This window comes from Lepidochelys kempii, chromosome 8, assembly GCF_965140265.1.
Source record: "Lepidochelys kempii isolate rLepKem1 chromosome 8, rLepKem1.hap2, whole genome shotgun sequence".
Classification (NCBI taxonomy): Eukaryota; Metazoa; Chordata; order Testudines; family Cheloniidae; genus Lepidochelys; species Lepidochelys kempii.
Genome location: NC_133263.1, coordinates 69,497,511 through 69,785,868, shown reverse-complemented (window position 1 = coordinate 69,785,868; position 288,358 = coordinate 69,497,511). Strand labels below are relative to the sequence as shown.

General features: G+C 40.1%; 1 long non-coding RNA gene across 2 annotated transcripts; it reads right to left on the bottom strand.

Moving 5' to 3' along the window:
- Nucleotides 1-153,616: 153,616 nt before the first annotated feature.
- Nucleotides 153,617-262,892, bottom strand: LOC140916023 (uncharacterized). Of its 2 annotated transcripts, none has more exons than XR_012160367.1 (4): nucleotides 262,570-262,892; nucleotides 223,309-223,423; nucleotides 206,564-206,706; nucleotides 153,617-154,186 (listed from the first exon to the last, which is right to left on the bottom strand). It is a non-coding gene; the product is annotated as an uncharacterized lncRNA (long non-coding RNA). The 2 variants fall into 2 exon arrangements; XR_012160366.1 differs by lacking the exon at nucleotides 153,617-154,186 and adding an exon at nucleotides 203,082-205,107.
- Nucleotides 262,893-288,358: the final 25,466 nt, after the last annotated feature.

Genomic DNA, 288,358 nt, shown 5'->3' with positions numbered 1-288,358 from the left:
TCCTAAGGGCACTCCTACAATTGGGGACAGCTTATATTGCTCTTCCTGGGCCAAGGCTACCATTGTACCTGCCTTTTAAGGGGCTAAGAAGAACTTATCTCCCATCACAGATTGGCAGGAGTGGGATATTTGCCGGTCATTATTGAAAGAATCTCATCAGGACACTGGCACCATCAACATGCAGTTGCAGCAATGAATCTAGTAGACTCCACATTCAGATCACTTTGACTGATGACGGCTAGGCCAACACCCTGAATGAACAGAATGGCTTTAGACTTTGCAATTTCCCTTGCAGATCAGCCTCCATTCTACTGACTTCTATCCAGATCCCAATTTTCACGAGAGATTGGGTGAGGCTAGCAAGGGCAATCTCTGCCAGGAAGTAAAGACAGGAAGATGAGAGTTCTCTATTAATGATACCGCCACCTCACAGTATCACCCAGTAGTTTCAGAGATATTGAAGAAAGGCTAACCAGACTGATCCCAGTGGGACTCCCCTGCAGACAGACCTTCTGGAGGAGGAGCAGACACTCATCACTACCCCATGGGATTGATCAGAAAGCAACCGGAAGAACTGGTTGAAGATGATTCCATCCACTCTGTTTTAGGCAGGCTAATTGTTATGTTAGCATCACTTCATGAGCAACAGCGCTGATGACTGAGGTATGTCGGCAAAGTCTTTGTCCACTACCCTGAAGAGATAGCAGGGTGCAATGATTAGTACTGTTTTTTGTGCCATGGCCTGACTGGATGGGGACCTTGCTCTGCATGAAGTAAAAGAAGCCGAGGATGAACAGGGATCTTAATAGAGCTGGTAGAAAAATGGGATGAATCTCTCTCTCTTTCTCCCTCTCACTGGCAGACACACACACTCATTATGATTGTGTTGGTGTATTTTAAACCTTTTAAAAAAAAAACATACCACCACCACCACCACCACACATCTCTAATTCCTAGAGAACTACACCACCAGGCAGAAAGCAGCCTGTTCTTTGGCATGATGTGCTATGGGTTCAGGAACAACTTTGGGCAAATTTTCAGATGCACAACTTCCTTTTCAGATGCACAACTCACCTTGCTCACCCATATATGCCTTGAGCCACACCTGGGGTTACTTTGAGGATTAATTAGTTTATAAATGTAGACTGGTTTAGGATGTGTAAAGTGCTATAAATAATATCTTATCACAAGTATTTTTGTTATATCTGTGGCAGTCATTCCAGCAGACAGATGAGGATAATTTCTCTGGATGAATTAGCTACAAATTCCAATGTCAGGTGAGGATTTTATTTCTTTTTTTGGTGTATTTTTCTTTCATTTTGAGCCTGGGATATGTGTTTTGAGGTTAAGTACCCTTCAAGGGCATTCTGCAACGAGTGAGCTGCTGACAGATTAGGTGCACTGCAGTCATAAATTGAGGAAGGGAGGAGTTGCCAGCTAGGAAGAGTATTTATAAACTATATGTGATTATAATATTAATATGTGACATTTACATAGTACTTTCCATCCTAAAGGATCCCAATGGGTTTTACTGACCTCATGTACAGGAATCACTTCCCCACACTACCATGGTAGGAACATGGCAGTCTTTTTGAATTACCATTCCCCTCTGCCATCCCATATATCCTGTGTGGTATTCAGCTGAAACCACACAGGATATATGGGTACCAGTAGGTTGAATGCAACTCCCTGAGTTGGAAATTTGTAGGAAGTGAAGTCACCCCAACTCTTGTGGGAGTCATGTGATCCTTAGTAATGGTTAATAAGTCATAAATCAAGTGACTTGTCCAATGTCACAGAAAAAGGCGGTTGCAGAGTTGGGGTTAGAACTGGGATTACCTAGGGCTGCATTGTGTAACCACTGGACCATACTGCCTCACTTTAACAACAGAAAGGACACTGGTTTTATAGCTTATTCTAAAAGAAAACACTTCCTACAGCAGAGCATTCCTAATGCTATGATGGAGCATTACTGCCTGTACTTGATTCTGATAATTTTATTATAGTGGACATATGGTGGAAATATTACTCTTTCAGATATATGGTACCTAAGGAAGAAAAGACATTTTAAAAATGTAATTTGTCTTGGCCCTTAACCAAACTTGTAGTAATGATCATTTCAAGTAGCAAACCCCTTATTTATGTAGATTTATAAAGCGGTAGGTAGACAGGGCCAAATTCTCCCCTCATTTATCTTCTTCCTCCAGTGAAGTCAGTGATGTAACACACACACAATGAGGGCACAATTTAGCCCACAGAGGCTATCATAGTGAAAAAAGCATTACTTGGCATTTAGCCAAACAGGAATAAATGAAAACCTGTGTGGTTTCTCCCTTCAAGGAGGGGAAATGCAAATCCAAATGCCCCCAAATACATTTGCTTTTCAGGAAAAGAAAGCACTTACGCTTATAATTAATGTTAAACATATGAATAGTCCCAATTAATTGAATGGAACAACCAACACGCTTAAAATTAAGCACATGCTTTTCTAGGTCAGGGCCTTACTGCCTAGTAGCATTATTTCATCGATTCTAAGCCAGAAGGGACCATTGTGATCATCTAGTCTGACCTTCTGTATAGCACAGTACATAGAACTTCCCCAAAATAATTCTTAGAACTTCTCTTATAGAAAAACATCCAATCTTTATTTAAATTTGTCAAGGATAGAGACTTCACCATGGCCCTTGGTAAATTGTTCCAATGGTTAGTTACTCCCGCCATTAAAAATATGCACTTTATTTCCTGTCTGAGTTTGTCTAGCTTCAACTTCCAGCCATTGGATGATGTTATAACGTTCTCAGTTAGACTGAGGAGCCCATTATTAAATATTTATTCTCAATATAGGGACTTATAGACTAATCAAATCACCCTTTAACTTTCTCTTTGTTAAATTAAATTTGGATTGAGTTCCTGAAGTCTATAAGCCATGTTTTCTAATCCTTTAATCATTCTTGTGGATCTTCTCTGAACCCACTTCAATTTATCAATATCCTTCTTGGATTGTGGACAACAAAACTGGACACAGTATTCTAACAGCAGTCACATGAGTGCCAAATACAGAGGTAAAATAACTTTACTCCTACTTGAGTCACCTGTTTCTGCACCCCAGGATCACATTAGCTCTTTTGGCCACAGCATCACACTGGGAGCTCATGTTCAGTTCATTATCCACCATGACCCTGAAATCTTTTTCAAAGTCACTCCTTCCCAGAATGCAGCTCCTATCCTATAAGTAAGGCCTTTGTTCTTTGGCCCTAGTTATGTATTAAAATACATATTTTTTTGCTTATGCCCAATTTACCAAGTGATCCAGATTGCTCTGAATCAGTAAACCACCCCCTGCATTATTTACCACTCCCCTAATTTTTGAGTCATCTGCAAGCTTTATCAGTGCTGATTGTTTTCTTTCAGCTCATTGGTGAAGATTTTAAATAGCATTGGGACCCCACTGGAAACAGACCCTGCTCAATGATGATTCCCCATTTAGTTACATTTTGAGACCTATCAGTTAGCCACTTTTTATTCAATTTAATGTGTGGCATGTTAATTTTACATCTTTCTAGTTTTTAATCAAAATGTGTGGTAACAACTCAAGTGCCTTACAGAGAAGTCCAAGTGTATATTACAACAACACTATTATATTTGTCAACCAACTTGTAATCGCATCAAAAATATATATATTGTTAGTTTGACAGGATCTATTTTCCATAAATCCGTGTTGATTTACATAATTACATTACATTACAAATATAAGAAATTGTTCACATACTTAACAATATTCTTCTCCACACTCTTTCAGGATACCATGCTTTTCAGTACTGATGAATTCAGCACATTGAATTTTACATAATAGCAACATGACATGTCATAACAAATTGCTGTGGACAAATATTCCCTCAAATATTTGGGAAAAAAGAAGTCAGACTTGATTCACTCTTGCTTCTGTGCTTCACCTGGCACAGGAGAATTGTGGGGAAGGGCAACATTAAAAGGCTGATTATGACTCCCTGGTTGAATTGGATCATCTTCAGCCCCTGCATAGGTTAGACTGGTCTAGGAGCTGTTTGAACATGCAAGTAGCATATAGTCCCTTACAGACCATATACCAGTTGAGGATCAGTGGAAACAAAGCAGAGCTTGGCTCTACCCCAGCATGCATCCTGTTCCAGCTGTGGCAGGAACCAATTCTACTGGCTTTATGCCTACTGAGAGCTCCCCCTGCAGAGTGCTACTCTCAGCTGGTCAGTTACAGCCAGAATCCAGTCCCTTGCATCATTTATGATTGAGAAATTTTAATTTTGTTTCATATGTGAAGGATTAGATTTAAAACAAAAACAAAATTTTATATGCATTATATATTTGTACATTATCTAACCTGGATGTGTTAAATGACAAAGATATATCAACAGTTTGAACACGTTTCTAAACCATGCCAGTTGATTAGATTGACTCAAGAATGTTCCAAGCCAAATCTGTTTTTAGCATCTACATCACGCTGGAGGAAAAAATAATTGAATAGGAATTGTACTATATGCCCTCTTCTTACTTATGCATTTTTATTTATCAATAAAATGTTAAATTTTCCCAACTAAATTAACAAGAAGAGATACCAGTTACGATAGGACAATAGAATAAAAAAAGAGGTGAGCTGTGAATGCAAAATAAAAATAAGACTTCCAAACATGGCATGAAAATAGATATCATAATGCCATTAGCAATTTAACCTCAGAAGAGCTGAGTTCAGATCTATAGTAAAATTCCTGTGGAAGTCTCAATTTTGTCAACATTGTCTGATATGATTGGTGTTCTCTTCCTGGTGTTCTTTGTCTTCAAATTTCCAGAATTACAACAGCAGTTGACATGCAGGTGAAGATTACTGTGCATTAGCAGATGCACATGCATTGTGTGTTTCTGTATGTCCTGTGCTTAAGATAGTTGTAGCCATTGTGTATTGTATACCCTTAGCTCATATTCATAAGTGTGCATTTCTAGAATTCTGTACCACAATATCACATTCATGTAACACAGAATATATTGTATGGGACAAATTTTGCAAACTATGTTGAGTTTTTAAATGAGTCAAAACATCCATTAATTTCATTAATTTCGTTCTTCCGAAGTAAGGATTGATAAAACTGACCTTATGTACATTGCATGTATACCATGACTGTTGGAAAGGATTGGAAAGGCAGTGGGAGCTGGGAGCCTACTACCCTTAGGGCATTTGAAAATCCCAGCATTTTTTTAAACAGTTTTGCCTTTGAAAGTCTCTAATATAATATATCCTGCACGAAGTACAAAGTATATTGCATACATACCACAGAATGTTAATTACTTGCAAAGACACACATAAAGATTTTTAAATGGCAGCAACTGTAATAATGAATAATATATTTATAAGGGCTAAGGGAAATAAGAGAGGGGGAAAATAAATAATGCAATTTATTCAGATTTACTTTAAAAATCCATTTGATATACATTATTTCATGCTAGAATATTTATAAATAAAGTTTGATGAAAATAGTTTGAAATGAAATAGAATGAAAATCCGCTTCAAGATATAAGTAATTTTTCATTAGTACTGAAAACCTGTGTAGAAAATAGAAGCATATTAATAACAGAACAGAATAATCTTAAGCATGCATGTTTGGTTTAACTAGGAAAGAAAAGAAAGAGAGGCTGAACTTTACACACTGTAAATTGAGCTCCACAGATATTGGTTTGTCTTAGGCCAGCTAACAGCAGTTTCCAGCAGCTATTCCACTAGCCGGGGAGGAGCTGGCAAGGCTGTATCCTAGCCAAACCCCCTAAAGGGTGGCCATATCCCCCTATACCAGGTGCTGAAATGTAGTGGTGCACCATAAGGTGTTCTCAGTCTGGGAAATCCCGCATTGACTGGATGACTGGGTTTATCATTGCTTTGGGCAAACAGACTGGTGCAAAGTGGCTACATCAAGGCCATGAAACTGGCTCACAGCATCCTAAACAGGATATTCAACTTGACTATTGCCCAGATAAATTTGTTAGTCTCTAAGGTGCCACAAGTACTCCTCATTTTTTTTGATGACTGAAATTTTATTCCAACGTGGATAATTTATTGCAATTCAAGTAATTAGAAAGAAAAGCAAAAATTAAACGTTGATTCTTATTTGGAGGTTTAGTTTAATATTTTTATATCTTTATCGCAAATTGTATTTTGTTTATACACATCAGACTTGAGAAATTATCTTTTTATTCATGAAGGGCCATAGGAGCAGCAAATGCCAGACCTGGAAGATCAGTCCAATGCTGTGAATTTTCTAAACATTGTTCTCTGCAAAATGGAATAGGATCAATTGAAGATAAAATATCGAGAATGGTTAATTCAACCAAAGTATTAAATACATCAAATGGAAACTTACATAGGTAATAGGAGTAAACAATACTCATGATATAGAAAAAGGAACCAATTTTGAACTGAGAAAGTAGGGAAGGGAGGAAAAATGAGGAGGAAGTATAGAGGAGGAAGAGAAATTTAATTTAAGAAAACATTCAAATGCTGAGTGGGCTGAGCCAGACAACTGAACTATAGAGCTGAATTTACTATCTGTAATTGGGAGCCAGAGACTTTAAACTTTAACATGTTTCTGCTGAACTATGGAGTTGCTAGAACCCATGGCCAGAGAAACTGTCAGAGGTGTCATGGGGTATTGAAACAGTACCCCTTATACAAGTATCTGTCTATCTTAGATTTTATACTCTGTCTGTTGGTACTTGGGCTATAGTTAAGAGTCTATCATTACTTCTGTATTAAAGCCTAGGATTCAAAAGGTGAAAGAAAAATTTAGCGTGTGATATTTTTACAAGATACTCTCTGCTGTAAGCCCTCATGCAGCAAAAGCACTGACTTCAATGGAACTACTCATGTGCTTAATGTTTGGCATGTGCTAATGTGATTGGCTGGAACAGTACCTAATTTATTCAAAGATTAAAAAAAATATGCACACTAAATAGCAATAACCTAGTCATGGGATCCTAAGTGATCCCAGCCATCTTGATGTCCCCACTCTGTCTTCCTGGGTAGTATCTATGGTACCTGACGCTATCTTGTGTGATTCATATGACTCTTAGGATTATTAGTCCCAGAGTTATAGTCAAACTAGCCCTCCTAAAGTATATTACAACATTAGGCTTTCATCTCTAGAAATGAGTTGTCAGTGCTTACTGTAGGTCATAAGAAATGACTTTAACAATTTCATTTCAGTCCCCATTTGCACATGGCAGAAAACCCATGAATGATCACACAGTTTTTCAGTATTGACTGTTTCCATCCAATAAAGGTACAGGAGTAGAGTCCAAATCTGGCATCCATTCTACTAGACAATAGGAATTTTAACTTTGACTTCTGGGAGTTCTGGATAGGTCCCTAGCAATCAGGAAAGAGGTTCACTAATTGAGTTTTGTGTAGGACAGCTTGGAGAACACCTGTCCACTTTACGCCCAGCAAGGATCAATGCCATTGCGACCTAATCCTGTTTCCCTTTAAGTCAACAGAAGCTTTGCCATTGTCTTCACTGAGTGCTGGATCAGGCTTTTAGTCTTTCATTTTTGTGAGCAGCAACAATTACTGAACTATTTAGAAAGAAAAAATAGGGAATTCTTTAGCTTTAAAATAATTTTATATATATATGAATATATATATATATATATATATATATATATATATATATATATATTCTCTTTCCAATGAGACTGTGACTAAGCCTATTACAAATGTGGGGAACATCACTAAAACATTATTTTTTTTGGAATAAGTCATAAGTGGAAATGAGGATCACAAAAAGACATGTTTTTTATCATAATGATGATTTATGCTAATATGTAGATTGTTTATGCTACAGACAGAATATTACTGTACTGATTTCATAAAAGCTAAGCCCAATATTAAAAAAAAGCAATAAAAATATCAATGATGGAGCTTCGTTGGGTGGGATGAACTGAGGAGAGCTCATGTAAATGAGCTTCCTGCTTGTTCAGGAGTGATGTTTCCAATTTTAAGTCATACTAGAGCCATGTAGGGTGTCCATATGCAGCTCAATAAGGGGGAAGAAGGACTAAGTTTCCTTGTCTTTTGTGTACAAACAGACAAGTTTTGGTGGGAAGACATGAACTTTTTCCACTGTGTTGTCTGGGAAGGAGTGACGGGGAAGAGGTCCCTTTGTCCAACTGTTGCCAGGATCTCCATTCTTCTCTGATTGTAATTTGTGATGGGACATATTTGGTCTGGTGGAAGACATTTTGTATTTGTCAGCTGGAAGAGGTCAATTCTGGTTTCTGCAGACCCTTTCCTGACTGACCAACTAGAGCTCCATCTAGGGATGTTGGCACTTTCAAACATCCCCATCATGGATATGTCTACCCCACAATCAAAGATGCAATTTGCAACTCAGGTAGGCATATGTGAGCTAGCTTAATCTATTAGCATAGCTAAAAATAGCAGCAAAGGTGTGGCAGCATGGGCTAGCAGTACAGACCTTGCGGGAGGGGTGGGCTTGTTTAGCCTGAGTCACTGCGTTTTCACTGCTATTTTTAGTGTGCTAACCAGATTAAAACTAGTGCAGGTATGTCTACTCAAGCTGCAACCTTCAGATGCAGCTTAGGGATAGGGCATGATTCACAAGAGCCTTATTGTCATGTATTGCGGTCAGGATATCCAGATACATTATCATGATGGTTTCTTCTGGCCTTAAAGTATATGTGTTAGCCAAGGAGGAGTATATGTATCACATTCTGGGGTGCAATCCAAACTGGTGAGAGGTTGTCATCGCCTGCCCTGTAACCTTGTGTGCCTCACAGTGCTTTGTTGTTGTAGCTCACAACCAGTTTACCAGTATGAGTATCTGTTTGTGCGACAGCTCTGACCCCAGCAGCTCTGACCCCAGCAGGACCCACTTGGGCTTCCATCAGCCTTTTTTACTACTTGCAGCATGACCCCAACCATAGGTGCTGGAACCAGGAGTGCTGCGGGTGCTTCTGCACCCCCTGGCTTGAAGTGGTTTCCATTATATACAGGGCTTAAAGTTTGGTTCAATGGCTCTCAGCACTCCTGTTGTAAAATTGTTCCACCACCCTGACCCCAACAAACACCCAGTCCTGAATTTTCCCAAAACCATGTTCTCTTCCATCTTCAGCCCTCTCTTAGACAGTCCAGAGAAATTATATGGTTTGCTTGTTCCTTTAAAGACACAAAGCGCATCACAGCTAATTAACTTAACTGAGATGAATACACCCTTCCCTATAAACATCATACTGAGTTGGTTTACTGTCAAATAAAACAAATTTATTAAAAATAGGACATAGGTTAAGTGATGCTAAGTAAAAGGAATAATGTTAGGAAGGGTTACAAGCAAATAAAAGTGAAAACACACATATAAAACTTAATAACAGGCTTTGTTCAAGTTGTTTTCTCTCACCAGTCATTCTTCTTCCAAGCTATGGCTGACTTTCTCTCACTCAGGACTTTCCACAAAAGCACAAGGGAGTTGGTTTCCCTTGTTTTCCTAGGTGAACAATCTTTGCCTAAGCTGGTTTCTCATCTATACTTAGTTCTCGGGACTTCAACCCTCCCCTTGGCTGAAGGAGCCATCTTTTTCAGCTTGCAGGGACTCTGTTTTTTTGTGTCTATGTAGTAATGGATGCCAAAGATGGCTTCTGTCCTTGCTTCAAAAGTTCAATGAACTTGTTTCAAGAGTCAGGATGACCTCCAGCTGTTCTTTCCTTCCTGTGGGCTTCCCCATTCTGCTGTATGAGTTCTATGTAAATGAGGTTTCCATTGTTTGATTCCACCGTGGAATCAATTAATTTACATGGATGACAGGTAGAAACTGTGACAATCTTTCCTGTCTGGGCAAACAGTATAAGCTAATATCAATAAGTATCCATAATTCCTTACAAAGTATTAACACATATATTTCACAATATGAATTACTAGTATGTCATTAACTTTCAGAAAAGACCTCCTTCTATACACTTTTATAATACTGTAATATTTTATACAATCAGTTGATTCCGTTGCTTTTCACATGAGGTTCAGACCACCTGTCTTTATAGACCAGTAAAACTTTGAAATGGATTCTTCTGAAAAGTAAAACCCAGGCCAAGCTTCTTTCTCTTGCTGAAGGTGTAAACATGGTGCTGTCTCCTCCTGTTAGCGTGAGGTTTGCCTCTTACCCCTTGTTAACTTGGTGGGTCTGTTTACTGCATACATGTAAATTAAAGTAAACACGCATTCCTTTGTTTAGGATAGATTTGTTTAACAATTCCCCCTGACTTACCTGGTTTGAACACATTTTAGTTATCATTGTAGCATATGTCCATAACTCTTAATATCCATCAGGTATATACATGAGACAAAATTATTAACGATCACTGAGTTATTAGTTTTCAAATGCTACCTCACAAGGCATATTTTGCACAAAGATTATTACAATAGTTTGTAGGATGTGAATACAGGGATGCTTGGTGCCACAATATGACTTATCCCTGGGAAGGGCTGGGTTTGGGAGGACACATAAAATCACAGTTCTCTTTCATGGTTTCATCTAAAAGGGAAGGATCCCTCAAGAATGGGCTGTGCAGCCCCTGAGACACTTAGGGTTTCTATGGTCTACATAGCCATGGAAACACAGCCAGGCTGAAAAACAGCTTTAGTGAGAGCAGGTTGGCTGTTCCAGCTGGTGTAACAAACAAAGAAAAAATAAAGAGAGCAGTTACATATGGTAAATTTCACTACCTGAGAGTGAGAAACCCATGAGTAACTCAGGTAGCTGGGGTTCCTGCATTCATTAGGTAAAGAGCATTATATTCACTGTTATGACATGTAGGGCCTGAACCAAAGCCCACTAAGTCACTGAGAGTCTTTATTCTGACTTCAGTGGGTTTTGGACTAGGTCTTTACTGTGATGGACACTATAGAAAATCCAAACATAGATACATAAACAGGTAACAATAGATTGGACAGTTGTAGGCTCTCTTACTGGGAAGAAAATCATAAATAGGACCTGTAAGAAGTAATAACTGAGAACAGTTTCACTTTTAGAGAGCTTATAGGGGAAATGACAGTTTCTGGGTCAAAATGAATGCACCGAGAAGGGTGTGCTATAATTTAAGAAAAGGGCTATTAACAAAGCAGCAACTTCTTTGGGGAAAAAACTCAAGCCCTACTTTGTTGCATTTTATTAAATATGAATAAAAAATTAAACGCTGAAATTAGCTGTTACCAAGTCTTTAAAAAGCATCCACTGGTAAATGCCTTTGGTGTAATTTTTTGCTAGTTATGATTCTTTGATATGCACTTCCCAATACTTTACAGGTGAATGGGGAGAAGGGAAATAAACTACGCTTGATTGAGTTCTTTCAGTAGTTGTACATACTAGAGCCATAGTTTAAACAAAATATTTTTCAGAATTTTTAATCCCAAAACATAGTATCTGCAAAAAAGCCATTGACCTGCTGCTCACAAACAGGGAAGAATTAGTAGGGGAAGTAAAAGTGGATGGGAACCTGGGGGGCAGTGACCGTGAGATGGTTGAGTTCAGGATTGTGACACAAGGAGAGCAGCAGAATACGGACCCTGGACTTCAGAAAAGCAGACTTTGACTCCCTCAGGGAACTGATGGGCAGGATCCCCTGGGAGAATAACATGAAGGGGAAAGGAGTCCAGGAGAGCTGGCTGTATTTTAAATAATCCTTATTGAGGTTGCAGGAACAAAGCATCACAATGTGTACAAAGAACAGTAAATATGGCAGGCGACCAGCTTGGCTTAACAGTGAAATCCTTGCTGATCTTAAACACAAAAAAGATGCTTACAAGAAGTGGAAGATTGCACAAATGACCAGGGAGGAGAATAAAAATATTGCTCAGGCATGCAGGAGTGAAATCAGGAAGGCCAAATCATACTTGGAGTTGCAGCTAGCAAGGGATGTTAAGAGTAACAAGGGTTTCTTCAGGTATGTTAACAACAAGAAAAAAGTAAAGAAAAGTGTGGGCCCCTTATTGAATGAGGGAGGCAACCTAGTGAGAGGTTTCAGAGTAACAGCCATGTTAGTCTGTATTCGCAAAAAGAAAAGGAGAACTTGTTGCACCTTAGAGACTAACCAATTTATTTGAGCATAAGCTTTCGTGAGCTACAGCTCACTTCATCGGATGCATACTGTGGAAAATACTGGGAAAATACAGAAGATGTTTTTATACACACAAACCATGAAAAAATGGGTGTTTATCACTACAAAAGGTTTTCTCTCCCCCCACCCTACTCTCCTGCTGGTAATAGCTTATCTAAAGTGATCACTCTCCTTACAATGTGTATGATAATCAAGGTGGGCCATTTCCAGCACAAATGAGGATGTGGAAAAAGGTAATGTACTCAATGCTTTTTTTGCCTCTGTCTTCACAAACAAGGACAGCTCCCAGACTACTGCACTGGGCAGCACAGTATGGGGAGGAGGTGACCAGCCCTCTGTGGAGAAAGAAGTGGTTCAGGACTACTTTTTTAGAAAAGCTGGATGAGCACAAGTCCATGGGGCTGGATGCACTGCATCAGAGGGTGTTAAAGGAGCTGGCAGATGTGATTGCAGAGCCATTGGCCATTATCTTTGAAAACTCATAGTGATTGGGGGAGGTCCTGGATGACTGGGAAAAGGCTAATGTAGTGCCCATCTTTAAAAAAGGGAAGGAGGATCCAGGGAGCTATAGGCCAGTCAGCCTCACCTCGGTCCCTGGAAAAATCATGGAGCAGGTCCCCAAGCAATCAATTCTGAAGCACTTAGAGGAGAGGAAAGGGATCAGAACCAGTCAGCATGGATTCACCAAGGGCAGGTCATGTCTGTCTAACCTAATTGCCTTCTATGATGAGATAACTGGTTCTGTGGATGAGGGGAAGCAGTGGACGTGTTATTCCTTGACTTTAGCAAAGCTTTTGATATGGTTTCCCACAGTATTCTTGCCAGCAAATTAAAGAAGTATGGGCTGGATGAATATGCTGTAAGGTGGATAGAAAGCTGGCTAGATCATTGGCCTCAATGGGTAGTGATCAATGGCTCCATGTCTAGTTGGCAGCTGGTATAAAGCGGAGTATCCCAAGGGTCGGTCCTGGGGCTGGTTTTGTTCAATATCTTCATAAATGATCTGGAGGATGGCGTGGATTGCACCCTCAGCAAGTTTGCAGATGACCCTGAACCGGGAGGAGAGGTAGATACGCTGGAGGGTAGGGATAGGATACAAATAAGACAAATGAGAGGATTGGGCCAAAAGAAATCTGAGGTTCAACAAGGACAAGTGCAGAGTCTTGCACTTAGGACTGAAGAATCCCATGCACTGCTACAGACTAGGGACCGAGTGGCTCAGCAGCAGTTCTGCAGAAAAGGACCTAGGGGTTACAGTGGATGAGAAGCTGGATATGAGTCAACAGTGTGCCCTTGTTGCCAAGAAGGCCAATGGCATTTTGGGATGTATAACTAGGGGCATTTCCAGCAGAGTGAAGTACATGATCGTTCCCCTCTATTCGACATTGGTGAGGCCTCATCTGGAGTACTGTGTCCAGTTTTGGGCCCTACACTACAAGAAGGATGTGGAAAAATTGGAAAGAGTCCAGCAGAGGGCAACAAAAATTATTAGGGGACTGGAGCACATGACTTATGAGGAGAGGCTGAGGGAACTGGGATTATTTAGTCTGCAGAAGAGAAGAATGAGGGGGGATTTGATAGCTGCTTTCAACTACCTGAAAGGGGGTTCCAAAGAGGATAGATTTAGACTGTTCTCAGTGGCACTTGATGACAGAACAAGGAGTGGTGATCTCAAGTTGCAGTGCGGGAAGTTTAGTTTGGATGTTAGGAAAAACTTTTTCACTAGGAAGGTGGTGAAGCACTGGAATGGGTTACCTAGGGAGGTGGTGGAATCTCCTTCCTTGGAGGTTTTTAAGGTCAGGCTTGACAAAGCCCTGGCTGGGATGATTTAGTTGGGGATTGGTTCTGCTTTGAGCAGGGGGTTGGACTAGATGACCTCCTGAGGTCCCTTCCAACCCTGATATTCTATGATTCTATGACTCCAGTTGGAACAGGCACTTCTTCTTTTCCCCCTACATATTCTTTGACATAATGAATGATGATGCCTCCAAAAGTCAAAAAGCAGCTCTTTGAACAGCTGCTAGATACGTGGCTTTATTGCTTATGCACACTGTAAAGTCTTCATGGAGACGATCTATTACAGCCCTGACACTTTTTTCTTTTTTAAACAGTCACCTTTAAAACTATGGATACATGTATAATTAATCTAAAATCATTCTAAAAGCATGTTTTAAACCAACACACTTTATTCATGATTATTAGTTTGGATTACGGTAATACCTAACACACCCAGCACCTTCTGCACATATATTAAATACAGGACATTTAGGGTTAGGAATAAAACTAATCACTATTTAATTAAGGTATGATTCTTTATCAGGTGGGCTAAGAATAACAGGTGATCTTCCATCCTATAGAATATTCAGAGGTGATTTGTTTTAGTGAGATCTCATTGCTGACTAAGTTCCACAGAGTTCATTAATTTAGTTAATAAATTAAGTCAGTGGTAGCTCTGATAATGGGGTTTGAATCAGAACAATCCTTCGCTAGGTGTCAGTAAGTCTTTGTTTCTTGGGTTTCTGAATTTGCCCATTTGGTGGAATTGGTGTTGTGTTTTCCAGTTCTCACCTCGTAAAAGATGTCACAGTGTTATAACTTAATTAAAGTCATAGCACTTCCTTTCGCTTGCTTCAACAACTCTGGTATGAGAAATTTCCACTTCAAGATTGCTCTGAAGTATTATCAAATTGGAAACAGACATCCTGTATTTTCCTGTTAAGTCTGAAAAATACTCTACAACTTTCAGAGTAGCAGCAGTGTTAGTCTGTATCCACAAAAGAAAAGGAGTACTTGTGGCACCTTAGAGACTAAAATTTTTTTTTGAGTATAAGCTTTCATGAGCTATAGCTCACTTCATCGCTTCATTGGATGCATGCACAAGTACTCCTTTACAACTTATGATCTTCCCTCTCACAGCAGAAACTCATCCCAGTCAAACAGTTGATTTACATCAAAGAATAGTGATAATGATGAATAGTTCTTTTTTGGTTAAGAACCTCCTACCATGGGGCATATCCAACAATTAAAATACAGTAATATAGAGAAAAGGGTTGAGAGGCTGAGAGATCTGATTGAACTGCAATGGGGTTGCACTGAATCTCATACAATTTAATGACAAAGATTCAAAAAACCAATAAAAACCCAAATCTAAGTAGTTTCTCAGGTGCCATGGTCCTATTTATTTATGAGAATAGTGAAACTGACATATTATACTTTGTGTGTTAGATTCCAATATAGCTGCACCAAAGGAGTCTCTCTACAACGGTTGTAGGCTGCAAATGTCACAGCAACAGAGGTACTTTGCTTGTACTGGTGCAAAACCCCGATGTAAAGCCCTTCTGGAAAACAGTTTACGGCTACAGCCATGTCATACTTAGTGGTTTGGTTTGACTCCACTGGGGTTCATGCAAATTTCAGGGACACTTCCTTAGCTGGTGTAAAACTGCATAGGTCTATGGAAGTCAATGGAGCTATGCCAGTTTACACTACTTCAGGATTTGGCACTAAATCGTTAAGGGTAAAAATTTTAAAAGCACTTCACACTAAACACCCACTACCTTTCAGTGAAACTTAGGCTTATAGATGTCTAAGTCAATTAAAAAATAGGATATAGACTCCTAAATCTGAAATTTGGGTGCTTTTGAAAATGTTAACCTTGCTGTCCAATTATGTTGGACAAGCATTGCAAACTGTGTCTTCTGTGAGTCATTATAGCTGCTGTTTTCTTTACACGGACAAGTAATATTGTCTTGAATGTAATTCACAGGTACAATATCCACGAGTGTTCTCTACATGAAGATGAAAAAATGCCATGTGTTCAAATAGATTGGGCTTCTTTTTTCTGCACTTTATGTGGCTTAGTCACAAGTACTCATAACTTTTTATTCAATACTACTGTGTCCATTCAAAGTTTTTCTTTTTGATTTTTAGTAACTCTAGTCAGGCTAGGGAAATTACATGAGCTTTCTTTCTTTTCTTTTTAGCAACTCCCCATGGGTATTGAGTACAGTTCTTGTAGTCTTCTGAGAGATTATTGTTCCTCTTGATTCTTTCTTTGTCAGAGTGATTTTATGTTGTCTGTTTTCCCTGCTATGTATTTACCTATATGTTATATAGATGTCTTAGTGCTGATTCCATTAAAGGGTGTGTATATTCTAATTAGGGCTGTTGATTAATCACAGTTAACTTATGCCATTAACTCAAAAATTATTCGTGATTAATCGCCATTTTAATTGCACAGTTAAACAATAGAATGCCAATTGAAATTTATTAAATATTTTGGATGTTTTTCTACATTTTCAAATATATTGATTTCAATTACAACACAGAATACAAACTGTACAGTGCTCACTTTATATTATTATTTTGATTACAAATATTTGCACTGTAAAAATGACAAAAGAAATAGTATTTTTGAATTCACCTAAAGAAGTACTATAGTGCAATCTCTTTATCATGATAGTTAAACTTACAAATGTTGAATTATGCACAAAAAAAAACTGCATTCAAAAATAAAACAGCGTAAAACGTTGGAGCCTACAAGTCCACTCAGTCCTACTTCTTGTTCATACAATTGCTCAGATGAACAGTATTTTGTTTGTTACATTTTCAGGAGATAATGTAGCCCAGTTCTTGTTTATAATGTCTTCTGAAAGTGAGAACAGGTGTTTGCATGGCACTGTTGTAACCAGTGTCACAAGATATTTACATGGATATGCTTTCATGCTGATGATAGGTTCTGCTCGATAACAATCCAAAGCAGTGCGGCCTGTCGCATGTTCATTTTCATCATCTGAGTCAGATGCCACCAGCAGAAGGTTGATTTTCTTTTTTGGTGGTTCAGGTTCTGTAGTTTCCCCATCAGAGTGTTGCTCTTTCAAGAGATCTGAAAGCATTCTCCACATCTCATCCCTCTCAGATTTTGGAAGGCACTTCAGATTCTTAAACCTTGGGTCAAGTGCTGTTGCAATCTTTAGAAATTTCACATTGGTACCTTCTTTGAGTTTTGTCAAATCTGCCATGAAAGTGTTCTTAAAATGAACAACATGTGCTGGGTCACCATCCGAGATTGCTAACACATGAAATATATTGTAGAATGCTGGTAAAACAGAGCAGGGGACATACAATTCTCCCCCCAAGGAGTTCAGTCACATTTAATTAACATGTTTTTTTTTAATGAGCATCATCAGCATGGAAGCATGTCCTCTGGAATGATGGCCAAAGCATGAATGTCGGACATTCATGAATGGGCATACGAATGTTTAGCATGTATGGCATGTAAATACCTTGCAATGCCAGCTACAAAAGTGCAATGCAAATGCCTGTTCTCACTTTCTGGTGACATTGTAAATAAGAAGAGGGCAGCATTATCTCCCGTAAATGTAAACAAAGTTGTTTGTCTTAGCGACTGGCTGAACAAGAAGTAGGACTGAGTGGACTTGTAGGCTCTGAAGTTTTACACTGTTTTGTTTTTGTGTGCAATTATGTAACAAAAAAAATCTACATTTGTAAGTTGCACTTTCACGGTAAATATATAGCACTACAGTACTTGTATGAGGTGAATTGAAAAATACCGGTTTTGTTTTCTGCAGTGCAAATATTTGTAATCAAAAATAAATATAAAGTGAGCACTGTACACTTTGTATTCTGTGTTGTAATTGAAATCAAGATATTTGAAAATGTAGAAAACATTCAAAATATGTAAATAAATGGTATTCTATTATTTAACAGCATGATTAATCGTGATTCATTTTTTTTAATTGCTTGACAGTCCTAATTCTAATTAGATAATGTATACAGAGGAAATAGTATTGTACGGCCTTCAAAGAGAAATTTGACATCATTGCGGGTCTAATGCGGGGCATCCCGAACTTTTCCTTATGGCATAAGATTTGGTCCTCTTCTAATCCTGAAGTGTATAGTTTGTCTTTAATGTTACATCTTTTAATGACGTAGTAACACTTATTTTCCCTTTCCGCCTCTTCTGCAGAATTGCACTCCATATACCTATTAGTAAACTAATATTTATTAGGGATGGATAAACTGCTTCAGAAGATAGTCTCAAACTCCAGCTCCCAAACTGAACCAAAACTTTCTGAAGATTTACACACGTATCCTACTACCACAGCCCAAGGTTCATTATGCCAATCAAAGCTCCCTTTTTTCCTGATAAAACCAGTGGTGATTGTAGCACATCTGGCAGTCTTAGCTGACCTAGCTACTTGGGGAAGCTCAAGTGAGATTATGAGCTTCCCCAGAAATGCTTGTTGTGCACTGCACCTGGGAAAGTCCTGGATGACACAAGATTTGATGAGAGCTGCTGATCAAAGACCAGCAAGTACTGCAGCTTTATATTTTCCAATCCATTTAATCAAATATCAGCAATGATAGCAGAGTGGAAGACATGCCTTTGTTGGCTAAATTACAAGGGGTGGTAAAGAAAATTAAAAAAAAAAAGTACTGGAAGAAAAAGAGAATGGGAACATTGGGTTTGGGCCAGTAGGTTAGTACTGGAATGAGAGATGTAGTGTAGTAGGGTCAGGGACTATACTGAGGGCAACTGTGAGGAATACTAACACTACATCTGCACTACGAGTTAGGGATGTGATTCTCCTGCTAGTGTACATGCAAACAGCATAGTATAAATAGCAGCATAGCTGGAGTAGCTGCAGTTAAGACGCACATGAAACCAATGAATATATATTCATCCATGCCTTCACTGCTGTTATCCATGCTACCTTCCAGTGAGAGCTAGTATACGTATATGTACATGATCAGAAGAACACTACCCCTAGCTGGTCATGTAGACATAGCCTAAGAGTGAGAAGAACCTGGCGGGTTGGAAACAGTTACAGATGGGGAACAGGAGAGGGGAAAACATCTCCGTACGACTGGGTAAGTTTCCAATGAGCATTTGAACATTTAGGAGCTCACACCCAGTAGTTTGATAAAGTATCTAATCTATCTGCCTTCCTGAGATAGGGCACTCTCCTGGGAAGTATACTTAGCACTCTACAGAGTTGGTAACTATTTTGAAAGAAGGAGTATTTTTTGGATTTATTAATGGAAAAGAAAAAACCTAGGACATATATAAAAGGGCTAGCCTTGTATTACAGTACATACAACATTTTAGCTTTTTAGGTTGTGCAGATCCTTTATTACTTTCCTGGAGTTTCAAGAGAAATGATCTTTTGTATGTATTTGGCAAGAATGCCAGAACATTGTTCTGTTCAAGAGAAAAATACTTTTTAAAATGTGGGCTATTTCAGGTGTTTTCTCGCAGAAAAGTCTATATTTCATGAAAGAGCGAGACACAAGTTATCAAACTTATTGTGTGTGGTCCTATAGTAAAAAGAATGCTTTTTCATAATAACAAGAATATATCTGTTAAATTGCAACATATCCATTCAGATGTTACTGGGTTGTATCTTCCAAAGCTGATACTTGTACTGCAAAATCAAAGTAATATTTAAGTATACAGTACAGATAAGCAATATTAACATTGCCCCCAAACCTAACATCCTTACTTTGGCCTTGACTCAGAACGGTACTTAAGCATGTTTGATTTCATTGGGACTGCCCACATGCTTGAAGTTAGACACATGCCTGAATCTGGGTCTTAGTTTCACTTAGGCTTCAAGGAGGACAACTTCATTGCTTATGGAGTCTCATTGACTTATTTAGTCCTTATTCAGGTTTTATTTATTCTCTACTTACTCCTCTGTGAGGGCCAGAAAAGGATCTATGCATGAAGTCCTACTTAAGCCCTTTTAAAGATCTTAAATGGAACTTATGTGCCCCACAGGCCTTGTACTAGCCTCCTGCACAGAGATTAATTTCATCTTTTGTCCTTACTCAGGCTTCACTAGTTTGCTTGACTTAATGAGGAACTAAAGAAAACAATAAAAACTCCACAAAATGGCCAAACTTTTAGTTCTCTCTGTCTTTCCCTCCCTCCGCCCCCCCCCCCCAAGTCAGTTTGACAGCCATGAAGACCGAAGTTCTGAATTCATCCTTCTAACACATACAGCAAAAGTAGCAGAGGTGCAAGCTTTCCAGCACCACTGCCCCAATATGCCTCAGTGGCTTTCTGCATGAGCACCTCTAAGCATGAGAGCGCTTTTCAGACTACATACTCATTCCTATCCTTTGGTTTTCTGCTGTGATTACCAACACTTAGACAACAACCACCAACCATGATGATGACTTTTTGTGATTTGGACTTTTGGGTACTGTAAATTGGATTTAGACAACCCAGCTCATTTCAGAAAAAGGTCATCAAACAGTAGCTAGATAGCAATGATGACTTTCAGCCACTGCCAGCCTGCTAGATGAGAAGCAGTGATTTAGCCAATAGTGATTCCATATCCTGTTACCAATCCCAAGCTAACCAATGCCCCACAACAATTCTCCACATTTAAACTCTAATTTGTTTTCTCTTACATATTATATTATGTTATGTCTCAATATTTCTTCTCATTTCCTCTGAAATGTTATCACCCAGCCACTGGCATGCACTGAACTGAACAAAAAAGATAGACCAGGTGGATAAGACCTTTATGCCCAATTCATATATAAAATGATGGGAATGAGCATCCACAACCCTTCACCAAAAAGTACAATTTCACAAAATAAAACAATTTGGCACTAGTTCCCTCCTCCCCCTTCTCCTCCCCCCCCCCATTGTTTTTGAACATTTCAGATGCCACAGATTACCCAGGACAATGAAATACTTATTTTTATACATATTCTAGCCTATTTGGTGTCCATCTTAAAACAACCTATCTCCTGGCATTGATTTAAAATCACTTTAGTCTTTTTCCATATTGTGTGTAAAACTCCCAAAATACGTGTCTTCAGGCCTGTCAGTAAAAAGGCACAGAAGATTAATTAGCACAATATGAAGTGTGAAGGCACTCCTACCCATCCAGTCTGTGACTTTTACACTGATGCAATGTGAAAAGAGAGAGTGTTTCCATATTCTACTCGTAAATATCAACCATTTCTTGCAAGCTTCTTTACCAGTGCACCATAAATATCAGTTAGTGGGTAACAACAAAAGTCCAAGCATGCTTTCACATTATAAAGGAATGGTTTTGTCCTGAAAATGATCAATCATAGATAATTACAGTATAATTATTTCCCTATGTCATGTATATAGAAAACTGAACAACTTAGCCTAATAAGAGTCCTGTGGAAAATATTCACTGCCATCTCTGTAAATGCTGCATTTAAGAACTGAATTAAAGTGTCAAATTATCATCTTACTAAGAAAGTTCATTATTGTGAGAGTGCTCTGAATATATATTATTTATGTCTAATTACCATTCTGCTAAAACCATGTTTTCTTTGTTATTTTTCAGATGTTACAAACCCATGATTTATATTTCACTTAAGGTTTCATGAAAATATGGCACAGAATCTTAGTTAAGGATTTCCTTATTTACTACTTCTGGAAGTGACTGAATAAGTTTGATAGCACTAATAATTTGAAATGGATGCCTTGAGTCCAATTCTTTCCCAAAAACACTTATGAAACTCCCAGAGCAGACAGTGGGAGTGGTATGTGCATATTAGAGGCAGAACAGGGCCCTTTAGGAACCACAAATAAGTTTAAGGACATGCTATTCCTATTTTTGTCCTCATATGGAAAGCAGGTGTTTCTCTATGCACTGACTAAAAACCTTTATGCAGGCCAAGCCCCTATGAAAGCAAGATGAGTAAGTGACTGGGTTTCTGCTGCTGCTGCTTTAACAAAAGGCATGCTCAGACAAGCTTTCAAGAAGCAGATTCTCTCTGCCTGATTATTTGTTCTAGAGAAATAAAATCTATAAGGAATTGTCCTAATGGGAGAGCTGTATATTGACACAAACTACCACTGGTTGAATTTCCATCCCTACATCATCCCTGGTAGGAATGATTTAGAATTTTCATTTGAGTGAAAACAGGTCATGCTTCTTTCTCTCTTTGGAGGCTACATTTCCTTTATTTATTTGTTAACTAGTGCTGGGATAACCTAACCATAAAGGCGAGCGTTCTGAATCTTTTAGATGAAACCATAAGTACAAAGGGGCTCTTGCATCTTTGAGCATTCACAAAGCTGTAATAATCCCCACTACCTCTATAAGAATGTAATAATCCCCTCTACAATAGGGCCACCTATTCTGACTTTTATTTATTTAGTGCATAGCTCAGATCTGAGAATCCTATTTGCAAAAAAGTACTTCAACATGGTTCTTTTATTAAAACCTGTGCACAGGAGGCATTCTGCCATGTATACTTTCATGTGACTTTCAAGTTGCTTGACAGATAATGGCTTGTTTATGTTACAGATAGGATATATGGCCAGACACCAGGCCAGGTTCTGCTTTGCCTTACACCAATATAAATCAGGAGTCACATCATAAACTTCAACCAAGTATGCTGAACTCTTTACGATACATTATGCTACATACCTAGTCTTTCCTTCTTTCTTTCCATTTATGCTAACATCCAGATCAATGTCTACATATGGAAGAAAATAAAGAACATTTGATCTAGCCTAACCGCTAATGGTTGTGTTTTATACATTCAGGAGACTTGAATATGTCTGTATATCACAGTACATGATCTGGTTAGTCAGCCCAAAAATGCTGTTGTAAAGGCATATCCAAGAGGAGAGCCTGGTACCATCCTGGGAATCACGATGATGGTTCACTTCTGACTCTAAATGGTTATAAAAATGGTAGCTGGATTGTGGGGCTTGAAGGCTTAGAAGGTGAAATGTCAGAAAATGGTGTGATCTTCAGGACTTCAACAGAAAAAACAGAGTTGTGGAAAAAATGTAGCAGACTTTGCTTTTTGTGACTTCGCAGAGTTTATTTCTCATTTTAATTACTGTAATCTGGCATAATAAGGTAAGATTTTTTCAAAGCACCATTCAATAACTTCATGGGCATCAGAAAAAGGATTAATTTTTATTTATGTAATTAATTTATATGTGTTCCTTCCTAAGATGCAGTGAATTGATATAACACAGTATGTATTAATGGAAAATTATGCATAAAACTCATAATTATCATGTTCAGGTAGCAAACAGAATAATGTAATTATCTGAACTGCTCACAATCAATATAAATTCAATAATAGCTTTAGAAAAAATATTAGGTCACAAAAGGAAACTGAGAAGTTGTTTATCAGCTTGGATTTTGAAATCACACTGAACTTCTAATGGTGAGGGTTAGATAAAAGATGAGAATACACTCTGACAGGTTGGGAGACAGACATGGACAGAGTGAGCATTCAATCAACAAACAGAAGCTGGCACTAATAGAGAACTGCTGCCGAGAGGGATCAGACCAGACTAAAAGGACAGATATTTTATCATCTTTGTGTCATTATTTGCCTTAGCTTCTTTCCAACTTCTGCAAAGCAGAAGAATGACAAGAAAGAGGGTACACTGAGCTGTGGTGCATGAATTAGAGATGGCAGATGAGCAGTATATTGTGGGCTACCGTCTAGACTGAGTAGTAAGCAAGGAAAGTCATTCCATTTTTTTTTCTACAGAAAATGTTCTGTGCCCTTTTCATAGTAGCCACAGGGTACTTCAAAAGACTCACACAGATGAGTCAACGTTCAATGGCCAGGTGCCTTAGTCAGTTCCTGAGAGCAAAGCTTCAACCAATTCAGTATGCCAACATTTTTATGGCTGACTTAGAGCAACGCTTCCTCAGCTCTCGTCCCCTAATGCCCCTACTCTACTTGCGCTACATTGATGACATCTTCATCATCTGGACCCATGGAAAAGAAGCCCTTGAGGAATTCCACCATGATTTCAACAATTTCCATCCCACCATCAACCTCAGCCTGGACCAGTCCACACAAGAGTTCCACTTCCTGGACACTACGGTGCTAATAAGCGATGGTCACATAAACACCACCCTATACCGGAAACCTACTGACCAGTGTGCCTACCTACATGCCTCCAGCTTTCATTCAGACCACACCACATGATCCATTGTCTACAGCCAAGCTCTACGATACAACCACATTTGCTCCAAACCCTCAGACAGAGACAAACACCTATAAGATCTCTATCAAGCGTTCTTACAACTACAATACCCACCTGCTGAAGAGAAAAAACAGATTGACAGAGCCAGAAGAGTACCCAGAAGTTACCAACTACAGGACAGGCCCAACAAAGAAAATAACAGAACGCCACTAGCCATCCCCTTCAGCCCCCAACTAAAACCTCTCCAATGCATCATCAAGGATCTACAACCTATCCTGAAGGACGACCCATCACTCTCACAGATCTTGGGAGACAGGCCAGTCCTTGCTTACAGACAGCCCCCTAACCTGAAGCAAATACACACCAGCAACCACTAACCACACAACAAAACCACTAACGCAGGAACTATCCTTGCAACAAAGCCCGTTGCCAACTGGGCCCACATATCTATTCAGGGGACACCATCATCGGGTCTAATCACATCAGCCACACTATCAGAGGCTCGTTCACCTGCACATATACCCATGTGATATATGCCATCATGTGCCAGCAATCCCCCTCTGCCATGTACATTGGCCAAACTGGACAGTTTCTATGTAAAAGAATACATGGACACAAATCAGACGTCAAGAATTATAACATTCAAAAACCAGTTGAAGAACACTTCAATCACTTTGGTCACTCGATTACAGATGTAAAAGTGGGAACTCTTCAACAAAAAAACTTCAGCAGTCTCTCGTTGGACTCTGGTTTTGAATTGGAATTAATTTGCAAACTGGATACAATTAACTTAGGCTTGAATAAAGACTGGGAGTGGATGGGTCATTACACAAAGTAAAACTATTTCCCCATATTTATCCCCCCATGCACCCCCCACTGTTCCTCAGATGTTCTTGTCAACTGCTGGAAATGGCCCATCTTGATTATCACTACAAAAGGTTTTTCCCTACCCCGCTCTCCTGCTGATAATAGCTCACCTTACCTGATCACTCTCGTTACAGTGTGTATGGTAACTCCCACTGTTTCATGTTCTCTATGTATATAAATCTCCCCACTGTATTTTCCACTGAATGCATCCGATGAAGTGAGCTGTAGCTCACGAAAGCTTATGCTCAAATAAATTTGTTAGTCTCTAAGATGCCACAAGTCCTCCTTTTCTGACAGCAGAAAGACAATGTCATCATTTATAGAGCTCAATAATTCTGTCCATGATTAGTTGCACTCATTTTTGCACTGTGGCTACCCTACATAAATAAATAGTATTTAGGAAAAGGAAGCAGTTTCATGTTAATATGAAGGTGAACTGGGATATAATTACCCATCTTCTAGTAAGGCATCCTGGTTTCACATTTTAAATCTAGACAAAACTCATGTCCCCTTCTTGGTAAGCACACACATTACTGTAAATTAAGAAATAGGCTTGAACTCTTTTTTTCTGAATACCTTTTGGTTAACATTATAGCAAATAGTGGCTATGCTGTAAAGTTTTAATAAACTATCTGTTTCTAATCTTCATGTTTAATCATGAAAGAGAATGAGGCTCATAAAATTGATCACTGATTAAAAGGGCATTTGAGAGCTTCACAATATTAAGCCTCAAATGTTTACACAGCACAAAAGGTACCTTATTGACATTCCTAGGGACAATCTAACAGATGTTTTTAGTTTCATACATGATAAATAACATGGCTGGCAAAGGAAGTGCTAGGAAAAACAAAATCCAATCAAACAAACAAAACCATGCAAAACTACGTGCTAAAGGATGTTGTCACTCATTACTATTTTTGTTTTAATGGGAACCTTTAAAGATTTAGTTCATGCATATTTCATCTGTTTTATATCAAAATACAGTACTACATCCTGAGATACATCTGTCTCTGAGAATAAACACAGTGCATTGTGAAGCTTTGCTGCAGGACAGCCACCATTGTTCTATGACAGTGGCTCTTAACCAGAGATACATGTACCTCTGGGGGCATATGGAGGTCTTTCAGGGGTGCATCAACTCATCTAGATATTTGCCTAATTTTACAACAGGCTGCATAAAAAGCACGAACGAAGGCAGTACAAACGAAAATGTCATATAGACAATGACTTGTTTATATTGCTCTATAATATACTATACACTGAAATGTAAGTACATTTATATTCCAATTGATTTATTTGATAATTATATTGTAAAAATGAGAACATAAACAATTTTTAAGTAATAGTGTGCCATGACATTTTTGTATTTTTATGTCTGATTTTGTAAGCAAGTAGGTTTTAAGTGAGGTGAAACTTGGGGTATGCAAGACAAATCAGACTCCTGAAAGGGATTCAGTACTCTGGAAATGTTGAGAGCCACTGTTCTATGACATAGAGCTCTGCAGTGCCTTTTTTTTTTTTGTACAGGGTATGAAAGTTCATGATGTGTGCAATAAGATGCATGTGAGATTTGGAGAATACATGTTGATTTAGCATCACATGAGTTTCAGATGAAGCAGCCTTTGTCAAAGCAGAAAGTAAGCTTGGCTTCCCAGTATAGAAAATCTTATATTGTTACAATGGTTCTACACATCTTTGTATAAAATATATTTGCTCTAAGAAAACATGTAGGTTCTTGGATGGAATGTCTAGAATAATGAAAATGGAAGGAGCAGTCAAGCAAGATTTTGAATACTTCTATGTTAAAAATATGACAATACCCATTAGAATTTTGAGCACCTGTACTGCACATTGCTGAAGATAAAATAACATTTTATCATTAAAAGTGCAGTTCAACATAACCGGTTCTAATATAGTAACATACAGGGATTTTTACAACATGAACATGAGAGAATGACGACTTCAAAATCCATTTCAAGGAAGCCCTTTTGATATGTGGTTAAATATAGCTCAAGCTGCTTCTCATTTGAGAGCAAGAAAGAAAGATGGTAGGTCAGCCTTCTCATGTGAAAGGAGAAACGGAAAAGGGAAAGCTTAGCAGGGGGATGAAAGACAATCAGCTGCCAAAATAGAACATTTGAAAGATATTTTAACTATTATAAAGGCAGAGTGATACTTTAAAATGAATTTCCACATGTTAAAGAGCTGTATGGCTAGCTGTAGAGGCTGAAGTCTTCAACATATCCTTAGACCCAGCTATGCATTATGAGCCTCCAAACATCACCTCATCCTATTTTGAAAGTATCATTCATCCTACTTGCCCAGTCAGTCCTTGGCACCTCTGCTGAGAGAGCCAACAAGGTGGCCAATAAGAGCAAATTACAGTTAAGGTGGTTTTGTTATATTTTTTATGTGATGTACATACCAGTAGACTGTCAATTCACTTCACTTAAGACCGTTATTACCAAGTTTGGTCAGATTTGAACTCAGGTAGTGAGAAAAAACTTCATATTAGGAATGGGAGAATTTGTTTTGCCACGTTCAAACATCTCTGGGTTGACTAAAATTTGGATGTTATTGAGGTCATATCATCAGAATCTGTGAAAAAAGGAAGCAAGAAGACACAGAAAGAATCCAAATTAAAATAGGGTGAAAATGGAGTTGAGAACTAGCACAATACAAAAAACAACTATAGAGAGACTGAGCCCAAGGAGCAGAAAAGGGAACAAATAAATTGTGTAATGTAGGAAATAAAGGGCCAGAGTTTCAGTTGGTGTAACTCTATTGACCTCAGTGGAGCCACTTGGATTTACAACAGCAGAGTATACGACTAAATAATCTGTTATGTACAGGAAACACTCTTGTGACAGCCTGATTTTGCAAGGATATTTCAAATCCCTACCACATGGCACAGGTTAAGATTTATGCGGAAAAAATTGTTAAAACTACTGAAGCATCCTTGAAAGTAAAAGGGCATTAACTAACTATATTGATTGTCATGGTAAAACAATAAATAGTCAACTTGAATCAGCTTTGCAAACACGCTTGCACTTCTTAAGATTTGCCCACCTAACTCTATAACTCACTAGTAAGCTGATGAGTAGAGCTGGCTGAAATTTTCTGACGTTTGATTTCTTAATTAAAATTTTCTTTCCAATTTCACATTTTGACGGAAAAAAAGACGTTTAAAAATCACAAAAGGTTCATCCCGTTTTTTGACCTGCTCTACTCAGGAGCTATTAACCCCCTCTACAGATTCAAAAAGTTTATAAGATAGTTTATGAAAGTCTTTTCAGTGCCCAATCCTGTATTTCTTGCACACCGCAAGAGTCCTGTAGAAGATAACTGAAGTTCTGGGGTATGTAAGAAATGCAGGATCAGATCCTAAATAAATATGTTTATCAGGTGGAAGGCAGAAAATGTTTCTTTACTACCAGTAATACCAGGATAGACATATCTGAACTGACTGAAGATTCAGAAGCCTGTTCACTCTTCTCCTCCTACCCCCCAGTTTATAATAGATTCATATATTTTAATGACATAAGATACCATTGTGATCTTCAAGTCTGGTTTTTTACATAATTTCCTCCAGTAATTCCTGCATCAAGGCCATTACTTCTGGTTGACCTGGTTATATATACCTAGAGCACATAAAATGATACAAAGCTAAACTGTATCCTGTCTCCTGAATGTCTGGCATAGAAGACTGAGACGCATCATGATTCTACAGAAGGAACTTTAAGAATAAATCACAAAGTGCCCTGATACAGACGGAGGCAATTCTGACTGACAAATTAAAACCCTGCTTCTATTGTTCAGTCTCCAATAGGTTACTTACTACCAATTAGAAAGGTAAATCCAGGCAATCAAACTTGAAACACAATCCGTTGAAGAGATCAGTTGAAATCTGGGAAGGGTTTATTAGGGAAAATTATCCGTAATCAATGTGATAAGGCCAGACAGAATATGCTGTATAATATTATACACTTGAATCAGGTATTGTCCACTATCGACCTGATCAAATGTTAAAGGGAAAGCTCTTAGCTACTTCTTTTAGCAGGCCCTATTATTCAATACATATATAGTTCATAGCTAGTATGCAAACATATCTGTTGTTATCCAGTACAAGTACTCTTTTAAATCACCTCTTTGCAAAGAGAATAATTAGGCTTGTTAGATAGGTCTGGCAGAATACATTCAATACAATATTAACTTTTAAATTTTTAATTGGACATTTTTAGTTGATATCGTACTCATTCTCTTAGGTCATCTAATTAGGGACTACTTGAAGTTCCCCTTCTGTACAATATTTAAATGACTGTGTGATCACTGTGTCAGCCCTTTAGCCAGAGGTTTTTGAATATAATTCTGAAGGCCGCCTAATCAAGGACAATTTTTAGGTCAAACTTTTGCAATTTTTATGCTTGCAAACTACTACTACCTATACTTCATGTGCTCTTTCAACTCATTGTTCTGTCTTCATTTTTACTTTATTTTTCTTCTGTGTTGTATAATACTTTGTGATGTTTGCTAGTACAAGTTGATAATAAGAACATAAGAATGGCCATAATGGGTCAGACCTGTGGTCCATATAGCCCAGTATTCTGTCTTCCAACAGTGGCTGCTGCCAGATGCTTTAGAGGGAATAAACAGAACACAGCAATTATTGCATGATGCATCTGGCAGTCAGAGGCTTAGGGACACTCAGAGCATGGGGTTGCACCCCTGACCATCTTGGCTAATAGCCATTGATGGACCTATCCTCCAGGAACTTCTCTAATTCTTTTTATAACCGAGTTATATTTTTGGCCTTCACAACATCGCTGGCAACGAGTTCCACAGGTTGAGTCTGTGTTGTGCGAGGAAGTACTTCCTTTTGTTTATTTTACACTTCCTGCCTATTAATTTCACTGGTAACCCATGGTTCTTGTGTTCATGAAGGCATAAACACACTTTTTCTTCACACTCTTCCTGATTTTATAGACCTCTATCCTATCCTCCCTTAGCTGTCTCTTCTAAGCTGAACAGTCCCAGTCTTTTTAATTTCTCCTCATGTGGAAACTGTTCCATACCCCTAATATTTGTGTTGCCTTTCTCTGCACCTTTTCCAATTCTAACATATCTTTTTTGAGACGGAGCAACAAGAACTGCATGCAGTATTCAAGTTCTGGGCATACCATGGATTGATACAGTGGCATTTATGATAAATAATATTTGTTTTATTATTTATCCCTATCCTAATGATTCCTAACATTCCGTTAGCTTTTTTGATTGCCACTGCACATTTGAGCAGATGTTTTCAAAGAACTATCCACAATTACTCCAAAATCTTTCTTGAGTGGTAAAAGCTAATTTAGACCTGATCATTTTGTATGTATAGTTAGGATTATGTTTTCCAACTGCATTACTTTGCATTTGTTAACATTGAATGTCATCTGCCATTTTATTGCCCAGTCATCCAGGATGGCAATAGGTTAACTCCAATCCACCATGGTGACTACTAAAGTTCTTCCCTTGACTTCCTCCAACCCTTCCCTAGCTCTCTGACTTCACCTTTTACTTTTCTTCAACTTGTTCCCTTGGATTCTTGAATACCAGAGAGCTTCCCTTTATGCCCCCTGCCTGGTCACTCAGTAATGATGTTAGATCCTTTCTGCACTCTGGACCAGATTTTCAGAAGTGTTCAACACCCAGTCAATGAGAGCAGCTGGCTGCTGAGCACTTTTGAAAACCTAGACGCAATCAAAACAGAACTCTTTTGAACATAAGAACGGCCACACTGGGTCATACCAAAGCTCCATCTAGCTCAGTATCCTGTCTTCTGATAGTGGCCAATGCCAGGTGCTTCAGAGAAATGAACAGAACAGGTAATCATCAAGTGATCCATCCCCTGTTGCCCATTCCCAGCTTCTGGCAAACGGAGGCTAGGGACAAAATCTGGAATCAGTTGTGGGTGCTGATAACTTTTGAAAATCTGACTTACGGCCAAAATTTTTATGCCTACACTCCTATCATCACCACTTTAAACATGGGAACTGAGGCAAAGACAGACTAAGTGACTTGTCCAAGGTCACAGAGAGAGCCTCTGACAGAGAAGGAAATTGAACCTGGATCTCGTAAGTCCCAGTCTATGGTAGTATCCACTAAACCACCCTTCTTCTTTAGTCAACAACTACTCAACCTAAATCTTCTCTCTTATAGGTTTACCATATTACTTCTATTTATACCCACTTTGCCAATCTTCTCATTCTTTCTTTAATGTAAAACAATAAAATCCTACTACCTGAACGATCTACTTTTCCTATGCTGTCGTTATCTTGAAAATTTGATCTATTGAGCCTTTTTTCATACTTGCCCTGCTACATCTAAACAGGCTGTTGGCACGATATATTTTCACCTGTGCTTAGAGCTTAAGAGCAGCCATACTGGGTCAGACCAAAGGCCCATCCAGCCCAGTATCCCGTCTTCTGACAGTGGCCAATGCCAGGTGCCCCAGAGGGAATGAGCAGAACAGGTAATCATCAAGTGATCCATCTCCTGTCGCCCATTCCCAGCTTCTGCCAAACAGGCTTAGTTCTCATTCTGTGTTTACTTGCCCAGGCTATTGTTGGCTGGGAAGCTGTCAAGATGCACCTTAGACCCCTTTTTGTACCTCTTGAATACACCCCTCAGGTGACTGGCCTGGCTGCCCTCCTCCCAAAGCCAGTGTTTTAAGGTATAAAATCCTTTTTGAACCTAGGCTGTCAGCCTTAGGGAAAATAAACCATGACAGCCTGGATGGAGTGTCAGAGATAGCTACTTCCCAATCGATGGCCCTCATTGTTATCTTAACTTTTTTGACACTGTGTACCTGGGCTGTCTTTGCCATGGTTTTTTTTCCTGTTGGTTTCTCCCTTAACAGCTTCCTTTGATTTAATTCCTGGCATTCAGGCAGGATAACATTGAACAGATAACCTGAGGGGCATATCATATTTATAAAAAATACTATACAGAAGCAAAAAGAAAAGGAGTACTTGTGGCACCTTAGAGACTAACCAATTTATTTGAGCATAAGCTTTCGTGAGCTACAGCTCACTTCATCGGATGCATACTGTGGAAAGTTTAGAAGATCTTATTATATACACACAAAGCATGAAACAATACCTCCTCCCACCCCACTCTCCTGCTGGTAATAGCTTATCTAAAGTGATCACTCTCCTTACAATGTGTATGATAATCAAGTTGGGCCATTTCCAGCACAAATCCAGGTTTTCGCACCCCCCCCCCCCACACACAAACTCACTCTCCTGCTGGTAATAGCTTATCTAAAGTGACCACTCTCCTTACAATGTGTATGATAATCAAGATGGGCCATTTCCAAGGAGAGTGGGGTGGGAGGAGGTATTTTTTCATGCTTTGTGTTTATATAATAAGATCTTCTAAACTTTCCACAGTATGCATCCGATGAAGTGAGCTGTAGCTCACAAAAGCTTATGCTCAAATAAATTGGTTAGTCTCTAAGGTGCCACAAGTACTCCTTTTCTTTTTGCGAATACAGACTGACACGGCAGTTACTCTGAAACCTGTCATTATACAGAAGCAATTTGTGATACTCTTTTATAGAAGATACTTTACAAAGCTGAGATATGATCCCTTTGTTTATGCATGAAATGTGTTTAATAAAAATAATGCTTCTGTAATTGTACTGTTAGTGTTTCTACATTAAACATATCTTTGTGGCACACTGTTATTAAACTAAGAGCATACCTGACAATATTCTAATAGTGTCCCCTAATACTCAGAGTGTTTTCTATAAGGTAGTAGCATTTAAGATACAAATGAAAATTTTCAAATGAGTTTTTCAGTATATTTGGGCAATGAAAAGGAGCAGTACTTAGTTCTGATTCACTGCAAGAGTTCCATTTTACACAGCTCAGTTGTATAATGTAAATGTAAGAAACAAATGAAGGCAAAACTGTGATTTTATAATTATAGAGGCAAACAAGTTTAGTACTATAACCTGCAATGCTCTTATGTACTGTGGAACATAAATTTTCAGTATTCAATATTAATTTCATTAGGAGTACAAGTACTAGCAAGCCAGGTGGCTTACTACATGTACTGGTCTGAATAAAATTCCCTATTTCCACTCATGTTGCTATTGGGAACTCACATAACATTTATTCCACATCTCTCTTTCTTAACTGATCCCAAATCCAGTGTTCAGGCAATAGATAGATGTAGATTCAATATATTAAACTGTGTACCCTTCTGTGTTAGGATATTGGCTTGGATAAAAAAATAAATCCTCTGTTTTTTTTCAGTAAACCAGCCATAGTGCAGATTATGTAGATGACAGGTTTCTGCATCCTTCAGTGCTTCCATGTTGCTCTAAGGGAGTCACCTTGATAATTAAGGTTTCATACTCAAACCTCTCAAATATAAGCTCTTAATGGTGTGTTTTAGTGTTTATATAAATTTTACGTATAGCTCGATCATCCTTGCTCAGTGGGGAGTGTTTGCCTGAGTAAGGACTGTAAATTAAGCCCTTCACCGTATTTCTATTCCAGATTTTTTTCCAGCAACACTTGATTTTCATTTTCTTGCTGTTTTGAGTTTTACTTCAAAATGAAGTGGGGCTGGCCAGTGCTGCTGTGCAGCAATCAGAGTTGCAGGTAGCATTTGCTGTCACTGGGGAAAGGTATCTGCAGAACTATTTGACTTCTGCATATCCGGGTTGGGTGTTTATTTCACAGTGTATTATGTGCATGAGGTTAGTAGGCTGCAGCATGGTGTAACATACACCAAGGTTTTTGGTAAAGCCTTTCCCAGCTCTTAAACAAATGTGCACACACAGAGACAGGCATACACATCAAATGACCCTTCTCTGTGTCAGAAGACTGGAGAGAGGAAAACATATTTCATAACCAGACTTTCGGAATCTTTAGTTCTGGCTAGCAGTTAGGGCCTACTCCAAAGCCTATCTAAGTTGTTTGGAGTATCTCTATTGATTTCAATGAGCATTGGTTTGGGTCCTTAGATAGCGGAGTAATAGGGCTATATAAACATCCATCGCATATAAGTACTAAATATTATTACTTCTATGTATGTAATATATATGCTGTATATGTTTTCTACAGTTAATTTCTGTAAGTTGACTAAACATATAGAGTTGATTCACCTCTTCTGTAAAATGTTAGAGACTCAGTACTGATCGACCCCAGTTTAATAATCACATTAGCAGAAAATGCCGAAAAGTATCTTACAGTTGAAGAAAGGCTGGCCCATTGGTTTTACCAGTAATGCTGTATAAACAGCCATTGACTATAATAGCATATTATTTCCTGTGATTGATCTCGTTATAAAGTGGCTAAATGTTCTATGATTAGGAAACAGCGGAAGTGCTCTGACTGCACAGAGATGTGCAATGAGTATCGACAGTGCTAAATGATTACAAAACTCCATGACTTATACACAGCGATTCTAATCTGATCATAAACTATGGCAAAAATTCATATGTCTAGATTAGGAGACAGTTGCTTTTCTGAATGACCAACATGTGAGAGCAGAAATCCCAGGTGGTGCTTAATGTACAGTAATGGAAAATAAGCCAGAAAAACAGTGTGTAAGCTTCTAACATGTCATATGACTGGTTCTTGTAACAGTAAATTGCCATACCTCTGTGTCCCTAAGGTAGGAGGGCATCATCTATGCCAGCATATGGACTCTGACAGTGTGGTACCTTTTAGAGAAGGGATTGTAGCGCTCTTTCCATGTACCTTTTTGTTATGTTGGCTCTGCTGGGTCAATGGACTCTGCCTCATTGCTCAGCGTTGTCTTACACATCTGCCAAGATGGATAGCCAGCTAATGTTAACAGACACATCCATTATTATAGCTGGGGGTTAGAGAAGGTGTGGAATATTTAAGAAAAAGGGAAATAAGCAGGTAAAATCTTTACCTTTTATTCTCGTAGAGATGCTACTTTGCAGGAAGCTGAGGTATTAAGTGTCATAAAAAATAGGTTACAGAGATTAAAGGTTGCAACAATGACTTGTGAGAGCCCTGTCTATATTTTTCACTTTGAGACTCCCCCAGTTCATAGCACTGGGGAGGAAGACTAGTATCCCAATGAGACTGTGTCCCTTCTTTTGTCAAGCACTGTCCTATGTATGAAAAGTAATCTCTTTTTGTACTTTTTCTACAGGCACTTTTTGTACTTTTTCCCAGCAGTGTTTTCTGCAGATGTATGGTTTCCAAACTATGTTTGAATTCTTTCTTCCTCTCCCCTTTTTTGGGGAATCTGCCAATGTGGGAATCCTGTTGTTTCTACCTACAGTGGCCTTAAATCAGATTTCATACTAATATGCAATGCGTTTAATCAGCTGTACTGATCTATTAGAGTTCTATTCAGTGGCGTAAGGAGGCCAGTATTTGGGGGAACAATCCCTGTTGTTGACCGTCCCTTACACTTTTTTGTGCATGCTAATTATACCCATTTTTCCAGAATACTATAATGTTATATTCTTGTGGAATTTTGTCATTATGATCATCGCTTTCTGCATTTGCTGTTTTGCCATTGTTTATCATGATCTCCTCAACCAACTTCATCAGCACAAATATATACTGTGGGACGTCTAGGAAGGAGAGATTTAAAAAAAATACTTAGAATGAAAAAAGAAGATAATGTGTCCTTAGGTTAGAAAAGTTTCAGTTTGCTTTAATCTTTCTAAAAGGAAATTGTTCCTCTAGGGTCTGATTTTCAAAAGGCCCAGTTGACCCATTTAAGGGACCAATCTGCATAATTCTGCATTTTGTTTCCACAATTCAACTGAGGACATAATTTGCACCTGCAGTTCAAATGTGACTACAAATCAGACGAATTGCTTCTGTACCTAGATGACTAGGGGGGCACTTCATTCACAGGTTCCAAAGCAAGAAGGAGCCATAGTGATCATCTAGTTTGATATTCCATCTTGATTTAAAAATTGTCAGTGATGGAGACTCCACCATGACCTTAAGTAAGTTGTTCCAATGATTCATTACGTTCACTGTTAAAAATGTATGCTTTATTTCCAATTTGAATTTGTCTACCTTCAATCCAGGCATTGGACTGTTATACCTTTCTCTGCTAGATTGAGGAGCCCCTTATTAAATATTTGTTCCGCATATAGGGATTTATAGACTGTAATCAAGTCACTCTTTAAACTTCTCTTTGTTAAAACAAATAGATAGACTCAAGGAGTTCAGTCACTATAAGGCACATTTTGTAATCCTTTAATTGTTCTCTTGGCTTGTCTCTGAACCTTCTCTAATTTGTCAATATCCTTCTTGAATTGTGGGCACCAGAACAAAGTATTTAAGCAGGGGTTGCACTAGTGCTAAATACAGAAGAAAAATAATATCTCTCTCTGGTGGTTACAAACTACCAGGCCTGCTTCCTGACTTCTTCTCTCTCCAGCTCCTTTGTGTTCTGTGCTTTTCTTCCTTGAATGTGGAGCACTGATATTTCTTGAACCTGGCTGTTTTAAGAACGCCTCAGCTTCTCTAAGTCTCATGAAGGTGGTGGTTCAATTTGTACCCTCAACTGATTCTTGCAAACACACAGATGATGGAAGGTGTGTTTTTTTTTTAATTTGGTGCAAATTGCTCTCTCAAATAGTGAAGCTGAGTCTGTTGGAAAGATAATCTATCTTTTGAAAACCTATCCCTTAAGTTCTATGGCAAATCTGACCCTAGCCCTGCCCTATAGATGGTGCTTGATATCAGTGCCAGTTATACTAGGTAGTTAAGAGCTGTAGAAGGTTACAGTAATGATCAGGGAAGTAAGTTGATATATATTAACTTTTATTTGTTTTTCTGTATGTACATCATTTATATTTTTAAGAAGACAGAATTGATGGTTTCTTCTCAGACTGAACCTGAGGGGCACCAAGTCAGTATGTCTGCTTGCAGAAATACAAACAATATGTTGGTCATAGAATTTCAGCTTCTGGAAACTGTCTGCCAGGCTGACAAAAGTGAAACCCTTAAATCCTACCACTCAGGGAAAGGCAATGCTGGATCAAGGGTCACCCTCTCTCTGCTATGAGGGAAATAGTCAATTCATCATACTACATTTTAAATTAACATTTTTAAAAGTGGGAAAGAAGTGAAGACAGAGGGAGAGAAAAGATAAAGAGAATAGGGAGGGAGAGGGATAGACAGAAAATAAGAGAGACCAAAAGAACTAGAGAGGAAGTGGGGACAAGAGAGAAAAGGATTGCAGTTCCTTTTCTTCTTCTCTTCTCTTTTACCTCATTCTTTTCCTTTTCTGTCTCTTTATTCCTTGGTAGCAGCAGCCTCACCAGTTAAACTGGATCTGAAGCAGGAGCTTGGAAGGGAAATCAGCTCTGGCACCTTCACCTGATGAAACAGTGGAAAGATTCACTTTTTGCGCCAAACAAATTGAAACTTTTAAATTTCAGGTGGGTTGATTTGAAAGGTTTCTGATGGCAGAAAGGAAGAATGATGCTTCTGTCTTTGCATTGGCTGGATTCTTATCAGCTAACAGAATACAACACATCAGAGTGTCATTCAAGATATTTCTACAAGTCTCTAGTATTATTCTCAAGAACCACAGACTTATTTCCAGTCAGGAAGCTGGGATGCCAATGTACTTTACATGTACAAGTAATGCAGATGGGATCACTTCAGACATGTTTACATACAAATCCTCAATCTACATACACATATATAGTTTTATGTGTGACTATGTATTTTTTTCTGATTGGGTCTGAACTAGTTTCCAATGAAGTCAATGGGAACAAGACCATGACAAAGAGCCAACTCTGTCTTTCATTATTTATATGCAACTTCATCTATGTATGCCTCTACATGCCCACTTCCAGTGAGAATATTCCTGCATATGAGATTAGAATGCACTTTCCACTAGCATTTGTGTTAATTAGCACTGTCTGATCAAATGTTCATGGAAAGCAAAAATATTAGGGATATCAGCACAGCCAAAGTGAATTCATTTTCAGAAGTCATCTTTAACATTTTACAGGTTTCAGTCCTTTTTCTATCAGACTGAGGAGGCACTAAAATGAAAAAGTTTCAATATTTCTTCTGAGCATCTACCTTCCTACTTCTGCCCTGCCTACTAACTGACCATCTAATGTCCCCGTCTTCCTTATCTGATCACTTATTGTCAGCTTCCTTGAACTGAGCACTTCTGCTTCTGAAATATTAAAAGAAGGGGTATTGTCCCAAATGCTCTCTTACTCTTTTTATACAGGAACATAGCCTATATTCTAATACCGTTTGTAGTTTCATTATGTGACAGAGCAGACAGAACTAAATATAATATGGTGAATATACTTAAAATATTTTTCAGAGTACTTGGGTGTAAATGCTTGAAGAGGCCCCAGGCAGTATGGATGCTTTAAGAGTTTCTAGCCTTGATGTTCAGGTTCATCAGCCAGTGTGTTGTGTTGTGTTTTAATGAGTAAACATATAGATATATACAGTGGAAACTGACAAACGTATAACTAACTCTAATAAATGACTCCCTAATAACAACAACAAAAAAGGAATCTAGTGTAGCATATAAAAGCAAAGAAGGTGACAATAGCTCTAGTTCATCATTAAGAGGAAATTATCCATACAGAAATCTGGTAGAGTGCCAGAGCCTCAGACTTCATATCCAGCTACACAGAAAGAAGAACTGGAGAAGCAATTAATGATAGGGTTCTTTTCCAAATACAACGGTTTCTTAATGGAGGTTACAACCTTAATGATGTCTAACTTCAATTATTCAAGAGCACCAACAATTCCAAGCAGAAAATTGAACATAACGGTAGCACTTGCAAAACCTTTCTATTCTTACAGCAATGGGGAAAAATGCATTATAATTCACCACATAATAAAAAGACCTCTCTAACCAATAACTGAAAAGAAAACATCAAGCACTAAACTGTATATCCAAATGAAACATCAAGAAAATATGCTGAGATTAAGAACTATGAAAACTAAGGTAAATAGGGCTTTGATCCAGCAAAATCAATGGGGCCATTTGTGCCTAAATACTTTGTGGGAATGGGACTTGAGTGAACATGAAACACAATGTTTTAGAGGAGAAATATAGTCAACATGAGTGAAGTGGAAGGAGAGGGAGCCAAATAAAGGCTAGAAAAGAGAGGAATATATGTTTGGTGTGTGGGTCGGTGATGAACTGTAGACACATCTCTTGAAAATGACAGGAGCTAAAGGTAGAAAAGGCAGTCCGGGGTAGAGAGAAATATATTCAATTTAAGATACAATGGTGAACAATGTATGATCAACTGTGCTGGAGGACACTTATGCACATGCCCTCTGTTTGACTTTTCATGCTTACAGCCGAGCAAACTATTTGCAGAAAACAATTTATTTTAATTTTGTTAAATTCACAGAATAAATTCACTGTTCAATTCACTGAATACATTATTTGACAGTTCCCTCCTCCCCTGTCCTTTAATATTTAGCTAGGTTATAAACTTGTTGAATAATTAATATGGTAATCAAATAATACATATTACAAGTTGTATGAAATTCATGTAAAAATGACTTGAGGAATACATTTTCTATCACTTCAATCAGTTCTTCTACTTCTGTGACAGATGTGACAGATTTTTTTCTTATCTACCTCTCTGGAAAAGCTCAATAGTTTTTCAAAATGAAATATTGACAAAACCAAACTTCTTTTCTCTTTATACAAATACATTAGACAGTCGAAGACACAATACCAGCTATTTTGCAATGATTATGGCACTACAGTATATACTAGTTCAACATCCTCCTTGAAATGTAGACATGAAAACCAGAACTGGTCACCCTATACCAGTTGCAGTTGCACCAGGGCCAAACACAATCATAATATAACCTTCCCACTCCTACTCAGTATTCCCTGTTTATACATTTAAGGATCACATTAGCCTTTTTCAGCTTAAAGAAAGTTTACATGTTTTTAAATTGTCTGGACACTTTTTACAGTATCCTTATAACAGAAAGGTAACAAAAAGCAGTTTTGTTGGAATGGAATACTCTGATTGACTACTCAAACAGAGAAATCTGAGTTCTTTTGGAAAATTCTATAGGGGTCACACTAGGAGTTTAATTCCTGTCTTTATAAGAGAGTTTTTTCCCAGTATTCCTTGGGTATATTCAGTCTAAGTGCCCTCTCCATCTCCACTTCTTTCTTGTAGAACTACTTCCTGATAAAGTATTAATGTAATACATCATCAGAAGGCCATCATCGATGTTTTGATGAAGTATTATATCATTACTCATTAAAGAACTATTGTTCTGATGATATATTTGTCATATGCTCTTGAATTGATGGATAGCACAGAGATTCCATTTGTAACATGGCTATTTTAGAGGAAAAGACGAAAGAAAAGCATGGGGTCCGAGGAAAGCCATAAGAGAAGATGTGACACAAGGACGGACAGATGGCTCAGACTGATGAGGAAATTAGAAAAAGAAGAAATAGGAGGACTTGGAATCTTGTAAGAAAGGAAAAAGGAGATGGTAAGATTAAAAAAAATCATGCACAAAAGTGAGTTATAAAAAGAGAAAATTCACTGTTGAGAATGGAGAAAGAGCAAAAATCAGTATTAACAGCAGAGGAGCAAAATGAAAGTTAAAGAAACTAAGTGTAGACAGCTTTAACCCTTGGATATAATGTAAAGCAACACTTTTGGGAGTCTGAAATACTACTGTTTCATTCTCCATTTTCTGTTGCTAATAACAGGTGGTTGTAGCAACCAGGCAAGGGACTAACAAACTTTAACAGGACTTTATTTTTAAAGTGGAAACCTCTTTACCAAGCTGCTGTTGAACCCTCAGTAGCTCACTCCACCTCCTCAACTTCCCCCCCTCCTTCCTGTTTCCTGTCCTTTCAGACTCCCAACAGCCAGTGCTCCCAGTTCTAATAATTACAAGGAGCATCTAAATACCACATTCCCTCCTCTTTTAAGAAACTCTCCCAATTAAAATGAAACATTGTTGTTCTAACCACATGAACAAATGCGAAACAAGACACTACATTGTTGGCAGAAATATTACACTGAAAACACTGTAGATACTACATAACATAGTCTCTAGTCCAGACAGGTGGTCGTCTGGGTCTGACAGGCTGTCTCTCAAGTCCCGGTTCCAGTGCAATGTCTTGTTGTGTTGATACGACGGTGAAGTCGTCCAATGCAGACTGGCTGTTGGCATAATCTCCTCTTGGTGCATAGGCAGGTGCAAGATAAGAAGCATTCCATATGCGCCCATCAGAAAATCGATAGGTCCCTTCTTTTCTATGATTTTAAGAGGAGCTGTGAATTTATGGTCCCCTTTGTGTAAAGTTCCAGGTTTTTGTATTCTAACGGAGGAACCACACTCTAAGTTTGGTTCCTTAGCACCCCGCCGCTTGTCTGTAAATGCCTTATACTTTGCTTGGTTCTGTTCAACTGTTTTTCTCACATCATCCTCGGTTGGGGCATCAGGTCATGACTTTAACAATTCAGCAATGTTCAGTTCAGTATTCATCTGTTTCCCATGCAGTAACCCTGCGGGTGATCTTTGCATTGTGGCATGTCATGTAGCCCAGTATGCTTCCAAGACATCAGAAGGTTATCCACAATAGCCCTTCCAGTTTAGCTGTTTGCAAACTCTCTTTCAAACTTCTGTTAAACCGTTCGATTTCCCCTTTCGCTTGAGGGTAATATAGGGATGACTTTCTGTGTAAAATGTTCCGCTCTAGAAAAGAAAAGTTTCAAACTCCAGGGAAGTAAATTGACTACCATTATCTGAAACCAGTTCTTTGGGGTTACCTTCCCTGCTAAAAACTGAAGAGAGGAACTTAATTACTGTAGCAGAAGAGATTTGCGAAGTAAACACTACCTCAGGCCATTTACTGAAATAGTCTATTAAAGTGATAGGATAATGGTGGTCATTTGGAGCAGTATCAAAGGGTCCTACAATGTCAATCGCCACTTTTTCCCATGCAGATTCAGGAAGAGGAACAGGCTGTAATGGAGGGGTACATGTCACGGCTGTCTTATCATGCATTTGGCAAGTGACACAGGATTTTATGAGTGCTTCAGTTTGAGAGTCCATCCCTGGCCACCAATACAGATCCCGTAGTCGTTGTTTGGTTCAGACAATTCCTTGATGAGAATCGTGTGCCAGGTGTATGAGTTTTGACTGTAATTCTTCTGGCACAAGTAGCCGGTGTGTAACTTGTAGCACACAGCCATCAAACAAAGAAAGTTCATCCCGAACTCTAAAATAAGGCAGCAAAACTGGGTCAAGGTTTTTAGGGTTACTGGGCCATCTCTTTGTCAGAAATTCCTGTAGTTTTTGTTGAATTAGACACACTGAACAAGCAACTTGAAATTGTTCTTTTGTAACTGCAGTGAGAGTGCTTGTAATAAGCGCAACTACTACATCCTCATCCTCCAGTGGACCATCTGGTGAAAGCAAAGGCAAGCGAGAAAGGCAATCAGCTACCACATTTTGGTTTCAGGCTTATATTCCAGTTCATAATTGAAAGAGAGTAGTCTTGCAGACCATCTAGCAATACGATATCCTGCTCTTCCCAGTCCTTTTGTGGTCAGCAATGTCATCAAAGGGCTGTGGTCTGTGTGCAACTTGAACATGCAGCCCCACAGGTAAGTTCTCCATTTTTCAGTAGCCTAGTCACAAGCAAGTGCTTCTTTTTTGATTGTAGAATATTTCCTCTCAGCATTACTTAGTGTCCTTGAAGAAAATGCAACAGTCCTCTCTGTGTTGTCCTCATGAAGTTGTGTGAGGACAGCCCCAAGTCCATAATCAGAAGCATCTGTAGTTACAATTGTGGCAATGCAGGAGTGAATAGTCCAAGTACTGGACTATGTACAATCAAGTCTTTCACCATTTCGAAACTAGCTTGTGCATCCGTTGTCCACACTAAGGTTGAACTTCTCTGTAGTAATTCTCATAATGGTTCAATGACTGAAGCATAATTGGGAATGAATTTTGCATACCAGGAGGTAAGACCAAAGAAGGAACATAAGGTTTTCAAATCTGTTGGAGGAGGAGCATTTGAAATTGCCAGGATATGATCTGGATCCGGTTTTAGTCCAGCCTGTGAAATTGTATGCCCCAGAAAGGACAGTTCAGTTTGTCTAAATTTGCATTTGGACTTACTGAGCTTGAGGCCTGCTTTGCTGATGCAGGGTAGTACAGACTGCAGGTTATTGTCATGTTCCTCAGAAGTATTTCCAAACATGATAATATCATCCAGATAGCACTGAACTCCATGTTGATTCTTCAGAATCAATGACATCATTTTTTGGAAGGCACTTGGGGCAGATGCAAGACCATACGGAACATGTTTAAAACGAAATAGTCCCTCATTTAATAAATGCTGTGAGGTCTCTGCTATCTTCATGCAAAATAACCTGGTAGTATGCGATCTGCAAATCAAGAGTAGAAAACATCTTTTCTCCACAGAGTTCTGCAAATACTACTTCTATGTGAGGAAGAGGATGGCTGTCAATCACAATAGCTTTATTTGGCTTCCTTAAATCCACACAAAGGCGAATGCCTCCACCCTTCTTCTGCATTACTACTATAGGTGAAACCCATTCCGAGGAGTCAGTCTCCTCAATAATGTCCTTTTGAACAAGTTTTCTAAGTTCCTCTAAAACTGCTTCCCTGACTGAAAATGGTAAGCGCCATAAATTCTGTCCCACAGGCATCACATTATTCTGCATTTTAACTTTATGCAGAAACCCATAAGCACAGCCGAGTTTCTCCTCAACCTGGTGCTGGGTTCCAGCTGAAACAGCTGCAAGAGTGCTTTGCTGAGGAAGATTAATTCGTCCATTAACTACCCTGAGATTTAAAGCAGCCAATAAATCTCTGCCAAGGATAGGAGTGCCTTTGTGGACATTGTAGAACTCTGCAGTTACACAGCAATCACCAAAAGCAACTATTGCTGGCAGGCAGCCATGCACTGGAATATGGTTTTTCAATAGCACAGCAAGTGAAGCTTGGATTCAGTAAGAGGTACCTCTTTAAAGTAATGCAAATAGATGGAATCAGGTAGTATAGATACTGCTGAGCCAGTGTCCAACATTATCTGAACAGAGTGTGATTTGCCTGAGGGTATGGCGGAAACATTTACCGTGCACTTTATTTGTTCTGGAATATGTGCAGTAGTGATTTTGTCCATGCTCAGCACAGTAACATTTGGTATTGTAACTGCATGCCACCTGTTGACTGAACTGGCTGCTGCAACATACTTTAGCAAAATGCCCAATCTTTTTGCAATGATTGCATTGAGCTACTTTTGCCGGACATCCTGTGTAGCTTGCAAGGTGGCGTGGGGATCATCCACAGTGAAAGCATGCTTTTACTGTATTTTGAATTTGCTGATTCGGTGGTTTTACATTAGTTTTCCTCTTGTAATCATTTGTCTTCAGTGATAGTGAACTTTTCTGCAAAGGAGTCACAGCCTGGACAGTGCCTCCTGTATCCATGCTCATTATTTTGGCTTCAGCTGTAACTGACTCAATCTGAGTAGCAATGGTTATTGCTTTTTCTAGTGTAAGTTGTGGTTCTAGAAGTAAGTGTTCTCTTACACGAAGCATGGTTGTTTTCTCAATGAGCTGGTCTCTAATCATCTCATCGCCATATTCCCAAAGTCACAAGTTATAATCAGACTCTTCAGGGAAGCAATATACTGCGTTATAGTCTCCCATTTTCTGCTCACGCTGGTGAAATCTGTAGCAATTAGCTACTACATTCACTTTTGGCACAAAAAAGTTCTTTAATGCGGTGAGTGCAGTCTCATATTTATCATCTGCAAGGGGAAATACATGCTGCCCTTCTGCTCCAAGGTAGTGGATTAGCAGAGCACGCTTTCTTACTTCATAAATCTCTGTAGCAGTTATTGCAAGCAGATAAGTCTCAAACATATGGATCCAGGCAGTAAAAGCAATTGGAGGCTCATCTGGGCTTTGTAGAAAGGGTGCAGGTGGGTTCAGAGGCAGAAGATCCATCCTCGTCACCAAAATGTTGTAGCAACCAGGCAAGGTACTAACAAACCATTAACAGGACTTTATTTTTTAAGTGGAAACCTCTTTACCAAGCTGCTGTTGAACCCTCAGTAGCTCTCTCTCCGCCTCCTTAACTTCCCCCCCACATCCTTCCTGTTTCCTGTCCTTTCAGACTCCCAACAGCCAGTGCTCCCAGTTCTAATAATTACAAGCAGCCTCTAAACACCACACAGGTCGAGCAACAGCCTATTGTTTTGTATGCATGTTTTGTATTCATGTTTTGGGGCACAACACAACAGAATCAGAGTCTGATGTTCACAGGCCATCTGTAAATCATCTCACAAGGAGAGGACACTAACCACATAGTTACAGAAAAGACAGCTTATTTTAGCATACATAGTCACAGCTTGAGTTTCAAATAAACATGTGCATAAACAACAGTGAAATGGATCTAAGTAAGACACAGGAAAAAATCTTGAAATTCCCCGCTGGGCACGCTCTCAAGGCCTGATGCCCTTTGAGGTCAATGGGAATTTTTCTGTTGTCTTCAAAGATCATTGGATCATGCCATCTGTTTCAAATCTGGCTACATGTGATTAGAAAAGTGTTCTGAAAAGCTCTCACAAGAGAGGCTGGGTCCTTAAAGGTATCATATCCACACAAGCATGCACAATGACTGCACTACAACTAAGGTGGGGAAGAATTTGTCTGGGGCTTACCAGGTGAGGACAGCTCTGCTTTATGGTGGGGCGGAGGAAAGGGGGAGGAAGTTGCACTCAGCAGTGGTGCGGTCAGCGGGACTAAACCAAGTAGTGCATTATTTGGATGATTTTTTGTTCACAGGGCAAGCCAGGTCAGATGAGTGTGTTCACCTGTTGGACACATTTCAGGCCCTGGCAAAAAGTTTGGGGGTACCCCTAGGGGAGGGGAAAAAAACAAAAGGTCCTTCCACTACATTGACCTACCTGGGCATTGAGCTGGACACCAGGGAGGGTGTATCTCGGTTCCCTCAGGATAAGCTCCAGGAGCTATTGGGGTTGCTTCAGAGAGCAGTGGGTGCTAAAAAGCTCATGCTACAGGAACTGCAATCTATTCTGGGATACCTGAACTTTGCTTGCAGGGTTGTTGCCCCGGGGCAGGCGTTTTGTGCCTGGTTGGCAGTGGCAATGGCCAGCATAGCCAGGCCACACCATTACCTACAAGTCACTAGAGAGATGAAGGAAGATTTGAGGTTGTGGGAAAGTTTTCTGAGTCAATTTAATGGGGTATCATTGCAGAGGGAGGAATGGTTATTACAAGGGGGGTTAAAAATCCACTCAGATGCGGCAGGGGGCACAGGTTTTGGGGTGTTTTATCAAGGCAAATGGTGTGCACAAAAAAGGCCTGCCACCTGGACACAAAACGGGGTTGTGCGTGACATGACCTTCTTGGAATTTTTCCCCATTTTAGTTGTGGTGGTGATTTGGGGATCGGAGCTGGCTAATAAAAGGGTGTTCTTCTGGTGTGAGAACATGGCAGTGGTACAGGTTATCAATTGCCAAACTTCCAGATCGCACAGGGCTATGAAATTGGTAAGGGTGTTTGTTCTACAATGTTTAACCTTCAACATCTGTTTTTCTTCCAAGCATGTGCGGGGCATGGATAATGGCATAGCAGACGCCTTGTCTTGTTTCCAGTTTGACAGACTTTGTGAGCTTGCACCAGGGGCTAGCAGTGAACCCGAGCAGATGCCACTGGCTCTCTGGAACCTCTGAATATGATGTCAATGGAAGGGAGATTTTTGGCTCCAGCTTGCAAGTTGTTTATTTTGTTTTCTTTTGTGGAGTCTTGCCAATTCAAGGATCCAGAAAGTGGGTCGCCTATACGGCCCTCCACGGAGGACGGTTGTTGCAGTACTGGGTCAAGGATAATGCAGCTGCTGGTGCCCCTTGACAATCGCACATGGGACAATGGGTTCTTTCTCTCAGTAAGGCTGCTAGGCAAGAGGCCATTTGGAGATGTCTGGGAACCCGGCTGGGTTGCGGGGAGAGGTAGCCAAGCAGATTGCTGGTGCCTCTTTGTGACAGATGTTCAGTGCAGGTACTCCATAGGGAAGGCAGCCAGTGACCAGATAAATGCCTGGTAAAGGACTTAAAAGGAGGTAGTGGATAAAGGAACAGAACGGGGGAGTGGGTTGGGAACTCCTCTAATTGGTACGGCAGGGAGCCAACTCCTTCTCCTTCTCCCACTCTCATAGCCATCCTTAATCCTATTACAAGGGTGGGGATGGTAAAGTCCAAACCCTGAGTTGGCTGGGGGACCTGGATGGAAAGAAAGGGGAGCTGGTGAAAGCCACAGAAAATTGATTTGAATAAGCATGGATTTGCCTGCACTGTACTCTTTGTCTGCCGGGTAGTCCCAGCCATCTATATAATAAAATTGCGGCCTGATTAAAATCCATAACAAGTGTATCCTGTCCTTCTTGTGGTGTACCCAGACAATCACTACAAAAGCAGTTGTGTCAGAAACCACTGCCACCTTATGAAGAACTTTTAGGGAGGATGGGCCTGATCACAGACTGCAACCTTTACAAGATTAGTAATCTTCTGTTTAAGAAGATATGCTTCTATTCCTCAGTCTGTCTTTGTCAGATGGGTACCTATCTTTAGAGTAATTCAGTTGTCATGGGATCCAGTTGCTGGAATCCTAGAAACAGGAACAAATCACTATGATTTGTGTGAGATGATTTTTAGATCACACATCCAGCCAGATCCCACAAGCTGGTATCCACAGGTTACATAACTTTTGAAGGCCAGTTGGTGTCAAACTGGTCCTCCAGAATCACTACAGAATACCTCTAACTACAGTCACTTTCATTGTTTTCTGTAACATACTTATGGTATGTTACTGGTCATCCAAATCACACAATATTGTTTTTTTCTGGATGTCTGACACTGGAAGAATAATTAATAATGAATGTCATAGCAAAATATGAATGACAAATAACTCTCAACCAGTACACATTTCAAATAAGTAAGTCATACTAAAAAGATATATGAACAAATGTTTTACACCAATACTTGGTGACTATATAAATACTTGTAAACAGTGAATAATGTGTCTCCAAATAACAACTAACCTAACTTGCTGATTTTGTTTGCAAAAATACTTATGCATTAGTATTAGTCTGTATTTTTCAGCCAGCTCTAATGGTAACCAGTCATTTGTACAAGGACGTAGGCCTGTGACAACATTTCTGAGGTCAGAAGTTTTCCTTAGCCTCTCTTATTGATGGGAAACTCCACTGCTGGATCTTTTTTTGCCAGCTTTTCCAACCACACAACTTTAAAATTCAGTAATAGGTTCCTGTGCAGTTTTGCAGTAGGGAAAGATGTGTTTTCAGTCAGGTGACCATGTCTCCTCCTTGATTCCTGGACCTCTTCTCCCCATTCCCAGAACAGAAAACACTGACAAAGATTATGAAGGTCATGCCAGAGAATCTCCACTGCTTCTTCCTCATTGGCTGTCCATATCATGGTTTCTCTCAGTCCTGCAATTCCTGGTAGATTAACTTCATCATGCTGAAGATGCTAGCGGCCTCAAGTTATCTTCAGATAACTCTACTCCGAAATCAGGGCTCCTCTGGAGACTGACTGTTGGCTGTCAAGGAATCTATGAAAAAGGCAGCTCTGTCTTTTGAAGTTGAAGACTGCTGAAGTCCATTTCAGGTATTTCACAGAGAAGGGATTTTGAACCTAGGCTCCCAAATCATAGATGACTACCCTAACCACTAGGGAAAACGGTTAGTGGCACTATTACCACCACCTCCTGCCATTTTGTGAATGGCCAGAGGTATTTGTGTCAAATTCACCGATCGATTCAGGTCTATCTAGATTTCATTTCCCATGAAAAAACACTTTTGTCAAAAAATTTTAACCAAGCTCTAGTCCCAAGTCTCTTAATTTTATTGTAAACCCGATGTAACTTCATTGATTTCAATGGCATTATCAATACAGGTATTTTGCATTGGCTTTCTGGTACTGGAGAGCAGAATTCGGCTCATACTGTGGCAGGGTATTGTCACTCTGTCTGGTATGGCTTCCAGCTGAGAGTGCTAATCTCAGGTCAGATATTCAGAAGAAAGGGCAGACACCCCAAACTGGTGGTATCTTCTATAATTAGATTTCACCAAGCCAGTAACAAATGTGTGCTCCTGGATTACTATATTAATCTTACCATGGAGCCCCAAACAGTACCCTTAGGCTCTCCAGCCCCTCTGAAGCACCCAGACAAACTAGACTTTGTGATGAAAGGTTATTAAAACCAAAAATCACCTCACATTGGGTTATTCCTAACCTCAAGCCATCAGTCACTTACCCCAGGTCAATGGATTCTCTGGATCACACACAAAACAACTCTGATAGCTAATTAATTTACTAGAGAAATTGGCTAAGAAAAAGAAATGAGAGTTTCTTGAGAGGTTAAAGCTGGTAAAATACATTAACAGATGAGTCAGTTTGTAAATTCAAAATTGTAACAGAGATATAGTGATCTATTAGATTTCATAAGTGTCTTAGGGTTACCCAAAATAACTTTGGGGAACTCTATCCACTTATTCAGTATTCCACCCTGTCAGAATCCATCTGTCCAGAGATACAGGATCACTTCTTAGATCCTTTCTTATAGGTATCTTCCCCGGAAAGCAATCTGGCAAATGTCTCCATCACACCTGTTGACTAAATGCAGCCTGGGTCTGTGGATTACCCGAACATAATGCTTCTTTGTTTACAGTTCCAAGGCTCCAATCCATTTGATGGGTAATTCAATTACAGATACATACATAATGCATTTAATTACAAAAATCCAAACAACCTTTCATTAGATTTAATGAAGTTTAAACATCAAGTAAATACACTTTTGATCTAAGGTTAAGTAAGTACAGGGATATATGCAATGTAATCCATAGCATTGAACAGGTTACAGATAAATGAAGACAATATCATTCACATTTCCTTTGAAGTGAATGAACACTCAAATGAATTAGTACACTTAATAATCCTTTGAGATTCACCATGAGTTAATTGACCTATTGCTCGGACCTGAGCTGGTCTGTCAGCATGACGAATATATTTGTCTTTTGCTAGTTGACAGAACTTCCTTTCGTGCATAAGGAGATTTTTGGTTTGTTTACATTTAACCCAACTGCACTTGCTGTCGTAATTATGCTTTCAATGGTACAATTTTGTAAATAGAAAGTACAATGTGATAATATCTTTTTTTTTTTTTTTACATCACAAGTGACAGAAGTCTGTGGCCCACAGTCGTTTTAGGCTGACATTTTCAATTGTTATAGCAGTATTGATGAAAGAAGATTAAGGAGCTCTCAGATGCCAAACCCCATTATTTCAAGTTTACGTAGAGCTGCCAAGCCCTAATAATTCCAAAGGGATTTAGCCATTATAGGGTAAAAAGGCTAGGTCCTCACAGCAATCTGAAAACTATTGTAGCCTGTCAAAATGTAAATGGTCCTATATTAATGAAAATCTAATGGTATAACTTTCACTCAGTGTTTTTTAATTAACACTCTTCTAATGACACAATGGTCAACAAATGGCAGAACACACTTAAATAAATCTTTCAGAGATCTAATGATTTGCCCTAACATCCTAGAACTGTGACTTGTCATTGCCTAGCATGGGAGCATTTATTAGACTTTGCAATAAGCTATAGTAAAAGGCTTTATTTTATTTTTTTTGTCTGACTTCTCCATAATCAATTTGCAGGCCAGTTTTTTTAAATCAGTTTGAAGGGAGATAATTCTTAGAGCCTCACTGCTTTATATCTATGACACTTCCATGAAAACCTACAAGTATAGCCAGTACACTGTTGACCTTTTCAAGAATTTGTTCTTAATCCTTTATTCTCTTTTATTTTTGAGACACTGAACATCCATCCAGCTGTCTGTCTATCATCATTTCTGCAACACATCAGCGTAATAACTAGAAGGTAACTAAAAGGTTAAGTATTTCTCTGTCTTGTATGCAAAGAAGCCAGCTCAATACCCCTCCTAGATTCAGCCACGGAGGTTAGTTCATGAGAGAGTTTTTTCCTCTTTTGCTTTACTCAGCCTTCATTATTGGAGAAGCCTTTTTCAAAAAAGATGTGAATTGGAGCATGTTTTTAAAATGGTCATGTCTGGACTCATCTACATCTCTGGTGGCAAGGCATTCTTGAGCCAAGTGTCCTGTACTAAAACTGCTTTGCCTACAACTCCTTAAGATTTCACCCTACTGGCTATTAAATTCAGTGTTGAGCACAGTTGTTTCAGAGCTTAGAGGATGGAGAGGGTCTATAAGCCTATGAGCTTTAAACAAGAACTGGAAATGTATCCAGTCAAATAGGGAGCCATTGGAACACTGTTGAGATGCACTTTCATTAGCATTTATTGCTTAAGAGATGGACTGCTTTTTACTGTACTAATTGAATCTGCACATGGCCTTCTCATTCATCTCCTGGTACAGTGTATTGCAACTATCTAACTTGGAGCTGACAGACCTGTGGACCACTATATTTTAGTGAGGGGAATGATTGCAGCATGTTGGCTGTATGAAAATGGGAGAAGATGTTTTGCCGCTCTGGCAACAAGCTTGTTCAAAAGTACCTATTAGTCCAATAAGTCCTTTAGAATGCTCACACCTTTAGTGATGGGTAGATGCCTTAGAAATGGAGCAATCAATGTCTTAGAGAGCTCCTGAAAGTGCTTTCTAGACCTCACAACAACTGACGTCTATCTCAATGTCTCACAGTTATGCTATAGTAAAGCCTGTTGTTTATCACTGAATTGGTGACAGACGTTTATACTCCTCATAGGCCTATTCTGATCCTTTTGTGAACAGGGACCCAATAGTGAAAAGTTGTATCTTTTGATTTTATAACTTTTATGTTGTATTACAAAGCACATAGATGAGAAATTCACAAGTTGAACTCTGCCTATAATTGAAAAACAAAGAACAATCAACTATACCACTTATATTCCCCAGCCTATCATCATTGGATTTTGGAGAATAACCAAGGTAGAAGATCATTTTCAACTGAAAGATAGATTTGTTTATTGTTTTGGAGCCCGTGCAGCGGAGAGATCAACCCTGCATATACTATGAATATACCCCTAAAAAGTGCTTTCTGGGCTGCAAGATCTGAAAAAGACATGCCTAACAGACCAGTAGTAGGGTTTTGGGTTCCATTCTCTAAGCCTAATTCAGCACTATGTTACATCAGTTTTATGGCAGTGTAACTCCATTGAAATCAATGGAATTTCAGAGGTGTAATAAACTGGAGTTACACAGCATGCAGTCTGGTCAGATGGTCTGATTTCTCACTCAGTTTCTGGGGTCAGATGTTCTAGGAATGATGTGAAGTCAGTATGAAGAGTGAATACTCCCATCACTTAGCACTGCTCTCGTCTAGGATAAGAAGGAATGGATCTGATGAAATCTGAGAAGTATGTGATTCAATCATCTTCAGCCAGAAGAGTCAGAGCTTTAATAAGAATGCAGAGGACACTCCCTGAGGGATGGAACAGATAGGATGACGTGGAAGGATGCTTAGGTAAGTGTGTTTTTTCAACCATACAGGGGATTTGTGTCTGCTTGTATTGCAATCAGACCCCTGTTACATGTGTTTTTCAACTTTTCTTATTTTTATCTTCAGCTAGTTAGTGAGGGAAGCTAGGGCTTTGGTTTACTCCCCCTTGGCAGTTCAGAGGCTCTGCTTGGCTTCTGAGTTTTCTGTGAATGATTGTCTGTTGCTTTCTCTGTTTTCTACTCAAACTTGTAGCTAGCTAGTTTGCCTGGGTCCCTGTAATTTGTTGCTATGACTGTTGGATGATATTCCTTGCTTTGTGTGTTCTAATGAGCTCAATAGTTCAATCTGAGCTTCTGCATCTGGTAAAGATAATAAGCATGACATCTCTGTTAGTCACAGCCGTGCCTGCACTGAAGGGCGCAATGGGTTTGTAGTTTAAAATAGTTTTCTCTTGTATAGCCTGTGTGCTTCAAACACATAATAATTACTGAACAAAATGTTCTTAGACATTTGCTTGAATAGTGTTGATCAATAGCACTGTTTATGAAGGGGAATGCTATCTTTGAGGCCTAAAGAACCTATGCAAATAAATAGACAATTACTTTGCTTCACTACCAAAAACCAGTGGTGATGTTTTTGTTTTTATCTTTATTTAATCAATAGGGAATTTTTGATTAGACAGCTACTGCATGTGCCAGCTATCTCCAGGACAGGAAAAGAGAAGAACCAGTTACTTTTTGTCCTGTAATGATTTCAAGATTATTGAAAGACTGTCTGCACCATCAGATATTGTAGGGGCAAGGTTGCGGAAGATTGGCGAGGAGCTAGGTGGTGGACTGAGTATGTGACTGGATGTAAGCAGAGGATGCAGGCAGTTTCAATTAACTTTGTCCGACAGACCCTGCCAAAAGATATTGTAGCATAGCTCAGCATATTTTTGCCTGTAACTGAGTCAGTTTATGTAATAAGCATAAATTATATATATATATATAAGAATGTAACCAGCTGTTGACCCCATGTAACCCTGAGATAAGCGCTGAGAATATAGTGCCGCAGAGGACTCCCCCCCACAGTGGAGTCCTGCCTGGTCAGCTGTCCTGAATGGCCAGAGTCCCCTGCAGCCCCTCCGCGTGTCCTAGAGGCTCCCAGCTCAGATTGGAGCATAAGTTCTTCCTTCCTTCAATAAAGCATAGTTTACTATTCTCAGGCCTGAGTGTCTTCCTTTCGCTGGTATCTCTCCCCACAGCCCTTGCGGGCACAGACATCAATAGCTGAGATGAGTGCAATTTCCAGGAAAACCCATATGTTCAATCAGAACAAACTGTGAGTTCCTGGGTGAATATAAGGATAGAATCTAAGCAAATCATTCACTATAAAACGGTTTATAAGTAAGTAGGAGGGTTGGGAAGGCAACCAAACATATTTAGGAAAGTGAAGGGGCATGTTCTGTTACTCCAGAGAAGGGGATAACCCTACCTTTGTTAGAAAATGGTTAACTCTCTTTTTGTAGAAATTCACTGAAACAAATATAGCCCCAAATCCTACAAGTTGTTCTGCATAGATGGGCCCCTCCCCATGTGGAGCCCCACTTATTTCCATCCACATGGCAAAATTTGCAAGATTGGGCCATACATACCTCTAAAGGTGAGTGGGGGGGTTGATATTTTGACCAGTCACAGCTCAGCTCTCCTTGTTCTTATATGGCACTAGAACAGCTTGATATTTTATGCACAATTTTTTTCCAGTGGAAAAATGGCCATTTTAGGACAATAGAATGTTTTGCAGAAAGTTTGTTGGCATCTTTTTTTTTAAACGTTTATTTGTCATTTTAATAAATATATTTTAATAAAAAATGTTACTGAAATTGTTATCAAGTATCAGGGGATAGCAGTGTTAGTCTGTATCCACAAAAAAAACCCAAGAAGTCTGATGGCGCCGTAAAGACTGACAGATTTATTTGGGCATAAGCTTTTGTGGGTAAAAAACTACTTCTTCAGATATATCATTGTTGTTGAACATTTTCATTTTCCTGAATTTTGGTTTTCAGTGAATGAAAATGTTAGATAACACTCAATATTTTTATTGAAAAATTAATAAAAATGGTCTAGAAAATTTTGCATTTAGTACCATGTGACATGGAAATAGTTTGAAAAAAAAACTCTTAAAATTGTGTTTTCTGATTTTCAACCAACTCTACAATAGGACTTCTAACTGAGGATCTCAAAGCAAAGGAAAGTTAGTACCATTTTTCTCTTTTTATGGATGGGGAAACTGAGGCACAGAGCAGTGAAGTGACTGGCCCAAGGACACACAGCAGGTTAGTGGCTGAGTCAGGAATTAGGATCTAGGTCTTACCTGTCAGTTCTGTGCCCTATCCACTGGACGATCTTGTATCCCCCCTTCTGAACAGGATGGGTTAACACTAAATGTTGCCCAGATAAGAGAACATTTAATCTGCCACCCTAGACAGACTTTTTTCCCCTCAAGAAAGATTCTACCTCTAAACTTCTGTCCCCATGATCTCTGATTTTCTACCCACCCCTGAATCTTTTATCTTCCTCCCAAGTGAGGCAACTTAGTGTACCCAAGATGACGGTAGTTGGCAATAATCAAGTGTCTGATACATTAATGCTTTCTGCTTTGGATTTGACTCTGTTGCATCCTGAGCCACCTTCTCAGAGCATCTAGATCATAATGATACAAAGTAGTCCTTTAATCCAGCTCTGTTTTCCAACAGTCTGTGTGTTGCCTTGTTTTCTATGTAAATCTCCACAGGTTGTACTTCTGCAGAACAATTCATCAAGGAATGATGATACTGCAGTACAGGAAATATTGATTGGTTTAAATCATTATCTGATTTATAGGAAGATAACTACACTCCAAGAAGGCTGATAAAGAAAATGTATACCACAGTATACAATAGCTAGTCAGAATAAACACAGGAAAAGTATGTGGGGATTATTAAAGTATCCACACTCCCAGCAGATTTGCCGTGATCAAGTGTGCTTTATAGAGGTGATTTATTTTTCATTATAGTCACTTCTGTAAGACTCTTGAAGAATGGTCACAAATTGTGAAAAACTATGTGAATAATAGGGCTGTCAAGCAATTAAAAAATTAATCATGTGAGTAATCAAGCTGTTAAACAACAATAGAATACCATTTATTTTAAATATTTTTTGAAGTTTACTACATTTTCAAATATATTAATTTCAGTTACAACACAGAATACAAAGTGTACAGTGCTCACTTTATATTTATTTTTGATTACAAATATTTGCAGTAAAAAACCCAAATAATAGTATTTTTCAATTCACCTCATACAAGTACTGTAGTGCAATCTCTTTATCATGAAAGTTTAAATTACAAATATAGAATTATATACAAAGAAAACTGTTTTGTTTTTGAATGCAGTGTAAAACTTTAGAGCCTACAAGTCCACTCAGTCCTACTTCTTGGTCAGCCAATCACTCAGACAAACAAGGTTGGTTATAATTTGCAGGAGATAATGCTGCCTGCTTCTTGTTTACAAAGTCACCTGAAAGTGAGAACAGGAATTCGCATGGCACTGTTGTAGCTGATGTTGCAAGATATTTACGTGTCAGGTGCGCTAAAGATTCATATGTCCCTTCATACTTCAACCACCTTTCCAGCAGACATGCTTCCATGCTGATGATGGTTCTGCTTGATAATGATCCAAAGCAGTGTGGACTGACGCATGTTCATTTTCATCATCTGAGTCAGATGCCACTGTCAGAAGGTTGATTTTCTTTTTTGGTGGTTTGGGTTCTGTAGTTTCCGCATCAGAGCGTTGCTCTTTTAAGATTTCTAAAAGCATGCTCCATACCTCATCCCTCTCAGATTCTTAAACCTTGGGTCGAGTGTTGTAACTATTTTTAGAAGTCTCACATCGATACCTTATATGCATTTTGTCAAAGTGAAAGTGTTCTTAAAACAAACATGTGCTGGGTCATCATCCAAGACTGTTATAACATGAAATATATGCAGAATGTGGGTAAAACAGAGCAGGAGATATACAATTCTCCCCACAAGGAGTACAGTCACAAATTTAATTGACACATTATTTTTTTAATGAGCATCATCAGCATGGAAGAATGTCCTCTAGAATGGTGGCTGAAACATAAAGGGGCATACGACTGTTTAGCATATGTGGCATGTAAATACCTTGAAACGCTGGCTACAAAAGTGCCATGTGAATGCCTATTCTCACTTTCAGGTGGCATTGTAAATAAGAAGAACTCAGCAGTATCTCCCATCAATGTAAACAAACTTGTTTCTCTTAGCAATTGGCAGAACAAGAAGTAGGACTGAGTAGACTTGTAGGCTCTAAAGTTTTACACTGTTTTGTTTTTGAGTGCAGTTTTGTAACCAAAAAAAATCTGCATCTGTACTTGTATGAGGTGAATTGAAAATACTATTTCATTTATCATTGTACAGTTCATGTATTTGTAATAAAAATAATGTAAAGTGAGCACTGTACACTTTGCATTCTGTGTTGTAATTGAAATCAATATTGAAAATGTAGAAAAACATTCAAAAATATTTTAATAAATTTCATTTGGTATTCAATTGTTGTAAGTGCGATTAATCACGATTAATTTTTTGAGTTAATTGTGTGAGTTAACTGCTATTAATTGACAGCCCTAGTGAATAATAACAGTAATAAAATAATAATATCAAAAGTCAAATAGATAACTTTAAGATACTTAGTCCATACTGCTGTCATTTTGTGGGAAGACTTGGGGAGAATCTATTTTAATATTTATTTTGGTGTAAGTGCCTGGGCCATTTATGCATACATTGGTTTATTACTGTTGAGGTGAGACACGTGACCACTAATAGCCCTATTGTATATAGAAAGCTAAAGCAATCAAATCTTTATCATATTGACAGTGGGAGGTGTCATTGATGGTACAATAGTTTTTCTTTGGAACTAGACAATCCCGTCCACTAACCTAAAAAAGTCAATTAGTGTAAAAATTGATCTTTAAGGTCTGAAGCAATACCTTCATTGTCCAGAGTCTTCCTGAATTAGGAGGCAATCTTGCCAGTGCTTAGTGCATGGTGAGTTATTGAGAACTCTCAAATCCAAATGGCTTTAATGGGAGTGAAGGGCATTCTGCACCTTACAGTATCAAGTCCTTAAAAACTGAGGTCCTCGCTTTCAGTCACAGGGATGAGAATTCCTGTGCACTGTTACCTCCTGTGTCTGTTACCTCCACAGAAACTCACATTTGTGCACACAGTGAGGCATTTGTATGTGCACTGGGTAATTGCTTGTCCAGTCCATTTGCGTACAACCTGACACAATCTGTTACACATACAAACACTTGTGAATCCCTCCATCCTCTTCTGCTTGAAGAGTTTATTGATATGCTGGTTTTGTCAATGTTGTTGGGACGGGGAGAAAGTTGTAAATAAAAGACAGCACATTCCATGCTGCGACTATATTAATATAATGCATGGATTCAATCCTCCACCCACTAAAACCAAATGGAGTTTTGCAATGGGGCAGGATTAAGCCCTGTATCTTGCTTTGGATTTGAAGTCTAAGCAGCATCAAGCTTCTGTGAAGCCAGAATAAATGATATAGCTGCACACCTTGTTGTGCTATTTCACTTAACATTTGTATTGACTAAAAATGCTAAACAATTATCACAACTAAAATAGGTCATGCTTCACATTTTCCTTTAGCCTAATGTCCTAGAAGCCTGTGAGAAGCCTCTAAAAGCCAAGAGCCAGAAGCAGTTTTTAGAAATCAGTCCCCTTTATCCTAAGCTGTGTGCACTCATCAGACTGGCAGCTTGAAATTGGCATGACTCCAGAGAAGTAGGTCTTTTCAGGAAGGATGGCATTACAGCAACATGACAATCCCCCCCCCCCCCTTCTCACCCTCTTGCCCCCCAGATATTAGAGTGGTTGAGGATGTTGTGGGAAAACCCGTGCATTTTTGTGTCTCTATAGACCTTACCACAGTGCTTCTGGTCTATTAGGAAGTATTTGCACTTTGACACCTGTACATATTAATGAAAAGTAAACTCTCATGGCATTTATTTATAATACAAATAATAATCCAAACTAAAACCATAGCACTTCTAAAATATATGCTAAGCATTACCACTCAATCCCATTGCTTTTGCCACTTCCCCTTCCTTCTCCTGTGTTTGTGTGTTGTCTGTTTACCCTCTGAATCCATAGAGAATGTATATTCATTAGGAAAATAATCTTATCTTTATATCTTTCTCTAAGGTGTGTAATACATTATTGTTGTAATGCTAATACCAAGTAGCTCACTGCCGTGTGAAATCTCCTCATTTCAAAAGGTAAATATCTCAGTTTCCCTGCCCTCCACCTCCCACTGCCCAGCAAAACATCATGTTATGGGGTTAAACTGTTAGGACCTTTTGATCCCAGAGAATTTATTTGTTTGTTTATTATTTCATTTACCAAATTATGGTACCAACCAAATTAACCCTAGTCCAATCCTGATTCAATTGAAGTCAATAGCAAAACTCCCCTTAATTGTAATGGAAGCAGGATCTGGCCCTACAAAACCTTGGCGGAGAAAGAGATGTTCATAATGAAAATGCTATCCAGCCCAGAACTCAGCAGGGCTACTAAAGCAGATGGACAGGTGCCCTTTTTAGCTCATGTGTATAGATCTAAAAATATAAAATAAATTAATGGCTGGAAGATTAGGTCCCTATTTTGTGAGACAGATGCCAAAAGTAAGTAAGTAGCCTCATTGAATCAAGTGAGTGATCTCAGGACCAGCAACTGTGGTGTGCCTGACTCCTGGTCTCAGGAAGAACTGAAATACTGTTTTCTCTTTTTAGCAGTCCCTATGGACATGTGCAAAGTCTGACTGAATTTTGTACTAATCTGGCCCAGTCACTGAGAACCTTTCAGAGTAAAAGCTTCTAAACTATTAAGCAAATGTTTTTTTTTAAGTGTAAGCTAATATAAACGTAGTTTGTGTTTATGGCTAAACGCCAAAGAGTAACTGCTTTAACATTTGTGTGTGACATTTTTACAAAAAAGAAATTTATCTTTAGGAAGAGTGGTATTTTATCGCTGAATAAATTCACTTACAGTGGCAGAATATAAGAATGTATTATGCAGAAGTTTATACCTACATTTTGTCTCAGCTGCACAATAATATTGGAGAGTTAATGCAGCAGGACAGAGAAATATTTATATGCCCATCATACAAGAAAGTAAATTGAGATTCTAATCTCAACAGCAGCATCCATACAAAAAAAAAAGTGAAAATGTCTCTATTATTCTATCATATTTTGTTTTGATGATTCAGCCTCCTTCAGATCCTAATGAGGCCTGATCCTGCATGGTGCTGTGCATCTCCTCTAAATTGCTGAGTTCCCCACTGATTTCTCCATGTATTCCAAAGGCCCTGTGTGCTCAGTGTTTTCACTTTATTAAAATCAACAGGAGTTGAAGCTGATCAGCACCTTGCAAGGGGCGTGTAGGGCTTGATCTGTTTCGAGTGAAGTTAATGGGAGATTCTGTATTTCAATAGTACTTGGCTTGTGTCCTTGGCATTTTACAGAATCAGGCTGTAGCATTGCTGTTGAATGTGAATGCTTTCATGTGAGTTAAGAGTGGATCAGGCCCAAACTTGATTGCTGTTTGAAATGACCTCGAGACTATCACAGATCTCTTTTTGCTTCACAATACTAGTAAGAAAACATGAAAGAAAGAAAGAAATATATTAAACGCATAGCACTAAATTAAAATGATATTTAGTTTGAGATGCAGACTGACAGAAATCTGGCAGTTCAGTTACTAATGTCATTCTGTGTGCTAGAGAAGATGATTTAGGCAGCTATTTTTAAAGCTGCCTAAGTGAACACCTAAGTCAACCAACCTGCACCTTGCACCCAAAATTTAACATTTAAAAATACCTGGCGATTATCTCTTTTAAAAACCAGGTATGCTGGCAAAGGGACAGTAAGGAATTTCAAAAGGAGTTTTGAATAGTCCATTTAGCCCCTTCCCCCCTGTGATATCTGGTGTCGTATAAGGAAACGGGAGCCTAGGAAATGGGTATCCATTGCATAATACTAAATTGGTTCCCTAGCTGGTGTAGCTAAAATGCTGGAAAATTATCTATCTATTCTCAGAGGATTTTACTGGACTGGCTGCCTCAGAAAGTTACCTCTTCTGTGAATTCATTTTGGATGTTGCTCCTAATTTAATTGCAGAGCTGGTAAACAAAAAATAATTATTTTCACCCAAAAAGTTAACAAGAGATTTGCCCCATTTTTTGTTATTTTTTCCCCCAGACTTTTCCAACTGGCTCTATTAATTGTCTAATATACGAGTTCCTGTTCTGTTCTAGTTTATCAAAGTACTTATGACACATGCATCACTGTTGTATCTGAGTTGCACATTAGATCTGTTTGTTCCTCTAGAATCCTTGAATCTCTGCTATCTGTCTATGTAACTAGTGATATCAGCTGGAGATGTGTGTGGCTTTCAGAGCTTGCAAATTGTACACATTTGCCTTTTCCAAAGCTGAAGTTTAGAAGAAAGGGTTAAGGTTGGCACTGTTATGATCTACTGCATAGAGAAAGAAAAACCTGCAGTGGGAAGAGTGGGATTTCCAAGCAGACTGTATTGATTTATTCCTCCTGAATAATGATGTGGTCAATTATGGAACAGAAGCTAATGATAAAAGTTCTCCATGTTTCTGCCTTCATTTGTGCTAGAAGACACAGGAAATATCTAATCAATATATTTTTTATTCTCCCATAAATCCAAACGGTTGCTCAAAGTTAAATTTACAGGACATTTACATGGAGACATTTGTCTTGCTAAAAGTAAGGAAAAGGCTCCAGAAATATAAAAAAGACTAATTCACTTTCAATATGGAAAGTGTTTTATTTTTCAGATGAATACATTACATTAAAAATATTAGCAATATGTCAAAATAAGAAGATAGTGTAATACTAAATGCTTTTTTTCTTGATTGCTGTTTCAAAGTGAAGCTTAGTGATGTCAAAAGTGTTCCCATAGAAACCTTATAATGGAATAGAAAACAGCAATTCAGCTTTGTAATGATCTTTACCTTCTTCCGATAAAAATCTGCTGCATATTCCAATCAAAATGCTGGCATGGAGTTATAATGTAATATCAGGGCTGAATTTACAGAAGTTCCGAGGCAAACATGTCAGGATAGTTAGAACAGCACTGCACGGATGTTATGATTTAATACCCTTTGCCAGTGGGAATTCCTGGAGCTCAAAGTAATAATGTCTTCTGCATTAATGTGCAGTGAAGTGAATGTAGCATTAATCTTCATAGAAAGTTCAATTCTCCAGAGACTGAAGAAATACAATATAAGCCACATTAATTAATAGACGGAAAGAACTAGGTAACATTAGATCACTTTAATATATTTTTAATCTGATTAAAGGCAGTCTTAATATTTTGTATCTTTGCAATTTGTCAGAATCAAGTTTTCAAGATGAAAGATAGTAAATGTCATGATATTGTGAGCATGTGTATATATATGGACCATGCATCTTACTTGATTTTGCCACTTCTAAGGCCCAATTCATAAAGAAGCATTTTAGAAACGACTATAACATCACCATTCATGCTATTGTACCTAAGGATCTATCCACATTTGTATTATAAATGCCCTACTTTCTGGAGACTACCAGTCAGCTATAAATATGTGCCCTTGGCTGAATCTTAAGTTGCAGTGTTGCCACCTTGGAGCAAATTATTTTACAGTGCTACAGAAGTCTGTTTGTCTGGGTAAGAGGGTCTTTTCATGTTGGGGTTTACTCAGAAATAGAGTTTACAGAAATAAATATATTTGACCAGGATGTTTTGTTGTTTCCTTTGCAGTTATTGAAGCCTTTCTCAATGGATAGTCAGTCCAATGTCTCCTTCTTAAGAGAAATCATGATCCTCTCACTTTGACGTCATAATCGGTTCCTAGTGAAATGACTGTGATCTAATTTTATCCTATGGCTTCACTTCGTGGTCAGATAGGGATTTGGCTGTGACTGAGCAAGCATCTTTGAGCTTCATCCAGCAAGAGTGCAACACTGAACAAGCAGCAGAGATGCTGAACATGGCTTTTGGTTATAACAATCCAATAATGGGATCAAGGGAATTGGGTGTTGGTAGTTGATGGACTGGTATGAGTCCTGTGACCAGCATAGATCATGCAGTTTGGGCAATGGGCAGTGAGAGCAATTTTTCATGGGAAGTGTCAGAAGAAGCATGGCTGGACCTTATGACAGCCTCTGCTCTCACTTTCTGTTAAGTTCAGCTGTTCTGGACACTTGGGCAAGCAGTACTCCAGGGTGGCAAAAGGAATATGATGACAAAGGCTGTTGTAAACATCATGTGTATTCACTAGATTGCATTTAAACCACTGTGTCCATACTATGCCCTGGATCTGCCCTGCAGTATGTCTACTGTCCTCCTGCTCATTTCAGTGAAGACGTAAGAGTTGATTTGCATTACTGAGCACTATGTGCACTTCCCTCCCTCCCTCCCCCCCCCCCACCCCACACTCCATGGAAGGCTCTCTGACAACCCAGCACCACCACTTTACCTTCCCACACATCCTTCATCTCCTCTGAGGTGCCTGCAGAATCAGACTCTTTGTTCATAGTTGTTAGAGACATGAGAGGAAGAGCTGGTTAGATCAGGTGGACTGTGAGTCGGCAGTTCTGTTGTGAATTTGTGGTTCTTTGTACAATGAAACTCCTATTGACATCAGTGGGAGTAGGATTAGACCTATCACCACTTTGTGCTTAAGTGTACACATCCAAAAGTGAATATAGGAATAGTTAACAAACAGTAGCCTCGTGAGGCTTAGTTAATGGATGTTTGTAAAGTGCTTTGAGATGCTATGAAAATATGCCAGGATATGCAAAGTATATTGCAGTTACCCTTGTTAGGGCCCCAGTCCTGCAAACCCACTCTCATATGAGCAGGCCTGACTCCTGAATATAGTCCCATTTAAGTCAATAGAACTATTTTGCTGAATAAGGGTTTGCTGGACAAAGCCCTTATTTCTATGATTGCAGTGAACATTTATGAAATCCCTTTACCTTTGCCTTTCAGATGCTATTGAGGTTTTTAGTCACATATATTTGAAAGTTTTCTCCAGTTTGAAAACTGTCATTTCAATTATACAGGTGTGAAAGAACAGAATAAAAACTGGTGAACTTCTTTTAATATATTAATCTCACCACCAATGTTCTTCTTCAGTTACAATCACTTAATATGTAATCATGCTCTGATGGTACATTTTCTCTGTATATTTTTAGAGATCTTTTTACTTTTTTTGCAATATGTGTCATAACTCGTGCTGAAGAATCATTTTCATATATCCATGTTAAAGATGCCAGAGTCACTGTGTAAAGATTGAAGAAATTTACACAGCAAAAACTTCCTCAAGCTACCACTTAAAAGCTGAGAGCAACCCATAAAAAAGACTGTGATTTCCAAACATGCCTAAATTAGCATCGAAGTCAAACAACCTACACCCATTTTGGTGTGTGCTGTCCTGCAGATGAATGTTAAAAGGACCCGGTGTCTGTTTCTTTTGGGAACTAGGTGTCCTGGCAAAAGGGAGATGCCCAGGCCTTATCCCAATAGCAGATCCTCATGGGTCCATTCATAACATTATCCTGCTGTAGTTATGTATTTGCAAGGAGAGTTAGTGCCTTTACTTTTGTAGATTTGTTTCAGATACTTATTTTACTGTTAAAAGAAAAGGAGGACTTATGGCACCTTAGAGACTAACACATTTATTTGAGCATAAGCTTTCGTGAGCTACAGCTTAGTTTCTAAGGTGCCACAAGTCATCCTTTTCTTTTTGTGGATACAGACTAACACGGCTGCTACTCTGAAACCTTATTTTACTGTTGTATGTGTTATTGGCTATGCAGATGCCATGATATACTTGTCTACATAAAAACATGCCCGTATTACTGTTACCTCATCCTCCCAAGTCACACCGGTTCATCCACCTTTTGCATTCTGTCATCAACCAAGAATGCTTAAGCTCTTTGGAGCAGAGGCTGTTTTTTTTCTATATGTTTGTACAATGCACCCCTATCCATATAGTGATTAGAGCCCCTTTCATCCCTGCTAGGGCTCAGCACAACAGTGTTTTCATAGCTAATTAGCACTTTTAAATAATATGAGTACTACTACTAAATATGCCTGATACTAGCAAATGATGTTGTCATTTAAACGGAAAAATAATGTAAAATCCAGTTTCCAGTGGCTCCCTGAAGTGTCTTGTGTTGCAATTCTTGCACAATGAAAATGCCCATCAACTTAAATAGGTGGTTTGGGATTGCACGAATTACATGACTGGGCCCTTATTTTCTTTCATCTTAAATGATACTTTACTCTTCTGAAAAGAGCCTGGAAAAAGGGCCATTCCAAGTTCCAATGTATACGAAGTACAGGTGCTCAATAATTAAAATGAAACAAACAACTCCTTTTTTTAAATGAAAGAGATTAACTACTGTTGCCTCAGGCAGCCATAATTTATATTTAGCAGTTTGAATGCTTTATTGACTTCATTATTCAATGAAAAAAATCCATATTTGTTATAGCAGCCACTGTATCAATAGGTACTCTAGGTATTTCTAAGACACAGAGAATCAATGCAGGATTTCATGTGAATTTCTGAATACTTTTCAATATGTATTACTAAAAACTCCTAATGGGGCCATATCTACTGTATATGCATAATATGCATCTTCACAATCGATCTCTGTACTGGAGTTTTGAACTCCAAGGCTGTATTGCAAGGTTACTGGGAAAGAGTAGAGTATGTTCAGAATTTTCAAGAGCTTTAAATTCATTCATAACTTTTCAATCCTACTTTTTAAATAATGAGGTTCAGGGAAAGAAGAGTTGAGATGGTGCAGGAGGTTAATGTTCAGCCTGTTCTGTTCTATTGACTAAACATACCATTAGAGGTCACCGGTTATAGTAAAGATGGCGGTGGTCAAATAGGATTGCCAGCCTTCCAGGATTGTCCTGGAGTCTGCAAGGATTAAAGATTAATCCTTAAATAAAGATTGTCATGTGATGAAACCTCCCGGAATACATCCAGTCAAAATCGCCAACCCTACGGTCCATGTAGACCAAATTCGTCCCAAGTGTAACTCCATTCCTTTAAAGAGTTACACTGGGGATTAATTTAGCCCTGTGTGTAACCAACAGACAATTTTTCTGATTTAGAATAACTGAGAATCTTTGCTGAACAGAGGCTGGAAATGAAGCTTTTATTCAGCAAGCCATCCCTATTCAGGAAAGTGGATAAACGGTGCTTAACTTTAGGCACATGCTTAAATCCCATTCTTTCAGTGGGACTTAAACAGATTAACTTTAGGCATGTGCTTAAGTGCTTTGCTTAACAGTAATAGGCTTAATAATTTGGTTACATGCCTTCCAGAATTGGGGCCTGTAGGAGCAGGGATATTTCTGGTTACTGCTGACGTACAGTGGCAGATCTGTGTGGAGAACTGTGCAGTGTTTGCTTGCACTTTACGCTTGATTCTTGCTAATGCTAATCTTTGTTCAGTTGCATGAGTATTCCCTTCACTTACAAAAAATGTAGGCAAAATGGATAAGCCATTTCGAAATTAAAATAGTTTATATGAAATATAAATCAACAGTGTAGATATTTCCATTTGAATGTATTTCAGTATTTTCTGTCCAATATTTGCTTATAGTTAAGTTAAAAATTCTGCTTGAGAACTTATTAGAGTTTGGTATGACTGTATATTTTGACATATGATACTGACCATTTGTGTTTTAGTGGTTATAAAACTTTCTTTTTGAATCTCAATGTCTACTGCCATTAAACAATTTTCTGACTCCCATCATTGCCTAGCCCCTGATATTTTTCTACAACTGTGAAAATTCAAACAGAAAAAAGGGGAGAAAAAAGCTTAAAAATTAACATTGACATTATCTTTAAAAAAACCCTAACCCTATTAACATTATCCAGTTGCTAAAGAATTTTAGTCAAACTAGACACTTCATAAATTATAGTGCACTGTATCTGTAAAAATATTTTTTGAAATTCCCCTCAGAATCAGAATCCCCCACCATCACCAAATACCATTCTTCAACCCCAAGGTGGTCAGGCCAGAATTTGTACCCATTCAAAGGCCTATCTGTGAAGTAGAGGACACTCATTAGGATTATTTGATTTCCTTCTATTATCAAGCTGTTCATGGAATGGAATGGAGGGAAATTAACTAGGATGTTCCTGTCCTAGCCTCTTAGAGGTTCTACAGTCTAAACTTTTTTCTTTCAAGGGTAGAATTCATTATACCAGAAAGAATGTAGAATAAAACACTGACTAGAATTTTAGTCCATGTCCCTCCCTAGGTAAACTATATCACCACACATCAATGATAAAAGACAGAACAAGGAAGAGAAAATATAAAAATATGGCAGAAATTAAAAAAGACATATAAAATACAATAAGGAAGCTGAAAACAAAGAAAGGAAAGAAATAGAGAGGGTGATAAGGAGACCGAAACAGACAAAGATGCACCCCACAATTTTTTGCGTTCGCTATTGTGGTGCTTCCTGTGATTCACTGCTGCCCCCAGGGCAAAAGATTCTGGTCCATGTTTGTGTGTGAGGTGATACTACCAAATTCCTCTTCACCTATTGTGGAAATGCACCGAGAGCCAACCACAGAGAGACTGGCCCCACAAAGACAGAAGTGTTCAGGGGTTTCCAAACGTGGTTTTCCATCTAACCACCACCTATAGAATTGTTTTCTTAATGAGGACATGCTTCCAGAGTGACACAGAAGAACCCTGCTGATACACAAGTGGTACTGGAATACTCTCATGGCATCTTATTTTAATCACTTTTGTTTTCAAATGATCATTGTATTTCATGCTCTATTGTTTTAATGATCTTTGCGCTCCGCATTTTCCAGCTAAGTATCAAATTCCACTCTCAGAAAGTGAACAATGACTACATATTAAGTTAACGTGCAGTTTAGAATAATATGGAGTTTAACAATCTTGTTGTGTGGGAAAAACAGTAAATATTTAGATTTGAAACACTCCTGTAAAAGCCATTGTGTACAATAAAAAAACGAGGAGTACTTGTGGCACCTTAGAGACTAACAAATGTATTTGGGCATAAGCTTTCATGGGCTAAAACCCACTTCATCGGATGCATGCAGTGGAAAATACAGTAGCAAGATATATATACACAGAGAACATGAAAAAATGGGTGTTGCCATACCAACTGTAATGAGACTACTCAATTAAGGTGGGCTATTATGAGCAGGAGAAAAAAACAACTTTTGCAGTGATAATCAGGATGGCCCATTTCAAACAGTTGACAAGAAAGTGTGAGTAACAGCAGGGGGAAAATTAGCATGGGGAAGTAGTTTTTACTTTGTGTAATGACCCATCCACTCCCAGTCTTTATTCAAGCCTAATTTAATGGTGTCCAGTTTGCAAATTAATTCCAATTCTGCAGTTTCTCATTGGAGTCTGTTTTTGAAGGTTTTTTTTGTTGGAGAATTGTGACTTTTAGGTCTGAAATTGAGTGACCAGGGAGGTTGAAGTGTTCTCTGACTGGTTTTTGAATGTTATAATCCTTGACATCTGATTTGTGTCCATTTATTCTTTTGCGTAGAGATTGTCCGGTTTGGCCAATGTACATGGCAGAGGGGCATTGCTGGCACATGATGGCATAATCACATTGGTAGATGTTCAGGTGAATGAGCCTCTTATGGTGTGGCTGATGTGATTAGGTCCTATGATGGTGTCCCTTGAATAGATATGTGGACAGAGTTGGCAATGGGCTTTGTTGCAAGGATAGGTTCCTGGGTTAGTGGTTCTGTTGTGTGGTGTATGGTTGCTGGTGAGTATTTGCTTCAGGTTGGGGGGCTGTCTGTAAGCGAGGACTGGCCTGTCTCCCAAGATCTGTGAGAGTGAGGGATCGTTCTTCAGGATAGGTTGTAGATCCTTGATGATGTGCTGGAGAAGTTTTAGTTCTTTGTCAACATGAATTAATGAAGTAACATTTCAAACTAAGATCTTTGATAATTAGTGCTGAAAATGGGAAATTCTACAAACGGAATTAAAAGCCAGTACTAAGTGGCTTCCTGGTAACTAGTATGGTGAGCTAATGCCAGCAGCTTTTGATACCTTCCAAATGTTTTTGGACCCCATTCAATCAGACTTCAGACCTTGATATGCCTTGGAAACAGGCATAGGTTTATAGTAGATATCCTCAGGGCACTGGACAGAGATCAGATGCCAATGACAGCACTATTAAATCCATCAGCAGCCTTCAACAATATTGATCATGAGGTGTTGCTGACTCATCTGCAGGATCTGGCAACCTAGACAGAGGTACTTTGGATTGGTTGTCTTATTTCTCTCTGAAAAAATCTGACGTGCAGAACAATATAATTACTCTTCTTCTTCCCCAAGAGCTTTCAATTGTGGAAGCCTACAGTCTTCAGCCTTGTTACTACATTTATTGAACAGCGATATAAAATTACTGGGAACGTTTGTCAGTTAGAATGGGCTAAATGTTATCATGTGTATCTCCTTTTAATCAAGCTCTGGAGGTATTTTCCCCTGCTCTCCTTGGCTTAGATGCTCACAGGTATTCAGATGCCTAACTCCCATAAATACCTTTGAGGATCTGGGTGCTAATACTGGGCTGAAATAGGGACCTGCATGAAAGCTAGTTGGTTTAGGCTCAGTCTAAGGCTGCGAGTGGACTTTCAGCAGAGGGTGCCTGATTACTGATTGTCAACTTGAGGCTTGATCCTGCACCGCTAAAGTCATGGAAGCATTGCCATTGACATCAATGGGTGCCAAATAAGATAGATGGCATGGGTATGGATGGTATGGAGTTTGATTTTTGTGGACTCAGCTCTGCTCCTACACACTGAAAGAGTAGCAGCAGCTGGAAATGTATTCCTTAGCTGACCAAGGGATGATTTTCCTCTGAGATGGTACTAACCCTGGAGATCACTCAGTATTTTCATATCATGATCATTTTTTAGTAGGGCAAAATGATAAAACATAATACATGTAGGCTCCATAATCTGTCCTGTTTACCAAGATGACCACCAAAGCAATCACATTTAAGATAGCAAGATGGATTGTTTAGCTCCTATTTCAGAACAGAACTCAGTGCAGCAATTTATGTATGTATGAGGCATGCTAAAGTGATAGGTGCATTAGACATTTATGTGGCTAATTATATTCAGAACCAACTCTCCCTTATGAACTGTCATGCCACTTGTGTTTACCAAAAATATTTTGAATTGTTGTCCTCAGTCTGATGAGCCCTAGACTTGAGAGTTCACTCTTACCAGAGCTTGAACTTAGCCACATTCAGGGGTACATTTCCAAAAGTACCTGAAACAGGACCTTTAGCCTTTTGCGAACAGTGATGTGATCATTCACATGCAGGTGCATACTGTTTTCAAGTGCAAACACCTGTTCACACACATGAAAAATTCTAAAGCCTGCATATCCCCTTAAGGGCTTGATTCCATTGATATTTTCCATTGATTTCATAGGGAGCAAGATCAGGCCTAAAATGACCAACACCAGTGTTAGAATTCGCACTGGGTTCATGCCAGGTTTAGACTATTAAAAGTATTTGTGCTGAGTTTGCTACTTCACAGTGTGAGTGCTTGCAGGTGAGTGCAGAAAACTATACCAATGTACACACAAAGGACAGGGTCTGAAAATATGTGCCTTAGAGTGTGGTGCAAGATGCATTTTTGGTTTAGGCTTTATAGTAACTGTTGGAATCTTCTTTAAAGGGAAATCAGCTACTCTGGTGATGGCCACTTTATAAATGAATATATTAATAAAGTTATAAGTGTACTCCAAAAAGTTATAGTTATTGTGTTAATAATTAGAAGTCTTACATAAAATGAAAGTAGTTTAACACTAGAACAAAAATAAGGGAGGTCTTTCTGAGTGAGTTTGTTTTCTCCAAATCCTTAATGAGTGAACAATTGGTCAGATCAGTGAAGTTCAAGTCACAACCGGCAATACAGCCCTTTGTGATGTCAAAGAAAATGCATAAGAAGCCTTTGCAGAGATTTAAAAATCCCAAAAGTAATATTCAGGCAAGTGGTTATTTTATAGACGACATCCAGGTTTTCAGACATAGTGCTTCCAGGCAGAAGGATTAAATGTCATCTTGCTCCCTTTTTCTCTCTTTCCCTTATTGGTTACAATTATAGTTGCAAGGGGAAACCTGGAAAAAGGAATTATTATTTTTTGCAATTTTATGAGTAAATACTCATAGTAAAGTGATCAAAAATAGGTTTGCTTATATCTTGTTATATGAATACAAAAGAGGACTGGCCAAAAATTAATGCTAGATCATCTATGCTGCTACAAAACACAGCTTTAAAATAAAGGGAACAGAGTGGGGGAAAAAAGAACAGTAGCTCTGAAAGGTGTAGTGTATAAATGTGACAAGCTGCTGGGGAATGCAGAGCTGTGAGACACTATGCTACCCATCTCAGTCACAGCAAGTGGGAGCTTTGCTGCAGCTAAGCTGTGTGACCGCTCCCTGAAACACCAGCTTGTCTGCCATGTCAGCAAACTCCCCAGGTCTCTCCCAGCCCAAACCTTGCCTACCAGCTGACAATCAGTGAACTGCAGCCCCTGAGTTCCTCAGAGATGTCTCTCTGCAACGCATATCCTCTTTCCTTGTACTTTCAGAGAAGATATTAAGTTTGCTGCTCCTTTAAAGAGACAGAAACAGCAGCTTGTTATCAATTCAATCAAAGCACTGGGTTGGTTTTAGATAATAAGTAAAACAAGTTTATTTAACCAAAAAGAGAGGTTTGAAGTGAGTTCAGGTATAAGGGATAAAGATAGACAAGGTTACAAACAAAGAAAAATAAAAATACACTTTCTAATGGCTAAGACCTAACTTAAGCTACAGTCTTTGTACAAAGAACGAAGAGTACTTGTGGCACCTTAGAGACTAACAAATCTATTTGAGCATAAGCTTTCGTGGGCTAAAGCCCACTTCATCAGATGCATGCAGTGGAAAATACAGTAGGAAGATAGATAGATAGATAGATAGATACAGAGAACATGAAAAAATGGGTGTTGCCATACCAACTCTAACGAAACTCATTGATTAAGGTGGGGTAGTGAGTTATTGGTTTTCCAATCTGAAATAGTGGGTTTTTTACCCATGAAATCTTACGCCCAAATAAATCTGATTGTCTTTAAGGTGCCACCAGACTCCTTGTTCTTTTAGATACAGATTATAACAATAGTGAGTTGGGGATACACTGAGCTAGTCAGGCTGAAACTCACAGCTAGATACAAGGCATAGGAATCCTTTTAGGGTCACAATAAGTATGTATGATCCTAATCCAAAGCTTAATGAAGTTGTGTCTTTCCATTGACTACCACATGCTTGAATCAGGTTCTATGCTCAGACTATCACCAGAACTGATACTATTTCAGTTTAATCACCTAAATTTCAAAACACCACTTTAACCTTAATTTAGGCAAACCCCTCCAGTTTAAACTTATAAACAAAGTGATTTTTTTTCAATAGCAATATAGTGAAACTGTTTCTTGTAACACTAAAATATTAGAGTAGCCATGTGTGACAGCGTCACCCACCCCTTTAGGGACTAGTGCCTAGTGGTCAGCTCATCTGCATCATGTGGCATGGCCCCTTTAAGCATTTGGGGTGGTCTGATGTACAAAAGCCAAGGAAATATGGGGAGAGAAGAAATGGCCCCAGGAATAAGTAGTGCTTGGAAGAAATCCCATTATTGTATCTTTAAGATTCCAGAATCAGAGGCCAAGCAGAGTGGTGGGGCAGGGCTTCTCTCTCCCAATCAGTTGAGATGAGCTTTAGAAAGGGAACCAGCATGTATGCTCCTTGCTTCCTTATCACAAGACAGCCACCAGCAGGAGAAGTCTGGCTTTTAAACTCTCCAACCTGAAGAACTAAAAAAAGAGGCCCTGCTGAAAGTGAAGCTGGCTAAAGCCCTGTAGCTGACCTGAATCACAGTCCCAGTTCCACAAAGGAGAGCTGGGCACAGGAGGGATTCATGATCTGAGTAACAAGGTTACTGCCTGACCCTGGGCTCGTGAAGCAGGGCTAGAGAAGCTCCTATCTGAAGGAGGGATACACTGCCAGCTGACTCCCAGCTCCAGCGGAAGGAGAGGGAGAACTTCTGCTTGAAAGAGTAGGTTATTAGTGGCCCAAACCCTAACCTGATCTCTAGAAAGACAGCTGTGGGAAACTCCTGCCTTATGGAGGGAAACTATAAGAACAGTTTGGAAGAGAGCTCAGTGTGTGCCAGAGAAGCTGAGGAGCAACTAAGAGCCAGGGCTTGCAGTAACTTACTGTGAGAAGTTTCCCACAAAACCTAGACCTCAGGGGAGTGGATAATAGAGCTGCACAAGAAGAACAGTCCACAGGGTGAACATGGTAGGCAGCAAGCCAAGGAAACACTAAAGGACTGGGGAAGAGATTAGCACCAACCAGTTATGCGGGTCCCTGGTCTGGAATCTAGAGAGTGGGTGGGCCTTGATTCCCCTACCAAACACAACAAGAGAACTTTAAGTCCTTGAGCAAATGAACAACACTTAAAGGGAATCTGGACTCTAAGGACCCTCAGCTCGGGTGACTGACTTTCTCAGCCATTGAACTCTTTAATACCCAAAAAGGGGAAAGGCCTATCAATAACTCAGCTGGCCATCTGAGAACAGGACAAAAAACTAATAAGCAAATTAGAGAGTGAGGGGCTAATCAGATGAGGGAAAATGAGGCAGGCTTGCTGTGATGTGTGGTTTTGCTGTAGGAGAGCACCCAAGACAGAAGCTGACCAGTTAACGCCATTCTAATATGATCTAATCATAATAACAATGATTATAGGTAAGGTTGCAAAACAACTTCCATTTTAATCCCATTTTCACATAATTATAACTTTCTGGAGACATTTCCTTTGGGACTTGAATTTTGCAGAGATAATGTATGCAAGAACATTTTTAAAGAAAATTTGAGCAAAATCACACATTTTATACTAAGGAATACAACAAAACATGTTGTTTGGAACAGAGGTACTCCTCAGTGAGGACTAGCACCTTTATTTAGAAAAGAAAATGGTATGTTTTTGACAAAGATAGAAGAATGTTTAAAATTATGATTTTTTGAGGATACCTAAACACTGATATTGGAGCATAACTTCAAACAACCAAGTTTGACATTTTTAACCAATTTAAACATCATATCTAATGTCTTGGATACATCAGTTTTTCAAAAAAGGAAGTAATATCAAGTCAGAGCAACACTCCAGTAGTAAGTGTCAAGAGACTTTTAGAAAACAACTATGAGCCCAGCTACAAGAAGCACTGACCATTATCCGTATGAGGACAACTTCATGATAGCAAAGGCAGTCCAGATAAGATAGGAATGGTCTCTCTTCTCCACACCCCACGCCCTCCCCCCACACACAGGAAAACACTTGTGATGAAATCCTTTGAGCGGCAGCATTACACTAAACTCATGTAAAAGAGATAATGATAGTTTGTATTCTGTACACTGTTTCTAGCTGTTCACAGTGATTTGCAATGTTGAAGGATGATACAACTCTTGTAGGACAATCTTCTTAAAAATATATTGAAAGCAGCTCAGATTCGTCTAATCCAATAGTATTTAAAACCAAACTTTTGTTTTTTTAAATGTATCTTTATGACTCTGGAATAAAAAAAAACCCCTCTGTCAGAAATGTGTCCAGAGAAGTAGAATTAACTATACCAGGAGTAGGTAACTTCCCCCACTGTCCCTTATCCCTGCTTCAGTTTGAACATTGAGCATTTACTATAGTAGGATATATGGTGAACCTCTGTACTCTTTGCCACCTTCCACTGTATCTTAAAAATGATTTTAAAAGAAAGTAACAAAAGTATGTGTCATAAATATAAAGGGAAGGGTAAACCCCTGTAAAATCCCTCCTGGCCAGAGGAAAAATCCTCTCACCTGTAAAGGGTTAAGAAGCTAAAGGTAACCTCGCTGGCACCTGACCAAAATGACCAATGAGGAGACAAGATACTTTCAAAAGCTGGGAGGAGGGAGAGAAACAAAGGGTCTGTGTCTGTTGGTATGCTGCTTTTGCTGGGGATAGACCAGGAATGGAGTCTTAGAACTTTAGTAAGTAATCTAGCTAGGTATGTGTTAGATTATGATTTCTTTAAATGGCTGAGAAAAGAATTGTGCTGAATAGAATGACTATTCCTGTCTGTGTGTCTTTTTTGTAGCTTAAGGTTTGCCTAGAGGGATTCTCTATGTTTTGAATCTAATTACCCTGTAAGGTATCTACCATCCTGATTTTACAGAGGTGGTTCCTTTATTTCTATTTACTTCTACTTCTATTAAAAGTCTTCTTGTAAGAAAACTGAATGCTTTTTCATTGTTCTCAGATCCAAGGGTTTGGGTCTGTGGTCACCTATGCAAATTGGTGAGGATTTTTTACCAAACCTTTCCCAGGAAGTGGGGTGCAAGGGTTGGGAGGATTTTGGGGGGAAAGACGTGTCCAAACTACATTTCCCAGTAAACCCAGTTAGAGTTTGGTGGTGGCAGTGGATATTCCAAGGACAAAGGATAAAATTAATTTGTACCTTGGGGAAGTTTTAACCTAAGCTGGTAAAAGTAAGCTTAGGAGGTTTTCATGCAGGTCCCCACATCTGTACCCTAGAGGAGGAACCTTGACAGTATGAAATATCAAAGACAAGCCACTGAAGTTACACAAGATCCAGCAGGATTCGGAATGAGCAATCACATGCATTAAGTACAGAAGAGAGAGTACTTGTGGCACCTTAGTACTCCTGTTCTTTTTGCGGATACAGACTAACATGGCTACTACTCTGAAAGACGAGAGAGTGTAGGCCTATTTGCATGACATCTTTAACATGCTAAGAAAGTGAAGAACAAGTTGGGGAAGGTAAATGCCTAGTTGCCTAGCAATAATATGATGGAAGTAACCATTGTGGATTAGTAAGCCAAGGCCTCTCTGTCTGACTAACCTCTTCAACTGTTTTGGTGGAAGTTAATGTGATGCATAACCACAGTGCATATGAAATAAGTTCTTCTGACTTCCTGGAAGCCTTTGATGAAGTTCCACATGACAGGATGATGAATAAGCTAAAAGCTACAGGGATTCTAGGCATTCACATTGGAATGAATAAAACTATCTAAAAATAGATAATGGATAGTACTTTTAAATAGCTTTATGTCCAGTTTCTGGGTAAGTGTTAAAAGTAGTTCCAGAGGGATTGTCACCTTGAACTCTGTTGCTTTTAAGTAATGGAAATCATTCAATAGACTTCATTTCACCAAACTGCTTGTGCTCTTAAATGTTAGCGATAACATGAAGTACCATGCACTAGCAGTATTCATTTACTATGACTTTTATTGACAAAAGAAGTAGACAATAAATAGTGTCAGTATAAAAGCTGGGATGAGCTTAATACATCTATGTTCAGTATGATGCTCTACTTATCCCGCTCCTCCTCAATAGAAGCACCACTAATGATTCCTAAATGGAAAATGATCAATAGCCCCTAATGTCAGCAGAAGAGGATAAGCTTGGTTTTCATTTCATTTCCCTTTTTCACAAATCATAACTACCTCCTCAGTGTATGGGAGGGAGAGATGGAGGAAAAAACTGAAAAAGCATCAATGGCCTAAAGAGGGAAGTTCTTCCTTACTCAGCAGCTCCATCTATTCACAGACATGCTGCATCCTCTGAAGGGAAAGGGTGACCTGATTTGGGTTTGAAAAAACATTCAGTGGCAGAAGACCTACCCTTCCTGCATCTGCTTGGTGCAATGCTACACCTGCCTGCTCTAGAGGATGAACAAGAGAAGAAACAAGCTGCCCTCTACAGTGGATCAGATGTAGAAAAGGTAGCAATGAAGGTGTAAATTAAACCTCTCTGTGTCAGCTAAGCTCTGTGTTTTGGTGTTGGGTAGTAGTATGGGGGAGGAATTCACCGAGTGAGGGACAGGTGGTGTTACTGCTGCATCTATCCTTTGGGTTTAGACTGTGAGACATAAGGGAGCTAGTTAGCTTTAGTTGATGCTGGAGCTTCATAAGATCTCTGCCAGTTGGAACTGTTGAGTGCAGGCTCTGAACAATGCACATCTTGGCTATGCCCTTTCCAGCCAGTACCACCAGCCTTCTGATCTGTGCTGGCCCTTGTGTGCCACTCAATGTAACTGAGGTCATAGCTGCTTTGCACCTTTGCCCCCTAGTTAATTATCCACCACTGGGTTCATGTCAGTGTAAGCAAATTTATGTCTGGATTGTATCTAGCCTTCTGAGTATACTTTTAGTAGTCTTTGGGTTATTGACTGTTACTGAAATGAATACACAACTTTTTGAATCTATTTGGCAGGAGCTGCAAGTCGCAAGAACAAGCAAGAAAAGAAAGAGGTGAAGCATATAATAAGGATCATGCAGAATAACTTGTTAATCACTAACTATCACAGATTCATCTGAAACAGAAATGGAAGACAAAATGCTTCAAAAGTTGTGTGCTTGGAGGTTCCATTGAGCTTTAATCCAAAAAAACACTTTAGCTCAAAACCTGCTCTCTTTTTTTATTCATTTCAGCACTCTCTTGAGTAAGGTGAGCAGGATTTGGTTCTCAATTTATTGTGGCATGCGTGACATCCTAGTCTATTTAACTTGATATTAGGTCAAAATGTTTTTAAATATATGAAACACAATGCCCTTAAAAATAAGGGTAGTTAGTGACATATTTAATTAAAAAAAGTGGAGTAAATATGTTTGTAGAAATATATTCTCTCTCTATATTTTTTTTAAAATATATGGAAAATATATGGAAAAATGTTTTTGGGATTAAATATGACAGGACATTGTTTCAAAATGGGACAAACTTGTCCTGGATCCAGTTTCAAGTTTGCTGAGCTATCAGGCAATGTTCTGTGAACTCACGGAAGTCTTGGAGTGGGGACAGACTTGGGTAAAATGCATACACGTTGAAAAGCACTACTCGCACTGATAGCTGTCTGAAAATAAGTAACAGTAATAAAATTAGGATCAGGGCCTCAGAAAACTAAAAGTGGACGAACACTCTCAAATCTCTGATGATATGTGGAGAAACAGGGCTTTAGTTCACTTCCCTTTTGTAAATCTAATCTCCTCAAAGAAAATTTGATTTGAGAGTTTCAAGAAGAGTTGTCAAATACCCCTTTGAGTCATATTTCAGGGATAGGGTAGGACTTGGTTAGGACTTCCTGGATTAGAGACTCCAAGATACTTTTATTTCAAGACAAATGAAACAAAACTTGCAACAAGATCCTTGAGATCCAGTTTCATATGTCTGAATTCCTTTGGACAAGTTTGTCTTTGATACATAGTGGGTGGCAATGACAATAGATGTAAATGGTATATTTCCCAGTGTCAAGGAACTAACTCTTCAAATGACCTTTCTTGTTATTTATACTGGATATGTTCACAATGGTGTAGATGTAAGACAAGGAGGGTTCATCAAGTCAATTTGAATAATGTAACCGTCCTTTCATCAGTAGCAAGTCATACTTCCAAGAAATATAATTATTTTTGCTTCCTGAGGCTTTTACCATACCTGTTCTCATTTCAAGTAAGGGTATAGTTTCCTCATCCCCACCATGAGGAATACCTTGTGACATGGGAGGTTGGGAAGAACAGCTTTTTGTTGTCATTCTTGGTTTAGTCAGTGATTTATTCATAGACATAAACCCACAGGAATCACCCTCTACCGTTAAACTGGTTCTAACTGTTCAATCATTTTTTTAGGAATGTATTTTCCCCCTTTTCTCAATTTTTTGGGGGGGTGGGGGTCTGATCTTGGGGTCTTTGAAGTCAGTGGGAGTTTTGTCATTGACTCTTATGGAAAAAAGTTCCAAACCATGTTTTTTGATTAGGACTGCTTTAGAGCCAAAACAAAAATTCATTACAATTAACTTATTAATGTACCCCAATTTTTCATGCATAGAATATCAGACAACAGAGTTCCTTGAGGTTATGTCTTATTTGAAATGATACTTTTTTTTTGCAAATTATTTGGTGTATGGATTGATCACAAACTATCATCTGTGAGTACTAATTTGTTTAAAAAAACGGTTTTGCTTATTCATGATAGGTCAAAACAAAACAAAAAAATCCTGATGGTATTGTTTCTGTTCCCTGCTGTTCCGTCTGTTCCATGCTGACTGCATCAGAATGCTACCATGTTCCTGTGCCCAGGTGGATTTAAAATTCAATTTTCACGAGTAAAGACAACCATAACTTTGAAACATGTTCTCTGTAGACTTTCACACCAGTAAAACTTGATTGCATTAATGTTCACAGAAATGAGCAAAAAGCCATACTGAAGAGTGGATGAAATGAATCCAAAGGGATGTTCAAACGAAAACATTCCACACCATTTATGCAGCTATAGTCTGCAACTTCAAGACTTTTTGTTTTTGCTTTTCCTCTTTTAGGAATCTAACAAGTAAACACTGCATTTGGGACTCTAAGGACTTGTCTACATTATGCATTAGTGTGTACTATAGGGGTGCATACTAGGGGGGTCACACTAATTGGCCTGTGTGGACCCTGCAGGCACACACTAGAAGTTCATTAGTGCATGCTAATCAATACCTGCACTGGCCAACTGCTAAAATGTGACATCTTGAACCTTGCATCCTGACCTACCCCTTGAGTCCCTGAGCTACTGAGGGGAAAGCGTGGAAGACATGCCATCTGTGTATACATGCATAACCATTACTCCTTTTTTCCCCAATATGACAAGATGGGTCAACTTATTAGACTGGGTCCAGCAAAGCAAGAGTTCTATATATTTCAGACGCTATTCAATAAAAGCTGGTTCCTCCCTGGTTTCTGCTACAATATGTTAACTGCAGTTCCTCTCTGGTAGTGAGTCAGGCTAAAGTCAAGGTGCAAGAGAGCCAACTAACCACAAGTAAAACTCCAGTGGGGGCCCATTGCTGGCTGGTATCAACTTTAAAAGTTGATTAGTCCAGTCTGGGAGGGTCTGATTGAGCATTTCTCCAGTGAGGCTCCTGTGGAACTCTAATAAGGATTTAAAAGCGGCCTTCCACTAGAGTGAATTCCCTCTCTGATAGAGATACTTGCACAGACACATAAAATATAAAATCTACCCTATTTTGTCTGTGGGGATGAATCTTTTGCACTATATGAGCACTAAAAAGTCTCTATTTTTTAACTTATATCTGTCTTTGATACGCTGGATTGCGAGCATGCTTATCACTCAGTGAAAACCTTGGAACACTTGGTTTTTAGCACCTCTTATCCATTTGAGTTCCGCCCATTGTTATGTCTTTCATGTGGACTACATGTATTTCCACATAGTGGCTTACAGAGGAAGAGAGAGAAAAAAAGAGACAAAAATGTTCTTGATCTGAGGATTTGTAACATTTATAGGAAGTTCTTAAAATATATATATGTAGATTTTTTTTCCCGTTTGGCTCTGTGGTTATATACAAAACAAAGAGCAATAAATAGAAATTCTGTAATTACATTGCTCATAAAAATAAAATTTGGATGTGACATTTAATGGTTTCTCTTCTTCCACTGCTTATGAAACATACAGAGAGTGAGAAAATATATGTAACAACATAACCAAGCTGTTAAGAAAGCTTGATTAGTCTACAACACATTTCACTGTGATAGCAGAAAGATCTCTTGGATGGATCTTTTTCACTGGTCTGACCCATCAATTCTTCTCTGACAGTATGGACAACAGTTATGGTGGGGCACCAGGAGCTCATAATCCTCTGAATGAAACATCTGAAAGCATGTTGGACACATGGTAATGGAAGCATCTGGTAGCAAGGACCAGAAGTACTGCCATTGTAATGGCTTTGGCCAGCATTTAATCAGGAAAACCCTCCGGCTCATTGACCAGAGAACTGCACAATTCACTATCACAGGAACAAATGCTGAGCCTCCTTACTCAAAGTTCAGTTTTGCTGTAAAGGGATAATTTTTTCCAAACAAAGAGAGCCAGGCTACGAAAAGCTTATAAGTAAAAACAGGAAGACACTCAGAGATGCAGTAGCTTACTAAATAGGCCTTTCACCTGTGGAATCCTCAATTCAAATCCTAGGGTATGTTCAAATACATTGATACTAATGGCCTAATCCTTCCTTGTGCACATCATAGAAAACGCACAGAATCTGACAAATGATTATCAGTCTCCGGCCCAAGAATTCCAGGACTGGAAAAGCAGTGGTGTTGGATTGCAGAGAAATGGGAAGGCTCTAGTAAGTAAAATCAGTTCATTCCTTTACAGAGCCACACAGCTAAGTTTTTTGATTTCATTATTTCTTGTAGACACATAAACATGAATTCACCACTTATCACTTAATTATATGTATTCTTCAGATTCTTTCATAGAAAGGGGGAAGTGAAAGAAATGCATCTTTAATGTACATATATATTTTAAAACTATACATATTTCTTGCCACAACATTTAACAGAATACTTTATGCTATAAAATACATGAGTGCTATATTTTATCAATAAGTTTGATTTTTTTCCCTGTAGGCAGTAACTTATTGTAACGCATTTTAGTAGTACTATAATATTTACAAATGCATTTTCAGTAGCTTTGGTAAATAGTAAAAAATAGTTTAATTCAAGAAATGTAGTTCAATAAATCTTGTTCTCTAAAAGAGACACTGAAATGGTAAAATTTCCTTTAAGATTTACTTAGTTAAAAATAATAATTGTGGTAATATGCTTAGTACTTTGATGGCTGCTGAAAGGGATACCTCCCCCTTAGCAGTCTTAGGAAGATACGCTGCTAAACCAGAAGGATGTACCTGAGATTGTTCTTTTAACACCCAGCAAAGGTTCATAGTCAGTTTGGAGAGGCATATCCTGCTGGAGCTAATTAGGTGCAGCTGAGCCTAGTTTGGCTCAGTAAGTTAAAAAGGGACTCCTGAGGGTATGTCTACACTATGAAATTAGGTCGAATTTATAGAAGTCAATTTTTTAGAAAGCGATTTTATACAGTCGATTGTGTGTGTCCCCACACTAATGCACTAAGCACATTAAGTTGCTGGAGTGCATCCACAGTACAGAGGCTAGCGTTGACTTTCGGAGCGTTGCATTGTGGGTAGCTATCCTGCAGCCTCTGCCGCCCATTGGAATTCTGGGTTAAGCTCCCAATGCCTCATGGGGCAAAAACGGGGGTGGTTTTGGGTATGTGTCATCAGTCGTCCCTCCCTCCGTGAAAGCAATGGCAGACAATCATTTTGCACCTTTTTTCCATATGGGCACCATACTGCTTTCAGCAGATGGTGCATTAGGACTGCTAACCTTCGTTGTCATCCACTGCTTCCACTGGCACTCTGCTCTTTTGCTCTCCTGATGGTCTCGCAGGGCCACTTCCGCTGCAGCTCTGCTCAGCTGCTCTTGTCTCGCCATACCACGGCAAGCGTGCAGCCCACTCAGCTGTTGTGTCCTGGCAGCAGACAGTGCAGTAGGTCTACAAAACTGGTCATCCAACCACCGCTTCCCCTGCAACTCTGCTCTCCTGCAGACGCCATACCATGGCAAGCATGGACCCCCCTCAGATCACCATGGCAGTTATGAGCATTGTAAACACCTCGCACATTATCATGCAGTATATGGAGAACCAGAACCTGCAAAAGCAGGGCAGGAGGCGATGGCAGTGCGGTGATGAGAGTGATGAGGACATGGACACAGACTTCTCTCAAAGCACGGGCCCTGGCAATTTGGCCATCCTGGTGGCAGTGGGGCAGGCTCATGCCATGGAACGCCGATTCTGGGCCCGTGAAACAAGCACAGACTGGTGGGACCGCATAATGTTGCAGGTCTGGGATGATTCCCAGTGGCTGCAAAACTTTCACATGCGTAAGGGCACTTTCATGGAACTTTGTGACTTGCTTTCCCCTGCCCTGAAGTGCAAGAGTACCAAGATGAGAGCAGCCCTCACAGTTCATAAGTGAGTGGAGATAGCCCTCTGGAAGCTTGCAACGCCAGACAGCTATCGGTCAGTTGGGAATCAATTTGGAGTGGGCAAATCTACTGTGGTGGCTGCTGTGATCCAAGTAGCCAATGCAATCACTGAGCTGCTGCTATCAAGGGTAGTGACTCTGGGAAATGTGCAGGTCATAGTGGATGGCTTTGTTGCAATGGGATTCCCTAACTGTGGTGGGGCGATAGACTGAACTCATATCCCTGTCTTGGGACCGGACCACCAGGGCAGCCAGTACATAAACTGAAAGGGGCACTTTTCAATGGTGCTGGACGCACTGCTGGATCACAAGGGATGTTTCACAAACATCAACGTGGGATGGCCGGGAAAAGTTCATGATGCTCGCATCTTCACAAACTCTGGTCTATTTGAACAGCTGCAGCAAGGGACTTACTTTCCAGACCAGAAAGTAACATTGGGGATGTTGAAATGCCTATTTGTATCCTTGGGGATCCAGCCTACTCCTTAATGTCTCATGAAGCCATACACAGGCACCCTGGACAGTAGGCAGAAGCTGTTCAACTACAGGCTGAGCAAGTGCAGAATGGTGGTAGAATGTGCATTTGGACGTTTAAAAGCGCGCTGGCGCAGTTTCCTGACTCGGTTAGACCTCAGCGAAACCAATATTCCCATTGTTATTGCTACTTGCTGTGCACTCCACAATATCTGTGAGAGTAAGGGGGAGACGTTTATGGCGGGGTGGGAGGTTAAGGCAAATCGCCTGGCCGCTGGTTACGCGCAGCCAGACACCAGGTCAGTTAGAGGAGCACAGCAGGGTGCGCTGCGCATCAGAGAAGCTTTGAAAACCAGTTTCATGGCTGACCAGGCTACGGTGTGGCAGTTCTGTTTGTTTCTCCTTGATGAAAACCTGCCCCCTTGGTTCACTCTACTTTCCTGTAAGCCACCCGCCCTCCCCTTCCCCGTTCAATCACTGCTTGCAGAGGCAATGAAGTCATTGTTGCTTTAAATTCATGCATTCTTTATTAATTCATCACACAAATAGGGGGATAACTGCCAAGGTAGCCCGGAAGGGGTGGGGGAGGATGGAAGGACAAGGCCACACTGCACTCCAAAACTTATTGAATGCCAGCCTTCTGTTGCTTGGGCAGTCCTCTGGGGTGGAGTGGTTGGGTGCCTGGAGCCCCCACGCCTGCATTCTTGGGTGTCTGGGTGAGGAGGCTATGGAACTTGGGGAGGAGGGCAGTTGGTTACACAGGGGATGCAGTGGCAGTCTGTGCCTTTTCTGCACCTCAACCATACGCCAGAGCATATCAGAGTTTGATCCTCCAGTGGCCTCAGAATTGCATCCTGCCTCCTCTCATCATGTTGTTACCATCTTTCCTCTTGATCCCACCACCTGTCCTCTAACGCATCCCTCCTGTCCTCGCATTCATTTTGTGCTTTCCTGGATTCTGCTATTGTCTGCCTCCATGTGTTCTGCTGGGCTCTTTCAATTTGGGTGGACTGCATGAGCTCAGAGACCATTTCATCCCAAGTGCATTTTTTTCACCTTCGTATCTGCGCTAGCCTCTGGGACAGAGATGCTAGTGCCAGCGTTGAAACATTTGCAGCTGCAGGAGGAAAAAAGGGAGAGTAAAATCGAAAAAGACACATTGGTCATTTAAAAGGAGGGGCTGATGTTTTCGGGTTAACGTGCAACACAAACCCAACGAAACCCCCCTCCCCCACCCAATTCTCTGGGATGATCACTTCACCCTTCCCCCCACCGTGTGGCTAACTGTGGGGAGGATTTCTTTTCAGCCACATGCAAACAGACCAGTAGGAACAGCCATCTCTGAATGTCCCCTTAATTAAATTCCCCTATTTCAACCAGGTGACCATGAATGGTATCACTCTCCTGAGGATAACACAGAGAGATAAAGAACGGATGTTGCTTGAATGCCAGCAAACACCGGGACCACACGCTGCCATGCTTTCTTATGCAATGTTTCCAGACTACGTGCTGCTGGCCTGGCGTGGTAAAGTGCCCTACCATGGAGGGCGCAATGAGGCTGCCCTCCCCAGAAACCTTTTGCAAAGGCTTTGGGAGTATCTCCAGGACAGCTTCATTGAGATGTCCCTGGAGGATTTCCGCTCCATCCCCAGACATGTTAACAGACTTTTCCAGTAGCTGTACTGGCCATGAATGCATCCCAAGTCTTCACGGCAAATTAATTAATCATTAAACACGCTTGTTTTTAAACTGTGTATTATATTCACAAAGATACACTCACCAGAGGTGCCTTCTCTGCCTTCAAGGTCCGGGAGCCCGGGTTGGGAGGGTACTGTTTCCAGGGTGATGCACAGATCCTGGCTGTCGGGGAGAACGGTTTCTTCGCTTGTCTGGTGTGCGCTACCTTCAATTTTCCCCTCCTCCTCATCTTCCTCATCCACAAAATCCTCATCCCTGTTGCATGAGACTCCCTTGCAAGAGTCCACCTACAGGTGTGGAGTAGTTGTAGGGCACCCTTTGAATTGCATGCAGCTCAGCATAGAAGCGGCATGTCTGGGGCTCTGACCCCAAGCGGGCATTTGCCTCTTGAGTATTTTGGTAGGCTTGCCTGAGCTCCTTAAGTTTCACACGGCACTGCTGCAGGTCCCTGTGTAGCCTCTGTCTTTCATGCCCTTGGGGATTTTTTCAAATATTTTGGCATTTCATCTTTTGGAACAGAGTTCTGATAGCACGGATTCATCTCCCCATACTGTAATCAGATCCAGTACCTCCCATTTGGTCCATGCTGGAGCTCTTTTGCGATTCTGGGACTCCATGGTCTCCTGTGCTGATGAGATCCGCACGGTCACCTGTGCTGATCAGCTTGCCACGCTGGCCAAACACGAAATGAAATTCAAAAGTTTGCGGGGCTTTTCCTGTCTACCTGGCCAGTGCATCTGAGAATGCTGTCCAGAGCGGTCACAATGGAGCATAGTGGGATAGCTCCCGGAGGCCAATTCCATCGAATTGCATCCACACTAACCCAAATTTGACCCGGCGATGTCAATTTCAGCGCTAATCCCCTCACTGGGGAGGAGTACAGAAATCGTTTTTAAGAGTCCTTTAAATCAACAAAAATGGCTTCATTTTGTGGATGGGTGCAGGGTTAAATCGATCTAATGCTGCTAAATTTGACCTAAACTCATAGTGCAGACCAGGGCTGAGTCTCCTATTAACTCTTTCTAGTTTCTCAGACCCTGTCCCTGACACACAATTAATAATATGATGCACTTATTATTTCAAAGTTGTTACTAAAAATAACTTTGAATTAGAATTGAGAATAAACTCTTCTTACACGAATACCCTCAGTAATCTAAAAAGGATTGTTTTTGTGGTAGGTGTGACAGATTTTAACCTCTCAATTGATAGTTGATATAGTCGTGACAAACTTTAACTTTTCAATATTTCATATCTGATACAGAGCAGAAATGAAGTTAAGAGGGAACTGTAAGAAAGTAGGAGCTCTGTATTTTTAAAGGCAATCAGTGAGCTGGATTCAGATTAATCATTCTTAGTGGAGCAAAGTGCTAAATCATGGTTCTGGATTAATACAAAGAGTTGACAATCCTTGGAATAGGGATGCTTATCTGGAAGGATAAGAACCCAAACAGTTTATCTAAAGTAGCAGATGTAATCCTGAGTGAATCTGGAAAACATACAATGAGTATTGCGTAATGACTGATGGTTATAATCTCCTCAGAGGAGATATCTTTTTAAATACCTTTGAGAGGCTGGAGGAGGAGGATGGGTGGCATCTTAAACTAATCTGGAAAGTATGACTGGGGAGATCCAGGAAGATGCAAAAGAGACAGATGACACAAAAGCCTGATACCAAAGGGTAAGGAACCGAATTTTGGATTAGTGGATGCTCTGACATTCCACCCTGCCAAAAAATCAGGGAAGGAAAGGAGGGTGGACATTCTAAAAGCAAAATATATCGGTGTTGAAGTTTCCCATACTGTACCTGTCTAGGTTAGCTTTTGCATATGTTAAGACTAGTTATCTTATGCATTCTATATCTTTTATTTCATTACAATTATCTTGATAAATTCTTAATAAATCTTTTATTACAGCCCAGGTGGCTTTAGATTGTTACTCGGACACATGCAGACTGTTCTGGGGCAGATGAAACAACTGTTAACCCTAAGAAGAAGTAGTGAAGTTAGGGTGTATGGCATCTACTGAGCTTGGGAATTTGGATCAAAAGGGCATAAACTCAAGGCTCATCTCCCATAAAATGTGTCAATGTCAGAGTTATCAATCTCATGGCTTGTGGTACTCAAGGCACAAGAAATACTAATGATTATGAGAACAGAATTAAAGGGGGATAGGGTGACAATATTGTATGAGGCTCACTTAATGCTGTATCTAGCTACAGAGCTTTCAAAAATGTGGAGGAAATGTACCTGCCATTATAAAAATTTGTTAAGCTCTGGTTTTCATTGAACTGACCACTGTAGGAGCTATGAATCATAGAATCATAGAATCATAGAATATCAGGGTTGGAAGGGACCCCAGAAGGTCATCTAGTCCAACCCCCTGCTCAAAGCAGGACCAATTCCCAGTTAAATCATCCCAGCCAGGGCTTTGTCAAGCCTGACCTTAAAAACCTCTAAGGAAGGAGATTCTACCACCTCCCTAGGTAACGCATTCCAGTGTTTCACCACCCTCTTAGTGAAAAAGTTTTTCCTAATATCCAATCTAAACCTCCCCCACTGCAACTTGAGACCATTACTCCTCGTTCTGTCATCTGCTACCATTGAGAACAGTCTAGAGCCATCCTCTTTGGAACCCCCTTTCAGGTAGTTGAAAGCAGCTATCAAATCCCCCCTCATTCTTCTCTTCTGCAGGCTAAACAATCCCAGCTCCCTCAGCCTCTCCTCATAACTCATGTGTTCCAGTCCCCTAATCATTTTTGTTGCCCTTCGCTGGACTCTCTCCAATTTATCCACATCCTTTTTGTAGTGTGGGGCCCAAAACTGGACACAGTACTCCAGATGAGGCCTCACCAATGTCGAATAGAGGGGAATGATCACGTCCCTCGATCTGCTCGCTATGCCCCTATTTATACATCCCAAAATGCCATTGGCCTTCTTGGCAACAAGGGCACACTGCTGACTCATATCCAGCTTCTCGTCCACTGTCACCCCTAGGTCCTTTTCCGCAGAACTGCTGCCTAGCCATTCGGTCCCTAGTCTGTAGCTGTGCATTGGGTTCTTCTGTCCTAAGTGCAGGACCCTGCACTTATCCTTATTGAACCTCATCAGATTCCTTTTGGCCCAATCTTCCAATTGGTCTAGGTCCTTCTGTATCCTATCCCTCCCCTCCAGCGTATCTACCACTCCTCCCAGTTTAGTATCATCCGCAAATTTGCTGAGAGTGCAATCCACACCATCCTCCAGATCATTTATGAAGATATTGAATAAAACCGGCCCCAGGACCGACCAAAGACATGAGACATACCAAATCAAAGGCCTTCCTGATTAGCCCTCCTGGGAGTATGATTTTTTTAAAACAGTGAACTGCCATCAGATTGACTGCATTGCTAACCATGTCTCATACTTTCTACTCTTACTTGCAAGGACTGGGGTAGTGAAAGTAGAGAGCTCTTGGAATGGGTTTCACTGTTTGTGGCCTATTGTACTGTCAATATATGTGAGTAATTCCCATTAATAATAATGCAAGATTACCTGTACATAGTGAAGGTAGAATACATGCTTTTTTGTGCTTTAAAGTAAGCTAAATTTAAAAGAAGGATAGTAGTGAAATTGTACTCTTTTTTGCTACGGCTTATTGAAGTAGGAGTGTACTGTTTCACATGGGAAATAGGCATAGTTCATGCATACAAATGTATATAGTGATCAGAAAATAATGAATAAGTATGCAAATCAATACATAAAGAGATCAGAAATGCTGGGACTCAGGCCGCATTCCTTAATACTTCCTAGAAAGTGATGGCTGAGGTTTACGACACTACTTTTATCCTATTGATAACACATTAGAACCCACTGTGCGTAAGTTGTGGCATGGCTTGATCTAGTTAACTTTTTTTCCCAGTTACAGCACCAGTAAACAAATTGTGAGCCTAAATATAGGATGTACAATTTATTATTTTGAATTACATATTTAAATTAAATAAATACATTATGGAATTAAATTAATTAATGTATAAAACATTTAAAGAAGCACAAAGTAAGAAAACCTAAAGTATCAGGTAGGCTAATTAAACACCTAATCATGATTCATGTGTAACCTAAAGACAAGGACAAAACTGATACACAAGGTGTAACTGAATGTGACCAAAAAAGTCAAAATATACAATACAATACTTGTGCTGCTTGTGCTGTGGGACATCAACACCCAGAGCACTGAGGAGATGGCAGGCATGGTGCACCACATCTATGGGGAGATCTCCGAGGAGGTGGCCAGAGGTGAAGGCAGTGGGAAAACCCGTGCCTCATTCCCTGGCTGAGCGGTGGAGGTGGCCCCTCATCCTGGGCTCGTGATAGCTGTTTGTCAGCCAGTGATAATTATCTCAGTAGTCTGTGCTGACCTACAGAGATGACTTGAGTTTATAATAAGTTCTTCACTCAGTTGGTGGGGTTGGAGAGAAAACAAGCAGGCTTTTTTTTTTTTTTAAAAAAAAGAGGGGTGTCAGGAATTGGGGTGTTGGCGATCAGGCCTAGTGATTGGAGTAGGCGTCAGGAGCATGGAAACAGAACCAATGGTCAGAACCAGGTTATCTGGAGTCAGGGAAGGCAGGAACAGAGCTAGGAATGAGGTTGGGACAAGGCTGGAACAATGTGAGGAAACAGGGACCAGGAATCAGGAACAATGTGAGGAAGTAGGAACAAGGCAGGATCTGTCTCAGCAGCAGGTCAGGGTTTTACCTTGTTGCACAGACATCATCCAGGTGTTTCCCCTAGGTCTTAAATAACATGCTTGGGCTAATCAGGGAATGCAGTACATTCCACAAGTCAGGGATTCTGTAAGCAGGATGTCCAGAGCTGCTTGGCCCCATAAGGCTCATAGTCCATTGATTTCTGCCTTTTCAGAGCTATAGGGAAGCAGCGTGGATATGGCAGTCACCAGGTACCTGCAGACTCAGGCTCTAGCCCTATGGATCCTCTTGAGGGGAAGACAAAGAGAACAGTGATAAATTACATGAATGTATAGAATGACTAAACGATAAGAATAAACAATAGATATTAATGATATTAGGACTTGTGGCTGGCTCCGTGCTCAACCATTTTATTGTAATCTACACCTAACAGAGAGTCTATCTGAAGAGAAAAGCTTGCAGTGTCTCATAAAGTCATCCACAAAGTCATGCAGATAAGTATATACAGAAGTCAAATACTTAGACATAACATTTCACCACCATCTTTCCAGTAGCCATTACTCTTTTCAGTAGTCTTATTTGTTCCAAGTTAATGGGTTATGCAATGTAAATGACCTGTTACACATCTTAAAATCTGTTTTAATTTTATCATAATTTATTATGGCATATGGAAGAAGTGAAGGATTTTCTCAGGAAGCTCTTAATCTAAGAATTAGGTTGTGACATTTAGGGGAGAAAAATAACCTATTTGTGGCTAATGCAATGAGGAAATTATTCAGGTCTGTAAACGTATGACCTTGCAAGAATCCTAAAGTATATGCTCATGTACAAGCACATTGGTGTATACTGAGAGTAACTCCACAGAAGTCAATTGAATGATTCCTGATTTCCATAATAACGTCCACAGAATATGGCCCAGTGAGAGCTACTGGTGATTAACAGTACTTTTCCAGCATTTATCTGTAACTTTAACATGTGCATATAGTTTTTCAAGAGTAGGTATATCTTGCTCCCTTGTGGAAGTTCATTTCCAAAATTTTCATACTCTGGATGATGCCAGCTGTAGAGCGATATGGGCTATAAAAGTATCTAGATAGATAGACAAAGAGATGATTGTCAGCATCAGTGACAGCATCAGCATCTATGGAGAACTTGCCATCACAATAGAACTAGATTTGGAAAGAAGTGTGGACAGCTTGTGACTGACAGTAGGTGAGAAATAGCAAGACTGGTGTTCAGTTACAGGACCCGTAAAAATGTGTTTGATGGGGAGATATAATAAACTGACTCTCAGGAGTGCTGATAAGCAAGTGAACTTTATTTCCTGACCACAGTCACGTGAACTATGTCAAAGGTCAACATTCTTGTCCTAGTCACCTATTCCAATGTTTACTGTTTCAGAGGGATGGGTGAGTGAGGGCAATTCATTGAAGATGAGTGAAATGTTTATGAAATATAAGATGTTCTAGATACTTCTTTCTCTTGAAATATTTGAGATTCTAAAATTTTCAAATTTTTTGCTCACTGCCTCACTTCTGATCAGGATGGAACATACAGAGATATAACCCACTTCCTGAGGTATTTCCAGCTGAACTAATTGCAAAAAATCACACCAGAGGGCATGTTCTTGAAGTCTAATTCAGCAGATTCAAGAAGATGAGAAGGTTTGAATACACTTTGTTTAAGCATTAGAACTGCTAAATGATACAATCTGTGTGTGAACAGTGACATTTCTGAGGTTTACCCATGCCCATTCTGTGTGTCTGAGTGCCCACTATACTTTCAATATTCTTACATTAGAGTAGGATTTAAAAAGCAACAAATCTCAATCTTCAGGAAGGATTGTTTTCTAGTATGAGGTCACAATGCTGGCATTTCCTGTTAATGAGAATACGCCATTCTTTACATTCAAGCTTATAAATTTCAGAGGGAGTATTTTTATTTGAGTAATCATTTACCCAGGGAACAGATTGCTGATGATTATTTACAGCTCATTCACCACAGAATGAAAGCTGAACATATGACATTGTAACAATAATTGATTCAGTATCTCATCCCAATGGTAGTGCCTTGCTTCCCAAGAGATTAACATTTTTAATAGTGACAGACCATGGAATGAAGTATAGACCTAAATCATTTAGGACTAAAAATAAAACATGGTATCTTTTTTACCTAATATTATGAATGAAATATGTGACTCAGTAACTACTGCTAGAAGTAAGAGAAAATACAGAGGTACTAATTGTTTGAACTAATCACAATTTCCTTACAGGTATTAGGAGACATAATTTAAGACAGTACTGAAAGGAAAGATTTGAAGATCTTGAAGAAAGACAGACAAGGAAATCTAGTGTACATATCAATTTGACAGTGCTGATGCCTACAAGATATAATGCTCAGATATTATGAAGTCTTTAAGAGGGCATGAAAGAGAAAAATATTACCTGAATAACTGCAGGCTACAGAGTGGAGATATCATAGCTATTGTAATGGGGAGAGAGGAGGCAATGTCAACTTGTATTAAAAATGGAGGTAGACAAAAATAGGACAGGTGTAGAGTTCACTGGATAATATTTTAATTAAATATATACTGTAAGTACTAGACAGGACAAAAAAGTTTATGTATGAGAGTATAAAAGAATCACACGATTTTGCATGGTATCTTTCATTGCTTCAGTTTCAGTGGTCCAACACATTTGTCTCCTCCCCCCGTCCCACCCCCTGAAAACACGTATCAATCATGCGAACAGCAGTGCTAGGAAAATTAACATATTTTAGTTCCTGTCACTGTTTTTTATATAAACCTTTAGCTCTAGCTTATGACCATTCGGAAAGACATTTTTCATTTATTATCTGTGTTTTCTGAGCTATTCAAGGTATGGGGGTAACTTTTCTAGGAAATGCTATGTTCAGCAGCTGCTCATCTTTGTTAAGGTCACTCACATGCATTGTTTACAGTGTTTCTTTTACCTCAAAAAAGACCACGTTAAGAGTCCACCTACTTGCCCAGTGTGAGATTAAAAATTCTGAAAACTAGGGAACATATACCTGGTGAGCAAAATGAGATTATTTTCCCTCAAATTCCTTAGGCACATGGGCAACAAATAGGAAGAGCTTGAGGGAATGCTACAAGAATGAAGACCTATCAACAAGGTGTTAGGCTAAATCAGATTCTATATTTGACATAGTGTTTCAATGTTTCTGAATATTCTTTTCAGAATTTCACAGAAAATTTTGACATTTTGTTCCAAAAATAATAGAAACAAATTTCAAAATTTTGGAATTTCCCACAGAATCAAAATTCTGTTTTCCAACCAACTCTAAGTATAATAAAACTACTTTTGGGCCAAGATGAGGTAGAGAAAAAAGTATTTTATTTTACATACATTTTAAGAGATAATTAAGGGAATTGTTACAGTAACAACTGGAATAAAAAGGGTAAACAATAGACTGACATAAGCAACAGGTACCTGCTACAGAAGCCTAAATCAGGATGAAGGAGTTGATATTTTTTGTTTATTTGTATAACAGATGAAAGATGAGAATGAAATTAGAGAGGAATCAATGTTGAATTGAATATTGACTATTGAGGAGATCATCAGAAACATAGAGGGTAGGGGAACCAAAGTCAAGTGACCATAAATTAATTGTATTCACAAAGCCAAATTGATTCCTAGTATAAAACATTAATTTCCAACCCTGGTAGCTAATGAATAAGAACAGTATTAAATCTAAGAGATAATAACTGCTGTCTAAGGCCCCAGTTCAGGAAAACACCTGGTCATGTACTTAGGTCCAATCCTGTTCAAAACACCAGTTAAGCACATGTATAAGTGTCATTTGACCAATGGGACTTAGGCACATACTTAAAGTTAAACATGTGTTTAACTGCTGTCCTAAACTGTGGCCTAAGCTATAGTAAAGCTGTGCTTTGTTCACTATTTTAGGCTGTTAAAAAAAGGGAGGAGGGTGGTATCTATCAAACAGAATAGAAACTGTTGAGATGTGCCCATCACTTCATCATAGCAAAATTAATAGCAGGCTTCATTATGTGCATAATTGATTCTAGCATCCTGCCAAATAAAAAATTATAACTTGAATAATAATGAAAAATTAGCTAATTTGCAAGTAGCCAAAGCAGATCTGAGGGGAAGTTAAGAAAATTAAAACTATTAAAAGAAAATTAAAACACGTGCTTAACATATTCTACTTAAAGAAAAGGGCAACAATTGCCCTGGGAGGGAAGGATAACTACATCAAAGTTTTTGCAACCTCTCTAGGTAAATCACAGGAACCAGCTAATTTGCTACTAAAATGTAGACACAAGCCTGGCAGCCCCTTTGTATTTAGGAGTACAGAATGTTCTTTTACCATTTTAATTTTTTTTAAAGAGTATTGGGAATATGGACTAGTACACCAATATTGAGAAGCAGCCTTTTCATACAATAAACATAGAAATATAGGTCCTTTTGTACATGTGGAGTGAGGTTGATTTTTTTGTTTTAACTGTATACCTTTTTCCACGTTCACAGTGTTTGCGCCTTAATTTGCTATGATTGGCATTTGATGCAGTGCAACCATCAAACTTTATGTTCCCAATATGTACAGAGTTTTCCTCCTATCTATTTCCTGACAGCAGCTGCTTAGTAACTGGGCTGTACTATTAAAAAGATTCACAAGTTTTATACATCATTACATCTAGTGTGAAGATCTTGACTCTGGGATTGGCTTTAGTTTTGCAGTGTAACTCATCTAATTTGTGGTGCTTTTATTTTTGAGTTCTATTCTCTCTCTGCCTCCAGCCCCATCCTGCCCTACCCCCAGTCCTTTTATTGGGGCCTGATCTTACCAGTAGCTCAGGAACTCACTGTGATAAGGTATGGAAAAAGAGGGTGCTCACCAGCTCTCAGAAGGCACTTGGGATCTTTCAAAAATCCTTGTACACACAAGTCTGCTATAAACATCAAAGGGAATCATGTACATGTGAGGAACTGCAGGACCAGTTCCTAATTTTGTTGGTGGCTGCTTAGTTAGATAAAACCCCATTAGTTAGATAAAACCCCAATTCATTCTGAGTTCTCTCAATTCCCATTGAAGTAAATGGGAAGAGATGGCAGACACTCTGCACCTCATGGGATCAAGCAGCCCTGTAGAAAAGAGAGAGAGGTATTTCAAGAATTTTCCAGCAATAAACTATGAGATTTGTTTTACCTGTAGAAGTTATGTGAAATTAGGTTGTTAAGAGGACAGCTTTGGTAGTATGATAAGATGATGGAATCTGCTGCTCTGTTTATACCTCAAGGGTGAAAAGTAAATGCATCTAGATTCCTTTTGAAAAAAATTGTCTTGAGGCGCAACTGTCTTTATAATTAGTCATTGCTTTTCATCAGTTTTATACAAAGCAGATTTCATGGAAAGACTTGTAAACGAAAGGTTGCAAGAAAGGTTGGAGGCCAGGTTTCCATCTTGAGACTAGACGAGAAAGACGTCCTTTCTTTGTAGCTATTTCTGCTGAGAGAACCCCACACTATAAAGTTTCCTGATTATTAGCCTGATGAATGAAGAACTATTGCACTGGATTCCATTCTCAGCACAGTAATCTGTTGAAGGGAAATGAGATTATATTATAAATGAAGCGGAAGAGGTTTTCAAATAGGCAGTGGTGTTCTGTTAGAAGAGCGGACAAATAGGGATTCATTTAACAGGATGTATAACAGCACTTCCATGTCAGAATTAGCATGACATTAATCCATTTGGGACTTTAGTGTCACTATTTACTATTCCATCTTATTTTCTGGACAGTAGTTCAGCTTCACTTTCTGTCCAGTGAAGGTGACCAATTTTCCTTTTACAAATATGGCAGGATATTACATCTTAGCTACACATGAACTGTTTGTTAAGATTGGAGATGAGCTTCAACCAAAAACATCGATCAAAATTCTGAATTATGGGGACATTCACATCTATATTGGACCCCCAACTTTGTGTATGCCCCCTCTCTATCCATAACGGGATGTTAAATTAACTCTTATAGGCTGTGAATCCATTTTATGTGGGACTTCTTACCAGACTCATCTCCTTGTACTACTATAGAAATAATGCATCCTGATCTCTTTAAAGACCTGAGACGGTTATTCATAAGAATATACTGGGTCAGACCAATGGTCCATCTAGCCTAGTATCCTGTCTTCCAGCAGTGGCCAGTGCCAGATGAAATTAACAGAAAAGGGCAATTATCAAGTGATCCACCCCATCACCCACTCCCAGCTTCTGGCAATCAGAGGCTAGGGACTCCCAGAGTTTTAGGTTGTTTCTCTGATCATCTTGGCTAATAGCCATTGATGTACCTATCCCCCATGACCTTATCTAATTCATTTTTTAACCCAGTTATACTTTTGAACTTTGCAATATCCCCGTCAACAATGCATAATGTGAAGAAGTACTTCTTTTTATTTATTTTAAACCTGCTGCCTATTAATTTCATTGGGTGATCCCCGTTTCCTGTGTTATGTATAGGGGTAAATGACACTTTCTTATTCACTTTCTCTACACCATTCATGATTTTATAGACCTCTATAATATCCCCATCTTCGTTGCCTCTTTTCCAAGCTGAATGGTCCCAGTCTTTTTAATTTATCTACATATGGAAACTGTTCCATACCCTGTAATAATTTTGTTGCCCTTCTCTGTACCTTTTTTCAATTCTAATATATCAATTTTTTTTAAGATGGGGTGACCAGAACTATTGCATTATTCAAAGTGTGGGTATACCATGGATTTATACAGTGGTATTACAATATTTACTGTCTTATCATATATCCCTTTCCTAATGGTTCCTAACTTTCTGCTTGCTTTTTTGACTGGCGCTGTACATTGAGTGGATGTTTTCAGAGAACTATCTATAATGACTCCATGATCTCTTCCTTTTGTGTCAACAGCTAATTAGACCCCATCATTTTGTATGTGTAGCTGGGATTATGTTTTTCAATGTGCATTATTTTGTATTTATCAACATTGAATTTAATCTGCTATTTTGTTGCCCAGTCACGCAGTTTTGAGAGATCCCTTTCTAACTCTTCACAGTATGCTTTGGACTTAACTATCTTGAGTAATTTTGTATCATCTGCAAACTTTGCCACCTCGCAGTATACCCTTTTTCCAGATCATTTATGAATATTTTGAACAGTACTGGTCCCACTACAGATCCCTGGGCACTCTGCCATTTATGTCTCTCCATTCTGAAAACTGACCATATATTTCTACCCTTTGTTTTCTTTCTTTTAACCAATTACTGATACAAGGCCTTCCCTCTTATCTCATGACTGCTTACTTTGCTTAAGACCTTTTAATGAGGAATCTTGTCAAAGGCTTTCTGGAAGTCCAAGTACCCTCATCAACTGGGTTATCCTTATCCACATTTGTTGAAGTCCTCAACAAATTCTGATAGATTGATGAGGCATGGTTTTCCTTAACAAAAGCTGTGTTTACTCTGCCCCAACAAATGGTGTTCCTCTATGTGTCTGACAATTCTGTTTTTATTATAGTTTCAACCACTTTGTTTGGCACTGAAGTTAGATTTACCTGCTTGCAATTGCCAGGATTGCCTCTGAAGCCTTTTTTAAAAATTGGTGTTACATTAGCTATCCTTGAGTTATCTGGTACAGAAGCTGATTTAACCAATAGGTTATGTACCACAATTTGTAGTTCTGCAATTTCATATTTGAGTTCCTTCAGAACTCTTGGGTGTATACCAGCTGCTCCTGGTGACTCGTTACTGTTTCATTCACCAATTTGTTCCAAAACCTCCTCTATCAACACCTTAATCTGGCATAATTCCCCAGATCTGTCACTTAAAAAGAATGGCTCAGGTGTGAGAATCTCCCTCAGATCAATGGAAAGAATTCATTTAGCTTCTGCATAATGGCCTTGTCTTCCTTGACTGCTGCTTTAGCACCTTAGTCATCCAGTGGTCCCACAGATCATTTTGCTGGCTTCCTGCTCCTGATGTACTTAAAAAAATTGCTATTAGTTTTTGTGTCTTTTGCTAGTTGCTCTTCAAATTCCTTTTGGGGCTATCTAATTCTACTTTTACACTTGACTTGCCAGAGTTTATGCTTCTATCTGTTTTTTGTCAATATTATTTGATTTACTATTCCTAAAGGATGCCTTTTTGCTGCTAACTGCCTCTGTTGTTTAGCTCTGGTGGGATTTTTTGGTCCTCTTACTAATTTTTTTTATTTGGAGTATAATTTAATAATAATTTATAATTTAATTTGAGCCTCATTATGTATTTTTTTAAAGTTTCCATGCAGCTCGCAGTCATTTTTGTGACTGTTCCTTTTAATTTCAATTTAACTACCTTCCTCATCAAGCTGGAGACAGGCTTTAAAAGGGAGAGCAAAGCAGCTCAGAGGCAGGCAGTGGAATGGAGTAGATGGCTGCTCTGAGGGCCAAGCATTGCCTAGGAGTTGATTGCCTGGGACCTAAAACCATAGGCCGTGTAAACCCACAAGGGAAAAGCAGGCGACAGAGTCAGAGTTTGGGTCAGAGTTTGGGTCAGAGACTTTATTGGAGTGGTTTACTGTGAGAAGCTGAAGGAGGTTGAGTTAGGAAGTGGTCTGAGGAGGGGCAGCGTCTTAGTTCCAAGGAGTTGGGTATAACTGCCCACCATTGGGCCCTGAACCGGAGCCCAGTGGAGAAGGCAGGCCTGGGGTCCCATACTCACTCCCAGAGGAGTGAGCCCTCTCCTCTGGGGAAAGGCCTCCTGGAAACGACTGTGGAGCTAAGGGCTCCTCCCTCAAAGACTCTGTGCTAAAGGAGAGGACTGGAAACCCCTGGGATGGGACTCTGAGGGACAAGACTGTGCTTCAACAGTGAGACATTTTGCAAACCACTGCCTGACCACTAGGCAGCACTGTCAGTGATTGTGCACCTTCAACAGTGCCCAGCTTTGGAGCTAAATGCTGCTCTTTTTAGACTTTTATTATCAATCATAAGGATAACGTTTTATGCAAAAATGCTACCACAAAATCTTAGCATGAATTCTTTTACTTTTTACATCATTCATCATTTTAAAACCAATCCTATTTTATGCTATTCTCCCTTCTTTTCTACAATGAATACTGTATTTAAAAATATGTTATGGATGCTATTATTGCCGAGCTTTTAAATGATCAGTGGTTTGTGGCTTTGAAAAAGTATTTCTCTGCTGCATTTTCAAGTCTTTAAAGTTTTTTTCTATAATCCTTATTGACCAAAAAAAAAAAGCATTCTGTGTATAAATTTTGTTATTTCAGTTGAGACTATTCTGATTAATATCTCAGTTTGCTTATTTCATATTAATCAAATCAAAGTAAAGTGTCATGGCTTAAGGGAAGAACATAAACTTTTATCTAAGCAAGTGCAATAAATAGCCTTAAAATATTTGTATTTAAAATATATTATTATGGATATTTACAATATATTATTTTTGCTTTTCACAGCAAGCTAAAAGTCCTAACTAAAACATTCCAAGGAAAGGAGAATTAATTTCCGAATCAAAATATAAAATAGTACTTTGTAAAGCCATTTCTCTTTCTGGAGGTAGTTACATATTATTGTAGACCTCTGTTAGCTTCAATTATCTTTCAGTACTTACAGCAAATTTCTCTTGAAAAACAGTTTCTTGGACATCCAGCTGCACTTCGACTGAAGTAAGATAAATCGTGTTTGATATCACAAGTGACACTTTGTGTATCTGTAATATTGTCAAAAAGCAGCACCTTTAATCTGTAGCGTTGGCATGATGAAATAGCAGCAAAGCAGGTTTCAATAGCACAAGGACCTAACACTTGTCGAAACAAGTGCAACAATGTACTATGACAGCTTCTGATTAAAAATATTGATTAATCCTGTCTCTCACTTTCAGTGCTGGAGAATTATGGAAATTTGCTGAGACCCCTCACACATTTCTTGTTTGTAATTTATCAAGGCAGCAACAGCATCCTGAAAACATAAGCCAATGTAACTGTAACTATGGATGAATTTAGGCTCAGTTTTCTTTATACCTTTTGAATTTATTTATACTACAAGTCTTAGAAAAGCTGTTTAGTTTTGTTCCTATAATATATAGAATTCCAATTTCAATAAGAATAATTATGTACCCTCTACAATACCTGTTGGTGTTGCAGGTACACTATTTGCATATACTAGTGTTTCTCTGTTCCTATAATCTATATGCAAGGATGCTTTTTTTCCATCAGTAGAGATGTTAGCCACCATAAAGTATGCATCTGGAAAGTGAGACGTGGCTATATGAACAAAGTCCAAGAGTGACTGAATTCAAACATTTTCAAAGGCCTAAATAGGCATTAGGCTTCTAATTTTCAATTACTTTTAATGGGAGTTCTTTACTCCTAGCTGACCTCTGTGACTTTGAAAATCTCCCCATAAAGGTCAAAGTGACTTGTACTCTTAAATCACGTAGAAACTTTTGAAAAGGCACTCTAGAAGACTCGATATGAATATAGGGCCCTAGCTTTAGGCATCCATTTTTTAAAATCTTAATTAGTCATCAGCTGAGTAGTTCTTGTTCTCTAGATACTTTTAAAATTGATTTTCTCCCCTCAGTTCTTGTAAAGAAAAAAATCCCCTAATTCGAATGGCAAAAAATTGTCACTAGTATTTTGGTAGGAAAATTTTGATGGAAACTGAAAATGCAGCTGTTTGTTAGTTTTATGTATTTGGTTTTATTCCTGTAATTTACAGAAGAGCAATGAAAATCACTATTCATAGAGATCTTTTTGAGAAATGCCAATGTTAATTAAGAATAATCTTTTATGAATTGTGAGCTATTTGTAGAAAGGCTTTGAGAATTAACAATGTAAAATGCCCAGGGAAACTTTTTGAAGTGTATGTCCTTAGTTTATGCACTAGTATATATTTTTAAAGAGTATTTAATTATGAACTAGAACACAGTGTTTCTTCAGTGCAAGTAGTCATGTGGAGAGACCATTATACTTGTTCTGGTGTAAGTGAATGTTGAATAGCAGTTGCCAGTCATATCAAGGGAGTGTTATAGTCTTGAAGCACAATTGAACCACTGGGAAAATGAGCCACTTTGACTTGAGAATGACTTAAAATGTGAATTATCATTTGTCTCCCTTTCTTCTGTCTCTTTAGCTTGACATGTTACTTTTGGAAAACTAAGGGCTATTGGAGGAATAATTCTAAAGTAGGGAAGTTAGAGGAGCTTAATCATGAAGAGGTTTGTGAGAACAGAATAGGTGAGTCGATTACTGATTGTAATGAATGTAAAAGTCACCTAGGATTCCTGATGAGTGTCTTAAACTCAGATTATATTTCACTTTCTACCATTTATAAATGAGAATTGTGGTGATTACTTAAAATTTGTGTTTTTGTGGAAAAGTACTGCAATTGGATAACTTTGTACTAGAAGGTAGAATAAAAGGTCTATGCTGACCATATTCAGACAGCATATTCTAAAATTTTGTTATAATTTTTGACGGAAGAAGGATTTTGCAAATACAATACCATATGTGAATATAAAACCCATAGCTACCTTATTGTAACACTGAATTAATATTGTATTTGAAATTTTATTTTTAATTTCAAGATTATAGATCAATAGAGCAATTACTGAAAAACCGACAGTCTTATTTCTCAAGTGTTCAAGGCAATAACAGTACAAGTAAAATAAATATAAGAACATCACAAAACTCTGAAAACATTTCGGATAATATATTTTAAGTAGAAATGCTAATAATTAGAAAGAATGTCGTTTCAGTTCATGAATACAGAACCAAGCCATAACTTCATTTTTATTAATCAAATTCTAGCTAAGGTAGATCTAGTTATTTAATTTGCAAAACTTTCAGGATTAAAATTGAATCTCCTTAATAAGAGAGGATGTGAATGCAGATATATTACATTTAAAATCATAGCATTTTAATAAAAATAAATAAATAAGAAGCTATATAAAACTCTGTTTTGTATTCATCAGATTATTCAGTAGAAAAGCCATTGGAATTAGGCCCCTGTTGATATAAGTAAACACAACATATTACTTTCCAGATCACCAAATATTTATACAAAAATCCATTAAAAAACCCCTGAAATATTGTCAGAACTGCTTTTTCTGTCAATCATACTCCAGTTAAATTAGACCAACATTTATTCAGTAAGAGAGCCTACAGGATTAGGCTCTTATTGATGCATTGTGAATATATGAAAATATGTAGTTTTCACAGAGAGTCAAACACAAGTAAACTTACATGAGAAATTTCCTCTCAGGATACCATCAGTGCAGGATTCTCACATGCCTCCAGTGTAAGTCATGTGGGAAATTCACTTCAGCTCTTAAGGCTTTTTACCCTTTGAGACATCTAAACTGGTGCTAGGGCTCAGCCCCACTAAGCGTGCCCAAACTCAGGCACCTCAGATACCGTAGAGCATTCCATCCTATTTCTTTCTCATTGTCAGTGACAGAGCTCCCACCCCTGAGCTGCCCACTGATTCTTGGCATCATGGTTCCAGCTCTTACTGATACAATTTTCCTAAATCCAAGTGGCCACATCTTTTTGGCTGTGTGTATCACTCTCAAAATTAATATTATTTGTGTGTGTGCCTTTTTCTTTGGGTTCAGATAGCTCCAATCAAAGAAGTCACTAATTTTCCAGGGTAGGCTCTGAGAAGAAAACTGATGAGACACCTCACGTTGCATGTCCTAATGTTGCATGGTAATAAGCCTTCCAGCCTCCCAGGTGCTCCATGGCTTTGGTTTGGCAAGAACAGAAGTTCTAGTGTGAGTACCTCCTATTCCTCAATGCACTACATTATTGCAACCAGATAGGTGGCACTCAGCGTTTTTGGCATATTGAAGTGACCTTAGCATAGGTGTTATTGGAATGTGGCCTTCCAGCAATCTTCGAATGAAGTTGCTTCAAAACATGTGAGCAGCTCAGGGCTTTAGAATATTTCCTGATGTTCCCAAGGGTTGGTGCTGTCACGAACATCAGAACAGGCGAGCATCTAGAACTCTTCCTCATGCCTTCCCTGTTCAGCACATGGAGCTCTCCTGGCAGTGCTTACATATGCTGCAACATGGGAATCCCACCTGCACTTCCTATTCCCTTTACCTCCTAAGGTAAGGACCATCAGCGCCAAAGGAATGGCATCTTAGCAAGTTCTTTGTTACTCATGTGACTCAATACATCAGACTAGATGATCGTAATGGTCCCTTCTGACCTTAGTATCTATGAATCAACATCGGAGGACAGAGTTGGTGCAGAAAGGGTCCTCCTTGCCTCCTAATTTGTAGGTTTTAGCATCAGGAGACTAATTTAATGATTGGAAATCTTGCCTTGGATCTTCTGTGAGTTAATGGAATACAAAGACTACGAGCCTCAGATTCTCTCTCCACAGGTCCTGAGACTTCTAATTTTCAGCGTTACATCCTATGACTCAGCATTACTGGTGTGCTGAAGCGTGAGCTTCAGATTCTAGTGAATGGTCTGCCTCATAGAAAGATAAGGTGATTCCATGAGCTCACCAGAGATTTCCTTTTCAAGATGGCAACATGGTTCCATGTTTGAGCTTGTCTTCCTGCAAACTTTCTCATGCTATTGAAAGCTAATCTTCAGAAGCTAACACAGTAAAATCAAATTAATTAATTCTTATAAAGCTAGCAATATGAGATCCTTAGATGGAAGGCCCTATAGAAATGCAAATGATTACCATGATTGTTTATTATTTCCAGGGTAGGCACAGTTAGGTTTTCTCATTTGTGTTTGCCATACATAACATCTAGAATTATGACTTTATTTTCATTTGTCAATGCAGGAACTAATTAATTATTGTGCATGGCATATGCTTCTGCAAAATGGCCTTCTTTGCTTTTAGCTCACTTTGTCTGAATGAAGCCAACAATAGAGTTAGACATAATTAGTACTGATGAGCAAACTTCCTATCATTTTTGGGACATGTCTGCAGCAACATATATTGCATTTGTGTATTAATGTGTTTTTTATTTGCCTCGCTACTGAGTTGTTTGCAATCTGCTTCAGGTATGAGGCTTAGGATGATAACATATTCCTAGCATGCAATGGTCATGTCATGTATTATATTTTTTTACATTCTGTTAATGATGTTATAATCTTTTGTGTTAGCTTTTAAAAGAGAAAGGAGCAAAAGTTTGCCATCGGTAGATTCCTAACATGATATTACTCACATGTGGCATAGCAGCACTGTTCAAATGAAAATGACATTCCTTCGGGATGGGGGTGATTAAAACACACAACAGATCAACCAGAAGAACCAAGATTTCAAAGGGTCTAGTAATGAAAAGATGCATTCATGAGATTCAGGAAGAATCTGAACCTTGTGAGCCATAGCAAAGTGGACATAGTGAGGCAGACTCCAAGATCAAAGCAAGACAAAGGAACCAAGTATTGCTTCATTGTTGTATGAATAAATAAAATAATAATGAGAACTTCATTAGAGTTCAATCCAATTCCTACTGAAATCAATAGAAATCGTTTCCATTGCCTCAGTATGAACCATATACATCCTCTAGGCCAGTGGTCCTCAAACTTTTGTGCTGGTGACCCCTTTTACATAGCAAGCCTCTGAGTGCGCCCCCCGCTTATAAATTAAAAACACTTTTTTTATATATTTAACACCATTATAAATGCTGGAGGCAAAGCAGGCTTTAGGGTGGAGGCTGACAGCTTGCAACCCCCCATGTAATAACCTTGCGACCCCCGAGGGGTCCCGACCCCCAGTTTGAGAACACCTGCTCTAGGCAGGCCATGAGAAGTCAAAAGGTTCAATTCCTAGAGCAATTAATAATTAAGAGCTACAGGAGGTACATAAAAGTAAAAGGGAAACGTACCTGAATTCTTTGATCAGTAGGAAAAATTCAGTAAAGAATTTACAAAAGCAGGAAAAATAAACCCTTGGAAAATAATAAATGTAATAGTAATTGCAAGATAATCAAACAAAATAGTAAAATAAAGCACAGACTGGTGATTTCATATATAGAAGACTATCCACTACAATCAGTATATGCTTTGCACTGTGTTCTCCATAAGACATATTGTGTAGAAGGCGAAACTGAATTTAGAAAAATCTTTAACCTCAGAAAAACTTATTTAATTATTTTATTGTGATAACTTGTCTTTCCTGTCTGTTTCCTGCCATTGGGGCTCTCTAGTCCTCTTGACTGAGTATAGCATAATCAGTAAAATTGTATAGCAAACTCTATTTAGATTTAAAAAAAACAACTAGGCAGGCATTTGATTAAAGAAATTATATGTTAGTCTTCAAACCCAAGAGAACATCAAAATAAGAGATCAGAAGAAATAACCAATCTTTCACCAAGCCAGCTGCAGGTGGTTCTTCTCTAAAAGAATTCCATCTGTGCTATGCGATTTCCCTTAGTATGGAGATCAAAGTCTAATCTGTCCTGTTGGTATGTACTTTCCTGTTTTACACCATGTGCATTAAATATAAACTAAAAGGCTGGTTGAAAAATTTACCTTAAAACGCTTTTTCAGTGGAAAATTGGCTGTTCGGTTTAAAGAAAATTTCCACATAAAGTGTCTGCTTTCCCTTTTTTTTTTTTAAAAAAGGATCCACCTACCCACCCCCCAAAAAAGGTTCTGTTTTTTGCTGTTTTGATGAAAAGTTAAAATTTCTGTGGAAGACTAAATCATTTTTCTACCTGATTTCTGACCTATATAGTTACGTTACACACCTCCTGCCAACTCATCTGATCTTACACATCTGTAATTTAATTGGGAGATTTTGAAGGCAGTGTGTTCTCAATGAGGTGTTCTGACATGGAATTTTCCTCCTGCTTCAGTTTCCCAGAACCCAACTCTACTGAACTTTAGCTCACATTGCAGGGCCTGTTTGTTGTTCCAAGATTTTCTGGTAGGACTAGACTGGTGAAAGAATATAGATGATTGAGTGGGATGAGGAGAATCGTCATAGTGTGGTTTGTTTCATTTTAAATACATGCCTCTGTCATAGACTTTTTGTGTGACCTTGGGCAAGTCACTTAATTTTCCTGTGACTCAGTTCCCCATCTGTAAAATGAGGTGTGATGTTATTGACATGAACTGTGACTGTATAGATCATTGTTGCAACCAAGGTCCTATAGTTTCATCTAATCTTGTACAAACGAGGTCCAGTAAGGTGTCTGTGGTTATGATTTTCTGGTTATGATTATGCTATCTGTATGTGTGTATCATTTTTGTAGCTGAAGTTATGAATATTGGCTATGTACTTGTATCTCAATGTGTTTTGATTCTAAGTAGCCTCAGTGAAGCATTTGGTCAGCTTCTTGAAAAAGGACTATTCTCAGTAAGTGCCCAATCAAGAAACACTTAACTAACAATTAACTAACAATGAACTATGGGAGATGCCAATCCACATCTGAGCTTTCCTGGGAACATTCAAACTGACATGTAAACAATTGTGTCTGACTGTAAAGAACTGAGTCATAGATGGACATGTGACTTGGCCTTATGACTCCAAACTGCATCTTGTTGCTGTGATTTTACACAGGAGAACCAAGGGGTTTCCACGCACAAGAATATAAAAGGCCCTGGAAACCCCTCCATTTTGTCTTCAATCCTGCTTCTTACTTCTGGGGGAACCTTGCTGCAAACTGAAGCTCTGAAAAAAGGACTGAATAACCCATCCCAGCTGTGGATGTACTCCAGAGATTTGATTTGAACCTGCAGTTAATTCTATCACTGCTACAAGCCTGAACCAAAACTTTGCCATTACTGAATGTATTTGATTCCATTTAACCAATTCTAACTCTCATCTATATTTCTTTCTTTTTATAAATAAACCTTTAGATATTAGATTCTAAAGGATTGGCAACACCCTGATTTGTGGGTAAGATCTGATTTGTATATTGACCTTGGTCTGGGGCTTGGTCCTTTGGGATCGAGAGAACCTTTTTTCTTTTACTGGGGTATTGCTTTTCATAACCATTCATCCCCATAACGAGTGGCACTGGTGGTGATACTGGGAAACTGGAGTGTCTAAGGGAGTTGCTTGTACAACTTATGGTTAGCCAGTGGGGTGAGACTGAAGTCTTCTCTGTTTGGCTGGTTTGGTGTGCCTTAGAAGTGGAGAACCACCAGCCTGGGGTTGTGACTGCTGTACTCTAAGCAATTTGTCCTGAATTGATACTCTCAGTTGTGTCCCACCAAAGCCAGCATCGTTACATGAGGTTAGTAATTTCCCCATAACTCCCAGGGATATTGTGAAGATTAATACATAAATACTTGAGGTGCTCAGATACAATGATGAGGATGGCCACATAAATACCTACATGGTAGCTAGTTCAGGTCAAGGAACACCTCCTTTCCTTGGTATCATCTTTTTCCAAACCCAGAGAACTCACCCACATACACTAATTCTGACACTGTCATACTCTTACACAGACTCCTGCTTCATACTCTCAACTGTTGCCTACCCAAAGGGATGTAGGCAGAGAGACAATGGGGAGCATGGCTGCTAATTGAGAAGCTGCCATCAAAATGGAATGGAATGTAAGCCTTTCTGTAACTGCACAGTCTTTCTGTGTCTATTCCAGGATTGCCCCCTGGATTTTAGGAAATCTGCAAATAAGGATGGTAACTCGTCTTCAGGGGAGCAACCTTGCTATTGTCAATGGCATGATTTGGAGAAGCTTCAATAGTTGAAATCTGTGGAGTTTCCTTGTCCTGACATAAACTTTTTCAGAGGAGTGAATTACTCTACTCTATATTTAAAATTTTGGGACCAAATTCACTTCTCACTGACCTGTCTGCAGCCTTCCTATAATCTATGGGATTGCACAGATGTAACTGAACTAAATATTGTGATGATTCAAGTAATATTTTTAACTATGCTATCTAGCTAAGGGAGAGTTCTTCCTTGGAGAATTTGATTCTAAACTTTTATCTCAAGCTGATTAACAAAGTGAATAGCCTATGTTCACTTTTCAACACGTCTTTTAGATCATTTCATGTTTCATTTCATGTTAGGACACAGAAGAATGAAGGTATGCAGGGAAAAAAAATCTATTGGGGACATTTTATATTCTTACACAAACACCAAAATATTTTTAAAACAAAAATCAGACTCATGCAGGACATACATTATTTTCCATTCTTGTTCCGGTATTTATCTGATTAAGGTATTATTTTCATGGAATTGAGGCGTCTCTCCTTTTTTGGGTTGGTTCTGCCTTTTTTCTGAAAACTCTTTGCCTTCTATCTATTTACCCATAATTATACTGGTCCAGTTGGGGAGTGGTTCCCAGGAATAGGTACATACTGCAGTATGAAATTTAGATAGGCACAACAGCTTATCAGGAATTAATAAATGAAGCATTCTGATAATCCAGTGAGGTTATTAATTTCATAACACAATACACTGAACATCTTGCTGTACAGACACTGTCACTGTGGTATTATGGGATTAAACTGATCTGGTTTATTGATTGATTTAACCAGGTTCTATATATTGCTCTAATGTGAATTTGTGCATTCATTCCAAGCAGCAAATGATTTCCTAAAGTACCTTTAGAGGCCTAACTGTGTTTGATTGATATGCCATTATGATAGAAATATATCTTCTTTATTTAGGAAACTGGGGATTGTTTTTTAAAGAAATATTCCTGAAATAAGTTTAAAATTATTATGTATTTGTGTTATGGCATCACCTTGGGCCCTGTTTTGCTAGGCACTGTACAAATACATAATAAGAAACCGTCTTTGTCCTGAAGAGCTTATAATTGAAACAGACAAGACAGAAGAAGAGCAGTAGGGGTGAGGGGGGAGAACAGGTACACAGAGAGATGGATTGACTCGTATGCAGTCACACAGTAGAGTCAAGATTAGAATAATTTTTTTCTAGAGTTGTGACCCGAGAGCCTCTTAATGTCAACTGGCAAAGGGATACAGAAATGTCCTGATTCTGGTCTGTCATTCTGGTTCACCATAGAATATCATGTGAGGTCTGAAATGAAAGCCAGGATCATGCTGGTAATTAATATTTTTTGAAATGTATATACATGTGCTATCTAATGAGTTATTTGTATATATATTGAAAATATGTTATTAGATTAAGTACAAAGTTATGAGTCACCAGCAGAAATGGGTTTTCTGTTCACAAGAGATGTTTATTCACTTTTCTTTCTGACCAATGTAAATTAAGCATTGTAAGCTAGCACAATGAATATTTATTTACATACAAAGTCAGCAGAGATGAGAAGTCAACAGGGAACGAGCACTTAGGAAAAACACGCCATGCATTGTTATACTGTCTCTGAGTACAGACAATGAACCTTGGGGATATAAGTAGAAGACAATGAAGACACCCTATCATCCTGCAGTTAGGAGGTAAACAGTGCATTTACATTCACGAAAACAGTATCTCAGCCAATCCTGGTTGAAAATGCTGCAGAGAACTTTGGGGGTTAAATAAACTTTGTTAGACAGGAGGTTAACCCTGCTAGTTATATTTAATCTCTAGTAAGCATGTTATGATTCTGTTTTATTTTTAACCTTTTGTTTCCAATATTCTTACTCACCATCTCCTGAATCTTGAATCTTTGGAAATAATCATATCCTTGTTTTCACTATAAATATTATCTACGTGCTGTGATATTAAGTTAGGTGCTGATCCTTAGTTGACTCGTACAAGCTGGTGTGCACACTATTTCTTTGGGGACAGCAGATCTGGTATTTCTGTGAGTGTCCAGTGGATAGGTGGCTGGACATTATAGGGGAACACTTCAAAGGGAACTTGGAAGCTGGAGTGCACCTGTTGTTAACCTGCAAGACAAAATAAGGACTGGCATAGCCCAGAGGAGATTTTTTGGGTGACTAACAGGCTGGAGGTGTCAGTGAGCTGACACCCAGTTAAGTACAAGTAAGTCTTCCTCATCCTAGAGGCCGTGGGGTAGCAAAGTGACTCACAGTCCTGGGTACCCCAAGAACTGTCACATGAGTCCCACTGCATTGCTCTATCCACTGTTCCATGTTGCCTCCCAGTAAAAGATTATTAACCATTTTAGATGAGAGGTGATTCTCTGGGAAGAAGGTAGAAATTAATCACATCTAACAATACACTGAAAATCTTCTCCTGAGACCTCTAGCTCCATATAAATGCTAACATTTTTATTTTGAGAGGATATTGCACACTATTTCAAAGTTTGTCTTGTAACTTGGAATACTGGTACATGTGTTCAGTCTCATAGTTTGAAATTCACCCTGGTCAGAGGGCCTATAAACAGCCTTATGCCCTGCAGTGAGGCTGAATAGGGAGAGTTCTGGTCTTCACGTGAGGACTCCATATTCCCCAGTGACTTAATCTGGTGGTGGTTGTGTGGGTGTGGGCTACCAGGTCTTCAGAGATGTGATTCCAGTAGTCCTAACAGCTGTTGGCACTACTCCAGCTGGTAGCAGTTGGAAAGGATGAGTTGAAAAGCTGCTTTGCTGACCTGGCCTCCAATTTTGTGGTAGATTTTGATCTCCAGTTCCCTGAGCACTTTATTTATGCAAAGTACAATCGCTTGGATTCTGTGTGGCAGAAGTGAATTTCACCCTTAGATATCTGTTTAGATGTTTTCATGTACATTGAGATTTGAACTGGAGATGGGCACTGATACTTGAGAAATTATTCATTATTATTTCTATCAAAATTCAGAGAACTACTTGATTTAAGTTTGCTTGAGAGACTGTCTGTGTGGCCATTGTTTCTTTTTAAACTGTAGAAACCATTCCTGAGAGAAAAAAGAACCCACTTCAGGGTAAAGGCACAAAAGCTGAAGATGTTTATGCTGCCAGCTGATGCTGGTCAGGTTATATTTTTTTATTAAGAGTACAGCTGTGTTTCAAAGCCTGAGTGACAAATGAATAACGACTGAGAACAAAAATTGGAAATTTGATTACATGTGCAGAATATATACAAAGAAATTAACCAATTTATTTGTCCTTAGTTGATCTTCTTAGGAAAACTTTAACTGAAGGGGAAGAAATATCTCTATGCTTGTGAATGCAAAACTGATCTCTTTTGACTTTTGACTTTTGACTTTACCCCAGTATGGCACACACTTGCACACACATGCTCTATTATGGAGTGACAACACATGTTGAAACCTTAAAAATTGCTATGAAACACAATTTTCATTCTCCAGTCAGCTCTATTTTATATCTCATAGCATAAGAGTAGGGGTTTGCTCAAATGGTGTTGAATAAAACTCCTCTCCCTCGCATGATTGTGCAGGGTGTTGTTGTCTGCCTACCATCTGATCTCCAATGCTGAAGTGGTTGCATTTTTGTGGTGCTGTTCGAATTAGAAGAAGGTGAAATATTCTCTGAGAAATTTGCAAGTATTTCAGAATGTTTCATTGAAAATTTATCGAGGATTTGAAATCCCACATTCTGAAAAACTGTCATATTAAATCATGCCCATTTTAATTAAAAATAGGCCTAGTTGGGCCTACTTCTACTCATACTTACACCAGTGTGAAGAGCTTGATTCTCATCTTACATTACTTTTATAATGGTGTAACTTCTCTGACTTGAGTTGAGTTACTCCTGATTTACACCAGTGCACTGAGAAAAAACTTGAATAGGCCATATTCTGTTAGATGTAACTTTGGCTTAGATTGGATCAACGTTTTTCAAACAAAATATTTCTTCTTTATAAAGAAAGAGCTTCTCTCACTGACATAGCTACCACCACTCATTGGAGGTGGTTTAATTATGTTGGTGGGAACACTCTCTCCCATTGGCATGGAGCGGCTACATGAGAGATCTTACAGCAGTGCAGCTGCATCAGTACAGCTATGCCACTCTAAGGTCTCCAGTGTAGATGCAGCCTAAAGAAAATTCACAACAAACTTAACAATAACAACAAAAATATCAAAAATTGGTCTGTTTTGAACACAATGAAATAAAACCAATTTCAAATTTGTCTACAAAGATAGGCTTTCACTTTTTGACAAGCTCTATTGAGATGCTGAGAGAATAGAATAGAGCACAGTAAACCTATGCAAATCTTAACTACTAGATGTCGGGTTTACCTCTCTGATCTGTGTGCAGAAGGCACACATGGATGAAAACTTTTGATGAAATGTGTTGCGGAGGTAAGGTCTGCCCAATGGAGTTTATAGTGGAAAATCCCTTTATAAGAGGGATTGTGGGGCAAAAGGTAGCTGGAGCCATAGAGAGAGATGGGGAAAACTATGTCTCTAAAATTGTGTTGCAAAAACTGTGACACATAAATTTCATTTTTTTTCTTTGGCAATGTTAAGTGAAATATAGTTTTACACAAGGTGAAGGTCTTTGCCTCCTAGTCTTTGCATAAACGTATGAAAAAAACTCAAATTCACATCATTCACTTTCATATGGAGAAACCTTTGTGCTTCTCTAGTAATAGTTTCCAACAAGTGAAGATCTGTGTATGTCAAGGTTCCTCCCCCACTCTGAATTCTAGGGTACAGATGTGGGGACCTGAATGAAAACCTCCTAAGCTTACTTTTACCAGCTTAGGTTAAAACTTCCCCAAGGTACAAATTAATTTTATCCTTTGTCCTTGGAATATCCACTGCCACCACCAAACTCTAACTGGGTTTACTGGGAAGCGTAGTTTGGACACATCTTTCCCCCCAAAATCCTCCCAACCCTTGCACCCCCTTTCCTGGGGAAGGCTTGATAAAAAGCCTCACCAATTTGCATAGGTGACCACAGACCCAAACCCTTGGATCTGAGAACAATGAAAAAGCATTCAGTTTTCTTACAAGAAGACTTTTAATAGAAATAGAAGTAAATAGAAGTAAAGGAATCACCTCTGGAAAATCAGGATGGTAGATACCTTACAGGGTAATTAGATTCAAAACATAGAGAATCCCTCTAGGCAAACCTTAAGCTACAAAAAAGACACACAGACAGGAATAGTCATTCTATTCAGCACAATTCTTTTCTCAGCCATTTAAAGAAATCATAATCTAACACATACCTAGCTAGATTATTTACTAAAGTTCTAAGACTCCATTCCTGGTCTATCCCCAGCAAAAGCAGAATACCAACAGACACAGACCCTTTGTTTCTCTCCCTCCTCCCAGCTTTTGAAAGTATCTTGTCTCCTCATTGGTCATTTTGGTCAGGTGCCAGCGAGGTTACCTTTAGCTTCTTAACCCTTTACAGGTGAGAGGATTTTTCCTCTGGCCAGGAAGGATTTTAAATGGGTTTACCCTTCCCTTTATATTTATGACAGTGTACAATATTCCTTGGTTATCTTGTATTTTCCTTTCATTGAACACTACTTCCTGCTGTTGTTCTAATAAGGTTTGAAGAGGAAACCAGCCTACAAACCTAGCAAAATTTTACACCTGCTGGGACTGGAGACTTTTAAAGTGACACTGTCACCTTAAAAATTGCACTTGTATCTGAAAACTTTTTTATCTTCTATTGTTAAAAGTAACACCTAACATTACTATTACTAAGAGTTTTTTCTCTTTTTTCCAGTTAAATTTACTTTGTGTTTGACAGAACTCTGTGCATATTCACTTCATTTCCACCCTGTATAATCATCAGTCAGCATTTCCTATTTGTGTGGATCTTTCACACAGCAACACGGGGGGGGGGGGGGAGGAAGTGTTGTTTTAAAAGAGGAAAATCATAGAAATTAGTGCTAAAAGGCACTTTGAGGAGTCATCAAGTCCAGCCCACTGTGCTGTGGGAGAACCAAGTAAACCTAGGCCATCCCTGATAGGTGTTTGTCAAACCTGCTTTTAAAAATCTCTAATAATGGGGATTCCACAACCTCCCTTGGAAACCTGTTCCAGAGCTTAACAAGTTGGAAAGTTTTTCCTAATATCTAACCTAAATCTCCCTGGGTACAGGTTAATCCCGTTGCTTCTTGTCCTACCCTCAATGAAAATGGAGAATATTTGATCACCGTCTTCTTTATAACAGCCTTAACCTATTGGAAGACGTATCAGTCTTCTTTTCTTAAGACTAAACACGCCCAGTTTTTTTAACCTTTCCTCACAGGTCAGATTTTCTAACCTTTTATATTCTTTGTTGTTGTCCTCTGGACTCTCTCCAGTTTGTCTGCATCTTTCCTGAAGTGTGGCACCCAGAATTGGACACAGAACTCCAGCTGAGGCTTCTACCTAACCAGAGCGGGACAGTTACCTCCTGTGTCTTACATATGACATTCCTGTCAATACACCCCAGAATGACAGCATCATATATTGACTCAGACTCAATTTCTGCTCCACTATAACCCCCAGATCCATTTTAGCAGGACTGTGCCTAGCTAGCAATTCCCCAAGTTGTAGTTGTGCATTTGACTTTTCTTTCCTAAGTGAAGTAATTTGTTCTTGTCTGTATTTGAACTGTAAGATGTGATTGTAAAAGTATAAACATCAGCAGGAGACTTGAGAGCAGGGGTAGAACTTGAAGATACTTTTCTAACTCAATTTTGATTTTGACTAGATTTCAATCAACGGTATCTTTAAGGTTCAAGGATATGGTCTATGTAGTTAGTATTTATTGTGATTTCTTTTTCTCTGTGCTGCACCTTTAAATGGAGAGACCTCCACCTTCTTACATTAACATTGCCACTGGTGTTACAGCCAGGCTGTGAAAAGGAAAACAATTTTATTTCTTAGGTGATCAGTGCCACTTCCTATTCTTGTTTCTATTAGTTAATAACAACTGCTCAGTATGTTTCTTTGTCATTCACTAATTACCTAAATCAGGTATACCATTTGTCTCAATACTTTACGTACTGACCCCTCCCTCAGGCACCTCTCCCACTTCATTTCTCCCCAGTAATTTTGAATCACTATGCTTTTATTTGAACATAAAAGACTGGGATGCGTATGTTATGAATTTCTTGCTGTGCTTCATTTAGTTCTATTGCTAAATTTGGTCTAAGCAAATCCAATTAAATTCTGAACTGAGTTCAATAGCTTTACTCAAGCTTTCTGAGAGATGATCTTAAGTGACTTATAACATTTTAAGAAAGTTTGAAATATAATTTTGCATTGTTCTGGCCTCTTTTTTTTTCTTAATGCCCCTTTAGATGTCTATAGAAAGTGTTCTGCAAACTCATTTGAGTGCAATGTCTGAGGTAGTGAGTTTTACCAGAATTTTTCTTAAGGAAAATTTGAATATTCTCAAAAACAAATTGAGCACCAGTATTGAAAATAATCTATGCCAAAAATGTTTTACAATGTTGAAGTAGTCTGAGCAGCAGAAGTATTTGTCAAATGGACCACTGTGGGCCATCTGGAAAAAAAAGTACACTTTCTCATTCTTTTTGGGAAAATCCACATGTAGTTTTTGCCAAGGCTCAATAGTTCATGACCATGCATAGCATGAAATTACTGCATGCAGATCTGGTCACCCCATCTCAAAAAAGATACATTGGAATTGGAAAAGGTTCAGAAAAGGGCAACAAAAATGATTAGGGGTATGGAACGGCTTCCGTGTGAGGAGAGAGTAATAAGACTGGGACTTTTCAGCTTGGAAAAGAGACAATTAATGGGGGATATGATTGAGGTCTGTAAAATCATGACTGGTGTGAAGAAAATAAATAAGGAATACTCCTTCTCATAACACCCAAACTAGGGGTCACTAAATGAAATTAATAAGCAGCAGGTTTAAAACAAACAAAAGGAAGTATTTCTTCATTCAACACACAGTCAACCTGTGGAACTCTTTGCCAGAGAATGTTGTGAAGGCCAACACTATAACAGGTTAAAAAAAGAACTAGATAAGTTCACGGAGGATAGGTCCATCAATGACTATGAGCCAGGATAGGCAGGGATGATGACCCTAACCTCTGTTTCTCAGGAGCTGGGAATGGGAGACAGGTATGGATCACTTGATGATTACCTGTTCTGTTCATTCTCTCTGGGGCACCTGACATTGGCCATTGTTGGGAGACAGGTTACTGGGCTAGATGGACCTTTGGTCTGACCCACTATGGCCTTTCTTTTGTTCTTATGAACTGGTTTCTGGCATCTTTTGATGACTACTATAGAATGATTGTTAACTAATTTTTTCTTTCAGTGTCTTGGTTGATGTCTGCCAACCAAAAATAACTACCCCAGCATTCCATTTTCACTGTGCTTGGTGAGATAACTAGAACTGGACAAAGCCCTACCAAATATGTAAGAAAGAAAGATGCTTAGTACTGCTGATTGCTGATAGCCAATCATCTTACATTATGCCTTGTTTGCTCAGACAAGAATAAAAGGAGCAATTTAGCCAGTGGGAATAAAAAACGTACTATGCCAAAATCTTTCAGAAAAATTCATGAAAATTCAGTTATAAGAAAAGAGATGCGCTGAAAAGAACAGAAGGAACTAAAGGCCAATTAGGTGATTGAATGTAGACTTCAAATTTTTAACCAGAGCTTTAATAACTGAATGTAATTAGTTTAGTCATCCACTAGAATAAAATATAGAAGATTTCTGGGAAGTCAGTCTCTTATAATAAAGCTTTGATTTACTATTTTTTGTTTTGGGCAACAGAAAGGAAATACTTTTATGCATCATCTTAAATCAAGGTTAAATCATGATCAGGCCTTTGGTCTTAAGGGTCACACTTTGCTGAAAGAAGTTTTAGTGAATGTATGTCTGGACTAATTTAAATGTTTAAACCATGAAGCTATGCATACAACTGTACAATTAGGGAAAACCAGAGTCTGACCAACTTTAGAATAAGCTGAAAAACCACCCTCTCTGAAAAAGCTTTTCCATCACAGCAAGAATGCCATTCACAGCACTGACACCCAGCTCTCCCTTCAATATCCACACCAAAAAATCTGTAAGAAACAAAGTCCACATGTTCACACAGAATTCTTACCCCCAAAAGAGAAAAAAAGAGACAAAACTGAATGGAGATACAAGGTGAGTGAGGTGATATCTTTTATTGGACCAATTTCTGTGAGAAAGACAAGACCAACATGGCTACAACTACATTACACAAAACCCCATGAAGTCCATTAGGAACTTTACTATTGCTATTGATTTTACATAGACGTGCACAGATCTGAGGGTTTTATAGTGCCCCCAAACACCATAAAATGGAGGTATGGATAGATTAGGTGTCTATTCGGGTTATTTAACCTTCTCATATAATCTTTATTCTCTCTTTTCTTCACTTTCTCCATTGTTTATTGCTTTTCTTATATTTCATCCTCTATCTTACTGACATCTATACATGTGCGTCAATTTAAGGACGGTGAGTAATCCCACTTTACACAATGGGACTACTCACAGTGTGTAAAATTCAGCATATATGCAAAATTTTGCAGTGTAGGAGCCTAGATTGCAAGGTTGTCTTTCTTATTTGTGAAGAACAAAACAATTCTTTAATTTCTGGAAAAAAGAAAAGAAAAAGATCTTAACTGATTCAGCTGCAAAACTTCAGATATGTAACAGGGTTCCCTTCAATGCTGAGTGGTTGTAAAGAGTGATTATTTCTATAATTTGTTGAATTTAAATTATTTTCATTTCATAACCTCTTCATTTAGTTCATGTTTTAAAAGGCTCAGTATTGTCTAAAACTAGAGCTGTTTGGAAAATGAGACTTTTTTCCACATAAAATTTTGATGAAAAATTAAAAAATAAATTAATTCCAACATTTCTTAATGACAATTAAGAGGGGAGAGGGAGCAGAGATTTAAACCAAATAATGAGGTTTTCTATAAGAAAAGTGGGGATATTTACATTTCTCTTCTGTTTTTTGACCCCTTTAGGGTTCATGTTTCCTAGAGGGTGAGAAATTTTGCTTTTTAAATGGAAGTTGAGTGTCTTATATTAATCACATGACTCCAGCAGCTGAGGCTTTAAGAAACACCCCAAATATCATGAGACTTGTAAAATAATCATGTGAGTTGGTGACACTGCAATTTCATTCTCAACATTAATTATTTCATTGCTGATTATTTTAGCAGAAACATGAAGCTAGTATGTGTGTTTTTTTATTTTGTTGGATATGGTGATAGATACTGTGAAGGTGCAAATGGGAGGATGGCCAGGTTAGAAAACAAAGTACTACTATCCCCATTCACTGAATTTTAAGTCTCTTCTGCCTAAATGTCGGAGGGAAACATGAGGTGCATTTCCTTCCCACATGTAAAGATTTCAAATTAATTCTACATGTCAATAACCAAAGCCACCTTCCATGTTTTCCTAGTTGCCAGGAGCTCTGAATGTCTGTCTGTTAATCAGCTGTCACAATCTCAATCTTTCCTCTGACTCCTTCTACAGTACAATTATATATTGTGAATACAAAAGTCTGCAGGACACTGAAAAATTAAAATTCAGGGTCAGTGTAAAATCAATTAAATTTAATATCAAAATAAATAAACAGAATCATAGAATATCAGGGTTGGAAGGGACCTCAGGAGGTCATCTAGTCCAACCCCCTGCTCAAAAGCAGGACCCATCCCCAATTAAATCATCCCAGCCAGGGCTTTGTCAAGCCTGACCTTAAAAACTTCTAAGGAAGGAGATTCCACCACCTCCCTAGGCAACGCATTCCAGTGTTTCACCACCCTCGTAGTGAAAAAGTTTTTCCTAATATCCAACCTAAACCTCCCCCACTGCAACTTGAATATTTGTGCTAATTGAACTAGATTGGGGAGAGTTCTTGTGGGGGTCAGTGCAGCAAATTTCCCGGATCCCTGCTGCATAATTCAGATCTAATGTGCAACAGTGGATACGAGGATGTTGATTATAGACAGCTCACTATAGTTTAAATGTTAGAACAGTGCGTATACATGGGAACTTGATTCCAGAGACAGAGGGATATCATATTTTTGCTCATTTGGCACATAAGGGCAGTCCATCCATCAAAAATGATTTGTTCATGACATTACTCTGCTATTTTCAGCTCTGAAGTCTTTTATCTGACCTACTCTAATATCAGCTTACCCTCAGGAAACTGGATATATGGAACAAAGTTGAGTCTTATTTACACTAATATAAATCCATTGTGGATCACTGAAGCTAAGTGATTATTCTGGATTTACATCAATTTAACTGAGTTCAGAATCTGACCCACAATATTCTGGTTTTGGGCTTACATATATGCAAAAAGCTATAATTTCATCTTTCTTTCAACATGCCTTTCTGTTTGCTACACAATAGAATGAAAGAATACATACATTTATCTTGATATGCAGGCCCAAATTCTGCTCAGTTCTCACTAAATGAAGTCCGTAGAATTGCACCAGTGTAAGTCAGAGCAGACTTTGGCCAATAACATTGAACAAACATGTTTCCATTTGTAAATCCTACATACTTTAATATCTGATCTTCTGCAGTAAATTTATAGTGAATTAGCCTGGCAGGAAATAGAATAAGAACATAAGAACAGCCATAGTGGGATACATTAAAAGTCCGTCTAGCCCAGTAACCTGACTTCCGACAGTGGCCAATGCCAGGTGCTTCAGAGGGAATGAACAGAACAGGTGATCATCAAGTGATCCATATACTGTCACTCATTCCCAGCTTCTGTGAATGAGGTTTTAATTAATCATCTTTTTCGGGGAACCTCCCCCACTTCTGTTCATTTCATATCTTTTGTAGCTGGAATTTATTGAATAGCACCTAACCTAACTGAGCTAAATAATTATTATTGATTGCTTACATTTTATACTGAAGTGTAAATGATTTTCAGTCTAGAAGTCAAGCAAATAATTGCCAGACAAAGGTGTCTTGTGAATTCACAGATTTCAGGGAGTTACAGTTTCACCAAAAAATAGAGATGGACCAAGAAAATCAGGTTTTAGTGTGGCTTGAGATCTGTGTTCCAGATTGTCTGATCCTGCAGAGCTTGTATAGTTTCTTTTCAAAAATTTTGGTCGTGTTTCCATTTTGATAATGGATCAGCTAGAATGATTCTTCTGATATGGATCAAACCATCAATGTTTTATCTGAGCCTAAGGATAAGAATGTAGGTACCTAAATTGTGACTTAAAATAAACCCCAGTGTAACAGTGTTTTGGTATTACTTATATAAAAATTTCCCACTTGTTTTTTTTTTGTTTAATTGATTTTTATAGATTTTTTTTAATACTTGTTTTTTGAGAAATGCTGTAAAAACAAAAGTACATTGATTATTTTTCCTTTTGTGCTCTACATTGATTTCAAAACACATGGAACATTTAGTATATAATTTTCAAACATGGGCAGTGTTGGCCTAATTCTTCTGCTGCTTAAATAAATGATGAAACTCACATTGAATTCAATGGGAATAAAGTTAGTTGAACGTTGAGGCCTAGATTCTCAAAGCGGTTTAGATGTTTAACTACCACTGAAATCAATGGGAGTTAGACACCTAAATACCTTTGAGGATCTGGGCCCGAGTACTTTTGAAAATCCCAGTCTTTATTTGTATGTGGTAGCTCAGCCAAATATTAGGCAGCTCATTTTTAGTGGTTTTTTTTTTTGTGCTTGTGTTACAATTCTGTTAAAAGCTGTTACATTTCAAAATGTAATTTCTTGGTTGATGCCATATCTTGCTATTAGCATACCTGTAGCATATCATTGTTACTTCCATTAAATACAAATTTATTTGAAGTGAATAGATGGGAAATAATTATAGTGACAACATAATAAATGGGTAAAGTATGAAAGATACAGAGCTTTTTATGGTAAAAGTAAAAACTATAATACAAGTAGTACTAAAATATTAGATAATTTGTGGATTATTGGATTAAATAGATTACAGATAATTAGAGTGATAATAAGAAAAAAAATACTTCGTGTGATAGTTCCTTATTTGTGAACCAAGACACTAAAACTAAACACTGAGACTGGTATGCATGATTGCTTTTCAGTTTAGCAGATCAGCTGTGAAGGTCCTTAGCTGACACAGATTGGTATAGCTCAAATATCAGACTGATTGCCACAGTCTTCATGTCAATTTGCATAAATTATCCATAATGCTTTCATATTTTACTTTTAAAATGATGTTTGCCAGTATTCATAAGCTAATTAAGTGAAAATATAGTAATGGTTTCACTTGATTGCATCTTTCTAATATGTAGTATCTCAATTCTATATTAAAATGAAAGACAGTAATTCTAGTTATTTTCAAATTTTTCTTTCTGCTCTACTTTGAGTTATATCCAAAGTGAATTCTGTTCTCTTCTTTATTCTTGAATATACTAGTGTATATTTAAAAAGCCTTAGAAGCTTTCTTCTCTTCTGTTCTCTTCTCTCAGTTTGCAATACCTACATCACAAATGAAAAACTTGGCAACATCAAAAGGCTAAAATTAATTCTTTAGAGTAGACACATAACAATAAAAAGCAAAGTGTCTCATTCAATCCATGTAGTTCATTTTAATGTTAATTAATGTAAAAAATAAACAGAAAATTACAGCATTGAATTAGCCATTCTGTAATGAGCATGAAACATGATAGATTAAAACCTATTTCATGAAATGTTTTTTTATGTTAATTGGACAAACTGAAGTGTGGAAATCAGATGATTTTGGATTTAAATTCTTAGATGACAAATAATGACAATCTTCATTTCTTTAAAAAACAAAGAACTCTTAATCTATGAAATCCAGACATCAGTGATAGTCAACAATGGAATTGAAGAGCATGTAGCATGCTCACTGCTCAACTGCTACAAAATAATTTTCATCCAGAAACTTTAGGATAGGTAGCATAATTTTAGTGTTTGGAAAACACGTACCTAAAATATAACTGAGTCTTATGACCTGTATATAACACAAAGAGTTGATAATAATCCACAAAATGTGTAAAAACTCAGGCAAGATCAAGATAAGTCACAGTTTAGGAAAGTAATTGATCACATGCTTAATGTAATTTTGTTTAGCTTGGTAATCCAGATCTCCATGTCTTGTTCTAATAATTGTCCTCAGGTCTGAAACTACAGAACAGTTTTAAATGTACCCTATAGTCTAGCTATTCTATATATTGGATAGGCAATACAATTATGGGCTCTACTCTGTTTTTGGAGTTATTTAGGAAGATCTACTGACACTACATCTTATCCTTCTTCATTCTGTTGAGCTGACAATTCTCTGAAAATTTGTTTCCATTATACCCATAGTAGTCATTAAAGAAATGGTCTCCCAAAAGATAAAACACATCTTATTGCAAAAACTATTTAAGAGCCTGGGTCTGTTGAAGTTCCTATGGGATAACTCCTCATTATATCTTTTAGTAGTATACTTTCTCAATTCTAAATAAAAATATGAAATTAACTTGCATTGCTGTGATAATTCATCTTCAAGAATGACTTTGCCGTATTCATTCGGATTCCTCCTTGTGATAACTACAAGTGGTATACCATAAGTTCAATTAGTGCTAAGTGGTTTAAGTACTAAGAGGAGGAGAAAACAATATCCTAATTCCAGAATGGAGATAGGAAAGATAGTTCCCATTTGCCGAGAACCATTCATATTTTTGTATTACCCACTAGACAGTAGCTACCAGCTAATGTAATTCTAGAGAAGGTAACACTTAATCAAAATGAACATTTTGTTTCTTTTTTACTGCTGAATATAGAGATGGGGAAAACATCCCTGCATAGATTTATCCATTAAAGATTAACAAAGTCCTCTGCTGTCTACAGTGCATCTACCATACAAAGAAGCTGTTTATGTAAGTATGTGCTTCCAGTTACAGATTTATTCTTATTGTGCATTTTCTAGTAATGTTTTTATTTTAGTAAACAACAATAACTGTTAAAATAATATCACAGGTGATTTGGAGATATCCTCTTAGACACATATAAACACGTATCTGTTATATTTCCTAACCTTTCATTACATTTTATAAATTTCCAACTATGTGATCAAACATCTGTTGTTTGTCCTTTCAGTGGATACCTCACATTTTGCTAATTCAGACATTCATTAACTATTGTCTATTGCATTGCTAAAATTATTTGTTACTTAACAATTCTTAAGAAAATATTGCAAGGTTATCATATCTGTTGCCTGTAATTCTAGGAAAGGAGTATTTCTTCTTCTTAGCATGACTGCAAAGTGTCACTGGAGTCTGACTCACAGGCTCATGTCATAAGACCTTAAAAATGTTTTGCCTATAAACCAACAGTTCCATTCACGGTGAGGAATTCTCTGCTGGCCATTTGCAACCAGAATCCAGCCCTTATATGCCACATGAACTAAAATGGAACTGGACTGTTGGCATGTAAAATTTAAAAAGGATTTTTTAAAAGAGGATTTTTTTAAACTAAGGGCTGGGGGGAAGCTTCAGAGGAGCATTGGGTTCAGGCAGAGACATCCCTTAGGGATGAGTTTATTATAACCCTATATCTTAGTAAAGAGGATAGGAAAGAAGTTGGTAAAATACAGGTAGGAGCTAGTGAGGACCAGTTAAATGTAAATCTGTCCCATTTAAATATAGACCATGAAGGAAAGCAATTGGATATTGACAAAATGTACAAGTGCTTATATACAAATAGTAGAAGTCTAAATACTAAGATGGGTGAACAAGAATGTCTGGAATTAAATGAGTATGTTGATATAATTGGCATCACAGAAACTTGGTGGAATGAGGGAAATCAATGGCACACAGTAAATACCAAGGTAAAAAATGTATAGGAATTACAGAGTAGATCATGTTTCAGAGTAGCAGCTGTGTTAGTCTGTATTCGCAAAAAGAAAAGGAGGACTTGTGGCACCTTAGAGAGATCATGCTGCTGAGAAAGTGGGAATTTATGTGAAAGAAAGCATAGAATCAAATAAAGTAAAAAAATTTTAAATGAATTCAACTGTACCTTAGAATCAGTATGGATAGAAATTCCATGCTTGAACAATAAGAGTATAGCAGTAGGAATATACTCCTGAACAGGATGGTAACAGTGTAAAATACTCAAAGAGATTAGAGAGGCTACAAAGGCAGAAAACACAAAAAATAATGGGGGATTGCAACTATCCTCATATTGACTGGGTACATGTCACCTCAGGAGAGGATACAGAGATAAAACTTCTAGGCTGCTACTTGGAGCAGTTTGTCCTGGAACCCACAAGGGGAGAGGAAATTCTTAATTTAGTTCTAAGTGGGCCGTAGGATCTGGTCCAAGAGGTGAATATACCTGAATCACTTGGTCACAGAGACCTTAATGTAATTAAATTTAACGTTTTGTAGGTGGAAAAATGCCAGAGAAACCTGCCACAGTAGCACTTAACTTTAAAAAAAGGGAACTTCACAAAAATGAGGACACTAATTAAATGAAAATTAAAAGGAAAAGTCATAAGGATGAAATGCCTGCAAGCTGCATGGAGACTATTTAGCAGCACAATAATGGAGGATCAAACTAAATGTTCACACCAAATTAAAAAAAAAAGTAAGAGAAACAAAGAAATGACATTGTGGCTAAACAGCAGAGAAATAGTCAGTTAAAGGCTAAAAAACATTCTTTAGAACGCAGGGGATGGAATTAGGGGTGCTGGGGGCACTGCAGCATCCCCTGTCTTGACGTGGTTTCCATCGTACACAAGGTTTACAGTTTGGTTCAATGGCTCTCAGAACCCCCACTGTACAAATTGTTCCAGCACCACTGCTTTAGAAATTGGAAGTCAAATCCTAATGAGGAAAAAAGAAAGGAGCATAAACTCTGGCAAGTCAAGTGTAAAAGTATAATAAGGCAGGCCAAGAAAGAATTTGAAGAGCAACAAGGTAAAAACATAAAAATGAACAGATTTTATTTTTTGAGTACAGCAGAAGCAGTAAGCCTGCCTAACAGTTAGTGGGGCTATTGGATGATTGAGGTGCTAAAAAAAGCATTCAGAGATGACAAGGTCATTGCGGAGAAGCTAAATGAATTCTTTGCATCAGTCTTCATTGTAGAGGATGCTCGGGAGATTCTCATACCCAAGCCATTTTCGTTAAGTGAAAATCAGAGGAGCTGTCCCAGATTGAGGTGTCAATACAAGAAGTTTAGAAAAAACTGATAAATTAAACAGTAATAAGTCACCAGGACCAAATGCTATTCACCCAAGAATTCTGAAGGAATTCAGATATGAAATTGCAGAACTACAAAATGTGATATGTAACCTAAAGCTTTAATCAGCCTCTGTACCAAACAACTGTAGGATAGCTAATGTAATGTTCATTTTTTAAAAAAAGGCTCCAAAGGGGAGACTGGCAATTACAGGCTGGTAAGTCTAACTTCTTTACTGTAGCTTCAACCAATTTGCCTGGTACTGAACAGAATTATCAGATACATAGATAAACATAATATGTTGGGGAAGAATCAACATAGCTTTTTAAAAGGGGAATCATGCCTCACCAATCTATTAGAATTCTTTGGGGACAAGGGTGATCCATTCAATATAGTGTTGGACTTTCAGAAAGCCATTGGAAAGGTTCCTCACTAAAGGCTCTTAAGTCAAGTAAGGAATCATGGAATAAGAGAGAAGGTCTTCTCATGGATCAGCAACTGGTTAAAAGAGAATAAACAAAGGGTAGGAATAAATGGTCAGTTTTTATAATAGTGAAAGATAATTAGCAGGATCACCCAACAATCTGTATTGGGACCTGTGCAGTTGAATATATTCATAAATAATCTGGAAAAGGGGGTAAACAGTGAAGAGGCAAAATTAGCTGATGATATAAAAATACTCAAGATCATTAAGCCCAAAGTCCACAGCAAAACATTACAAAGAAATCTCACTAAATTGGGTGACAAAATGTCAGAAAATGTGGATCAGTGCAAAGTAATGCACACTGGGAAAATAATCTCCACAATACATACAAAATAATGAGGTCTAAATTAGTTATTACCACTCAAGAAAGAGATCTTGGAGTCATTGTGCATAGTTCTCTGAAAACATTTACTCAATGTGCAGCAGAAGTCAAAAAAGCTAACAATGTTAGGAAATTTTAGGAAAGGGATAGATAATAAAACAGAAATATTATTTATCATAATAGGAAAAGGAGGACTTGTGGCACCTTATAGACTAACCAATTTATTTGAGCATAAGCTTTCGTGAGCTACAGCTCACTTCATTGGTTAGTCTCTAAGGTGCCACAAGTACTCCTTTTCTTTTTGCGAATACAGACTAACACGGCTGTTACTCTGAAATTTATCATAATGACATTATATCAATTCATGACACATCCTGAATAATGCATACAGTTCTGGTCATTCCAGCTCAGAAAAGATGTATTAGAATTGGAAAAGGTTCAAAGAGGGGCAACAAAAATGCTGAGGGTATGGAACAGATTCCATACAATGAGAGATTAAAAAGACTGGGACTGTTCAGTTTAGAAAAGAGACTATGGAGGGATATAAAAGAAGTCAATAAAATCATGAATGGTGTGGAGGAAGCGAGAAAGGAAGTGTTATTTACCCCTTCATGTAACACAAGAACTAGGGGTCACCCAACAGAATTAATAGGTAGACCAAGTTTGAATCAAACATAAGGAAGTATTTCTTCACACAGTGCACAGTCAACCTGTGGAACTCATTGCCAGGGGTGCTGTAAAGGCCAAAAGTATTTGAAAAAAGAATTAGATAAGTTCATGGAGGATAGGTCCATCAATGGCGATTTGCCAAGATGGTCAGGGACACAACCCCTTGCTCCAGGTGTCCCTAAACCTCCAACAGCCAGAAGCTGGAAAACATGGGATGATCACTCAAAATTTCCCCATTCAATTCATTCCCTCTGGCGCATCTGGCACTGGCCACTGTCAGAAGATAGGATACAGGGCTAGATGGACCACTACTCTGACTCAGTATGGCCATTCTTATATTCTTATGAATAAAGCAAAGGGGCCAGAGGGGAGAAAAGAATCTAGTTTTAGACATCCTAATTTCCAGTCCTGTGGCTTAACTATGGATACGTTTCCTATAATGAACAAGGAAATGTTTATGAACAGTGAATTGTAGCTGCACATGTAGCATCTGTATCTTTCAGAAACACACTAGTACAATATATTTTCCATATTTCTCTTTCAAGGTTCTGTCTGACTGGCAGGTCAAATCTGCTGGGACAGAGTTTGATCAGGAAAGACAAGTGATGGACAAATTGAAACGTGAGATTCATATTGCCAAATCTAAACCTGCTCTATGCCCTTTGCTCCAGGTCAGATCAAAAGCTGGAAATGGTCTGTTCCACCTTTGGTTTAGATCAGTGGTTTCCAAACTGCGGTTCACACAATATTACAGGGGTTTTGCCAGAAAAATTTCCAGAGGACCCCAGGCATGGGAGGCAGCAGGTGGGACCTGGTTGTGGAGCAGACAGCCCGAGCCTCGTGGAGCGCTGAGCAGGCAGCTGAGTCCCAGTCAGTGGAGGTGCTGGCAGCCCGAGCCCCATGGAGTGCTGAGCCCGTAGCCCAGACTCTGGCATGGGGCCAGCAGCCTGAGCCCTGTGGCAGGTAGGGAGGCAGCTGGGACCCCAGGTGAGCAGGTGGCAGCTTGGACCCCTGTCCTTGGCAGACAGGGGAAGTTGAGTGGCATGAGAGGCAGAGTGAGCGCGGGGGCCACACTGTAGGTGGGGGGTGGTCCAGGCTAATTTGTCCCTCACGGGGCACCCCCCAGGTGGCAGAAGGCCCTGGTGGCAGAAGAAAAGGTGTTTGCGCGCCAAACCATCCAGAACCACGTTGTAGTCAATGTAGCAGCGTTAAGGTGCCTCAGTAATTTGAACCTAAGTAATTTTCTCTGGAGTGCTGTTTTGCTTCAGTGAGAGGTGAGTTACTCTTCTCATTTTCTAGTTTGTTGGTTGTTAGCATCACACTGAGGAGATTTAAACGTAAATCCCCAGAAATATTCATTTTTTAGGAGTGGGTTCATGAGATTTCACATTTTAATGAAAGGGCTTCATGGGTTTTTAAAGTTTGGGAACCACTGGTTTAGATGGAACCAAAATCTCATGAGATTTCTGCCCCAAGTGGTGGAACAAACATCAGAATGCAAGACTTTCACTGTTCAAGTAAGACTTTCACTGTTCAAGTTAGCAGAAAGCTCACGTATTTAACTGATCTAATAATATTTCTATCATTTGGGGCCAAATTATCACAAGAACCGTTGGTGTTTTTGAATTGGAAGCCAAACTTAATCCTAGCTCCAATTCAGAATTGAGCCAAAACTTCAGGAACTGACCTCTATCTATATCCAAATCTGGATAAAAACAGCGTCTCCTTTGGCTACATCTAAAACCATAGATAGGATAGTTATAGGAGTAGGTAGAAGGAAATTGAAAGCAGCAAAGAAAGCGAAATGTTATACAACCATTTAACTTAATTATGAAGCTTTAGCAGACTTAGTAGAGGCCAGTGGAAGAAAGAAATTATAGAAAGATGTATACTAAAAGAGAGTTACAAGGAACGAAAATTGGTGGTTCAGTAAAGAGGATAGTCAGTTATATCCCATATGAAAGAGAGAAGGAAAACTACCTCCTGGATACCAGGATAAAAGATAGGTTTCAGAGTAACAGCCGTGTTAGTCTGTATTCGCAAAAAGAAAAGGAGTACTTGTGGCACCTTAGAGACTAGAGATGACAAAAATCCTTCTTCAAAAGGATATCCTGAGAGCGCTGAGGAATCCACTTGGAACCAGCAAAATGAGTCAAGGGAAATATGATAACATCAAGGATAGTTTTAGGAATCTGGAAAGTGATCTGAAAAGGCAAGCAATGTGTTTGTATATACCTTCATAGAGAAATGTGAGAGATGAAAGGAGAAGATTAAAACTGAGACCTATTGTTGGAAGCACAAAGAATTGGATATGTATCCAAACTGAACAAAATGTCTCAACATGATGAAGTTCTTCCAATCACTACTACTACTAATTCAGAGTAAATACCTGGGGCAGAATTAGCTCCAATAAGGTGGTGCAAAGCAACCTTAAAGTTAGCCTATGTCTAGTGTCCTACTGGGATTTCCAACTTAGTATAGAGTCAGATTTACATCACCCCCTTTTCATTTCCTGGGGTAGGGGAAATTACCCATGGTGTACTGGGGAGGGGCATGGAAGTAGAGCACTGATCTTTGGTTATATTCAGGTGCTGCAACAGTCCTTAAAGAGTTCAGACACAACTGAGAATCGAACCCTTTGCCTTTATATAGAACCTTACAAGTTCTTCAGACAGTGGACCATATTCAAAGCTGCTGTAACTCTGTTGACGTACACAGGGGTAGAATCTAACCTGTTAACTATTCAAGGAAAAATAGTTTAATTAGCTGATACTTTTATGAGTATTTTTTTGGAAAGTACATTCTATCAAATACAGAGTAGGCTAACAATCTTTTTGAGGTCTTCAGTGGAGGCATAGGATAAAAGTAACAAATGTACACACCTCTGCAGCCAGAGGGGTCGCATGCCCCCCCAGACTGGCTGCTTGGCTTGTACTGAGCATGCTTAGAGTAACATCTGCCAAAGCCACTGCCCTCACTCTACCCCACAGCAATATCCGCACGTATGGGTCTTGTCACTGTCTGCAGCTATTAAAGAAATGTGAAATAAACTCAAAGGTCTTCCTAAGTAAATCAAAAGGTAGCCCCTATTATGTGGGATATTATACAAAGTTACATCAGTTGAAGAAATATATAGAGAAATATAGTACATGCAGCCACATGGGTGTGAGGCGGGGAGAGAAAGAGGGAGAATCAAATTTGTTAGTTGGACAGGTAGGTGTCATTCCTGCCTTCTTTCTTATGTCAGCAATCCCACCAAAGTCATTAGGATAACTTGCTTGGGAAAGAATTACACACAAGAGTAAAGGGTTGCTAGATTTGGGACTTTGGACCAAATTTTAAAAACTATTTAGGCCCCTAAAGATGCAGATTGGTGTCTAAATGGAATTCTCAGAAGTGAGTAGCCATCTAGTACCCATTGTAATCAATGGGAGTTAGGCACCTAGGCACTACTAAAAATCTCACCAAGTGCCTATCTGCATCTTTAGGGCCCTAAATACCTTTTAAAATCTGGTCCTTCATGCCTATATAGGATATGATATTCTTATAGATCTAGATTAAATGTTTTAGATGAAACTTTTTTTGAAAAATGCAAATTTAAATCAACTGAAACGGTTTGTGAATTCATGTCAGATTCACCAAATGGTTTTGATCAGAAAACAAAACAAAAAATTCTGAAAGAAATCAAAATATTTCATTTTCAAACATTTTTGAATTCAAAATGATGTTTCATTTCGATATTTAATTCTGTTTTTTTTAAAACTGAACATCAAACATGAAATGTTTTGGTATGAGTTAAACAAAATGTTTTGTTTGACCCATGAGTTTTTTCTTTTTTTTTGTTTTTTTGTGGGGGGAGTTGATTGGTTTGGCCAGCAAACAAACAATGAATTATTCACAGAGCTCTTATCCTGTAGTAAATACTGATTGTTTCTATACATCTCAGAAAGAAGGTAGTAATACATATTTTTGGAATCCATATTTATTAAACTCAACATTTATTTCCCAGTGTTTCTGGCACTTTATCCAAAATGGCTGGAGATATCAATCGATATAGATATATAATATTTCATCTTAGTCTTTAAGCCAAGAAGTCTTGCATAAATTTCACATGCATACTGCATTCTTCATTAAAAATAAAGGTTGCTTAATTATAATAAGCAGTTATCAACATTACTATTGTATCCCGTTTTATACAAATATGAATGATTGGATCAGTAGAAATACAGATGCCAAGAGAATTAATATGAAAGGAAATATTGAAGAGATTGATTGATAGTCCCCTATATAATTTTATTACTTGAAGGAATCATATTGAGCAGAAAAAAGAGAAATAAAATATTTATGACAGACCAAAGTATGAAAAAGTTGTGAGTGCTCAAGGGTCAGATTTTTTCCCCTTGCATTCTGTGTGAACCATAACAGGAGCTCTGAAGTTCTTGATACACTAAAAGGACTTACAGCGTGTATACAGTATGTCAGTTTGCATTAGGAAATAGATACTGTCACCAATGAGACATCAAAGGACAGCACGAAAAGCTTCTTTTTTGTGTATGTTGTGTGAATGGTTCATTTTGGTAGGTAAAATAGGATTACAGGATAATATATTAAACTAATATGCTTAATGGCAATACAGTCTAGCCTGTCGATGCCAGGGTTTTGGATTTACTTGTATGCTTATATTAAATATATATCCCAGGAGTGGGCAAACTTTTTGGCCTCAGGGCCACATCTGGGTGGGGAAATTGCACGCAGGGCCCTGCATGTAGGGCTGAGGCAGGGTGTTGGGGTGTGAGAGGGGCTGCGATTTGCAGGAAGGGGCTCAGGGCAAGGGGTTGGGGCAAAGGAGGGGTGCGGGATGCAGGAGAGGGCTCAGGGCAGGGGGTTGGGGTGCAAGAGGGGTGTTGGGTTTGGCAAGGCGCTCAGGGCAGGGAGTTGGGGTGCGGATTGCAGGAGGGTGCTCAGGATAGGGGGTTGGGGTGCAAGAGGGGTGTTGGGTGTGGCAAGGGGCTCAGGGCTGGGAGTTGGGGTGCGGGGTGCAGGAGGGGTTTGCGGTGCGGGCTCCAGCTCGGCACTGCTTACCTGGAGAGGCTTCGGGGTGGCAGCGGCATGCACAGGGGCCAGGGCAGACTCTCTGCCCGCCTGCCGCGGCCCCGACCTCGCTCCAGGAAGCGGCCAGCACCACATCCCTGCGGCCCCTGGGGGAGGAGGGCCGGAGCGCTGAAGGCACTGCCCTTGCCTGTGGGTACCTCTCCCAAAGCTCCCATTGCCCGGAAACGGGGGTGTCAATCCTGTGGGCCGGATCCAAAGCCCTGAGGGGCTAGATCTGGCCCGCAGGCCATAGTTTGCCCACCTCTGATATATCCAATAGAAGTCGGACAAGATATGCAGTAATGCTAGTATCATTATCCTGGAACTGATATCCAGTGGTCCCAAGTTCAATTAACTACTTTCAAAGTTAAGGGCTCTGAATCTCCTCTCACTTATAGTGGTGTAAACTGGGAATGACTCTAGTGAGGTCAGTGAAGTTACGCTGGTATGTGAAACAAACATCAGACCCATGGTTCTCAAAAACACTAGTCTGAAATAAAATTTTGAATTTGCTTTCTGAATTTTTATCCTTCAATTAGATTAAAGGTACTACTTTAATTTTTGCTGTTCGTTGCACATTGTGTGATGAGGACTCTCAACTGCACAGACTAGAAGTAAAATGATAGAGGTCCTCTGCAGTACTTAAAATTCTCAGTTACTCGACTTTGGGATAGTTCAGAATGTTTCTATTCAACAACAATCACCCTTGCTATTACCCTTGCTCTTTGTTTCCTGTGAGCTATTATGGAGCAGCTGTTAAAAGAAAAGAATAACTGACTAATTTAGATATGTGAAGCATAGAGGTAATAACCTTCTAATGATTTCAGCCTATAGTTCACCCTGATTTATCAAGAGTTAGACTAAGAGAAGGGAACTTTGCTTAATAATAATTTGCTGTTATTGCAGCAGAACTGATAACATTTGTGCAGGGATCGCATATGTTTAGTAAGGGACTATTTTTGAAGTCCTTACCCAGCGTGCTCTTCATGCATTATGCTCCAATTTGCAAACTACTTAAGCACATGCCAAGTTGGAATCATGCTTGGCTAAGGGCAGGAATTGGAACAGGGACACAGGTGTAAGGCTCTGTGGTGTCAGAGCTGGGAAGGAGGATACTAAGGAAGGAAACTGGAATCATGCTTGCTGGAAGTTCACCCCAATAAACATCGAATTGTTTGCACCTTTGGACTTCGGGTATTGTTGCTCTCTGTTGATGCGAGAAGGACCAGGGAAGTAAGTGGGTGAAGGAATAAGCCCCCTAACATCTAGTGTTAGGATATAGATATTCAGGCCTGTCTGCAAAGGCCTGTACTCTAAGAATTTAGGTGTATTCTTATCACTTGGCTAGTGATAGAGGTATAAAAGAAAGAATCAAAATCACTGTCTGCTGGTGTAAGGGCCTTCTCTTACTGTGACAGTCTGAGGCCCTGTTCTTAGGCTAAGGCCTTTGGCTAAGCAGCAGAGGCAGCCATAAGCTGGGAAGCGAACGGTCACATCCTCACATTCCAAACTAGTCACATTGAAATAAGGTGCTATTGGGCTGTTAGGCACTATCAGGACAGGATTGTATTCCTATCACCTCCAGAGAAAGGGAAGTGCCTAGAAAATGTAAAAGGAAACTTAGTTTGATAGCATCCTGTCTGGCAAGAACTCACTTATCAATAGCTGGGATGTGAAATCCTCACTTCTGTATTGTTTTGTCATTATAGTTCCCACTTTGCTGTTGTTTGTCTGTATAATCTCTGTCTGGTTCTGTGATTGTTCCTGTCTGCTGTATAATTAATTTTGCTGGGTGTAAACTAATTGAGGTGGTGGGATATAATTGGTTACATAATCATGTTACAATATGTTAGGATTGGTTAGTTAAATTTCAGGAAAATGATTGGTTAAGGTATAGCTAAGCAGAACTCAAGTTTTACTATATAATCTGTAGTCAATGAGGAAGTGACGGGGGTGTGGGTGTGGGTGGGCGGGCATGTGGGTGTGTGAGATGGGAACAGGGAATGGGGGTAAGAAAATTGGAATCATGTTTTGCTAAAGGGGGAGATGGGAACAGGGAATGGGGGTAAAAAAATTGGAATCATGTTTTGCTAAAGGGGGAAATGGGAACAGGGAATGGGGGTAAGGAAGTTGGAATCATGCTTGGCTAAGGGCAGGAATTGGAACAGGGACACAGGTGTAAGGCTCTGTGGTGTCAGAGCTGGGAAGGAGGATACTAAGGAAGGAAACTGGAATCATGCTTGCTGGAAGTTCACCCCAATAAACATCGAATTGTTTGCACCTTTGGACTTCGGGTATTGTTGCTCTCTGTTGATGCGAGAAGGACCAGGGAAGTAAGTGGGTGAAGGAATAAGCCCCCTAACATCTAACTTTAACCATATGTCAAAGGGAACATTGACTTCCTTGCTGGAATGAGGGAGTTTCCCCTGTGACTTCAGTAGGACTTCTCAGGTGTTTGAAATTAGGCATGAGTTTAACTACCTTGCTGAACTGGGGCTTAAAGGAGCAGATTTACTACAGGAGGATTTACCTAATCCACTGCTAACTAATCCATGTTGGTGGTAGGAATGTCTGCTTCCTGCCTCCCTCCTCATGGGAGGGCGGGGCCTAGATCGCCCAGCCCCCCTCACCAGAAGTACCAGGGCATGGCCGGTAGTATAAAAGGCAGGCCCTGCAGCATAGTTGGGGCAGAGCCTGTGGAGGAAAAGGATGCTCCACCTGTTCTGCAGCGTCCCAGAGGGGAACCTATGCCTGGATGGTCCCGATCCCCTGTTACCAATGAGGAATGGCCCGAAGTGCCTGCCACTTGTACCTGAGGAGCCGGAAGAGGTCTGGAGGCCACAGGTACCAAACTCCAGAAAGGCAGAAAGTGGCCCGGGGCAGCCACGGAGCAGCTGGCTGAAAAGCCAGGTGTGGCTCAGTCGGCGTGTTGAGGCTGGATTCCTGGCACTCAGGGGCAGCCAATCCTGCCCCTGACAGGGCCTTAATAATTATACACGGAGTAAGTTTTGCTGAAATGCAAGAAGCCTATCGGCCTGTATCTGGTAAGATCCGCTAAATAGCTAAAAGTATAATCAGTTAACGGTAAATCAGCATAAAAGCTGGCAACCTTTGGCACAGATAGAAATGGCCCCTGAACTTTGGGGAACCAAAGGGAGGAACTACACACAACACTGAACAGGTTTATTCGGCATCTTCAAGTACTTTTGGTAACGGCAGGGTATACCACAAACCTGGAAGTCACCAAGAAAGCGTAGGTTGGCAGTTTTTGGAGTAAAATAATCCTTATTAATATGTAGAAAGTAAGTGTCATAATCCACTGATCTATAGGATAAGGGTACCCTTAAATTTCTTCAGGGTACAGAAATAAGTTTTGGGTATAGTAGTTTGGGCTGAATTACATAGCATCAGGATCTTATAAAATACCATGTAAGGATATCTTAGGAAGTTCTTTCTTTTCTTTGTTCTTCTATAGAATATAGGAGATCTTTTTATCTACCTATCATTCTATCTTCTATCATGCTATCAGTTCAGCTTGTGTAGTATAGTATAACTACTCAACATTGCTAACTATTGGGGAAGCCAGAACCATCATGTTATCGGCCATGCCAGGAGTAAGGCTGGTCCTTCACCTCCTATTACCGGGTCCTCAAGGAAGGGTGTGAGTATGTTAGATTAATGTACTGTGACAAAGTTCCTGCTCTACCTTGGTGGGTCTCGAGCTTATTGGCGGATTTGCTCGCCTTGGAGCTTCATGGCAGCCCTCAGCTTGGCCGTTTTTCTGAACCCACAGTCCAGGTCGACTCCTCCTGTATCTGACCAAGAGTTGGGAGGATTTGTGGGGAACCCAGGCCCGCCCTCTACTCCAGGTTCCAGCCCAGGGCCCTGTGGAATGCAGCTGTCTAGAGTGCCTCCTGGAACAGCTGTGCAACAGCTACAATTCCTTGGGCTACTTCCCCATGGCCTCATCCCAACACCTTCTTTATCCTCACCATAGGACCTTCCTCCTGGTGTCTGATAATGCTTGTACACCTCAGTCCTCCAATAGTCCACGTTCTCACTCTCAGCTCTTAGTGCCTCTTGCTCCCAGCTGCTCACATGCACACCACAAACTGAAGTGAGCTCCTTTTTAAAACCCAGGTGCCCTGATTAGCCTGCCTTAATTGATTCTAGCAGCTTCTTGAGTGGCTGCAAGTGTTCTAATCAGCCTGTCTTAATTGTCTCCAGAAGGTTCCTGATTGTTCTGGAACCTTCCCTGTTACCTTACCCAAGGAAAAGGGACATACTTAGCCTGGGGCTAATATATCTGCCTTCTATTACTCTCCTGTAGCCATCTGGCCTGACCCTCTCACAGTACTTATAATAGGAATGTTACCACCTGGAGTTTTGGAATACTTTTGCTGTTTTGCAGTCATAAGTTTCATAGCATTTATTATTCTTTTATTAATCTCAATAAAGCTTTTATCAATTTGCTGTTGTCCTCAGTGTAAGTGTTTTTGCCAAGCATCCTGAGTGTCCTCTCCCAATATAGAACTCTCTGAGTTCTCGGACCCTGTAGTCTGATTTGGACAAGAACCTATAAATCTTCTGGTCGGATGCGATCAGTGGCGAGCCATAACAACTAACCCATAAAATTCAGGTCAACAGGTTGGAGAGCCTTGGGAAAAAGCATACTCATATACTTCACATTCGGCCCAATAAGTTGAGTTAGCGGCGGTGGCTTGTGTACTAGAGTACTGTGTACAGGCCTCCCTTAAAACCTCGTACCAGTGTATTGGTCTGTTTTCAGACTCTGCTTGGGTGTGGAGTTCTCTCACTGAGTTCCCTACCCTGTTGGAAAACAAATGGGTTTACATCATCTGATGGGTCCCCAATCAAGTATGCATCACTGTTAAGATACATCCGTGACATGACGTTAAAAATCACTATCTCAGGATGGCCAGTCATGGTGAAAAAGGTCAAGGACCATTCCAAATCCAAACCCTATGTGATCAAGAATGGAAAGGCCGATAGGCTAGCCAGAGAGGGAGCTCAATCAGGGGAACCTTGGAAAGCAAAGGACTTTGGACATTCCTTCATAACCCTTGTTTCTAAGTGTTCAATTGCTGCTGCCAAGACGGTAGAAACAGACATTCCCGATTTAAAGGAGATGCAAGCATTAGACAAATATATAGTGGAGATAATTCGAGAACTCTCCAAGACTGAAGGAGAATGGTCACCTATATTGAACTCTGTATATGGGAGGTACAGACAATTTCTACAGGTGGTGGACAAAATCTTCATGTATATTGGAGGCCTTTTTCCAGTGTGAGTAGTTCCAACCTCCCTTTTAAGAAGGGAAATGATATACATGGTCCATGATACTCCAACAGGGGGACATCAGGGATTAGACAAAACTGTCCAACATCTCTTAACCATGGGACGGTGGCCTCTTCTTAGATTAGATGTACAACAGTACTGTAACAACTGTTTGACTTGTGCCCAAGTCAACCCAATTCCTTCCAAATTTAATGCACCATTACAATCTCAGGTGTATGAAGGTCCATGGATGGTTTTGAAGATTGATTTCATAGGCCCTCTATGTGAACCCAAAGAGGCAACCAATACCTCTTGGTGGTGGTTGATCCTTTCTCAAAATGGGTGGAGGTCTTTCCTTTCACACCAATACTGCAAAGACCACAGCCAAGGTCCTGGTAGAACAAGTCTTCTCTCATTGGGGGATCCATGCAAAAGTGGAATCAGATCAGGGGATCACATTTCACAGGGCAGTTCTTCAAAGAATGTCTTAAACTAATGTAAGTCCCACAGAGACTACACATCCCATACACACCGCAGTCATCTGGGATGGTGGAACATACAAATCAGACCATAAAGGTAATGTTGAGGAAACTGGTAGATGCCAATGGATGCAACTGGGATTCCCTCATGCCTCTAATTCTCATGGCACTAAGGGCAACTCCTGCAGTGTCTACCGATAAGACTCCCTTTGAAGTAATGATAGGCCGAAGTATGAGATTTCCAGAAAACATAATTTGGCACACCAGTGGCACTCAATTGGAAGATACCTACCTGAAAAATCTGAAGGAACATTTAAATCAGGTCCATCTGCAGGTAGCCACTAAATTGAGGAAATCAAAACATAAGGCTAAGGCCTACTTTGATAAAACCCAAAGAGAAAATATGTGGGAGGTTGCTGATCTAGTAATGCTGTTATCCTACAAAGCATCAGAGCACAGGCTGTGTAATCAGTGGATCAGACCTTTCCGAATCATTGATAAACTCAGTTCAGCAGTGTACAAGATTAGAGTAACAAGAGGCAAGTGTACTAAAGATAAAATCTACCATGCTAACCAGTTAAAGTTGTATTGATCATCCAGGTCCCAAGAGCAGCTTGCTTGCAAGGAGCTAGCTGAATCATCTCCTGAAAACCCACAGTAGTCGGAGTTCAGAGGATTGCAGTCATGAAATGGACATTGAGATTTCTGATCTGCTACTCCTTCATCTTTGCCCTGAGGGTAGGACTAAGACAAAATCAAAACTTTGGGACTAGACTCCTGCATGAAGTACACCAAGTGCCCAGGACCATAATACCCGACGACGCCTCCACACTCAGGTGTTTGAACATTTAAAACATATCACACTGCCAAAGGAGACTGAACGAATCATTATCACCAATCAAGGCAATGAACTTACTTTAAAGCTTAATGCCAATTTGCTGGCAAATGGCTCTTAGGACTCATTTCCACATCTTGTAAACATCTTAAGTGTTGATGCAATGGTGAATATTGTTTGGGGTTGGAAAGAGGAGACTAAGGCTAAATCTTCACCTTCATGTGATTCAAAGTCAGAAGGATATGAGGTAAACATAAGTTGGCAAACTATGTGCCTAGACTAATGACACAATATTAAAAATACACAATGTACCCACATATATGTCTGGCAGGTATAGAGCAGGAATTTGTACAATTCTCCAACCATTGCCTAATAATTGCGTTTGGTGGAGCCATACTAAATTAATTGTTTGACCACCTCATGTAAATGGGTTTCCAGAAATTGTAAATTTGGATCCCCATCCTGAATTCATCAACTATCCAATCCAACATGTGACAGGAATTAGAGGGGAAGAAGTCACCTTTAAGTATCAATTAACAGGGGTGACATCACTGCCATCAAGTGGTTTGAAAAAAATTCGACCATTAGATAAGGATTCAAAGAGGGGAGGATGTAACACCTATATCTCCTCACTAACCAATTCCACGTCCCTCAGACATGGAATTCCCTATAGGGATTGGAAACACAAGGCCAATTGTGAAAACTCTGTAACCAGAGGAAGTCTAACCTTACACAAGGTAGAATATGAAAATGAAGGGCTGTATGAAGTCTGTCTCATAGCTACCTTTCAGACTAAATTAGGAGATAAAAAAATACATAGTGAATGTGACTTTTGAACTTAAGGTTCTCAACCCAATAATTGACTATGACAACACCATGGGTGATATTTTGATTTGTTCCATAACAAACCCAGGACCAGCCAGTGGTCTCACCACAGCACCCATGTTTGGTGTATTGATTAATCAAGTTGGATTTATTCATATTCCTGTGGTGTTAAACTTATCCAACTGGCATCAGGGGGAATTTGAATACTGCAGACACCCAAAGTAGCGTCCTTCTTCCCAGTACTCCTTGTGGATAAGATTGTAATTTATCAGCAACAAGTATGAGGCTTGTCAATGTTGGAGGCAGATAACAAAACAAAATTATATACTTCCAGGCAAAAACATAGCTTGGATCCATTTGCAGTTCTGGGATCCACATCAGGACTATTTGGTTCAGGGATGTCAATTTGGAACCATATATATGTTTGGAAAATCCACAAGCACGTAAATTATGTGTTACAAGAGGCAGCTAATCAAGTGGTGAATCCAATCTCACAAGGCATACAAGGGCTATAATAGGAGGAACATTTTACCATTTATAATATATATGACATAGCACGACTATTCAATGACACTCAATCCAAACGTAACCAGCTAATAGCTCATAATAATGATCGGCAAAAGGACAGTCATTAGGAAAGGAAATTATTTGCTCTGCATATAGCGACTATGTGATTAACACTATCACTGAGGCATTACAATTTCCTAGAATTGGAAAGGATCCCCAATCTAATCAAAGATGAGCAATTATTAAATTGGTATTACCCTAAATGTTTTCAAAGGCCTGAAGGGGAGAGATCTGTATGTTTGAATGCATGTCCGCATGTATTCATCGGAATTATGAGACAAATGGGATCTGTGGCACCACATCCCAGCTGAGACAGTTGTGTATTTTCTCAAAATTGTGTTGTCGCACGATCCTTGTATGTTTCATTCACAGTCTCTTTATCCATGTTTGATTCAGACAAGGATATGTATAAGCGGTTGTCTACAGTACAGTCCATAGGTCACCTTGAAGACGGCATCTACATGGATTGTGTCAATGTGTCACCCTTTGTAGTCTATCACAATCCAGCCCAAACATGGAAAGTTCAGCAGATATACTGAGGCCCCTTTTTAGAGCAACAGGCCATCTGGAGATGTAATGTGTTTGAGGCAAATACTATCTTGTGTGGACTGCAGGGAGAGCTCCAGAATCAATCATTGTTAGAGTGTATGGTCCAACTGACCAGATGGAAGACCTCCTATGGAGAGGGTGACCTATGCTGTAAATAGCCATTTTTGCATAATAACCAAGCAGGAAAGGTTCTTATATGGTTCCTTGGAATGTCAGGTCAAAGATCCAAACTTCTGTTTTACTTCTAAGCAGTTTACCTCAATTGGAAATCAAGTGATTTCCCCTATTCCTGCCTTTGAAAACACAACTGTTGTTCAATCTGATACCTCCTATCAGGATTTGACTATCCAATATACCCCGTGTCCCCCTGCCACCCACCCCGGGTGGCCAACTCCCTACACTGTGCAGAGAAGCCCCAGCTCTGAAGAAGGAGCTTCCCTTATCATCTCCCTTGTAGACTATTGCTTTGCTGGCTGCCTGAGCTCTGCCCAGACTAAAGCCAGCCCTGAGACTGTTTTGTTGCTGGCTGCCTGAGCCTCCTCAAGCCCAGGCCCCAGCTCAGGTATAGACTCTGTTTAAGGACTGGCAGCTTGAGCCGCCCAAGTCTAAGCTAAAGCCTGACAGTTACTGCTGGTCGCCTAGCCCTATTGTGGGCTCTTGAACTGTCCTATGGACTCTGGTCCTGGCCAGACAGGACCGGACTGAGTGGCCTCCCTCCTCACGGGAGAGGGGGGGACCATTACACTCCCCTAATTCCCACATTCTGTGCAGCATGACAGTAAGCTGCCACTTGTTGGACCCCACCAAGTGCCTGCCAGTGCATACTCCATGGTGTTCTGCTCAGGGCAGCAGTCAATTTTAATGCACATGGTGTTGTGTCACAATGCCTTGAAACAGGAGAATGTTGGCTAAAATGTCTGTTTTCCTCCCCATGACACTCCCACTTACCCCTCCCCGCCCCCGTGGAAATGAGATTTTGCATTATAGGTATAGGAAGCTATGTGGTGTGGGAGAATTCTACAGCATAGCTCTTTATCCTTAATACATTCCCTACCCCATACTGAAATAACATAAGCTATGATTTTGCTCCCCTTCATACCATTCAGTGGAGGGTTGTATGTGTCTCTTACTTCTTATTCAGGCAAAACTCCCATTGATTTCTGAGTAAGTACTTTAGGATTGGGTTCACGTGAGATGGGGTCCTACTAGCGGAACATATGCGGTATATGTTCATGCACCAGAGCATTCAGACTCTAGGTTCAAAAGTATGTGGCTCATCAAGAACTCCATCAGTTTCTCAGAGCCCAAATCCCCTAAGAAACAGTGAAAGGAAAAAAGGAACAAAATGCCTTATTTACTGTTTGGCTCCAGTCATCTCAGCAACAATTAAAGGAGCTGTTTTCTCCTCATTTGCACTCCTCTTTAGAGGATTTTGCTGGCTGTAGGCAATTAATAGTTTGGTGGTGGTGGCTTTTCCTTTTGAACATATCTGATGATTGGTGCGACTGGAATAGCTTTCTGGTGCAACCATAAACTCAGAAACACATTTGCAGTGCTGAAGAAGAACATACCCTCATGACAAGCGAGAATTGTTTTCTGAGCATCTTCCTTGGTGCTGGCCATATGACTGAGTGCATCAGGAGTTGAAAAAGTGGCCATTTAAATCCCACTTATGTCACCTCCTGATGGAGAGTGCTGGTGTTGTGGTAGCTGTGTCGGTCCCAGGATGTGAGAGAGATAAGACAGGTGAGGTAATCTTTTACTGGACAGAAGTTGGTCCAATAAAAGATATTACTTCAGGTGATCTGAAGAAGAACTTTGTGCAAGCTTGAAAGGTTGTCTCCCTCCCCAAGAGAAGCTGGTCCAGTAAAAGATATTACCTCATCCACCTTATCTCTCTAACTTTTCCCAGATATACAACCTTCTGGCATGATACAAAAGCCACCCCTTTTGTCTTCCCACACAAGTCAAATTTAACTGTTCAGAGGGGTCTTCCTTTTGCTTTCCATTTAAGTTTTCCATTTAAGCCTTCCATTGAACCAGCTCCATGTTATTTTGGTAAAACTACTGTCCATTGGAGGCTGAAGAGTCAAAGGAAACAGCATTGGCTCTTCACCGTGTTGGAATGATAGCAGGGGACTGGAAGACTAAGCTGTGGTAGTTCAAGAAGGAGCCCTGGCCCTGCTCATGACATATGAGTCTAGTTAGTGCTGTCAGTTAAATTCCCGCAATGGATCTGTGAGTAGGAACTAGTTACATCACTCAACATCTTAAAAAACGTAATAACAATAATAGGCCAAATCCTGAGAGTTCCTGCAAAGTGGAAAAGCAAGCATTAGATTATGCAACATTATGTTATAGCACCTTCCTCTGCCACACATCCATCCTTTCCCTAGTCGTCTTCCCCAAAAGGCAAATTGTTGACAAGACCTGCATCCTGCTGGAACCTAACATACTTTCAGGAAGTCCAGCACCATCCCTCTGGAGGAAAACAAAACTCTCCCTCTATCAAAACCACACAACTAAGAAAACTGATGAAAACTGCCACCTTAGACTGTGTCCCTACAGAAGAGAGAGTGAGTATTCCAGTATTATGTATATAAAGGGTGGCGGGGTGTGTGTGTGTGCACACGTGTGCTGCATGACTGAATGCTTTGTGACAGTTAATTTTATTCTGGGTTATTCACATGACAGTGAAAATGATTTCTGTAATTATTTTTAGGCATAAGATCCTAAGTCAGTTCTATTAATGCATATACTTCGACTGTTTGACATAAAATACATGCAGATATTTCATATACATCCCTCTGGTAAAAGAATTAGAAATCAGAAGCGATTGAGTGCATGAGCTGCTACTGTATTGCTTCCAGGCTAGGAATAAGGCAAATACAACTGGCTGATTTAATCTGAGACATCTCATTTGTAGTGCAATTTCATCCAAGGTCTTACATAACCAGGCTTGCTTCTCTTGTAGCTAAATCAGTTCTTGTTTTAGTTCTAAGTTAAACCCAGATCATTGCTCTCGTTCACTAAGGAGTGGAATAAAATTGTAATATGCACTTGCAATAGAGGTGAAATGTATATTAACCCTAATAGTGTTACAAGATTATCTGTCTTCATGAATCTTTAAGACTCCATGTGATTAGAAATTAACAGTGTAGATGATTAGATATACTGCTGGGAAACACTCCGTTCATAATCATTACTATAATTATTATATGAAAGATACATGAGAGAGTTTCACATGTAGAAAAATACGTACCGTGTTAGCAATTAACAAAATGTATTAAATATGTATTTACCTTCAAAAGCCCAGGTATGCAATATATTCACAGGGAATTTTAAAACGACTGGTATTTATGCCTTTTTAAAGAAAATTAGGTATTTCTTATGAAAACGTTCATGCAGTGAAAATTCTGTTGCTGTTTGTGTCTACGTTGTTTCACTCTTTGGATTTCCAATGTGACTTTTTGCCATGCATTTTCAAGTTTTTAGCTGGGTTGGTATGATTTCATTCCATGACTGAAGTCACATGGTATTGTTTCAGGATCACTCAATGGCTGAACCTACCCCTAAGGTAACTGGGGACTCCACAGCAGCAATTTGCTGTAATGTGGGTATGTAAGAAAGAAGGAGTATGTCCACAAAAATGACAGAGGATGCCATCCATCAAAAAATGTCAGTGCAGCCACTGGTTTTCTCTTTCAAGACAGCATGAAGGAGGCAGGAGATCCAGCATGAAAGGAAAATTTTAATTGGTGCTTTATGGGAAAATTAAAAATTGACTCATTTCTACAAGGAGAGTTAATTTGTCTGAGGCACATAAGAAGCTGCATGAAAAATATTGGGGAACACCAGTGACATCAGTGACGTTACGCTAGGGATGTATTTGGCCACTATGTTTGATAATTCTGTGTATCGCTCTTGACAGGGTTACAGTGAGGAAACACTAGAGAGGGGAGATTTCTGATTCTGAACAAAATGTGCCTTGTAGTTGCCTAAAAGATGTATTTTTTGCCAGGGTCTATCTTTGTTCAGACACTATATGGGCATGCCAGAATGATGGATGACACACACAGCACAGTCCACATGCTTCAGACTGGAAAAGCACTGAGGCTTTGGGGTTGGTTTAGGTGTTACAGAAACCTGAGCTCTCAAGAAAAAGTACACATATTTCATATAACAGTCATCATTAGGCCCCTCTGAGAACCTTAAAAAATGCCCATTTTGTAGTAGAGGTTTATTTGTCAGTTATGTGGCATATCACACTCTGCCTTTCTATTAAAATAGTTGTGAGCAGACAGTGTTTTGAAATGTACACGCTTTCTCAAAGCAGACAGGCAAAGTCAAGTGCAACTCTACATGCATATTGCAGAAGCAGTGTCTACGATCTGGCAGAAAGCCAGAATGCTAGATTAGTTATTGTGGTGTCAGAAGCATAGATAGAAACTTAACTGCAGGAATCAGACAGGTTTTCTGGAATCAAGAGAACATTTGTTTATGAGTGTACACCATTATTGAGGTAGGGGCCTATCAACTGTAACATCATCACTTTCATACTTTATAGCCCATCACTACATTGTTTTGAAGTTGCCAAAAGTGGCATGGTTTGCATGGACTCGCTATGCTTTGGCATTTGGATCGGGTTGGATAAAATAGGGCCTGGACTCAAAGCATCCCATTATCTTAGTATTGAAAATCAAAAACCTGGCAGATGAGGTATTCCAAAACCAAAAGTGTGTGCGGTTTTCCACATCTCTAATATTTGTTTGACCAGCTGGTGTGTTGCTTTAAAGTTTGTAGGTGAATTGAGTGTCTGTGACAGGTGCTAGATTCACAGCCCCGGAGATCAGACTGAAAGATTGGCAGCCCTCCAAACACGTCCACAGCAGGGAAGCAGGAACATTGCAAGCTGTTGTGCCTCATCCCACCGGAGGTCCACCTCATCCCTGGAGGGATCGTTCTATGGGTCAAACAACACTTCACTTTCTATAGCCATTAAATGCATGGTTTCTCTATTGAGAGTGACATTAGGGTTATCAGCTAGCACGAATTGTGATGGCATTTTTCTGATGCGGACATGTGTCCACTGACAATTGGACTGAAAATGCTAGTTTATTTCACACAGAGCACTGAGCAGCCATCATATAAATATTATTGTTTAGTTTCTGTTGACCTCAGTCAGGTTAGAAATGACGACCTAGAGACATTGTAATGGGACTTGAGGAGTTTGTATTATAAACAGAGAGTCACAAAGAAAATTTAGCTTTTAGTGTCATTTTCCCTTCTCTGTTTTCAGTTATGTTTCTGTAGCCTGCAAAATGCTTTCCTCCTTTTGAAAGACAAGGACTCTGGTGACAGAAGAATGATTGTCCAATTTCAGTTTTACAATCTTTTCCCTCCAAAATTATTGGAAAACAGCTCAGAACAATTACACCCAAATTTAATCCATAAAACTTCTATAATCCTAGACAGGATTGTTTTTTCATCTATTTTCCTCTAACACTCTAGTTTAATTGAGTTTGCAGATCAAATATTTAATAATATAAAATCAAAATGTACTTTTTGTAGCCTTTTTTGGATTTTAAGAAAGATCATGATCATGAGAAGCACGTCATAAAATATATTCATTGGCTGGCAAGCTAGCATTCTTGTTTCATTTCCTTCCTATTTACAGCATAAGATTACTAGAACATGGAGAAAACTAATATCGGATTTATTGGTCTTTCTATTTCTCTGATCCTCTTGGCCTTTATCCATTATAGAACGGTAATGATTTTCTTTTAGAAAATAATAACTGTGGATACATATTGTTTACTATATATGATAGATGTATAGTCCTCCTTACTTTTTATTCTTTCTAGAGACAATGTATAATAATACATTATTTTTTGTGTGTATATAATATATCATTCATGAGGAGAGGGGGCTATATAATTTGGATTGCCTCCACCTCTGCAGAAAAGGGGAACCAATTTTCTCAGCGACAGGCTGGCTAGAGGAGTCAGGAGGGCATTAAACTTGTAACAAAAATGGAGGATAAAAAGAGGGAAGATGTGGATGCTTAGCACAAAGTTGAGATGTTAAGTACAAAATTAATCAGGAAACCAAAGGACATAAAGAAAATAAATTCATAAAAATTGCCTATATACCAGTGCTAGGAGCCTGGGCAACAAACAAGAGGAACTGGAATTGCTCATTTATTAGCATAAATTTGATCTACTTGGTGTTTTACTGAAACCTGATGGGATGATTCTCATGATTAGAATGTTTAAATCCATTGTTATAACCTATTTAGGAAGGATCAAATGGGCAAAAGGGGAGGAGGAGTGGCACTCTGTCAAAAATTGCATTACTTGTTTCTGAGTCACTAATAACTCAAAAGAAAATGATCTTGAACGCTTATGGATCAATGTCCTCAGAGATAAAGCACAGGATGGGGTATTAGTTGGTATTTCCTACAGACTACCATATGTCACTAGGGAACAGGATAGCTGGGTTCATATGCACCTATCCTATTATGTATAGGATGATCATAGGGGAACTTCAATTTGAATGACACTTAATGGAGATCTCATGCTGCCAGTACTAAAATATCTTTTGGAATTTCCAAATATTATATATGTCAATTTCCTAATTCCAAAAGTGTTGCATCCTGCACAGGGGATTTCTATATTAGATCTCCTCTTAACAGATAAAGAGTAACTGAGCACAGAACTAAAAAATAATGTTAACTTAAATACAAGTGAACAAGATTTGATCAAATTTATATGGGGAAACAGAATAAAGTCCAAACCAGTGATATATAGACACACACACACACACAGAGGTACACCTTCTTGGTGCTTTAAAAAGGCCAGTTTCACAAATCTGAAAACAATTATGAGCCAAATCAGCTAGGATGAAGAATTTAATCCGAAAAAATGTAAATTAGTAAAGTGTTCTTAAACAATTCCCAAGTATAGATTCCCCAAAAGCCACAGTCAAGGAAGAAGGCCACATTGGTTAAAAAAACTGATTTAGAGAGGAGGTGAAGGGAGCTATAATGTACTTATACAAAGAATCATAGCAATGGTACTGGAGCATAACTACATGGAAATGGTAGAATTATAAAATAATAACGTAGAAAAGGCAGAAGTGTTCAATAAATACTTCTGTTCTGTATTGGGGGCAGGGGGAATGATACATTCATATCATATGATAACACTTTTTCCATTCCACTAATATCTCTGGAGATTGTTAAACAGATGCTACTAAAGTTAGCGATTTTAAAATCAGCAGTTCCAGATAACTTGCATCAAGGAAGTTTTAAAAGAGTTGGCTGATGATCTTGCTGGACTGTTAATGATGATTTTCAATAAGTCTTGCAACACTGGGAAACTTCCAGAAGACTAAAAGAAAGCTAATGTTGTGTCAATATTTAAGAATGGTAAATGGGATGACCCAGGTAATTATAAGTCTGTCAGTTTGACATTGATCCCAGGCAAGATAATGGTGTGGCTGATATGGGACTCAATTAATATAGAATTAAAGGAGGTTAATATAATGCCAGTCAATAGTATACCATTTTAATAAGTTTGTTTGATAAAGGTAATAGTGTAGACCAGTGGTTCCCAAACTTGTTCCGCCACTTGTGCAGGGAAAGCCACTGGCAGGCCACGCCACTTTGTTTACCTGCCGTGTCTGCAGGTTCGGCCAATCGCAGCTCCCAGTGGCCGCGGTTCGCTCTCCAGGCCAATGGGAGCTGCTGGAAGCGGCGGCCAGTATGTCCCTCGGCCTGTGCCGCTTCCAGCAGCTCCCATTGGCCTGGAGCAGCGAACCGCGGCCACTGGGAGCCACGATCGGCCGAACCTGCAGATGCGGCAGGTAAACAAACCGGCCCGGCCTGCCAGGGGCTTTCCCTGCACAAGCAGCGGAACAAGTTTGGGAACCACTGGTGAAGATGTAATATCCTTTGACTTGGTACCATATGACATTTTGATTAAAAAACGAGACAGATATAAAATTAAACATGGCACACGTTAAATGGATTAAAAGCTGGCTAATTGATGGGTCTGAAATTGCAACTGTGAACAGGGAATCATCTTCAGATGAGTGTGTTTATAGTAGGGTCCCTTTGGGATCAGCCTTATGCTATTTAACATTTTTATTAATGTACAGGAAGAAAACATGAAATCATCACTGACAAAGTTTGCAGATGACCCCAAAATTTGGAGAGGGTAAATAATGAAGAGCAGAGATCATTGATATGGAGTGTTTAGGATTGCTTGATAAACTGGGAGTAAGCAAACAATTTGATTTTTAAAATGGAAAAATGTAAATGTATAGACCTAGGAACAAAGTATGTAAGCCATTCTTACATGATGGGGGGCTTTATCCTGAAAAGTAGTGACTCTGAAAAAGATTTGGGAGTTGTGGTAGATAATCAGCTGAACAAGAGCTCCCAGTGCAATGGCGTGGTCAAAACAGCTAATGCAACCTTTGGGGACTTTTAACTAGAAGCGGAGAAGTTATTTTACCTCTGTGTTTGGCACTAGTATGACCACTCCTGGAACGCTGTGTCCGGTTCTGGTGCCCACAATCCAAGAAGGATGTTGATAAATTGTAGAGGGTTCAGAGAAGAGCTACAAAAAATATTAAAGGATTAGAAAACCTGCCGTATAGTGATAGACTCAAGGAGCTCAATCTAATTTAACAAAGAAAAGGTTAAGGGACTTGATTACAGTCTATAAGTCCCTAAATGAGGAACAAATATTTAATAATGGGCTCTTCAATTTAGAAGAGAAAGGTATAACACAATCCAGTGGCTTGAAGTTGAGGCTAGAAATAAGGTGTAAAATTTTAACTGTGAAGGTAATTAACCACTGGAACAGTTTACCAAGGATGGTGGTGGATTCTCTATTACTGACAATTTTAAAATCAAGTCTAGATTTTTTTTTCCAAAAAATCCCAAACACAGGCTCAATGCATTATTTTGGGGAAGTTTAGTGGCCTGTGTTATGCTGGAGATCAGACTAGGATGGTCACAGTGGAACCTTCTGGTCACAATGGAACCTTCTGGCCTTGGAATCTATGAATAATTCCATATAAATTCAAATTGTTAATCAACAAGACCCACACGGATTAGATCCCATATATATACTCCAGTTCCTAGAGCTTTATAAACACAAAATTAATGTGACTGATATATAAAACTTTCCTATGGAAAAACCCATGAAAGGTGATTAAAGGGTACAGGAAACACCCTTTGGAGTTTTCTTAAATGTTCCTCTCTACAGGAGGAGTTGGGTGGACCATGGAGAGGCATGGGAGCCTCCAGACTCTACAAAGCTCTAAGGTCCTGTGGAGGAATTGCCTTTTAAAAGTGCTGCCTTCCGCTTCTCCTCCATGGTATCAAAGCTTCTGTGGGAGTCATGCTCCCATTTTTTTCCAAGCCTGCACCTAACTAACTGCCTTCTCCAAGAAGGATACAGGCACAGTGTGGGAGTTAATGCTGCTCCAGGTAGTGTAATCTCCCACATATATATCCACACTGTTAGTAGGGAGGTATACTACAGAGAGCAGCTGCTCTTCACTCTGAGTCTACCTGCTTGCCTAGCAGGATCTCTATAAAATCCCCATCCTTCAGAGTGGCAATACAGGAGTTTTCTTGGGATCAGGAGGAGAGAGAAGCATGATGTAGATATTGTTATTCTTTTTGATGGCCCTCCCAGTTTTACTGTGCTTTGCTCCTCCCTGCTCACATTAGTGGATAGGGAGCACATGAGCCATGATTACAAAATATTCAGGGTTTGATTTCATTTCCTATTGGCAAGGGAATACATTAATTGTTGTTACAGCTCCAGTTAAGTTCCACCTGCCAGACTGCTGTGAGGGGGATCTGTGACTGGATCCGCATGTTTTTTAAGCCTCTGCAGTCAGAACAGAGCCCATGTACACCTCCTATCTTAGGACCTGTAGGCACAGCATCAGGATGCAAATCGTCTATCTAGCACTCCCTCCTGAGAGCAAAAAGAAAAGGAGGACTTGTGGCACCTTAGAGACTAACAAATTTATTTGAGCATAAGCTTTCGTGAGCTACAGCTCACTTGAGCAGTAACCACATGGTTCCCTGCCCTGCCCTGGAATCAGGGCTGACCCCTCAGATTTCTCCCATAGTTTAAATATAACCTTCTCCAGAACTCCAATCATGTTAAATATGTAAAAATATACAGTGCAGTTAGGAAGCCTTTTGATCATCAAAATGTTACTGTCTCCTCCCTTCCCTTCCCACCATTAATGTTCTATACATTTAAATGATTTGTGGTGCTGTACACATTCTGCCATTCACGGACATACTGATGAGACCACTGTCTTCCCCCATCATTGCTTCTCCAGGTCCCACAAGATTCACTAGTGCAGATTGTCTAATGTGCACATCTTATATGAACCCCCCTCTCCCCAAGATTCATTGTCTCTTCTTTTATCCTGAGATGGGGGGGAACAAATGGCCTCTTGTTTCCTCCCCACAAAAGTATTGAACTCTCCAGTCAGGACCAAACTCTTCCTCTCTTTGAGCCCATCGCCTAAAAGTGAAATTGTGGTGCATGTTTCTCTACTTATAGACCATTGTGGCTACTATTTTTATGAATCAATCTACCAGCTACTACTATTTTACCACTACTGGAAAGTGCGCTTTGAATCCAGCTTGTTTAACTGAAATTTATTTTGGTGGCTTGTGAAGGCTCATCCTTGTTTTATTTAAGGAAGAAAAACAATTAATTCTTTCTCCTAGTCATGGATGAAATGTCTAAAGTCTCCAGAAATTAGATGTCACTATCAGTTACTGTAAATATGGATTGCATTCAGTCCTGTTATTTTTCAGGAGTCTATAGGTCTCAGTTTTCAGAATTATAGGGTCTTATTCTATATCAATACACAGAAATGAATGTTAAATTTTGTGATACAATAATTTCACTGATGGAAAATAGTGCTTAAGTTGTGAAAGTCATATTCAAAACTGAATTTTGATGCAAGAAGTCATATTTTACGATAAGTGCTTGAAGATTTTATGCATATTTTATATATTCAAAATTCATGAGTGTATTTGAAAGGTGAATTGCCTTATCTTTCTATCTTCCTCCAGGCTTATAAAAGAGCATATAATTTTAATTCTATAAAAGATCACAAAGACAGCAATAAAGGAGCAAAGTGAATTATAGATTAAGAAGTATTTTGTAGTGAGTAAATCCAGGGTTTTAGATGGTTATCTCCGTCCACCCACTGTAGATTTGTGTGGCAGATCCTTTCACTCCTGTGGGAAAAGGGTTTTTGGAGCTGTGTGAAGATTTAGGAGTTTCATTTTGCAAAAATGTTATTGCAAAACTGAAATATTTGTTAATGTTTCATTAATTTAGCAAAGAAAGTACATTTAGTGCACAGAAGATTTTCCAGTTTTATCAACATTCATAGATTGGGAAACACTCTTACATCAAACATTTGATTTTTAAAATATTTTGGACTAGTGAAATATTTCTAATTTCAGATAATGAAATTACTAGAGACATGATTTTGTTTTTGTAAGTCAGAATGTAGCTCTTAAGCTGATGTGCAAATGAAAATGAAAATTAAATTAACCACAGATATGTGTGCTGAATGCTTAGGGATATTCAGCACATAAAATATTGAGCTCCCTTTCACAAAAAATCATTTACTGTCTGTCACAGATTCTTCTCCTAGATGCCTAAGTTATGTGTCTATTGAATGCCTCCCAAATTCTGTGTCCATTCAGTGAAGTAATTCAGATCTATGCTCTAAGGAGCGTGATTCTCTAGGAGCTTGATCCAACTCTCACTGAAGTCAATGGGAAATCTTTGCACTGGGCCACAGTAGTGTAGCACCTCCGCTATGTCATGGAATGAGAGAATGTTTTCACTATATGCTATGATTCAAATGTCTGTCCAGCCAATAGAGTTAGAATATCTCTGTACTTAGACTGAATCACTCTTCAGTAACATACCTCCACTCCAAATCTCTGATTCAGGAGAACACATTCTTGTTGTCCAGAATATGGACAGCACTGTAGTTCCTGAATTGTAGCCCAAGAGATGCTTTAAGAAGGTACAACCTTAAAGGCAAAGCACTCACAAAAAAAAAATAGCAAATGGCCGTATTTATTAACAGTGATAAAATCATAGATCACAAAAATATAACACAGAAACATTACTACTAGCAACAATATAGTTCTGTAGATCAGTTTATGATATTGGCAAGCTTTCTATGGAGAAACATGTTTAATAAGGCTTTAACATCTAAAGTGACCATATAATCTTATCCCTTATTATGAGACTGAGCGGTACCAGTCCATTATGATTCCTTTGGTCTCAGCTGTATTAACTCATGCCTGACCCTCTCTTCATTTAAATGTGCAACTTTTATGCATGCAGTGACAGTCAGTAAATGCATGTATTTGGAATATTATGTCATCCCCTCTAGCTGGTGGGACATTTCATCTTGTTAAGGGAGATGTCACCCTTTTCAATTTTCCCATACCCATGCAGCTGCCATAGCACAGCAAGCATGGACTCAGCTGTACACTGTTGTTGTGCGCATTACAAACACCTCGCACCTTAACCTGTAGTATTTGCTCAACTGAAACAGTAGCCACTGCATGGAACAATGTGATGCCATGCAAGCAGCCCTGGTGGAAGCCATGGAGTGGACCAATTCATAGATGCTGGTGACAGTCGCACATCACCCAGGAAACAAGCAGTGACTGGTGGGACCGCGTAGTTATGCGGCTATGGGATGACAAGCAGTGACTGCAGAACTTTCAAATGCATAAGGCCACTTTTATGGAACTGTGCAAAAAGCTTTCCCCAGCCCTGAAGAGCAGCAATACTAAAAGGAAAGCTGCTCTGATAGTTGAGAAGCAAGTGGCGATATCTCTGTGGAAGCTTGCAACACCAGACTGCTACCAGTCAGTGGGGAATCAATTGAGAGTGGGTGAATCTACCCTGGGGTCTGCTGTGATCCAAGTTGCCAGGGCAATCAATAGACTTCTGCTAAGAAGGGTAGTGACTTGGAAACGTGCAGGACATAGTGGATGGTTTTGCCGCAATGGGATACCCTAACTCCAGTGGGGTGAGGGACTGAATACTTATCCCTATCTTGACACCAGACCATCTTGTCAAAGAGTACATAAACTGAAAGGAGTACTTCTCAATGGTGTTGCAAGTGCTGGTGGATCACAGGGGCTGTTTCCCCAACATAAATGTGGGATGGCTGGGAAAGGTGCATGATGCTCGCATCTTCAGGAACTCTGGTCTGTTCAGAAAGCTGCAAGCAGGAACTTTCTTTCCAGACAGCAAAATAACCATTGTTGATGTTGAAGTGCCAGTCATGGGAGACCCAGCCTACCCCTTGCTCCTATGGCTCATGAAGCAATACACAGGCAGCCTGGACAGCAGTAAGGAGTAGTTCAACCATAGGCTGAGCAAGTGCAGAATGGTGGTGGAATGTGCCTTTGGATGTTTAAAAGCTCACTGGTATAGTTTGCTTACGAGGTTAGACCTCAGTGAAAGCAATATCCCCATTGTTGCTGCCTGCTGTGTGCTCCATAATATCTGTGAAACAAAGGGAGAGAAGTTTCCAGCTGGGTGTGGGGTTAAGGCAGATCACCTGGCAGCCAATTTTTGAGCAGCCAGACACCCGGGCAATAAGAAGAGCACATCAAGGCACACTGCATCTCCGTGAGGCTTTGAAAACTAGTTTTATCAATGACCCACAGTAATGTGACACTTGTGTATTGTTCCTTACCAAGCTGTCCCATTCATTGCATGTACTCCCCTGTAAACTCCACCCTCACTAACCACAGTGTGCTGAACAAATAAAGAGCCTTTTCTCCTCAATCCATTAAGTTTTATTATGCTCCCAAACACTGAGACACAACAAATAAAAGATAGATAACCTGGGGCAAAAAGGCTGATGACATGGTGACGGGGGGAACAAGGAAAGCTTGCTTACAATTGCACTGCAATATCAATCAAAGGTGTGGGAATGGGCACCTTCTGGTCCTTGTACCCTCCCCTGGAGTAGAGTGCAAGGGATACCGGACTCCCCCCACTTCCTCATCCTAGGACGCCTGAGAGAGGAGGATGTGGAACTTGGTGACAATGGCAGCAGGTTCAGCATAGGCTGCAGTGGGTCTCTAGCATCCAGCTGCCTTTCTTGAACCTCAACTAGACACCTCAGCATGTCTGTTTGCTCTCTCATAATCTGCACCATCTCATCCTGCATGTTACGCTTGTGCTCCCTGCCTGCTCTTCCGTCCTCATGGTCATTGTTCAGGCTGTTGGACAGTGCAATCCTCCATGCCCTGAGCTCTGTCTTGTCACTCTCGGACGCATGCATTAACTCACTGAACATGTCCTCCCGAGTCTTCTGTTTCCGCCTTCTAATCTGGTGGAATCTCTGTCCCAGTGTGGAGGATGCGCCTAGAGACAAGGTTTCAGCTGCAAAGAATATAAAGCACAAGGGTAGCATTGACAGTGCATACATTGTTTCTGGTGCAAGGTTAAATATTTTTAGAAAGAAACACCCCTCAATGCACTTCCCTGCAAGCCACCAGCGGTTGTGATTACGTGGCTACTGCAAGTGTCTGTTTGCTGCTGCAGCCATGGTGAGTAAGGCCACAAGGCATGGGCAGGAGGTCTTGTGCTGCAGCTTTTGTGAAGACACCCTTGGTATCAATGGTGCCAACCTCAGCACAGCCCCCCTTCCCATAGCAACCTGGATGCTGCTTGAGAACAGGCAGCAGTGAAAAGCCCCACAAATAGTTTGATTGTTACAAAAGCGGCAACGGCTTGGGGTAGAAGGGAGACAAACAAGAAGCGTCATGCCGCCCCCCCCTCCCGTTTAAATGCTGGCTGCAATACAGGGTGATCCCTTCCAACCATAACCAGGGCATGCTCAGGAAAGTGTGATTGTGTGACCCAGAATTCACCAAACAGGCAATTACTTTTCAAGTTGTTTGCAGTTTAAGAGTTAACATTTCAAACTTCCCCTGTTTCCCCTAGGTGACCATAGGCAATATCAGACTCTTGAGGGTAACAGAGGCAGAAAGGGAACAGATGCTTCAAGTGTCTAGGTACAGACCTGGTCCTTATGCTGCAATGCTATGTGCCACAATGATGCCAGAAGAGTTAATACTGGGAAAGTGTCCTACCGTGGTGGACAAAATAAGGCAGCCCTTCCAGAAACCTTCTGCAAAGGATTGCAGACTACCTCCATGAAAGCTTCCTAGAGATCTCTGTGGAGGATTCTAGGGCCATCCCCAGGTACATAAACAGTCTTTTTCCGAGAGCATCCTCTGAGTATTTGGAGTGGCCACTGATAACCACTATCCCAATTTTTTAATTCAGGTTCAACATTAAAAAGAATAGCATGTAACTCCTACAGTTTGATTGGAAATATGTACTCACCAGTGGTGACTTCCCTAGCATCATGCTCCACCGACAATTAGTCCTGTGAGCGGATGGGCTCCAGCGTTTAAAAAATGTTCTTAGCTGTCGGGGAGAATGGATCCTCCGCTTACCTGCCACACATTCTCCTCCTCTTCCTCATCAACAATGGCCTCCTCATTGTTGCCCCAGGTAGCCCAGCTCCTGGGTGGTATCCACAGAGCATTTTGGGGTAGTGATGGGGTTGCTGCCTAGAATCACATGCAGCTCCTCATAGTAGCAGCATGTCTGTGGCTCAGAACCAGAGCGACTGTTCTCCTCCCTTATCTTCTGTTACACTTGCCGAAGCTCCTTTATTTTCATGGGGTACCGCTGTGTCCCTGGTGTAGCCTTCCTCCCCTATGCCCCACGCGATTTTGGCATCAATATTAGCTTTTCTTCTTCTGGTTCAGAGCTCTGCCTGCACAGACTCTTCTCCCCATACAGCAATAAGATCCACCACCCCCTGTGTGCCTCATGCTGGAGTGTGTTTGCAGCTTTGAGCATCAATGGTCAGGTGTGCTGATGAGCTCTCCATGCTGATCAAACAGGAAATGAAAATACAAAAGGTCCCGGGGCTTTACCGGGGGGCAGCTGTTTCCTGTGTACCTGGCTGAAGTGCAATGGAGTTGAAAGTGCTCTCCAGAGAGGTCACAGCGGAGCACTGTGGGACACATCCTGTAGGCCAATTAATTCGAATTACACAATGCAGTGTCTACACTATCCCCATGTCGACTCAAGCGCTACGCGTCTCATGGAGGTGGAGTACAGAAGTCATCTTTACAGGCCCTTTAGGTCGGTGAATGGGACTCGGTAGTGTGGACACACACATTATTAACTCAATCTCAGGTGGCTTATGTTGACCTAACTTTGTAGTTTAGACCACACCTTACAGTCTGATAATATTCTCTTTTTTAGTTAAAGAGCACACTAAAATACTTTGAATAGGAAAAAATAATCCTGTTATATCTATAATCGGATGGCTGTCAGTTCATCAATTAAATATCATGGCTGGATCATGCTAGATCTTTTATATCATATTCCCACTCTGACAGCGCTAAGAAAGACTTTTAGTTCTTGTATGCTCTACAAAGATAATTCTGTAGATTAAATTAAAATTAATTAATTACTGGACATGGATGAAAAGGTAGCCTAATATATTACCTGGACAAGACTTTGTTCAGGCAAATTTCAGTTAGTAAGTAGGCTGAGTTTGTTTAGTGGAATAAAGGGAAATGCATTCATCTGAAGAATTATTCAGCTTGCCTGATAATGGATTTTATAACTGATATAATACTTTATTGGCTCTCTTAGTACTTGCACAGAAAGAATATGAAGGCCAGTGAGTGTTCCCTACTTTAATCATTCTGAAGTAGTATGCATATAGATAGCAGGAAAGAAATTGTGATATGATGTGGCAGCAATTTCAGACCAGTCCAATATACACCTAGACACATTCACATGGACAGATTATTGAAACAGTTTCAAAGGCGAAAAACTGATTAAAACCAATCTCCTTACTGTGAATACAGTGTTTATAAGGAAAAAGTAACCTGGACATCTAAGAGAAAGTTAAGCTAAAAAGAAAATCCCCAGACCAAAGATCTTTATTGACTAAAGCGATTTTGATTTTTTTCTCTGTTAAGGCAAATGTACATATTCCTCAAAAAGAAAAGGAGTATTGTGGTACCTTAGAGACTAACAAATGTATCTGAGCATAAGCTTTCGTGAGCTACAGCTCACTTCATCAGCTCCTGACTGGCAGCTATGTGGGGTTGTGATCAAGCTGCTTGCTTGTAAACAGGAGAGACTGCACCCCCCTTTATGGGGTCTATAGACTGTGACATTGCACCCCAAAATGCTTTATAGAAATATGCTTATGAGTGTAAATATGACATGACTGGAATATGTTTTATGCTAGATATTCCATGTAACATATTGTTGCAAAAGTTATGATCTACTGGATATATTCACCCTATCTACATGCATGTTTCATTTTTGTATTCAAAGTTATGAATATTGGCTATGTACTTGTTTGATTTTAAGTAGCCGCAGTAAAGCATTTGGTCAGCTTCTTGAGAAAAGACTATTCTCAGTAAGTGCCCAATCAAGAAACACTTAAGCTAACAATGAACTTTGAGAGATGCCAATCCACATCTGGGCTTTCCTGGGAATGTGGCGTCGGCTGGTAAAGTTCTGAGTCGTGCATGGATATGTGACTTGCCCATGTGACTCAAACTCCATCTTGCAGCTGGATTCTGCATAGGAGAGGAGAAGGGGTTTCCACCCACAAGAGAAAGTTTATTTAAGTCCCTGGAAACGCCTCCATTTTGTCTTCAGCTGGCTCAAGAGGTAGCCTATCCACACCCAAAGGATAGCCGAAAGAAACTGGAACAAAGGACAGTAACTATGAGGGTGTGAGTGATTGCTGCACCCAGACTAGAAGGAGACTAATCTGTAAAAGAAGCTTACTGGAACATCTCTGAGAATGAGATTTCATCTGTAATCACTTTCTTACTGTATTAGGCTTAGACTTGCATGTTTTATTTTATTTTGCTTGGTGATTCACTTTGTTTTGTCTGTTATTACTTGGAACCACTTAAATCCTACTTTTTGTATTTATAAAATCACCTTTACTTATTAATTTACCCAGAATAATGTATTAATACCTGGGGTGGGGGGACAACTGTGCATATCTCTCTATCAGTGTTATAGAGGGTGAACAATTTATGAGTTTATCCTCTATAAGCTTTATACAGGGTAAAACAGATTTATTTGGGGTTTGGACCCCATTGGGAGTTGGTTATCTGAGTTCTGGAGACAGGAGCACTTCTTAAACCGTTTTCAGTTAAGCCTGCAGTTTCTGGGGGATGTGGTTCAGACCTGGGTCTGTGTTTGTAGCAGGCTAGCATGTCTGGCACAACAAGGCAGAGCATTGAAATCCCAAGCTGGCAGGGAAAACAGGCTCAGAGGGACTGCACATCAGGTGGCAACCCCCAAGGGGGTTTCTGTTATCCAACCCATCACAGACTCCATTACACAGCCAGATTTTTTATGTGCTTTTATCTTCACCTATGACTATATGAAACTACATAAGCAACATTGGTTCAGCATGAGGAAACAATGTGTGCAAAAAGTATTTGTTTACCTTATTGTATATTGGTGTTGGTTCAGAATAACTGCTTTATTTGCACCATAAAGTGATCTTGTGTAACCATCTATCTATAATATATATGCACAGTCAATAAATGCTTTGGGAGCTTTCCAGGAGAGAAATGTTATATAAATATAAAGTAGCATCATTATTCCCATAATTTGTCACATGGGATGTGGCATTAAACACTCCATTGTTGACTAGTTATGCCCCTTTCAGTGTTCGCTGCAAGTAAATGCATTATATTTATCATGCTTTATTGAATTCATTCCTCTGTAGATCACTTCCCCACAACATCATGATGTTTCCACACAGAATGCTTGTAAGCAGTACTTTTCTAGTACATTTAAATCAAACAGCTCAGGAGGTCTTCATATTTGCTTGGCATTGGTGCCCATAGTGAAAAGGTCCAAGCAACTTTTTACTGAACATATTGCCAGCTAACAGATGGACATGATTACTGACAGCTGAGAGACCTTGTAAAGTATGGATATTGATTGCCTTTGATAGAGACACAATTTTCAGTTACAAACAAACATCAAGACAAACCTTCATCTGGATAGGTTAACTAAGAATGGAAAGTTCTGTGATCCATTTATATGGAGTGAATAACACTGTAGTAACTTAATAACTAGACATTAAAAGTGATGAGGAAAAGGAGATTGTTTCAAAAAATGAATTATGGTACAGTTATAGATCAAAAAAAGTAGGGGGGGACCTTGTGGTTATGCCCCTGTGCAGACTTGAGTTCAAATGAACATATGTCCAGTCTGCTCTAAATGGTGTCTTCCACCCAGTGAGCTTTAAAAACATTACTTTAAGTTTTACAGCAGCCCTATAAGTATTATTACCATGCTTATCTCACAGGTTAGTGGTTCCCAAACTTGTTCCGCCGCTTGTGCGGGGAAAGCCCCTGGCAGGCCCGACCGTTTTGTTTACCTGCCGCGTCTGCAGGTTCGGCCGATCGCGGCTCCCAGTGGCTGCAGTTCACTGCTCAGGCCAATGGGAGCTGCTGGAAGCAGGGGCCAATACGTCCCTCTGCCTGTGGGCTGTTGAAAGTATGGAGTACCCAGCAACTCCCACAACCATGCTGGTGCCTACCATTTTTCAAAAACAGGCCTTTTATTTAGCAGCCTGAATAAGGACTTAGGGTGGGATTTTCAGAAGTGCCTTAAGGTGTGCAAACAAACTGCACAGCAACTAAAATGATGTAATTCCATCCATGATCAAATAAAATCACATCATTTGAAATTAACATGTTCTAAAGAGCTTGTCTAGCCATTTTAAAGTGTAAAACAAATGCTTCTACTTAGTATTTGAAATTAACATGTATGAGAACAAAACTTATTTTTTACTGAGCTGGTTTCATTTCAGACTCAGTTATACTCTGAAATCTGATAGACTATTAATAGAGACTGACAAGCCTTTAGAGAGCAAGCAGAAATGTCATTTATAGCAGGCAGTTCCACAGCCTCATCAAAAATGTGCTGAGATGATAACAGTGAATGTGTATTAGGAATTTAATGTAACTTTCTAGTGAATTGTTAGTGATCTTGATCTTAAAGTTCAAGTAGCCTCTGAGTTTGCACTTCTTCTGACCCTGAAGCATACTTAAGTATAGCTGGAGCTGAAAAGTCTTAGACCTGCTGTCCTTATGATTACATGAATATCTATAGTGACAAAACTCTGTCCTTGCCTCTTTGTCTCCCATGTTTCCTGGCATATTTCACTAGCCTCAGAGGCTCACTGTGACCCTCCACATAACCCTTCTCTCTCTAGAGAGAAGGGTCACAGTCTACTGAACCATTTTCATTATAAGCCAGTGAGGGAGGTGAGGAGAAGTTATGCTTCCTTGCATAGTCTCTGTTGTTTCCCAGTCTCAGTGATTAATCAGGGGGCATGGGGGGGGGGGGGAGGGGAAGAGCCCAGGCCCACCCTCTACTCTGGCTCCAGCCCAGGGACCCTAATAATATCAGCTATGGTAGCTGACCTTTTAGAAACATGACATGTACAATTCCCTGGGCTACTTCCCCCACAGCAGCCCTCAACTCCTCAAGCTCCACTTCACCCTTACCTCAGGGCCTCCTTCCTTGTGCCTGATAATGGTGTGTACTGCTCAGTCTGTCTAACAGCACAACTTCCTCCCACAGGTCCTAACATGTACACCCACCTGACTGGCTGGGAGGCTTTTAACTAGTTTCAGCCAGCCCCTGATTGGCTTCAGGTGTCCCAATCAACCTAGCATTCTCCCTGCCTCTGGAAAGTTCTTAATTGGCCCCAGGTGTCTTAATTGACCTGGAGCGGCTGCCATTTCACTTATCCTGGTACCAGGGATTTGTTTAGCCTGGAGCTAATATATCTATCTCCCACTACTTTTCTATAGTCATCTGGCCTTGCCCCGTCACTCTCTCTCTCTCTCTCTCTATATATATATATAGATATTATAGGGTCATTCATAATTCAGAGTCTCACATTCTAAAAACACTGTCAAGTCAAAATCTTCACATTTTATAACATATTAATCAGAAAAGACATAAATACTCTGAGAATTTCATTTTAACTCATTTCATTTTATGCTTTGCTTATCCTGAAATCAGCTAAGTGTTTTAGCACCAAACATTAAATTCTATTTTGTATAAAGCTTTGCATGACAGCCTATATTCAGCATTTTTATAAAACAATCATATATGAATTAACAATAGTTACTATGGGCAGATTCCGTCAGCTGGTGTAATTTGGCCAAATGCTATTAAAATCAATGGAACTACAAAGAGTTATACCAGCTGAGGTTCTAGCCAAGTGTATAGAACATGCAGGTCATACCCATACTTACAAATGTATTTTAAATCCTTATTTTTGAAATGTTTGCTATGTTATGTTCTATGTGATGAATCATGAAGTCACAAAATTGTAAATCATGTTTCTTTCTGTGAATATAGACCAAATTCCTTTAAATTAACGATAACATTATCAGAACTGCAATATTTGCATACCTTCACTTCTCTACTGTGCTGCTAGTCAATAGCACTCTCCTTTCCTGCAAATGCAATTCCATTGGTCAAAGGGAGATGTTTCCATAGGGCCACATACTTTGCTGACTTAAGAGCTGGCTGGCCATAAAGGCTGGATGAATATATATGTATGGTAGCTTCCTCTTTCCTCCTTTAGCTAGCAAAGAACTTCCCTTCCCACAAATCCTTCCCCACATAGTTCAAGTGCGTTATTATTAGAGTTTGTCTGAAAATGGAGACTTTTTCCATGACAAAAATTAGAGTTTTTGGTGAAAAAAGTATTTAGTTATTTGGCCAAAATATTTTGTTTAAGTCTGAAATGCTTGTGCCTTGTGGGAGTTTTAGTTTGAGTACCTCATGATTCCATTCTCCCAAGTCAGACTACATCTCCATCTCCTGTAGACCCCTGTCCTTATTGCTTCCATGATGACTAATTAAGTAAAGTTGCAGCCTGGCCCAACCTTAAAAACTATTACTCCAGGTCCTCACTTTATGTGTGCAAAAACATTTGCAGCAACAAATAACAGATAAAGACATATTTTTATTTCCATTTTACAGGTAGGAAAACTAATGTAGAAAAGATGTTTGACTTGGTTAAAGCCAGAGAATGTTAGTAGGAGAGATGTGATTAGAAAGCAGGAGAGTCCATGGCTCTTTGTTGGTTCTCATGATTATTAGCTCTGTAGACCACACTGCTTCTCACACTATAGAGCTATGTCTCCTTGTTGTCAAAGGCCATACTCGCTGATCAGCTCAGGCAGCTGGCTGGTGAATAGGATGGCATATTTAACAATCCTGGGGCCCTCAGTAGCAGCTTGGATAGAATTCTCCCTTCCATCCCCTCCCTCCCCCCACACACACACACTCACAAAATTGGGTCTGAGGTTTCCTGAGGAACTGATGACAATGAATTTCAAGGAATCCAAATACAATCCCAGGGTGTTTTTGAGGAAGAATAACTGTGAGAAAGGATCAGCCTCAATGATCAGTTTTCCTTCGGCTTCCTTAATCATAGGTTGCTGTACCAGGAAGAAGAACTGCTAAGACAATGTAGATGTCTTCAAGTCACCAAGGCCTGATGAAATACATCCTAGAATATTCAAGGAGGTGATTGAGGATATATCTGCGCCATTAGCAATTATCTTCAAAATGTCATGGAAGATGGGAGAGAGATTCCAGAGGACTGGAAAATATAGTGCCAATCTATAAAAAAGGGAAATAAGGACAACCTGGGGAATTACAGCCAGTCAACTTAATTTCAGTGCCCAGAAAGATAATGGAGCAAATACTTAAGCAATCAATTTGAAAACACCTACAAGATAATAAGGTAATAAATAACAGTCAGCCTGGATTTGTCAAGAACAAATCATGTCAAACCAACCTAATAGCTTTCTTTGACAGGGTAACAAGCCTTGTGGACAAGGGGAACCACTAGATAAGGTATATCTTGACTTTAGTAAGCCTTTTGATACTGTTAAGCATGACTTTCTTATAAACAAACTAGGGAAACACAACCTAGATGGAGTTACTATAAAGTGGGTGCATAACTGGTTGGGAACCATTCCCAGCGAGTAGTTATCAATGGTTCAGAGTCAAGCCGGAAGGGTATATCTAGTGGGGTCCTTCAGGGATCTGTTCTGGGTCTGATTCTGTTCAATATCATCAATTATTTAAATAATGGCATAGAGAGTACACTTATAAAGTTTGCAGATGACACCAAGCTGGGAGGAGTTGCAAGGGCTTTGGAAGATAAGATTAATATTCAGAATGGTCTGAAGTGAATAAGATGAAATTCAATAAGGACAAATGCAAAGTACTCCATTTAGGAAGGAAAAATCAATTGCACACACACAAAATGGGAAATGACTTCCCAGGAAGGAGAACTGCAGAAAAGGATCTGGGGGTCATAAGCGGACCACAAGCTAAATATGAGACAGCAGTGTAACACTGTTGCAAAAAAAGCAAACATCAGTCTGGGATATATTAGCAGAAGTGTTGTAAGCGAGACACAAGAAGTAATTCTTCCAATCCATTTCATGTTGATTAGGCCTCAACTCAAGTATTGCGTCCAGATCTGGGCACCACATTTCAGGAAAGTAAAAAAAAAAATGATTAAAGGTCTAGAAAACATGACCTATGAGAGAAGATGTGTGTGTGTTGGGGGGTAAATGGGTTTGTTTAGTCTGGAAAAGAGACGGCATGAAGAGAAGAAAAGAGAGGACATGATAGTTTTCAAATACATAAAAGGTTGGTACAAGGAGGAGGGGAAAATTGTTCTCCTTAACCTCTGAGGATAGGAAAAGAAACAATAGGCTTAAACTGCAGCAAGGACGGTTTAGGTTGGACATTAGGAAAAACATCCTAACTATCAGCATAGTTAAGCCCTGGAGTAAATTGCCTAGGGAGGCTGTGGAATCTCCATAGTTTGATATTTTTAAATGCAGGTTAGATGAACACCTGTTAGAGATAGTCTAGCAAATACTTAGTCCTGCCATGAGTGCAGGGAATTGAACTAGACCTCTTGAGGTCCCTTCCAGTCCTTCGATTCTATGATTTTCCAGGCTCTCTACAATGTAAAGGTTAGACATTACTTTTACTTTAATTCAAAACTGAGATTAGTATGGAGACAGTTTCAAAAATCAAGGATTTCTGTGACTTGAAGACTCAATGAGTGCTTAGGTCGCTTCTGCAATTGTAGACAATCAGGTATTCTCCTGAAGCTTAAGGAAAAAGTCAAACTGTTTTCTAGATTTTCTATACTTTTTCACTCACAAGCAATTTCTGAAGAAGCCTTCCTAGACAAAACACCACAGCTGAGATTTTTCATTACAACTGTGTGTTGGGTATTGTGCACATTCTCTTTAACTGAACCATGGTTGCTTGCTCAAATCCTGCATGCTCCCTGAGTGCATCTGTGTATTTTCTTACAAGGAAAACAAACTGAAAGAAAATTTAGACATATCTTGCTACTTTTTTTCCTTTGGAAGTGGCAAAGCAATTTGTCAACATTTTGTGTGCCTCTAAGGAGCCCAGATGGAGCTGAAAGAGAATTTCATTTTCTCTGTAACAGAATATAATTCTGCATCTGAAACAGAAGCTCATTTTGTTGCTTTTTACAAAGTAAAAGTTTCCTAAAAATGGGCTCCAGCAGAAAACATTTAGTGGCTTTTAAAAAGTATTTAGCTGCGGACGTTCAAAGTTAGGTGCACCTTAAATTCACATCTGTGCAGAGGGCTAGCAGGAGGCCTCTGCACTACTTAAATTCTATCAAAATAGTGCTTAAGTGGGACTTAGGTGGTGCAAAGGCCTCCTGCACAGGACTGGATTTTACCAATAATTGTACATATGCAAATTAGAATGTGCACATGACATGACCAGTCAGATGCTTCCTAACCATGAGACTAACTATGCACAAATTGCTGATTTGCATATTTACATAAATTAGGCACATACAAATGTCTGTGCACAACTATACTGGCCTAATTTTATCAGTAGTTTTTTCATAATGAGTATTTTTTAGTAGTCAGTCCTAGTAGTATGCAGTACATACAATACAGGTTGATACATACATAGATGAAAACTAAAGAAATGAGAGAGAGAAGGTAGGGACTATTGCTTTTATTCCATTCTGAAGTGAAGCTTCCTGCTTTTTAAGATCCTAGTTCAGCAAATCACTTAAGTGTTTGGTTAAATTTAATCAAATGAGTAGTCCCATGGATTTCAATTTATTCACATGAATAAAGCTAAGTACATGCGTAAGTGCTCGCAAGATCGAGGTATGAAAACGTAGGCACAGTGCAAATGCTTTTATATTCTCATCCTTGCTTATCCCCTAAAACTGAGTATTGTCCAGTTCCAAATGAAATAACAGACACCACCACCATGTCAGCGATAACCATTTCTAATTCTCAGTTTCCCTCTAGGATTTAAATTAGAATCCGTTTTGCAGATAGTCAGTTCAGAGAAATCCTAAGGCAAGTACAGTCCTGCAGTAATTGCACTGGCTCTGATTTGTTTTCCTAAATCACCTGTCACTCTAGCTGCGTTTATTTTAGGAAATAAAGCTTATGTCAGAAAGGAAATAATCTGAAATCTTATGAAAGGTTTTCTGTAAGTGCTTAGGTCACACAGACAAATGAACAAGAATACATAAAATCATGCACAACATGAGGAAAGGTGATAACATAGTTATGTTGAGCTAGACTTTTAAATTGATTAAAAAGACTGTCATATTTTAAAAAAAGTAGAGGTTTTGTCTGATTGTTGTCAACTACCTTTGCATGTTAATCTTTTACATTATTTGCTAAATATTTTAATACATTAAGGGCAGATAGATCCCCCTGTCTGTTTATGCACCACCAGCTGATGTTATTGGGAGTTCTGTTACATATTACAATTTTCCTTTGTTATGATGCTTAAAAAAATGTGACAATGGCTAGGCAGCTGTTGTGCTGAGACTATTGTCTTAGTATGTTGACCAAAATTGTCTCTTTGTTTCCTTGCACTCCCCCTTCTGTCAGTTTCCAACTGTCATTTCTCATACTGTACTTAGATTGTAAGCTCTCTGGGTCAGGGACTGTTTTTTGGTTTTGTGTTTGTACAGCTCCTAGTACAATCTGTGACTGGGGCTCATTGATGCTACCATCAAGGTCAACAACAACAAAAATATTGGGGGCAATATGTTCCTATGGTATTCAAAACAATATGTATTAGATACTTATTTAGGACTTGATCTTGATGCCACTGAAATCAGAGAGTTCTGCCTTTAACTTCAGTGGGGACAGAAAAAAGCACAAAACCACTTACTTCAGCTATTTTAGAGACATCTGCAGTTCAATAATCTCTGCAGGTGTGGTGTACATATATCATTCTTATTTTGTCATTGCCGTGTGCTTTGGTGTTTATGTGAACATTAATTAGAATTAGAAGTTATCACTTTCCTCCTCTAAATCGCTCCTTTTATTTTTATTTTTATTTTTTAAAACCCAACAATGAGCTAATTAAGAATAATGCTAATAGTGTTGTGGTATTGGCTTTTGATCAAGACAGCAAAGCATGCTGGTTATTTATTAACTAATTGACAAATGAAAGAGAGAATTTCAAAAATTTAAAATGCAAGCCCTATACCTATTTTAAGTTGCTCATCAATGTTTACTTGCTGGACACGGGGTTAGCAAATACAGTGCTAACATTGTCAGTGGGGAAGTTGGGACTAGTAATGTCTACTAATAACTTACTGTATTTATGGCAGATCCATTAACTTAATACAGTGGTTCTCATCCTTTTTCAAGCCAACACTTCCAGCCCTTTTCCATACTGCTTCCCTCCCACTACGACCCCAGAACCTCCCTCTGATGTAGCTGAGATGTCCCCTCCATCCCAGCTAACCAGCAACACAGGAAGGGTAAGATGGTCCCTCCTCCCCTGCCATTAATATTCACACCATCCTCCCTTGGCGTGGAGCATCACAACTTGAAGGTGAAAAGCTGTGCCCTGATCAATTGATCCAATGGTAGACAGGGAATGACAGGGAAGTGGGTGTCTCTTCTACTGTGTAGGTTTTTTTAAAAAGCTATTAATAATAATATTTAGCATTTGAATGTTCATGTATTGTACAAACACTAAAAAATCTCTTATGCAGTGCGTCCTGTTTGCATCTCTGAATGTGGGTCAAAAGAACTTTTATACATTCCAGTCGCTTTAATAAAAATCTCCTAAAAAGGAACTATTCCTATTGAGAGATCAAATTATTTTTTACCACCTTTCAGGACTCATTTTCCTACTATAGTAGGAAAAATTGGCACATATAGTCATTCTAAGGAAAAAATGAGCTTGCTTCATTTTTGCCTGGTATGTCATGCTTGGAAATATGTTCCTGATGGCCTCAGTGGCCTTTGGCTTGGTCTATAAATTGTTGTGTATGTCACTTTCACTGCTGTTGGCTGGTTGCAAACTCTGTGGCTGAGGTCAGCAAGGACACAAGGCAGTAAAGCTATGTATTCCATTTTTCATGTCCAGTCAATCTTTGTCCTGTCTAGTGAGACTGTCAATAAATATGCTAGTCCATGCTGCAGCTGGTTGACATTTTTAAACACTTTTTTCAAAATTAGAATTTTTTCCATTTTTTTGTTTTTCCAAAATTTTGTAATTTTTTACAAAATTGGAAAAATTAAAATTATAGCCATGTTTTCAACTTTCATTTCCCCTGTATTTCCCCTCTTCAACCCACCAACCCAACTCTTCCATGACAAAATGGAAAAATGGAAGGGGACTGTAAGAAGAAAAGGGAGAGGGGAGGAAAAAAAGAGGGGAAATAAGAAAAACAAATGAAAATGTTCATAAACCGAACATTTTAAATAAAAATGTTCACGACAAAATGTATTTCTTTGCAAAACAAATGGAATTAGAATCTTTGCCCTGGACTACACTGGGGGCGGAGATCGATCTAAGTTACGCAACTTCAGCTATGTGAATAACGTAGCTGAAGTCGACATACTTAGATTGACTTACTGTGGTGTCTTCTTCACAGTGAGTTGACTGCTGCCGCTCCCCCGTCAACTCCATCTGCGCCTCTCACGGTGCTGGAGTACAGGAGTCAACGAGAGAGCGCTCGGGGGTCAATTTATCTCGTCTAGACTAGACGTGATAAATCAACCCAGCTGGATTGATTGCTGCCTGCCGATCCAGCAGGTAGTGTAGACATACCCTTTGAATTTTTTGATGAATTACACACTCTTCCTTCCCTCCCTCCTCCCCCATTTTTGAAAAACTCTAGTTATTGGTGGTAACTGTGAGCAAGGCCAATTCCAGCAACTCAATGCTACTATAGCAAAAGCCATTCAATGACATCCTTAAGTGGGGCATATGCTTTGTGCTGGATCTCTGTAGAGGTGTGAATTTCACCCAAAGTGAGCTATTTTTCTCTATATCAACTGCAACCAGCACATTTATTTCAGGATAACAGCAAAGTTAGGAGCTCATGGCTTTGATTATCTGTACAGTATTTGAAACTTTTGAAACTATACTGTACAGTATTTTGAAACTAAAGATTTTAGTTTAAACTTTCCAGGGACTGAGCGACTTAAGGGATATGGATCAGTCACCTTGATCATAATTTAGATCTGGCTCAGATCAGTAACATCCCATTGTCACTATCTGACTGCTATTCTGTTGCCTATGTGAAATGAATTAGTCGTCTCAGTCCAATTCTTAGTGATTGCTTGCTGAGGATCTAGTGCTGCAGGACGTGGAGAAGAAGCTGCTCTGTGCTGACAGAGCTCTAAGGGATTAAGAGGAGCATAGGCTTGTCCAGGACCTTTGCACAGGAATGAAGTTCACACTGAATGAACATACAAATGATATTCAAAAAGAAAAAGAGAAAACCCCTTTTCATCTCATGAAGTCTTCAACTAAATTACTAAATCATAATTTATTATTGCTTCACTTAATAGAAAATACATTACAAATGGCTTCTGAAGCTGGAGAACTTTTCCAGAAACATGTCGGTTTGTGAGTTAACAAATGTTTAATATAATACACACTGAAGAATATTCTTTCTAAATTAAAAGGCTGCTAATGATTATTTTAACAATAATTTAGAGATTTTGACTTTGGGAAAGTAAATCTTTAAAATCCTGCAGCTATTAGGACTATTATTTTATTTGGTTTTTAGTCTACATTTTTACTATCATGATTATAAAATATATTTTTGTGTTTACAGTATGTATTGTAACACTGCATGTGAAGCTATAATGAGAAGTGGCATTTATGTGATCACCTTGGAGAGTGGAGGAGGTGAATACACAATGGTATGTCAAGCAGAAGAGAGTTTAGTAAGCATGCATTATGTATAACCACTTATGGCAACTGGTCTAAAAGGTTACCATTACAATGAACCAGATATATACTTTTTTTTTTTTTGGTAGCCCTTGCTTTGTGATCTATCTTATCCACTGGAGTGCTTGTGCCTTATACAAAGGGTCCTGCCACTCCCTTTGCCTCTTCCTATACTGATTCGAAACCCCTAGTAGCAGTGTCTCTTGCCAGTCATTGGGATGAATCATGATGGCAGTAACTGGCCAGAAAGCAGAAAGCTTTTCCCCAAACTCACTCCATAGCAGACCACATGGAACTAACTGGAATCTTGGAAGGGGTGCCATCCTTAGGTTATTTGCATATTTGTGGCTTCATCAGTTCCATGATACCTCTGACCCCAGCCAGTAGCCTGTTTCATAGAATCATAGATACTAAGGTCAGAAGGGACCATTATGATCATCTAGTCCGACCTCCTGCACAACGCAGGCCACAGAATCTCATCCACCCACTCCTGCGAAAAACCTCTCACCTATGTCTGAACTATTAAAGTCCTCAAATCGTGGTTTAAAGATTTCAAGGAGCAGAGAATCCTCCAGCAAGTGACCCATGCCCCATGCTACAGAGGAAGGTGAAAAACCTCCAGGGCATTTTCCAATCTTCCCTGGAGGAAAATTCCTTCCCGACCCCAAATATGGCGATCAGCGAAACCCTGAGCATATGGGCAAGATTCACCAGCCAGATACCCAGGAAAGAATTTTCTGTAGTAACTCAGATCCCACCCCATCTAACATCCCATCACAGGCCACTGGGCCTATTTACCATGAATATTTAAAGATCAATTAATTACCAAAATCATGTTATCCCATCATACCATCTCCTCCATAAACTTACCGAGTTTAATCTTAAAGGCAGATAAGTCTTTTGCCCCCACTGCTTCCCTTGGAAGGCTATTCCAAAAGTTTCCTCCTCTGATGGTTAGAAATCTTCGTCTAATTTCAAGTCTAAATTTCCCAATGACCAGTTTATATCCATTTGTTCTTGTGTCCACATTGGTACTGAGCTTAAATAATTCCTCTCCCTCTCCAGTATTTATCCCTCTGATATAATTATAGAGAGCAATGATATCTCCCCTCAACCTTCTTTTAGTTAGGCTAAACAAGCCAAGCTCCTTGAGTCTCCTTTCATAAGACAGGTTTTCCATTCCTCGGATCATCCTAGTAGCCCTTCTCTGTTCCAGTTTGAATTCATCCTTCTTAAACATAGGAGACCAGAACTGCACACAGTATTCCAGGTGAGGTCTCACCAGTGCCTTGTATAATGGTACTAAAACCCCCTGATCTCTACTGGAAATACCTTGCCTGATGCATCCCAAGACCGCATTAGCTTTTTTCACGGCCATATCACATTGGCGGCTCATAGTCATCCTATGATCAACCGATACCCCAAGGTCCTTCTCCTCCTCCGGTACTTCTAACTGATGCATCCCCAGCTTATAACTAAAATTCTTGTTATTAATCCCTAAATGCATAACCTTACACTTCTCATTGTTAAATTTCATCCTATTACTATTATTCCAGTTTACAAGGTCATCCAAATCTTCCTGTATGATTAGCCGGTCCTTCTCTAAATTGGCAATACCTCCCAGCTTTGTATCATCTGCAAACTTTATTAGCACACTCCCACTTTTTGTTCCAAGGTCAGTAATAAAAAGATTAAATAAGATTGGTCCCAAAACTGATCCCTGAGGAACTCCACTGGTAACTCCCTCCAGCCTGACAGTTCACCTTTCAGTAGGACCCGCTGTAGTCTCCCTGGTAACCAATTCCTTATCCACCTTTCAATTTTCATATTGATCCCCACCTTTTCCAATTTAACTAATAATTCCCCATGTGGCACGGTATCAAACGCCTTACAGAAATCTAGGTAAATTAGATCCACTGCGTTTCCTTTGTCTAAAAATTCTGTTACTTTCTCAAAGAAGGAGATCGGGTTGGTTTGGCACAATCTACCTTTTGTAAAACCATGTTGTATTTTGTCCCATTTACCATTGACCTCAATGTCCTTAACTACTTTCTCCTTCAAAATTTTTTCCAAGACCTTGCATACTACAGATGTCAAACTAAGAGGCCTGTAGTTACCCGGATCACTTTTTTCCCCCTTTCTTAAAAATAGGAACTATGTTAGCAATTCTCCAATCATACGGTACAACCCCTGAGTTTATAGATTCATTAAAAATTCTTGCTAACGGGCTTGCAATTTCATGTGCCAATTCCTTTAATATTCTTGGATGAAGATTATCTGGGCCCCCCGATTTAGTCCCATTAAGCTGTTTGAGCTTCACTTCTACCTCAGATATGGTAATATCTACCTCCATATCCTCATTCCCATTTGTCATGCTATCATTATCCCTAAGATCCTCTTTAGCCTTATTAAAGCCTGAGGCAAAGTATTTGTTTAGATATTGGGCCATGCCTAGATTATCCTTGACCTCCACTCCATCCTCAGTGTTTAGAGGTCCCACTTCGTCTTTCTTTGTTTTCTTATTTATATGGCTATAGTACCTTTTACTATTGGTTTTAATTCCCTTTGCAAGGTCCAACTCTACTTGACTTTTAGCCTGTCTCACTTTATCCCTACATGTTCTCACCTCAATGCGGTAGCTGTCCTTGCTGATCCCTCCCATCTTCCACTCCCTGTATGCTTTCTGCTTTTTCTTAATCACCTCTCTGAGATGCTTGCTCATCCAGTTTGGTCTACAACTCCTGCCCATGAACTTTTTCCCCTTTCTTGGGATGCAGGCTTCCGATAGCTTCTGCAGCTTTGACTTGAAGTAATCCCAGGCCTCCTCTGCCTTTAGATCCATAAGTTCTTCAGTCCAATCCACTACCCTAACTAATTTCCTTAATTTTTTTTGAAAGTCAGCCCTTTTCAAATAAAAAACCCTAGTTTCAGATTTATTTTTGTTAATCCTTCCGTTCAGTTTGAACTGAATTAGCGGCCTAAGAGATTCAGTTAGTATTCTTCAGTATTAGCCCTTCATTATGTCAAAAGCCTGTTGGGAATGAGGGTCAGAGAGTCACAGTTCCATTTCTCACTCGCTTAATGAGGTTAGTGATAGACTCTAAAAGAGATCAGTTGACTGATTTCTTGGCAAGCAGCCATGGCAATATTCCTCATTAAAGTGTCTTTCAATCTCTCCTAAATTAAGGTGATCAAAGTTTCAGATGAAACAGCCAAAGCAGGTCTAAGAATGAAGGGCAGAAGGATCGACTTGTGATTTTGTTTTGTTTATGGGAGATGAAAATCAATGAGTTTAGTGAAGGGGAGGGATACATTCCCAAACCAGATCAGCATAATACTAGTCCAGCAACCATGGTGAAGAGTGCTAGTTGGATCAGTAATGTTTTCTTGCTGCACGTAAAGCATACACACATTTTCTAGAGCATTATGGAAAGGGGAATTAGGAATAGCCATCCCTAGTTGGGATAAAATAAGAACCAACACAAAGCTTTGTTGAATCAAATACTTTTAAAAAAATGTCTGGTCAACTTATTTTTACATTTGATTTTATTTTCACCCTCCTGTATACCGTATAATTCTCACTGGGGTTAAAAGCAGAGGATTGAAATACCAGAAAATGGCATAACATTGCATTGCTTTTCTGTTTGCTACTTGTCTGCAAATATATCGAGGTGTGTTTTTTTTCAAATATAGTCATCATTGAAAATTATTAGCGGAATGCTTTGTGCAAATAGGTCTAGACCTGTAGCTCATTTGTGAGAAATTAGTTACAAGATTTAAAAGTGAAGCTGTATGACTGATCACCTAGTTCATGCGGATGTTTTTATTCTCTGACTGGAGAAGCATAAGTCATAGAATCAGGTTTCCAGTGTGAATGTTTGCAAAAAGATTTACTCCTGGGGGAATTCTGCACCAAAAAAAATAAAAATTCTGCACATAATATTTTAATATTCTGCACATTATATTAGTCAAATAAATGTGGAGACTCCAGCATGGCATTGTGGAGCACAGAGGCGGGAGATCACTGTGCAGCTCCCACCCAGGACACAGACTCAGCAGTGAGGGGCTGCACCCAACCCTGCCCCAGTGCAAGGATGGGGCCTGCCCCTCCCTGCCAGGCACAAAAAGTGTGGGCAGGCAGGCTCAGCAAGGCAGGATCCAAGTGTGGAGGGGCTTAGTGTGGGGGGATCCAGGTGTGGGTTGAGAGGGTTCTGTGTAGGGCAATGTGGGTGTGGGCAGTTAAGTGGTGGATCTGGGTGCGGTAGGGGGCGATCTGGATGAACAGGGATTTGTTGGGGGGGGGGGGGGTTCTGAGTGCAATGGTAATTGGATTCTTCAGGGGGGTCCAGGTGAAGGTAGTTGGGACTTGGTGGGGGGTCTGGGTGTGGGGGGGATAGAGCTTGGTAGGGGGTTCTGGGTGGGGGGGCTCCAGATGCTGCAGGAGTGAGGCTGAGTGGTATGGTGATCCAGGTGCGGTTGGTTGGAGCTCGGTAGGGTTGGGATCTGGGTGCAGGTGACACATCAGGGTGGTCCAGGTGCAGGGAAAGTGGGGCTCATCAGGAGAGTTCTGAGTGCGGGGGAGGGGTGAGGGTTGGGGGGAGGGTCTGGGTTTGAAGGTTGGGCACAGGGGTTGGGCGGATGGGGGAGCAGCTCCTGGTACAGTGACCCTTCCCCCTACAGCGGAGGAGCAATGGGTGCAGGAAGTGCGGGGAGGTGAAGTTTGCAGCTTGCTACAGCTGGGGGAGAAATCTGGAGGTGGGTCTGACATGGCCTTAGATGCCCTGTAGGGGAAGAGGAAGTCCTTTCCTCCCCAGTCCAGCCAGGATTAGCAGCTGAGCCTGGTGCAGGGTAGGAGCCACCAGCTGGGTCTTCCTCAGTCCTGCCCCCTTCCCCACAGTGATTTACCTCTCTGCTGGATGCCCTGGGCACCCAAAACATAATGCTGGGGAGGGTCGTATGACCAATCTTGCGGCTTCTCTTTGCTTCCCTGTCAGAAAGTCATTTTTCTTCAGGGAAACAAAGAAATCTATGGGGGACATAAATTCTGTGCATGCGCAGTGGTGCAGAATTCCGCCAGGAGTAAAGATGGTAAGCTCTTTCTGACTACTCTAAATGGTAAAGCTACTACTGATTTTAGTGGGGTCAGAGTTTCACCCACAGTCTTCATGAGCATTCCTCTCACTAAGCTTCTCCACTAGAATATACACACAAAACACATATAAACAAGAAATGAATATGGGCCATAGAAAATCAAAACACAGTTGTAATTCCTCTGTCATCAAATATAATGGTGGGGACCTTCTTGTGTTGTTTTAATAGATTTTAATTGTTTCTTAAAATAATATTTTAATAACTTTATTAGGAGATACAGTATATAAAGCATATGCCAGGAAAGAATCTTGGTGCTATGTGAAGGAGGGAGAAAGTGGAGGTGTGCTGACCTTTTTAAATAACCTAGAGTGTTACAAGCAGCATCCAGTGAAGCAAAAACATTTAAGTAGGATTATCTTTCAATTCTATTGCTAGTTTCATTCTTGAAGTTATCATTTGAATGATCTGTTTGATCTCATATAAAGAGTAACAAAAACAATCAAAACAAGTCTGTCATAATATGTATCTCCAGAGCATGCAGAAGAAAAAGGAAAGATACCATGTCTAAAAAGAAACAGATTACGTACTATTTTTCTGCTTTATCTCTCTAAATCTGTCACATTTATAGTATTGGTACACCCAAAGGACACCAGCACTTCTCAGCGGCTCTGTAGCACCTTCCATGGAGGCAGTTGCTTGGGTCAGATATAATTGTTTTTTGACTTATGACTCACAGTTTAGACCAATTAGCTCTTCAAATACTGTTCTTTGAATACCCAGAAGGGAACTGAGTGTCCCTCTATTAGGTAAATATGCCTTGACTGAAAGACATAACATTTTATCTGAGCTTTTGATATTATTTTCTGATTTCTTCAGTGTTTCTTATGACTATCCAGAATCACTGCAAAATATGTTATGCTAGTATTAATACATGATGTTCATATCAATCTGCAGCATTTTTAGAGACAGTCTTGGCATGATATGCTATGCGTTTAAGCATTCTTTTAACAACATGCCATATAATGTTAGAGGTTTTTTCTTTTCTTAATGTCTCCCTCTCACATCTCTCTCTCTCATCAACTTTGGTGATCAATTAAAAACTTACTGTTGCCAGGCAAACTTGCAGTCCTTGTCAGTCTTTGCTGAAGATCCAAAGAGCTTATCTCAGAAAGGAACTTTCTTCTTTCCCTGCCCACTCCAAACTAAACAAGAGTTCAGACAGCAGAGCAAACAAGCAAGCTTGTATAGCCAGAAATCGAAAAGGTCCCATGCTCTGACTTACTTTTCAGTATCCTTCAGGAGAATTAGTTCTAATACAAGCATATGTCCACTCGAAATTGAAAATCAAATCCATCAAGAATGCTGAGTGGGGCCACTCCACTCAATGACACCACTTGGTAATGCATGATACACTAACATTCTCAGGATTGTTTGTTTTTGCAGCTTTGTGGCAATTTTGCAGTTCTTTGTATATTATGCTAATTTTAAAGCTAACAGATTTATCCAAAGTACAGCATAAGATATAAATTACACCACAAATTACAGTGAGACAGGAAAACAGTCAGTATGTGAACATGTAATTGAAGACTGTATTATAATGCATATGCACAAGAGGGCCAAATTAAGGTTGACTGGGCAACCTTTGGGAAAGTTCTGTGGTCTGTGTTATACAGAAAATCAGATTAAGTGATCCAGTGGTCCCTTCTAGCCTTGGAATCTGTGCATTTATTAACTTTATTACCTGCATTTCCTAATTTTTGAGTGTTTGACTTTGCAACCTTAATATTCTTGTAATATTGTTTTTTTGTTGTTCATTTGGGAGTGTGTGTGTGTAATTATTTATATTGTAGTACTGCCTAAAGTCCACAACCAGATTGGGTCTCATTGTGCTAAGCACTGAACAAACATATAAATTACAGTCCTGCCCCAACAAGCTTATGATCTAAACATCTTTACTATGTATATTAATGAAATAATGGCCCAACACTGAAATCAACAGCTATACTCAAATGCAGAGGGCTCAAGATTTTGACCCTAAAAGCTTTGCTTCGCAAACATGGGGTTTTAGTTTATATTACTTTCCTACTTTCTTTTAATATTGTGTTTTATATGTTCTGTTTACGTGAAGCTGCTTTAATCAAGAATAGATGTTAATGGGATGTTGGATCTTTTCCCGTCCATTACTTTTTACTATTTTATGAGAGAATAAAAAGATTAAAGACACTGGTATTTCCCTCAGTTGGAGGAGGGAGATTCTGATCCATGGCTAATTCTTCAATGGGTGTGTGTTGATGTCTCAGGTGCTTCACATAGACATTTACTTGCTCTGGAAAGCACTATAGTCCCTAAGTAGGTGAATAATATTTTAAAAGAGTTTTCTTTTGGGTATGCATCAGCTCTGGTCCTATCAGAGTAAAGATTTTAGCTATTTAGGATCTGAAGCTTTAGTTGAAGAATAAGACATTGCTCAAGGTTGCTCTGTGCTCTATTGTCTTCCTTTGATATCACAGTTGTCTAAAACCCAGCTGCGAAAATGAACAATACAATTACATTTCTGGTACAGGTTCCTTCTTTTATGTTATGATGAGATGAGAGAAGGTCAAGCTTTATATAAGAGCTATGTAATTCATAACTTTGGCCTTTGATTTTTATTGACAACTGAAGTGGCAATAACCACTGACAGCCATTTCAAATTATTTTATTCACTGAAAAGTAACTTAAATATTCTGTCATTTAAGGTCAGGAAAAAAAAAACCAAAAATTTCAGAGTAAAAATGAAAACTCTAGTAATCACTTTAATCCTGAATTGGGTCTTATGACACAAAGGCCCAAATACTTCCCTGATATCAGGAGGTTAATCTCCTGGTAACCTCAGTGGAGTTACACGTACAGAATTGATTTTGGCCCACGTTGTGTCACATTATCTGTCTCTTTGAGAACCCTGCAATATCAGTGCATAACAGATTGAACTGCAGTTTCAACCCTAAATGTACTTGCTTTGAGAATGACACAGTACTTTTAATAACCAAACCAAACCAAACAAACAAACCCAATCCCTCCTCCCTTCTAGTATTTAAATAATATTAGCATCAGATTGCAGCTTGGTGGGTTAGAGCTCTGTAAAATGCATTAGCCTGGTCCCCTAAACGTTCATAGTTGTGCATTAGACTAGAACCTGAATAATGTGAATGAGTTGAACTACTTACAGTGGTTTAACATTAATTCTACAGCAGAAATATTGGTTCTGCTTACGCTCAGATTTGCTCCTGAATTTTCTAATAGCTGTTTGTTTGACAAGCAGGGAAAGGAGATACTAATTACTGGTTACATCACAACTGCATCCTAGAAATGGCTTCTCTAGGTGGTTTTTCTGTAGGATTTCATTCAATGAGAAAGTTTTTTCTTGGGGAAACACATCTCTACCATATGTACAATATACCTGCACACAGACGGTATTAGTATGTTTCTGTTTTGGAGCTTCAGTTCTTGTGAAGTTAAGAAAGATAAATGAATCTCATAACAGCTTGATTCTACATTATATTTCCCACTGACTTAAGGACCAAACTCATGCCCAGAGAAACTCTATTTAAGATAGTTTGCAGCAACCGTGAATTTGACCCTGAAACTGTAAAGAAAACCTTGCAACATGTTTCCCCTTAGGATCTTCCTTTTTAACACAGTGGCAGATAATTACAAATGCCATAATCACTCCCAATCACATTATTATTCAGTTTCACAATCTGCTTCCTGGTCTTTCATTTGTAATACATTGCATTTTTGTTTAAGGTTGGTGTTCAACTGTTTATTACTTCCATTACACATATTTATTATTATTACACTTACTTACCTCTTCTGAAGGTTGAAATCTTAATACAGCAATTACGACCTAAAAATGAATCAGTGTAGCACATTTTTCAACAAGATATTCCTCAACTCTTCATTTTCTGAATTTAATAGTAAACGGAGTTGCCAATTTAGATTGAACTGCAATTTGTTCCATGACTAAGGTGACTGTTCCCCCATCATTTGGAGCATGTAATTAACTGAGAATAAAAACAATGGAATGTCCAAACAGTCCAATATCCTGGAGATCTGTCTATCAGGTATTGTCATCTTGATGGTCATGGAACAAACTCATCAGTATAGCTGATTTACAACAACCAAGTCAGTATTTTTTCACACTTTACAACTGTACAGTATGATGATGATTTCTTTTTTATCGAAAATCACTATGGCAATTTTTAATTCTGACACAATGTTTCATGGTTCCAGACAGCTCTACTTCGACTTTCATGTACATCATATTCACATACACAATAATAATAATGTAAAAACCTAAATATTTATAATCAAAATAATTCCCCAATGTTTTTCCCTAGAATTTGAGGATTATTTTGAAGCTGAGAAATAACATTCACTAAAATACTTTGAGCTATATTCTCTATTTTGTGTATGGAGTGCAGGGGGGAACAGAGCAGCCCTCATCTTCAAAGGAGAGTAGAAAAGGGCTATTTAAAGAGGGAAAGTAGGTATGTGGTATATTTCCCCCACCACATAACAGCCTTTCCTTACCTGAGTCTCTAAGCATGAGGTCTCCTGTAAATAGTGTGTTTGCGCCTCAGATTATTAGAACTCATAATAGTCTACTCTACATAATAAGTAAGGCTACGATTTAGTCACGGAGGTCATGGGCAGTCATGGATTCTGTGACTTTGCTAGACCTCTGTGACTTCTAGGGCTTCAGGAGGAGGACAGGGGACTGTGTGCCCCTGCTCTGCAACTGGGGTTGGCTGGAACCAGGACCCTGCAGCCCCAGCCACGTGGCTTCCCCCGGGACGTCCTGGCTTGGCAGGACATGGTGTCCTGGCTTGGTTGGGGGCCTTGCGCCCCACCCCTGTGGCATCCCAGGCTTCACAGAACTGCAGCCGGGGTCACACACCTCATCCCCATGGTATCCAGGGCTTCGCAGGGGCTGCATGCTCAAGCCCCAGGGCTTCTGCTGGAGGCTGCAGCCGGGGCCAGGAGCCACAGCCCTGCGGCGTCCCAGGCTTGGTGGGGGCCGTGTGCCCCAGCCCCATGGCTTTCACCGGAGGCTGCAGCTGGGACCACGTGCCCCCCTTGTGGCTTCCCAGGGCCATGTGCCTCTCCCCCATACCCCATGGCAGGGCTTGGCGGGGGCTGCAGTTGGGCCGCACACCCCTGTCACGCAGCTGGGCCAACTCTGGAGCAAGGGCTGTGTGTCCTGCGCCCCCTGCTGCAGCCACTGGAGTCAGGGCTGTGCCCCCTGCCATGGTGGGGGGCTCGGCCTTTCAGTTTCTCTCCAACCCCTATGGGACTCCATTCCTTCCCCCTACCTCGCCCTGCCCCTGGTTATTTTTAGTAAAGTACGGAACAAGTCACAGGGTCCCTGAATTTTTGTTTATTGCCCTTGACCTGTTCCTGACTTTTACTAAAAATAACTGTGAAAAAAATCTTAGCCTTAATCATAGGCAACTGTTACCCTGATCAGCAGTAACTTTCTTTCTGTGCATTTCAGAAAGGAAGAGGGTTGAGTGCTCAGTTGGTAGGTCCTGCCAATGCTGTTGCAAAAATGGAAGCCAGAGTGGTTGTACTCCACATATAACTTAGCATCAGTGGGACTTCTGTGTGTATTACATTTGGACCCATTGCTAGAAATCCAATCCTCTCCATTAATGGGCCTTTCAGTCTCTCCTGGTCTTTAGAGCTGGCTTGGCTAGAAATACCAAGAACCAGCTTGATCTCTCCACAGTGAATGTAAAGAAAAGTTCCTGCTCACTTTACTCAGGGAATTTGAAGGTCTAGACAATGGCTGAATTCTACACCCCAGACTCCTTCCCTGAGACCACTTCCACCCCTTGAATTAGTGTTCCTTGTCCCACAGGTATTTTACAGAAAAGCCTAAGATAGGATATTACTGACCCAGAATAATGTTCCTCTGTGATGGGGTGTACCAGGTCTTTGTGGGCCCCTTCTGGAGGCCTGTTGCTCTGCTACACCCTGTCCCAGGAAGCAGTGAAGTTGGAGGAAAAGAGCAGCAAAAGTGGGTCCTCTAGGCCTGCCTAGAAAGGCCTCACTGGAGCAGCCATCTTGAAAGCTCAAGAGACCTAGTCCTCCAAGGGCTCAAGGGGCTAATGACCGCCAATCAGAGTCCAGCAGGCTCCGATAAAAGGAGCTCCAAGGACTTAGCAGGTCAGTTCCTGGCTGGGAATCAGAAGAGTAAGGAAGTATGCTCCCATCTGGCCAAAGCAGCCTGACAGTTAGCATGTAGCTGGGAGTGTAGAGAGAGAAAGGCCTGAAGACCTTGGCCCTAAGCTAGGGCTAGAGATAAAAGGGCCTGGTAGGAAGAGGCCCAGTGAAAGAGCAGTGATTTATTGAAGTTAAACAGTGCGTGGCTGCTGTGCATGGGGTACCTGCATTTGAACCTGGAGTAGTGGGTAAGTCCAGGCTCTCCTATCGCCACAGATAAAGTGGTCTAAATCCCCAAAGGGGACAGAGTTGAACAACTGGCTGAATTTAAAGGGCCCAGAACTGGGCTGAAGACCCTAGTGAGGGCAAAGAGACTATTTATTTGCTGGAATCATTCATACCCTGGAAGGGATTCATTCAGACTTTGTGACTGTGGTAGAAGGCTAAGCCATTGAAGACCCACCAAGTTCAGTTGGCAGCCTGCAGGGGACATCAGGGGCAAGAAAAGGGCTGTGATATTGCACCCAGCCACTAGGAAGTGCACAAGAGATGAATGTCCACATTACACACTCATAAGCCCCAACGTAAACTGTTACGCTATTAAGCATACATATGTATTCTCCTTTCCAAAGGATTGTGTATAGGAAGCATGGAGGCTATAGAGTGTATGGCTTCATAACCCTGCAGATCCTGACCATTTTTGAGAGTACTGTGCTCCATTTGAATGGATCCCTTGATCACCTTCAGGGAGGGCCTGTCTCTCCAAATCCTGCTTTGCATCAGGCAGAGCATGGACTTGAACCTGGGTCCCCTATATTCCAAGAAAGTAGCCTACCCATCCAGAGAGCATGAGAGAGACTCACTGTCTCTCTTACTTTCTGTGAAAATGTTCAAATAGTTTTTCTTCTAATGTGGAATGAAAACACATTTCAAAACCTCGAAAGTTGCTGTGAAATCGAGTTGTTGTGCTGCTACTTTACAATGCAAACATTGGAAAAGAAATAAATGTTCAGATTTAACTAGTGTATTACAATATAAATATTTAGTTTTCACATTTAATTGAAAACAAAACTAATCCTCCATCCAGTCACCACCCACTGAAGAAATTCTGCAGACTGTAGATGAACTATCCCCTCTCCTAGAAATGTTGTGTGTCTTTGGACTAGTCTTGTCTGGCAGACACAGGTAAGTGATGTCTTCTCCTTATGCAAAGCACCAATGTGCTACTCTTGGAATGATTCATTCTCACAAAAGCTTTCAGTTTACTTTTGATTCTCTTTTATGTATTCCTGGAAGACCTCTGAGTACCCGCAGGAGTACACATGCCCCTGGCTTGTCTTTTCAGATATTTATTTTTAAAGCCTAAATATAAATGAAGGAAATAATTAGAAACAGGAGAAAGGATGGGACACTATGCACATGTGATGTTCTGTAATTGCAATATTCATTGTGCTAGTGGTAATTATTCATGCCAGATCACACAGCCTAATAGATAGCTTTCTCCTTGCAGTTAATATATTGCTCTTTCTATTTTACAAGTCATTTTAAAGAATTAACAATAGTGGGTTTTTTTTTTTTTGTTAATATGAAATTCAGAAAACGTAAGTAATTCTGCTGAGTAGATAATTAATTCTGCTGGAATAATATCACTAGCTAGAAGGTTTTGTTCATAGATTTAAAGGTAGAATTAATATTCTGTCTCTATTAAGCTTTCAAGGAGCAAAGTTGCAATACCACCACTATTATTTTTCACATAAAAATCTATATATAGTTATAGAAATTGTTTACAATTTTAACACAGATACTGTAATTTGATGGACAAAAGCACAATATTTCATACTGCTGATAAAAAACAATATAGCTGAAAGATGCATGGTTAATAACAATAGACATTATGGCTCTGAACAAAATAGGCACGGCCATTCCAGATTACACCAATGGTCTAAAAGCAGAGATTGCGATCACATCTACTGATGATGCTCCCGTCTTCTCCCCAACTCTAGAAATACTTAAGATAGTAAGATGAATACATAGTCTAACATTCTGCCTCTTGCTGTGGCTAGCATCAGATGCTACAGGGTGGTTGTAAAACTCCCATAATAGATTAGTATGTACTTATTTAGGTTTATACAAAGAATTAAAAAGGGTACCCATCTAGGGGTCTATATCCCCCTGCCATAAATTATTAAAAAAAACAAACCCAAAATTAAACCACGCACCCAACACCAAACTCTCCTCCACCCTACAAATCAGCTGTCTCTCAAAAGCTTATTTCCACAGCAGTTTATTTTTACATATCATGTGTACAGTCAAATAGTACAGATGGCTGGAAAATGGTAAATATTTTTTCATGAACTACTTCAAACATTTGGAAATAATTGAGGGTGAGAGTAATAGGACCAAAAAGGATGGGATTTCCAAAGTGCTCAGTATTGTCTTAACTCTATTCCTACTGAAGTCAGTAGTAAAATTCCCATCAACTTCAGTAGGAACATGTTAGAAAATCTGCCTCAGGGTTGCATATTATTATTCTTATTAGCTTAATTTACAATTTAGAGACTATACAGTTCGTTTTTAAATAAGATAAGTGTGCAAAAGCTATGAATTGATCACTAACACTACTTAGATTGTAAGCTCCTCAGGGCAGGAGCTAACTTTGTATCATGTGCCTAGACTTGTACAGTGGGGACTTGGTCTCTTTGGGGCCCCTATGTGCTACTACAATATAAATAAATAATAGGCCACATGTCTCTTCTTCCCTGTTTGTTTTCTCTTCTGTGAGACCCTGTCATATTCTCTCTTCTTCTCCGGAACTTGCATTTTTAAAATGATTTCTTGTTTGTTTCCTATACTGCATGACTGGCCAGTGAGCCTGGGAAATAATGTGGGTGCAACATCTTTGCAGAGAAAATTTACAATAATTTTGGTTTAAATAGGCCCATTCTCATTTTATTTCAGAAGAGCAAGAAAACTTGTACAGATTTGGTACATTGTTGAGATAGATAAAAATGGGTTGTGTTCCTTTTGTTGACTCTGCAGCTATAGTTAACTAACAAGTGCTGTTCCTGGAGCTCTGATGACATCAGTTGAGGATACGTGTGTGCAACAGTGTTTTTGACATGATAGACTGCTATACGTAAGGTGAAAGGGTTCATTTTGTTGGGAACCAAAAAGAGCCACATCAATTTCAATTCCAGTGAAAACGCGGAAAAACCTAGTTTTCTAAATACAAAAGGACAAAACCAGCAGGGAGTGAGGGTATTCATGCAGACAGCTGTAGCGGCACAGGAGCTAGCAAACAGCTGTAAACGGGGGAGTTTCAGCGGGAATTTCTAAAGGGAGTTTGTCTTGTGGTGCTTGTTTGAGGTTTGTTTTTGCTGTGGGTGGTGGTGTTTTGGTGTGGTTTGTGTTTCCCACATTAACAGGATTTAGGTGGGAAGGCTATGACAGATACAGAGGCAGCAGTGGGAGTGACTCATGTTGTGGAAGACACAATGAAGACTACTGGATGTGGAAGCTGCGGTGTGTACATGATCCTGAAGGGGGTACCTGGTAAGAGTTTTGTCTGCATGAAATGCCATCTGATACAGCTGATGGAGGAAAAGATCCGAGGTTTGGAAATGCAGGTGGAAAGTCTGGTTGAGTTTAGGAAGGGGTTTGAGCAGATCATGGAGCAAAGACATGAGGTATCTGAAGGGAAAAGCTCAGACTTGCAGATGGAAGCAGGACTGGGGAATTCTGAGGTGAGATTGGGTGAGGAAAGTGGTCAGTGGAAGCATGTGACTAAAAGAACAAGGCAGAGGAAAAGAGGGGCTAGTGAAGGAGAAATAGAGCTCAAGAACAGGTTTGCAGAGTTGGAAAATGAAGAAGGGGCTCAGCAGGTAGTCACTGAAGGTGGAAGGGCAAGGAAGAAGAGAAGAGCGGCTAGTCCTATAGGAGAATGGGAAGAGTCAATGGAGACTACATCAAATATGAGCCCCTGGAGGATACAGGATGGGTTGAAGAGGATTACAAGGGAGAATAGGAATGGAAAGAACATGCAGCCAGAGGGAACAGGGGATAGACTGGAGAATAGCACCGTCACCAGGAAAAGGCAGGTCTCTGTGATTGGAGACACTTTACTGAGGAGAACAGACAGGCCTGTAACCAGAGCTGATCCAGAGAATAGAAGGGTGTGCTGTCTTCCAGGTGCTAAGATACGGGATGTAGACCTGAGGTTGAAAAGGATCCTAAAGGGAGCAGGAAAGAATCCCCTAATTATCCTTCAGGTGGGAACAAATGATACGGCTAGATTCTCGCTGGAAAGTAGTAAGGGTGACTATGCTAGGCTGGGGAAGATGCTTAAGGAAATGAAGGCTCAGGTGATCTTTAGTGGGATTATGCCTCTTCCTAGAGAAGAGCAACAAAGGTGTGACAAGATTATGACTATCAACAGATGGCTTAGGCAGTGGTGCTATAAGGAGGGCTTTGGGATGTATGGCCACTGGGAGGCATTCATGGACAGAGGACAGTTCTCTCGGGATGGACTTCATCTGAGTAGGGAAGGAAATAGACTTCTAGGATGGAGGCTGGCACAACTGATTAAGAGAGCTTTAAACTAGGAATTTGGGGGAGATGGTTGGGAGATGTCCAGGTAATCTCCATGCCGGATTTTAGCATTGAGAGGGACGAAAACGAAGTAAGAAAGGATACAGCCGTGGGTAGGAGAATGTATATAAGGAGGAAGGGCAGTGTGGATTTTAGTCTAATAGGTAATACTGGCTGTAGAATGACCGTGCCAAATAGGGTACAGAATGTGAGCGAGGCCAAACTGCAAAAATTAAGATGTTTGTACACCAGTGTGAGGAGCCGAGGTAACAAAATGGAGGAACTAGAGCTACTGGTGCAGGAAGTGAAACCAGATATTACAGGGATAACAGAAAGATGGTGGAATAGTAGTCATGACTGAACTGCAGCTATTGAAGGGTAGGTGCTGTTTAGGAAAGACAGAAATAAAGGTAAAGGTGGTGGAGTAGCACTGTATATCAATGATGTGGTAGAATGTAAAGAAATAAGAAGCGATGGAATAGATAAGACAGAGTCCATCCGGGCAAAAATTACACTGGGGAAGAAAACTACTAGAGCCTCCCCTGGGATAGTGCTTGGGGTGTGCTATAGACCGCCGGGGTCCAATTTGAATATGGATAGAGCCCTCTTTAATGTTTTTAATGAAGTAAATACTAATGGAAACTGCGTGATCATGGGAGACTTTAAGTTCCCAGATATAGACTGGAGGACGAGTGCTAGTAATAACTATAGGGCTCAGATTTTCCTAGATGTGATAGCTGATGGATTCCTTCATCAAGTAGTTGCTGAACCAACTAGAGGGGATGCCATTTTAGATTTGGTTTTGGTGAGTAGTGAGGACCACATAGAAGAAATGGTTGTAGGGGACAATCTTGGTTCAAGTGATCATGAGCTAATTCAGTTCAAACTGAATGGAAGGATTAACAAAAATAAATCTGCAACTAGGGTTTTTGATTTCAAAAGGGCTGACTTTCAAAAATTAAGGAAATCAGTTAGGGAAGTGGATTGGACTAAAGAATTTATGGATCTAAAGGCAGAGGAGACCTGGGATTACTTTAAATCAAAGCTGCAGAAGCTATCAGAAGCCTGCATCCCAAGAAAGGGGAAAAATTCATAGGCAGGAGTTGTAGACCAAGCTGGATGAGCAAGCATCACAGAGAGGTAATTAAGAAAAAGCAGAAAGCATACAGGGAGTGGAAGATGGGAGGGATCAGCAAGGAAAGCTACCGCATTGAGGTGAGAACATGTAGGGATAAAGTGAGACAGGCTAAAAGTCATGTAGAGTTGGATCTTGCAAAGGGAATTAAAACCAATAGTAAAAGGTACTATAGCCATATAAATAAGAAAACAAAGAAAGACAAAGTGGGACCTCTAAACACTGAGGATGGAGTGGAGGTCAAGGATAATCTAGGCATGGCCCAATATCTAAACAAATACTTTGCCTCAGGCTTTAATAAGGCTAAAGAGGATCTTAGGGATAATGATAGCATGACAAATGGGAATGAGGATATGGAGGTAGATATACCATATCTGAGGTAGAAGTGAAACCCAAACAGCTTAATGGGACTAAATCGGGGGGCCCAGATAATCTTCATCCAAGAATATTAAAGGAATTGGCACATGAAATTGCAAGCCCGTTAGCAAGAATTTTTAATGAATCTGTAAACTCAAGGGTTGTACCGTATGATTGGAGAATTGCTAACATAGTTCCTATTTTTAAGAAAGGGGAAAAAAAGTGATCCGGGTAACTACAGGCCTGTTAGTTTGACATCTGTAGTATGCAAGGTCTTGGAAAAAATTTTGAAGGAGAAAGTAGTTAAGGACATTGAGGTCAATGGTAAATGGGACAAAATACAACATGGTTTTACAAAAGGTAGATTGTGCCAAACCAACCCGATCTCCTTCTTTGAGAAAGTAACAGAATTTTTAGACAAAGGAAATGCAGTGGATCTAATTTACCTAGATTTCAGTAAGGCGTTTGATACCGTGCCACATGGGGAATTATTAGTTAAATTGGAAAAGATGGGGATCAATATGAAAATTGAAAGGTGGATAAGGAATTGGTTACCAGGGAGACTACAGCGGGTCCTACTGAAAGGTGAACTGTCAGGCTGGAGGGAGTTACCAGTGGAGTTCCTCAGGGATCAGTTTTGGGACCAATCTTATTTAATCTTTTTATTACTGACCTCGGAACAAAAAGTGGGAGTGTGCTAATAAAGTTTGCAGATGATACAAAGCTGGGAGGTATTGCCAATTTAGAGAAGGACCGGCTAATCATACAGGAAGATTTGGATGACCTTGTAAACTGGAATAATAGTAATAGGATGAAATTTAACAATGAGAAGTGTAAGGTTATGCATTTAGGGATTAATAACAAGAATTTTAGTTATAAGCTGGGGATTCATCAGTTAGAAGTAACGGAGGAGGAGAAGGACCTTGGGGTATCGGTTGATCATAGGATGACTATGAGCCGCCAATGTGATATGGCCGTGAAAAAAGCTAATGCGGTCTTCGGATGCATCAGGCAAGGTATTTCCAGTAGAGATCAGGGGGTTTTAGTACCGTTATACAAGGCACTGGTGAGACCTCACCTGGAATATTGTGTGCAGTTCTGGTCTCCTATGTTTAAGAAGGATGAATTCAAACTGGAACAGATACAGAGAAGGGCTACTAGGATGATCCGAGGAATGGAAAACCTGTTTTATGAAAGGAGACTCAAGGAGCTTGGCTTGTTTAGCCTAAGTAAAAGAAGGTTGAGGGGAGATATCATTGCTCTCTATAAATATATCAGAGGGATAAATACTGGAGAGGGAGAGGAATTATTTAAGCTCAGTACCAATGTGGACACAAGAACAAATGGCTGGAGGATTCTCTGCTCATTGAAGTCTTTAAACCACGATTTGAGGACTTCAGTAGCTCAGACATAGGTGAGAGGTTTTTCACAGGAGTGGGTGGGTGAGATTCTGTGGCCTGTGTTGTGCAGGAGGTTGGACTAGATGATCATAATGGTCCCTTCTGACCTTAGTATCTATGAATCTATAAGGGCCTGATCCTGGGAGGTTTCAAGCACCTTTGATTCCTGCAAAAGTGTATGTGTAAATGTTTATTTAAAAATGTTCAATTGCCTTTCATAAAAAAAGGAGCAACTCTTAGATCCGAGAATAAGTGGTAGCCCAAAGAGCAAGTGAAAAATATGAGCCAAAATTAAAGTTTTTTTAAAAAAAATGCCTATATGAGATTTTCTTAACTGCTATTAATAACAGGCAGCAGGAAACTAAAATGTAACCCAGCAATGGAGGTGTTCATGATATCAGGGCAAGGGTTTTATTAGCAATGACTAGGTAATGGCACCTGCCTATAGCACAGTGGTTCTCAACCAAGGGCACGTGTACTCCTGTGGGTACTCAGAGGTCTTTCCAAGGGGGTACGTCAGCTCATCTAGATATCTGCCTTGTTTTAAAACAGGATAGATAAAAAGCCCTAGCAAAGTCAGTACGAACTAAAATTTCATAGACAATGATTTGTTTATTTTGCTCTATATACTATACACTGAAATATAAGTACAGTATTTATATTCCAATTGATTTATTTTATAATTATATGATACAAATTAGAACATAAGCAATTTTTCACTAATAGTGTACTGTGACACTTTTGAGTTTTTAAGTGAGATGAAACTTGGGAGTACACAAGACAAATCAGACTCTTGAAAGGTGTACAGTAGTCTGGAATGGTTGAGAGCCACTGCTCTAGCACATACAAAGGTAGTCGTTCCAAAGGAAAAAAAATCTGATAACAGACAATCAAATAACTACAGTTCCAACAGATCAAAGAGTATCTAGTAGATGGGAAATGCATTTGTTGGGCTCCTCCATTAATATGAGGACAAATGAAAAGAACAAATACTAGAACAAGTAAAACAAAATCTTTGAAATTTTGAAATTGCAGTTTCTGTTGAAAAGTTCATTAACTCATTAGTAATAACACCAGGGACAACCAAATATATTTGGGGGGGGAGGGCGGGAGGAGAAGCTGGGAAGAATGTAAACAAGTGTGTTTAAAAAGAAACCCACAAGTTTGAGTTCACTTGTTCCATTCGCTGCCTCAACTTTAAAATACTTTTCATTTTTATTGTTTTTCTCATACCATAAAGTGGTATGTTCTCTTTATACCATTCTAGGAATACAATGCTTGTAACCACTGATTTTCCTGTCTCATTACCTACAAAGGTCTTAGTGTGAAAACCGAATGCTTAGTGTGTTATGTAATTCACAAATGCAGAATGAGTCATATTGTCATTGCCTTTTACAGTGCAAAGCAAGGGAACTGCTTCCCATATGAGATGACTATAATATATGAGTTTCAAAATTACTAGAAGAAATGGTGATTTATATTATCCCTTTTATAATAAATTGCCACATCTACTAGGAATGGGCAAAAGAAGATTGAATAAAAAGAGTCAACCTAGGGGTTGGCAAAGGTATTTAAGTGAGTAAAGAAGACAAGTTGGATTTTCAGTGTGTAGGTGCCTAATTCACATTTAAATCAATGGGAGTTAGGCACATAGTCATTTCTGAAAATCCCATTAGGTGCCCATCTGCATCTATGGTCACACAAATACCTTTTGTGCTCTGCTCTAATTTTTTTTTTCTTTAAGTAAAATCAAACCATAAAGAAGGCAGGAAAAGTTCAATTAACCTTCTTTTAATTGTCCAAAGCTTGGCCTTTTATTCAGGGAAAATTCCCATTTAATTCAATAGGAGTCTTGAGGATTTTATTCCATTTTTGTTCACTTTTTACTACTGGCCAAGGTCCTAAGACATGCTGACGTACAGTCAGAAGATTTGCAGCTGAATTTATTAGGTTCAGAGATTCTGAATAATTTTCCACAAATTCTTTGGTGCTTATCTGCACCCCTGAAACTTTGGTCAGAAAATTGAAAAATTGGATTTTGGGGAAGGTTTGGGGCATATTGCTAAAGGTGGTGTGAGTATGGATGAGTATATGTGAGTGGGCAGTGGTAGTGGTGGAAAGGAGCTTTTCTATTGCTTTGATTTACTGGTTTGCTTAGTTAATACTTTACACTTCAGCATGAAGAGAGTAGTGTCCATGTGATATAATCCTCATCATAAATCTAAATTCAATAAATTTATGAATTCTTGGATAAATTGGTAATAAATTATTGAAAGTTTTCAAATTATGCTATTTGGGAGGATAACTTTCGGGAAAATTGTTCAGTGTTTTTCAACCAGGTCACAGAATGGCCAATTTTTTCCTGAAAAATTCATATTTCAATGAAAAAAATCACTAACAATTGTTGACAACATTTCTATGTATTTTTACAACTTTTAGTTAGTATTTTCTATAATTTGCACATTCTCGGGTGGACTAGACACACCATGATCATCTGAAAGACAGTCCTCCGCTATCTCTGACACACTGCTGTAAAACTCCAAAAAATGACTGTCAGTTATATTTGGCAATTTCTCTGATTTGTAAAAAGCCATATTTCATTTAAATGAATTATTTAGATGCCTCCAGTTCCATTGGATGATCTGCATGAAAATTATTAAGTGCAAATCAATCTGAAAGTAGAACACAAGTTATGTGCTGTGCAGGATGTTTGTACTTTATAATGTTCTCTGCATACTGCGTGCTGTGTCCTGAACATTTAAAAAAATACATTGATTTGGACTCTGTCAACTATAGAATGGAATTTATCACCCTCCTCACTGCACCTATTTCTATCGTATGTATGTAGCCAGATACCTCTGGCCAATTCTGTAAATAAACATGCCTTTAGTCCTTAAAAAATTACTTTCCTAGTGCTGCCTTTCTGAGCTTGCTGCCTTTATGCTTGTAAATAGTAAGTTAACCATTGCAGAATTGGGTCTCTAATTGTCTTCATTGTAGACATGTTATCTAGCCGTTAATCAGGTATCAATGATAGAAATAGTCATGGTGGATATATCATGCACCTCAGAGCCTATGCCACCTCTTTGTTAGCTTTTGCTCTAAAATGTTAGCAGATATTTCATACATCTAGTGGCGTCTACAGATTTTATCTGGGGTCAATCCCAAATCTTCTTAACAGAAATATGTATGTTAATTTGATTCCTACTGGGAATCTCAGAACCCTCAGATTGAACTTCTTGTTGCTTTCCTATGGATTTATATTTGGAGCATCATGGCCTATTGTCTTCAGTGATTGTATTTCATGTTTTCACCTAACTATCCTGGGTATCTGTCTTTCATCCTGAATTCTTTTATTCTGGTTAACCACCTTTCTACAGATGGTGCCTGGTTTTGCAACCATTGTAGTCTTGGGAACTATGTGGGTGCAGTGGGAAAAGAAAGGAGAATAAAAAGCATAGAGAGAACATGAGGAGAAAGTAAATAGAGGAGAAAAAATAAAATTGAAATGTTATAAATGGTGCTTTTATTGTTAATATTTTGCTCTGGTAGATGCTTTTCCACAGTGATGCATCAGGTTACGTATCAAACTTTTTGTTACTCATCTAATTGTATGTGAAATGATCTAGCAGGGCACATTTCTACAATTTGAAAATAATCTGGTTGCAAGCCAGGTTTTATAAGAACATAGTTTTGTGTCTCAGTAGCAAGAACAACAATAACAAAACACCTAGGGTATTGCTGTTACAGAAACTTAGATTGCATAACCCCAAACTTCAGCACTTATTGGATATAGTATTATTTTCCCTTTGGATCAATTGAGACAGATAGCTTATAAACATTTGCACGTATTATATGATTACTTTACAATGCATTTGGTGCTGCAAAATTCAGTTTTTTCCTACCCGCCCCCCTCCCCCCCCGATGTTCTTGTTAAATCCTGGATTTGTGCTGGAAATGGCCCACCTTGATTATCATACACATTGTAAGGAGAGTGATCACTTTAGATAAGCTATTACCAACAGGAGAGTGGGGTGGGGGGAGAGAAAACCTTTTGTAGTGGAAAACACCCATTTTTTTCATGCTTTGTGTGTATAAAAAGATCTTCTATACTTTCCACAGTATGCATCCGATGAAGTGAGCTGTAGCTCACGAAAGCTTATGCTCAAATAAATTGGTTAGTCTCCAAGGTGCCACAAGTACTCCTTTTCTTTTTGAAAATTCAGAAGGAGTAAAAAGATTATGGTGCACTGGAGGTTAATATTCTGCCCCAGCCAGAACCCTACAACTATTGCCACAAATTCGGCTTGCCAATGTTTTCCCCAAACTCTTGCTCTCACCCCTAATTACTGTCATGGAGAGTATTTAAAAGCTAATACAGCAGATCTCAGTATACCTGGAATGTAGTGTTGATTCTCCATTGTCACTTCCAGGTTATCATTAATTAAGCATTTACTATACCTCTGTTATAAACAGTCATGCCTGTCTATTCCTGACTGCACCATAACACCACCTGGAGCTTGAGTCTCCCCTGACTTGCTCCAATGAGAATTAACATCATTGAAATCAAGGTCTGAGGAGAAAAAAAAAACAAGGTCCACAGCATCAGAACTGGCTTGATTCCCCCTCCAGACACACAAGGAAAAGAATAAAAGAGGAGAGAGTAAATAAAACTCCTCGGCAGTAAAGGGAGGGCTTTTCCTAATTTGGGAGCATGTCCCCAGAACAGGCTGTGCTGCCTGGACAAAACTGAAAGAGGAAAACGAGAGTGCTAAATGCTCTTAGAAGGGCTGTGGAGCAGGAAAGACAAAGAAAAAAGCAGGGCAGCGAACAATAAACTCCATTCTTCAGAGAGGAAAGTGAAGAGGAGGCTTTGCTGAAAAACTGGGCAGCAGGCCCAAAACACAGCAGCTTCAGCAAGGAGGCCATGAGCCCACAACAACACAAAGGAAGGAGGCCATTATTGTAGGAGCAATTAGAGGGGGAACAATAAAACAGTGTTTGTGTAAGCAGTGTCAGGATGAGCTCCACCCTGACATCTGGTGGTGAGGTGTGGCAAGTTGTGGAAAAGAACTTCAGGGGCCGATCTCATTTGCATAGGCACACCCACCACGCCTAGAATGAGACCATAGCTGCCCAAATGGTCACTTTGGCTGCTGTGGGATCCCCAGTGTCTCTGTTATTGGGGCAGGAAGAATAAATTGTTATTACCCTGATTATGGGAACTGTGCTTGGAACTGTACGTGGCCTTTTGTTACGATGGAGGGATTCACCATCATCTAAGTAGCACTCGCTAGGCAAGGGTCATGGGTTCCAAAACTGTGTGAATGGAGAGAGGCTGGGGACAAGTATTAATACTGGGTGGCATGGGCCCCTTGGTGAGGGCCTTACATGCTGATTGCACTTCCTTCTCTCTCCACTGTGGAATATCAGAGCTAATTTTGATTTCATTAGAAGTCTAGTTATAGGCTGCTGAGCTCACTTTGGGCTGACAGTGCACCAGCACTGGGGCTCCCCTACTATAAGCTGAAATCACTGAGTGTTGTGTTAAGTAGTGGGGGAGCCTGAAGATATATTGTGGAGCAGTTTGCGGGACAGCTGGTGAAGCGGTTCGACGCGGAGCAGTGTGTGGATGGCAGGAGCTGCTTGTGGGCCATGGAGCTGAGCGAAGGAGTTCGTGGGGCGGCTGGTGGAGCGGAGCGCAGCTGAGCGAAGGAGTTCGTGGGGCGGCTGGCGGAGCGGAGCGCAGCTGAGCGAAGGAGTTCGTGGGGCGGCTGGCGGAGCGGAGCGCAGCGCAGTGCAGCTGAGCGAAGGAGTTCGTGGGGCGGCTGGCGGAGCGGAGCGCAGCTGAGCGAAGGAGTTCGTGGGGCGGCTGGTGGAGCGGAGCGGAGCGCCGCTATGGAGCTATGGGGCGGTCAGCTTCAGATCACGTAAGGTGCCTCTTACCCCCGTCCCATTTCCACCCAGGTTGGGAGGTAAAGCTCCGCCGATAAACTTTCGAACTCTGGTGCTGCCCTGACCAGGGACAGAGACTTTTGGGGCATTGGACTTTTGGGACTTTGGGTGATTTGGGGTTGCTGGACTCAAGAACCAAAGGGAAAAGGGCATGCCCCAATTTGCCCGGGGTGGGGTTGTTTTTGCTCATGGGTTGTGTTATGAATCCTGTTGGTGGTGTTTCCCCAACATAATGCCACATTGTTTCTCTCTGTTATTAAAAGACTTTTGCTACACTCAGACTATGTGCTTGCGAGGGGGGAAGTATTGCCTCTTGGAGGCGCCCAGCGGGGGTGGTATATATTTGTCCCAGGTCACTGGGTGGGGGCTCGAGCCGGTTTGCATTGTGTTATTGGAATGGAACCCCTAGATATTGAACCCGGCCCTTGTTGCTGCCAACTCTGATGGGCAGAAGGGTTACATTTTTGGGGGCTCGTCCGGGATCGCCTGGGTCAGTACCCCTCGCAAGCACCTGTTGAGTGATCCACTACATTGGGAAACAATTTATATTTTTTTTTGTTTGTGCTTATATTTTGAGGAAATTACTGTTTGTATAATGGCTAATATGTCAGGTTTGTTGGGCCCTGGCTCAGCAGCTTCCAGCTCGGAGGCTGCAGCCTCGGCTGATGATTGGACAAAAGCTCTGGGGCAAATATTGGAAAAGGTTGTGCTGCCCCATGCTGAGTCAGACTCTTGTCGTAAGTTAAGATTTTTTGCTGGGGAGGAGGAGTTTGAACCCTGGTTAGAGCATACCACTGAAATGCTGCAAGAGTGGGCCGTACCAGATGCAGAAAAGCGAAGATGCCTTATAGAGAGCCTTGGCGGCCCAGCATTAGATGTGATTCGCACCCTGAAGCTCATTGACCCTGGGGTCAGTGTGAAGGACTGCCTAGAGGCCCTTGAACACAACTTTGGGAGCGTAGAGGGCCCTGAAGACAGCTACTGTAAGTTCCTTAATTCCCGACAACAAAAGGGCGAGAAGGCTTCAGCCTACATACAGAGACTGGAGAGACTGCTTCAGAGAGCTGTCATGAGGGGAGCAGTGACTGCTGAGCAGATGGATCAGACCAGACTGGCTCAAATTGTAAGAGGAACTCAGTATCAGAACCCGATTCTACTTCATCTCCGGCTAAGAGAACGACGGGAACATCCCCCAAGTTACTCCCAGCTGATAAAAGAGGTCCGAGAGGAGGAAGAAAGGCAGGCTGCCAGTGAGTTTTGGGAAGCCCAAACATCGGAGCCAGCCAGCACAACACCACTGCAAATGGCCAGTGTACTGATGGTGAGCACCAGAGAGGAACTTGCCCAACAAATGCAGGTCCTGACGGAACGGATAGCTGAGCTGCAAAGTACCGTTGACCGAGTTAAGACTTCTAGGAATAAGAAGCCTCAAACTGTGGCGATTGAGAAGCCCGCACTTAGAGCCACCATCCCCCCCAGGCGAAGGGGGAAAGGTCAATTCTTCTGCTACCGATGTGGTCAGGATGGACACAGTGCTGCCAAGTGCCATAATGAAGAAAACCCCTCCTTAGTGTATGGAAAGCTGAGGATCAGTTGGGAGAGATCCGGTAGCTGCCAGAGGGTCTGGGGACGGAGACCCCCCAGGTCTGCAGGATTTGAAGATTCCCCCAGAAAAGACTGTCCAGCTGGGATCCCTGCAGGACTGATAGGGCCTCGAGCAGAGGTCATGGTGAGGATTGAAGGGGTGGAGTGTAAAGCAGTGCTTGACACTGGATCTCAAGTGACTATTATATTTCAGTCATTCTACCAACAGATGCTTAGGCACCTGCCTATACAGCCACTGACTGGCCTTGGCCTATGTGGCCTCAGCATGGATGAATACCCCTATCAAGGGTATGTCATAGTGCACCTGGAATTCCCAGAGGAGGTTGCTGGGGTAAGAGAAGAGGTAGACACAGCTGCCTTAATATGCCCTGACCCTAAAGGGACTTCTGATGTGTCTGTGCTGATAGGGACCAACTCCAGTCTCTTCAAGGTACTCGCGGATTACTGCAGAAGGCGGGCTGGGGACCAGTACCTGAATACCCTGATGATCCATACGCTTTGTGCTGAAGCCTATAGGAAAATTGAGAGCGCTAAAAGGGACACATCTGAGCTACCGCTTGGGGCACTGAAGTACGCGGGCACAACCCCCTTAGTAGTGCCTGCAAGGACGGAGCAAGAAGTGCTTGTCATGAGTACCTGTCTGAAAGGCAGTAGAGGGACGTTAGCAATGATAGAGCAGCCGATGGGAGAAGAGCTCCCTGAAGGAGTGCTGGTCCCCAGTGGAGTCATAACCCTACCTGCTGAAGCCCAGGAAAGGGTGACTATACTGATTGCTAATGAAACGAGTCGTGATATTTTTGTGAAGCAAGGACAAAAGATAGCAGACCTCTTTGAGCCTGAGTCGATTGTAAAACCCCAGTATGAAACTCCAGTTCCGGCAATAGACCCAGCAAAGTTTGACTTTGGAGATTCACCAGTGTCCGAGGACTGGAAAGATCGCCTGAGGAAGAAACTTTGTGAAAGATCCAAGGTGTTCTCACTGCATGAGTGGGATGTGGGATGTGCAAAAGGAGTAGAGCACAATATCAGACTACATGACTCTCGACCTTTCAGGGAGAGATCTAGGAAGATTGCTCTCTCTGAGATGGAAGATGTGCGACATCATCTTCAGGAGCTGGCTGCGAATGGCATCATTACAGAGTCCCGCAGCCCATACGCCTCACCCATTGTGGTAGTCCGCAAAAAGAATGGGAAAATCCGGATGTGTATTGACTACCGCACCCTAAACAGCCGTACGGTGGTCGACCAGTACACTATGCCTCGAGTGCAAGACGCCTTAGACTGTTTGCTGGGAAGCCAGTGGTTCTCTGTGTTGGATCTTCGAAGTGGATACTACCAGATCCCTCTGGGAGAAGAAGATAAGGAGAAGACAGCCTTCATCTGCCCATTAGGGTTTTATCAGTTCGAACGCATGCCCCAAGGGATTTCTGGAGCACCTGCCACCTTTCAACGTCTCATGGAGAAAGTTGTGGGAGACATGAATTTACTGCAAGTGTTAGTTTATTTGGATGACCTGATTGTGTTTGGAAGAACCTTAGAGGAGCATGAAGAAAGACTTCTTAAAGTGCTTGATAGGTTGGAGGATTATGGTCTGAAGCTTTCAATTGACAAATGCCAGTTCTGCAGAACCTCAGTGAAGTATGTGGGTCACATTGTGTCCCAAGAAGGTGTGAGTACTGATCCTGATAAAATAGAAGCACTCACTACATGGCCACGTCCAAGTAACTACAGAGAACTCAAGACCTTCCTTGGATTTAGTGGCTACTACCGCAGATTTGTGAAAAACTATGCTACGATTGTAAAGCCTCTGAATGATCTTACCAGGGGACATCAGTTCAGCAAGAACAAATCTAAGTCCAAGAATAAGGGGAGGTCCCCAAAGCCTCCTGTGCAGAGACACAATGGCCCCTTTGCACCATTTGGGCCACGGTGGGATGAGAGATGTGAAAGGGCTTTTCAAGAAATCATTACTTGCCTAACTCATGCTCCAGTCCTAGTTTTTGCTGACCCAAGCAAACCATTTATCCTGCATACTGATGCCAGTTTGGAGGGTCTGGGAGCAGTCCTGTACCAGGAAGTGGAAGGCAAATGTAAACCTGTAGCCTTTGCCAGCCGAGGATTGTCTGATAGTGAAACTCGCTATCCCACCCACAAGCTGGAGTTTTTGGCCTTGAAATGGGCCATCACTGAGAAATTTCGAGACTACTTGTATGGTGCTCAGTTCCAGGTGTGGACAGATAACAATCCACTGACTTATGTGTTAACAAGTGCTAAGCTGGATGCTACAGGGCAGAGATGGGTGGCCGCCTTGGCTAGCTATGAGTTCAGCATTCAGTACCGATCAGGGAGGAGCAATGTAGATGCAGATGCATTGTCCAGGCGTCCGCAGGCTCCAGAAGTTGCTGTGATACCCACAGATGGAGTGAGAGCTATTTGCAGTGTGAGTCGCCGAGAGCCAGAGGCCCGTGAAGACTTTCAGGGATGTGTTGCAGAAGCTTTGGGCCTGCCCCCTGAATGCATGCCTTCTGCTTCGGTGAACTATATTGCATTAGACCAATCTCCTTTGCCCATGCTCAATGCGGCTGACTGGCAAGAAGCCCAGCGGCAAGATATTGACATTCGTGATACACTACTTGCCAAAAGGGAGGGGCGAAGCCCAACTGCGGTTGTCCCACCTAACCCGGAGGGTAAACTACTATTGAGAGAATGGACCAAACTAAAACTGATTCAGGGAGTGCTACACCGAATGACCACTGACCCTTTACAAAAACAACGAGCACAACTAGTACTGCCAAAAAAGTACAGAGCCCTGGCCATGAGGGCCCTGCATGATGACTTTGGGCATTTAGGGATGGAGAGGACCCTGGAACTTATTCGTAGTAGGTTCTATTGGCCCCGAATGGCTGAAGATGTTCGCAGGAAATGTGAGACTTGCGCTCGATGTGTTCAAAGGAAAACTCTGCCCACGAGGGCTGCATATCTCAAGAACATCACCAGCAACAAACCTTTGGAGTTGGTATGCATTGATTTCTTGTCTGTAGAGGTAGACAAGAGGAATGTTGGAAACATTCTAGTAGTGACTGACCATTTTACACGGTATGCACAAGCATATCCCACACGTGATCAGAGGGCCACCACCGTTGCTCGAGTATTGTGGGACAAATATTTCTCAGTCTATGGATTCCCGGCTCGGATACACTCTGATCAGGGGCGGGATTTTGAGAGTCACCTTCTGAAGGAGGTGCTGAAGATAGCAGGAATTAAAAAGTCTAGGACAACGCCTTATCACCCCCAAGGTGATCCTCAGCCAGAGAGGTTCAATCGAACCCTATTAGATATGTTGGGAACTTTGCGACCAGAGCAGAAGGCAACCTGGAGCCAGCATGTCGCATTTCTGGTGCATGCCTACAATGCCACAAAGAACGATGCTACGGGAGTCACCCCATATCTCTTGATGTTTGGGCGAGAACCAAGATTACCCATAGACTTGTGCTTTGGTGTATCAGAGGATGGAGATAGCTATGAAACTCATCAGCAATATGTATCCCGACTAAGAGAAAAGCTGCGGGATGCTTATCGCTTAGCTACCGCTGCGGCTCGGAAGAACGCAGACCGCAACAAACATCGATATGATGCTAGAGTGCGTTCGCAGGAGCTCCAGCCGGGGGACAGAGTCCTGCTGCGAAATTTGGGTATTGCTGGCAAACACAAGATAGCTGACAGATGGAAGGCAATACCTTACCTGGTGATGGAAAAGCTGGGAGATCTGCCGGTCTACAAGATCAAACCTGAAGACGGTCCAGGGCAAATAAAGACGGTGCATAGAAACCTTTTGCTCCCTGTGGGGGAATTGGTAAGCACCCCTTGTGAGATGGGCCACGGCAGGGCCGCCGGGCAGAACAGAGGTGCTAGACCAAAGCCGCCATCCAACACAGACAGTGGGCCCCCTGCAGCTAACTTACCCCTATTCTGCACATCTGAGAGTGAGTCTGAGGAGGAAGACACAACCCTGGTGTATCCAGGGATGGAGACAAGATTTCAGTCTCGATCAGCTGAACCAAACGAGAGTTTTCCCTCTTCCGCCCTAAACCCAATGGCGGAACTATTTAGGCCCCTTTCTGATACCCCGGTGCTGCTGATGAGACCCCCCTGTGATGACACACACAGGTTATTGGACAATGGGGACAGACAGGTAGAGGATGTCCTGGGCACCTTGGACCCTCCAGCGTTAGAACTAGGAGTGCAGGGGCCTACGCCAGTAGCCGAGGGACCCTCCAGGGAAGCCTCTCCATCCGTCACTCAAGAGGATGTTCCCCTTACTTCGGCAACAGAGATTCTCAATAGACGAGACAGGGTGATAAGACCAGTGAAACGGTTAACTTATGATGCACCTGGGGTGACTAGTGAGGAGCCAATACATTTAGCACACAGGCTTGTGGAAGCTAAAGTGGGCTTCCTGAGGCCCTTTGGAGGAAACCAATGAGTTGGTATAAAGGGAGTGTGATTTGTCGGGACGACAAAGTCTCGGCTGGGGGGAGGATGTAAGCAGTGTCAGGATGAGCTCCACCCTGACATCTGGTGGTGAGGTGTGGCAAGTTGTGGAAAAGAACTTCAGGGGCCGATCTCATTTGCATAGGCACACCCACCACGCCTAGAATGAGACCATAGCTGCCCAAATGGTCACTTTGGCTGCTGTGGGATCCCCAGTGTCTCTGTTATTGGGGCAGGAAGAATAAATTGTTATTACCCTGATTATGGGAACTGTGCTTGGAACTGTACGTGGCCTTTTGTTACGATGGAGGGATTCACCATCATCTAAGTAGCACTCGCTAGGCAAGGGTCATGGGTTCCAAAACTGTGTGAATGGAGAGAGGCTGGGGACAAGTATTAATACTGGGTGGCATGGGCCCCTTGGTGAGGGCCTTACATGCTGATTGCACTTCCTTCTCTCTCCACTGTGGAATATCAGAGCTAATTTTGATTTCATTAGAAGTCTAGTTATAGGCTGCTGAGCTCACTTTGGGCTGACAGTGCACCAGCACTGGGGCTCCCCTACTATAAGCTGAAATCACTGAGTGTTGTGTTAAGTAGTGGGGGAGCCTGAAGATATATTGTGGAGCAGTTTGCGGGACAGCTGGTGAAGCGGTTCGACGCGGAGCAGTGTGTGGATGGCAGGAGCTGCTTGTGGGCCATGGAGCTGAGCGAAGGAGTTCGTGGGGCGGCTGGTGGAGCGGAGCGCAGCTGAGCGAAGGAGTTCGTGGGGCGGCTGGCGGAGCGGAGCGCAGCTGAGCGAAGGAGTTCGTGGGGCGGCTGGCGGAGCGGAGCGCAGCGCAGCTGAGCGAAGGAGTTCGTGGGGCGGCTGGCGGAGCGGAGCGCAGCTGAGCGAAGGAGTTCGTGGGGCGGCTGGTGGAGCGGAGCGGAGCGCCGCTATGGAGCTATGGGGCGGTCAGCTTCAGATCACGTAAGGTGCCTCTTACCCCCGTCCCATTTCCACCCAGGTTGGGAGGTAAAGCTCCGCCGATAAACTTTCGAACTCTGGTGCTGCCCTGACCAGGGACAGAGACTTTTGGGGCATTGGACTTTTGGGACTTTGGGTGATTTGGGGTTGCTGGACTCAAGAACCAAAGGGAAAAGGGCATGCCCCAATTTGCCCGGGGTGGGGTTGTTTTTGCTCATGGGTTGTGTTATGAATCCGGTTGGTGGTGTTTCCCCAACATAATGCCACATTGTTTCTCTGTTATTAAAAGACTTTTGCTACACTCAGACTCTGTGCTTGTGAGAGGGGAGGTATTGCCTCTTGGAGGCGCCCAGCGGGGGTGGTATATATTTGTCCCAGGTCACTGGGTGGGGGCTCGAGCCGGTTTGCATTGTGTTATTGGAATGGAACCCCTAGATATTGAACCCGGCCCTTGTTGCTGCCAACTCTGACGGGCAGAAGGGTTACATTTGTAAAAGAACCAAAGACTACCCTCCCCACCTCAAAACCAGCATAGTGGAGTTCATATTTCCCATTATTCCTCCAAAAAGTTCTCACATTGCTGATGAAGTCATTGGTTTATTCCATTTGGGCCTCATTCTGAGCAGTGTCATGCTGCATGCACCCTAAAAGTAAATTCCCGCATATACATCATGAGGTGAACATCATACTCATGACCTCAGGTCTAACTCCTCATCAGAATGATGTGTATGAAAAAGTGAAAACACTTTTAACATTAAGTCAGGTTTGGTGATTGATTTAATTAAAAAAGTTGTTTTTTGGTCAAATTTTTGAAAAGTGTACAAGTTCTAATTATGTGATGACAGGGAACAGGACTCAGCAGCCACGGACGGGACTCACTTCCAGTTTGTATTATGTTCCAAAAAGCTCATATTCATCTGCAGGGATCAGGAATGGATCCTTCCATCCCGCCCCACTAGTGTCTTTTTCTTTTCCCAGATCTCCTTCCTCTGAAGCATCTGGGATGACCACAGCTGGAAATGGGACAGAGGATGGAGTAGATCAGGGCTCTGAGCATTCTCTCTCTTTCTGGTGCTTGGCTGGCTGGTTTTTGTTCAGGGTGTAAATGATCATCACATGTGGGGTTGGGAAGGAATCTCCCTCTGGTCAGATTGGCTGGGAATTTGGTGGGGGTTTACACCTTCCTCTGCAGTGTATGGGTCACTTGCCAGGATTGCCTGGTATATCTTAATAATTTCCCTGCCATTGTGGAAGGAATAATTATGACAATTATTAGCACTGGTGTACCTCAGTCCCTCCCATTCTCTGCTTGTGGCACATTGTCTAAATAGCTTGTGGGCTGTTGATACTTTGGTCTAATTTTGGTTGTTGGGTTTAGTGTGCGAGGGCAGGTCTGTGATACACAGCAGGTCAGACTAGATAATCTGGTGGCCCCTTGTGGCCTTAAAATCTGTGACTTTATGAACACAGAAGCTTGAGGAACGTCTATAAAATACTGAAGGCAGGATATGAAGATGCACATTTAAGAGTAGTGAGGTGCAGTAGAAAAGCTTACTGAGAAACACAAAGAAAAAAACCTGATCAGTTCAAAAAGTGTGTGGAAATAAGTAACAAAGAAGAGAAAACTAAGTGTTTGAAGATGTGGCAGGAAATCCCAGTACTCGTGGAAAATGTACCTAGCTTGAAAAACAGAAATGCTATAAATGTCATGAAGTGGACGCTAAAAGGCATCATGCAGATTTCAATGCAGAAGGAGATGAAGGTGGTAAAAAAGACCCAGAGTAAGAGGTGATGGCCACAGCAATAGAAACTACTAATGGGACTACTAATATGTGAGTGAGACAGTGCTTAGAAAGAAGTACCACATCTTGCCACCCGACGGTCGCAAGGAGAAGTTTATGGAAACTTGTAATCAGCTCAATAGCAGATTCAACAGCAAATATAACAGATGAGCAGCAGGGCCGGATTAAGACCTTTAGAGGCCCTAAGCACTGAAAAGATTATGCTGCCCCCCATATGTAATTCAAAATAAAAACAATACTATGTTGTAAAATAACATTTTATTTTTCGAAATGACAAAACTTACATGTATGCAGAAATTAAAATAGCTTCTTTCTAGATTTTCTGACTGCAAAATTCTGGATAAGTTCATTATACTGACTCAACGAAGCATGTCCGCTTCCATACACAATAGGGAAAGTGAATCAAGTCTGTCCGGACACATTGTTGTTCTCTGAGGGTTTTTTATTCTTTTCAGCTGAGAAAAAGAGCATTCTGCGGAGCAGTTAGTAATCATCAATGTTAGAAAAATATGTAGTGCGATCTCTACATTTGGCAATACACGTTGTATTCTGTCTTTCAATATTGTGTCATGAAGATCAATGTGACTGAATTTCATTTTTCCTGTTTCATTAAACTTTGCGCGCATATTACAGTGGAACTGCTGTACTTCTCCACAGAGATTCATGTTCAAGTCAACTAGCTTTGGGAACCTTGTGAATATTGTTAGCCAGAGAAGTCCATACCATTTAGAAAACAAAATCTACTTGATACTACTTTGTACACTTCACGTCTCCTCTTCATATGAGCTTCAAGTGTGTCAATTATAGTGTAGTAAGTAGATATGCGAAATTTGTCTCTAGGATTCAATGCTGTTTCTGTTACACTGCTATCATTTGCTTGTTTTTTTCCTGATTTGCTTGTGGGACTGGGCTTCTTTGTAGTTAATATCAGGCAAGATATCTTTTGATATGTCTTCAAATCTTTCGAAATCATTCCTCAAAGTGTGTAAGTGGTCTGCTAATGATTGATAGAGGTCTGCACATGTTTTCAAATCCAATTCTTTTTCTTGGAGAGCTTGACTTGTGTGGTAAAAGTGTTGTAAAATTTCATTCCACATGGTCAACATGAATACAAACTCTAGTTCTTGCATCTTGTTTGCAATGTTTTCTTGTATAGTTTTTCCTTTTGTGATTGGTCTTCAGCTATACTTTCTTATGCATCCACAATCTTTGAGTAGGATTCCAGAATTGCACTTGTTGCCACTGCATGTGCCTCCCAGCAAATATTAGAAAGAGATTTCAACACACGATCATTGCCCAAATATGTTTTAAGAACTGCCCATCGGTTGAGGCAGAGAAAAACCTATAAAGAAACTGGACTGTTGAGAAAAAACTTACTGCCACCGTACAACAATCAACAGCACTGTGGCCAACAAGATTGAGAGAGTGTGCGGCACATGGTATGAAAATGGCATATTTGTTCTGTTCTAAAAGCTTCTTCTTCATTCCTTGATAATGCCCTGACATGCTGGCAGCGTTGTCATAAGATTGTCCTCTGCACTTTGAGAAATCTGTTTTGCAAATTTGGCACAGATAATGCGGTACTTGATTTGTCATTTCTTCATGTGGCTTTTCAAATTGAGGAATGTTATAAATCGTTCAACTGGTTTTCCATCTGTGGGAGACACATATCTTAGTACAATACTCAATTGATCAATATGTGAAAGATCAGGTGGAGAGTCGATAGATAAACTGAAGTACCCAGCAGTACTTATTTCATCCACAATAGCTGAACGAACTTCGTCACTCATTAGACCAATGAGTTCATCACATATTTTCTTGGATAAGTATGATGACTACTTTGATGCTTTTTTTGAAATATCAAATATCACATTTTTTCCAAAAAAATCTCATTTTTTTGGTGCCCCCTGCTTTGCTGGTACCCTAAGCACGTGCTTAGTCTGCCTATTGGGTAATCCAGCCCTGATCAGCAGATAAATACACATCGATTCAAAAACTGGATCTGAAAGCGTCAGAGAACATGGAATTTGTAGCAGAGAAAAGTTGAGAAGTCAGCTCATTGGGTGAGAAAATTGAAGTCTCCCACCAAATATTTTGGTCCTTTTGGGGGTTTAAATAAGTTCACCTCACTGGAGAGCTTGCAGACTGCTGTAATAAAAGTCAATACCCATGAGCTTCCTTTTTCAAAAAAACCCTGGCTCATATGGTGCCTGGGCCAGGCCATCAGGAGAGTTTTAGAGTTTCCGCTGACAAATCTTATGATGGACCTGATGGAAGAGGATGCTCTGCCTGCTCACGCTGGTAAATAAACTAGGAATTATGAATCATTCCTTCACCTAGAGGAAGCAAAGGTAAAGGAAGACCCAAAAAAAAAAATAAGGCACAGATTAGAGCTGAAAGGGAAAAGGTAAAACCTAAAATCAAAAAGAGGAGAGAGGCCAAATGTCATAAGGTCAATGTGAAGAAAAAGGGCAAGCCTAAAGTCAAAGAGAAGAGAGATGCACATATATTAAGCTGACTTTCTAGTAATACAAGACAAAATAATTCACTTGGCTGATTTGGAGGTTCAGCTACTCTACCCTGTCTTCCTGTTAAAGTTAGGTCTTGTTGGACTTTCAGTATGACTATATTGCTGAAGGTGAAATAGGGGAGATTTGCTGAAAGCACTTAGAGCTAGTGTTGTGAGATTCAGTATACCTGAAAGCATTGTTGACTCTCTGTTACTTTCCAGTAGTTTCTAATAAAGTACTTCTCTGTGAGCACATGAGCCTCTGTGCTGCTTGCTCCCGCCTGCATCACAACATGACAATTATCAGCAAGAACCTGATGCCCTAGAAGGTAGAACCAGTGAATAGAAGAAGGAAAGAAATAAACCAGGGTGAAATCTTAGTTCCATTGAAGTGAATGACAAAGCTCTCCTTGTCTTCCATGGGACCAAGATTTCACCGGGGAAGTAGGAAGAGAGCTGGGAGAGTGTATTTGGAGACCAGATGGCTGTTCTCTTTCACTTGTGCAATTGTTTTCTTCTGAACAAAAGGAAATTCTAATCCCCTCCCACTCTTTTTATATAGCATTGTGGATGCAAAATAAAAATATTTAACATTTGCATACTGCCTTAAAAACACCTTAACTTTTATGCTGATGATTAATGTGGTTGTGCAGATTCTTGTATTCCAGGAAACAGTCTACACTGATCTGCCCATTACTACGTGAGGAAATATTTCTTGCTTTTGTGGGTGTTTGATTTTAGGTTATGAATAGTTACAAAGACAATTGGCCCTATTTTTCTTATAATTCAGCCAGATGTGTGCAATATCTGATGCTACAGAATTTGAATATGAAATTATAGAGCTAGCCATTAACTTAAGGCTCTCAAATTCTCTGGCAGATTGGATGCAATGAGTGCCAAAATACCCATGCACTTCCTAATAACAATGATCAAATAATACTATGAATACTGTTCATTTAGGGATTACCATTTTTACTTCAGTTTTCCCATAAAGGGTGACAAGACCAGGGGAAGGAATTCACATTTTAAGCACATTTGCAATATCAATTGCAAATGAACTAAAATGCCAATAACTGACCCAGCTATATGACCTCATATTCAAAGTAGCTATGTTGTTGTTCTCCATTCTAGGACATCCATATTTTAATGCCATTCATAGAGTAATGTGGTGACAAAATGTCATTTTTATCAAAGTGCTTGTACAATACAAAACTAGCTGATCAATTGATGTCACTGCTAGAAATATAACTTTTGAGGATTCTGTGAGTAAATTTTTCACTTACCATTTTTTCTTGCAATGGAGCTGTTGTGATACTTCTACTTCTAGTGGAACAATAATCCACAATAATCAGCCAGGACATATTTATAGGTAGCAGTGATGTGTTAGCTTTCCCACTTGGAGGTATCAAATCTCAGATGGCAACACCTATTGGGAAAGCAAAATCCTTTGAACTCTGAGATCTGTACAAGCCAATACTCTCCGAGTTGAAACTGATCATCTCTGGTGCTAGGTGCTTCCATCTGATACTACTAGATGATTCACCACTTTAACTTATAGTAAACAAATTTCAGTAGCTTTGTTGTACTATTGCCTCTCACTGCCCTTTGTTAATGGTACTCTTTTTAGCATCTTAATAGATATGCCTGCTTTAAATGTTTCGAAAGCCAGTGATAAAAACAAGTATAGTGCATAGTATTCTGTACTGTATATGCACCTTAGAATGTAACTGTGAATACAGAACTATCAGTTCACCCCTTCCAATCACATCTTACACTGTTCCTCCTGTGCATGCTTTATGTTTGTGGCAATGTTTCTGGTTATGTCATATGACAAGAGAATAGATCTGAATCTATTATTTAGGTTTTAGTTTAAATATTATTTTGTATTAACTTTCCACATAGGGAGAGTGAAATCCTGGCTCCACAAAATTCAGTGGTAAAACGCCCAGTGACTTTAATGGGCCAGGATTTCACTCAGAAAATTTGACTATAAAGCATTAGATAGACACAAATGTAGAGATGAGTATATACAATATAAATACTCCACTTCTATTTAGTTATATTTGTTATACACAACTCTGTCAATGACCACTGATCCATTGGGAATTGGTCAGTATATCCACTGAGTTCCACAGAATATTACACTAGCCCACTTCTTTCCCGTAGCCTTCCGAAACTGATTTTTATGCTGACCTTGTCCCCTCATCTTACTGTGGTAGAATTGCTATCCTGTTTTATCTGAATTAGATTATATTTGTCTTTCTGAATTGGATTGTAAGCTTTTTGGGGATAAGTTATATATCTCTTGTGTAATGAATATTTGCTGCATATATATGACTTACTTCATAAATATTAAATGTTAACATGGATGTATTTAGGACATTATGAACTGTGCTGTATTTTTATTAGTACGTGGTATGATCACTGTATATTAATTTGATATTATCAACTAACACAAGCTTTGGTTAATTATAGAACAATCTGCCACATAGAAAATTGGAGGTCTTCTTTGAATACGTTAAATTTAATTCCAAACCAATGTAATAAATCGTTTTCATGTGCTGCTTCTGAATAAGATTTGGGCACTAAATAAATGTAAATTTTGGATTCCAGGAGGTTGGCTGTATGAAAATAAGCAAAGAAAAATATTTAAATTGCCTGAGTATAGTGTTTAAAAGTACACCTGGAGTTCAAACCCTTCCAACTTTGGTTTAATAAATGTTTGAAAATATCTTCTTGTGCTCAGAAGTTGCATACATGGGTTCACAGGACCTGAAATTGGAAATGTTTGTCTCCTAATGATCCTGGTTTTCCCATTGTTAAACGTATTGTGAACCCACAGGCAAGGTTGAAGTTCATGCATATTTGCACAAGTTTGCCTTGGTCAATCAAAGACAGTTGCTGTATTGGAAAATACAATATGATCTTTCCCAGCTTTGACTCTGAAATGCACTAGTCAAGAGGCCCCCTTAAAATGTTTACAAATATCCAGCAAAAACATTCACATCCAGCTTTGACCAAATTCAGTCAAATTCTTGCTTGTTCCAGAAGAAACTTCAACCAAGTTTGTTTTAAGTGACTGCATTTTATGTTCAAGTTGAAATGCTTTGCACGGCTTCTAGTGGATGGGCACTATTGTTTCCTCAGGGTTTTTAATGTGCTTGTTTGAATGGTCACATGTTTTTGAGGGGTTGTTCATTCAAAGAAGCAAAGAAATGAATGGTTAAATTGTTATGTTTGCAGCAGGTGTAGTATGCTTTCAGGCTAAGTATAATCACATATTAGCAAGTCAAAAGTGAAAAGATTTTTTTTTGTAAAGAATAAAAAGGCATATATAAAAATGACTGCTTAGATGATAATTAAGGCATCACTGAATCAGGTCTCAGTAATGTTTGTTCAATGCTAAAGGAGAGCCTGAGCAATGATCTAGTATCTGTTTCACATGGTTACCATTGCCACGGAAACCACTTCTCTTTTCTCTTAAAGTTCAGTTGAGCTGCCTTGTTTGAAGTTTGATTCTTAGACATGCTAGATTGCACCATGTAATGAATAACTGTGGAGAGGGTAAAAAACCACAAATACTAAAATGAAATAAAAATAATGCAGGAAAATAATTGGCCAGGGTTTTAAATTCTTTGACTAGACTTATGGAACGTTGCATATTTACCCTCCAAAAATGTGGATAACACTATTAGGAGAGGCTCTTTTCTTTTGTGCAATCAATATCTCTTTAACTTCAGTGTACATTTGAAGCTCAGAAACAGTCGATCAGAATCAGATAGCCATCCTCAAAATACAGGCTATTCTGAGCCATAGTACCTTAGACAAATGGAGCCAACATCTGATAACCCTAGCTATATTTTCTCCTTTTCATCATGCCTTGTCACCATAGGGATTTTTTTGTGTGTAAGAATTATATGGTGAAATTATATATCTTGGGGAATTACTGCTTCAGCTAAGGGGTTGTTTATAAATACATGTTCTGTGTTTTATTGTCAAAAGAAGCTTTGAGAACTTATAGCAGCTTCCCTTTCATGGTCTCAATAATTTCAGAGGATGGAGCCATCGAACAGGAATCGGATAAAAAGAATTAAGAAAACGTGTGTTGCATGATTTATTAAAAAAAAAAAAAGAGGTGAAAGTTTTTGGAAAAGTTCAGTCCAGCTTCTCTGGTACAGCTCCGGGATGCAGCAAGGTAGGGATAGGCTAGTATACTAATTCTCTTCTGGCATAAAGGTCCCTTAGGGACTCTTCAACTGCTCTAATTAATATTGAAGTTGGGCTGGTGCTGAATCAGAGAGCTGTAACTGAGACCTTAGCTGCCAGGGAGAATTGAGCTTTTCATTTAAAAAATATATTTAGCAATGATAGCCTGCTTAACACTGGAGAAATGCCTTTGGAATTTCTTGCTTCTCATTGTCTTGCACAATATTCATAATCTATTTCACACTGATATGAGCAATAATGTCCTTAACATCCTCCCTCTGTTTAGCATTTTCATATTCTTCTCTTCCAGCCCCTCTTCATAAAGCCTATTCACTGAATAGCAGTCATCAATATCTATTAAGAGTCTGGTTTTCTAGTCTGATATTTTACCCAATGTCAATTAGTTCTTATAATCTCAACATCTGTGATTCATTTTGATTAAATAAATCCTTTTGTCTTGTATCCCCTTGAAATACTGGACATTGAGCATTCATGTTTCTTTGAGCATTTGATAGCTTCTGTTCACTTATCTTTGTAGGCAGCCAGCCCTTTGCTCCATAGATAACTGCTGGGAGACAAAATTGAGACATGGATGATATCTTAGATTTACCAGATGTTCCCTACCATATTTTTATTCTGTGATTTACTTCCTGTGGCTTTTAATCATTTCACTAGCATCCCTGAATACATATCTGCACATGCTGCATTTTTTACTTTCCTCCCACGTGGATCAATTATGGGATATTTCCGTTTTGCCTTCTTTAGTTTTGTCAACAATCTACACTTCCCCACCCCTCCCCCCCACCCCCACTTTAGACCTTTTCCATTAGGCATCAGTGCTCCTAGGTTTTCTAAAGTAAGTGAAACATAATCTGTTGATATCAAATGGTTAAATCTGACTCCAGTTACATATTCATGCTTTTGTCACTTTCAATTTGGTTTATAGGAAATCTCTTTCATACAAGCTATAAACAATTCAAATGATTTTGTAGAGCCTCATTTTATCCTTTTTCCTTATGTGTAATTTATAGCCATTGGCAATTAATCTGTAAGTAACTGGGTTTTAAATACTTTATGCTTTCCAGTTACTTTGTTTGAAGGCCCCAGTGTGTGTTTGTTTCAGTTTTAGCAAGCCCCCGTTCACAGTGAACTCTGTATTTACAGTAGTGCTTTAATTTGCTTATGCAGTATACACAGACTTCTCATGGGTTTTGTAAATTATTGTTATACAGAAATTGAGAGATGAAGGGAAAATGAGATACAGGAGGAAATATGAGAAGACAAAGGCCATGTTGAAATGCAGCCATTACTTTGCACTGTCATAGCACCTTTCATCTGAGGAACTCCCAAAATGCTTTACACATCCCATGAGGGAGCCTGTATATATTGTATACTCAAGCAACCCATATTGCTATTATAATTCATCACTCATAACATCCCTGTGAGGTAGGTAAAATTGGTTCAGGCTAAGGTTAAGGCTAATGATCATCACCACTGCAGATGTAAGCAGGGGAATAGTCCTGCTCTTGTGGGAAACTTTCCTGGCTTCTGCACTACCCTAGTGAAGTGGGCTAGCGAAAGGATCTGAGTCCTCGCTCCCACTTCTTTTACCCAGTGGCCTCCCTGCCCTTGAGGACTCCCCTTCCACTGTCCTGTCTGGCAGAGTCCTTGTAACCCCAACAAGGCTGGGCCCAGGATTCCTGGGGGCCTCGACCCCCAACCCTGCTGCAGTCACCTAGGACAGGGGCTAGGGTGTCCCCCTCCGGGGTACTCTCTCTGCACTGGGCACGTCTCTGACCCAATGACCATTACACACAATTTAAAGCAAATGCAAGTTATTTAATCAACAATTAATTTTAAAAAGAATAGGGGAAAAATGGGAAAGGTTAAAGGAAACACATCAACCCGCTCTGTGGCAGGGAACATCACAGGTAGTGTCTCTGGAATGTCAGGGCAGTTCACAGTCTGTTCCTTGTAAGGCCCAGGCCTTCTTCTCAGGCCCTGGCTGTGCTGCAGGGATGCTGTGGGTTGGACACTGGCTCTGGTGGTGGAGCTCTCAGGCTCTAGGTGGTAGGACCCTTCTGCCCAGTGTCGCCCCCACCCTGTCGGGGTTATGATCCAAGCCTGGCCTGCAGAGCCTCTTGGCTGAAGCGTCTCCCTGTGCTGGGCCTGCTTCCCAGGGTCCCTCTCGCTCTCTCCAGCTGCTCCAGCCCCAGCTGCACCACTCTGTCTCTGCACTGCTGCTGCTCTGCCTCCAGCTCCTGGGCTGCTTCTTTGGCCCCTCTGCCTCTGGTTGCTGCAGCTCTGCTCCCAGGACAGGTCTGCTCTGCAGGCTGCTTCTGTGACTCTGCTCCCAGCACTGACCTGCTTTTCTGGCCCCTCTGGCTCTGGTTGCTGCAGCTCTGCTCCCAGGGCAAGTCTGCTCTCTCTGGGTTGTGCCTCTGGCTTTGGGGCTGCAGCTCTGCTCCCAGGACAGGGTCTGCTCTCTCTGGGCTGCTTTTCTGGTCCCTCTGGATCTGGCACAGCTCTGCTCCCCAGCTCAGCTTGGGCCCCTGCTTTCTCCTTAGCTCGGCCCTACTCTGTCTGACCCAGGCAAAACCAGCTCACATGGAGGACAGCACCTCCCTGGCCTGCTGACTCCCTGATTAGCCTGCCTGTCCTGTCATTCAGGCTGACCTGGAGCATTGGCCTCTCCCCATTGTTCCTGGGGGCTGTCAGTCTCAGGGTCCTGATTCGCCATCGACCCTTCCCCCTTTTAGTACTGGGAGATAGCAACCAAAACACCCCACTGAATGTTAGTAAGGGGGCAACAGTCCCCTTACACAGACTATGTACTCTGGATGGTGTTCCTCAGACAGTACAACCACAGTGATAGATACTCAATCTAGATTGAAATATCAGAGGCAGTCTTGGAATTATAGAACATCCCTCATCAGAACCAATGTTGACTATAATAATACTTAGATGCATATACCTTCTGGTTTAAAAATACATTTTATAACAACTTTTCTGACTTTCCTTTCAGATGTAGCAGGGTACTGAGGTTCAGAATAGCAAGATAAGCACTTGAGTAACTTTAAGCACATGTGCTTTACCTCACAGAACTAGGGTCTTGGATTGCTTATTCTATAGCAGATCTTCCAGGGCCTCTTGAAAGAAAACCTTTCAAAGACCCAGGTCTACTGTTCTGGACTACATGAATATGAAAATTTGAACCAGGTCTGTATACGCAAAGAACATAATACACAAAGGTATTAAAAGTAATTGAAGATTCATTACAAAGTTCAAGTATCTTTGGTTATTCAGTGTTTCCACTGATGACACCAAACACAATTGTTACTTAGATAAAGTCCGTTTAATGTATTGCAAAAATTTGTAGTTTAAAGTGCAAGATTTAGTGAAAATGTACACCCTGTATAGAAAACATTGAATAAGATACTGATATTTTTTTAAAAAGAAAATCCTTATTTTTTCATGAATAAGTGCAAAGAAAATGACACGAAGACATCACCACTATAAGAAAATTTTCACCCTGCTGAATTTTTCATTGAAACCTCAACTGCTTAAAATAAATTATGTCCATTCAAATGCAAGCAGGAAATGAAAAATAAAAGTTCAGGCATATCTAAAGCTCAGATCTGTTAGAGTTTATTATAAAGTTACTAAGTCACTGTCATGTCATGCAAAAAATCCATGTAGGATATACCAAATAAGTACTTCATGTTCCAAAACACTTCAACTGAATACAAAAATTCATCCTTACTCTGTAAAACCAACATTTATTTTTTGGCAATAATGGTGGAAAAGGAATGTCTGATCTTCTTGGCTACACATTTTATACAGATGGTCCCAAGCCAAAATTCTGGATCTTAACATGCCCAAACGTTGTGAAAGTCTAGATTGGGATTCATACTCAGAACACTTCCACTTGGGAGCCTCTCAATATTTTTTTGCATCTGATCTCTGTTGTCTGAGTGGCTAGCCTTTTCCCCTTAAATTTCCCACTATTGCTATCAGTGGTGGAGTTCTGAAAGGATCAGCAGGAGCTCTGGTATAGAAAAGGCTCCCACAGACCTAGCATGTCGCTAATACTAATGCTCCCAATTTCGTTCTTAAGGGGAGCTAACCTGGTATTCGCAATAATGATAGATTATTAAAAGACAATGAGACGGCTAATGAGACCTTATAATCTGCTTTGCGGTGGTGAGCAGGAATCTTTCCAGGCAAGTGCCATCAACTTCTGCAGAATTTGAATTTTCATGTTTTTTAAAAAAAGCTAAATTGCAACCCTTCATGGTGTGAAGAAAACTTCTCAGTTGCACATGAGCAGATGCAATGTCACCTTCCCAAGTCAGCAGGTGCCTCTGCTGTTACTCAGAATTTTCATCACTCTGTACTAGAGGTATATTGACTCAAGTCTTCTCAGTTTTAACTGATGCTGTTCCGAACTTTGAGGGCCAGCAGGTCATTTCTGTTACTGCTTGGTGTGGGATGGGGAGTTCTGAGCAGGAGCAGAGGCAATGGAGAGGAGAGCTCTAACATAGGAACTGGCATTAGACTAGCAGAGGCATTTTTCTTCTTGCTGGGAGGTGCAGAAACGCAGACACACACACACGGACCCAGATCACAGCAGGTAGGAGGCTGAACGAAGGGCAGAGCAGAGGAAAACCCCAACACCCTCCTTGCAGCAGTGAAGACGCTGTAGAGTGGGAATGCACTACAAAAAATAGTAGAATGCTCCTTCCCCCTTTCAGAACCCAGACAGAGTTTTGGAAACTGTTGTGAATTTATCAGACAGTCCTCTGTGTGGTGGAGTTGAGATGGAAATGTTGATTTGGGGTTATGTGGACCTCAGAGAGCAAATGGGAGAGAGAGAGAAAAGGTAACTGATAGAATAAGTTAGAAAAATAAAAGTACAGAAAAATATTATATGTAGGGGAAGAGATAGAGAACACAAAGAAAAACATGGCATGAACTAATGGAGGGGTGTGGGAGAGAAAATGTCGTGGGGTGGGATGTGAGAGAAGGAAGAACAAAAAGCAGGAGACATGAAAAGTTCATTGAAAATGTGTTAAATTGAGAGGTGATTAACTTATAAACAGCTCTCAATAAAGAGCACTAACCGCCTTATTCCATTAAATTGTGGACAGATGTGGCAGTTCAGGGTTTTTTTCTTACACCAGGGTTTGGCAACCTTTGAGAAGTGGTGTACCAAGTCTTCATTTATTTACTGTAATTTAAGGTTTTGCGTGCCAGGGGCCGGTGGCTGGAACCCCAGATTGGCAGCGGATTGGCAGGGGCCAGCGGCCAGAACCCCGGCTGGCAGGAGCCGGCGGATGGAACCCCAGACTGGCAGTGGGTCCAGCAGATGGAACCCCAAACTGGCAGCAGACTGAGCTGCTCAGCCCGCTGCCAGCCTTGGGTTCCATCCATCCAGGCTGGCAGCAGAGTGCCACTAAAAATCAGCTCGCGTGCTGCCGGTTGCCAACCCCTGTCCTACACAGTACTTTATGAAGGTTTAATTCAGTTCAAAAATCAGTGTTTAAAAATGTGTCCAAGTAATTCTTGGAAAATGTGATATGAACAATTCCAAAGTAATCCACATTTTTGCTGCAACTCCTCCAATTCTTGCAGGTACTACAGGTTTCAAATCATGTTAATTTTACATCACTTTTTCTTATTTACACTAATGGGAACAGAGGAGCCAGACCTTTCTGATGTTGCTTGAACTCTCTCATTATTGCAGCTACTGCCCTTTGGCTGTTTGAGATAACTTACGAATTTTTGGATCAGAATATTAATGCCCCATTTTTAGGAATGGTTAGGAATCATTTGGTTGTACAGGAAAGTGATATGATCAATATTAACTAGTTTCCATGAAATTGTTTTCAGTGACAAATGTCTGATATCAGTGGGAATTATGACATTAATTTTCTCTTTGAAACATGTAACATAAGAACATAAGAATTGCCATACTGGGTCAGACCAAAAGTCCATCTAGCCCAGCATCCTGTCTTCCAATAGTGGCCAATGCCAGGTGCCCCAGAGGGAATTGACAGAACAGGTAATCATCAAGTGATCCATCCCCTGTGGCCCATTCCCAGCTTCTGGCAAAATATGTATCAGATAATATCACCATAATAAATATTATTCTGTCATTTCAGTTATTTTGGAGTCCAAAGTAATGGTTTAGAGCCACTTTAATGTCACTATTACTGTGGTGGACCGGTTTCCAATGAGAGGAAGGCACTACAAATCTGTCGTTCTTACCTTGCCTACATACTCATGCATACCATTTTGCTATTTCATGAATCTCTGGAGTAGAGCATAAACTGAGATTTAATTACTTGAAATCTGCTGTTTCAACTGATATTTTTCTGGCCTGCAGTACCGTATACAAAACTTTTTTTTATCCTTCACAGAAAGTGGATAAATTGGCAGCAGACTTTGCATGCCAATTTAACATATTTTGCATTGCAGAGGTTTTCCAGTAAGATATTGGTGATGTGCATAGTTGAGAGAGTACATGACAAGAAGATAGTCCTGTTTATTTATCATAATTCCATGTATTTGTACTTTTGCAGTACGAACTATGAGGTTAAAACATGGAGGTAAGTCATAGCCGTAGTGCTGTACCATGTTTATTAGGAGAGATGTGTCTTTGCTAGGAACTCACTGCACATTTCCATCAACAATATGTCTTGAAGGAGGAAATACCTGCAGACCAATTTTACAGACCAATTTGTTTTTATTATAGCCACATTAACTTTGGCCACTCATTGACAAGCAAGTGTTGTAGCAAAGTGCTTTCATATCAACTCTCAGTGCCTTTGAATAAAGAAGGTGCATTCCCTTATCGGTTGTGTAATTAGGCTGGTTGCTGCAACAGCAGGGAATACAATGCTAACCCCTTTTTTAAATAAATAAGCTATTTTGAAACCATCATAATTTCTCAGTAAAAGCAGCTCACTATCTAGGCAGAATAAGGGCAAAACTAAGAGGTAGTTTCTCACTTCCTTTTGCGTTGTAATTCTCTCTTTCCCACCCCCACCCCTCCATTAATGTATAAAATACTTCAGCTGATTTTGCCTAGGCAAAGGGGCTGGAAGTACAGGGTTAGTTTGTGGATTCCAATAAAACTTATAAGGATTTCTGAAATATTCTGGGTGCTTAGTTGAATCTTTTTATGAGACGAAGGAGGGAACACTGGTTAGGGCACTAGCCTGTGTTCAGTTCCCAGCTTTGCCCCAAACTTCCTGTGTGACCTTGGAAAAATCACTTAGTCCAGAGGTGGGCAAATTTACGGCCTGTGGGCCACATCTGGCCTGCGGGACCATTCTTCCCAGCCCCTGAGCTCCCTGCCCGAGAGGCTAGCCTCCGGCCCCTTCCCTGCTGTGACCTCCTCCCCCGCAGCCTCAGTTCACGGTTCCGCCAGCGCTCTGGCCTGCCACTCCTGCCAGGCAGCGTGGTGGCGTGGCTGGCTCCAGTGGCTGGTAAGGGGGCAGGGAGTGGTGTGTTGGATAAGGGGCAGGGGATCCTGGGGAGCAGTCAGGGGACAGGGAGCAGGGGGTGGTTGGATGGGGTGGAGGGTTGGGGGGGCAGTCAGGGGATGGGGAACGGGGAGGATGGATAGGCGTGGGAGTCCCAGGGACAGGCTGTCAGGGAGCGGGGAGTGGGGCAGGTTGGATAGGGGGTGGGGTCCCAGGGGGCAGTTAGGGGCGGGGGATCCCAGAGGGGACAGTCAGGGGTCAAGAAGCAGGGGGGTTGGATGGGTTGGGGGTTCTGAGGGGGCGGGAAGTGGGAGGGGGTAGACAGGGGGCGGGGGTCAAGCTGTTTGGGGAGGCACAGCCTTCCCTATCCAGCCCTCCATACAGTTGTGCAACCCCGATATGGCCCTCGGGCCAAAAAGTTTGCCCACCTTTGACTTAGTCTCTCTGCGCCTCAAGTCGCCATCTGTAAAATGGGTTTGGTAATACTTCCCTGCCTCACAGGGATCTTGTAAGGATAAATACATAAAAGATTGTGGGTCAGTCATGCAATTATAATGAGAGCTATATAAGTATGATAGACAGATATATAGGTGTTCTGTAAATGTTAGGATTCAGCATTCTCTTCAGTAAGCAAATGACTAGATTTTTAAAAATGTTTCTTAAGCATAAATGGTCTATACAATTTTATTCAAAGGGACTAACAGATTTGTAGTCTGTAGCATATCTTACCTTTTTCTATTGACAGTAGCATTATTAGTACTAATTGTTTGCGTTGCGGGTAGAGGGGAAGACAGGAGACTGAAACTAGCTATCATGTTAAAAACACTTTTTGGACAAGTTTCTGCATTTATCTGTATTCTAGAACTACCCTTTATAAAAACAAAACAAAACCAAAACACCCTCATCCAGTATTAGAAGAAACCACTAGATGTAATACAAATTTGAACTTAAAGACTAATTGAGAAATCAGCTTTATTCTACTTTCTAAAGCAACCAGCAGGAATGATAACTCTCGTTAGTTTTCCTATTCATGCAGCAGTGTCTGCAGATTGTAGAAAATAAATTACTCGGTCCTAAAATTGCAAACTCTAGGACTGTTTACGAACATAGGTACCACTTCAATTTTGATTAAAAGTAGAGGGAAATATACAACATACGAGAATTCCAATACTTAGGTTATTTCAGAAATAGTGCCAGGATTTTAAGTATCTTTGACATCTGTGTTCACCTTGTGGCATCATGTTTAGCTTCAAAGCAGTGGGGCTTGCAGCCGTAAACATTACAGAGGGTGCATACCGGAAGCGGGGATGGGGCTGCCAAGGGGAGGGATAGGGTAGAAGGGGCATTTTGCTGTGGGTCCCCCATTTGGAAGTTATGTTGCAACCTGGCACATGGCGCCACAGCACCATTCACTGAAATTTGGCCCAGTGACCCCCTTATTCCTGCCAGAGGGTGGCGTTGCAACCCCTAAAATGAGAGTGGTTCAGTTGTGCATACCATATGAAAAATTATTGGGGGTGCCCCAATTTGAAATCAGAGGAGTGTTCTGCTTAAAAAATAGATGGCATGCTATGACTGATAAATAAGATATTGATGTGCGATCTCTGACTATGCCATTAACATTTAATAATTAAACATTAATAACTCAGAGAAGCAGAATCAAAACAGTATATTTGGCTTTAATTGATAGACCCAATCATGGTAATCTGTAAACATCAGAATATATATTTTTTTAAAATGATCAATTAGCATATTTTTTCTTTTACTAATATTTGATAACCAAATAACTTCTTAGGTCCTCTTTGAGTTATATTTCATTCAAAATTTTTCCCTGCAACCAGATTATTTTAGAAATATAAGGACATTTATTTCCTGTGTAGTGCACTTTTCAGCAGAAACTGGACATTGGCTTTTGAGCTGGAAAGCCTGTGACTGCCAGAGACTTGCACAGATTTGGTTTTCTCACATGACAAACGACTTAGTAGTAAGTCTGGCTGGACAATGGAATTGCATTTGCAGGTGCTTACTACAGATTGGGATTGGAAATTTAATTTAAAATTAGACTCTCCATGCATAGTACTCTTGGACAAAATCAAAAGGCCAAAAATTGAAAGCATGGATGCTACAGTATTTTTTAAAAACTAATAAACCTCAAAGCTGGATTAACTCTGCTTCTCTAAACCATGGATATTTTTTAGATTGCCTGTGTCAGATTGACAAAAGCCTCAGTAATTTTTAAATATATTAGGTCAAGACTTCATCTTTGCCACTGTAATGTATTCTCTTACCTCCCCAAAGCAGTCAGTGAAACTTAAGTATCTTTTTCCTTTGTTTGCCTTTAAATTCTTACAGGCTAAACACAGAGGCAGATTGTGGGGTCCTGGGCCAGAGCAAGTGGGGACCCCTCCCCACCCCTTCCACCTGCAGTCCCTACTCCCCCCCCCCCCCAGCACTCCTGCTGGGGAAATGGGGTCGGGGCACGGGGGCTTGCCATGCCCGCCCGGCACTCCTGCAGGCTTCTCTGCTCCCTGGCAGGAGCACCTGGCGGGTGGAGTGGGGAAAGCCCCCGCACCTCAACCCCGCTCTCTGGTAGGAGTGCTCGGCGGGTGGAGTGGAGCGAGGCAAGACTCTGCACCACAGCCCACTCCCTGGCAGGAACGCAGGATGGAACGAGGTTGGGACACAGTAGTGCCCATTTTTCCAGGGCCCCCCATTTGGCTTGGGCCTCTGGGCATGGGCCCCATTGACCCAATGGCTTATCCACCATCATTGTACCAGCTTATCAAAGAAAATAAAAATAAGAAGAAAATTTCCTTACATCAAATTTGCTTTCTATATAAAAATAATTTAAAAACTGACTCCATATTAAAATCCATGCAACAGCAAGGAGAACACACATTTCACTTGACTCCAAGGTTCTGCTCTTGTGGCATCTGTTATAGAAAGCTGAAGACTGACCTTTCTGCAAGGCTTTGGGGGAGGTAGGGCTGATGGAGAAAATGTGACCTCATTCATAGTTACTAGTGCATGATGGGGTGAAACACCATGACAGAATCTAGCCCAGTTAATCTATATAAAGGAATATGGGCACGAAAATAGTTTTATTCCACAAAAATAAATAGTTTGTATTATTTAATAAATTATTTAGGGCTTGACTCTGAGACTTAGGTCCAGCCTAGATAGGGGTGACAGAGTTAACTGTCACATGGAGGAGGGGAATAAAAAAGAAAAACTTCCAAACATCCAATTTCAATTAACCAATTCTCTCAGAGTCTGCTGAGAATGGGAGAGGTCTGGGTTAATATAAGCCAGGGCCAGCCCATCCTGGTGGAAGAGGAGATAACACATAGGAAGACTGAAGGAGTAGCCAAGTAAAAACACCTCCTGAAAGAGGCAGGAGGTGAGGTAATCACCTTAGGAAAAGGATACTATGTTTTGGGAGTGTGGGCCAGCCTCCATAGCAAACCTGGGCCTTGCCTAAGAGGTAAGAGAACTTATGGGGGAAATGGGACTAAACACTTTGAGTGTAGATGATACACCCTTTTATACATACACTTATGCTCTCTCTGGCTACCTTTTTCTCCTCAGCCCTATTGTTTCTGAGGTGGTCAGGTCATCCTGGCCCACCAGGCAATAGCTTGGTGACAAGGGAGTAGTGTGAAGCCATACAACGTATAAGCGTTCAGGGAAAGATTGAGTGGAACTTTCTAAAGTGCCTGCATGACCTAGAAGTCCCATTGAAAGTCAATGTGGTTGTGACTTGCTTTCACTTAGCTGCTTTTTCAAAATCCTACCTACTGAGTCTCCACCAGCTCTTAGTACTCATTGGGCTTAGTGCTGCCTACATGGGATCAGCCTGCTCTAAGCCTCTTTGAAGCAACTTGGAGCCAGAGGTGTTGATGCCACGATTGTCTGTGCATGTGGCGGGAGAAGCTCCCTTTGCCCTTGTCATCTCACCTCATTTACACAAGGACCAGCATCCACTCACCCATAGCAAAGACACAAGTTTCTTCTACTCTGTGTAGAATCCTTTCATTTTCTGAAGCAATTTTTTCATATTTATTCAAAAAATGATATACAGATAACTCCAATAGCTCAGGACTAGTTTGAATAGAATGTTAAAATAATAAAGTCATACATAAAGCAGTCCATAGAAATTACTTGTAATCTTTCAATGGAATTATAGATGCAACCATGTTAGATTACTTCTCTATGACCAGAATGGGACAATTATTGGGTATGCAAATCCATTGCAATTTGTTGCACTCTGTGGGGGGTGGGGAAATAAATAATGGCTCTTGCCACTTATTTTACTCTTATGCAAGAAAATCAAAATGAAATGATTTAAAACGTGTTGTTTATGCCTGACTATTAACAGCTCTACATAGAATACAGCAGGTGACAATCATGGGCATCATATTTTTATAGAAATTATGGAAAGTGCAGCATGTTCTCATCTTCTGAAACTCCAGACAGTTGAATGAAATAGCCTTGATGTCAGTAAGCAGATGTTTATTTCAGTTAGCTGTAGAAAACATTACTTCATAAATGTAGCAAACAAAGAGAAGAGGAGGAGTTATAGCTGCATGAAGAATTTGTTGGTAAACTACTATGAGAAAACAAAGTAATTCACAGGCAAACGTCTGTCTTTCAAACACACCCAAGATGTTGAGCTTTTCATTCCATTTTAAAAACAATACAAATTAGTCACTTTGAAAGTATATATGGTGCCTCTTCCTCCCCTGCATTAGGAAGAAACTTGATAGCATTGGTCTTCCTGAGCAGTGCTAGTACTTTCTAGTAATGGATCCTATTGCTGCACTAATGCTGCTCAGCTCAATACCCCAGCCAAGCTAAACTATATATTTCTCTGTATGAGGTGACAGAACAGCACCTTCTGTGGCACAGAGCTCTCATGAGGTCTGTGACCTGCTGGATTTGGAACAGCTGAAGCTGCCCCACACCATGAGAGGGAAGTATAGTAGGCAGAGCACTGGCAAGATCACCTACTCCCTTTCCCATTCTTAGGGCTGAGTTTGTGACTTTGCTCCACTAACTTGCTCTCCATGGGAATTAGGCACTAGGGAATGATATCAGGGGGTGCAATACATAAAAATTGTTAATGTTGCTTTCTCAACATTGTCTTTAGTCATAAACAGGATCCCCTCCTGCTGTTTTTCTTCCTGTGAGTTTCCTCTCTTGAAGATTTTACAATCTCTTGATTAGCATTTGGGTCAGTATGTAAACAGGCATCCTCTGGGAGACATACAATACCCAGTACACTCAGGACCAGAGAGAAAGAAGCATCTGTTACCTTCAGCTTGAAAGGAACCTGTCAGACACCATGTCACCTGCTGTATCATATTGACAAAAGCCTCAGTAACTTTTAAATATATTTAGGTTAAGACTTCATCTTTGCCTGCCTGCCGTAAGAACAGAATTTTCAGTACAGACACACAACTCCTTAAATATTATTTGTACATATATTTCAGTAAAAAGAAAAGGAGTACTTGTGGCACCTTATGCTCAAATAAATTGGTTAGTCTCTAAGGTGCCACAGGTACACCTTTTCTTTTTGCGAATACAGACTAACACAGCTGCTACTCTGAAACCATATGTTTCAGTGATTGTGATGACTAGTGGGCAACTGGCTCTCAGTAGAGCACTCATTTGCCAACAATAATTTGTGTTATGAAACTATTTCCCACAATGAAAGCACACACTCTTTGAGTGTTATGCATGTTGTACTTTCTGCTTCACCCCCAATTTATTTGATGCACTGTTTTCATTGCTACCCTCTGACATCTTTGGTTAGCAGCTGCTCCCTATTGAAGCAGCATTTTCTAGTTCATATTTACGGTCAAATGTACTTCAATTGATTAGCTGGCTGTGGGTAACTTCGTTTTGCATAATATACATTAAATGACCTTTTAAGTCTCTTCCAAACTGATTATGCCCCATTCGTTTATTTAATCATGTTACATGTAAAGGAATTGTTTCAATTTTTCTTTTCCATTCCGTCTGTAAAAGTGGAATGTTGTGCAATCACTGATAGTTTTGGGAATGATGATTTTAGAATTTCCACAATCTCAGAAAATATTTTGTCTTCTGGTTTAGCAGAAGCTGGTAGGTTGTGAAGCAAGTTGTAAATTTAGCTCTCATTACACCCAGTAAAACCGCCACCTTTTCCTTATCACTGATCTCATTAGCTATTACACACTATTACAGTCTCTCAATATAGATGGCCCCATCCTCTACTGAGCTCTCAGAAAGTCCATTTTTTACAGACAGACATTTTTAACTCTTTCTTTCTATATGAGCAGGTTACTCACAGTCCCAATGGCTGCAGGTGCATTTTTAGTTTTGCTTTCCTTTGTCTTCTGCAGTTGCTGTATAGTTCACTGTATGTTAGGACCCCAGCTTCATTGCAGCTGTTGTCTTTGCTTTCTGTATAACATTAAGAAGATGGGTAAACTACACAGGCACAGTTGCATTCAAAATAACTGTGTTTATTAACTATGTGCAAACATACAGAGCTTAGCTATCTATGTCCTCTGAAGCTTTGGCAGTTTCTGATAGCTTCAACACTTGAGGGGTCCCAACTGCTTAAATGGGATACCCACCCAATTCCTGTATGCTACAATAATATCTACAGTGCCTACCTGGCATCCCAGCAGTGGTTTGTTTCCTTGACTGACTTGAGAGGCTGATAGGGATAGAGACTTTAAAGGGATCACTTGCCCAGAGACAGTACCATGACTCACAGTAACACACCAGGAAAAAGGAAATGTTTCATATTGAGCTGAAGGTTTCCTTCCCACAGGGCAACTAGGATGCAACCTTCTATATCTTCTGTTTTCTTTTACTCTTTTCTGGCATTGTCTATAGTTCTGCTATATTCAGCAGTTCCAATCAATGGACCATGTTCTCTACTACCTTGCATTTTCATCGACACCTCCATGAAGCATAGGTGTTACGTGTATTTCTCAGATTTATTTATCATTCTACATTTACTTTGTACAGTTGTAATGGCCACACAAGGTGGAAAGCAATGGAAAATTAGGTTTTAGTGGTTAAAGCACCTAAGTCAAATGGGTGCTTTTGAAAAATTTACCCTAAGCCCCTAAATCACACAGGAGGTTTTGCAAATTTCACTCCAGAATTTTCTATTTTAGTTGAAGCAAAACTCTCCTTCCAGGTCAGATTTGCAGCTTTCCAATCTTGTATTTTGATCCCTTGATGTGTAGATTAATGAAAGCATTCTCATAATCTACACATGACTGCATAGATTAATGAAACATGAAAAGGTAGTTAAAATATGACTGTTTAATTGTCGCTGCCATTCCCCACTTGGTTTGTGATAAAGAAAGTACAAAACCCACAAATGCAACTTATCTTGACCTTCACCAAGGTCATTAATAAATAACTTCTGGAAGAAATGCTATTACTGTTGAAATCAATGGGACTAAAACATATGCTTAAAGTTAAACACGCTTAAGTGCTGTCCTAAACTTAAATGGATTTTAACACCTACTTAAGTGCTTTCCTCAGCTGGCACCTAGAAGCAGTGTAGATACTTAAATCCAAGAAAGTAAACTTCCAAGAATGACAAGGTGGGTGAGACAATTATCTTTTATCGGACCAACTTCTGTTGGTGAGAGACTTCTCTAGGAAGTGTGTCTCTCTCACCAACAGAAGTTGGTCCAATAAAAGATACTACATCACCCGCGCCTATCTAATATTCTGTGACCAATACAGCTACAACAGCACTGCATGAAACTTTCAAGAATGAAAGATGCTCTGCCTTCCCTGGTTGTAATCTATAATAATAGGATTGGTGGGCAAAACACATTAGAGAAAAATGGTTACTTATTAAGCAGCATGGAATAATCTTTCACTAATGCAAGTCCCACTTTCTCTGCTTCAAAGATTTTATTAAGATTTCCAAAAGGTAAAATTATAGCCAGTCTGCTTGGCCACCACCTGGTGATGAATCATACTAAAACAGAATGAGGTACAATTTCTGTTGGAGTCCTTTTTCTCTCTTCAGTAACAGATGCTGTTAAATTTGAACCCCTCTATTCTCTTAGTCTTTTCTAGGTTAGGGTCACATTAATAACCCAAATATAACCCAGTATCAAAAATCTTTCAGAAACATGTAGTCACTGCCAGGATTAGGTAATATTAGTTAAAAAGCATCCTGAAATATGATCATTAACATGGAGATAAAACAGCAGCTACTTGTAGCTCTTCTCATTTGAAATTTGCATATGTTAATTAGTCAACATCTCATTCAATTCATCATCATCAACACAGTAGGGAGTATTTACAGTTTCTAATGTTATTACCATATGATCACTTATATAAGTTTTAGCAGGGGTTGGGGTAAGGTGATTTGTTAATTTATGTCTGTCTCAATCTGAAAGGGATGTTTTGCTGAACTGGCTTTTTGGGATCCATGAAATGCATGACCGGGGGAAATTTCAGAGTGTCCCTCTCCCCTTTCCCTCCAGCACCTGGGGGAGTAGAATAAGTAGAGGAAAGGAGATAGAGAAAAGAAGGCAAGGCTGTAGAGTTTGACTGGAATTGTGTAGGATGAGAGAGACTTTATGATTGGGCTCTCAGGGTCTCATTCAAAACCCACTGAAGTCTATAGAGTTTTCCCAATGGCTTTAGTATGCTTTGGATCAGATCCTCTGGGAATAAACTTGCTGGACACTTCCAAAACCCTTCAGCCAACCTGCTAGCTAGAGTCCACATACACAAGTTAAAAGTCGCTCAGATTAACTCCCTTCCCTTTTCCCCACATATGGCTTCTCAGAATCTGCCCCAGCTACTCTTGCGGGGCTAAGATAAACATTTGGTCTTATTGAACAACACAGTAGTTAAAATATCAAGGACTGTGCATGACAAAGTGTACTTTGTTCATTCTTTTTTCAATTAGGATTTAACTTTGATTATTTATTTCATAATTGTTCCGTGATGTATTTTAGAAATATTGAAGTCTTCATATTATGACCTCTGATTAAAGCTCTCTGCTAAGTCTAACTGAGAAGTGGCAAGATTTTGTCAGTTTTTGTGTGATTTGTAAAGGGACATTATCACCAAGGGTTTTTTTTTCTGCTAACATTATAAGCCAGTTCCTATTTATCTATTAATAAAATAAGATTTAAAATGTATTGTGACAGGGTCAGGACAAGTGGCTACAGGAGATTGATAGAAGACAGATATTAGCCCCAGGTTAAGCTGGTCCCTTTTCCCTGGGTAAGGTAACAGGGAAGGTTCCAGAACAATCAGGAACTTTCTGGAAACAAGACAGACAGGCTGATTAGAACACCTGCAGCCAATCAAGAAGCTTCAAGAATCAATTAAGGCAGGCTAATCAAGGCACCTGGGTTTAAAAAGGAGCTCACTCGAGTTTGTGGTGCACGTGTGAGGAGCTGGGAGCAAGAGGCACTAGGAGCTCAGAGTGGAAGGTGTACTGCTGGAGAACCGAGGAGTACAAGCATTATTAGACACCAGGAGGAAGGTCCTATGGTGAGGATAAAGAAGGTGTTGGGAGGAGGCCATGGGGAAGTAGCCCAGGGAGTTGTAGCTGTCGCACAGCTGTTCCAGGAGGCACTCTAGACAGCTGCATTCCACAGGGCCCTGGGCTGGAACCTGGAGTAGAGGCGGGCCCGGGTTCCCCCCAAACCTCCCAACTCCTGATCAAACACAGGAGGAGTTGACCTGGACTGTGGGTTCATGAAAACGGCCAAACTGAGGGCTGCCGTGAATCTCTGAGGTGAGCAAATCCGCCAATAAGTGCAAGACCCACCAAAGTAGAGGAGGAACTTTGTCACAGTCTGTACAGAATTACAAAGTGCTGCACAAAAACTAACTGACACTTCTTTGGTTAAAATATTTTTGAATAGGAGCCAGTTCCTTAATGTACAGCATGGCACAATATAATTCTCCCTTCTGCTTGCATAACACACTATTATTGTGTGTTAATAGTAATCAACAACAATGGCACCATTGCTATGCCTACAAAAACACTTAATCTTATGCATATGAGTAGTCAAAGTGACATCTATGGGACTACTTGCATGCACAGATTTAACCCACATCCATATTTGTGGTATAATTTTGTATCCCATGAGCATATATCTTGTGATAACTCATGAACTAGTGGCGTTCTAACTAGGCTGTTTCAGGACTTTGTCACCTAGGCACAGGTACACAACTCAGGAAAAAATAGCATGAAAAACATTTTTCTGTATAAAAAAATGAGGGGTACAAATGTACCCCAACCATGCTACACTGTTATCCTGTATTTTTAGTGATTCTATGTACACGTTTGATTCTAGTGAAATTATCTCATATGGAAATAGTGATACCTATGTGTCCCTCACTAAATAAGCAATGTGGGGAATGCAGTGAATGTGTATGTGCTGACCACTCCATATTGATGCTGATGTGTGAAAATTGCATATAGGCTCATTGAATGAGACTTCTGCTAGTTCTTTCAATTTTCTAACTAAATAAAGCTTTTTTCTTCGAAAGCATTATTGTTCTTATTTTCTGAATGCATTTGGGGTACACACATCCCCCCAAGACACAGTTAATGTAACTTTTTTTCTTGACACTTAAGCATGTGTGGAAGTGTTTGCAAGATCGGCATCTAAAACAGTGATTTACAGTTTCTGCTTCAGGAAACATGAGTGAAACATAACATTGTGCAAAAGGCTAAGGCCACCTCCAGTGTAATTTTCATCTATAAAACTCGGAGTTTAGCCCATATCACATATAAGACTTGTTTTACTGAATGGAATTAGGAACATAGAAATAGCCATACTGGATTAGGACACTGAACTTGATGGACTACTGCATAGTGGTCAGCATCAGGTGTTTTAGAAGAAGCTTCAAGAAACCCCACAGCAAGCCAATGTGAGATAATTTGCCTCCAGGGAATGCTTCTCTGAACCCCTAATAATTAGAGATTGGCATTACCCCAGAAGCACTAAAGATTTATATACATTTTAAAACTCCCTTTTTAAACTGTATCCAAAAGTCACTGTTGTAACTCTGGATATTCGTGTAATCTGTGCAAAATCCAGTTCCTTTAAAACTTGATAAATTCTTAGCTTTGATTACATCATGTGGCAATGAATTCTGCCATCAATTTATGTGCTATAATAGTGGAAATATATTTTCTTTTTATTGGTTTTGAATTTTCTGCCTTTCCATTTCATGTCCCCTTGGTTGTCTGAGACAGGGACAACAGAAGCTAAAATCTACCTTCTGAACCATTCATTATTTGCAGTGCTCTCGTGTCCTTTCTTGTTCATCTCCTCTCTAAGATAAGCAATCCCAACCTTTTCATTCTCTACATTTGAAAGCTCTTCTGTGTCCCTAATAATTTTTCTTGCTCGTCTCTGAATTGAACTCTAATTCTGTGATATCCTTTTAGAAATGGGGTTATCGGTACTGAATGCAACATTACAAATGAGGGTGAACCACTAATGTTTGTAACGACACTGTAATATTTTTTCATATCATTCTACATTCCATTCTTCTTGCAACCTTATATTTTGTTCTGTTGTTTTTTTTTTTTTTTACCACAGCTGCACATTGAACAGAGGCCTTTATTGAGCTGCAAGCAATGAAGTCAAGTTAAACAATAGGTATATCATATTGTGTTATAGGCTGACTTGACTTGTACAATAACCCCTTTGTTTTCATTTTATGTTCCTGTACTAAAATGTTTTCCTTTATCAGGTTCCTTCATTAACACATTTGGTTCTAGACACAGCTGCATTTTTAAAGAAAATCTTAAGTATTTTCTTTTGCCTTAAAAAGTGCCCCTTTATGTGCAAAATGGAGAATGCATCATTTCTAATATAGAAGGAATATACATAGGCTTGGCAGAATTTGAAGTTAAAGCTTTACAACCATTAAAACACAAAATTATTAACATCACATATCAAAATATACAAGGTAAATACCCTTAAATTACACTCTAAGTTCTCAAACAACATTTTTCTTTCTTTTGCCTATCTGTAAATTTAGGTTATTAATAATGGAAATATTGTTTTGTTGGTGTATGTGCGTGGTGAAACGAACATGTACTGACATTTACCAGTTAAAAGCCGAATCCTTCCAAACCTAAATATACTGTATTTACTTGTCATTTTGATTCAATTTAAAATGGAAAATTTGATTCAGTATTCTGTTTTTTTTAAATCAGCTCAATTAATATATATCAATCATCCCTGCTAAAGAACAATATTTGTTTCACAGAAGAGAAGTCATTACAATGTACAAATTAATTGTCCATGACCCAAATTCATACAGTGTCCCAGCTGGCATGATAAATGCTATAGCTTGCAAACAATCTTTTCATTGTTATAAACCTTTATAACACGAGACATATTACCCAAGTTTTATTGATTACAGCCGGTCAACAATGCCAACTATTGTATATTGCAGCAAGAAAGAATTATCTGTAGCATCATTAATCCCCAGCAATCAAACAGAAGCATATACATTTACACCAATGCCTCTTAAAACACAATTAATTTGTTCATGTTTTCCTAAGAGCAATTAACAGCAGGCAGGAGTTTTAATGAAATAAAGTTGATTCCCAGAGGGACTGTTTGTAATGAACTTTACAACTTTGTAAACTATTTACTTTAAGACATTATTAATAACAAAGCTATTAAATCACACTATAGCGCCAAGTTAAGGGATACTGGTAATTAAGCAATCATATTTGTTTGTATATGCCCTACCTAATTAGCTCTTTTTACATCTCTTAAACTCTTCTATCAGGACATATAGAATCCAACTGACTTCAGCAAAATAAACACATACTTTTCTGCAATATCGGTTTCCAATAAAAGTGGGTTTGTTTTGAAACACTTAGAAAATTCAATCAGAGTAAGTGACTATTCTGAAAACTACTTAGGGCTATACAAATTAGCTCTTAAGGGAATTAATTAACATTTCAGGTTGGGGTTAAGCATGACTGTAAAATATCCCAGCCCAAATTAAGCTTGGAAAGATTTTATAAAACTTGGCGAAAGTTTAACAATCAGAAAATTAATTTCTGCATGATTGACTATTGACTCAAGCTTATTTATTAGATTTTTTTTCTCATGATCCTATAAGAGTAATTTAGCAAATACAGACACTGTTGAGTTTGGGCTAAAAGAAACCTGACAGAGGATTGTTCTGTCAGCACTATTCACAGTCATGATAGACAGATCTGCCTTATAGACAATTTTTTTTTCTAAGATCATTTTTTTTATTTGGGGGTGGGAAGAGAAGGAAGACAAAAACAAAACAAAAAAACGTTGAGCCATTTTGAAACCACTATATGAATTTTCATATCAAACATTAGACCTGATTTTCATCTTGATTCCAAGTATCACTATTCAGTTAATTCAAGCACTAAGAGTGCATTATTCTGTGATCTGTCACTCTAATATTTTGTGATCTATTAGAAATTATTAAATATTTATTTCTAATATTTTTAGACATCTTGTGAGGAATGTGCAAAATAAACTACATTATTTCACATGGTCACAGCTATCAGGTATTTCAATGGGTGCTGATATGGGAGTGACGAAACGAAATGCTTTGGGGCTCTTTGGAAGGAACAGTTATCCAAAACGTTAAAACCATTTCATATACTGATGTCACAGAGGAAGAATTTCCAAAATGCGTAAGTGACTTGAAGCACAAGTACTATTTAAAGTTAGTGGGACGTGTGTTCCTAAGTCATTCAGGCACTCATAAAAATTGCATATGTTCACTGGATATTAAAAAGCAACAGCAGCACTGTGCCTCAGGAAGCTTTTCTAGAAATGCAAATAGTATTGGGTGACGTAGGCTAATGAATTAATTTTATTTGCTCACTCGACTCTTACTTGTGTGTAAATTAGATTGCTTTCAAATTTTGGTGCAATTAAAATTTGACAATTTATTTTTCACTATCCCCAAACCAGATGTTACCTTTTTGAATGATAGTTCATTTGTATTTCACCGTTACTTTACTATGTTGTTCAGAATGCACAATATTTTCATAGGTTTCAGAGTAGCAGCCGTGTTAGTCTGTATCGACAAAAAGAAAAGGAGTACTTGTGGCACCTTAGAGATTAACTAATTTATTTGAGCATAAGCTTTCGTGAGCTACAGCTCACTTCATCAGATGCATTCATTGTTGCATCTCCTGTGGCAAGTTTGAAATCAGACACATATGGGCTGTTATCTACTCTCTTTAGTAAACTGAACATACTGTTTGATTATATTCTGTCATTCCAGTTGAATCTCCTTTTAAAGGTGTGTTAATTCTAGTAAAGAAATGTATTGCTTTCATTATGAAATCCCAAAGATCAACCTAATCATGTACTAATTAACATTTGCATAAGGTGACCCTTTCCCAATCATATTTTATATTTTATTTGGAATGTGTTCATGTATAGCATTATATAGGGGAGGCAAATCAATTTTACTAAACTTTGAGTGCTATTCTATTAGATATGCTATGTGTTCTTATACTTTTAGGGTGTTTGACTTTTAATATTACATAATATAAACTAAGTATTATTTGTGTTGTGCACCTAATCTGTAAAGACCAAGTATTTTGGCCGTGATTCTGCAATGCATTTAAGCACATGCATAATTGAGAGTATTGCAAATGCCCACTTTTGTCTAATGGCTGGCTCACCAAACCAAGTGTGAGGGAAGTGCATTCTCCTTCCAGCTGAACCCAGATGGGAGATTGCTGATTCCTAACTCTGCTGTGCATATCAGCACTGCTGTATAATCTCACAGGACTTCTCCACAGGCTTTGTAATGTGAGCATTCAAGCATAACAACTGAGAATTTGTGCTAAACTCTGGATGAACAAAGTGACTTTGTGAATGGAGTAAAATACCTTAAACAGGAAGGAAAACATGTTATTTAGCTAAAAATAAAATAAATCAAAGATGAATACATGTGAACCTGAAAAACACGGCAGTGCTTTGAATATCTGCTTGGATGAAGACATGATTCTGAAGACCTCCGTTTTACAGTTGATATCTACTCAGCCAATAAAGGGCTTTGGAGGTCCCATAGATCAACCTATGACAGCATTCCTTCTAGGAGAGAGGAAGCACAATAGGCTGGCCAGCTGAGACTGGCTGGAATTTACCGAAGCACCCTTAGAGATGATGTACCAATGAAATTACATAAAGCTGGAAACTACATTTTCATGTTGACACTGAAATTCAAAGCATTTTTAACACACAAGCCTCTGCACCACTTTTGGAAATTGCTATTCCAAAACTGTTAGCTTGTCCCACAAAGTATAAGTCTTTGTATTTTAGACATTGAGAGATTATGCCATTTACAATACTTGAATAGCAATGTCCAGTCGTCATTCATCACCATAAATCAAAAAATGTGAATTTTTTTGGATGCAGATATGGCAACATGACTTTTTCTTCATTTCATGTTATTCTTTTTCATCTTTATTAGACATTTCAAAATGCTCTTAAAGAGACTGGGTTAAATTATGAACATTAAAATTAACATATATATTAAAATATTTAAAGCATCATTTGCAATGAACCAATGTCAATGTAATTAAGTACAAAGACTCTGCAAATCATAAATCTGTTTTTTATTAACATCACATTCTCCAAAAGCCTTAGCACATCTGTTGCTCTATTTTAAATTTGCTATTTATAAAATTCAGGAAAACTGCATGTCTTCTGATTGCTCCATTTCCATTATATACATATTCACCCACATAATTATGGCAGTTCAGAAGTATACTATACAGTGCACCATTAAATACAAGACAGGTTTTAATTAGAAATAGAAATATGGATATTAAAGGTTTTTAAATTGTTCTACTTGCAACTGTCCATGAATATAGCCATAACAGCTACCTTCCTGTAATAATTTGACTTTGACAAAAGTTAGTGTTTTTTGGAAAAGACATGGTAGTGTTGTTCTTGGAAGTTGTTACTGTCTGCGGGTGGTCTAAATAAATGGCAATAGAAATGTGGCAATCTTGCCACAAAGTTGTGGGTTTTGAATAACTTTCAACCCACGTTTTAATGATGATCTTGAATATTTATATATTCATGATGGTAATTGCAAATTCCTGGTGTGAGGGGTTTTATTTCTTTTAATTTTTTTTACAGGGGAATTTGTTTAGCCATTGTAACCCATTAAAGCTGTTCAAAATATGGAAAAACTATTTTGAAAAAGAAAAATAAAGTTGTTTCCATTTTGAAAGGTTCAAAACAAGGTTTCATTGTTCAAAAAATGTTAAATCTTTTCAAAGTTTTGGTATTTTGAACATTTGAATTTGGTTCTCCATCTCCTCCTCTCCCCCACCTTTTTGCTACTAAAAGCAGTAAAATAAATTATGTTCAAGATTTTTTATTTTATTTTTTATCTTGTTCTTTTTGCTTGCTCTTTAGCTTTTTTAACTTTGGAAAAGTTCCAGAGTGGCGAAAAGAAAAATGAAGGTCTGTAACTCTGACACCATCTTTTCAAAAGTTGAAATTGGATTTTGTTTTCTCGTCTAAGTAACTTGAGGTGAGGGGGCTGTTGGAGGAATTTTCAAAATATATTTGCCACTTATTTTTTCTTCTACATTAGATAAAATAAAAAGTTTGTTCCAATCTCCTCAGATTTAGACAAAACATCATCCCATAGCCACACACCAAACAATCAAGATTTGAAGTGGAAATAATCCCCCACTTTTAAAAAAAAAAATTCTTAGGGAGGAGGAAGTTGAGCTTATAATGAAAATCAAGTTTCTATCTTAGCTATGTATATTCTCACCATATTATGTCAGAACAACAAGTGATTCTCTTTCATGTCTAGCTCTAGTTACTTGCAATAACTAGAAATGCCTCAATAAGATATGACATCAAGCTTTTAAATCAGCTTGTTAAAAGAGTGCATGACACACAGGCATTGGGACTGAAGACTGATGTTTCTCACTGATGTAATAAGAATGACCCAAATATTTCTTAATCAGAATACTATACTTTCAGAGTACTGATGTGATGCATTCCTTGCTGACATACCATTACAGACATTATTGAAGTGATGTAAAATATAATACAATAATTTTATATTGTGACTGAAAAGGAACAGTTGGCACTATTGTGATATCAGATTCCCCAACATTTGTGCTTTGTTGCACTCTTTCTAGAAAACTCTCCAGTTTTACTTTCTGCATGAGAAAAGACAGGTCCTGAGTGATCTTTTACTTTTTTTTAAAAAATATTTTTACATTTTTAAGAAAACATTTTGGTTAAACTTTGTATTATAGGTACATTTATAGTTAATCATTAACCCTTTATAAACTAATAAGTGGCTTAATTAATTGTTCTAGAACTGTACATATTTATGCAAGGAAGCATCAGCAAAATCCACACTCACTTCTTCACCTGTTTGTTTTAAACATTCACATTGCAACAATCTGCGTCAGCTGTTGATCCTTTTCCATTCAATTATATAGAAATTATCTTCCACTTCATTCCACATTTATTTCCAGAAATCTCAGCTGTTCACAGCTTTTGATTGAGCCAGGTTCTCTTTGGCTTCTGGTTACCTAATGAAGGGTTTGGCTAGAACCTTGCCATACTTAGCCAATGAAAATTTTGTAAGGCTGTTGAACCGTAAAGCTAACCACTTACCTTCTCATCAGATCTGAGTCTGACAAGGGCTGTTGTCAGCATCAGTCACATTCTTTATCAGATGTATTGCCCCTGAACAACTTATTAGGAAAAGGGATTTCTTTTCTAAACTGTGTCTTGAGAATATATTATTAATCTACAGGTACTTCCTCCCACATACAAATAGGATTTATCAAGTCTTGAGTGGAAATTCTTTAGCTTCTGCAGATAGAATTGTTTTATCTTACATTACATTAATATTCAGGCATATCAGGCCAATTCTGTCTTTCAGAGTCCGTTATCTCCATTGACTCAGGCTCATTTATTCTCGCTGAGGAACTGGCCCAATATTCCAAGTATGGCCATACCATGGATTTATATAAATGCGTTATCATATTTTTCAGTATTCTTTTCTACCTTGTTTTGTATGCACCTTAATGTTTTCTTTGCTTGAGTGCACCATACATTGAGCAAAGAACTTCACTGATTTGTCCACAGTAAACGTTCTTTTTTCTGATTGGTTACAATTACTTTTAGAACACAGCAATGTGTATGAGTAATACTTATTATTTTCAACATTGTTGTAGTTGTGTTGATCCCAGGATACTAGAGAGACAATATCCTTTTAGAGAGACAATAAATAAGGTAATATCTTTAATTGGACCAACGTCTGTTGGTGAAAGAGGCAAACTTTCTGTGTAAGCTCAAAAGCTTGTCTCTTTGGCCAACAGAAGTTAGTCCAATATTGCCGTATTTACCTTGTCTCTCTAAAATTTATTATTCCTTTCAATGTGAATTACACTGCATCTGACTGGACAGCATGATGGCAAATTAAAGTCAGTACTTTCACCAAGCTTTGCCAGTTTCATCTGAAGTTCTTCACAGACTTCTTTAGTTTTCACAGGCCTAACTATCAGACTCTACATTTTCTTTCATTCTTATGGGAGCACTGATTCGGGTATCTAATCTCTACTTAAAACTTTCTGTGGGTAATTTTGGGATAATCCATCAAAATTGTAACCTGCAGCTATCAAGTATGGTAGTCTTATAGAATCTCATGAATAACTCTACTGCATAAGTATTTACATACATAAGAAAACTCAATAGCGTTTAAATCTTTAAAATACTTTCTTCAGCAGCTACTGGATAATTCAGAAACGAAGAAGCCAAGTTTGTTGGGGTTTGTGTGCTCACAATAATTAAGGCAGAACAAAAGTCTGCTCAGGGAATGTAGTTGGTTCTGACATTTTGTCTCTAATGTGACAAGTGAATGCTTATATTCTAAATGAATGTATTCCCATACAGTTAGCTTTTCCATTTGAACTTCTGTGAGTTGACTAAAGCTTTGTTATAAGTCCCTTTGGAGAGCACTGACACACTCTCAGGTTGCTGACAGGAAAACCCTGTAGACTGCCTAAGGGCCTTTCTGCATCACTTCAGCTACAGCTATGATCAGGTTTTGAAATTTCTCCTTGAAGTTTGGCTGTAATTTCTTGAAAGGCAAACACTTCTGAAAGCACCCTCGCCAGATATGAAAAAACTTCCAGAAAATCCAGTTGATATCCTGGATCGAGGACAAAAGGTGAAGTATTTGAATCAAGCTTAAAGCACCTATTAAAAGTTAGGCAGTGCCTCAATAGAAAGAGCATATAAAGTGATACCTTGGATCAATTTTTTCTATCAGTTACAATGACAATATTATTTTCTAACACAAAGGAAAGTATATCTGAAGTTATTCTCTGCCTAGAGGTTTGGCCAACAAAGACAGCTCATGAGGTACTTGGCAAACATATTTTGATTAAACTCCCATGGAGTTAAGTGGGAGATATTTCAAATCTACAAAGGACAAATTAGATATACATCTCCTAATGAATTTCAAATCCTTTGAAACTCCAGCCCAAACAATCATTTTTAGAGGGTTTTCTCTCTCTCTCTTTTTTTTTTTTTGCAGTTTTATAATCTAACTTTTCCACTCATTTCTCACAGATGTTTAGAACTAGTGGATATAGGGCCTGATCCAAAGCTGTATGGAAAGACATCCATTGAGTTCAAGGCTTTTAGTTTAGACTTTTCTAAACTTCTGTATTTCTTTCTCCTCTCCTCTGACTTCGACTGATCGTGAATAATTCCCCATATCCACTGTTAAATAAATGTATGGTGATGTTTTCTGGGAGGATTAATTGAGCAATAACAATTCAGATTATCCATTGGCCCCCGATTATCTATTGCTGTGCACATGGTTCTGCTTCAAAAATGTTATTACCAATTAAGCAGATGTAATTTATAATATAAGGTCATTAAATGACTTGGGTAGCTTTATGACTAATCCTGAGAATAGTTCTGTATGTTTGCTTCAATAGGAGTTACACATATGATATATATCTGAACATCAAGCTATGTATGTAGAAGCCAAAATTAACCACATTTCAAGAATCAGACACTTAGATCTAGTCCCAGATTTAGGGTTAGTTTAGCCATGGGTTAAATACCAACTACATTTCAGACATGCAGACTGATGAAAGGCCCCCTTCTCATACACACATCCGCTCTAGGAAATCCTCACTTCTCAAAGGGCACAAATTACCCCATGAAACCTGCCCTGTGTGCATGAAGATATGTTCCCAAAGGGTTTGATCACATACAGTTTCATTCAAAAGAGAAGCATTTGTCCCTAATGGCCTTACTAGTAAATTGTACATTGGTAATAGGGAGTCCCTAAATTCTAGGCTCCATTGTGGCTTTGGCACAGACCCTGTGTAAGAGTCAGCACATATTTGCACTGATTGAGGAGCAGCCAGGAAGCAAAATGTGATTCAGAGAAAATCGGCCTCCCATTCACCACACCAGACCTACATCAACATCCATCACCCAGAGTGCCTAAGAGCTGTACTGGCTGGCACTTGTAGGGTATAACCAATCACCTTCCCTGGCCATCTTGTCCAGGTCTGTAGGTAGAAAGTAGCAACCTGGCAAAGACTTCTCTCGCACCCTTTGAGGTTATGGTATGGTATGGGTGGCTGGCATAGAGGAATACGTGGGTGTATTACATCTCTGTACTCCACTGTGTAGGTGTGCAGGGTTGACTTTTTATAATTCCATGGCCACAGAGTTTGTACTGGGTTCTGCTGCTTTTTCTGGGAAGTCTTCCACTTAGCTGTGGAAAATGTGCTTATCTGGAATATTTCAGGCAATTTAAGATGGTATTTTGTGCTCCTTACCAGCCACTGTTATCTTCTTGCTGCCTGCCTGTTCCTGCCCCACAATGAGTTCTAGGACACTGAGCCTGAACCTCGTAGGGCAAACCTCTTGCTCCCTCCAAGATAATAATAATAATAAAAAAATCTTCCTGGAAGCTGTATTTGCTAAAAACAGTTGACATGCCTTCTGTATCCTTCTGATCAACCTTCACTGGCCAGTCACCTTCCCTCCTGCCACTGAGTTCTCACATGTCCTTGTGCTTATGTCCATTCCTTTCCTTATCACTTCCACTTACTGCTGCCTTCACGGCTAATTCTCCACTCTGGCACTTTGAGTGCAGAAGGTAGGGGCCCGCAAGGAATCTAAAAATTAATACTGGCCACTCCAGGCTTGTATTAAACTCCCAAGGTACAGCTTTTCTCTGACCTTGGATTGGTAGATGCTGCCACCACCCAAGTGCAGAACCCCTTTGAGAGCCCAGGAAGGCACACTTGGGAATTCCTTCCTTTGGGGTACCCTCAAGCCCTTTCACACCACCTCCAGGGAAGAGCTGAGAAGGGGGGGTGGAGAAAATCAGCTGTTGCCACCAGCTAATTAAACAACATGTGCACAAACCTCTTAAGAAACAAAAATTCAATTCTGTTCTTAAAAAAGGTAAATTTTATTAATAAAAAAAGAGAAAGAAAATACATCTGGGAACTCGGGCTATTGCTAGATTCTAAAAGAGAAACTATACAGATTAAGCACCAAGAATAGCTTTCTTGAGGTCCATTTTAAAGGTTACAAGCAAAACAAAAGCACCTGGGGTTAGCACAGAGGAATCCACAAGCCATTACAAAATAAAAGGGATAAACCTAATTGCGTCTTCCTAGACATTTCCTCATCTACTTACATATCTGGGGTTTTAGATGAGTAGTTTCTAGGTATGATACTGATGATTTTTCATCAAGCTTTCATTTTTCAAGCTTCTTACAGCATAGCTGTTACCCTGTCTGCCTCTCCCCGGGGAGAACAGCAACAGACAGACAAAAGGGGAGTCTTTTTTTTAATTTTAAAAAGTTCTAGCCTTCCCATTGGCCAGGTGCCCACTCACTTCCTTTTGCCTATGCATAGCAATGAGACTTTTTAACCCTTTACAGGTAGAGCAATTAAAGAACAGCTACTAAGAGGGATTTTATATATACTGGCTGGCTGGGTGTCCATAAAAAGGCCCTGCCCTCCCTCCATTTATCACATGTGCCTTCTGTATCCTTTCTGATCAACCTCCATTGGCCAGTCCCCTTCCCTCCTGCCACGGAGTTCTCACATGTCCTTGTGCTTCTGTCCATTCCTTTCCCTGTCACTTCCACTTACTGCTGCCTTCACCTCATCTCAGCAACCAAAAGGAGCAGGGGGTAGAGCATTTCATCTCCTTCAAGCAGCCAGGTGGAAGGGGCCCTAAATTGGGTGACACACTGACTCTTAATTCAGCATCAAGATCCCCTGATTTGGCAGACATTGGATCCCATGTAGAGTTGAAACAGTAGATGGCAGCCTGGGATATGTATGCAAAATCTTCAATAAGAAATGATTATTACATCAACAAAATCAGTGCTGTGACATAGCATTCCTTTTTAAATCTTTCCCCCTGGCTGTTTGGTATGCCTTTCACCCGACCCTTGAATTTCCAGTTTGCTGGAACATTGAGTACCGTTGTGCCACAGAAGTTGTTGGATCTTTGCCACAGAATACAGCTCTAGTATGGTGCAGAGAACACTGGTGCTGCTTATGTTTAAAATGATGAACTGACCAGATGGCACAATACTGCTGCCATCTTTACAATTGCCAGAAGAGTGTAACTGAAAAAAGGATCTATTGTTCTATTAATTTTATTTATTTGGGTTTTATTTTAAAATGAAAAAAATCCCATGTAATTCACTGTTACCAGAATAAATATTATAGTCATTTAGAATAGGGACTAAAAAGAATATTTAGAATACATAGAACTGAGCAACAGCCTGCGTCTAAACACCTGTAGGCTTTGAGTTATGGGTTGAATTGAAACCCAGAGCCAAAGCTGAGTTTTGTGGCTGGTCACTGTCATTAAAATGTGTTCAGAGAAGAACCTGGAACTAAGCACCCCTGTATTTGGGGGATTAGGGGTGATTCAAAATCTAGATCTGATTTCTGAAACTTGGGGCCATCTTGAAATTCAGTGCTTTGCTTCAGTCATAACTTCTGTTTTCACAGTAAAATGTAACACATGCTGCGGGCATTTTCTGCCACTATTACTCACACAGAGTAGTACCTCTTCTGTGAGCAGTCCCATTGATTTCAATGGACTGATGTGAGGAGTAAGGCACTATGCAGTGCGAGTAAGCATGGCAGAACCTGGCCTGCTATTATAGAAGAGATTCTGAACTATGGATAGAATGGGAGGTTTCTAACTGGTCCTCTGTGCTGTTGTAAATATGTCTATAATGCCCAGTAAATCCACAGGTCTAAAGATTTCCTTTGAATCAAATTCTGCAGCCCTTTCTCAGGGCTACTTTAAGCTTTTAGAGCCTGCTTCAGTTCCCACTGAAGTCAATGAGTCACATCGACTCATTGAAATTTGCAGGGAGAGCGGTCGTGCTGCTACATCTCTGTACAAGGTGCTGCTCACCATGCCAGTCCTGCTTCATGGGATGGGAAGCGGATGGGGACATAGCCTCTGAACCTTGTCTGGATACGACCCTGCTTCCTTTAAGGTGCCGGGTGCCCCAAGGAGTGTAGATGGTACATTAGTACTTGTTTTCCCTGGACTGAATTGGTAGGTATAATTGTTATCTCTTATTGGTGTGTGTGGGGTTGGAAATGTCCTTGTTCTTTCTCCCACCAGATAGATTCTGGCCCTCAGTTCTTAGTCAAGCAAACCTCCCACTGAAATGTACACATCCCTGTCTAAAATCTATTTCATAATAGGAATAAGATAAAATCTGGGAATTTTGGCCTAAATTTGCATTTATTAGATGGTTCTAGAGGGTGAAAGTAAAAGGCCAAATCTCTTGATATAATCGGATACATGTTGTCACGAACCCCAAATGCTTTGTCTATTGTCTTTTTATAATGTCTGCCATATTCTGTAAAATATACTGTATGTGTAGTAGTAATCTGTTGCTTTATTTAAAAAATCACAAATTTAAAGGAGAGTACAGTATGCTGATTGTAGAAGAGCTGCAGCAAACCAAGTTTTACTTATACTTTGGAAAAATCTTCCTCAATCAGGTTTTGCTTTGGACAAAGCAAAGCTAGAGAAAGGTATGACTGAGGATCCATTTTAAGCAAGCCACCAAAGTTTGGGGTTGGGACAAGTATGATTGAATAAAAAGTTGTAGTTTGAGTTCACCTTTACTCCCAGGAGAAGGAGTAGTACAGATTATTCAAGGAATAAGATATTATTCAGTGTGAAAAAGGGTGGTAGAATCTATCCTATAAAATATTTATATAGATGGAGCTGGTTATTTATTCTTAATGGGAAGTGTCAGGCAATCCTATAGGATCCTGTTTTCAGTGGCTTATAACTGTCAAACTTTAACCGTTTGGCTTGAAGTTTCCCACGATGGGGCTCTGCATCAGGTGAATTTTGTTTTGGAAAACCTGATCCAGGATCTCAAGTCAGGCAACCAGGAAATGAGGAACACATGATTAGTGACCAGCTGTGAAAAGTCAGTTTAAGTGACATGCCTAGCATCACATAGGAACTCTGTGGCAAATACAGTGATAGAAGCCAGTTCTCCAGGGAATGGATCCCAATAAAAATGCTATTCTACATTAAAATCATATGTCAGTTTCTCATAAAGTGCCCAGGCTAGTTATTCTGCATAGTGGGCACATGTTTTTTGTTTGTTTTTGGCCTTTTTGTTTGTTTGTTTTTTGGTCAGGGTATTAAGTTCCCTTGTGAGATACAAGAAGGAAAACAAAATAAATCTTCTTCAATGGAAAGAGGAGCCATCTGTCCCTGTTGAAAAGTATTGTACACCATGGGGATTTCATCAGTTTTTTTTATACAAATGACAGATTGTGCAAAGTGCAGGTGCCCAGTAAATCAAAGAAATGCCAACATTTCTGATTCACAGAGCTTTTTAAAAACCTCAAATCTGACTGAGTGGATATCACTTGGCCCAAACAATTTTAGAAAACAATTTATGTAGCTCCTTTCAAAACAAACAATATGAACATTTTAACTGATGTGGTTTGAAATAAAAATAAATATTTGGGCAGAATTACTATTTTAAGACAATGTGTTCCTTTTATAGTGGTAGTCACTGGTAATCTCTGAGGGACTATTTTTTATTTTTTAAGTGGATCTGTTAGTTGATACCTCTTTCATTTTCGGGACATACCAAATGCTTTGTATTATTTTATTCATACCTAAGGGCTTTGCTCTTCTATATTTAAAACTTCTGTGGTTTAACTGGGAGCTATATTCAAATAAAAGTGTTCGGTTAAGCAAGACTAAGTGACAAGCAGGTGTCTGTGATTTACATCTGAGATGGGAGAGCAGATGTTCCAAGCTGGAGTCAGAGAGTGAAATCCTGGCCCCTTTAAAGTCAAAGAACCATACCAATGGGAGCTGTGGGAGTGGTGCCTGTAGGTGAGAGAGGGGAGCATGCGAAGCCTCCCTGGCTGCCCATGCGCCTAGGGGTTGCAGTGACCTGGCAGCTGCTTCCTGGGAGCCGCAGTAAGCGCTGCTGGGACCCTGCACCACCTCTCTCACCCCACCCTCTGCCCCAGGCCTGATCCCCTTCCTGCACCCCAAACCCTTCATCCCCAGCCCCACCCAGCCAGAGCCCTCACCCCCCTGTGCACCCCAATCCCCTGCCCCAGCCTAGAGCCCCCTCCTTCACCCCAAACCCCTCATCCCCGGCCCAACCACAGAGCCCACACCCCCAGCCAGAGCTTGGACCCCCTCCTGCACTCTGAACCCCTTGGCTCCAGTCCGGACCCCCTTCCTTCACCCCAAACTCCTCATCCCTAGCCCCACCCCAGAGCCTGCACCCCCAGCTGGAGTCCTCGACACCCCATGCACCCCAATACCCTGCCCCAGCCCAGAGCCCTCTCCCACACCTCAAACCCCTCATTTCTGCCCCCACCCCAGAACCCGCACCCCCACCCGTAGCCCTCAGCCCTTCCCACACCCCAACCCTCTGCCCCAGCCTGTTGAAAGTGAGTGAGGGTGGGGGCTGGCAAGTGACAGAGGGAGGGGGGATGGAGCTAGCAGGGGTGGGGCCTCAGAGAAGGGGCAGGGATGAGGGGAAGGGGCGGGGCATGGGGTGTGACTGGGGTTTTGGTTTTGTGCAATTAGAAAGTTGGCAACCCTACTTTTGGTGCCCTTTACAATGCTTTGCTGCTGCAGTTTCCTGCCTGGATTGCTCACAAACTGTCTTCAGCATGCAAGACACTTCCAGTTATGTGTATCTGTGTGTACTGCAAACTGCTAGCCACACCTTGGCTCTTACATAGAATCATAGAATATCAGGGTTGGAAGGGACCTCAGGAGGTCATCTAGTCCAACCTTCTGCTCAAAGCAGGACCAATCCCCAACTAAATCATCCCAGCCAGGGCTTTGTCAAGCCTGACCTTAAAAATCTCTGAGAAAGGAGATTCCACCACCTCCCTAGGTAACCCATTCCGGTGCTTCACCACCCCATTCCAGTGCTTCACTGGAAGAAGAGAAGAAGAAGAGTTGATGATATCACTTGTTCCTAAAAGAAGAAATGAGGATTGTCTTGTAGTTAAATTGCATGCATCGGAGTCAAAAGACTTGGTTTCTATTTCTGGTTCTGCCATAGACTTCTTGTGTCATCTTGCCTAGTCATTAATATCCGAATGATAAAAAACGGTCTCGTATTTTGGGCACCTCAGTTTTGGGGTGCCTGGTTTGAGATTCCCAGGTGTTACCAAGATCAGGTTCATGTGTGTGTGTGTGTAGAGAGTGACAGAGAGTATGTCCCTGCCTGCAAAATCTTATAATCTAAATAGACAAGAGAGACTAAATGTGGGAGAAAGGAAGTACTATCTGCATTGACAGTTGGGAAACTGAGGCACAAAGATTAAATGACCTGTGTAAAATCACACAGGAAGTCTGTGGCAGTGTTGAGACGTGAACTCAAATCTCCTGGTTCCCAGTACAGTGCCTTAAGTAAAACAGCATCCACTGTCTCACATGACAAATAGCAAAGAGGACACTGTTAACACATTCTTTGGTATGGCTGAGCTGTGTGTGGTGTAGGACCAGAATGAGAGCTGGGGTAGAGATGGCTTTAAACTCATCCAAGTGTCAGTCCACTTGTGATGGCTGCACTAATATATGCCTGGGTGCTCATGACCCCAAAGGGTTATTCCAGCAGCTGGGAATCAGCCAGTTACAGCGGCATCCTAGCTATGCCTCATTTTACCCAACTGGAAGGGGGGTTGGCATAGGAGCTGCTTTGCTAGCCTTATCCCGGGGAGTCTTCTTCGGGCAAGTTAAGCTGGCTTTAAGGTTACTTTTTACCACTGGAATGGTGGAAAAGCAGCCTTAACAGACCAGAGAATTTGGCCAATATTAATCACAATAGATAAACGTCTTCATTCTGTGTTATTGAAGTCAAAGTATCTGGGGTAAAGTTGTACCCTTCTGCATTATAACATATGAACATAGAGAAACTGTTTCACAATTTTCATGCCTTAAAAACCTCCAAAAACCAGAGCCACGCTCCATTTTGTGGGGTCAGGTAGAAACAGTGAGGAAGTGGCAAAGGACTTGATTGTCAACCATATGGATTCTGAGGATGATCTAATAGGAATGCCTGTGTCAACCCTGCAGATATCTGAGCATCTGCATAGAGCAGAAATCCTTCATAACTTCTCTTGGCAAAGCTTCCTCAGCCTGGAAGCAAGGCTAGCTTGTTGGTATTTCTACCATTAGTCCCTTTGTTTTATGTGCCCCTTTCAATAAAGTTCCTGGAGTCTTAGGCCAAAGTGGATGCCTTTATCAGCAGAAAATTCACTTGATGTGGAGATAGGAGCATGTCATACAGAGTGGCTGATTCCTGGCTCTTCCCCTTTCAACCTATGATATCTCTTATTAGCCCACGGAGCCTCATTTCGTAGTCTTTTGGGGACTTAGGAGAGAGATGGCAGCATGGAGAACAGACACTGCTTTGGCAGAGTATGATTTTAAGGGTACTTTCTGCCACAAGTTTTGCTCATTTGCTCCTCTCACTGGTACAGACTTGGACTTTTGAAGAACTGCAACACACAGCATAGTAAATAAGAAATATTAGCCTGATTTACACTGTAGGGTGCCCTGATACACTCCTAGTTCCAGATTTTCCCCCAAAAATGTATGTCCTGAACTGCACAAATGTATATAGGTTCATTATTTCATCAATGGAAATAATGTGCACACATTTTGTTACTCCAAATGGAATTTCCCAAACACTTCAATTTAAACACACTGGGTTAGATAGAACAATAAAACAAGTTTACCAACTATAAAGAGAGATTTTCAGTGAATACAAGTCATGAGGCACAAAAATCAGAAATGGTTACAAGACAAATAAATAATGCGTAATTTAAAAAAATATGTTCAAAGCAAAGTTTCTCTCATCACATGCCCTCAGAATCTTACTGGCCCAAAAATTAAGCCAGAACCCCTTCTTATGTTTAATGGCTGTTTCCTTTGTCCCTTCTCATGCAGCAAATTGAGGAGGGGTGCCTTGGGGTGCTTGCCACTTCTTTTAATAGTCCTGTCCCCCAGTTTGAGAAGCATTTCTATCTGGAAGTAAAGGCGACAGGCAATCTGTGTGGAAAGGAACTCCATCCTGTTTCTTTGCTAAGGCTATGTCTACACTAGCATTTTTGTTGGTAAAACTTTTGTCAGGCAGGGGTGTGAAAAAATACCCTCCTGACTGACAAAAGTTTCACTGACAGAAGCACCAGTGTGGACAGGGCTATGTTGATGGGAGATGCTCAGCCCCCTTTTCTGCCAAAGAATGGCCACTTAACAAATAATGACCCATCAGCCTTGTTTACACCTGGCTGAGGCATCTGCTTACCGTTTGTCTCCATTTCTGGTTGATGATTCTACTTACCGCTTAAATGCAAATTAAGCAGAGCATATTCTTTTGTTTGAGACAGACCTGTATGATGTTTCACTCCATATTCTTTATGAAAATATGCTTATGATATGAATATGACATAACTGGATGTACTTTATGCAAGATGGGTCTTGTAAGGTATCATTGGAAAGGTTATGATTCACTGAATGTGATTATCCAATTTGTATGCCTGCATCATTTCAGTATCTGAAATTAGGAATATTAACTATGTATCTGTATTTCAAATGTGTTACTTTGGGTGTCCCACACGAACCAGTGCTTCAGGTACAACAATGGAAAAGCCAGACAGGGCTAATGAGCCGTTAGCAGAGACAAAGGACTATGAAAGAGCTTAGTCTTCTTGTGGACCATGGAGACAGCCTACGAGCAATGGCTGCCACAGTCCTGCAGAGACATGGGTCTTGTCACCTGATACTAAACATTACCTGGGACTTCTTGTGACTTTCCTCTGGAAGGGAAGGGAGGTCAAGTATGGGAAATAAAGAATTCCTGTCTTATGTAAATCCTATTTAAGGGTGGGGAGGAAGGCAAATGGCACTACTCCTCTCCATGGCTGTCTGCCCAAGAAGAAAGACTGCTAAAGACACCTGAAGGGAAGGCAAAGGGGAGTCCAGACTGAGACAGGGATCCAGTCTGAAAAGGAATATAACTGGAACTCTGAATCACAAAAACTTTGCAATCTGCCTGAAATAACATTTAGGGTGAGAATTTATATTTTGTAACCTGTTTGTTATGTATATTGAACTTAGCTTGCATATTTTGCTTTTATTTGGTCAGTAATCTGCTTTGTCTGTCTGTTATCTCTTATATTTACTTAAATTTCACCTTTTGGTAGTTAACAAACGTATTGCTTGTTTATAATATAACCCAGTTTATGTAATTTCTAACTGCAGGGGAGGCAAGAAGTTGTGCATACCTCCCTCCACATTGTCTCTCTCTGCAGCTGGGGCCGGCCCTGCCTGTGTGCTTGGCTGGAAGATGCCTATGAGCCGAACCCAGCAAGGCCAGGTAAAGGGGACCCAGGCTGGCAGAATAGGCTGATTGAGCAGGGGAGGCCCAGTTAAACCTCAGCACATCAGGTGACACCCCAAAGGGTCCAACCCTATCACAACCTGTTTGCCAACTTCTGTTTCTGCAGGGCTATGATTTGCAACATGTGCTAATACCACCACACAGAGACATCTTATAACTTCACATACAATGTTGCCACACATATTTTACCAGGACATCAATGACCAGCAAATTATGAGTTTTCAAATGATAGCTCACTAGGAATACTTTGTACAAAGATTATTATAATAGTGGTCACGGGTATATTCTGTCACAGTAATCAATACCCAAGAAATATCTTTGCCAAAGTTTCTGATTAAATTATAGAAGTAATCAAAATATAGAAAATGTTTTTATTAAATTATCACCAAAATATGTTTTTCTCTATTTTTCATCAATATTTCATTTCAATTGAAGCTTTCCAACCAATTCTGTTACATTATATTTTTTGTAATATTTTAAAGAACAGATTAACTATCTTTCTGCAGTGCCAAAACATCACAAGAAGGATAAATTTGAAACTTTGCTGCAGACAAGCAAATATATTCAAATATTATGTCAGGTTTAAAATAAAATTGATAGTGTTTCTGTTCATAATTCATCTGCATGTACATATCCTACATACTCACACCACTGCACTAACACATACGGTATGTTTTTAAAAACGCATAATGAACCAGAAGGTCAATTTTTAAACACCCAGTCAAGAAATCCTCTTTTTTCAGCAAAATGCTTATTTTCTTTCAGTTAATAATGAATGGTTTACTCCCACATAAGGCACAGCAAACTGTTCATTTGCTTTTTAAAAGGCTAGAAGTAGAGAATATGGCAATACTTGAAACTAAGTGAGGTCAGACACTGCATTTTCTTTTACATTTACTTTTCTCATGACATTTCTATTTCTGAAATGTTTCCTATGACTGTTTATTTCTCAGTGTCTCTTCTTTTCCAGCTTATATCTCTACCTGTGTCAGGTCAAAAGCTGCTCCAAATTAACTGAAAGTAATTCCAGCTGTTGGCATACATATCTGTGAGTTCAGAGTAGCAGAAATAAAGTGTTAATAATGATGCAAAATGCCTATGAAAAAAGAAGGGTCGAGGAGGGGGGAGAACATCTTTCTTTGTTGCTGGAAAATTAAAAATATTTTCTTCATAGTGGTGCCCATTATATTCAGAGCTGTGAATTGCATTTCTTTACACTTAAACAATGTGGTTTTCTCAGAGCCCACCTTGCAAATATTGAGAGCTGCACTGTGCCTGTTAAATACAGCCTTTTGTAAGAGGCAGCACAGAGATGAACCACCCCTGGGCAAGCACTGAGCAGCATCATGCTTCTGGGAGCCACTATGCCTGCTGGAACTCCCTGGTTGTGTTAAGAGGAGGTAATTTGCTCAATCTCTTTAAAGGATCCTACATCTTTCCTCTCCTGAGTACAGTAATACCAACCAGTTCTGTTGGCCAGTGTGTCGGTGGGCAGGAGTACCCTAGCTACTATTACTCTTGGGTCCTCCTTTCCATCTTTGTGGCCAATTGATCTCTTAGTGCACTCAACCCTGCACTCCTCACCCCACGGGCTGCTCTTCTGACTGGCCTTTATTCACGCTTTAGAAGTGGGAGCCCCTGAATGGTCACATTAGGGCTCGCCACAATCTAGCTCCTACAAGGAGTAATCCAAATAAAGTCAATACCGACATAAGGTAGGGTCCTGCAAATGCTTACTACCAGGAGAAATGCTTGCTATTGTGGATAATCTCATTGATATCAGTGGTTCTACTTAAGTATGGTAAGCACTATCTCAGATACTAAGCTACCACACCTGGCAGTGGGTATTTTCAGGCTGAGCTCTAAGAACATGCATCACACCAGCCTCCGTTTCTATTGATGTCTAGTGTTTCTCAGTCAGAGCTGATTTTGCCTCTACTTCCCAGCAGGAAGTCTCCTGATATAGTCTGATGCACAGAAAATGCATTTCATCATTTAAATGCATGAGAAAGGAATCATTCAAAGTTGTTGAAAAGTAAGTTCAGTTATTTTAACAGTGCTGATCATTCACAAAACTTGGTGAGAGCTATAATATATTAACCTTTTGTAGAGAGGGATGGGTTATGTTAAAGTAACTGACAAGTCTGAGCTCTTAAACATTTTACAAAAATGAATAATGGCTTAACTGCTTCTAATTCAGTGACCCACCTCTCAGCAGTCATTCTTTCTCTATGTTAGACCCATGCTCTATGATTTGCACTGGCTGCTTATTGCTTTCTGGCCTGATTTTAAGATATTTTTTGTTTACCTATGGAACCCTAAATGGCTTGATCCTGCCTAATTAAAAGACTGTCTCTCTGTCCATGACATACAGCTAGAGCTGTGATTAGCAAAAACCCCTAAGTTGAAGCCCCATTGATATAAGAGGGAGAGGCAGCTGGTAGGGTGTTCTCCACTAAGTCGTGCGACCTTTAGAACTTACTTACTTCTTTTGGTCCATAACAACCCAAGGCTCTTATCCTGCAAACACCCATGCATGTTGTACTTAACTTTACTACCATGAGTGCCCAGTAAATTGCATGGAAGTCAGCTGACCCACATCAGAAATATGAAAAACAGAAACAAAAAAACATATTGGCATTGGAGAGATGCAAACCTATTATTTCTTTAAGTTTAGATTTGTAAGGTTGGATTATGCAAAACTGAAACCAATGGATGGAGAATCAAACCCTTAGAACATGATGCTTACACCGCTAAACCTCTCTCTTCAGTCAAGCTGAACTTCCTGTGTCTCAGACTATCAGCTTCCCACTCAGTCACATTTAACATTAAAGGCCAGGTCCTGTATGTCCCTATAACACATTCTAAGGTGAAATCCAGACCACTAAGCAGTTGTGTCACCACTTGCCCTCTAGCCCTGGGTGCCTTACAATGCTTTGCTGCTGTAACTCAGTCTGGGATGCTCACAGCAAACCCATAAGCGTGAAGGTCACACCCTGAGAGTCTGTATGCTAGACAGCCCTGCTTCAGCAGCTCTCACCCCAACAGCCAGTCTACAGCCCCACTCTGGTTTCCACCAACCTTGGTTACAACCAGAAAGGTAAGCCCAACACCCCCAGTCCAAAATTTCCCCAAAACCATGTGCCCTGAAGTGTTCAGCCCTCTCTTGGACAGCTCAGAGAAATAAAAATGTTAATTGCTCCTTTAAAGAGACAAAATCACATTACAGCTACAAATAAATACATCCCTCCCTTCAAACACAGCACTGAGTTGGTTTATAGTAAAAATAAAACAAATGTATTAAAAACAGGACATAGGTTCAGTTATGCCAAATAAAGGAAATAGTTATTTGTTTGTAACTCTTTCAAAGTCAAAACACACATCTAAAAGTCTAAAATTAATCTAGCAAAGTACAGACTTTGTTCAAGATGGTTTCTCATACCAGTCTTTCTTCTTCCGAGTCGTGGCTGGCTTTCCTTCAGGCAGGAACTTCCATAGAAGTACAAGGTGCTGGCTTCCCTTATCTTTTCTAGGTTAAAGATCTTTGCCAAAGCAGGTTTCTAACCTACAATTGATTCTTGGAGACTTCAAGCCCCCCTTGTTTGAAGGGCCAATCTTTTTCAGCTTGCAAGAGCTTTGTTCCCTTGTTTCTGTCTGGTGGTGAATGCCAAACATGGCTACTGTCTTTGCTTATATCTTCCAAAGTTCAATGACCTTGTTTCAAGATTAGGATGACCTCATGCTATTCTTCCCTTCCTGTGGGCTTCCCATCCTCCTGTGTGTAAATGGAATCTCCACTGTATTGATTGTCCATGCTCCCCGTGGAAGGAAAAGGCCTGGGTAGACACCATCGAATCGTGGAAGTCAATGAATGGCTACGCAGGTGGTGTCAGAGAGAAGGCTTTGGATTATTTGACCATGGGATGGTGTTCCAAGAAGGAGTGCTAGGCAGAGACGGGCTCCACCTAACGAAGAAAGGGAAGAGCATCTTCACAAGCAGGCTGGCTAACCTAGTGAGGAGGGCTTTAAACTAGGTTCACCGGGGGAAGGAGACCAAAACCCTGAGGTAAGTGGGGAAGTGGGATACTGGGAGGAGGCACGAGCAGGAGCACGTGAGAGGGGAGAGCTCCTGCCTCATACTGAGAAAGAGGGGCGATCAGCAGGTTACCTCAAGTGCCTATATACAAATGCACAAAGCCTGGGAAACAAGCAGGGAGAATTGGAAGTCCTGGCACAGTCAAGGAATTATGATGTGATTGGAATAACAGAGATTTGGTGGGATAACTCACATGACTGGAGTACTGTCATGGATGGATATAAGCTGTTCAGGAAGGACAGGAAGGGCAGAAAAGGGGGAGTTGAACTGTATGTAAGGGAGCAGTATGACTGCTCAGAGCTCAAGTATGAAACTGCAGAAAAACCTGAGAGTCTCTGGATTGAGTTTAGAAGTGTAAGCAACAAGGGTGATGTCGTGGTGGGAGTCTACTATAGACCAGCAGACCAGGCGGATGAGGTGGACGAGGCTTTCTTCCGACAACTTGCAGAAGTTACAAGATTGCAGGCCCTGGTTCTCATGGGAGACTTCAATCACCCTGATATCTGCTGGGAGAGTAATACAGCGGTGCACAGGCAACCCAGGACGTTTTTGGAAAGTGTAGGGGACAATTTCCTGGTGCAAGTGCTGGAGGAACCAACTAGGAGCAGAGCTCTTCTTGACCTGCTGCTCACAAACCGGGAAGAATTAGCAGAGGAAGCAAAAGTGGATGGGAACCTGGGAGGCAGTGACCATGAAATGGTCGAGTTCAGGATCCTAACACAAGGAAGAAAGGAGAGCAGCGGAATACAGACCCTGGACTTCAGAAAAGCAGACTTTGACTCCCTCAGGGAACTGATGGGCAACATCCCCTGGGAGAATAACATGAGAGGGAAAGGAGTCCAGGAGAGCTGGCTGTGTTTTAAAGAATCCTTATTGAGGTTGCAGGGACAAACCATCCCGATGTGTAGAAAGAATAGTAAATATGGCAGGTGACCAGCTTAGCTTAACAGTGAAATCCTTGCTGCTCTTAAATACAAAAAAGAATCTTACAAGAAGTGGAAGATTGGACAAATGACCAGGGATGAGTATAAAAATATTACTCAGGCTTGCAGGAGTGAAATCAGGAAGGCCAAATCACACCTGGAGTTGCAGCTGGCAAGAGATATTAAGAGTAACAAGAAGGGTTTCTTCAGGTATGTTAGCAACAAGAAGAAAGTCAAGGAAAGTGTGTGCCCCTCACTGAATGAGGGAGGCAACCTCGTGACAGAGGATGTGGAAAAAGCTAATGTACTCAATGCTTTTTTTGCCTCTGTCTTCACGAACAAGGTCAGCCCCATGCTGGGCAGCACAGCATGGGGAGGAGGTGACCAGCCCTCTGTGGAGAAAGAAGTGGTTCGGGACTATTTAGAAAAGCTGGACGAGCACAAGTCCATGGGGCCGGATGCGTTGCATCCGAGAGTGCTAAAGGAGTTGGCGGATATGATTGCAGAGCCATTGGCCATTATCTTTGAAAACTCATGGCGATCAGGGGAGGTCCCAGATGACTGGAAAAAGGCTAATGTAGTGCCCATCTTTAAAAAAGGGAAGAAGGAGGATCCTGGGAACTACAGGCCAATCAGCCTCACCCCAGTCCCTGGAAAAATCATGGAGCAGGTCCTCAAGGAATCAATTCTGAAGCACTTAGAGGAGAGGAAAGTGATCAGGAACAGTCAGCATGGATTCACCAAGGGCAAGTCATGCCTGACTAATCTAATTGCCTTCTATGACGAGATAACTGGCTCTGTGGATGAAGGGAAAGCAGTGGACGTGTTGTTCCTTGACTTTAGCAAAGCTTTTGACACGGTCTCCCACAGTATTCTTGCCAGCAAGTTAAAGAAGTATGGGCTGGATGAATGGACTATAAGGTGGACAGAAGGCTGGCTAAATTGTCAGGCTCAATGGGTATTGATCAATGGCTCCATGTCTAGTTGGCAGCAGGTATCAAGTGGAGTGCCCCAGGGGTCGGTCCTGGGGCCGGTTTTGTTCATATCTTCATAAATGATCTGGAGGATGGTGTGGATTGCACCCTCAGCAAGTTTGCAGATGACACTAAACTGGGAGGAGTGGTAGATATGCTGGAGGGTAGGGATAGGATACAGAGGGACCTAGACAAATTGGAGGATGGGGCCAAAAGAAATCTGATGAGGTTCAACAAGGACAAGTGCAGAGTCCTGCACTTAGGACGGAAGAATCCCATGCACTGCTACAGACTAGGGATCGAATGGCTAGGCAGCAGTTCTGCAGAAAAGGACCTAGGGGTTGCAGTGGACGAGAAGTTGGATATGAGTCAACAGTGTGCCCTTGTTGCCAAGAAGGCCAATGGCATTTTGGGATATATAAGTAGGGGCATTGCCAGCAGATCGAGAGACGTGTTCGTTCCCCTCTATTCGACATTGGTGAGGCCTCATCTGGAGTACTGTGTCCAGTTTTGGGCCCCACACTACAAGAAGGATGTGGAAAAATTGGAAAGAGTCCAGCGGAGGGCAACAAAAATGATTAGGGGACTGGAACACATGACTTATGAGGATAGGTTGAGGGAACTGAGGATGTTTAGTCTTCAGAAGAGAAGAATGAGGCGGGATTTGATAGCTGCTTTCAACTACCTGAAAGGGAGTTCCAAAGAGGATGGCTTTAGACTGTTCTCAGTGGTAGCAGATGACAGAACAAGGAGTAATGGTCTCAAGTTGCAGTGGGGGAGGTTTAGGTTGGATATTAGGAAAAACTTTTTCACTACGAGGGTGGTGAAACACTGGAATGCGTTACCTAGGGAGGTGGTGGAATCTCCTTCCCTAGAAGTTTTTAAGGTCAGGCTTGACAGAGCCCTGGCTGGGATGATTTAATTGGGGATTGGTCCTGCTTTGAGCAGGGGGTTGGACTAGATGACCTCCTGAGGTCCCTTCCAACCCTGATATTCTATGATTCTATGATTCCACTATGCTTAATTTACACAGGAGACAGGTAAGTAGCTGTGAGGTCCAGGAGAGACCTGTTTCTCTCTTTGTTTGAACACAGACTGTAAAGCCTAATGTTAATGAGTATTCCTTAGACAGTGTTAATACATATATGTTCTGATGATATTAATCACCAGTGTGTCATAGCCTTCCATAAAATACCTCATTTGATAAAATTTTATAATACAGTAATATTGTATATAATCAGTTGATTCAGTTGCTTATCACTTGAGGATCACCCCCCCCCCCCCCGTCTTTATAGCCCATATAGTTTTTCTCTGCTGCTTCTTAGCTTGATAACTTTGTTTACTTAATATGTGAAGGTACCTTCATTGTCTCTGCAATGGGGTTACACGGGTATAACTGAGGATGGAAATTGGCTCTGCAATGTGAACTCAGGTGTAAACTCAGTAGGTGTAAATCATCTAACCTCAATGGAGCTGTGCTGATTTATTCCACCCAAGTATTTGCCACAGTTTACACTTCTAGCTGTGATCCTTGAGATAGAAGAAAAACTTTCCCACTCTCTCACAGCTGTATAGGCTCTTCAAGGCTAACACAATAAAAAGTGATAAAAGCTTATTGTTTTGCTCACTAAAATAAACAGTTGAGACTTGGAATACACACAAGGAGCAGAGCATTTGAATAAGAAGGTGACATTTTAGCATAATCACTTTTCCCCGTGGATCTGTGCTTGCATTTGTGATAAATTATGATCTAAAATAGGTGACTAGAGTTATGAATTTAGGTTGAAGACACTCTGTTTGCATAGACTCTGAGTAATTATACTGCATGCATGTAGATTATGGAAGAGAGTCGGGTGGAGTTGAAATTCATCTGTTATCTAGATGCCATCATGCAGAACTGCAGACTAGTTTCTAGGCTGAAGTAGCTGCCACTGCCTTTCTGCAGCAGTTGAATGTAGTGCTGCATAAACACAAATACTGTGTCACCTCTCCTCTTCCACGACCCCCCTCTATTAGCTTTCTGTGCTGGTCTTTATTTACATAGTGCAGAGACCTTCACAGCTTGCAGGTCACCCTGTACAGCTGCTCTAGTCAGTTGGATTTGTGACCATCTTCTTGACAATAGCTAAGGAGATTGTCCCAGTGAAAGTTATATTTGTGACATTATAACTGTAACTTCAATTATGAGAGTAGCTTGGCAAAAGACAATGATTGGGGAAGCTATGTTGTAAAGGCACAGACATGTTCAGTTCTTGCTTGTGCACAGCTTCTATGCTCAGGTTAGAACAGGCTTGGTGAAATGGACAAGAGCAGTACATTAGCATTGACTTGAACTTTGTAGTCATAGTGAAAATTAAGAACACACTATGCCGTCAGGAATAAACATGTGCCACTCTAGAGATTTAATAGAAGAGCATGGTATGATAATGGAAAAATTCACTGACTATTTTGTGGTGAAAGTACCAGCTTCCTTATGATACTAAAAGCTGGTAGGGAGGAGCTGAACCTGAATTTCACCTTAAATTTGTTGTGACAGAGAACAGGTTGGGAAGCAAGCTAAGAATGACTGCAGTCAAAGATATCAATGCACAAAAGCACAATTGATGTACAGTAGTCTAGGGGAAGCCCTATAGAAAATAAAAAAAGTTTATGGCAGCAAGGAACACAAGAGAAGCAGGAATAGCAGGTCAGTCTAGAGAGATGTTGCCTATTCAAGGTCATTGTCTGACTTTAAAGAGTTGGACGATGACTAAGAAACAAAGTGAGATCTAAGGACAGCTTTGGGAAAGGAAGCCCATTTGAAATGTGAGATGAGACATACCCAGGAAGAGCACTGGGAAAAGAAGGCACCAAAATCAAAGAGAGAAATATAGTAAGTGAGCTGACTGCAAGTGGATGCATGGGGTTTTTAATATAAACTCAGCAGAATGGAAATGAAAGATTAATGAATTTAAACCACTAAGTAGCAAGGACAGAAGAGAGGAGTATGAAAATGAAGGTTTCCCCATCTGCAGAAGGAATAGAAGGGAGCACTTGAAGAAGGGAACATCAGTTAATTCTTAAGAAAGTATGAAGCAGATCCTCAGCTGGTGTAAATTGTCAGAGCTCCATTAACTTCAGTTTCAATGGAACTGATGATCTTTACTAGCTAAATAGCTGCCCTTATGACTTTCATCATAAAATGAGAAAGAAGTTACTTTACAAAGTATATAACCTTTGCAGTTATACTTTTATATAGGCAGCAAACATTCACAGGCAACCTTGGGACCTGATCCTGTAATCAGATACTACTACTAGGAGATCCTGTACCTGTGAAGAGTCTTATTGAGTTCAGTGAGCCTTCACAAAGCACCCGGGTCCATGCTAGCAGGTCCAGCTGCAAGACTGGTACCTTCCGCTTTACCCATGTGCCTAATTTCATGTTTGGAACCAGTTACTTTCTATTTACGTTCATGACTTCACCCCCCCACACACACACACCTATACAAGCTTGTTAAGGGGTTTATCTTGTGAGCTGCTGAACCCCTCCTGTAAAGTGCTAAGTGCCCTCAACTCTCATTGAGTGCTCTCCACTCGCATTACATTCAACACCTCAGAAGGCATCCAGCACCTCAGACAGTCAGACCCTAAACAAACAAAACTGAGATTACAAAGGACCCCAAGGGAATTAGGTACCCAATTCCCAGTGAGTTTCCACAGGATTTCTTTTTTACACTCACAAGGTTTACAAAGGCCCAATTGTTTTTAAAATGGGGGAAGGGGAGTGTGCCCCAAGCTGAGATCTTGTGCCAACTTCTGAGTTTATGTTCATAGCAAATGTTTCACCTGAACATAAGAACATAATATAAGAGCATAAGAACAGCCATACTGGGTCAGAACAATGGTCCATCTAGCCCAGTATCCTGTCTTCTGACAATGGCCAATACCAGGTGCTTCAGAGGGAATGAATAGAACAGACATTGTTGAGTGATCCATCACCCATCATCCACTCCCAGCTTCTAGCAAACAGAGGCTAGGGACACTCAAAGCATGGTGCTGCATCCCTGATCACCCTGGCTAATACCATTGATAGACCTCCATTTAATGGGCTTCCTTTCCCAGAGCTTATTTAGGTGTTTTTTTTTTAACCGTTATAGTTTTGGTCTTCACAACATCCCCTGGCAATGAGTACCACAGGTGTGAAGAAGTACTTCCATTTGTTTGTTTTAAACCTGCTGCCTATTAATTTTATTAAGTGACCCCTACTTCTTGTGTTGTGTTAAGTACTAACATTCTTTATTCACTTTCTCCACACCAGTCAAGATTTTATAGACCTTTAACATATCCCTCCTTAGTCGTCTCTTTTCCAAGCTGAAAAGTCCCAGTCTTTTTACTGTCTCCTCATCCAGAATCTGTTGCATACCCCTAATTGTTTTTGTTGCCCTTTTCCAATTCTAATGCATCTCTTTAGAGATGGGGCAACCACATCTGCTCGCAGTATTCAGGATGTTGGCTTACCATGGATTTATATAGAGTCATTATGATATTTTCTGTCCTATTATCTATCCCTTTCCTAATGGTTCCTAACATTCTTTTAGCTTTTTTGACTGCTGCGGCATGTTGAGCGGCTGTTTTCAGAGAAAAAATAAAAGGAGTACTTGTGGAACCTTAGAGACTAACCAATTTATTTGAGCATAAGCTTTCGTGAGCTACAGCTCACTTCATCGGATGCATACTGTGGAAACTGCAGAAGACATTATATACACAGAGACCATGAAACAATACCTCCTCCCACCCCCTCTCCTGCTGATAATAGCTTATCTAAAGTGATCACTCTCCTTACAATGTGTATGATAATCAAGGTGGGCCATTTCCAGCACAAATCCAGGTTTTCTCACCCTCCCTCCCCTTTTTCAAAAAACCACACACACAAACTCACTCTCCTGCTGGTAATAGTTCATCCAAAGTGACCACTCTCCCTACAATGTGCATGATAATCAAGGTGAGCCATTTCCAGCACAAATCCAAGTTTAACCAGAACGTCTGGGGGGGGGGGAGGGTTGGAAAAAACAAGGGAAAATAGGCTACCTTGCATAATGACTTAGCCACTCCCAGTCTCTATTTAAGCCTAAATTAATAGTATCCAATTTGCAAATGAATTCCAATTCAGCAGTTTCTCGCTGGAGTCTGGATTTGAAGTTTTTTTGTTTTAAGGTAGCGACCTTCATGTCTGTAATTGCGTGACCAGAGAGATTGAAGTGTTCTCCGACTGGTTTATGAATGTTATAATTCTTGACATCTGATTTGTGTCCATTTATTCTTTTACGTAGAGACTGTCCAGTTTGACCAATGTACATGGCAGAGGGGCATTGCTGGCACATGATGGCATATATCACATTGGTGGATGTGCAGGTGAACGAGCCTCTGATAGTGTGGCTGATGTTATTAGGCCCTGTGATGGTGTCCCCTGAATAGATATGTGGGCACAGTTGGCAACGGGCTTTGTTGCAAGGATAGGTTTCTGGGTTAGTGGTTCTGTTGTGTGGTATGTGGTTGTTGGTGAGTATTTGCTTCAGGTTGGGGGGCTGTCTGTAGGCAAGGACTGGCCTGTCTCCCAAGATTGTGAGAGTGTTGGGTCATCCTTCAGGATAGGTTGTAGATCCTTAATAATGCGTTGGAGGGGTTTTAGTTGGGGGCTGAAGGTGACGGCTTGTGGCGTTCTGTTATTTTCTTTGTTAGGCCTGTCCTGTAGTAGGTGACTTCTGGGAACTCTTCTGGCTCTATCAATCTGTTTCTTCACTTCCGCAGGTGGGTATTGTAGTTGTAAGAATGCTTGATAGAGATCTTGTAGGTGTTTGTCTCTTTCTGAGGGGTTGGAGCAAATGCGGTTGTATCGCAGAGCTTGGCTGTAGACGATGGATCGTGTGGTGTGGTCAGGGTGAAAGCTGGAGGCATGTAGGTAGGAATAGCCGTCAGTAGGTTTCCGGTATAGGGTGGTGTTTATGTGACCATTGTTTATTAGCACTGTAGTGTCCAGGAAGTGAATCTCTTGTGTGGACTAGACCAGGCTGAGGTTGATGGTGGGATGGAAATTGTTGAAATCATGGTGGAATTCCTCAAGGGGTCCAGATGATGAAGATGTCATCAATATAGCGCAAGTAGAGTAGGGGCATTAGGGGACGAGAGCTGAGGAAATGTTCTAAATCAGCCATAAAAATGTTGGCATACTGTGGGGCCATGCGGGTACCCATAGCAGTGCCGCTGATCTGAAGGTATACATTGTCCCCAAATGTAAAATAGTTATGGGTAAGGACAAAGTCACAAAGTTCAGCCACCAGGTTAGCCGTGACATTATCGGGGATAGTGTTCTTGATGGCTTGTAGTTCATCTTTGTGTGGAATGTTGGTGTAGAGGGCTTCTACATCCATAGTGGCCAGGATGGTGTTATCAGGAAGATCACCGATGGATTGTAGTTTCCTCAGGAAGTCACTGGTGTCTCGAAGGTAGCTGGGAGTGCTGGTAGCATAGGGCCTGAGGAGGGAGTCTACATAGCCAGACCAACCTTCCACACAAACTTCCTCGTGGCTGGAATTTACTAAAACTAGACAAGCCATTTACAACGCACACTTTGCTTCTCTACAAAAGAAAAAGGACACTAAACTTTCTAAACTACTACATGCTACAAGGGGCCACAGCAATGGTTTCCTCAACCCACCCAGCAATATTGTTAACCTATCCAACTATACTCTCAGCCCAGCAGAAGAAGCTGTCCTATCTTGGGGCCTCTCCTTCTGCCCCTCCACCCCCACGAACATGATACAGTTCTGTGGTGACCTAGAATCCTATTTTCGACATCTCCGACTCAAGGAATATTTCCAAAATACCTCTGAACAACATACTAATGCACAGAGGCCTCCCTACCAACATTACAAAAAGAAGGATTCTAGGTGGACTCCTCCTGAAGGTCGAAACAGCAGACTGGACTTCTACATAGAATGCTTCCGCCGACGTGCACGGGCTGAAATTGTGGAAAAGCAGCATCACTTGCCCCATAACCTCAGCCATGCAGAACACAATGCCATCCACAGCCTCAGAAACAACTCTGACATCATAATCAAAAAGGCTGACAAAGGAGGTGCTGTCATCATCATGAATAACTCGGAATATGAAAAAGAGGCTGCTCGGCAGCTCTCCAACACCACTTTCTACAAGCCATTACCCTATGATCCCACAACTACAGCATTTGCTCAAGAAACATCCTGAAAAAGCACAAGATCAAATCCACACAGACACACCCCTGGAACCTCGACCTGGGATATTCTATCTACTACCTAAGATCCATAAACCTGGAAATCCTGGGTGCCCCATCATCTAAGGCATTGGCACCCTGACAGCAGGATTGTCTGGCTATGTAGACTCCCTCCTCAGGCCCCACGCTACCAGCACTCCCTAGCCATCACCTTCAGCCCCCAACTAAAACCCCTCCAACGCATTATTAAGGATCTACAACCTATCCTGAAGGATGACCCAACACTCTCACAATCTTGGGAGACAGGCCAGTCCTTGCCTACAGACAGCCCCCCAACCTGAAGCAAATACTCACCAACAACCACATACCACACAACAGAACCACTAACCCAGAAACCTATCCTTGCAACAAAGCCCGTTGCCAACTGTGCCCACATATCTATTCAGGGGACACCATCACAGGGCCTAATAACATCAGCCACACTATCAGAGGCTCGTTCACCTGCACATCCACCAATGTGATATATGCCATCATGTGCCAGCAATGCCCCTCTGCCATGTACATTGGTCAAACTGGACAGTCTCTACGTAAAAGAATAAATGGACACAAATCAGATGTCAAGAATTATAACATTCATAAACCAGTCGGAGAACACTTCAATCTCTCTGGTCACGCAATTACAGACATGAAGGTCACTATCTTAAAACAAAAAAACTTCAAATCCAGACTCGAGCGAGAAACTGCTGAATTGGAATTCATTTGCAAATTGGATACTATTAATTTAGGCTTAAATAGAGACTGGGAGTGGCTAAGTCATTATGCAAGGTAGCCTATTTTCCCTTGTTTTTTCCTACCCCTCCCCCCCCAGACGTTCTGGTTAAACTTGGATTTGTGCAGGAAATGGCCAACCTTGATTATCATGCACATTATAGGGAGAGTGGTCACTTTGGATGAACTATTACCAGCAGGAGAGTGAGTTTGTGTGTGTGGTTTTTTGAAAAAGGGGTGGGGGGGGGTGAGAAAACGTGGATTTGTGCTGGAAATGGCCCACCTTGATTATCATACACATTGTAAAGAGAGTGGTCACTTTGGATGGGCTATTACCAGCAGGAGAGTGGGGTGGGAGGAGGTATTGTTTCATGGTCTCTGTGTATATAATGTCTTCTGCAGTTTCCACAGTATGCATCCAATGAAGTGAGCTGTAGCTCACGAAAGCTTATGCTCAAATAAATTGGTTAGTCTCTAAGGTGCCACAAGTACTCCTTTTCTTTTTGCGAATACAGACTAACACGGCTGTTACTCTGAAACCTGTTTTCAGAGAGCTAACCACAATGACGCCAAGCTCTCTTGAGTGCTAATAGCTAATTTAGACCCCATCATTTTGTGTGTACAGTTGGGATTATGTTTTGCACTGTGCGTTACTTTGCATTTATCAACACTGAATTCATCTGCCATTTTGTTGCCCAGTCACCCAGTTTAGTGATATCCCTCTGTAACTCTTCACAGCCTGCTTTGGACTTAACTATCCTGAGTAATTTTGTATCATCTGCAAATTTTGCAACCTCACTGTTTACCCCTTTTTTCCGTAAATGTATTAATATGTTGAACAGTACTGGTCCCAATACAGACCCCTGGGGACCACCACTGGTTAGCTCTCTCCATTCTGAAAACTGACATGGTTTATATCAGTGTCTGAAAATAAAAAAAAATCAAAGAACACCAAAGGGACAAATTTAAATATGATGCTAAATGTGATAGAAAATTCCTGAAACAGTTCAGAGAAGAAATTACTATAAAAATGTGAAATTGGAAATTGGTGAGATTATGATATATTCCATATAGTGCTATTTTTATTTTGATAAATAATAAGCAGCTTTTAATGGATTGAGCATCATCCAAAGCAACACATTTAACAGATAATCTATCAAAAACTGCACTGCTATACAACATTCCTTTTAGATGTACTGTAAGCTCCCTACCTCTCCCTGAAATCACATATAAATTATGCATGTTGTTACATTTTTGTCTGGCCATCATAATATTAGCAAAGGAGGCACTGAAATCTAATCCTAAGGGGAAAACAAAGAAGTCAAAGTGCAACCTTCATTAGAATTCTTTCAGTCCTCAATTAGAATTAGCATTTGCTTTCCATTCAGTAAGCTTTATTCCACTTCTTCGTTTTATTCTGAGGAACTGGTTGTCACTGTGAAAGAAGGTTTCCCTCATTCTAAATACAGAACAGAATATTTTATTTTTATTTTTGTTTCAATTATCCATATTGTACAGTTTTCAGTGTCTTCCATTACTACTATATTTTTCTTCTAATATAAAGTAATTTTGTTACCTTGACACTTTCAGACAGTCAAGAAATCAAAGGCTGACTCTCAGATGTAGCAGACGATGACACTTGGAATGTAGGCTACTGAAGCTGCAGCGTAATTTATTCTGAATTTCACGTGCAGAGATATGGTGGTAATGCTGAAATCTATTCCTAGAGCCTCAGTAATTATGACTATGCAATGTCCTATGGACCAGAAGTGTTTTCCATCCTCTGACAAAGAATTTCATTTGTGTCTGTCACACAATGCCTCAGTAATAACTGGAATGCATAAATATCCTGATCCTACAAAGTGCTGAGCAATTCCCGCAAGCTATAAAGGGCTTCAAGTTCTCTTTAAGTCAAGGGAAATGAGTTGTCCCCTTTCCAGAGGGTCTCATCACTTGACAGGATAGAGCCTCTCTGAGGCTGTATAGCAGATTGCCAGCTCAGGCTAGAGCAGTAGGGCAGTTGTCAAGGAATGTCAAAGAAATGCTAGAAGATCATAGTGTGTTCAAGCCAATTCACTTGTTAGAATAGATCAAAAGGAGATGTTGATTGTATTGTTTTCACCAATCTGTATTCTGTTGTCTGCTATCACATTACACATTGCTACACTGTGATATCCTGTAATTACCTAATCCTAAATCAAAGGTTTGTTAGTATTCGGATGAGAATTTACTTAATGTGTAAAACTTCATAAAAGCGAATGATGTTTCTGGCTATCATGTCGTGTTTACATTACATTTGCCCATCACATGAGCTTGGAGCCTTGGAACTGTAAAAGATTGCTAACTTCAAAGCATGAATCATTGTGTTTGACAATGAAAGCTCACAAATTTACTTTGTATTTAGTCAACAAAGGAGGAGTCTTGCTGTGAATGAAAACACTGGCCTATATTGCCTTCTGTGGAAGAAGCTATAATAATGAATACAGAGATTGATCCTGTATCTCTGAGCTGTCTTGGACTCTACAGGGAGAGTTCCAGATGCAAAGGCAGAGATCCCCAAAATTATTTTGGGTAACCCTGAGGGACTTATGGAAAACTAGCAGATTGCTACATCTCTGCTCTCATTTTGGACTTACAAACTTTAACTCAACTTTTCATGTATTTTACCTTCTTTAACCTCTCAATAACTGTCATATCTTTTTCTTAACTAATAAGCCTTTAGTTAGTTTACTAGAGAAATTGGCTTCAGCATTGTCTTTGATGAGATCCAGAGTACCAGTCTGACCTGAGGTAAGTGATTGGCCCTTTGGGGTTGAGAGTAACCTAATATGATGTGAAAAGAAAAGGAGTACTTGTGGCACCTTAGAGACTAACCAATTTATTTGAGCATGAGCTTTCGTGAGCTACAGCTCACTTCATCGGATGCATACCGTGGAAACTGCAGCAGACTTTATATACACACAGAGAATATGAAACAATACCTCCTCCCACCCCACTGTCCTGCTGGTAATAGCTTATCTAAAGTGATCATCAAGTTGGGCCATTTCCAGCACAAATCCAGGTTTTCTCGCCCTCCACCCCCCCACACAAATTCACTCTCCTGCTGGTGATAGCCCATCCAAAGTGACAACTCTCCACACAATGTGCATGACAATCAAGTTGGGCCATTTCCTGCACAAATCCAGGTTCTCTCACCCGAGAGACAGGACAGTGGGGTGGGAGGAGGTATTGTTTCATATTCTCTGTGTGTATATAAAGTCTGCTGCAGTTTCCACGGTATGCATCCGATGAAGTGAGCTGTAGCTCACGAAAGCTCATGCTCAAATAAATTGGTTAGTCTCTAAGGTGCCACAAGTACTCCTTTTCTTTTTGCGAATACAGACTAACACGGCTGTTACTCTGAAACCTAATATGATGTGATATTTGGTACAGTGAACACTATCAGAAAGTCCAGTTTGTCTGGGTGGCAAGATAGGCTGGAGAGCCTAAGGGGCTCCTTAGGTTTGTGACTCCACGATAAGACTAATATAGTAATCCAGAAGTGCACATGTGTAACTGGTTGGTGAAATCTAATTACAGGATATACTAGCTATTTGGGGTATCTGCCCTGTTTTCTGACAATCTGACCTGAGATTGGCACTCTCAGTTGTGAGCCACTTCAGACAGCATGATAGCCCCTTTCTCCACTTAGAATCTTTTCTGTATTTTCTAAATTGATTTAAATTTTTCATATGATTTTGAAGTTGTGAAAAGTGCTGGATTGGCAGCCTGGGAGAGACAGGTGTTCTATGTATTCACAGGAACAGCAATAATATGTATAGCTGCCGTGGAAGCTTTTATGAGATTCATAGTGTTAATTTAGAGGAGTGTCAATAGGCTCATAATTAAACCAGATGAAATTCACTAAGAGTCTCTGGGTTGTTGATATCAGTAGGTTCAATTGTTTTATTGATAAATTGTCAGATAAGTCAGCTCAGTTTGCTAATCAAAGATAGATCAGCACAATACAGATAGTTTACACATTCTGGGAAGCAGGCTTGCAGTTTACATTTTGTTTCAAAGTGATTGCAAAATCCTGCTTGTTTTATACCCTATTCGTTTAGTTATCGATACAGACCTCATTTTTCCTTTCTCTTACCAAATGAGCTGGCAGGGAACCAGGCAGGTTTTCCAAACCTTTCCTTGGGTTCAGCAAAAGTTCGTTAAACTCCACTAGCTTTTGTGAGAAATTGTGGTTTCAGTGAACCAGTATTGTCTGTTTCCTCAGAATTTCCAACCAGCTCTAATTAAAATAGCGGCTGCAAAAGAAATCCTCACAAACACCAGCTACTTGAACATGCGCCCATCAACTAACTCCAAGAATAGCGTTGGAGACATCATGACAGATGTCCCATTTTTCTTGATAGCAAAGCAATTTACAGAATTGTCCCTTTTTATTGTTAGGGGACAGGTTACAGTGGTTCATCTCTGGAAGTGGGGGGCGTGGATCTGCGTTCATGTTGCAGTCCCCATAAGTTCTCAGCCTGGGCTGGGGAAGCTAATGATCCACCCAGCAGATCAAATTCAGTGATTAATCCTGGTCACGTGACACCTGAGACACATTGCACATACGCTAAGAATATCTCTGGAAGTTTCCACCTTGGGTAGAGAGTTAAGTTAAAGCTAGTGTAACATATGAAAACTTCAAGTTTATCCTAGAAAGGTGCTCATATGCTCTATTTCTCCTATTTTTCTACACTGCCTGCGTGCCTCAGATCTGGCCTGTAGAAGTATCTTTAATATTGATAATGGACATAAGTAATGAACAATTTTATGACAGGTTTCAGAGTAACAGCTGTGTTAGTCTGTATTCGCAAAAAGGTGCCACAAGTACTCCTTTTCTTTTTGCGAACAATTTTATGTTGCTGATGCCAGCTGCTGAGACTCCAATAAGGGCTCTAGTTAGTGTCAGTTTACAGTGATGTTTCTCTGTGATGGGAGCTAGACTGAGACCATCAAACTCATTTCATGTAGGTCACCAAACAATCAGCAGATGGGTACTTTTTTGGACCTTGGTCACCAAAAGCCTGGTGTGGGTCTGAACTGACAGCCTAGAAGGGAAAGGTGCTATATTCCATCTTTTCTGTATTTATATCAGTTTCAAAATTGTATTTCCTGTGGAAACTTATAACACACATAGAAATTTAATTTTAAGAAGTTCAAGTAGATTTGATCTTCCAGACATACAATGATCATTGTGAGTTAGTCTGACTAAACCTGAAAATGACCTCTTCAGGGTTTGATTTCTATAGGTTACCTGAATTGGAACCTCCAGTGATGTTCAAAAAACCTCCTGATGGTTTACTTGGAGGTCCTGGATTATACTAAAAAGGGGAATTATTTATTCTCTTCTGTGTATTCCAGGAGTGAAGTCAGAACTATTTCCTTGCTCTTGATGCCTTATGAGATGGCAAGTACTGTAAGGCCATTAATATATTTTGAATTCGCAGTGTCCTGTCCAATCACCAAGAAGATCAGAAGATCAGTCACCAAGACACTTTGAAGTTTCTATGATCAAATATCATCATGGTATGATTAGACAGGATCCCTTGGGCTTTTGGGAGACAACAGGTTGGAGAGTTGCTGATATTGTAGTCCCAGAGCTTGTGCAGAGATAGATGGCTTCTGTGCAGATTACCCAGCCTACCAGAGAATCCTCCAAGATTAGACCTCTTTTCTGCAATTGACTTCACATGGGCACCTGAAGAGCCCCTTCAGAATGGGTGGGGCTCCACATGGCTACATGAGTGCACCTATACTGCAGGATCTCTGCTTTAGGGAATCTGCACATTTTTGAAGCCAAACCTGGAAGAGAGGCTGTAATATGTGTGGAATGACAATGAGTGATGCAGGATTATATGTCAGTAGGGTACTGGCTGGAGAGACTTTAACTGTTCATTTCCTGATTGAGCTTCTAAAGAGTAGAGCCCTTTTTTGAACTCTACTTTCAACTCTTATTTTCTGTCTGGGAATAATTATAAGAAAGCATCATAGATTAATTATTTCCATGATGATTTCCTTGCTTATATAATGCTTCCAAAGAAGTCTCTGGTGACTCAGATTTCTCAGATACTGAAATGGGAAGGTATAGATTCTGAAGTGAATTTATGGGGTGCCAAGCAGTGACTTCAGATGCTACTTTTCTTTAAGGCCATGATCCCTCCACTATAAAAAAGGCTCAGTAAACAGAATTCCTTGATTAGATTAAAACATTTCTTATTTCAAAGAAATGGATAGCACAGAAAAATGATAAAATACAAAAGTAATTTTCAAAAGTGATTCAGAGAGGTTGTCCTATGTTTAGATGATGGATAAGTACTGTTTTGTTTATATAATAGTATAACAATAGCCCAATAATTCCTAAAGATCAGGTATGTCAGTGTTAAGCACAAGAATTGATCTGTTCAAGTAAGTAACACTCTACAAACAATCTTAGATGTCCACCACGGCGTCCATAGAACAGTCCTTTGAAATGTTGTGTAGGTGAAATATCACATCACACTCTGAGTAGAAAATCAATATGAAGAAGGCCTTTTACCATAAATCTTCCACTAGAAGTGGCAATGTATGTGTGTGTGTGTGTGAGAGAGAGAGAGAGAGAGTAGCAGCACTAATCAAGGGGACCTGCAGCACGGATCAAGGGGATCTTAATGTCCCAGGTATTATAACCTGACTGTTCTTGTCAGTGCCTTCTGTAGCATCCAAGGATTGAATATATTTATTTTCATGCATCAGCATTTCACTAAAATTGAAAGTGAGGATGAGAAACAGATAGGAGCTTCCAAAAGGGTGAATTATTTGAATCATCTAGCAGAAGGTTCCCTGAGGGAACTATGGGGATTATCAGGTTTGATGCTGCATGAAGGTAGAAGGGCTACAGAGGCCCAAGGACAGATGCAAGAGAGACAGAGGGACATAGAGATTCAAGATGACCTATTTTGTCCTGGGCCTTGTATATTCTGGCTGCAGCCCTGGCAAGAATTTCCAGAGTAGGCTTGTGTAAAAAGAGCAGTTGACATAGTGGTAAGGCACTGAGCCTAATGAATTCAGTTAATGGTATGGGGGGGTACTCAGAATAAAATCTTTTAGACAAGAAAAACACATTTGGAAGTTTCCACCAGAGAATGAGAACAAAGAATTCCAGAAGAGGGCAATCTAACTTTGTCTGTTCTGGCAAGTAATCTGGCAAGTGATACCTTTCAGAAGAAGATAGATATTGTGGTAGATTCAACAGAATTAATGCATAAACGGTAAGTGCAGACACCACTACTAGCATAATAATGGAGAGATGAAATGGGACTTTTTGCAGTCTCTGGTCACATTTGGTTCAAGGCAGGAATGTCTGATTATATTACAAAAATCAAGGACTCATAGGCCTTGTCTACACTACGAAATTAGGTCAAATTTATAGAAGTTGGTTTTGTAGAAAGCGTTTTTATACAATCGATTGTGTGTGTCCCCACACACAAATGCTCTAAGCGCATGTAGTCAGCGGAGTGTGTCTACAGTACTGAGGCAACCGTCGACTTCCGGAGCATTGCACTGTGGGTAGCTATCCCACAGTTCCCGCAGTCTCCGCCGCCCATTTGAATTCTGGGTAGAAATCCCAGTGCCTGATGGGGCTAAAACATTGTTAATAGTCTGAAAATATGTATGGGAAAAGCCAGCTTTGGCATAAGTAGGAGGTTTTTTTCATCGTATAGTTGTATTAAGGTATTATTGCTTTCTATAATATAGTCTCATTCCTTTACCTCCGCTGTTACAAATATATCTCTGACAGTTTGTTGGAAGCTTTTGGAATAAAGATGGTACAACCAAGAAAGGAATGTTTAATCCATAATCCCCTCACTTTAGCTGGTGCTCCTCTTTGTGTCTCTCCAACGTGCCGCTTCTGGGTGACACAGAGATAAGTGACCTTCCCAAGCTCACACAGCAGACCATATCCACTGGATAACACTGCCTCTCAGAAGTGAATTAATCAGATATAGTAGGATCTGTGTGGTGGTACAGAAGGAAAAGGTAGCCACATGGCACACTCCCATTCATGCATAGCTGTTAACAGCATTTCTGCACTAAGCCCATGTGTCCTGGGAAGCACACAGTTAATGAGGGATGGAGCACTGGGGCAGAAGCTTTCAGCTGGGTATGGGGCATAATTGATGGCATAAATTAATACTGAAGATTTCATAAATACATGCTGGGTTCTACAGATCAATGGATGGTCAGATGTGACTGGGGATCCAGGGGCCACAGATCTAGTGAACAAGCCACACTGTCAGTGTTGGTGAGTGGGCAGAGTCAGAGAAGAGCATGTAGGGGTGAATGTTACTTATAGATTCCCCAAGACCAATGGGTTGGGACCAGAGTTTCCAATGGATGTTTGGGCTCCAAATTATCTGCAGGCCATACCCTCTCCCAGTTCTCAAGTTGCTCCTCACAGAGGGAAGCATGTTGCAGGTCCCTGCAGATGATCTTGGGTAAACTCCTCCTTCTACACATCCTGATGCAGGAATAGGAGTATATTGGCCATAAACTTTAGAAAGTCTTAAAGTCTAATACTGCATTGTACTGTTGTGAGTTGCTCAAGAATCTAAACTACTATGAGGTGCTCTTGGTAGGTTCTCTGAAAAAATAATGCCCATTGGAACCCAGCCCTGCAGTCCTTACACAGGAAACTCTTCTCTTGAAGTCTATAGGAATTTTTCTTGACTACAGTACCACTGCATTGGGCCCCCACTACACTGTGATGCATAGGTTCCTGAATCTAACCATTGGCAATATGACCTGAATGACATCAAGACTTTCCATGAGACATTTCCCTGCTCTTCATGAAATATGCTTCTGATTTGATGAGATAGCAAACCATTAAAAAGTAGTAGATTGCTGAGAAGTGCACTCTGTTCATATCACACTAGTTGTATATAAGTCATTTTTTAAAAAAAAATAGGAATTTCTTCAATACTAAAACATTTACTCTGTTTTATTAATGTTCTGATCACATTAGATCAAGAGAGAGAAACCACTTTTGACTACATTAGTAGTATAGGACTCTACATGGTTTGGGGTTTAAGGATAATCTTATATTAAACTGATATTTGTTGTATGAAGTGTTTTAGCTGTGTTGGTTCCAGGATATAAAAGAGACAAAGTGGGGGAGGAAACAGGGGGGCTGGAACAATTTTTATAGTAGGGGTGCTGAGAGCTATTGAACCAAACTGTAAACCCTGTGTATAATGGAAACCACTTTAAGCCAGGGGGTGCAGCAGCACCCCCAACACTCCTAGTCCCAGCGCCTGTGTGAGGAAATATATTTTATTGGACCATCTTCTGTTTGTGAGGGAGACAAGTTTTTGAACTTACACACAGTTTTTCTTCTGACCTGAAGAAGAGCTCTTTGTAAGCTCAAAAGATTGTCTTTCTCTCCAACAGAAGTTGGTCCAATAGAAGATATTATCGTATCCACCTTGTCTCTCTGTTAAACTGATAGGCATTTTTAGAAGCATTAAGCAAATGGTACAATTTTAATCATTGGTTATATTAAGATTATTGGTATCTTGATACCTGTTTGGTGATTTTTGTTATATGAGTGAATTCTGAAAAAGTTCTTCTCTAAAATGTAAAATCCACTGGGCCATATACCTGAATGGCTTAGATAGATCATCTAAGTCAGTGTTTCCCAAACTTGGGATGCCACTTGTTCAGGGAAAGCCCCTGGTGGGCCGGGCCGGTTTGTTTACCTGCCGCATTCACAGGTTTGGCCAATCGTGGCTCCCACTGGCCGCGGTTCACTGTGCCCAGCCAATGGGGGTTGCGGGAAGTGGCGCGGGCCAAGGGACGTACTGGCCACCACTTCCTGCAGCCCCCATTGGCTGGGCACAGCGAACCGTGGCCAGTGGAGCCGCGATTGGCAGAAACCTGCGGACGGGGCAGGTAAACAAACCGGCCGGGCCCGCCAAGGGCTTTCCCTGAACAAGCGGAGTCCCAAGTTTGGAAAACACTGATCTAAGTGATTGCACAGAGGCAAATTGTCCAAACCGTAGGTGATTAATCAAATATGAAAAGGAGAAAGAATCAGTGTAGGAGCCATTGTGAATCATTCCAAACCTCTCTAACTTAATAGGCGAGTCCAAGCACTGGATGTGTAAAAGTGAAATTGGTCATTTTAGGAGGGGTGGGATGTTTGTAACAGACCATGGCTTAAGCATTTTAGCAATTACACATATTTTGAACACAAAAAAAGTCTGAATATCCAGAACCTGGTCTGTGTAACTTAATTTGTCCTATGGACAGACTGGTTTTAATTGCCTCCAGAAACTCCAGAAGTAACGGAGCAAGTAGGATGTAGTCAGAAAATCACTGTGGAGACCCAGGAAGAAAATGGAATTCTTTTGTAACTGAGAAAAAACATTCAATACCCAAAAGCCAACTGGTATCTGCTGTGCGTGGAAAACCATTCAGATTCCCATACAGCGTTCATTGACACTAACAATTTATGACTAACAGGATCTGGGGAATCAGAAATACATTTTGTCAGACTTCTATGGCCATCACAGATTAAATCTCCCTCCAGAAAGCAAATAAAAGAATATCCAGTGGTAAGAATTCAGGTCAGGAAGGCCTAGCAAACTAGTTTTCAAACCAAGTCCATGAGCTGATGAGAACTACATAAAGAAAACAACAAGAACATGTGAAATATCACACAGCCAGAGTCTCAAAATCCTGCAACTACAAGCATATCCAAACAGCCAATAAAATTGCATTAAACTACTAGTCCTCATACTTGGTCACCAAAAATAATCCATTCTACCACAATCAATAGTAGAAATAAGGCCTATTACACATAAGAGAAAGGCTTTGAGTGGGAGTCAGAAGACTTGGTTCTATTTCTCAGTGTGCCACAGAAATGTGTGTGACCTGGAGCAAGTCACTTAGGCCAATATTTTAAACCTATGTGTCTAGGTACCCACATGCATATTTAGGAATCTAAATTAAGTGCCCTGATTTTCAGAGGTGCTGAGCAGCCATAGCTCCTCAAGTTCAGTTTGCCAGAAGTTAGGAATGGGCAACAGGGGATGGATCATTTGATGATTACCTGTTCTGTTCATTCTCCCTGGGGCACCTGGCATTGGCCACTCCCAGAAGACAGGATACTAGGCTAGATGGACTTTTGTTCTGACTCAGTATGGCTGTTCTAATGTAAGTTAACTTCAGTGAAGCACTTTGAAATTGAGGCTGGCTAGTTGGGTGTCTAATTGTCTATTGTGGTGCCTAACTTTACAGCACACACGTTTGAAAATGTTGGCTTTGGCGTATTTGTAGCTCGGCTTCTTTCTTAGTGAAAATGGGAGCAATAGTGTTCACTTTTCCACTTTATAAGGGTGATGCAAGACTTTACTGCATAGTAGTTCTGCTCCTATAGACTTAATTGGGCTTTGGATGAGGTCCTTAATGCCCCCCATTTTGGCTAGATATTGCAGTTGTCATTGAAAACTCTGCCTTGAATCGGTGAATACTCATATATTTAAATTTTGAACCTCTTTTGAGTGAAGTCTTTCAATTATACCACATAATATTTTGAATTTTTGTGATGAGCAAATGTTTATCAGGCACTGAGATGAGAGTGTCAAACTCAAACATATATAACCATCAGACTAATGCCAGCATAAATTCAGAATTGATCCATATTTAATACCTTCTGGAGCAATCAAATGTACAAATGGCAATATATGCCTTGCAACATGACTGGAAACTTGCTTGAATCAGAGTCTAGCAGACCATTAGGAGGAAAAGCATTCCAAAGGCAATGATTCTTTAGTCAGAGACACCTGCCACTAGGAGGTACAGGGTGAAAAAGCAGATAACAGGATTCTAAACCTATGGTATTTTCTGAGTCTGGCCTCATATGCATAGTCCCTGTATATGACAATGCATTGAAAAACTAATGCATTTTAATTTCTGAGGGACTAGAAGACAGTAACCATTTCCAACCGTTACTGCCCTTGTACTCAGCCCCTGTGTGACTTATTTAGATACAAGATTGGGTGGGAATCTGAGCTAAATTAATTCAAATAGAAACTGAATTATGCCAGAATAGAACGAGGAATAAGGAAGACAGATAAGGTGACTAACAGAGCTGAAAGTAATCATCTTTACTACAAAACAGTAAGCAATATCAAAACAAAAAAGGTCTCTGTTAATAAGTGATAACTCGAAAATGTTTGGAAAAACTCCTTGTGGAGTCAGGGGTAAGGGGAGGTGTTATGTGTTTGCTTTATAATCTTCTTAAGAAAAGACTTGGTGTCTGAGTAAAAAGCTCACAGCCAACTTAGGTACTATTTTTATGAATCAGTCTCCTATCATCTAAATTAGTTGCTTTATACTTTCCTCTCCTGTTGGAGAATGGAATACTAAATATATTTTATACCTCCTCTTCAATGATTTATTTCTGAATAGCTCACCAGAAGCCTTCAGAAATTACCCTTCAGTGCTATAAAATAGGCTTTAGAATTATTTGACAGGAGACATCTCGATTCAAGGCAACAACTCCAGTAATGATCTCCCACTTTGAATTTGTTTTCGCAGAATGGGTTTGTTTTGTAAACTAGATGACAGGCTCTTAAAGATCAGGTAAACCTGATGAATAAATTATTTTTCAGTAAAACTCAGGGAGGATGTTAAGTTTTTCAAACAAAATAAGTGGATTGATTTTATAATCATAGTCATAGAAATGTAGGACTGGAAGGGACCTCAGTATATTATCTAGTTCAGTTCCCTGCACTGAGGCAGGACTAAAGATTATCTAGACCAGTGGTTCTCAATCAGGGGTACACATACTCAAAGGTCTTCCAGGGGGTACATCAACTCATCTAAATATTTGCCCAGTTTTACAACAGGCTACATAAAGAGCCCTAACAAAGTCAGTACAAAGTAAAATTTCATACAGACAATGATTTGTTTATACTGCTCTGTATGCTATACACTGAAATGTAAGTACAATATTTATTTTCCAATTCATTTATTTTATAATTATATGGTAAAAATGAGAAAATAAGCAATTTTTCAGTAATAGTGAACTGTGACATTTTTTCTTATTTTTATGTCTGATTTTGTAAGCAAGTAGTTTTAAAGTGAGCTGAAACATAGGGATATTCAAGACAAATCAGATTTCTGAAAGGGGTATAGTAGACTGGAAAGATTGTGAGACACTGATCTAAACCGACAGGTGTTTGTCGAATCTGTTTTAAAACCTCCAATTATGGAGATTCCACAACCTCACTAAGTAATTTCTTCCAGAACTTAACCATAAAGTGATCAGATGACTAACATAGTAAACATCAGTGTAAATGGGGTAGGATCTCAGGCTAAAAGAGGGAAAGAACAAGCTAAGAATTACTTTAAAAATTACATCCTAGAATATTTAAGGAAGAGAACTCTAAGCCATTAGCGATTTTCTCTGAGAAGTCAGGAGAGATCCCAAAGGATTAAAAAGGGGCAAATATAGTACCTATCTGTAAAAAGGGGTATAAAGACAGTGCTGGGAATTATAGATCAGTCAGCTTAACTTTGGTACCCAGAAAGATAATGGAACAACTAATCAAGCAATCAATTTGTAAATACCTAGAAGATAATAAGGTAAAAAGTAACAGTCAACAGGGATTTGTCAAAAACAAATCATGGCAAACCAACCGCATAGCCTTCTTTGACAAGATAGCAAGCCTTGTGCATGGGGGAGGACCTGTAGCTGTGATATAGCTTGACTTTAGTAAGGCTTTTGATACTTTTGTCTCACATGACCTTCTTATACCCAAACTAGGGAAATACAGCCTAGGTGAACCTACTGTAAGGTGGGTGCAGAACTGGTTGGAAAATCATACTCGAAGAGTCATTATCAATGGTTTACAGTCATGCTGGAATGCCATATTGAGTGGGGTCCCATAGGGATCTGTCCTGGGTCTGGTTCTATGTAATATCTTCAAAGTAGTTCAATTAGGAAGGAACAATCAATTGAGCAAATACAAAATGGGAAATGACTGCCTAGAAAGGAGTATTGCAGAAAAGGATGTGATAGTGATAGTGGATCACAAACTACATATGAGCCAATGGTGTAACTAAATACAAAAAAAAAAAAAGTTAAAACTACACTGTTATATTTGAGAATGTTAGACTATTAAAAAGTTAAAGATTCCTGCAGCACTGGGCTACACCAGAAATATATGCTATTATTGTATTATTTAGAGGCAAATTATACAGCCCTTATTCTCCTTGATTAGAACTTGCACAAGGATTCCCATTGTTTTCATCACTTCAAGGGTTGCACAATCAAGTCCTAAATGTGTAGTGTAATATCTTTCTCTTTGTGTTGTTATAGCTGGATATTTCAAAGGAGTTTATGGGAGTTGGTGACCAAATCCCATTGAATTTTAATGAGTTGTGTGGCCATCTCCCTTAGGAGCCTTTTGAAAATAAACAGTCTATGTAATGTGGTCAAATTAATATTGGCATAGAAATCTTAATGTTTTCATTTTGTGAGTTAAAAAAAAAGTTAATATGGCTTTCAGCATTTCATTTCTTTATTTTTAAAGGAAAGAATAATTTTAAAAATGACCCATGCTTAATAATATTAACATTTAAGTATCCCCAGTTGGAATCTGAATTTCACTCTGAATTGTGATGAATGGAGAGCAGAGGTCAGTCCATTAGGAGTGACATCCTAGACTTACTGTAATGTGATTTTTTCCCCATTCACTTCAATGTAATCTGGATTTGCTTCTTGTATAAAATGAAGGAGTTCCCACTTTTGTTCCTGCAGCTGGTTGACAGGAGACAGTTTTCTGCTCAGCTGGGTGAATTAACATGGTAGTAGCAGGTCTGTTTACATTGAGGTGACTGTATTGTGGCAAGAGAAGATGACAGAATCTTATTTTTTTAATCTTACAATTTTTGGAGAACTGTAGAACACAGCAAAAATTGTCTTGAGCTCCTAATATGTGCATTTTTTTCTTATCTACAATTTCTTTCTTGCTCTTAATGTTCAAGAGTTTTGTTTGTCTGTTTGTTTTTTGGCTTTCAGTAGGCTGTTCCAGTAAAACACTACACCTGCAAGCTGTACCAGTTACAGTTCCTAGCCCCTTGATGTTATGCATGTAATTTTGTGTTTCATGTTTAGGTCTGGTCTAACACATGCATTAAAAAACCCCTCAAGATAAATTATTTGATAAATATTCTCATTAGTTATTGAGGTTCAAATTGTGCTTCCTTACACCGAGTTGCCCCATGTTAGGGTCAACTGAAGTCAAAGGGATTATTTGTGGGAAAAGGTACTTCCCATTTTGAATGAGGCTATCACAATCTAGTCCTGAATAATATAAATTGTTTATCAACAGTATTCAGCCAGCTGGAGACCACAGAGCTATGTACCCGCCATAAAAAACTAACCACCAAAGGAGAGCAGTAGTCACTGGATTATGTATTCAATGAATAATATTTGATCAGGTCAAGTGCTTATGTACATACAAATAGAAGTTTTAAAAATGTGAACCTCTGTGACCCAGCAAGAAAAGTTATGAATTTAATTCTTAAATAGTATGAGGGAAAGGAAACTAGAGGTTTGGGGCATAGTTGTCCAAATGCTATTTCAAGTCTCATCTCCTTTTTCTTGTTGCTGCTTTTCTAACTATGTAATTTGGGTATTCAGAGAGTTCATCTGCTTGAAACTGCTGCCTGCCAAATATTTCTTTCCATGACCTTTTATTTAAGAAGTCTGCATTCATTTATGTGCCTTGCAAGGTGAGGTGGTAGATAGAGAGTCACAAGTCAGTACTTTGACATATTCTCTCTCGGCACCTTTCAAGCTAGTCCATTTGCAGCTTCAGATAAATAATGTGCACTCTTATATTATGCCATATTACAAAGCATGAAGGCTGCAGAATAAAGTTGTAGTGAAGCAGGGAATATTCTCATTGACAACCACTTTAATTCTACGCGTCTTTTTTTCTGTTGTAAACTCGTTTTCCTCCACCGTGCCATGAAAGTTGAGTAAGTATTTTGCATTTAAACCTCTTTAATTACAGCCCTTGCCTTACTGTGTTTTTCAGTGGGACTACCCCGGTAACAGATACTGTGCAGGTAGAGTTTGCAGGCTATTCAATGCTTATGTTATCAATTAAGGCTAGTACTTACAAAAGGCCTGTCAAGATTTACAAAAGAATTCTGTCAAACTCTTATAATATTAATGTTTATATTCAGTCAGGTCTATTGTGAAACATGGTCAAATAGAAATTCTTAGCTGATTTTTATGGCATTGTGGGGAGAGAATTTATATTAAAAACCAAGCATCTAGCATTCTAGCCATTGTGGAGGATGTGGTTTCTTGCTGGTGGTGTTATACTACAGCCTTTATATTTTGTAATATGGCATAACACAATGTAAGTTTGAGCTTAATGGTACTAATCATGGTAGAGAGCATTTTGCTGTGTAGTAAGCATTTGAAGGATTAGGTTTTTTGTCCATCTGCTTTTCTGCAAATGCAAACTGTCATTCTCCCTGATGAACTAGGCCCAAATTCTGTTCACCTTTTCACTCTAGTGGTCCTACCAAAATCAATGGGGTTACTTCCATAAATAAGGTGAGCAGTTAGTAAATATGGTGACCTTTAAGAAACAAATGGCCTGATCCAAAGTCACTGAAGTCAATTAAAAGAAACCCATAGATGTCACGGTTTTTTGAATTAAGCCCAGAATTAACATCCTATTGAGGTGATGTGTATAACTTCACAACTCCCTTGGTGGTATTATTTCTGTACTTAGGGCTGCAAGACTAAAGTATACAGTAGTTTACATTGTGAAGGACAACTATTAAAAGAGAAGGACTTAGACCTCTTGTAATATTGAGAAACATTGGGATGGGACAATAAGAGGAGTCACAGTAGTGCTCTAGTGGAGGTCACTATATTCATTATTATAGGCATTGTGCCTTATGTACTATGGGATAGTGTGGTGAGATACACTCATTAAATCAATTCAATCAGTCTTTATTGGCATGACAAGTTATCCAAGTTTATCCAGCTGTAGAAAAAAGACAAGTCTGCTGGTTCCTGTCTAAGGTAGGTAAGGTTTACCCAGGATAGGCCTACAGGTTTGATCCCCGTGTCCACTTGTCATTAATGTCTGTAACTGATCAAGTAGAAGATTGCTACATAGCATGATGCCATCTCTGGCATCCCTCTCTTTTCTCCCAGGGTTCAGCACTGCTTTTGATCTTTAATTTGTTTTGCTTCTTGAAAAACACTCCAAACCACATTAGCTCCATTGGTTTAGCCAGTGCGGGGCATAGCTATGGTAGTCCCATTCATTACTCAGACTCACTGTTTCTGGAGGCATTAGTGCTGTATGCAGTTCTAGTCACCCCACTCTAGCAATGTACAGTGCTGGGGTCTTGATTTACTTCCCTTTTATGCAGATGCATTAGGGAGTAGTCAGGGGGAATGCCCCAGGTACCATAATTCTGTTTCCATTGACACAGACGATGGCTATGAGCACAACAAATGAGCTTTGACATTGAGAATGCTCCACTGTTTTTTGGCATTGAGTTCCCAGATGTCCTATTGTGGGGGTGGATTCTTTTATAGCTGACAGGAAAAGTCCTTTCCTGATATAAGTCAGAAAGTCCTGAATATATTAGATCTTTCCATTTGTATTATTGATAGGCTCCAGGTGGGTACTTATAATTGATATGTGGGGGTCTGATTTTTGCATTCCAGGTGGTGGAAGAACGGTTCAGCTTAATTAAATTATAATTGCCCTCCGTGAACCATATAATTATATGAGAGGTAGCCATGAGCCTGCAGAGGCATGACCCAGATGTTTTAACTACTTTAAACACTGTGGTAACTGAAGACATAAAGAACAGGGAGAAATGTCAAAAGGAAGAAGTTTAAACCTATTTCAGAATGGCTGTTTCTCATCTAGACCCTCAGCATTCTGAATTTTTTTAAAAAGTGTGGTTTAGTCAAATACCATTTAACTGTAATACACTTTTTCTACAATTCTTTTTAATCAGTGCCACTTGCCATACCAGGGATAATAGAACTATACAGTAAATTTTGGGAAAATATGTACAAATTTTCCCCAAAATTGTAGGAATAGGGATGATTTTCATTTTTTATTCTATGTATGACTTTGTGGTAGTAAAAATCCTTTAAAGCACAGTAATGTAAGTGCCACTTTTACAATAATATTTAAAGACAATAGCAATCATCTCAATCATTCCAATAGTTAAAAGCATATTTAAGAGAATATTTGGAAATCTGTGTATTCAGAATTCTCAGATTTATTCCCAAGAATTATTCTTCCTAGTGAATAATAAAAATAAATAACAAGGCTACAACAGAGTTGGTCCTGATTCAGAAAAGCGTTCTCATTCAGGAAGAGTGCTTAAGCTCCATTGAAGGCAATTGGACTTAATCATGTATTAAAGTAAAGCATGTGCTTAAGTGTCCTCCCAAATAGGAATGGACATAAGCATATACTTAAGGTTTTTTTTCCTGAGCTAGATCTGAATAATAAAATTAATAACACTTAATTAGACGAAAGTTTCTAACCACTATAGGAGTGATGTTCTGGGACAGCCTTCTAAGGGGCTTCAAGGCTTCAAGACACAGCTTGATACATTTATGGAGCGGATTGTATAATGGGACTGCCTATGATGCCATATGGCTCATTCATGACTGCTAGTAGCAAAAATCCCCAACTTCTGGAGATGGGACACTAGATGGGGAGGGCTCTGAGTTACTACAGAGAATTATTTTCCAAGTATCTGCCTGGCTGGTCTTGCTCCCATGCTCATGGTCTAACTGATGCCATATTTGGGATCAGGAAAGAATTTTCTCCCAGGTCAGATTGGCAGAGTCCCTGGGGGTTTTTCGCCTTCCTCTGCAGCATGGGGCATGGGTCACTTGCAGGTTTAAACTAGTGTAAATGGTGAATTCTCTGTAACTTCAAGTCTTTAAACCATGATATGAGGACTTCAGTAACTCAGCCAGAGGTTAGGAGTCTATTTCAAGGAGTGGGTGAGGTTCTGTGGCCTGCAATGTGCAGGAAGTCAGACCAGATGATCACAATGGTCTCTTCTGACCTTAAAGTCTATAGGGCAGGACTTCAGTACCCGCCAGATCGGCGGGTAGTGATCGATCCATCGGGGATCAATTTCTCGCGTTTCGTCTAGACGCGATAAATCGGTCCCCGAAAGCACTCCCCGTCGACTCAGGAACTCCAGCTCGCGAGAGACAGAAGTGGAGTCAACGGGAGAGCAGCAGAGGTCGACTCACTGCCATCCTCGTGGCCAGGTAAGTCAACCTAAGATACGCTGATTTCAGCTACGCTATTTGCATAGATGAAGTTGCGTATCTTAGGTTGCCCCCCCCCATCCAGTGTAGACCAGGGCTTAAAGTTTACTCATATAACACTCTTCATCTCTAGATCTCATTTGAAATGAAACAGCAGGACAAGTATACCCCATCACACTGGAGGAGCACATTTGGCCACATCTAGAACTGGTGTAAAGTGGTATAGCTTCATTAAAATCAATAGAGCTATGGCAATTCACACCAGCTGAAGATCTGACCCTTTAGCCACATGTTATTGATACAAAAATCATAGGGAAATGGTCAGCACTGTTTTTATTTAAGTGGTTTTAACGTAAATGCACCATTGTGAAGACAGCAAGTCAACACGCTTCAGGGTATGTATCCACAACCTTTAAAACACATCCATTTAAATTGTGGCAGGCAAGGCCATTTTGCTATCTTCCAAGTCAGAAGGGCTAGATGATTTTTTAAAAAAGAAGCTAGTGACACAAGTGCTGAAGAATGCAGCAAAATCTTAGAAAATTTTTCAGTTAAAATTCATGGATTTTTCTGATGCTACAGATTTCTCTTCTTTCAGCCAATTGCCATGATTTGTATTTAAAAAGAAGCTTTTCTTTTTTGTAATCAACCCATTAAAGGCAATTTTAAGGCTGCTGCAACATGCTGAAATTTGGTAAACACAAACTGCTCCATAATGGAATCCTATCCGAAACACATTAAACAAGCATAAGAAAAATGGGACATGTTAATCTCTGCTTTATTACTGTAAAGCAAATCTTTTTTTTAATGGGGGAGGAGTAAATCAAATTATTCCAGTCAACCTGAACAATCCATTTATACTACCTACTTAGAAAGATTTGTTTTCTGTTGCCTATTAAAGTCTTTTCTCTTTATGTAATGTGCATCAACATTGACACCCAGTGGCCAGATTTATCTCATAATATTATTCAGTAGTATGGACTTCACTTCCTTTATATCTTAGATTGTCTCATATCAAATAGGAACCTAAATTCAGTCTAATGCAGGGGGTGAGTGGTAGGGAAGGGGGCGGAAAGAGAGAGAGACAGTGGCATTATCCACCTAAAGTATAGTTGTTACTAAATAGGGAGATTTTCAAAGACACAATTGCAATTAGGCAGCTAACTCCTTTTGAGTTGTAACACGAGTTAGCCCCCTCACTGACATTTATGCCTTTGAAAATCTCCTCCTTATATAATTTCCTTGTCTAATTGCAGTAATTAATTCTAATGAAAATTCTTAAGCCTTGTAAATACATTGATATATTTTCTGCAGAAAATTGTTCGCAGAATTCCTAGCTGAACTATCAAAAGACTGCTAAACCTCATTACAGCAGCATAAACATAGTGTATTTATCTTCTAGGTACTATTTCAAACAATAACCACATTAGAATGTATAGGACCACATTTAGTATGAGTGATATTCCCTTACTGCTATTTTTGATCACTAACAACATCGTCATTGAATGAAATATGTAGATGGCTTTGTATACTAAAGCTGGGGAAATGGTTGGGTGGGATTTTCCTAAATATCAAGGAAAAAAAGGTAGCAGTATTTTGGATTTGTGGGATACAAAGTGGGTATCAGGTAGAATAGAGAGAAGAAGTTTGTAGAAGTATACTTGTGAGATTGTTGGACCTCAGAGAGGTTGTGGTAGCAAGGATGGAGAAAAAGAGACAGATCTGGATACATTTTGTACAAGTTTTGGATAATTAGCAGTACCAGGGAGCTGAAAATTAAATCCTTCCAGAGTGGAAGCGTCAATGGGAAAGACTGTCTAAATAAATGCAGAAGTCCATCATTGTTCCTGCATCCTTGCCCACTTGATAATAGACCCTAGACCAGGCTCAGCAGGCTACTCTTTGTCTCGTCCTCAACTATGCATTGGCTTGGCCTGGTTTCTTCCTCATGAACAAGAAGTAGGACTGAGTGGACTTGTAGGCTCTAAAGTTTTACATTGTTTTGTTATTGAATACAGTTATTTTTTACAATTGTATTAGTGAATTGAAAAATACTATTTATTTTGTTTTTTACAGTGCAAATATTTGTAATATTTGTACTACAAAATAAAGTGAGCACAGTACACTTTGTATACTATGTTATAATTAAAATCAATATATTTGGAAATGTAGAATACATCCAAAAATGTTGCCCGCCTGTAGCTGAGGGCAGTACAGTAAATTAATTGCTTTTATGTGGATGTGCATGTTAGTTAGGGTATACTGTATCTTTCAGAAATGAAAACTCAAATGCATACTTTTACTGCTTAGATGTCTTGCGATCATCTCTTTCCCAGTGCAGCCAGGAGCCAGTTGCCTCAACATGCAGAGCCTTCAATAAACATCTATCAGTCTATTGCTAAAAGCTCAAGACTCTGGATCAGATATTTAGAGCCCTGCGTGGATAGAAATTTATACGCGCAGATGTGGATATCCATAGATATGAACTGGTATCTGCGGAACCTCAGGGCTCCCCTGGAAACCGCAGCGCCAAAAGGAGCAGAACGAGGGGCCCCTGCTCCCAGGAGCCAGCACCCTGCACCGGCAGCTCCTCCGGCACAGCTGTACAGCCCCCAGCCCTGCCCACTGGGGCAGGCACTAGACTCACCGGTAGCTGTCCTTGGTCATGCTCTTGTATTCAGGCAGCGCACATGCCCCCAGACAAGAGACACAGACAGCTGAGTGGAAGGGACTAGGGCAGGGCTGGGGGTGGTATAGCTGTACTGGAGGAGCTGCTGACATGGGGCGCTGGCTCCTGGGAGCAGCAGCCCCATGTTCTACTCTTTTTACCACTGCGGTTCCTGGGAGAGCCCTGTGGTTCTTTGGATACCAATTTATATCGGTGAATATGCCCATCTGCAGGTATAAATTTGTATCCATACAGGGCTTTATCGATATTAATCCATTCTCCCACCCCCACCGCTACCCCTTCTCCACAGCTAGTGGCCGATTAGCCACTGGGCCTACGGGACCATGGCCCCTGCCAACTGGTGGCCCCTGAAACCTTGAGTGGGCAGGGAAAGCCGCCCCCATGCCCTGACCCGGGCAGCAGTGCCAGGCAGGCAGGGTGGGGTGGCAGTGGGGGAAGCACTCCACACCCCCACCCCCATTCCCCAGTGGCTGCACTGGGCACAGCAACGGGGGAAACCCCCGTGACCCCAGTGGCAGGGGAAGCACCAGCCCCCAGCAGCAGCCAGAGGGCAGCAGGGGAAGCTCCCAGCACCCCTGCAATCCCAGCAGAAGCCAGTTGGTCGCAGGGGAAGCCTCCAGTGCCCCCTGACCCTGTCCCTGACAGAAGCCAAGGGGCAGCAAGAGAAGCCTCCAGCACTCCCTCAACCTGTCCCCAGCAGAAGCTGGGAGACATCAGGAAAAGCTCCCAGCGCTCCCAACTCCATCCCTGGCAGAAGTGAGGGGGGCAACAGGGGAAACTCAAGCACCAAGACCCTTACTGTGCCCCAGGACTGGAGGAGCTCTCACTACCTGCTGTGACCTTCAGGGGCAGGGGAGCTCTCACTCCCCACTGTGGCCTGGGGCTGTGGCAGGGGGACAGAGCTTCTTCAATCTTGGGGCTGCAGTGAGGGGACACTATGGGGCGATCCCAGGTGGAACAGGGGCAGGGCTCCAGGAAGGGACGGAAAGGGGTGGGGCTGTAGGCGAGGTCACATGTGGAGGGGGTGGAATGGGGGCAGGGCCATAGTTGGAAGGGGTGGACGAGTGCTCTGGCCCAGGGCCCCAGGAAACCTTAATCCGCCTCTGTCCACAGCCATAGATAACCCTCACCCAATGAGAGTGGTGGAGTCATATGTGGAAAGAGTGAGATAGACTATGGGGACCTCAAACAGGAATATGCATTCCCAGCACGGTGTAGGTGTCTGTTGATGCATGGGATCCCTATACCTCATTGTTCAGCAAGTTGAGAGGATAAAATATGTTGAGTAGAGGTGGGAATGGTGGATCTACAAATATTGGATCTCTAACGTCAGCTCCTAGTAGCAATTAAAATGTAAAGAGAGAATTATTTCTTAATAATTAAGACCACTTGAACAAAAGTTCTTGTCAATAATTACAACAGTGCCAAGTGAAATGGCTCTCCTTTCAGGGCAAAATAGGTGTATTCAAAGCCTGCTACTGGGAATCTCAAGAAGAAGCAGAAAAGAAAAATAGTGGAAAGAAATCTATGTGCAATGGTAGCTTCTTTGAAGAAAGCTGTTTGGGAGTGAGAGGAAACCAGCTTCTCTCTCTCTGGCTTTGGGATGAGTCATAGAAAAGTCAAGTTAGATCAACTAGTCTATCTCAACTGTCTCCCAATGCAGGATAATTCCCTAATTACAAATTTACTAGTGCTTTGTCCTATCTAATTTAAATACTTTGAGGCCTGGAGCTTTTATTACTTCTCTTCTGAGCCTAAACACTCTCACTTTCTGGACTTTTTCCAGACAATCACTCTAGTTTTCCCCTTTCTTAATTTCCAATATATTTAATGTATTTAATTTCAATGTATTATTCCTAGGTAGGTCCCCCTCCTACTACTATAAATAAGCCTTGTCCTTGAGTATTGAGTTAGCCCAGATGTCTTCTTTTTTTCTTCTCTTTTTTGATTGCTTAGGCAGACTGAGGAGGTAAAGAAGATCTTAGTATAACTGAGATACTACAGGACTGTCAACATGCTGGAACACAGAAGGAAAAATAATGTCACTTTTATTATAAAACAGGTTGTGTTTATGTATATATTTACCTGGCTACCTAAACCATAGGGTAAGGTTCTACACTACTGCTGATTACTGGAATGTATATTTGGATAGATGGGCATGACCTTAAACTTTCGGTGAGCTTTGCATATCATGTGCATCAAATGTATTTCTTAAACTCATGAAACCCATTTGAGAACATTACAACACCTGGTCAAGAGGATATGCCATAACTGATCCTGCTGTAAGCTGCATTAACTCTGAAAAATAATAAATGATTTTTGTGGATGTTCAAGGAGAATATTTGTCCTAGCTCTGTCAGGCAGGGTGTAAAGTAATTGCAGAATTATTCTAATTAAGTCTTCTGTCACTGTTTTAGCTTCCTATCTGAAAGAGGCTCTCATAGAATAGACCAACTATAAATCTTGTAGCTATGCTGATTTTACTATGAACAGGTCAGCCAGATGCAAGGAAATACATGTAGAATAGATTCCCAAATAGTAAATGAGCATACTGAATGCTTCAGATGACATTCATGGATTACCTGCTTAACATGAATACAATAACCCATACATTTTTCAGTACTGGATAAAATGTTATTCCTACCCATTAATCATTTGTCTTGGAGATCTAATGAGCCCTTAGGAAAAAGACATTTCAGTTAGCCAGCATAAGCTGCATGACTAAAAAATGCTTAGAGTGAGAGTTAGTTATTATGTTTTAAGCCAAATGAAGTATAACTACTCATTAACATGTTCCTGCAGTAGGAGAGAAATGAGCTTGCCTGCATTAAGAATTTATTGTAAAAAGTGAAGTGAAAAAACGTATTTATATTAAAGTAATGTAAATTAGGGTTCAGAGGAACTAGAACTTTTAAAAGATCAGGTTATATATTCCTCTTCATAAAAAGGAAATATCTGTGTTAAAAAGTTATATATTTTCAGTGCAAATCACTAGAGAAATGAAAATAAACATTTGAATGCAAACTGAATTCTAAGTGTTGGAAATACCTCCTGAACTTACTAGTGTATATTCATTACTGCTTATATGTAAAACAAAACAGCTAGAATTGTTGAAGGAGATGTGATAAGTAGGTGCCAGGCAGAGAATGTCCAAGGAAGAAAATGAAAATGCATCTGTCAAATAAGGAAGAAAAGAAGACACTTGTTACATCCATCCTATTATTAGTTAATCCAAAATAAAGTTCAGTACTTTTCAAAAATTGAGTTACCCGATGATCACAACACTTAGAATATATAAATTATGGAGAGAGATACTGTGTGTTTTATATTTCCATTACAAATAATGAGTTCAGCCCACATTTATGACACACACACACACAAAAAACCCCCACATTATTGCACAAAGCTCTGTCCTGCACTTTATACGTATATATATAGATACAGCCGTATCTCCCGTAAATGTAAACAAACTTGTTTGTCTTGGCAATTGGCTGAAGTAGGACTGAGTAGACTGGTAGGCTCTAAAGTTTTACATTGTTTTGTTTTTGAGTGCAGTTATTTTTTGTACATAATTCTACATTTGTAAGTTCAACTTTCATTATAAAGAGATTGCTCTTGGATTAGGTGAATTGAAAAATACTATTTATTTTGTTTATCATTTTACAATGTAAATATTTGTAATAAAAATATAAAGTGAGCACTGTACACTTTATCTGTGTTGTAATAGAAATCAATATATTTGAAAATGTAGAAAACATTCAAAAATATTTAATAAATTTCAATTGGTATTCTATTGTTTAACAGTGTGATTAATTGCAGTTGATTTTTTTGAGTTAATCGCGTGAGTTAACTGCGATTAATCGACAGCCCTAATATCAATCCAAGCTGGAAGGAAATTGATAATTTCATTTCAGTAGTTTTGAAGTCATGCACTTAAAGATAAATGTCTCAGGTTTGCTGATGGCCCCAAAGTTTGAGATAGCTTCATGTTCTAAGCCACTGGCAAGTTGAAACTCTTGCTGAGATTTAAAAATCAAATAATTGCTACTCTGTATCTTGCTCCTTATTTTCTTTTTAAATCAGCTTCTCTATCCAGAAGTAAAGTATCTCCCAATCCTCACCTAAATAAATCCTCACCTCTCTATATCCCTCACCACATTCCTCATTAATTTAAATACCCTAACATTCTTCCTTCCCTTCCACTGCCTGTGAAAGGCAGTACAGCTAGGATAGAGAGAAAGATGTTCATTCACATTTCTGCAATGCTGCAGTTTCCTCCCTCCCCCAATCTACTGAAGGCACCAAATACTTGTATGTGTCAGATCTTTCCATTTTTAAAGCAATGCAATTCCTGTCCAAGTTTCCTCCCCAGCAGCTAACCCAGTTGGTGATCTCACATATATCCAGTGGTCTGTGTCCGTGGTCTGATAACACGTGCACATTTTGTTGTCAGGTCCATATGTCTCCCCAAATAAACAAATGATAATGCCAATACCTAGAGCATGCTTGGCTTAACCACTCAGGACTGCTAGAATCATAGTAGCTGTGTTCACAACTTGCGATACCCTTCTTCCGGTTTCCTGTGGTGTCAAAAAAAAACAAACCCTGCGTTTATTTCTCTAATGCTTCTAGACTTGCACTTGGCAAACATATTCCCGTGTCTGTAGAGTTCTGCAGTTGCTTAGCTCCACCTTATGGGAGAAATGCAAGCCTGGCATTCTTGAATTGAGAATCTTCAAATATATGAAGGATGGTCCCATCATAGAATATCAGGGTTGGAAGGGACCCCAGAAGGTCATCTAGTCCAACCCCCTCATCTAGTCCAACCCCCCTCCCTTACCCCTCCCCCACCATCACCTCCCTTAAAAATCAGAGTCAGTCCCGAAGTCTTGATTCAAACATTACACAGGCAAAACTCCCATTAACTTCAAGTTTCCCGTTTTTACCTAGTACATGTGGGATGATTTGGTTGAGATTAATGTAAGCTATGTCTCAAAATTTGTTTAGGAGTTTCTTGGTTTAGGATGCATCCGATGAAGTGAGCTGTAGCTCACGAAAGCTTATGCTCAAATAAATTGGTCAGTCTCTAAGGTGCCGCAAGTACTCCTTTTCTTTTAGTTTTAGGAAATCTTCCATGATGATCTTATCACATTAATTCATGTCCCTCCAGGTGTCATAAAAGATCTTCCATCAAAATACAACCCATTGTTTAGTTATCATTCTCCACACCATCAGTTATTTCAGAATTCTGACACAGGACCACTAAGAAACATAATGAAAAGATCTCTCCCCACT